The sequence below is a fragment of the Dermacentor albipictus genome, chromosome 2, assembly GCF_038994185.2.
Source record: "Dermacentor albipictus isolate Rhodes 1998 colony chromosome 2, USDA_Dalb.pri_finalv2, whole genome shotgun sequence".
Lineage (NCBI taxonomy): Eukaryota > Metazoa > Arthropoda > Arachnida > Ixodida > Ixodidae > Dermacentor > Dermacentor albipictus.
This window is the reverse complement of record NC_091822.1, coordinates 9,664,309-9,952,666: the sequence shown is the minus strand read 5'-3', so window position 1 is coordinate 9,952,666 and position 288,358 is coordinate 9,664,309. Positions and strand designations below refer to the sequence as shown.

At 46.8% G+C, this 288,358-nt stretch overlaps 4 protein-coding genes and 1 long non-coding RNA gene across 12 annotated transcripts in view; 2 read left to right on the top strand and 3 right to left on the bottom strand.

Moving 5' to 3' along the window:
• Positions 1–32,622, top strand: part of LOC139055867 (calcium-activated chloride channel regulator 2-like) — a 363,039-nt gene extending 330,417 nt beyond the window's left edge. For 2 of the 7 annotated variants that reach the window (XM_070533442.1, XM_070533444.1), the window contains 3 exons: positions 15,785–15,886; positions 19,233–19,430; positions 31,705–32,622. In XM_070533442.1, coding sequence (XP_070389543.1) covers positions 15,785–15,886; positions 19,233–19,430; positions 31,705–32,210 — 806 coding nt within the window. In that variant the 3' untranslated portion in view covers positions 32,211–32,622. Of the gene's footprint in view, positions 1–15,784; positions 15,887–19,232; positions 19,450–31,704 lie in introns of those variants that run through there. The other 5 variants (XR_011511953.1, XM_070533445.1, XM_070533443.1 and 2 more) reach the window with 5 other exon arrangements.
• LOC139055869 (uncharacterized) overlaps positions 1–47,867 on the bottom strand; it is a 91,174-nt gene extending 43,307 nt beyond the window's left edge. Inside the window, exons 1-2 of the long non-coding RNA XR_011511954.1 lie at positions 47,521–47,867; positions 29,422–29,733 (exon numbers count right to left, since the gene is read on the bottom strand). This is a non-coding gene — a long non-coding RNA (uncharacterized lncRNA). The remainder of the gene's footprint in view (positions 1–29,421; positions 29,734–47,520) is intronic.
• A 20,399-nt stretch (positions 47,868–68,266) lies between these two features.
• LOC139055868 (neprilysin-2-like) lies at positions 68,267–200,245 on the bottom strand. Of its 2 annotated transcripts, XM_070533448.1 has the most exons (4): positions 199,986–200,245; positions 118,831–118,863; positions 115,258–115,430; positions 68,267–70,632 (listed from the first exon to the last, which is right to left on the bottom strand). In XM_070533448.1, exons 1-4 carry the CDS (start codon positions 200,181–200,183, stop codon positions 68,688–68,690), a joined length of 2,349 nt encoding a protein of 782 aa, XP_070389549.1. In that variant the 5' UTR covers positions 200,184–200,245; the 3' UTR covers positions 68,267–68,687. The 2 variants fall into 2 exon arrangements, with proteins under 2 accessions (XP_070389549.1, XP_070389550.1); XM_070533449.1 differs by lacking the exon at positions 118,831–118,863 and having other exon boundaries at positions 68,269–70,632.
• Positions 174,591–182,524, top strand: LOC135900856 (uncharacterized). Its single transcript, XM_065430440.2, has 5 exons — positions 174,591–179,334; positions 179,836–179,944; positions 180,161–180,266; positions 180,626–180,843; positions 182,435–182,524. Coding segments are annotated over exons 1-5 (525 nt in total). The 5' UTR covers positions 174,591–179,332.
• Positions 183,589–194,304, bottom strand: LOC135900855 (putative nuclease HARBI1). The gene is made up of 6 exons (XM_070533441.1): positions 194,167–194,304; positions 192,594–192,635; positions 189,751–189,951; positions 184,827–187,098; positions 184,594–184,735; positions 183,589–184,091 (listed from the first exon to the last, which is right to left on the bottom strand). Exons 4-6 carry the CDS (start codon positions 185,361–185,363, stop codon positions 183,589–183,591), a joined length of 1,182 nt encoding a protein of 393 aa, XP_070389542.1. The 5' UTR covers positions 185,364–187,098; positions 189,751–189,951; positions 192,594–192,635; positions 194,167–194,304.
• Positions 200,246–288,358: the final 88,113 nt, after the last annotated feature.

Genomic DNA, 288,358 nt, shown 5'->3' with positions numbered 1-288,358 from the left:
CACTAAAAAAAAAGGTGTACAATCAGCGGATTTTACGGGCGCTAACAATGAGTTAGCGGTAAGAGGGCAAATAGAGGTATTCCGGATCAAGCTACAGAACAGGTACTCGCCTTTACCAATGGAAGAGGACCTTTGAGTTGAAGCAATGAACGACAATCTTATGGGCATCATTAAAGAGTGTGCAGTGGAAGTCGGTGGTAACTCCGTTAGGCAGGATACCAGTAAACTATCGCAGGAGACGAAAGATCTGATCAAGAAACGCCAATGTATGAAAGCCTCTAACCCTACAGCTAGAATAGAACTCGCAGAACTTTCGAAGTTAATCAACAAGTGTAACACAGCTGGCATAAGGAAGTATAATATGGATATAATCGAACATGCTTTCACGAACGGAGGAAGCATAAGAGCAGTGAAAAAGAAACTAGGAATAGGCAAGAATCAGATGTATGCGTTAAGAGACAAAGCTGGCAATATCGTTACTAATATGAATGAGATCGTTCAAGTGGCTGAGGAGTTCTATAGAGATTTATACAGTACCAGTGGCACCCACAACAACAATGGAAGAGAGAATAATCAAGAGGAATTTGAAATTACACAAGTAACGCCGGAAGAAGTAAAGAAAGCCCTGGGACCTATGCAAAGGCGGAAGGCAGCTGGGGATGATCATTTAACAGCAGATTTGTTGAAGGATGGTGGGCAGATTGTTCTAGAAAAACTGGCCACCCTGTATACGCAATGCCTCATGAGCTCGAGCGTACCGGAATCTTGGACGAACGCTAACATAATCCTAATCGATAAGAAAGGGGACGCCAAGGACTTCAAAAATTATAGACCGATCAGCTTACTGTCAGTTGCCTGCAAAGTATATACTAAGATAATCGCAAATGGAATCAGGAACACCTTAGACTTCTGTCAAGCAAATGTCGAGGCAGGATTCCGTAAACGCTACTCAACAATAGACCATATTCACACTATGAATCAGGTCATAGAGAAAGTACGGAATATAACCAACCCTTATATATAGCTTTCATTGATTACAAGAAAGCGTTTGATTGTGTCGAAACCTCAGCAGTCATGGAGGAATTACGGGATCAGGGAGTAGACGAGCCGTATGTAAAAATACTGAAAGATATCTATAGTGGCTCCACAGCCACCGTAGTGCTCCATAAAGAAAGCAACTAAATCCCAATAAAGAAAGGCGTCAGGCAGGGAGATACGATCTCTCCAATGCTATTCACAGCGTGTTTACAGGAAGCATTCAGAGACCTGGATTGGGAAGAATGGGGGATAAAAGTTAATGGAGAATACCTTAGTAACTTTCGATTCGCTGATGATATTGCCTTGCTTAGTAACTCAGGGGACCAACTGCAATGCATGCTCACTGAACTGGAGAGGCAAAGCCGAAGGGTGGGTCTAAAAATTAATCTGCAGAAAACTAATGTTTAACAGTTTCGGAAGAGAACAGCGGTTTACGATAGGAGGCGAGGTACTGGAAGTGGTAAGGGAATACATCTGGATAGATAGATAGATAGATAGATAGATAGATAGATAGATAGATAGATAGATAGATAGATAGATAGATAGATAGATAGATAGATAGATAGATATATAGATAGATAGATAGATAGATAGATAGATAGATAGATAGATAGATAGATAGATAGATAGATAGATAGATAGATAGATAGATAGATAGATAGATAGATAGATAGATAGATAGATAGATAGATGAACTTTATTAAAGGAATAATCAGAAAAAGCGCTAGTGGTCGGGGCCCTTAGTCCAGGGCTCCGCTGGCTCTTGCCATCTTCTCAGCTCTCTTTATCAGCTTGAGCTGGTCGTCGAGGGCCGAGCTGGACAGCAGTGCCTCCCATTGCTCCCTCGTGTTTTTCGTGTCTGGGTGTTCTATGTTGTGTAGTGTGCACTCCCACGTAATGTGGTATAGGGTTGGTGTGGCCCCACACCATGGGCATTCGTCCCTGTAGGCTGTGGGGTGTTTCCTAGGTAATATTTGTTAGTTCGTGTAAGTGCCTGTCTGGAGCCTATGCCAGGCAGCGGCATCTTCTGTCTTTAGATTTCGATGGGGTGGTGGATATCGCAAGCGACGCCCTCTGTGGTAGTTCACGATGGCTGAATACTCGAGGCCGACAGGGTCCAGGTCTTGTGCAGCCGGCGTGATGAGCGCTCGGTTATGTACGAATCCTCGAGCTGCTCTGTCGGCCTGCAGGTTGCCCGTGATGCCAGTGTGGAAATCACAAGTAACGCCTATCATCTGGATTCCGATATTTTCGGTATCCAGATGATAGTTTGGGTGGTGAAGTCCTCAAGGTCCTCCTTGAGTAGTCCGGCTAGGACTTGTGCAGCAGGTCTTCTAATTCTTCCCTGTAGGAAGTTGCGGCAGGCTTGCTGGGAATCCGTGAGGATCGTCACTGGTTGGTTTGCGTGTAGGCCCTCGCGGATGGCTAACGCGATGGCCAACTCTTCGGCTTCCGTAATCGTGCAGGGGCGGGTCGATGCAGCGGAGGTAACGTGGCCTCGGTGGTCGCATGCCACTGCAACTGCGCCCTTGTTGTTCGTCCACATACGTGGCGGCGTCCGTAAAACGGGCCATGGTATTGAACCTGGACGCCTTCTCCGTGTTCTGGGCCCTTGCTCTCCTCCTGCCGGAGTGTAGGTTAGGGTCCATGTTGCGTGATAACGGGGCAACGTGAAACCTGTGCTGGACGTGACGAGGTATCAAGCAGGTTTTTTGGGTTCGTGTTGTTATTGCTGGGAACCCCAAGGTTTGTAGGACCTGCCGGCCCGTGCGAGTCCGCGCAAGTCTCTGTTGTTGCGAGACGTAATGGGCATCTGTCAGTTCGCTGAGGGTGTTGCGCAACCCTAGCGCCAATAATTTTTCAGTCGATGTACCCATCGGCAGGCGGAGAGCGGTCTTCAAAGCCTTCCTTAAAGGTGTGTCAGCCTGCTTTCTCTCGGACTGTGTGAGGTGGTAGTAGGGCAGGCTGTATGTGATTCTGCTGACCACCAGGCTACTGACCAGTCGGAGGGTGTCGCTTTCCTGCATGCCTCTGTTCTTGGATGTTACACGGGCGATCATGCGTGATATCGCCTTGACACTGGTTTTGAGGAGTGTAAGGGTGTGTGTGGCCCACTGGTTGGACTGCAGCCACATGACTAGCCCCCTCAGCAATGGCTTCTCTGGTATGAGGTATGAGGTATAAAAGCTAGTTTTTTTGTGTGTGAAACGCAAAAACTAGCTTTTATTGGGTGAGCCTGTGCCCACAAAACACGCTACACTTAAAGCACAACGAGGGCGGCGAACACAGTCGGCGATCGTCGTAAATCTGATCTGTGGGTCAAGCGCGTCGGCTTTTATACAGCAGTCGTCGAATGTTCCAGTCTAATCGTTCGGACCCGCGTGCCTTACACAAAGTTCTACATCATTCGCGTCAAGCGATGATATCAGATAACACAAGGTTCGGTGACAACAGACAGCGGATAGAAGCATCGACAACTTTCCAGAAACTTCGGATAAATGCAGGCGCGTCCCGCGCTGTGCGATAACATTTGCTAGGCGGCAAAACGTGTCGCCCGATAAAGATAAGTACACGCGTCATTAAAGTGCCGCTTCGCTTACGATGAGCTTCTATTCCTAGGCCACGTCATCAGCAAATCCGGAGTACGCCCCGACCCGCAGAAAACAGCTGCCATCGCAAAGTTCCCGCAACCCACCGACAAGAAGGCAGTGCGCAGATTTCTTGGCATGTGTGCCTACTACAGGCGACTTGTCAAGGCCTTTTCACGCATCGCTGAGCCGCTGACACAGCTAACTAAATGTGACGTCGAGTTCAAGTGGGAAACGCCACAGGCCGACGCATTTCATGAACGCAAACGACGCATGCAGTCGGCGCCCGTACTTGCGCACTTCGACGAGCACGCCGATACCGAAATACACTGACGCCAGTAGCCTAGGCCTCGGTGCCATCCTAGTCCAGAGAAAAGATGGACATGAACACATGATAGCTTACGCTAGCCGATCATTGTCAAAAGCAGATGGCAATTATTCTACAACCGAAAAGGAATGCCTCGCCATCGTTTGGGCCACAGCGAAATTTCGCCCCTACCTATATGGCAGGCCATTCAAGGTGGTCAGCGATCATCACGCGTTGTGTTGGCTAGCTAACCTAAAAGACCCTTCAGGACGGCTGGCACGGTGGAGCCTCAGGCTACAAGAATACGACATCACTGTAACCTACAAGTCCGGACGAAAACACTCAGATGCCGATTGCCTATCCCGCGCCCCCATTGACCCGCCGCCGCAAGATGACGAGGATGACGACGCCTTCCTTGGAATAATAAGCGCGGAATACTTCGCCGAACAGCAACGAGGAGACTCGGAGCTAAAAGGCCTAGTCGAGTATTTGGAAGGGCGCACCGACGTTGTCCCAAGGGCATTTAAGCGTGGATTATCTTCGTTCACGCTTGAAAACAACCTACTCGTGAAGAAGAACTTCTCACCAGTCCGCGCCAACTAACTTCTTGTTGTTCCGTCGGCGCTCGTGCAGAAGTACTGCACGCCCTACATGACGATCCGACCGCTGGGCACCTCGGTTTTTCCCGGACGCTATCGAGGTTACAAGAAAGGTATTACTGGCCGCGCCTAACCACCGATGTCGCCCGTTACGTCAAGACATGCCGCGACTGTCAGCGACGCAAGAAACCGCCGACAATACCAGCGGGATTACTACAGCCGATCCAGCCTCCTTACCGACCTTTTCAGCAGATTGGGATGGACTTGTTGGGACCGTTTCCGCCATCAGCTTCCGGAAATAAGTGGATTGTCGTGGCGACGGACACTCTCACCCGCTTCGCTGAAACTAAAGCTCTACCGAAAGGCAGCGCAGCCGAAGTGGCTAAATTTTTCGTCGAGAACATCCTGTTGCGACATGGTGCTCCAGAAGTCCTCATCACCGACAGAGGAACGGCTTTTACAGCAGAGCTCACCCAAGCCATTCTGCAATACAGCCCGACAAGCCACAGGAGCACAACTGCCTACCACCCGCAGACGAATGGTCTCACAGAGCGCCTCAACAAGACCCTCGCCGACATGCTAGCAATGTACGTCGACGTCGAGCACAAGACGTGGGACGCGGTCCTGCCGTACGTGACCTTTGCATACAACACGGCGGTGCAAGAAACAACACAGATAACTCCATTTTAGCTGGTTTACGGCAGGAACCCGACGACGACGCTCGACGCCATGCTGCCGCACGTAACTGACGAAGAGAATGTTGACGTCGCTAGCTATCTCCAGAGCGCCGAAGAAGCCGGACAGCTCGCCCGCCTGCGGATCAAGAGCCAGCAGAGGGCCGACAGCCGACACTACAGCTTCCGACGACACTTCGTCGAGTACCAGCCTGGCGACCGTGTTTCGGTATGGACCCCGATACGCCGACGAGGACTCAGTGAGGAACTACTCCGACGCTATTTCGGACCCTACAAGGTCATCCGACGTATTGGCGCTCTGGACTATGAGGTGGTGCCAGATGGCATTTCGCATTCACAGCGGCGCCGCGCACGATCTGAAGTGGTCCACGTGGTGCGCCTTAAACCGTTTTACAGACGCTGACGAACTTCGTCATTTTTGTTCTTTTCTTTGCTACAAGTGCTTTTGTTTATTACTTTTGTTTGTTTGCAGCATCGGGTCGATGCTTTTAAGAGGGGGGTAATGACACGTGTACTTATCTTTATCCGGCGACACGTTTTGCCGCCTAGCAAATGTTATCGCACAGCGCGGGACGCGCCTGCATTTATCCAAAGTTTCTGGAAAGTTGTCGATGCTTCATCCGCTGTCTGTTGTCACCGAACCTTGTGTTATCTGATATCATCGCTTGACGCGAATGATGTAGAACTTTGTGGAAGGCACGCGGGTCTGAACGATTAGACTGGAACATTCGACGACTACTGCATAAAAGCCGACGCGCTTGACCCGCAGATCAGATTTACGACGATCGCCGACTGTGTTCGCCGCTCTTGTTGTGCTTTAAGTGTAGCGTGTTTTGTGGGCACAGGTTCGCCCAATAAAAGCTAGTTTTTGCCTTTCACAGTATTGCTACTGTGTTCTTTGACGTCACGACCACGTGACACTATTGTTGGCATGTGTTCTGCCCGACTCACCATTGCTGAGAGACACACCATCGTTCTTTTCACCGTCATCGAGCATCGCCCTCACGAACTCATTCTCGGTATGGATTTTCTTGCCCATCATTCTGCCCTCATTGACTGTTCGGCCGGCTCACTTCGCCTTGACTTCCCTCTTCTTGCCGACCCTGTGGACCCGCCTCCAAGCCATCTGAGCTGCACAAATTTTATTCGCCTGCCACCTCACTCTGTGACACACCTCGACTTGTTGTCCTCTCCAGCTGTACCTGACGGCAATTACGTGGCCACGCCAATTCCGGCCGTTATGCTTACACATGGGGTACCCGTGCCGCACACTGTGCTGAAAATTACTGGGAACCACACCTGCCTTCCCCTTGTCAATTTCGCGCTAACAGCGCAAGTTCCACCTCAGGGGATCTCCTTGGCTATAATTCGCGCTTTGCAAGATGATGAGGTCGAGCCATTCCCAGAGGGAGATCGTTACAGCTCAACCCATACCGTGACGTCATCGCACGGTACTGACGTCGACATTAAGAAGATGGTCTCCTCTGACCTTACACCTGCTCAAGCTGAAGCTCTTTGCCGCGTTCTTGAAGGCTATCGTGACATTTTTTACTTTGACAACAGACCCTTAGGTGAAACGTCCGTCGTGACCCATCGCATAAATACTGGCGATGCGAACCCTATTCACCGACGTCCACACCGTGTTTCTGCGTCCGAACGAGCTGTTATCGAACAGGAAGTCCAAAAGATGCTTGCAAAGGACCTTATCGAGCCTTCCTGTAGTCTCTGGGCATCTCCCGTCGTACTTGTCAAAAAGAAGGATGGAACGTGGCGCATTTGTGTAGATTATCGCCACCTGAACAAAATCACAAAGAAGGACGTGTACCCTTTGCCACGTATTGATGACGCTCTAGACTGCCTGTACGGTGCCACCTATTTTTCTTCTATCGACTTGCGGTCCGGCTACTGGCAGATATCCGTCGATGACATGGACCAAGAGAAGACTGCATTTGTTACCCCTGACGGCCTTTATCAGTTCAAGATGATGCCTTTCGGCCTCTGTAACGCGCCCGCCACCTTCGAACGAATGATGGACTCTTTGCTTCAGGGGTTCAAGTGGTCCACCTGTTTCTGCTATCTGGACGACGTCATCGTTTATTCGCCCACATTCGACACGCATCTAGGCCGTCTTTCAGCGATTCTTGACGTGCTCCGCCGCGCCGGTCTCCAGTTGAACTCGTCAAAATGTCATTTCGCTAGCCGCCAAATCGCCGTCCTTGGACACCTGGTAGACGCCAGAGGCGTGTGACCCGATCCGGACAAAATTCGCGCCGTTAAGAATTTTCCTGTTCCGAAGTCTACCAAGGACGATCGTAGTTTCGTAGGGCTGTGCTCGTATTTCCGACGCTTTGTGAAGGATTTTGCGATGATCGCACGTCCTCTTACCGACCTCTTGAAGAAAGGCGCCCCTTTTTGTTGCGGTCCTGACCATGCTGCATCTTTCTCGCAGCTGACTACTCTCCTTACCACGCCTTCAATTTTGGCCCACTTTGACCCGTCTGCCTCAATGGAAGTTTTAACTAATGCCAGTGGTCACGGCATAGGAGCAGTGTTAGCACAGCGCCAACGTGGACATGATCGCGTTATAGCTTATGCCAGCCGACTTCTATCACCTGCCGAGCGCAATTATTTAATCACAGAGCTCGAGTGCCTCGCTCCTGTGTGGGCTGTTGTGAAATTTCGTCCATACTTGTACGGATGCCCCTTCTGTGCCATCACTGATCACCACGCTCTCTGCTGGCTATCCTCGCTCAAGGACCCCACGGGACGACTCGCTCGCTGGGCGTTACGCCTGCAAGAATATACCTTCTCCGTGGTATATAAGACGGGACGATTGCACCAGGATGCCGATTGTTTGTCCCGCTACCCCGTCGACAAACCGGCTGATGCAGACGTCATCGCTTGCATTTTCTCTGTGTCCCAGTTGCTTCAATGCGGCAACGAGCAACGGCGTGATCCTTCATTACGCGCCCTCATCGGCCGTCTGGAGTCAACTCCTAGCGACGCCTCTCTCCGTATGTTTCTCCTTAAGGAGGGGACATTATACCGCCGCAATCTCGATCCACACGGCCTTGACCTTCTGCTCGTCATTCCATCGCACCTGCGTTCGACTGTCCTCCAGCAACTTCACGATGCTCCCTTGGCTGGACACTTGGGCGTCTCGCGCACAAAGGAACGTGTACGCCGTCGATTCTTTTCGCCGGGTCTCGCCCGCTCCGTGCAGAGCTACGTTGCCGCTTGTGAGCCCTGTCAGCGCCGGAAGAAGCCGTCCACACCTCCAGCTGGATGTCTCCAGCCGAGCGACATTCCACCCGAACCCTTTTTCAGTGTTGGTCTAGACCTTCTTGGATCATTTCCTCTCTCGGGCTCCGGAAATAAATGGGTCGCCGTCGCTACCGATTATGCTACGTGGTGTACGCAATCACCAGAGCCCTCCCGACAAGTTGCGCTACTGACGTTGCTGACTTTCTGCTTTCTGACATCATTTTAGTGCACCGTGCTCGGCGCCAATTACTCACTGACCGTGGCCGCAGCTTTCTGTCGGCAGTTGTCGAGGACGTCCTCCGCTCCTGCTCGACAAAGCACAAGTTCAGCACGTCCTACCACCCACAGACCAACAGCCTCACGGAGAGCCTCAACCAGACCATCACCGACATGCTTTCCAAGTACGTTGCGACCGACCACCACGACTGGGATCTTCACTTACCATATGTGGTGTTCGCGTATAATTCTTCGCGTCACGACACCGCCGGCAATTCACCATTCTATCTCCTATATGGCCGAGAAGCCGTGTTGCCCTTGGACACTTTGCTGCCGTCGGCCACACGTTCCGTCACTGAATACGCCCGCGACGCGATTGCACACGCCGACAACGCGCGCCAGCTCGCCCGCTCCCGTCTCGAGGGCTCACAGGAGCATCAGAGATGCCTCTATGATTGCCACCATCGTGACGTGCACTTTTCTCCGGGTTCTCTGGTGCTTCTCTGGTCACCCGTTCGCCGTGTGGGCCTTTTCGAAAAGCTGCTGTCGCGCTACATTGGCCCTTACGGTGTGGTACGACAAGTGACCGATGTCACGTATGAAATCAACCCCGCCGATCTCTCAGCGTCATCATCAGCTGCAAGTGACATCGTTCACGTGGCAAGACTAAAACCATACCACGCACCTTTCACCGCGGATGTGTAGATTAAGCACTGGGACGGTGCTTCTACAGCCGGGGGTGATGCTACGAATAGCCACCACAGTGTGGCTGCACTAAGGACGACGAAGACGACGTGTGTGCCGGCTTGATATAAGCGTCGCCATTTTGGTCTCCATGAGCTTACCTGTAAATAAATTGTAAATAGTATTCGGCTTCAACTTCACGTAACAATATTTTTGTTGAAATCAAGAAAAGAAATGGGCATGGGCAGGACATGTCATGAGGAGGGAAGATAACCTATGGTCATTAAGGGTTAGGGACTGGATTCCATGGGAAGGGAAGGGTAACAGGGGGCGGCAGAATGTTAGGTGGGCGGATGAGATTAAGAAGTTATCAGGGACAACATGGCCAGAATTACTACATGACCAGGGAACTTGGAGAAGTATGCGATAGGCCTTTGCCCTGCAGTGGGCGTAACCAGGCTGATAATGATGATGATGATGATGATGATGACAACGACGACGACGATGACGACGAAATGGGGCAGGAACTTGGAGACTGACAAAGAAACTCGGAAACAAGTAAAGGACCGCTCAAAGAGCGATGGAAGGAAGAATGTGAGGGTAACGTTAAGAGACAGGAAGAGAGCGATGTGGATCACAGAGCAAACGGGCATAGCCGACATTCTAAGTGATATTAAAGGAAAGAAATGGAGCTGGGAAGGACATGTAATGCGTAGGTTAGATCTCTGGTGGACCATTAGAGCTACAAAATGGTTGCCAAGAGAAGGGAAACGCAGTCGAGGTCAGCAAAATACTAGGTGTGGCGAAGAAAATAGGAAATTCGCAGGGGAAATCGGAATCGGTTGCCGCGGCACAGGGGAAATTGGCCATCGGAGCTAGAGGCCTTCGTCCTGAAGTGGAGTTAAAACAGGTTGTTGATGATGAGTATCAATATTTTGAGGTGTCTGCTTAGATTAGCGAAGTTGCAGGAGCGGCAGCAGCAGCAGCTGCAGCCGCCGCCTCTATCTATGCCTACTGCCAGTACGAAAGCCTTTCCCAGTGATCTCAATTTACCCCTGTCTTGCATATGCTGTCTCCAAGTTGTGCCTGTAAGTTTCCAAATTTCAACACCAAACCTAATTTTCTGCAGTCCTCGATTGTGATTCCGTTCCCAGAAGTTAAGAAGAGCAAAAGGTAAGAGAGCACAAATGCTGCCTAACGTTGTAGTTCTGCTTAGTCTTGGAATGAACACAAAAATGAAGTGCTATTGCCCATGTGTGCACGTCCAACCAACGCAATGCATTGTCAGAATTCCACATTGATTTGTTTCAATTGTGAACATTATTTTACACCTTCATCTTCTTCATCTGTATATATTCATCATCATGACCAGCGTCATTGTGTTTAGCGCGTGACCTGCCAAATTAACCTTTGTGGCTTAACAGCTGTCTCGCAAGTGGTGGAGGCTGCTTTCGATCCCTTGGTCCTCTACGCCTTCGAGTTTCCCTGGAGCTCCATTCAGGCCACCGCTTGCTCCGCCTTTCTGCCAGGATGCCCCAAGAAGATCCTCCAGGAGCCTCTGGCGTCACCGTCTCTGCCCCAGCGGCCGTTCCTTCATGGACCATCAGCACGCGGTAACGCGATCCCACCATGTTCGCGGGCCTCCGTAGTGACGACGTTGATGACAGTCTGGACAATTTTGACCGCGTGAGTGAGTCTAACCAGTGGAATGATATGCACAAGCTTCGCAACGTCGCATTCTACCTCACTGACGTTGCCAGGACTTGGTTTCTCAACCACGAAGGTACCTTGCCTGACTGGGCGGCATTCAATCATCAGCTTCGGCAGATTTTTGGCGCTCCCAACGTCCGCTCTGAGGTCGCCAAGAAAAAGCTTGATGGACGCACACAACATCCCAGGGAAACATACACCTCTTATATCGAGGACGTCCTCGCCCTTTGTCGCCGTGTCGACGCCACCATGACGGAAGCTGATCGTGTCCGTCATATCCTAAAGGGCATTGCCCAGGTCGCGTTCAACGCACTGGCGATCAAGAATCCAAATACCGTTAGCGATGTGATCGTGACTTGCCAACACCTGGACGCACTGCAGGCCATCTGTTTACAGCCTGTCACCAGTGACAGGTTGTAAACGTATGTTTAATTTCATACAACAATGCTTAATTTCATTAAACCTTACATAAAAACTTTCAAGAAATGAAATATTTCATTGTTTTTAGTGCCATTGTTTCAAAACTTGCATTCCCGAAGAGGTCACTGGTAGGTGCTTCTAAGTAAGCCCGGTAGGGGGGCGGGTCTGTTTTTTTTATTTCGTTTGCATAGGTTAACGCGGGTTTGTTTTCCTAAGAGGTCATTTACACTTGCATGGTTGGAACTATACTGGCCGCCACTGAGGCGACTGCACAGAGGGCAAATGAAAGAACGAAGTCGTTTGTTAACGAAACATGAACATATAGTTAATACAAACTGTCACACACACAAAACAACTGAGAAATATGCCAAAAGTCATAGAAATGTTCGTGCTGCTCTGGATGTTCTCACGAATGTAAACAATTATGGAAAACGATAAGGTCCGTGACCCGCCATCATTTACTTGACATGCGTCGGTGCAGGTGCAGCGCGTCGTTCGCGTGAGGAAAACTCGCTGCTTGCTTCTTGGGGATTATCCTTATCTCGGCCAAGGCACTGCAGGAACAGAGTGTAAAGTTCTTGCCTTCAGCCTCAAGTTTCCAGGACCGGCGGAGAGCACATGCTGGAGGTAGGATGGAGGCTGAATCGTCGCTGAGGTCTGGAAGCTCGGACCCGGAGCCCGAGAGCCTCTCTTCTCCCAGTCAGCTCTCTCGAAGTCTTGACGCTTGGAAACGCAGCACGAGAGCCTCGCTTCTTCCATTAAGCTATACCCAAGTTTTGAACCTCGGATACGCAGCCGGACAGCCTCCCTTCTTCCACTCAACTCTCCTGAAGTATTGGAGCTCGGACCTGCACTCCGCCAGCCTGCCTTCTTACACTCCGCAGAGCCACCACCTTACAAATAAATCTTCCTTTTCTTCCTTCTTTTCTTCTCCCTCCCCAAGAATCCGTGCGTATTCGTGAAGAGCTGTTGACCGAGGTGCTTCGTCATACCAGCTCACGCCACATCCCACCATTTTTATCTCTTCTTTTACAGTCACTGGCAATCTGCTGCATCAGGCACGTGCATAGCCCCTGTCATTGCAAAAGGCGCCTGATTATTCATACCGCGGGAGAAGCGGGAGCAAGCGGCTTGGAGCGTACGAACTAGGCGAACTAGCGCAGGCGGCACATCTGCTTGTATACTGTTGTGACGGAGATGCCTCAACGCTGCCGCCACTCTTGCGAAGGAGGATCCAAGGCGACGGTGATTAAACGAAACATTTATATGCAGTATGTACAAGGGCGTTACATGAACGGCTCTCAGGCCGGGGCATAATGGACTCGCACTAAAGCGTGCGGTGAGAAACGGGAGCACGCCTCTGCTTGCTGTCGTCGTCGTCGTCCCGTGGTTCGGGCATTTATAACCAAAGGAGTCGCTGCAGTTGCCATCAACTCAAACCTCCAATCAGGACCCACCACGGGTTGCTGTGCGAATTTCGACGAATGGACGAGAAGCACCTGCATCAGGCGATCCCGGTGAAGTGGTTCAACGGCGCCGCTCCGGCGCCACCGGATGTAAACCGAACACGACCCGCCGTCGGGCCGGGCGAATTCGTTCGGCGCCCAGCTTCAGCCGCATGCCGGCAAAGCGAACCTTTGTTGGGAGCTCTAGCACAACAATACTGCGCAGCTCGCGAGAGCAAGTTGTCCTGCGTAGCGTACCGTGGAGTGTCGTTATTGTCACCTTCCTACTACTGCGTCTTTAGAGATAAGACTTGAACCTAGAGGCCTGAAATTAGTGATTCCATGCGCTAGCCACAGAGCCCTCCCCTATCTCGATACCGCCCTTCTGTTCTATCCTCTAATTAGGTAGAGTAAGCGTGGGCCTCCGCGGCCACGTGATGGTCTACATTTGTGACAGGATGACACGGAAGTCGTTTTGTTTTGTCGTTGCGCCGTTTATCAGCGTAAGGCAGCGAACCAGGTGGAGTGGCATCAACGCGGGGCTCTTGAGCAGTACTAAGCTGGAATTGAAGAGCAATGAGGCAAATTTTGTGGTTTCGTCAAGGTTTATGGCAATGTTGTGCTTAATATGTTTTGTAAAAGTGTACGACCATGTGGACAGGACGTGTGTGCCTCTGCTGTTGTCTTTGCCAGCGTGGGGGTGAAGGACTCCCTCAAGCCATCCTTGAATGGCTTTTCCCTTCGCCTCCCATCACATGTATATGTGATAAAGCAATAAAGAATCAATCAATCAATCAATCAATCTGCGGAGGCGTGCGCTTGCGTCGGCAGCGGCGCGGTCGTTTGGCCGGCGCCACAATTTCGCTGGCGAAACATGCGCTAACGACGCATGTAACGATAGACTCGCCGTCACGTCGGATATACCTTTACTCATGGTAGCCTCCGGGGTGCTGCTTAGGCTGCGCAGCAACAGAGATCTCACTTGCTTTCTATTGATGTCATTGCTGCTGCCGCAATGTCAAACTCCAGCGTTTTGACAGCGAGCTTCCGCGATCGTCAAGTGCGCTGTGTTCATGTTAGTTCTTGCGCGCGCGACATCATGCTTGTTAATTTAGTCATACTAGCGGACAACGTTCTGTGGCTATGAAAGGAAAGCTACGGAAGCGAAGCGCACACAAGTTAAAGCACTTCTGAAAAGAGTCACGCGTTTCAGTCCAAGTTAGTTTGAGCTGGGGAAGACAAAACATAAACAAGTTATTTGCAACAGTTAAATAAGGTAGAACACACCAATTAGTGGAAAGGCTTACTTATTTTGCTGCTTTTCCCTTTCGCGTATGGGAAAAGGGGTATAAGACAATGCGCTACGGCACAGCAATCACTTACGATGCGCCCCGCATCGGACTTAGCGCCCACCTATCACGCGGTGAGCGTCGAGCAACGCAGCGTTCGGCGCGTCAACGAAACGTGCGCCTGAGCGAACGAAACGAACCAAAGAACTCGGTGTCTCGGAGGGGAAACGATCTACGCCAGCCAAACGTCGTGATCGGCACGGGCAGAGAGATAGATAGTAATCTAAACCGGATGCACGGCGAAGCGTCGTCAGGGGAGAGGGAGTCCTGCGACGCGCCTGGCAGCGGTCCCAATGCGCGCGCGGCGCGCCTCCTGTCGGGGCAGCGCCGTACATTGAGAGGAGGGGGTCTTCTGTGTTTGCCGCAAGATGGCTCTGCGTGTGCGGAAAGCGCAGAAGAAATGCAGCGGAAACGCACTTCGCAACTCGTGTAATTGTGACTTCTGTACGTTACATGTTCATAATTACCGATATACACCGCAGTATAACTTTCCACGGCTCGTTTCGAAGGCAACACCGCATTCACTAGAGGCGCGTTTGCACCGCTTGGAAGCATCGAACTCGTGGCTGAGTGGTAGCGTCTCCGTCTCACACTCCGGAGACCTGGGTTCGATTCCCACCGGGCCAATCTTGGAAGTTGCTTTTTATTTATGAAGCGCCTGCCGTGATTTATCGCTCACGGTCAACGCCGCCGACGCCGACACCCGACGCCGACGACACCGGCTTTTCTGCGACACGAGCTCCTTAACGCTATCGCGTTAAAATGCGAAACCGTCGCACATGGAAGCTTCCTCGATTCAGTGTCGGTTCCCAGCAACCAAAATCACTAATAACTTCCTGACTGCTTGGCACCGTAACACATTTACAGCAGTCACGCACCCGTAGCTTTCCCCTTATAGCCACAGAACGCTATCCGCGAGTATATTAGGCTATGTTTACAAGTTTATGCGGCAGCTAGAACTACTATTCTTACTTCGCATGGCTGTCCAATTATTTGCTATGGCAATCAATGCTTCGCCTTTTAGGCGAAACTGCAACTTTTTTTTTTACTTTCTCATGCTAGGAAGTGTTAAGATATAGTCGTGTTACGAAAATTTCACAAAAAAGCAATATCTTTTTTTTTCTAAATGTCCACAGATTTAGCGTCCATGCCTGTGGGGATATCAGGGGTTGCGTCGCCAAATACATGACGCCTGGCGTCCCAAACTCGGCAACGCGCTGGCCCATCCCAGAGGGCATGCTGCACGCGCCTTCCGTGCCTGTGGCTCTCTCGCGCCGCCGCACACGCGCACGCACGCACGCACTTAGGCCATGTGGGTAGCCAAACGAGAGTACGGATAAGTGTCACGCCCTTTAGCAATCTTACCTCTCTGTGAAAGGGCCGTGGGGTATCCCGAGTACATTATTGAGTTGCTTCGCTGTTTACCGCTGATAAAAAGCATTTATGGTTGTCTGCTGTTTGTTATGCAGGAATTGACGTGGCTGTCGGAGACGGGGTCTACAGTGCTGCGTTTTTCGCTTTCGACGTGGCCGGCCATTATGCTGTTCAAATGCGTGCCAGGGGTCGTCGAGGTACGTCCTACGTAGTGATTTTTCTCGTCTGTAGCCCAGCCATAGCAGTGGAAAGAAACAAGGTAACCTCACGGCAGGTGACCCAGCTTTCCTAAACCATTACTTGCCGGGAGGTCTACTGTACTGAGCTCATTATTGTCTGATAGAGCATGGGATTTCGGCATGCACAAAGTACTCGTAACCGTACTTCATCGCACCGAACCAAGTAGAACTTTCGTTCAAATAATTAAATTTCGGGCTTTACGTGGCAAAATCACAATGCGATTAGGAGGTATACACCGTCGAGGTGGAAGGAAGGAAGGAAGGAAAACTTTATTTGGTCCTGCAAGTAGTGATAATTAATCACTAAGCGGGCCGCTCCCACGTCGGGACCGGAAGGCCAAGCCTCACGGCCACATCGTGAGCCTGCTGGACAGCCCAGAATTGTTCATCCAGGTCCGAGCTGCGAAGTGCAGCCTCCCACCTGGATGCATCCTTGATCGCCGAGTCTTCAATTCTTTCGCAAGACCAGAGCATGTGTTCGAGCGTGGCTAAAGCACCACAATCTTGGCAATAAGGCTTTGTATACGTCTCTGGATAAAACATGTTCAGTCTCCGTGGGCAAGGATAAGTACCAGTCTGTAGTAAGCGTAATGTGAGTGCCTGAGCAGCCCGGCTTAATTTCGTCCACGGCGTGCGCACAGTGCGCGACCCTGCACGGGCGTCGGTGCGCGCCCGTCGAAACGCAGTCGTCGAGGGTCGCGATGGAACGCACAAACTCAAGCTTATGAGGCAAACCTTTCGAGGCATTTTCACTGCTACATTACAGAGAAAAGATATGTCTAGTGTTGTTTCCGCTCCACTCCTTTGTAAGTAATTCACTAATCGTGCTTTCACGAATGTAATTTACCAGGCTTTCGCACGCGGCTCTCCATTAAACAGAGGCCAGGCTAAAAGGATTCATTCACTTGTACCATGGCCCCTATGATGCACTTAACTAAGATGCACTTAAGTGTGGATACAGGTGGACTTGTGTCTAATATATTCGGAAAACGTCACTGCTTCAATGACCGCTATACAAGACAACGATGCATATGTCACGTTTAAAGGAAAGCTGAAACACCTTTCGAAAAAAAATGAGTTCCCTGTGTCATTCTACACTTTTTAGTCCACTCAACACGAATATCTGGTTTAAAAAGACAGGAAACGAACGCAAACGGCTGTTCTTCGCAAGAAAACGCGCAGCAGGGCCTCAGGGCATCGCGCGAACGCCGCTGTTGCCCGTGATTGGTCGGGATCGCTGCGACATCATTCACAAAGATCACCGGTCGGCGCGGCCGCTTCAGAGCGTAGCACGCTGTTCTGGTCTGGCTTCACAGATGAGTCGTAAGCATTCTGGAACGCTCTCGCTATCTCGGACTGCTTGTATTTTCGACTTACATGTTCAAACCGACAGTCGATACAGACAACGATGGCGGCAACGACAATGTTGAGTGTGCCAACAGCGAAACGGATGTGTGCACCTTCTCGCGCAGTGGAAATATTAGCTGGTACCTATGCTTCCTTTTTTTTTCCATGTAGCTGCACGCTGCGATGAGAAGAGAAAAAACGCGCTAAAGTGTCACTCGGACCTCGCTGCTGGAAGAATGCCGAAGCACTAACTTCTCATTAGATTGTCAACACGGGTGCAATTCCGTGATGTCAAGCACCTTGCCGCTGCTTGTCTACAGTTAGGTGTTTTTTTTTTTTCGCGTGTTGATACACCATCGTGAACATAAGTAGCGCGTTTCAAGGAGCGCACATGCAGGGCTGCGACGCAAAGTCATGCAAGTTGCTTATCATACACATCCAGATCGAGATGGCCCTGCAGGGCGATTATATGTGCAATATTCAGACTATGGTTCGACGACTTTGCGATTGTGGCTCTATCCAGAATCGGTATGCGTGCTGCATGCTAGTGTTGACATACGGATATTAGGCAGTTTTAGCACCGCCGTGTGGTAAACACGGTAACTTTACGGTAACTGCAACCGTACGTACGTCGAATGTCGCTAGGCAAGCCTAGCAACGCTAGCAACAACGCGTTTCCGCATTGGTTGTAAGGCCGTCCAGCTACGCTAAAACTGTGTTACCAGACGTTCATGGCTGCAAATGTTCGCATTTCTCTAGTGCATCAATGTGGAGACTGGAACACCGGAATTGGAATACCGCTTGCCCGCATTGTTGTCAAGCTCCGATGATAATCACTGTCGCTGAAATGGGCCGAGCAGAGCACAGTTGATTTCGTCGGCACTAAATTCTCTCTCCTCACCGCACGGACCCACTGCGCTGCTAGCTTCTTGTCCTTCGAGAACATGTGAAACACCACATCGTCTCGCCCGCCTGTGTTCGCATAGCCGAATGCTGTACAGAACGAGGCCATGTTGGGCGCCTTTGGCTGTAGGCACTCACGCAGCACAGAAAGGAAGCACAGTTCACGAAAATCGCAAAAGAGAGCAAACGTGAGCGGCGGCAGATCTCTCGTAGCGTCGTTTAGTAAAGCGCAGGACGGAAAGAAACACGCCAGCACATGCCAGCACGCAGGTCCGCCTGCACGCTCCCCGGGAATGACGTCACTCTCGCCTGTTCTCTCCTCCGGCTGCCTCCTCACCTGGCACTCCGGGAAGCGACGGGGGCGTGTCCGCGGAGGGGATTTAGAAAAGAATTTCTGCGCGCTATATTAACAAAACGAAGAAAAACATTTAAGAACTGTAAATAAATAGGTTTGTTCTTCCCAACCCCAGCAATTTATGGAGTTTCAAAACCGTTTCAGCTTCCCTTTAAGTGACGGTAAAGACCGCAAAAATAGCATGACTGCGAGTCATGAGAATAACCATTTATTAGAAGTCGGACCAAGACAATCAAGAAACATTCGACTACAGTGACAGTGGCGACCACAGTCGATGGTAGTCAAAATATGTTATGTGGGTCAAGGGCGCCACCTGCTTATACGTGACTCATCGTACATTCTAGCGTAATCGCTGGTGCTCACGTACGTTTCAGTATGCCTATGCACCACCATCACATCGCGCATGCAATCTGATTATAGAACATTCTCTCGCGGTAGAGTAGACGACTATACCCGGGAAAGTTTCAATACATGAAAGTGCATCCGGCGCTCAGCGATAGAGCTGTAACATTTGTAAACCGGTGAGAGGCGGTCACCTGAAGAAGGATAAAAAATGTATGCTTGTCAGTACAGTGGTAGTTGAGGACGACGAACCTGGCAACACACACCTTTGAGCCATCCAGAGCATGCAGACAAACGAAAGTAACCGACCACCAACTATCCAACTCGATCGAGGTAATACCTGCGTTCATCGTGCAGAAGCAAGAAATGGAAAGTGGAGTTTCTCCCGATTTGCTGATGCCGGGTCCCTGTGGGTGGGAGCCGTCGACAGCGACTTGGACTATGCGCCTGCGACCGTGCGAGATCTGCGCGTGGAAGGGGTGAGGCGCACTGCACAGGGGTGGCTTGTCACCCTGGCATGGACCGCATCGGGTGACCAGCAGGATCAAGGCACGAGTACGTGCAGCAGGCCTTAGTATGCTCTTGTTTGTGTATTTATCTTGTAATATTCAATTGACTGAGTTTAATTACTGAAACCGTAGAAGGTGACCATCTTTTGCTCCTATATCTTTTTGCACCTTTTACAAATTTTTATATTTTGTGTTTACCAAATATGCCGTTTGTGATACCTTGTGTCGGGTTCCAGTTTCGATTTCGAGTCGTTACGTCACGCCGTCACTCAGCGTTGTGTATTTATCTTGTAATATTCAATTGACTGAGTTTAATTACTGAAACCGTAGAAGGTGACATTCTTTTGCTCTTATTTCTTTTTGCACCTTTTACAAATTTCTATATTTTGTGTTTACCAAATATGCTGTTTGTGATACCTTGTGTCGGGTTCCAGTTTCGGTTTCGAATCATTACGTCACGGTGTCACTCAGTGCCAAATGCTGTCAGTATACCTGCCGTGTTTCCGCTCGCTGGAATAAAGCCGTTCTTTGTCTGGTCCCCGGCTCGAGCAGTGCGGCTGTTCTTTTGCGGCGCTTCGCGCCAGGCCATTAGGCCTCATGCTGTAGGTCCTGCGTCCGGCCACCCCGTCGACGCTACTACACTGTTCATGCCCAGAACGTTTTACACATCACCTCGTATTATCATGCTTTGATCAATGAGCTATTTACTGTTTGTGGTAAAGCTGGCGACAGAGTAGCTGCCAACGTGTCAACCGAGCGGTCCCGCCACCTTCACGCGGCCATGGATGACGCACTGTCAATGAGACGGGGGCATCACACCAGTCACGCGATATTACCGATTTGCGGAGATGCGACCTAGAAACCAGAACAGTGTTTAGCTTCAGTTTATTTCAAAAACACTTCACGAGACGTGTGCGCATTTTTGGTAGCTATACACGCAGTAACAGTACTTGTGCAAAGTATAGAAGTGGCATAATTACAATAAATATATAGAAGCTGAAAATTTAGCCTGCATGGGAAAGATGTTCCGAATTATTATAATCAAAAAAGGGTTCAGAAATTTCGACAATGAGAATCCCTTCTGGGTTCTTTTTCCTTTTCTTTTTTTTAACATAGGTAGGACAATAGGCAATATATTAACAAGAACACGGTTGCGCACGCCACCACCAAGTTCCAACGCGTACCCTTATAGCATATAGCATCCATCCATCCTTAAGGTAACTGGAACACGTCCAATCCATGTGCAGAGTAGATGAATATACATGCAGCTGTGGCGTTTCGCAATATACCGTGCTTTCCCTTATCGATTTCTAACTCATTGCCGAATCTCATCTGCGGTAGTATAGAGCTATACGGCCTGACCAGGTTGTTTCAGTTTAAGAGGCGAACATCACTTCTTGACAGGTCATTGTGGTAAGTTGCATATTCAACAAAGTTTACTTGATAACCTAATAATTATTCTCGCTGCGTTCGGTAAACTTGTGAAATTAAAACCGAGCCACAGGCAAATAATATCTGCTTAACAGAAACGCTTTGAATTGTAGCAGTTCTTAAACATTTGTCCCAGAAATGTGGTTCGAACTACCTTAGTTATTTCATCAACTGTTCACCAAAAGCTTCCTTGTCACATTTCTGGAAGAAAATTAACTCCAGCTCTTATGCATCGTTTAGCAGATTTTGCAAATCGATTTCTTTGCTTGGAGGAATGCCAGTAAACTGGAAGGGAACCAGAGGAAATCACGAGGAAGTAAAAGAGAAGAATATTACAGTGTAAGGCACCTTCATAAGCCTGAAAGAGCGTAGGTTTGGGCATGTTGGTATTCCATAAGTTTTACGTTTTTAGCGCACGAAAAGGGACGAGAGACAGAAGTACGCCGTGTACTTAGCGCTGCGTCCACGTCGTACTTCTGTCTCTCGTCCCTTTTCGTCCGCTCAAAACGTAAAAGTCATAAGCCTGATCATCATCATTATCATCATAATCATCATCATCATCTGCCTGGTTACGCGCACTGCAGGGCAAAGACCTCTCCCATACTTCTCCAACAACCCCGGTCATGTAATAATAGTGGCCATGTCGTCCCTGACAACGTCTTAACCTCATCCGCCCACCTAACTTTCTGCCGCCCCCTGCTACGCTTCCCTTCCCTTCAAATCCACGCCGTAACCTTTAATGACCATCGGCTATCTTCCCTCCTCTTTACATGTCCTGCCCATGCCCATTTATTTTTCTTGATTTCAACTAAGATGTCATCAACTCGCGTTGGTTTCCTCACCCAATCTAATCTTTTGTTATCCCTTAACGTTACAACCATCATTCTTCTTTCATAGCTCGTTGCGTCGTCCTCAATTTAAGTAGAACCCTTTTCGTAAGCCTCCAGCTTTCTGCCCCATAGGTGAGTACTGGTAAAACACAGCTATTATAGACTTTTCTCTTGAGGGATAACGGCAACCTGCTGTTCATAATCTGAGAATGCCGGCCAAACGCACCCCAGCCCATTCTTATTCTTCTGATTATTTCCGTCTCATGATCCGGATCCGCCGTCACTACCTGCCCTAAGTAAATGTATTCACTTACCACTTCCCGTGCCTCGCAACCTATTGTAAATTGCTGATCTCTTCCGAGACTGTTAAACATTACTTTCGTTTTCTGCAGATTAATTTTTAGACCCCCTCTTCTGCTTTGCCTCTCCAGGTCAGTGAGCATGCATTGCGATTGGTCCCCTGAGTTACTAAGCAAGTCAATATTATCAGCGAATCGCAAGCTACCAAGGTATTCTCCATTAACTTTTATCCCCAATTCTTCCCAATCCAGGTCTCTGAATACCTCCTGTACACACACTGTGAATAGCATTGGAGAGATCGTATCTCCCTGCCTGACACCTTTCTTTATTGGGATGTTGTTGCTTTCTTTATGGAGGACTGCGGTGGCTGTGGAGCCGCTGTAGATATTTTTCGGTATTTTTACATACGGCTCGTCTACACCCTGATTCCGTAATGCCTCCATGACTGATGAGGTTTCGACTGAATCAAACGCTTTGTCGTAATGAATGAAAGCTATATATAAGGGTTGGTTATATTCCGCACATTTCTCTGTCACCTGACTGATAGTGCGAATATGGTCTATTGTTGAGTAGCCTTTACGGTATCCTGCCTGGTCCTTTGCTTGAGAGGTGTCTAAAGTGCTCCTGATTGTATTTGCGATTGTCTTAGTAAATAGTTTGTAGGCAACTGACAATAAGCTGATCGGTCTAATTTTTCATGTTTTTGGCGTCCCCTTTCTTATGGATTAGGATTGTGTTAGCGTTCTGCCAAGATTCCGGCACGCTCGAGGTCATAAGGCATTGCCTATTTATTTTTTATTTATTTATTTATACAAGTACCTGCAGCGCCACAAGGGCATTATTGCAGGGGGGGACAAATTGAAGAAAAGTGAACATGTGAGAAAATCTTGATACAGCAGAGCACAGGTGGTAAAAGTAACAAAATACGTAACATAGATGAGTCATCTCGACGGCAAAACGGTCTTGTGAAATGCGGTGCAAATTTGCAAGACAGAAATGGAAAGGGTACACTATCGCATGAAGTGCAATGCCAGCCAAATGATATAAAGAATATACTACGACAGACTGCGTGACAATAAAGACAGAAACTCTGAACACGTTTTACATTCACCAATGCTCCTGGGAAGCCTATTCCAGTGTGCGGAAACATGCGGAAAAAATGAATTACGGTAGACATCAGTACGACAGCGCATTTCAAGGACTTTCAGCTCGTGATCACATCGTTTAGAGATGAAGTGGGGAGGGAAAATGTACAAGTTCTTGTTTATTCCTGTGAGATCAAAGTAGATTCGGAAAAAAAGTTCTAATTTTGCCTATACAGGGTTGCCAGTTTCCCTAGAACAATCTGCCCACCATCCTTCAACAAATATGCTGTTAACTGATCCTCCTCAGCTGCCTTCCCCGTTTGCATAGCTACCAAGGCTTTCTTTACTTCTTGCGGCATTACCTGTGGGATTTCGAATTCCTCTAGAGTATTCTCTGTTCCATTATCGTCATGGGTGCCACTGGTACTGTATAAATCTCTATAGAAGTCAGCCACTTGAACTATCTCATCGATATTAGTAATGATATTGCCAGCTTTGTCTCTTAATGCATACATCTGATTCTTGCCACTTCCTTGTTTTTTCTTCACTGCTTTTGGGCTTCCTCTGTTCCTGAGAGCATGATCAATTCTATCCATATTAAACTTCCTTATATCAGCTGTCTTACGCTTGTTGATTAACTTCGAATGTTTTGCCAGTTCTATTCTAGCTGTAGGGTTAGAGGCTTTCATACATTGGCGTGTCTTGATCAGATCTTTCGTCTCCTGCGACAGCTTACTGGTATCCTGTCTAACCGAGTTACCACCGACTTTTTTTGCACGCTCACTAATGATGCCCACAAGATTGCCGTTCATTGCTTCAACACTAAGGTCCTCTTCCTGAGTTAAAGCCGAATACCTGTTCTGTAGCTTGATCCGGGATTCCTCTATCTTACCTCTTACCGCTAAATCATTGATCGGCTTCTTATGTACCAGTTTCTTCCGTTCCCTCCTGAGATCTAGGCTGATTTGAGTTCTTACCATCCATTGGTAACTGCAGTGCACCTTGATGAGCACGTCCACATCTTGTATGATGCCAGGGTTAGCGTAGAGTATGAAGGCTATTTCATTTCTAGTCTCGTTATTCGGTCTCCTCCACGTCCACTTTTGGTGATCCCGCTTGCGGAAGAAGGTGTTTATTATCAGCATATTATTCTGTTCCACAAACTCTGCTAATAACTCTCCCCTGCTATTCCTAGTGCTTATGCCCTATTCCCCCACTGCCTTGTCTCCAGCCTGCTTCTTGCCTACCGTGGCATTGAAGTCGCCCATCAGTACAGTGTATTTTCTTTTGACTCTACCCATCGCCGATTCCATGTCTTCATAGAAGCTTTCGACTTCCTGGTCATCATGACTCGATGTAGAGGCGTAGACCTGTACAACCTTCATTTTGTACCTCTTAATACGTTTCACAACAAGGCATGCCACCCTCTCGTTAATGGTGTAGAATTCCTGTATGTTACTAGCTATATTCTTATTAATCAGGAATCCGACTCCTAGTTTACGTCTCTCCGCTAAGCCCCGGTAGCACAGGACGTACCCGCTTTTTAGCACTGTATATGCTTCTTTTGGCCTCCTAACTTCACTGAGCCCTATTATATCCCATTTACTGCTCTCTAATTCCTCCAATAGCACTACTAGACTCGCCTTACTAGATAACGTTCTAGCGTTACACGTCGCCAGGTTCATATTCCAAGCCTAATAAGCCTGATTCCATCTTGCAATTGCAAAACGTTCTGTATAGTGAATAATTTAAGAACCACTGAAGTCGCTTAGTGTGGTTATTGTGACTTATTCGCCATGTAAAGTTTGCCTCTTCAATGCAATCCACTTGAAACGAAAAGCAGCGTTTTCTGGTACGGGGGACTTATTAAAAACGTGTTCGAACTAAAAAAAAAACAGGAAATAGTATGCAATACCTTATTTCGCTCATTCCTTGCGATAGCGGCGTCTTTTCTCGTTTGGTGTATAAAAGAAACCAACGAACTTACTGAAAATTCTATCCCACACAACATGCTGTAGTGACAGGAAATGTTTAATGAGTATATACAAGAGTTCTCAGAAGGGTTTGGGTGCGTGCTAGTTTGTACGGATATGGTACGGATGGTACAGGATGCTACATGGATGGTACGGATGGTACACCGCTCGTCCTGTGTCCTCCCTTGTCCGTGTTATTCTTTTGGTGCTGTTTTATATATGAATTCACAAAAACCTCATTCGATCACGGTTGGACTATGGTGCCATCCTATGCAACTATGCAGCCCCGAGCGCGCTAAAGATGCTAGATCCCGTCCACCATCTAGGTATACACCTGGGCACTCACGCTTTCAAAACAAACACTAGTTATTTTTTTTTGCAATACTGCGAGTCTCAGTGAGACCAAAGCAGAGGGGCACGATTTTACAGAAAGAAACAAACAGGTCATGTTACATGGTACATTAAAAAAAGAAAGAAAAAAGGAAAAGGCTTTTTTAACTACTGCAGAAATCACCAATGATACAATTCTTTTGGTTGGTATCACAATAATGCTAAATAATACAACAATGTAGTTTGTATACCAATGCAGAAAATATTGCGTTACTAGAATTTATATAAAAAATAGCGAATGAATGACCCCTGTAAGATTAGACAACTTATACAGCTAACAGACAACCGTGCAGAAGCGGCCAGTTTGGGGGTTTGGGGGTTGAAATGCAGAAATTCCACGAACAGAAATAAGTATTACAGTTTAAGATATGTGGGTGTGTTAAGTGGCTTCTTTTCTGTTTGACGTCTCTAGTAGGTTGATGAACGATGAAAGTGACGGAGAGGAAACTATGTCTGCGTGGAGGAGATTCCATTCTCTGATCGCACATGGGAAAAGTGAAAACTTGAACGTGTCATTGCGAACACTGTACTGGTTTAGGGTAAATGGGTGATTTTTTCGCGATAGACGTGATGTAGACAAAGTAACATACTTAGTTCGGTCTATCTTATAACTGTCGTGCATTAGTTGGCAGATAAATTTTAAGCGGGCGTGTCTGGCGCTAACAGATAGTGTTTCAAGACCTGCATCAGCTTAGAGGTTTCTAGGGAAGTCATAGGGCCTGTATTTGTTAAAAATGAACCTCACAGCTTTTCTTTGCACCTTTTCTAGTTTTGATATGTGTGATGTGATGATATATGTGATGATGTGTGTGGAAACCAGATGTTAGCGTATTCTAAGACGGCGCGAACAAAAGTTGTATAGGTTAGTAGTCTGGTGTGTTTCGGTGCGAGGCGTAAACATCGTCTAAGAAAAGAAAGCTTGCATAATGTGACTGATGTAATATCAATATGTGAGTTCCATGAAAGGCCAGAAGAGAATGTCAAACCGAGGTATTTGTGGTTATTTACTTTATTCAGGCAAGTGCCACCGAGGGCGTAAGAAATTTATGAAGCCTTCTTTTTTGTTGTAGAGGACATGCATACAGATTTAGTGGTGTTAATTGACATTTGCCATTCTTTACACCAACTGGACACCAAATCAAGTGCTCTGTTTAATAATAAGTGATCTGCCTAGCTGACAATTTCTTTATAAATAATATAATCATCCGCGAAGAGCTTGATGTCACATTCAATGTTAGCAACAATGTCGCTAATAAAGATCAAAAATAGCAATGGGCCCATTACTGACCCTTGGGGAACACCGTAGGTGACAGCTACAGACCTGGAAGGGGTGTTATCTACAATAACATATTGTGTTCGATGTGATAAGAAGTTTTTATCCATGCAGTAATCTGACCACCTCCGCTTGCAGCCGCCAGTTTTGAAACTAATTTTTGCGTGGCTTACACAATCAAATGCTTTACTGAAGTTGAGGAGGATTATGTCTGTCTGGCTTCGGTTGTTTAGGTTGAGCGCAAGGTCATGCAGCACTTCGGTTAGTTGTGTGACCCTTGAGAGGGCACTTCTAAAGCCGTGTTGTTGAGGTATTAATATATGTTCTTGCTCGAGAAATATAGTGATATGTTTGAAGATAATATGTTCCAATATTTTACATGATGCGGCGATACGCGAGATTGGCCTGTAGTTAGAAGGTTCGTTGCTGCTGCCGGATTTATGTACAGGAATCACCTTCGGTTTTTTCCAGTCATCTGGTAGTTGTGCGGACGCGAGTGATTTGCGGTAAATAATGACAAGGTATTGGCTACACCATTCTGCATACGTTTCTAAAAATTCATTCGGGATATCATCTGGCCCGTTAGCTTTCTTGATGTCGATATTAAGCAATAGATTAAGAACTCCGGCATTGGTAATGTTTAATGAATCGATTGTTTTAGGTGGGCAGGGTAAGGAAGGAAGTAAGCCATTATCTGAAGTGAAAACCGAAAAGAAAAAGTTATTGAAGGCGTTCGCTGGAGCCGTTTTCTCTGCTACAGACCGTTCGGGTGACACACCTAAGCACGGGCGAAAGTTTTTCCAAAACCTGTGTGTTGGTGATGAAATCGGGGAATGTTGTGCTGAAATAGTGGTGCTTTGCATTTTTGAACTTTCCTTTGAAGTCAGCGAGAGCGGAGGTCAGTTTGTGCTTCAAAGATTGATTCGGCCCTTTTTTTAATAGTATGTCTAAGTCTTTTTACTTTACGCTTCGCTTGAGGGACCTCACGCGATATCCATGGGTTTTTCTTTTGTGGTTGGCAACGTCTCATCAGGATGAAGTTTGTTGTGCAGTGTAGCACAATTGACTTAAATTGATGCCACACAGTGTTGACGTCACAACACGTTTCTGAAGCTGCTTGGAGAAAAGCATCAAGCTCGTGTGCCGGATGAGTGAGAATACAGTCATGAGCTGCTCTACGAAAATCAAGTTCAGCACGCTCCAAGTTTAGCTTCTTTATGTTGCCTTCAAGCGAGAGCTTACATTTAGGTATGTCGTGGTCCGATATACCACCGACTATTGCCATCTCAATTACGTGAAGTGGTAAATGGTTACTTATGAGTATGAGACCAAGTATGCTATTCGTACAGCAGTGTGAGCGAGTTGGCTGGTCGACTACCTGGTTGAGGTTGAAGTTTAGCATTAGATCCTTAAGTGCTGCGGATGTGGCTCAAGTGTAGTGCATGGTACTCCAGTTCAGATCTGGTAAATTGAAGTCCCCCATGAGGATCACTCTACTGGAACGAACGTGGAATTGTATATACTCCTGCAAGGCAAGCACGCCTTCAGATCCACTAGTAGGGCTTCGATAGAATAGCCGCAACCAGTAAATATACCGGTATTATGGTACAATATATTACAAAATACAGCCTCCGCGTTGAAGACTTCGGGAGTGGAACGAATGTAATATCATTCTTAAGAAGCAGGGCCACGCCACCACCACGAGACAGCCTATCTTTACGATTAACGGAGTTAGCTGGTGGAGATATCTCGTGATTGAAGATATCTGGGGATAGCCAGGTCTCAGTGATGACCACTATATCCAGATTGTGTTCAAGTAACAGTTCTTCCAGGAGTTCTACCTTGTTTACTAGGCTTCTCACATTTATATTAGGCGCTGTTAGGGTCTCAAGTTTCATTGTTAGGGTCTTACATTTGTTTGAAATCGAGTGGACGATTTCGTTCTGTTTTTTTGTAGTGACAATCTTTCAATTTTTCGTGATCCCAAACAAATACGCGATCATTTATGTAGAGCTTATCATATGATAAAGATACTTTTTCGTGTTTTTCTCGATTGGGTTTTGCACTATCCCATAGTTTCTTACTATTCTCCTGAATTTTGCGGCTGAAATCCTCTCCGATAGACAAGTTGGAGCCTTTGAGCTTGTAGCCTTTTCGCAATATTTGAGTCTTATGTCTGGTGTCGAGAAGCCTGATTATGATTGCTTTGGTTTTATTTATTGAATATCTACCTAAACGGTGGATGCGCTCAGTACCTACGGGTTCCAGACCAAGCGTGTTCGTAATTATGTGGTCGTTCACAGCCGTTTCTACGCTTTCGCTGCTTTCTCCCTCTGTTTCAGGGAGGCCATATACTAATAGGTTTGCTCGTCTGCTCCGATTTTTTACGTCTTCGGCTATCTTTAAGCCTTTGTATGCACACCTTAATATCTCTTATCTCACATTCAAAGAACGACACCTTTGCCTTGTTTGCTGTTAACACGTCTAACTTTTGATCCATCTGAACGAGGCGTCCCCCTTTAATATATTTAATATCAGCGGCTATGTCATTAACTTGTTTGGTGATATGGTTTATGTCAGGTCCCGGGTTAGATTCTACATCACCGCACAACAATAGCAGTTCTCTCAAATACAATGTGATGTCGATGCAAATCAAATCACAACCGACCGAATCAGCGGCAAAGCGTGTCCGTGGGCACGGCAGCAATAGCTGAAATGGGTCGTTTGATCGAAAGCATAAAGCATATCGTCTCACCTGCACAACAAAAACGAAAGGAATAGATGCCTCCATCGCAACTGCGCTGCCGTGCAAAATGAAGCTGTAGTGCCGAGGGAGGCCTTTTATACAGGTGCTGTGGTGAGGCGCTGCTTGTTGGCCGTGCAGCTACGCAGGCGCTGTCGAGTGACGCACCCTGCTGTCCCATGGTGAATCGCGAAAACCGCCTTGCATGTGCATATTTTTGACCATGATATCTTGCACGCTGGTCTGGTGGGCCTGCGCGAAGCTGGCGTGTTCAGAATGGTCCGTGCGCACCCCCACCACGGAACACAGCAGGACGAAGAAAAGCTGCACAACGAAGACGAAAGAATTAGATGCCACCATGGCAACTGCGCTTCCGTGCCCAATCGTTTAAGCTATTGAAAGCTTGAACGTGGAATGACATGAGTGGTCCCTCCATCTCCGCAGAACATACATCAGTACCACACATTCTGTCAAAATACACCCTAATCATAAACATCTATGTTATAATACCGTTAAGAATATGACCTGTGATAAACTTTTTCGTAATCGTCCCTGTGTATGACAGTCTTTCTCACTGCGTGTAAACTAGCTTAGCCATGAAATGCATGTCCCACTCCTCAAAGATCGATTAATGCATTCAGCCAAGCTGTTGCCTCCTTGAAAGTTGCATGTGGTAGAATGTGATACCTCTATAAATTAGAAAGCACGCGTCAGAGCTCGAAATCCGAATGAATTTTTTTTAACTTGAGTCGAAGCACTCCTTCACAGTGTCTTACACTCACGCTTGTAAGTCTCATGCCGGTGTATCGTATGCAGGCGTTAGTTCATTCTTCTCGGAATCCGGTGTACTTCACGCAGAAACAAATATCATTATGGCTGAGGCCCATGCTGTATTTTCCGCTGTGAAGCATATAAGGAAATCAAAAATTCCCTAAATGCAACCACGTATATATTATATATATATATATGCTCTAAGTGTCCTAAAAGCTATGAAGTCATTCTGTAATCACAAGATCGTGTACTATTGAGATTTATACCGCTATGTGTAGTGTGCATACATTTAACCAGCATGTCATTACATGCTGGGTGCCTGGCCATACAAGCACCGAAGGTAATGTGCTAGCTGACCCACGTCAATTACGTCGCACGCTATGAATCCTACAGCTGCTGTCTCCGCCACAGATTGCACGCCTTTCTTGCGAAAGAAACTGCGAACGCACTGGCAATTCTAGTGGGACGCCGAAACAAATAACAAGCTTCCCTTGACTAAGCCACACGTAATTTGATGGTCCTTCTCAACGAAAACACGATGAACTGATGTCCTCTTCTGTCGCCTCAGAATAGGACACACATATGGCACCCACAGTTTTTTGCTCACTGCTAATGAACCAGCAACTTGCGGTAGATGTGTGGAAAGGCTGGCCGTATTTTACGTCCTTCTGGAGTGTCGTGAAGTAGAAGCTGAGAGAAACAATGACTTTCCTGTAGCATACCGGCAGCACATATGTCTTCCTCCTGTAATATTTCTTGGTCCGTAATCATTTTATGATACCAGAGCAGACCTAGGTTTCGTGAACGATGTTGTTTTACATGTGTGTGGCCTACGAAATTCATAGGACTTCCTCTGCAAAGAGGATGTCCTATGAATGCCGGCCTGTAAGCATGTGCTACTATCCCCGCGATGTTGCTGAGATAGTAGCACATCATTACAGGTCGGCACTTGCGTTTCAGGGGCTCTGTAAAGGCAGTAGTGCTCCTTGCAAATGTTTACCTCTGATACATTTTACTATTTCATCATTATTGCACAATGTAACTTCGTGTCCATAGTAGAGATCATTAATAATTTTATTACCTATAACTTTTACGCACTTTACAGCGACGTTTTTTTTCGGCCCCTTTACTGCCACATAGCATCACCCCTCGTAATTTATACCTACACTGAGAACTCATTAACACCGGCCACGCGGTTTTTGGCCATACTTACCCTTGCGCCACAAAACACCACATTTATCATAACCTTTTGGTGTATTACAGAGACGTGAAATAATGGGATAGTTGCCAGTCCTTTAGAAGTAATATGTCCACGCACAACATTGTCGCGCAAAAATATTTCCCACATTATCATTCACAAGCAACATGTTCAAAAGACGAGTGCCTGCGTCTGCCCTACTTATAAGCAAATTTGTGCAACGGGGTTGTTCCATTGAGTTGCCACTAAAGATCGAGATCTCATTTTCTTTCATAGTTCTCGTCTGCAAACCACTAGAGAACCCTCTTCGGTTTATCCTGTCGCAGGTGCCAGGGTAGAGCTGTTTGTGGCGAAAACGGCCTCTGCACTGCGGAATGTCTTGGAGGGCTCCCCAAAAAACAAGACCTCGGTTCATCGAGTGACGGAGTCGAAGCTGGTTGCGGGCAGCCGCCTGACTCCAGTTCCTCCAGCTGGCCACTTGCACAGGGTGTCCATTGTCAACGCCTGGCCAACCAATGACCACGTGCACGAGCTCTACTTCGCTGTTGTCGCAGTGAGCCACTCGGGCGTCCCATCTGCCCTTTCCAACGTTGCTGCAGCCAGCTTCGTAGCCGGCGTCAAGTTACGACAGACGTCATTTCCGCCCTGGCTTCCGGTGCTTCTATTCTCACTGGTCGCAGTGGCCGCTACCCTGGTTCTAGCCGCTGCGTATCTGCGCGTTCGACGTCGTGAAGTCGTGCGCTCCGACAGACCCGTGGCTGTGTTCGCGGCCGCTCCGGGCAAGGCGCAGCTAGAAATTGCCTGCAGGAGGAGCCTCCTAGCGCAACCCTGAGAAGCACGTGGTGACCGGAACGCCGAGAGGCCTAGTATAGCGGACTACGGGATGGCGACAAAACTGCTGATGCCGTTTTCACATGATGACGAATTCGTTCAGGACTTAAAATCGAAATTTGGAACTTTCCTTCCTTTATCGGCGGCACTAAGGTCCCGGCATACCTGATCGCGTTCAAATGGTGTACCATTAGAAGCAAATGCCAAGCGCTTATTTGGTTCATCTTTAATGTCGGTGATATGCGCTACAACTGCTGTAGGTACTGCTGATTTGAGGTCCTTTGCTGCTATCACGATAGCCAGGAGCAGTGTTCGACAAGTAGGCCCACTTTAAACGTGCTCCACCCAAGAAGTTCTGACGTTTTTCTCTGCACACTGTGCCATAACAGGATGGCAGTGCCGCCAAAGTTACAAGCCTCACCACGTCATTCGCAGCTGCGTGCAATAAAGTAGTTCCGGTGCGGTCGTGCATTGTATGGCTTATTAGTTCCATACTGATGTGTGTATTTGCTTTATTTTTGCGCCATACCTCTTCGACAGCATAGTATTAGTGCTGTGTCCGAGAACCGATCTGAATGTCTGGGCGTGCGGGCTGCACGAAAGATGTGGTACATGGCCTCCGACGTGTTGTGGCTCAGGCAATGACAAGCCAACGGCGCTGCTGACCTTCACAAGCTATAGATACCGATATTTGTTTGTACTTTGCATTTCTTATAAATTGTGCCACATTACTAATTTTCCGTACCCGATGTGCGCGGCACGTAACGTATGCAGAGACTTCAAGTTTGACTGCGACTCTATGCGAGCCAAAATGCGGCAATAGAAACTTTGGCCATATTATTCAGCAACAAGGAAACTCGTCGTAGCTGACATAAACAAGGGGTATACTCACAGAATAACAAAATATAAACACCAACTATAATGAAAATAAGCATCATGTATGTCCATAAAGTGAATGCACTAAGCCACGCACACCGTTCATCCATCAGAACCATCAGAACGGCGCACATTTGCCTTACGAGAAACAATGCCCAATAAAGGCACACAAGCGCTCCGCATTAACATTTTTAAACACGCCTACCAAACAGCACTTGTAGAGATGATTGGCGATCCTTGGACAACGATGGTTCTTTCGTTAGAGTTAGAAGCTCGCTACACTCTTGACTCATTTTGCATACCTTTGTTTGTTAAACCGTTAGACAAGGAACACAGCACGAGTGGCAAGCGTTGACTGTTAGCCTTTTCTCTGTTTGTATCAAAGCTTCGTCACATTCGCATGTTCGACCGTTCGCGTTATCTATAGAAGAGTTCTTTCCTCGATGTGCGATTCTGGAAGTTCGTTCGCTATTTTCACGCTTCTCCAAACGCTTCAGGCGATTTACCAGATCACTTTATAGGCCAGTCATGCATTCTGCGGTCGCAATGTGTGTCATTGATTGTCGCCTGTGACGAGTTCTTGCGCGCTCGTGGTTTCTGCACACGCAGTTCACGACAAACAAAGCGAAGCTTGCTTTAACCCCCCGTGGTTACTTGAAGAAAAGCACGTATACGTGGCGATGTTACCATAAACCCGCTGTGATCATTTCAAAGAGTTCGTGCCCCGATATGTACCACCCGCGTCTTGGCCGTTACATCATTGGGGGAACGTGCCATATACCATGCTAATCATCATCATATGGCAATGGGTTGCTACGCACGAGAATCGTGGGATCGAATCCCGGCCACGGCGGCCATATTTTGATGTGGGCGATGTGCGCAAACACTGGTGTTCTTAGATTTAGGCGCACGATGAAAAACCCCAGGTGGTGCAAATTTCCTCAATCCCCCACAAAGGCGTACTTTACAATCAGATGGTGGTTTTGGCACGTAAAACCTCATAATTTAATTTTTGAAGCTTTTTTTGTCTACCATACCATGGTTAGTCTGGATCGGTCAAGACGGTCGGTACGCCGGTCGGGTTCTGGCCCAGTAGGTTTAATCTCACGCTTCAGAAAAAATGGGCAGTGGCTTAGCTCGCCTATGCCAGGATATACGTAACGAAAGCTAAGGCATAGCATTGGTAGCCTTGGTTAATCTTGATTGCAAGTCCAGGTTGGTCTGGTTATCTAGCTATGTTGCGGCGTTTAGCCAGTCATCCGGCGCGCTGTTCGTCTGTTTCCTGGGCGATTCGTTTCCTCTTCATCTCGTTCCGATGTCGATACCAGGCCTCCTCCTGCTTATCAGAAACGTCACCGTCCATACTCCTTTTCAATCCTCCGACATGTTATCAGGCATGCGACGCAGCTGGCGAAGCGAGCGGAGACTAGCGCAACGACGAGGAACGCAGTGTGACTTCATACCAAACGGCGGCAGCGGAAAGCGCGGCGCAGCGGCGGAACACATGTGGCTCAGTGCTACTAGTGACGCGTGCGCAGTAGTGACTAGGGAGCGAGAGAGAGAGAGAGAGAAATATCCGCGGCGAGGCGTGCGTTGTGACGTCGTGTGCCTCCTCGGAGCACCACCATCGCGAAATCGCAAGCTCGCGGCCAGTAAAGATTTCGCTTTAAAAAAAAAAGAAACCCACGTATGCTTCTTTTAGGCCAACACCAGCTAGCTCTTTGAAATAGTCGGCACCTAGAGACTATGATGATGATTTGCATAGTATATGGCACATTCCCCCAATGGAGTAACGGCCAAAACGCGGCTGGTACATATTCAGGCACGAACTCTTTGAAATGATCAATGCGGGTTTATGATGAAATCGCCACGTGCTTTTCTTCGAGCCGTATGCTACCTAATAAATGCGGCCCTTTTACCTTTAAGGCGCCCTGTCTATGTTGGCGGTTGATCGTGGCGAAACTGCGACGTGACAAAAAATTGCCGACGCCACAAAGACGCTCAAAAACGTCAAAAAACGCTCGGGTTTAAGTCGTATTGCACGGCTCGCGAAGACGGCCTTGCAACTACGGCTCTGCGGAAGAAGCACGCGCCGCTGTGTCTGCATGTGCGTGGTGCCGAAGTGACGGAACTGAGAAGCGGAACAACGACGGGTACGACGAGTGGAAGTAGCCGAGTGACTACAACCCCGATTGCTTAAGTTCATGTATTACCAAATGCGCAGCACTCTTTCACCTTCCTGCCGAACTTTTACAGCGAACACCTGCCGAACTTTTACAGCGAAGCTATATACCTCTACCCTCCACCCGCCGTGGTTGCTCAGTGGCTATGGTGTTGGGCTGCTGAGCACGAGGTCACGGGATCGAATCCCGGCCACGACGGCCGCATTTCGATGGGGGCGAAATGCGGAAACACCCGTGTGCTTAGATTTAGGTGCACGTTAAAGAATCCCAGGTGGTCAAAATTTCCGGAGTCCTCCACTACGGCATGCCTCATAATCAGAAAGTGGTTTTGGCACGTAAAAACTCAAATATTATACCTTTACCCTCCAAGGAAACTTTAGTGTCGTTGACGTGCTAAGCAAAAAACTCCCCTTGCGTGGGCCGATCCCAGAGACAGTGCTGTACGCTGTACGCATGCTGTACGCTACCTGACTGGTGAAGACGCTGGCTGCATATCCAGCTTTTCAGGACATGAGGGTTTAGGTCCCGTAAATGCCACCACGTGGCGGATTTACCTTAAGCTTTTGAAACTTCCCACAGTGACGTATAGAAGATGTCAGCGAAACCAAAATAAATCACTGAAAAGCTATCCCTGAGCACTCAACTTAAACACAAAGATTGTCCCGCCGGTGTTATCCGTGTTCTTGATGGAGAGTAGCTGCTCGTCGGCTGGAAAAGGCTTATCATCATAAGAGCATTGACCCATAAAGAAATTCAACAAAAGCAGGCGCTCCCATAGAGCACAGCGGCTGAATCGACTGTAGCGCACTAAGCTGCCGGGATTACTACCTGAACCACACTTCCAGGGTCGCTTTAGGGAGCGCTTGTTTCGAACGCTAGCTGGAACGCGTTAGACTGAGTGCACTGATCGGCGCGGCATGCCTTTTACAGCGAAGCTGTATATGGTTAGCCGATGCGTCCGTCCGCCCAACCGTCCGCTTGTCGCCTGTGCACCAAAAATTCCTCCGGCGCAAGCTTGTGCGCATGTGCGAAAAAGAAGGAAGGCACACGAATGGCTGGGCCAGTTGTGACGTTGTTGGTATCCATCGCCGGTGAGCGTGCGCGCGGCAGCCTCTGTCCAGCTCTGAAATGGTTAGGCCACGCGCCATACGTGCTTCTGAAGAGCATGCAGCCTTCCATCAGCAACGCCGCGAGCAGAATCGGGAATGAGCTCGTCTACACCGGGCCGATGTTGCAGCCCTGGCACAAGAAACCGTTCGTGCAGCCGAGCGCAAGCAGCAACTGCGTGCAGAGGATCCGTAACCTTGCGAAGCCGTCGATTTATGAACCATCAGGATTAACCCAGTGATAAACACCGCGGCAGCACGTTTCAGCTTCGTTGGTTAAACATCTGCATGGGGTACTTGGGCGGTGATTTTTTTTTTCTCCTTCTACTGCACAACCTCGTGCGGTGTTAGTGCGGTATCACTTTAATATTTAGTAAAGAATGATTGCGAACGACCTTTACAAGCGACCATTGAATCTGTACGACATGCAATTTAATAAAGCAGCCACCTAACACCTTGTAAAGCGAGGAAATTTATATTTTGCTCTATATAAATGCTTGCTCCGGGCATTTTGTGCATTCTTCCCGACGTTGTGGCGCTAGGCAAGCAGGGGCACCGTAGTTCCCGTACGGAGCTCCACCGGACGGCATCTGCTGAAAACAGTAAGTTAAAAGCACGTGCCATTTTGGTATTTAGATCTCATAGGAATACTGTGCGTAGAGGCGAAACGTGCAAAACGGGTGAATGGACGGCATTACAGACAAAAGGAATTCGCTTTCACATACATGGCGTAGAAGATAGCATGCTCATTCCAAATAATACCATAAATCATGAAGAAAACATCTGATTGTCAAGCGATCCTCCTTTCCCAGGCACTCTTTCTAGCACTTTAAGACCACAAAAACACGGGTAAGCGCACGTTTCCATAACAACTTGACCTCAGCCGTCGCGATGGTACGCTACATATATACATGAAGGTGGCCACAACACAGGCCCTAAGCCAGTTGATGCTACACCCTCGCAGAATGCCTTCTACGTGTACACAAGACAAATGCGTGGGTGCAAAGCCTTTTTTTTTTCAGTGGTTCACACGAAGGAATTTGAGTTCCAAGCTCCTGGTTTTTGAGCTCCCCGGCGTTATCTTTTGCGCGTTCTGCTGGCATAAGCAACACTCTCCCGTGATATCAGGCTATGCAATCGCCCGTTGCGTTTTCGGCAAGCATGAGTACCAAAAGTATATGTTGTCGCGGGGGCATAAAGAGCGTCACAAACTAGTACCATAGAGAAAGAAATTCAACAAGAGGGGACAATCGGCGAAAACTGGCAACAGGAAACTTGTCACGACGGGTGTTAATCCCATCCGTTGACGAGAGCATCGGAAAATAAGAATGCGAAATGAACCCACAGACAATGTTTTATTTTTTTTAATTGTTTCGTGTTAAAACTAAATAGTTAAGCGTATAATTAAACTTATACTTTGCGACTTATTTTTCTTACGTTGCCTAATAAGCTAGCGCCACGCCGGACGTGTCTTAAACATCCCTCATGCGCCAGACCGAAGCGAGCATGTGAAGTTCGCCTGCTTGGCAACCTGTCTTTCCTCTTTAGCTGTAGTCTGGTTTATTGAGTACCCGGCGTATTCATGCGTTCCTACTGCGCTTCGACACGGCACTATTGCACTATTTGACTAGGGCAAGGTGAGTAATTTTGTTTAAGAGTCGGCGATGCATTTCAAGCAAATTCAGGCTTACTGCGCGAAACCTAGATTAGTTACGCAGTTAGCCAAACAAAGTTCGGCTGTTCTGGTGCAGTTAACTTGAGTTAGCGAATCGTGCTGGGAGTTGTTTGCAATGATTTCTATGATCCGTAAGATTATTGTAACTCATTTTGGTAGTTTCTGGGCATGCTCACCGCGCCCGGCTTTGTGCGGCAGTTAGCGAAAGCAGCTCGGCCATGGCGACGCTTCCGCGGGCACTGAATATTACTGCGACAAGTTCGTGACGCTTTTCCTGACCCGCCAATATTACTGTAAAGAATTTCGCTACTTACTTGTCGGATACTTCTGAGCGTAGTCCGAACGTTCTCATTCTTCTAGGGGTTCTAGTTCTCAGTTCTCTAGATTTCGAAACGATATATATATATATATATATATATATATATATATATATATATATATATATATATATATATATATATAATGTCATTTGTCGGAGAATCTCAGAATTTACAAGACCTCATGTAGGCGAGAGTTGCGTTTCACAGTCCGATTCCTCTCGCTCGCACCACCAAGAATCTGGCGTGTCTCGGTGGTGTAATCTCCCTTCGTGTAATTGCCGTGTACTTGGCTATATCTCTAATACTGCTAGCTTTTCCGGCGAAAGTGCAACCTCTGTTTTTTTTTTCTGTGACTCCGAGTATAGGCGCTGCTCATGGCTGCTGTTACCCGCCGTGGTTGCTGAGTAGCTGTGGTGTTGCACTGCTAAGCACTAGGTCGCGGGATCGAATCCCGGCCACAGCGGCCGCATTTCGATGGGGGCAAAATGCAAAAACACCCGTGTACTTAGATTTAGGTGCTCGTTAAAGAACACCAGGTGGTTGAAATTTCCGGTCTCCCCCACTACGGCATGCCTCATAATCAGGAAGTGGTTTTGGCACCTAAGACCCCATAATTTAAATTTTTTTAATGATTACTGTTGATTCTGATTTCGAGTGAATCCGGCCCGGCCTCAATACGGTTACTGAGTGAATTATACACGGTGCTCAAAATTATTATGCACCAAGACTTTAAAAAAGAGCAGTTGCGTTACTCCAGCCGCCAGTAATCTTTATTGTTACTGAGATTTACTTCGGTAATTGCAATTATCTAACTCGAGAGGTACTCTCCTAATAATCAAAGTGTCAATGGGACATTTGTAGGCTCGCCCAAATGACTAACTGCGGTGTTTTCAGCGACGTACTAATTGTTCACAATTTTTATCCGACTGCCAAAGAAAACTCACGAGGTACGAAGGATACCGCGTAAGTGCGCTCACACCATCATCATAGAGCAGAGGCCTTAGTTAAGCTGATTGAAAGCAACTGCATTGCCTGTCGCCAACCCGAAGAGACAGCGCACCACCTTGATAATGGTACAGAAGGATCACTAACAACACGTTTCGCGTTTCGCATCTATTCCTTCCTCTCATTGCTACGGGACACTTAAGACCGCCTGATTGCTTTGATCACAAAAGCCCCTTTGTAACGCGGCCGAAGCGTCGGTATGACCACGCACGAAACGCGAAAATCAAAAGAATAGGGGGTTCTGCTCGGCACCGCATCGAAAGAGAGCGCGCGTAGCTATATTTTGCGCCAGAAACTTGCTTCGGACCAAAGCCAACTTACAGTGACGGTTTTATTATTCATGAAAGTGTATGCGTGCTGCAAAAACTGGTTTGTGGCAAAAAATAAAAGCGAGACAAACAGACCAAGAAGTGGCCTACGTGTAGAGAAAAGACAAAACCGATGTGTTCAAGAAAAAAAAAATCACTTCTAAATGAGCCTGATGGCGATCGGGATCCCTGCACAAAATAAAATATAAAAAGAACATCAGATTCCAGTGCGCCATTATTATCTATGAATTAGTAAGCTTCGTTGAACACCAGCCTATGGGACGTGTTCGAATAGGTCTCCTTCTGCAGCTACGTGGTACTGAGCCCGCTTTATAACATCTTCAGTCGCTTTCTTGATGACCGACGCTAGAATTCTACGGCCGGCATCCGTTATCCTTGCCTTGAGCTAATCTGACGTCCGCCTTGATCATGTAAGCTCGATCTTTCACATAACCCCAAAGAAATAAAACGAGTCAAAAGGGGTCAGGTGACCTAGCCGGCCACATAACAGGCCCGCGCCTTCTAATCTATTGCGCATGAAAATCGCATTCAGCCAGTTTTGTGCTAGGCTGCTGCTGTAAGTGGTTGTGCGAGTGCCCCATCTTCCTGATGCCAGAAAAGTGGAAGACGTGACAGCGGGATTTTGCTGAAAAACTCATCCACCACCCTTCAAGGATTTCGTTCATGCAACGCTGTCCAGTGTTGTGACTTCGGGGTGGAGGACGACAGACGGATTCTTTCCGCAGATGAAGAAGAAATGAAAAACTTTATACAATATTTACAGATAGTGGATGATAGCGTACATGGAGCTGCAAGAGCGCATCAGACCAACTGGGCGGCTGGAGACGACTCTCTCTCCTCACAATGGGCCGTTTCTCCCTTTAGTCCCTTTTGCGACCCCTCTTCGGCACGAACCAGTTTGGCAGGTGCCGACGTCACTCGCGTCAAATTCCTGATTAGTGGGAGCTCCCTCGCTGATATGCACGTGGTGCACGTAGTATGGCAACTCCCGTTGCCTCGATGATAGTCACGTGGTACGGCACAACACCAGTCAGTGTGTGATCAAAGAAGATGGGACCGATTATAGCACCAGCGTAAATTCCGCTCCCCACATTGAACGACCACTCGTACTGGTTCCAACTGCACTTTAGTCTGTGTGGATTGGAATCACTTCAATAGTGTGCATTATGCAAAGTTACCTGGGCGTTTCTATGAAAATTGGCTTTATTCGTGCATATAATGTTGCTCAAAAAGTCCCGTGACGCATCGGCTTTCGTGAGGACGCAATTCAAGAAATCTGGGCGATTCTACAAGTCATATGTTCCAAGCATTATCAGATAGTACGGGTGAAAGGAGGCCACCATTCAGAATATCCCTGACTGATGACTTGGAAATTCGTACCTGGCCTGCCACGTTCCACACGCTAGCATGAGGTTTGAGGCCATAAATGGTAGAACATCCGTCCGTATATGCTACATCTCAAAGATGGAATCGTTCGCCGCTGTTTCATGAAGGTGCCGGTTTGTCTTAGGTTTTCATAATTTCTGATGATAGTCGATACGTGTGTTCTACCACCACACTTCCATGACTGATATATATTTGAGGCCTTCCTCTTGTTGCCATTTTTAGCTCCCAAGGAAAGGGATCCTGTTTTTCTTCTCATTAGAGATGCGACTGGGTTGAAACGAAACGACCATTGCCACTGGCGTTGTCAACTCGCTTTTGAGGTAATAGGTGTCGTGAAAAAAAAAAGGACCGTCCCTGAGCTTTATCTACGCTTAAACAACAGCTGTCACAGCTTGTATCCAACTAACACCGAACGCGACGTGGTACTTCGGCCTGGGCGCGGCAGATAAGGCAGAAGCTCGATCACGACGTTTTCTTTTATTTCCTTTATTTCGTCCTGGCTAACTCAGTGGGAGCATGTTCGAGGGCGCTGCTTTATGATCCGGGTGGTAGGGCAGTAAAGTGGTATTCTCCTTATTTCGCAACGTTTATTTATGAATCCTAAAATGTTAGTACGCAATTACTACGTCGCTGAAAACACCGCAATTAGAGGTCCCTTGGCTGTGCCTGCAAATGCCTTATTGACGCTTTGTAAGTGGCATAGTACGTCTCGAGTTAAAGAATTGCAATTACCTAATTAAATATCAGTATTGAAAAAGAATTACTGGCACCTACTTCGCTTTACTGGAAACAATATGCATTAGATTCTCTTCGAGTAACGCATTGCTCTTTATATAAACCTTTGTGAATGATAGTTCATTGGGACACCGCGTATATATTGACACGTGTACTTAGCTTTATCGGGCCACCACGTTTCGCCGCCGAACAAATGTTGTAGCACAGCGCGGGAAGCGCCTGCATGTATCCGAAGTCTCTGGAAAGTTATCGATGCTTCTATCCGCTGTCTGTTGTCGCCGAACCTTGTATTATCTGATTTCATCGCGTGACGCGAATGGTGTAGAACATTGTGGAAGGCACGCGGGTCCGAACGATTAGACTGGAACATTCGACGACTGCTGTATAAAAGCCGACGCGCTTGACCCGCAGATGAGATTTTCGACGATCGCCGACTGTGTTCGCCGCTTTCGTTGTGCTTTAAGTGTAGCCTGTTTTGTGGGCACAGGTTCGCCCAATAAAAGCTAGTTTTGTCTTTCACAGTACTGCTACTGTGTTCTTTAACGTCACTACCACGCGACAATATTTATGACCTCCGCATGCAAGTGGCGATGCCTTCATCCCAAACAAATGGTATAAAGTAATAAAAATGTGTTTTTTACGAGTCGTTAGCATTGTTTACTAGAAAAAGAAGCAATAGTGAGACACATACACGTGTATTTCACACGCCTTTGATAAAAGACTCTGCCGAAGGGGTCCCTGAAGTCTCAGGGTCGAAAAAGCACGTGAAGCAATTTGAAGCGAGGTGAACATATAGCAACATATTCATTCTCTAGGCATAAGCTATCGACACCCTTAATAGTTATTTGATTTCCTGCTTCTCTTTCAAAAATATACGGAAATATTTGTACATACTGTGTACGTGCGTAGTTTTTACAGTGTACATTTAAAACAATGTTGAAATGAGAAAATACGGATGAGTAAGCTGCCATTGGTTCTTTTAATGCGCTTGTCCTCATATTGTCAAAATTTGCCGAAATAAAGTGAAACTATGAACTAAAAGCCATGTACGTCCGCGTCAATAATGATGCAGTAAGCTATTAGCCAAAATAAAATTATAAGTGAAAAGGTCGAGGCAAGTCAAGATAAACGTCAAATAATGTGGGTTAAAGAGCCCTTGTAATGACACTGTAAGTGTTTGTGTGTAGGGAGTAGGAGGAAGGGAGGCTCCCCTCTCCCCTTCGAAAAACTGCAGAGGTGACTCGGGCCCCGGAGCCCCGTCGTAGTCCGGGCCTATGCTTCTGAGGTACGCGCGACCCGGAGTGGTTGCTTGGTGGTTATGGTGTTGGGCTGCTGAGCACAAGGTCGCGGTATCGAATCCCGGCCACGGCGGCCGCATTTCGATGGGGGCGACGACACCCGTGTACTTAGATTTAAGTGCACGTAAAAGAACCCACGGTGGTCGAAACTTCCAGAGTCCCGCACTACGGCGTGCCTCATAATCAGAAAGTGGTTTTGGAACCTAAAAACCCACAATTAATTTTTTTTAGGCACGCGCGCCCCGCCTGGCGTTGTGACGCAGTTAGCGAAAAGTAGCTCGGCCGTGCTGACGCAGTTACTTTGGCGTGTGCTGAACTTTAGCGGGACAAGATTGCCGCGCTTTTCATCACCCCGCAACAACATATACCTCCTTTCGGCACTCACGCTTGCGGAAAACGCGACGAGCGATTGCCAAGAGTGATAACACGCGAGTGTGTTGCTGGCACCAGCAGAAAGCGCAACAGATGACGCCGAGGAGGTCAAAAACCTGGAACCCGCAACTCCACATCTACTATTCCCTTAAGGGCCCCATGCGGGGTATTACACAAGGGGGAGGCAAAACAATATACAAAGATCGAAGGACTGGTCATGTAAAAACCAAAGAAAGGGAGCAAGTGAAAAGACACTAAAAAGAACAGGTTTTTGCATAATTAGTTGCAAATATGGGTGGTTAGTAACTCTCGAAATTTCGAAGGGTTTCACTCTACATCAATGGATTCCGGGGGCGAGTTGGATTGCTCTATTGCAAAAGGAAGGAAGAATTTGTTGAAAGCGTTTGTAGAACTATGAAGGCGTTGGATACATAAAGAATTGAATAGACGATGTGATGAGCGCACGGGTGGAAATAAAAGTGAGGAACGAAGGTCAGGAAAGTTATAGTACAATTTATGGAATAGGCAGAGTTGCGAAATTATGCGTCTTGATGCTAAAAGGGGAAAACCAATAGAAAACTTCAAGTTAGTAACGCTGATAGTGTTGTCATAATTCGATGATATAAAGCGGGAGGCACGATTTTGAGTAGCTTCTAAAGTGTCAATCATGTACTTTTGATGCGGATTCCAAATTGTAGACGCATGTTCTAATTTAGGACGGATCAAAATTTCATATGCTAGTTTACGAATCGAGAGAGGAGACAAGGATAGGGATCTTTTAATATAGTTAAGGGATCTTGAAGCATCGGCTGTTATTTGTTGGATGTGGTTCGACCAATTTAGTTTGTTAGTGATGATAACGCCAAGGTAGCGGTAACTGTCGACCTCGGATAAATTCACAGAGCCGAAAGAGTATAGAGTTTGGATGTAGAACATTTCCGTGATACATGCATTAACTTGCATTTGGAGACATTTAGTTCCATCATCCAGCGTGAGCACCACTTGTCAATAGAATTTAGGTCATTTTGCAGAATGGATCGGTCAGTGTTAGCAGTGACACGACGGTAAATAACACAGTCATCGGCGAATAGACGTATTGTGGATGATATGTCTGTTGGGTGGTCGTTAATGTGTATTAGGAAAAGGAGTGGGCCGAGGACGGATCCCTGTGGTACACCGGATATTACTTTGGTAGTATCTGAACAGCGAACGCCAACACAGGTGAACTGGAGGTGATCTGGCAGGACACAAATGATCCATGATGGGATTAGTGTTACGAGGTGAACGCATGAAAGTTTGGACACTAGTCGGCGATGAGGGATGCGATCGAAAGCCTTTAAAAAATCTAAGTAAATTACGTCAGTCTGAAATGAAGAATCTAAGCTTAGGTGGAGATCTGTGGTGAATTCAAAAAGTTGTGTTTCGCATGATAAGCCCGCATGAAAGCCATGTTGTGTGCTAAAGAAAAAAATTCTGTTGATGTGGGATGCTATTTGGGAATATCTGACGTGTTCTAAAGGTTTACAGGCAATACATGTGAGATCGGGCGATAATTGGATGGGTTGGAGCGCTTACCAGATTTAAAAACGTTGCTTAGTTTCCAGTCTTTGGGCATAGTACCCTCGCTTATAGACTGGGTAAAAATTATTTGTAATATCTGGCTACAAATGACGTTAGTGGCTTTTAGTATCTTCACCGGTATGTTGTCAGATCCGGGGGAGCTAGATATCTTAAGTTTATTGATTAGGCTTGCGATTCCTTCAGCAGTTACATCAATGGGTGGCATTTCAGTGCCGCAAAATCTTGGTAAAACAGGAATGTTGGTGGAAGATTCACAAGTGAAGACGGAAGAGAAGTATGAATTGAAGACGCCGGAACGCTTTTCAAATGGAACATGGGGCCCATTAGGATTAGTTATGGTAATGTTATGCGACTGATTTCTACTTGGTGCGAGTATTATCCAAAATTTTTCGGGTTTACACGGATGATATTGAGAAGATCCTGGTGATAAAAGTTTTCCTACAAAGCTTCAGAAGGCTGTTGTAGTCGCGCAGGCAGGTGAAATACTTCTTCCATTTCGGGGCAGAACCACATTATTTTGCCACTCTGAAAAGGCGCTTTTTCTTTTGTGCTAGTTTTTTTAGTTGGTTTGCGTACCAAGGCTTTCCCATGACACCACGAATGCACACAAGGGGTACGCGATTGTTGATTAGGCTGAGTAGCTTTTGCTTGTACAGCAGCCAATTTTCATCAACAGACCTTCTGAAGGCAGTTTCCTTGAGGTATTCAAAAAAAAATATTCAGTTCACTGTTAATTTTGGAAAAGTCGGCTTTTTTGTAGTCCCGTATGAGTTTTATTGAACGCTGTTTGACTGGAACTGCGATTTCCAAATTGAAAAGGACAATACTGTGATCGCTCAGCCCATTGACACATGCTATCGACTGAATGTATTCGGGTTGAGAAGTGAGGACCAGGTCAAGGGTGTTTGAGCCACGTGCAAGTAAATTTACTGTTTGTGTAAGGTTGAAGCTTAAGGCTAAATCAAGGAAATCTTTTGACTGGCGAGATGATGCTGTTAGATTGTCCCGGTTTATATCCAGAAAGTTAAAGTCACCACAAATAATATAGTTAGCACGTGGGAATTGAGAGGTTGCATCTAATATGACAGTCGTAAGTTCGTCGACAAAGGAAGGATCACAATCGGGTGGGCGATAACAAGATATGAGAATGCATGTGCATGTAGGCATGGATACGTGCACACAAATGATTTCGTGAGTACAATTGTTAGGTAGCTGGTAACAAGGAATGCTGTTTTTCGTGAAGACAAGAACGCCACCACCCCTTCGTTCCCTCCTATCGCGTCTGTAAACAGAGTAGCGGGAATCTGCATGCAGTAGCTCAGTGCTATCTATGTCAGGGGCTAACCAAGACTCAGTGAAAATGGCCATGTCTGTATTATTGTTGTCGAGAAGGGCTTCAATGGTATCTTTTTTTGACATGTAACTGCGGACATTAGCCAATATAACAGATAGTATGTGATTGCGTGGTGTGTCAACAGGGTTTAGTAGCGGCTGGGAGGGAAAGGAGAGTGCTGGGCAAGCCTGAAGTGATGGCTAGGATTTAACTTGTAAAACTGTGTCAGATTGCACGTAATAAAAGAACTGCCTATCCTTCATCTGAAGTTTGTCGAAGCGTATCTTGAAAGTGGAAGCGTTGTTTTGTTTCGCATAGGCGTACAACTTTTTCCTTGCAAGCCGGCCGCGCGATGAAAAATCTTCTGGGATAGAAATTGGCGTACCTTTAAGCTGTGGCCCGACATACAGAATGCTATACTTATCTTTGTAGCACGCAAGTTTTACTATAATTGGTCGGTGTTTACCGGCCTGGAAACGGCCAAGCCTGTGTGCGCGTGCTATGTCATTTTTGGTGATGGAAATTAAAAGTTTATCTGCACACAGTGAAATAACGCGAGACTCTGATTGCTCCCAAGTTTCATCATGCGCATCCTCGACCCCGAAAATGAGGAGGTTGTTCCGGTGAAGGCGGTTTTCAGAGTCATCGCATTTCTGTACGAGGTTGTTCATTTGTGAAGTGAGTTTAATTATTTCAGGATTGTCACTGGATGCAGGTATCGAGTGACTTGATTTGTGAGCGTGTACAATTTTCTCAAGGGCGTCGACACGGGTGGATAGATGGCCGACCTGGTTTTCAATGGTGGCCTGTGTAGCACGAATTAAAGCGAGCTCAGACAGAACGGTGTTCTGAGAGGTTTCTGAACGGGATAGGGCGCTAGCAATGGATTAAAGGAATACCGGAGTGGGAATGTCATTAACAGGAACGGCGTTAGGTTCAATGTCTCCAGAAAGGGCTAGTAAAAAGAAAGTGAGGTGAGCATTCATACATAATGAACATATCAAGTGGCAAAAAGCTTTCCGAGTGGCATCAAATGTGTCAGAGGGGCACGACACCGCAATAACCATTTGGTCACTAGAACGTACACATCATGCACAAGGTAGGTACCTAACCTGCGCATACAAAGCCGGCATCATGACCATGCTCGGTGTGGTGGCGCAGTCTCCCGCGCAGGAAGTTGCTCGCTGTGGCCAGGCGGAAAGCACGGTTTGGGTTAGGAGTGGTGGGCTTGAAGCTGAAATGGGTTTTTGGCCCGAAGGCAGGGAAAGTTTGCCGGCGATGTCATTCCAGTTGCGAGCAAAAGATGAGGACGGGCAGGTTCCACCGGGAAGGGCAGCCGAGGTGATTGACGATAGCAGCAGCGCCTTCCTTCAACTACTTGGCAGTTTGTGCTAGATCAGGGCCTGCAATCCTTCAATAACTCCGGTTAGTAAAAGCAGCTTCTTCATCTACAGCGCCATCTGCAAGGCCGTCCTCTGTTAAGCGGAGGCTACATGGGGCGTTTTCCTCAGGCGATTATCGCGCGCCAAAAAAAAAAAAAACGCGCTGGCGGGAGGCCGGCCAGGCCAACGTTACTAGACTAGCTTCAGTTGTAAAACTCCCCGCCCGCGCGCTTACAGCCGCTGTCGCCACTTCTGTGACAACCGCCAGAGGGCAACGCTGTTACATCGGGCTACACTGCAGACGCCTCGTCACAGCCTTGAGCTCGTGCGAACGGGCAGTTTGCGCGTGTTTCACGCTCGCTGGTGTTCTCGCTTGTCCGAATTAGTGATACCACGAGAAAGCGGTATCCACCTACAGCAATAAGATTTATCGCGCCAGTTCGTTAATACTGAAAGAAGGGTAAACTGCACGAAAGAAAGAAACGCATACAGCGAAGCGCAGAAGCTGCGTTTCTAAATGATGTTTCTGCCTGTCTTCTTAACGTTTCGGGCAGTTTAGGCTCACGAGCCTGAATATCTGGCCAAAGTGCGTGATTGTAGGATGATCTTCATCCCCACCGAAGCTTCTCACCCCGTCAAAGAAACGCTACAAAAAGAAAGATGAGGTTGGTCTTTGTGCACACAAGCGACACACACACAAAAAAGAAGTCGGATTTTTTATTCCGTCAAGATGCTTAATCAGCGAAGCTGAAACGTGCTGCCCCTGTGTTTATCACTGGGTTAATCCCGAGGGTTCATTAAAGTATTTCTCAGTTATGAGGTTGCACACACAATCGGCTGCGAGAAAGAACATCACTGACGGTATGTCCGCAGTTGTCGCTTGCGTTCGACGTCTCGAGTTTGCTCGGCGGCGTGGTTAGCAGCCTTCGCCTGCGATTTGCTGCTTGTGATTCTTCGAAATTAAATTTCTTCAAAATTAAATCTTTCCGTTACGTATGACCATGAGTGGCTCATACTCCCTTAAGCAATGGCTCATACCCCTGTAAACGCGGCCTCCCCATTACGACGACAGAAGTGAAGTGAAATTCTACGCTCGAAAGATGAACGGCCATACAGCCAGCTGTGGAAGACGACACCGAACGCGGGAGCAGTGGCGCGAGCGCGTGCCGTTGATTTCGCAGGGAGTTCCCGCTCGGCACAAGGAATCGCTCTGTTTCACGCCGAGCGAAGCTGGCGAAGCGTCGCATTGCTGGGAGCACAAAAAAAGTGGTGCGCCGAACTGTCGACATCGTTCCGATAGCGACCTATGCAACCAGGTACGCAGCACGTCGGCATCGTCTGCTGACATTCTTAAGAAACTCGGCGAAGGCTACAGTTTCACGGATGACATGCTTGCTGAAATTCGCCGCCAACAACGAACCACAGCATACACCAACGCTGCACCGCGTGCTTAGTCCGGCCCGCCCGCGTAGCCGGGCGCGACTGCAGCTCCACGAACGTGCGGGCGGGTGGCGGTTCCGCGCAACGGCGCCGAGTTTTAAAACTGAAGCTAGTCTAGTAACGTTGGGCCAGGCTGCATGAGGCGTACGAGCGGCGAACGCCGCCGCAGTGTGGCCAGACAAGGCAAAAATGTTTTGGCTACCACTAAATGAACTAACAATGCTTATATATTGTTTGTTTGTGTTATAATTAATAAATTATGCAATAAATGCCCCACTAATATGTCTATACACATTACCAGGTATGTTTAGTATTGTATCGATATTTTTGTGGATGTTCAGCGGAAAGAGTCGGCCGGAAATGTTTCATCTGGTGACCTTGTGCGACTGAAACGGGCATAGAGTTAGTAGAACAGCTCTAGAGGAAAAGCTGGGCCGGAAAAGTGGGAACCTCTAGGGCGCCGCCCTGTTCCTACTGGTCAATGTGGCCAGCGCAATTACTATTGAAAAAGCTGAAAACAAGTACAGGTCACCTTATGCTTTGTCATCTAAAAACGCATACCTGATGGCTTTATGAAGGAGGTACGTTAATATTAAGTTTACAGAAAGCGATCGCTAAGTCCATGACTTATGTAAATCACGATGTACGCATTCATGCAATTAAGGATGACGCGAATTTCGGTTTCGAATCTGGTTTTTGGATGCGTAGCGGTTTCGTACAGTTTAGGCGGTTTAGGTTCGACATGCGATCGCATGTCGACATCGGACGCTATGGCACACTCGTGCCTTATATGCCACCGAAGCCCCGAAGTGCTCTGGCATACACCTTCACATGTAAGTAAACGAATGTATCTCCTTGTTGAGAATATTGTCACGTGGTAGTGACGGTGAAGAAAGAAGCAATAACACAGTAGCAATACTGTGAACGAGAAAACTAACTTTTATTGGGCGAACCTGTGCCCACAAAAACAGGCTACACTTATAGCACAACGATAGCGGCGAACACGGTCGGCGATCGTCGGAAAACTGATCAGCGGGTCAAGCGCGTCGGCTTTTATACAGCAATCGTCGAATGTTCCAGAATAAACGTTGGGACCCGCATGCCTTCTAAAATGTTCTACACCATTCGTGTCAAGCGATGAAATCAGATAACACAACGTTCGGCGATAACAGACAGCGGATAGAAGCATCGATAACTTTCCAGAAACTTCGGATACATGCAGGCGCGTCCCGCGCTGTGCGATAACATTTGTTCGGCGGCAAAACTTGTCGCCCGATAAAGACAAGTACACGTGTCAATACCCCCCTCTTAAAAAGCATCGACCCGATGCTGAAAACAAATGAAGGTAATAAACAAAAGCACTCGTAGCAAAGAAAAGAACAAAAATGGCGAAGTTCGTCAGCGTCCGTAAAAGGGTTTAACGCGCACCACGTGGACCACTTCAGATCGTGCGCGGCGCCGCTGTGAGTGCGAAATGCCGTCTGGCACGACCTCATAGTCTAGTGCGCCAATACGTCGGATGACCTTGTAGGGTCCGAAATAGCGTCGTAGCAGCTTCTCACTGAGTCCTCGCCGGCGTATCGGGGTCCATACCCAAACACGGTCGCCGGGCTGGTACTCGACGAAGCGTCGTCGGAGGTTGTAATGTCGGCTGTCGGTACGCTGCTGGGTCTTGATCCGTAGGCGGGCGAGCTGTCGGGCTTCTTCGGCGCGCTGGAGATAGGTAGCGACGTCAAGGTTCTCCTCGTCAGTGACGTGCGGCAGCATGGCGTCGAGCGTCGTCGTCGGGTTCCTGCCGTAAACCAGCTTAAACGGCGTGATCTGTGTTGTTTCTTGCACCGCCGTGTTGTACGCAAAGGTTACGTACGGCAGGACCGCGTCCCACGTCTTGTGTTCGACGTCGACGTACATCGCTAGCATGTCGGCGAGGGTCTTATTCAGCCGCTCCGTAAGGCCATTCGTCTGCGGGTGGTAGGCCGTGGTCCTCCTGTGCCTTGTCTGACTGTATTTCAGAATGGCTTGGGTGAGCTCCGCTGTAAAGGCCGTTCCTCTGTCGGTGATGAGGACTTCTGGGGCGCCATGTCGAAGCAGGATGTTTTCGACAAAAAATTTCGCCACTTCGGCTGCGCTACCTTTCGGCAGTGCTTTAGTTTCAGCGAAGCGGGTGATGTAGTCTGTCGCCACGACGATCCACTTATTTCCGGTTGTTGACGTCGGAAAGGGTCCCAGCAAGTCCATCCCGATCTGTTGGAATGGTCGGCAAGGAGGCTCGATTGGCTGTAGTAATCCGGCTGGCCTTGTTGGCGGTGTCTTACGTCGCTGACAGTCTGGGCATGTTCTGACATAATGGGCGACGTCGGCGGTCAGGCGCGGCCAATAATACTTTTGTTGTATCCTCGAGAGTGTCCGGGAAAAACCGAGGTGTCCAGCGGTCGGATCGTCATGTAGGGCGTGCAATACTTCTGGACGAAGTCCTGACGGGACAACAAGAAGGTAGTTGGCGCGGACTGGTGAAAAGTTCTTCTTCACGAGGAGATTGTTTTGAAGCGTGAAGGAAGATAGTCCGCGCTTAAATGCCCTGGGGACAACGTCGGTGTGCCCTTCCAAATATTCCACCAGGCCTTTTAGCTCCGGGTCTGCCCGTTGCTGTTCAGCGAAGTCTTCTGCGCTTATCATGCCAAGGAAGGCGTCGTCATCTTCGTCATCCTGCGGCGGCGGGTCAATGGGGGCACGTGATAGGCAATCGGCATCGGAGTGTTTTCGTCCGGACTTGTAGGTTACAGTGATGTCGTATTCTTGTAGTCTGAGGCTCCACCGCGCCAGTCGTCCTGAAGGATCCTTTATACTCCCTAGCCAACACAAAGCGTGATGGTCACTGACGACTTTGAATGGCCTGCCATAAAGATAAGGGCGAAATTTAGCTGTAGCCCAAACGATGGCGAGGCATTCCTTTTCGATCGTAGAATAGTTGCCTTCCGCTTTTGACAGCGACCGGCTAGCGTAAGATATCACCTGTTCGACTCCGTTTTTCCTCTGGACTAGAACGGCACCGAGGCCTAGGCTACTGGCGTCAGTATGGATTTCTGTATCGGCGTGCTCGTCGAAGTGCGCAAGTACTGGCGGCGACTGCATGCGTCGTTTGAGTTCTTCAAATGCGTCGGCCTGCGGCGTTTCCCACTTGAACTGAACATCACATTTAGTTAGACGTGTCAACGGCTCGGCGATGCGTGAAAAGTCCTTGACAAAGCGCCTGTAGTAGGCACACATGCCAAGGAATCTACGCACTGCCTTCTTGTCGGTGGGCTGCGGGAACTTTGCGATGGCAGCTGTTTTCTGCGGGTCGGGGCGTACTCCGGATTTACTGATGACGTGGCCTAGGAACAGAAGCTCGTCGTAAGCGAAGCGGCATTTTTCTGGCTTCAGAGTGAGCCCTGATGACTTGATGGCCTCTAGTAATGTGGCAAGCCGCCTAAGGTGATCGTCGAAATTTTGCATTCGTCGGTTGCATACAGCAATCGTCGAATGTTCCAGAATAAACGTTGGGACCCGCATGCCTTCTAAAATGTTCTACACCATTCGTGTCAAGCGATGAAATCAGATAACACAACGTTCGGCGATAACAGACAGCGGATAGAAGCATCGATAACTTTCCAGAAACTTCGGATACATGCAGGCGCGTCCCGCGCTGTGCGATAACATTTGTTCGGCGGCAAAACTTGTCGCCCGATAAAGACAAGTACACGTGTCAATATCACGCGAGTAGGCAGCTCTTGTGGTGCATCACAATCGTTTGAGAAGCGTCACAGTAAAGCATTTTTCTGCATGCGGAGCGGTGTTTCTATTTGCATGTTTCCCTTCAGTAGGAAATTGCTGGACAGGCGGACCAGCGCACCGGAATTGTACTGGCGAAGCCACAAGCAACTCAAAGAACCTGTTTAATTGTTGCACTTTGAACAATCACGCTTCTACAAAGGCAACAGCAAAAAAACAGCCTGATGCCGAGTATTTCTGTGCTACGAAGTAATGAAGAGGCGAGTACCTAATGCGGATGAAATCGAGTGCATCGAGACTTAGAGAACGACAGAAAGCTGAGCTAGTTGGTAAGGATTCATTATGCAAAACAAAGGTGAGGCGTGCAGACAGGACACAAGAGTAGAGAAGTGGGCGGCGCTCGTGATCTTTGCTTGTAAATACTGTACTCTTGTGTCCTGTCTGCACGCCTCGCCTTCGTTTTGCATAACGAGTGCACCAACCCATATATTAATAGCGTAGGCGTTTTATTAACTGTGGAATATTTTCAACACTTCCTTGCATGCCATTTCATCTGGAATATCTTTTCTGGTCACAAATTTGTGCAGCGAATCTATTTGCATGATCGACTCCGGGCCTGTGGGACCGTTCACTTGCACTTGATGCTGAGTCTTTTACATGTATACATACACTGCAGATATGCACATCAGATCCCTGCGAGCATTTTCAAAATTCAATTATTTCAGACAACAGGCACATATGCATTACTGACATAATACCGAATACAACTAAGCGGCTAAGACACATTTTTGTTGACCATACTCGCAGGTAAAATAGGTACATCATGTGGACAGCTCCAGCTCATTTTCCATAAATCAGTGTGTACAAGGGGTATGCAAAAATAATCTTTTTTCTCGCGCACCGATTATTTTCCTGTATGAGCAAGAGAGCCCACCACGTTAGTGTAACGTATCTTGTACATCACACTAATATGTGCTTTAATTTACCAATTGAGATGAGTTACTTTTATGGATCATTCAGTCATATCACACTGCAAGCTGCATTCATCAATCTTCAATTGGATTTTGCAAATGTTTAATGAAACATGTTTCCTTTTTACGCAGATATGCAATGGCAAGCCCTTCGTGTGCTCCAAAGGTAAAGTTTAAGCTCTAAATTAAAGAAGACATTTCTAATCAGAAACAAGCAAAAATGGTGAATGCAGAGTATCAGAAGTCCAAGGTACAGAAATTATGAGAAGCGTCGAATGATTTTAAGGAAAGAGTCGCATTTGAAAATGCAAGACTCTTTAGTGGAGGTCAAGCAAGTCAATATAGGTAGAATACTCTGCAAAATTATGCGAGTGAGGGGATGTCAAACAATGGGTCAGGAAATGCGTTGTTTTTCTGCAAAACAAAAGCTGATTGCCATTACATAAGTCACTTTAGCATCATGAGACTGCTGCTTGATAAATTCAGAAATAAATCAAAAAACAAGACGCGAAAAAATAAAAAAACAATTTAATTATGCTCTCTCCCCACTGCGATAAATAAAAACCAACACATCCCATCTAATGTGGACATATGACACGCCTTGTGAAACACTAAAGGAAAAATTCAGTTTCGAGCTATGGCACTTGTCGCATAGATGTGGGGGGCCTTGCACTAATAGTGATAGTTACCACTGCATTTAGAAATTGGAAGCATTTGTGCAGACAAGGATGATTCTTTATATTTTTGGCTACCACTTCGAATGCCTCCACCAAGTGTTACAATGCTGCACGCAGCCACACTAAGGATCTCGCAGCAACACCTGCAGGTAAAAAGCAGAAGCAGTCAAAGTGCTGGTGTGTACTGGAAACTATGTTTGAAAACTTTTAGGCAAGAAGCAGACATAACAACTGCATTTATTTCCATAATTCCCCATTTGAATGGCCATTTCTTTTATGCGAAGCATATTACGAGAGCTCAACCCAGCTCCTCAGGCGCGGTGGTGTCGCCTTCAATACCACGTGACACCGTGACGTCACGACGGAGGAGAAACGGGGCTCCAACTCGCGCCGTCGCTCGCGGCGTCGCGGCGGTATATAAGCAGCTGCGCTTGCCTCTGCTAGACACTCACGAGGTGAGATGCCTCCTGGAGACAGCTGCTCGTTGGAATGAGAAGCGAAGGTTGCGGCGTGCTACAGAGACTGATTTTCTGGGTGGCTTTGGCTCAACTCTTGCAAGATGGGCTGGGTGGGAATCGAACCAGGGTCTCCGGAGTGTGAGACGGAGACGCTACCACGGAGCCACGAGTATGATGCTTCAAAGCGGTACAAAAGCGCCTCTAGAGAATGTGGTGTTGCCTTAGAAACGAGCTGTTTCTAAGGCTCAGGAGTGCGTCGCTTGCTCAGGCGCACATTTCGTTGCCGCGCCGAACGCTGCGTTGCTCGACGCTCACCGCGTCCAATGCGGGGCGCGTAGTCGCTTCGCCGTAGCCCATTGTCTTCCACCCCTTGGCGGGTCGACGGGAACGCTGTCGCGTTCCACTCTTGAAGGCGAAGCAGAGTAACGCACGAGTTGTTTCTTCTTCTTGCCGAACCAAATATAACCAAGCAACAGCAGTTCACCAGTCTAAACAGTGGTTCAACAACTAAAATAAAGGCTAGTATGCTTCGCATCCTGGGCTTAACCTTAGCTAAGCCACAGCCATTTTTTGCTTAGACAATGCCTACGCCTAGCCACAGCAGCTCCCTCATGCAGACTTCGCAAGCCAAGAGGCCATGGAGGCAAATGCAGGTAAGAGGCAAGAAGCAATAGCACTGGTATCGACATTTATCAAATTTCTTTATTTTTCTTTCGTTTAGGCAGCCAGCACACCTCGAACAGCCGCCTTGACTGCGGGTGTGTCGCCCTAGTCGCCAAGGAAACATTTGAGGGGAAGCGACAGGCAATGTGAACAGCCACTTCTTCATGTAAACGATACTCTTTCTCTCGGATGACTCCTACGCCTCGCCACGCCAGCACACTTGTGCACAAAGATGTCGCGGAGGTACGTGCAGGTCAGAGGCAAGAAGCAGTGGCACTGGTGTCGACATTCACCCAATTTCTTTCTTACACTGAGGCAGCCAGCACACCTCGAACGGCCACCTTGACTGCGGCTGTGTCAGTAGATTCCTGTTGTACATATGCTCATAACAAACTTCAGTAAACTTGAACTTGATAATAAACTTGAAGACAAATGGGACATTGATGCATTGTATTATTGAACATTTATTGTACACATACAATATATGTTATACTTTGCAGTGCTACAGAGAGTATCTTGAAGCTTCCCCCTATATTTTGCACCTTTAATTACGTATGTGTTGTGTGGCCCTCAATGCAGCTCATGTTGTAGCAGCTGCTTTGTCTGTGTATGCCCATTGGCTTAAGCTTGTGATATCCACATACTTCTCTCGCACATACAAAATAAGGTTCTAGGTAGTCCTCAGTGTTATAATAAAAACTGAAAGTAAACAATCCGATTGTGGAATTGTGTTTATTACAGTGATTCCTATGACAGTTACTGACAAGTTGACATATGGAACTGGTCAATCGGTCCATAGCCTCCTCTATCTTCCAAAAATAAAGGAGGCTATGATCCGTCATGGCAAGGAATTGTATGTATACGTAAAAAAGGGGGTATGTGTGTGTGTTTGTAGGGGGGGTATAGGATTAGGGCGGTACGAAAAAAAATGTACCAACACCGTCCTCTAGACCCATTCCGTTAAGGTACCGTAACAAAGCGTATTACGCATAAAGTTCATACAACCAACTCTGATATTACTACACAGGCCAGGCGACGCGAGGTACATTTGTCATGACGCATTCGCGACTGCACCGGATGCCCTCCATATTATGCTCGTTAATCGTGCTCACTGCACCGAGGCAAAAGAAAGATCATGGGCGCAGGGGCCTTTAAAATATCTCGACCTTGCGAGGCACTGCTGCACGTGCCAGGGGAGCTGTCCGTGCGAACACTCCCTGGCACACACCTCCCTCGGCGACTTCAACCTACGTACCGTTCTGCTTCGAGCTTTGATCCCCCCCTCCCCCCCCCCCCACTGTCCCTTGGGTGCCCGGGAGTTCCTGCGCCGCCTGCTTTATTATAACCTCAGGTGCTCTCCTGAGACTTCCGTTTGTCGGTTACATGTGCCCTACAGCTGGATCTGTACTTATAATAATAAAAATACCAGATCTATCGCCGCGACGATAGATCGCGAAAGCGGCTTTTGCGGCATACCGCGCCCGTGCGAAGAGAATTACGGAATGCCAACGAGAAATCTGACCACAGCTTCGAGCTCGTAACTTCGTCGAGTGACACTCCAGCAACAGGCGTGACCGCTGAAAACCGCATACCGCCGGAGTGAGTGAGTGAAGTAACTTTACTTTGGTCCAGAGAAGACGCAGGGGAGACCCCGCGCCACCCGGCTAGTCCCACGTAGGGACCGCCAAGCCGAGCTTGACGGCCCGGTCGCGGGCACTCTGGACGGCCAGGGTTTGGTCGCTGAGTTCGGGGCTGCCCAAGAGCGCAGCCCACCTATCCTCGCTGAAGGAGGGGCCGATGGCTTCACACCCCCACAACACATGGTCCAATGTTGCCCTTAGTCCGCAGGCAGGGCAGTCCGCACTGGGGTATCTTTCGGGGTACATGGCATGAAAAACCGCGAGGTTAGGGTACGCACGGGCTTGTAAAAGTCGAAGGGTAACCGCCCGCGCCCTACATAAGGCGGGGTGCGGGAGGGGGAAGACCCGTCTTGACAGATAGTAGTGCGTGGTGATCTCGTTAAACGTAAGCAAGGGTTCACCGCGGGGCTGAGGGACTGCTGAAGCGGCGCGGTCAGTGAGTCCTCGCGCGGCCTCGTGTGCGCCCTCGTTAGGGTTAGAGGGAGAACCCTCAATCGACCCCAAGTGAGCGGGAAACCAAAATAGAGAATGCGGAGAGATACTTTTGGCGCTTTGGAGAATGCGGAGGGCCTGGGGGGAGACCATACCGGTTTGGTAGGCCTTAATGGCTGCCTTGGAATCACTATATATTGCCTTCTGCGACCATCGAGCACAGCCAGCGCGATTTCAACCTGTGCCGGAAACTTCAACAGGATCATCCTTCAGTTGCATAACTGCCACCTGCACGGCCAACATGGACCACACCCACACCATCCCGCAACACAGAATAAAGAACCGACTTATAAAGCCCAAACACACGGCTGCACGCACACATCACAACACTACAAGCGAGACGTCATGCTGCTACGCTGCTACTGTTGCCGGATTAAAACTGACTACTGTCACCAAGTCTAGCAAGCGTCTCAGGAGCTGGCAACCTCGGCGCGTAGCAACGAGGCGGCGCTCTTGCGGTTCCCGATTTCAATGCATGGGCCCTATGGGTAGCTTGTCCTCTAGAGTCAGTATAGTAACTCTATGGAAACGGGTGTGCGGATTGGGCAGAGTTTCAGCGCACGCGCGCGAAGTGTTCAAGGGACGGGAAGGAACGGTGAGACGGCTGGCCGCTCCCGCCGAAAACAGACGGAAGTGACTCCGACAGGCACTTCCGGTAGCGTCAGACGCGTGCGCGCCGCGTCACAATCTAGCGGGTCCTGATCGGCGGCGGCGGGCGTTTTTCTCGACGCCGGGCTTCAAATCGGCGCCGTGAGACGAAAATCGCCTCAAGAACGCTCCATGTATTCCGGGCTTTAGGGTGAACACCGTGGCCGCGCTCCGTGGGGCGCCAGTGCCTCTGGCGCATCGAAGCGAAGCGACGCAGGCGCACCTCGGGGGAGGTGCTTCGCGTCGTCTGCTACAGCGCGCCGCTCTGGCTTTGCTGCAAAGTACACTTCGCTAGATCCAGGTGACTGAGTGCCCAAGGCAGCATTGCGGGAAGGCTTCACTAACTGGAGCATTTTCCAGCTGGTTTGGTCTACAGCTTGTGAACAGCCTGCTTAATCAATAAACATAAACGGTAACAAGCTTTTTGCCACATAAATCACTTAGGATGTTTTTTTTAAGTGATGAGGGTAAAAATAGTCATTTTTCCGCGCTCATTATTAGGCTGGGGCCGTTTTAGTTTACTCGCACAGCACTTGGTGTAGTGCACACCGAGAAAGCTATTAGGCGCGTTGTTCTTAGTTGCAGTCATCATGTGATGAACCTAGCACGCCGTTTCGCACGTGTGTTGATGCTAGAACGAATTTGCTTAATTGACTTAAGAAAACCACCGAAACCAGCAATAAATTTCCCAGAAAGTTACAGAGCGATTGTTCTATCATGCGTCGTCATGTTTGCCATAGATTTTACCATTAAGGAGGGCAATAATATTATTTCGACAGCAACTAAGAAGTGATATCCTCTGCTTCGCGACTCTCTTTGACGCGTTAATGTCGCTGGTAGGAGGGCATGGAGTGCTTTACGCGATGTAGGAAAGTTCTCTCGACGGCATAGCAACTGATTTGGCGGCAATTTTACTCCCCTTTTTCATCTTTCCAAATCCTATAAAAAAACAAAATTTATTTTTATTGCCACAGTTTGGTTAAAATCACTGAAGCGGTGCCGGTCCTTTGACGCCTACCTGACGCGAGAAGTCGCATTCTCATTTAGAGGAATCGTCGGTCAATTATTTCATTACATTGATTAGGTGAAATAAAACATGTGGCGCCGACGTTTTTTTTTTGTTGTTGTTGTTTTTTTTTCTCCTTGGAGTCAATGCACACCACATGGGAATGCTCTTTCTGTCCGTTTTGAATAGGTAATTGGAGTGGGAAATCTATAATCTACATGTCTGTTTTCTACCTTAATTTACGTCTTGCCGGATAATTATGTCGTTACTCGCTCGTATTTCATTTCAGTACTTCTTCGGAATAGGCCATATGCATATTCTCACTAGCATATAATAATTTGTTAATTGTGCGGTATACGTCCCGAAGCGACACATGACGCCTGCGTTACCCCATAGAGGTGGGCATCGGATAAATTTGGAGAGTAGGAGGAATTGATTTTTTTTAGGGGGTCGAGGGGGGAGGGGGTCTCGGCTGAGTGGGTAAAACTCAAATAAGAATACGGCACAGGAACCCTTACCGCGGACAAGCGATGCTGTGGCCGCCGTGGGGAAGTGCCCGGTTCGTGTGTTGGACGAACGTGGCCACGATAATGAAACCGGCAGTCATGAGGCCGGCCCGGTGTCGCCTGCGAAAAGCATGCCACTGGTCGGAAGACGGGCTCGCCATATGTAAAAGCCAAGCCCGGCCCAAGCCAGATTGCTGTGGTCGGGCCAGTCTACTTTCTCAACTGACCATGGGCGTCAGCCCAATCTACCACCGATCCCCTCCCTTTTTTTGCTTAGGTCATGCTACCCCATCTTAGCTTAATATGAGGATGCGCTGCCGCCAACGGCTGCTCAACTGAGTGACTGGCCGCTCACGAGTTAAAGATTCTGGGATGACTCGTCAAATCGAAAGACACCAGAGGTGCTTCCCTTAAAGGCATTTCTGTCGACTTGCATGATGAATTGCATTTTGTTCGGTTTCTGGTTGCCATGGCACTTCGGCGATTAAAACACTGTAACAGTGCAGGATAATTTTATTTCCCCGGTGCACTTTCGGAGACTAGCCATGCGTGGGTACCGGAAAATGAAAAGCGACGCATTGTAGGTCTGTGCCTACAAAACTATTCCTAACGTGTTAAATCGGAGATGGCAAAAAGCCCATTGAAACTGTGAATAGAATTGTCCAGGCTTACGAGAAGGATGGAAGAATAACGGATCCTCGCCGTAAAGCCCGACAAAGAGTGACCACTGAAGCTGTATACATGACCATATCTTGCGGCGGCTGCTGCAAACCCGACCTCCACCGTTCGAGAAATCAAGAACAGCCTCAGGATGGGTGACGTCTCTGACACGACTATCAAGAGTCGTCTGTACGCCCCAGCCTAATAAGGAGTGCGAAAAAATGACAATTTTTACCCTCATCGCTTATAAAAAAAAACCTGCTAAGTGATTTATGTGTCGAGAAGCTTGTTTCCGTTTATGTATATTGATTAAGCAGGCTGTTCACAAGCTGCAGAACGAACCAGCTGGAAAATTAGTGAAGCCTTCCCGCAATGCTGCCTCCGGCACCTGGGTCTAGTGAAGTGTGCAGCAAAGCCAGCGCTGTAGCAGACGACGCGAAGCGCCTCCCCGAGGCCCGTGTGCGCCTGCGCCGCTTCGCTTCGATGCGCCGCCGCGTCGGACGCACTGGCGCCCCGCGGAGCGCGGCCACGGTGAGCCGTGTTCACCCTAGGGCTCTATTCTGGACACGCATGGCGGCTGCACGGCCGCCATTATCCGCCATGTTTACTCTCTGATTGGCTGTCGAGAGGTTACGTGTTTTGAAATTTGTGCCGGGAAGCGGAAGTATTGCAAAATGCAATTTTGCGTTTTCATCAAGATGACGAAACGTGACGTGGAGCTGCAAATTTTATAAACTAATACATTTTTGTGGTCCTTGGCAGATATATGTGATGTTAGCGCTTCAAAAAGAATGTGAGCGGTAGCGTGCAGAAGCCAGTGCAATGCATCTGAAATTGCGCGAATATGTGGTGGCGATCCAAGATATGCGCCATGCCAGCTTGCTGATTGGCTGAAGGAATATCTCGTGAGGAGCGTCAAAGGAAGGGCTGTTTCGTAATCGTCATTTTGACGATGCGCGACGTTGCGCTGGGCCGCCATTGCTGAGATTTTCCGCCATAATTTTTACTGCGACGAGCCGCGCAAATTATGCTAATGGGCAGCCATATGCAATGGCAGTCGAGAGGAATGCGTATCGCCACATTTTCCCCGTCGTTTGGCACCACGAAAATCTTTTGTTCATAACGCGTGCTCATAGTATTTGCATCGCTCGCGGGTGGTGTTGGCATTTGTGTTTGGGGCCATCGTTTTTTAAAAGAACGCGTTTATACGAAATAATATTGGTTGAATATAGCAAACTTTCAGCGATGTTGTCCACTTTTCACTGCTGCATCTGTATTGTAATCGAGATTAATGCCTTTTCGCACAATCAGACGTTATGACAACGGCCTCTTTCTAATTTATAAAAAAAAATGTACGCAAGGCGGCGCCTTGAAGTTTCCTCCCGCGGTGCGAGAAACCAGCGAAATGAACAAGAGATGGCAGCGCCAGCGCTTGCGTCGCTCTAGAGGATATCTCTGGCGCGCGCAACGCTATCGGTGATATTCGGCCGTTTCTCAGCCAGCTGAGTCGGGCTGAGTCACTTGCGTTTCACGAAATAGCGATAACGTGGCCTAGAACGTGCGCGCATCACCACTGGTAGGTCGCGTATGTTGTCTCAAGAAAGAAAACAAGCGCGTTGGCACCAACATGCGATGACTCATTCCATTTTCCAGGGACACGCATCCTAGCTATTGAAGCAGACGACGGCTTGTACGCAGCAGACGACGGAAGCGAGAAGCGTTTTCGACGGAATAATCATACGCTTTGGGATAGCTGCTTTATTTTTACTGCGGAGGAAAACTGTTCTACTTTACCGATAACGCTACATTCAGTGCCTTCATTTCAGTTTCTTAGGCCAAACGTCAAGTTGGCGTCACGTTACGTAAGCAAAACCGGGCCACCAGCGCCATTTTGTTTGCGTCGCGCCTACGTCACGCATCGAAGAAAATGGCGGAATGTCCAGAATAGCGCCCCTACTCTCTGTACATACAAGTACGACAAAGCTGCGGGAACGGCAGCACCAGCAAGAACGGATCATCAGAACGGATACAGTAGTCATACTGACACCTGTACTTGTTTATCTTTCTAGGGTGACCACTTCTCACTTTCTGGGGTGACCACTGGCTAAGAAAGGTTAAACGTTATTGATCAGCGCAGGGCGCACCTGCAAGTATCGGAAGTTTCCCAAACGTTATCGATGCGTCTATCCATTATCTGTTGTCCCCGAACCTTCTGTAATCTGAATGTATGCGCGACCTAAGTTGCGTAGTACTTACTGAAAGACGCGCGGGCACCAGCGATTATTGTGGAACCTTCGTTGACTCATGCAGAAAAGCCGGTGCGCTTGCCCCGAAGATAAGGGCCGCTATCTTGTACACGTTTGAAAAGCCGACGTTCGATTTCGCCTCGCGCGATTGTCCAGGCTGCGCTGGTATCGCGGCCTAGGCCAATCTAATCCAATCGCGTGAGGCGAAATCCAACGTCGGCTTTTCGAACCTTTGCAGGGTAGCGGCCATGGTTTCGACAATCGCCTACTGTGTTCGCCGCTATCAATGTGCCTTGATCGTAACTTGCTTTTGCGGGCACAGGTTCAGCCAATTAAAGATAGTTTCGTCATTCATAGTTTTGCGACTGTTTTCTTCGTCACTATACAACGTGACAATATTGTCTTCTTTCCGGCACGAATTAGTGACCGTCATTCCAGTGGCAGCGCCGTGCCCAATGTAGTACATTTTGTTGTGAGCTGTATACTCTATCTTAAGGCACAGCAAACTACATTATGTAATGTTGAACAGTGTCGCCGTAAACTTTGAGATTTCGATGCTAGTAGAGCAAGAACAACGGTTTTTTACTAGTAATGTTTTGATGGCCGCCAAGCAACCCTGCATGCTTTACACTTTATGAGGTTTTACATGCCAAAACCCAAAAATAATTATTGGGCCTGCGGTAATTGTGGGCTTCAGAATAACCTGGGATTGTTTAACGAACACCCAATACACGATACACCGGTGTTTTTGCATTTCTCATCCCACTAAGCGTGGCCGCCACGGCCTGGATTTGAACCCGTGACCTCGTGCTTAGTAGAACGACGCCAATACAGCTAAGCCACCACAGCGGGTTCCTTTCTGCTAGGTAATGCTACTGGATGTCATTCTAGCGCTCATAAAGCAAGCTTTCTAATGCAATATAGCTGACATCTCCATAGTGAATGCATATGGAATGCCCAGCGCGTACGCGAACATTGTCTTAAACTCGGAGCCCGCGCTGCCGGAGTGCGGTGGCTGCCTGAGCCCACTTGTGTCCGTTCCTTGTGGAGAATCGCTGTGATATAATAGCATTCTTTGAGTGCAACTGCCTCGTCGGGTGCTTTTTCTCGATTGAAGTCCAAGTGTTAATTCGTTAGATTCCACACGCGGTGCTCTTTCAGGCTCTGCCGTCATGTATCCAAATAAAAAGAATTGGTCATGAGACATGAATGAGGCATGAATGACATGCAAGACACAATTATAATGTTAACATACAGTACATACCTGCACATTAAATCGACGTAATCCTGGATAAATGGTCTAGTTAAACTGATTTGCTGCGTGTTTTGCCTCTATACTTCCCACTATTATCATTCAGGAGTCCTTAAACGATCGAGTACGCATTTCCCGCTAAAACGTTTTAATAACTTCAGTGTCATGTGGCGCTTACATATATGCTTCGGCCTTGTCCTTCGAAGTGGCCCGATGGACCACAGGCTGAGAGGCTCTCTCCGTAGCGCTTCCGTTGGCGAGGTCGTTCCCGTAGCGTAAGACGGGGCCATCGGAGCGACCCTTTGCCGGAGACCACGGGGCACAACCACGGGCGTGCAGGATCGACACAGGCTGGTGCAGAGCCAGTGGTGTGCCTCAGGCCTTCGGCGCCCACGCCAGCGGTTCACGGCCTCTCCGCCGAGTTCTCGAACGCACGTCTTACTTCCTCTCTTCTCGCGATGTTCTCCCACGCCACTCTTTCTTCCTTCCGGACCACTCTTCCATCTTCTGTTTATTTCCGTTTTCTCCTCCGGATGTTGCTGCTGGTGCTTATGATGATGGCCTTAATATTTTCGACACATACCCACTCACAGGGATTGGGCAAGGGTCAGAAAGATTTTACATATGTTTAAAATTGATAAATTTAGAATGCTAGAATTCTGATTAATAAATTAGAGCGAGTAAAGTCCAATACGATTCAGCAGAACGTAATTCAATAAATATGTAAATAATATACTGTAGTGAAGAATATGCAGGCAGCACTGTGCGCCATTCGTGCGCGAGCTCAGCTCGAGCTGCTGATGCGAAGCGCTAGGACTGGTCCCACAGAGCTACACTCCTCGGAGGAGCTTCCATAAATTCCGCTTTCAGTATATATAATCATAAAATAGGCAATAAGGGAAGAACGAAATGAATAATACGGTCAACAATGAAATCGGTTTGATTCAATAATGAATTTTGGATGGCGATGCATACATTCCTGTATGAATGCCCAAGCTCAGATGCTCTGAAAGACAGCAGTACCGAAGTGTTCTATGGCAGGCCGAGCTGTCGCAGTGTAATTCTTGATGTCCTTTTTCTTAGGAAGGAGAAACGCCGGCAGTTCAATGAGTGATGTTCAATAGTTTTTAATGTCTTGCAGAAATGGCACTACGGGGAGATTGCCAGACCAAATCTCAGGACAGTACATAAACTTAGGGGTGGGATTCGACATCGCAGTCTCTTTAATATCACTTCAGTTTGTCTAGTTTTGCAGAATTTCCTGCTCCAAGGGAATTGTAATTGGTGCAGTTCCGAGAATGATGGTAAATTTTATATTGATGTCAAAGCGATATATGGTCTAATCCTTACAGGTAAAACTCTTCGTTGGGAGAGGGGTAAGCACATGGCGTCTAATGCTAGCGTCGGCCAAGCTGTCTGCCACTACATTCATAATTATGTCTTTGTACCCAGGTACCCATATTGATCGTAAACTTCGCAAGTGACTTGCAGCCATGGAGCGCAGTGTTTTTAATATGTGCGAGTCACCGGGATTTGTAAGTGAGGTGCACAACGACAAACAGTGATTATTGTCCTCCGAATGCTTGCACTGTCTTCTTTTTGAGATAATTGCGGTGCTGCCTACGCTGCTTTTTCGTATCTTCCCCGCTTGGTGCTACGTGATATTGCTTCTGCTTTAGTTCGTGATACCTTCCAAAACAATGCCGACATTCCGGTGGAAAATTTTCTAACATTTTTGGAATTTCATCTCGGGACATTTCTTTTATTTGGAGATCAGCTGTGCTTGCAGAAGGAGGGTATATGCATTGGGTCATGCGTAGTGCCGGTTTCATGCAATATTTTCCCTCCTGACGTTGACCAAAACCTTGAAACTGCTTCGTGGAAGGACAATGTGTTACAGGTGTTCATGTATGTAGATGAATTTTCAGTTGTCAAAGCTACAGCGCAAGGACTACACTAAATGCGTTACTGGCGTTTTAGACACGCCAAATGTATTTGAACAAGGGCTCAATTTCACTTACGAGCTTACTAGAATTGACAAGCTGCAATTTTCAGGGCTGCACACCACGTTTAATTGAGAAACGTGTGTGTTGGTCGTACAAAACCGGTGCGCGGAAAGAATATTCTGCCGTTTAACTCTGCCCACTCGAAAACTCTCAAGGGAGCGATTGGCATCAAGTTTTTAGTTGTCCCTAAGTAGGTCCTGCCATCATGTCATTCAGGAGAGCTTCACTTTGCATATTTGTGGGCTTATGTCCGCGTGCTCTCCAACTTCACTGCTGGTTTCGGTTGCGGAAGCTTCGTTAAAGAAATTGTGTCGTGAGCCGAGTGCTACAGCAGAGGAAAGGGGAAAAGGAAAACGCGCCCTGTGGTGATTGTGTATTTCCACAGGGTGGCCCGTTTGTTTCTAAACAGTGGCATCAAAATACGATGTACCGGTAGTGTTTTCGGCTCCCTGTAAATTATCACGTATTTGTGCGCGCGTGTCAGCATTAGATAAAAGCGCCAAGTATGACAAGAAGCACATAAGGTGCTTCTCAAAATGCCCGGTAGGAGTCCTATATAAAAATTTTGAGTTGCGGCAAGTACATCGGCCGAGCAGCTCGGCGTAAAAGTGACAGCTTGCACGCGGAGCACGCCTTCTTAATCTATAATGCCGCCGGATCGCATCTCCTGTTAGCATTGCAAAGCTTGCCTGCGCGCAAAAGTGGCATATACAGAATATTTGGTGACCGGTGCTTCAGCCTTCCTTTCATTCATTCGCGAACAAGTCTAATTTTGCTGGTGATAGAAAAATGAAGGGGGGGTATTTATTTATTTATTTGTTTATTCATTCATTTATTTATGTTGAATAATTACAGAGCCCGAAGGCACTGCAGTGAGGGGCGGTATGGACAAAAAGCTGTGCACTGAAATAACAGGGAAAAAAACAACGTTACAAGGCATTTTCCAAGGCGATCTTGAATAGTGCTGTATTCGCAATGGTAGCAATGAAGGAGGGAAGGTGGTTCCATTCTGTGATGGTTCGTGTGACGAAAGAATCATATCATTTAGTCCGACATGATGGTAAGCTTACCTTGAAAAGGTGATCGGTTCTAGCTAAAACGTAGCAAGGTGGTGAAAAAAGAGTGACTTCCAATACTAGATTGTACTGGTAAATTTTACGGTATCAATATGGTCTCATGATTTTATAAGCTTATGTTGGTGTCAACCTGTTAAGCCCTTCGTTGTACTGTTGGGCGAATGTCCGAAGTTAGATATATATATAGTGAAGCGTAGAGAAAATGAATCAGCTGCACGTGGGTGCTTAGCCACATTTGCTCTAGTCCGTGTCTTATTTTTCGCCTAAAAACTACTTCTAGCTATATAAGACCCCTCACCTTTCGTAATAAAAATAGGATATTTCATGCAGCGACAACAGACTGTGCTGCAAGCTCTGCTCAAAGTGCAATTTCTTTCCTTTGTTTTAGAAGGTGGGTGAGGTGTCTTCTATTTGTTTTTGCTTTCTTTTTTAAAAAAATTCTTACTGTCGCTTAGAATAAAATTCTGTTCAGTCACTGTAAACGTCGTTGAGCATCATTAAGCAGCGGAGCTTGACTGAAGGATGGATTTGTTGTTTCGAAATTCTGCAGCTAATCATGGTTCTGAATAAAGGTAGTAGAACTTCATTACTGCTGTTTATTTCCCGATTATTTCCCCTCTGTTTGGCATTTAATTGAATAGTCAGGCCACACCCAAATGTTAACTGAGAATAGTTAAGAAACAAAACCACTTTCGTTTGCAGTAATTATGCAAACATTCATGACCTGCTGAAACACGATGCATTTCAGCCGAACAACAAAAAAAAGTAAGCATTGATGAATCTGTATGGCTTCCGTTAAAAAAGTTCTTGTTTACTAAATATAGAAATCTTTCTTACGTATTACTTTTTTTTGCTACAGGGCACCTCTGTTGCATAATAGGTTACATTAATGAATTCTTCGGTTTTACGAGCCAAAGCGCCACGTGCATGATTATTGTGCATTACGTAATGGGCGACTCCGCATTAATTTTGACCACCGTTCTTACCGTGCACCCAATATATGTGGTACATGGGCGTTTTCACATTAGTAGAAAAGCAAGAGAAAACAAGTGTTCTTCCGTTTTATCTAAAAAAAGAGGAAACATCAGGCTAACGAACGAAGTGGCAAACCTGCAAGTTAACGCGTATTTCGTCCACATATGTCATAATAGACGGACTCCCTGTTTTGCGGAGCACGTTATCGCGGTGTAACCATTTTTTCACAGCGAGTAGAGGAAACTACACGCACTCTGCATAATGAAATGGAATATCTTTTTCCAAGCTTATAGAGACATATCCATAAATTTCAATTTTACGAGAAAAACAAAATCTAACTTAGGCTCAGAGTCATCGCTGCGGAAACGTAAAACGGTGCAGAACAAGCCTACATACTCAGCGGTGCAGCATCAGTCGAAGCCCTGCCACACTTCGCATCGCGGTAGCTGATCTCTCTTTGTCGGGCACGAAAACGTTCGCAGGAATGGCGCAAAGTTGCCGAGAGGAACGTTGACGCGCCACTTGGCCGGTGTGATCGCCAGGCTGCGCTGGAGCTTACGCGTCGCTTTGTCGGCACCGTCGCAGAAAGCGGACGCGTAGTTGTAAAAAAACAGCTCTTTGGACGTAACGCGCAACTCGGGTAGCTGGTAGTACATCCGCGTCGCATTGTGTTTTTCCAGGGATTTCTCGTACAACTCATACAGGGGGCGCAGCACGGCGTTGTCCAAGAAGTCGTTCTCGAGGCGCGCCGTGCTGAGCCTGCCGGGAGCGGCCGCCTCGTAGCGCCGCCGCAGGCACTGCGTGAGGTTCTCGTACGCGCCGACCGTCTGGGCGCTCCACCACTTGCGCGGCACCATGCGGCCGTCGAAGAGCGAGTTACTGCGCACGAGAGCGCGCAGCGCAGCTCTGACGACGTGCGCCAGCACGACTGGGTACAGCTGGAACGGAATCTTGTTCGACACTGTGGAGAGAAAGCCAACCACGCCGTTCGGAACGAACACCAAGTTGTTGGTGGCCTGGTACTCGCTGCCCCAATCGAAAATGGACGTCGCGTAGGCGTTGTCGTACGCCGCCCCCGTCCTCACGGTGCCACTGCTGACGAGCGCGTCCCAGTATATGGAAGACGCGTATGAAAAGATGGCGAACACAGTGTCCAAGACGCTGCTCTTGGATTCCAGGGCTAACGCGGGTGTCTGGCGATAACCCTCGTACTGGACGAAGTTGGCCTGCGTGCCGAAGACGAGCGTCATGGCATCCAGCTTCCGCTGAGCCCCCTTCAAGTCGTCGCGCGAGAACCAGGAGCGGCCCGACTGCAGGAGATCGCGCACAGTGGTGCGCGTTTCGTTGAACAACGCGGCGAACTGGTCGTCGTTGTACGTTCTGTAGACGCTTGCGAATTCCTTGCTGGAAGTGAGCTTGGCGGCCACACCGACGCCATAGCGGTACATCTTCTCGAGGAGAAAGCTGCACGCCGCCAGCTGCGCGTCTATGCGGCTGGTGTCGTAACCGTGGCTGAATTCGTACAGAAGTCGGTAATCGGATGGCATGAACGGCGAGAACGTGACCATGGCTTTAAAGCCGACGTAGTTGGCGATCGCGGTCTCGTAGTCGCCCATGTCGAAGACGGTGTGCACGCGAGAAAAGAACGACGGATCCTCCACGAACATAAAGGTTGTTCCGATGACCCGCGTCTCTGTCTTGAATAGCAGTCTCATGTACCTTAGCCAGTCCCAGTTGTCGCTCTTGGGAAGCATATCGATGGACCACAGGTCCTTCACTGCGTATTCGGCTGGCATGGTGTCCTCAGATGTCAGGTTTTCCAGCGCGATTTCCAGTCTCGACATTTGTTTGCCTACCATTTCACCCATAGATACGTTTCGGTACAGGCTCAAAGCTTGTACGATTGTTTCTAGGTACCGTTTCGTTGCATTCGGTCTTGAGAGGGAAATGTAGCGTCTCAGGTAGGTCACCGGCGCCTTGAGAACAATCTGCGACAAGGTTTGACCACCAACTGTTCGAAGGACGTTGACCCTGAACAACGTTTCGAGCATTAAGTATCGATCTCCGGTGGACACGAGCTTAACTAGGTCTCCAGAGAATTTTCCGTACGGCCATCCGCTCAGGTCGAGGGAGTCTAGAACTTTTGTCCAGGCCGACAAAGTATCCCCCGTGACATGGGCCGCCTTGCACTTCTCGTGAACCCACATAGCCTGAACAAGAAAGTTGCTTTCAATGGGTCTTGGATATCGCCCTTTGATGGCAAGAAATCTCTTGAAGAACATGTCCAGATCGAGGAGGAGCTGACCGGTGCTCAAAAGAGGGTACGGCTGCTGTCCGAAACCCGCCCTCTTGTACCTGGAGGTGCAACAACAACAAAAATATACAGGATTAGACACTACCGACATTTTTGAATAGTGCAGACATCATGAAGACGACGACACTATGACAATAACGGCAAGGGCGATGTGTTGACGACATTACGTCATGACGTCAAGGTAGTGACATGACGCTGCCTCGACTGAAATCAGTGGGCAAGAAGGAGCTGTCTTTGCGACGGGAACACTTAGTGTTTGTGCTGCGCTCAAAGCCACGTTAAAAATGACTGTGCTTTATGCCTACACCTGCCAACAACTTTCTGTGGCAGCCCAGCGAAGGCTGCGTAGGCGGAGCCTATGAACATGTATGACTGCACGAAGTAGTCCGAATATGTCACTCGAGGTTTCGGTTGCGCCAGATCTTTCCGCAAACGGGCGTTTTCGATGACTGCTTTCGTGCATGCATGTGGTAAAAATATATTAGCCGCGTTAAGGAACTGTACACAATACTCATATGTATATCCCAGCACATTCATGGAAAGCTGATGTTTTATACCAAGCTGACATCGCACCCGGTATATATATATATATATATATATATATATATATATATATATATATATATATATATATATATATTTGTACTCAGGGCATCTACTTAGGGCAGGTTTGTGACATCGGGTCCGGATCATGAGTCTGAAATAATCAGGAGAATAAGAATGGGCAGGGGTGCATTTGGCAGGCATTCTCAGATCACGAACAGCAGGTTGCCATTATCCCTCAAGAGAAATGTGTATAATAGCTGTGTCTTACTAGTACTCACCTACGGGCCAGAAACATGGAGGTTTATGAAAAGGGCTCTACTTAAATTGAGGACGACGCAACGAGCTATGAAAGAAGAATGATGGGTGTTATGTTAAGTGATCAGAAAAGAGCAGATTGGGTGAGGGAACAAACGGGATTTAATGAAATCTTAGTCGAAATTAGGAGAAAGGAATGGGCATGGGCTGGATATGTAATGAGGAGGAAAGATAACCGATGGTCATTAAGGTCATCATCATTCCAAGGGAAGCGAAGCGTAGCAGGGGGCGGCAGAAAGTTAGGTGGGCGGATGAGATTAACTTGGCAGGGACAACATGGGCATAATTAGCACATGACCGCGGTTGTTGGAGAAGTACGGGAGAGGGCTTTGCCCTGAAGTGGGCGTAACCAGGCTGATAATGATGATATATATATATATATATATATATATATATATATATATATATATATATATATATATATATATATATATATATATATATATATAATTTCCCACATATATATACATCTATATATATATATATATATATATATATATATATATATATATGTATATATATGTGGGAAATTGCCGGCACCGGGATTCGAACCACGGACCTCTTGCATGCGAGGCGGGTGTTCTACCTCTACGCCACCGCTGCAAAAGAGAAAAATCCGCGTGTTGATAAAATTGCATAAACAGGCCTGGAGTGTGGCCTGATCCCGGTGACCAGAACCGGTAACGCACTCCCTCACCAGAGCAGGATTGGCCACCCTGGTGCAGTACTTGGCCACAACCTCCTATATGAACAACACAATCAAACCCTGGCCCTCAGTCCCCAGCAGCTGCGAAGCAACTGACCACGGCGGCGGTCAGACCTGCGACGCTGCAGAGGGTGCTAAGAATCACTGGCTTCGGACAGGCCGCCATTGGCATATGAACCTGGCAACGTTTAACGCTAGAACGTTATCTAGTGAGGCGAGTCTAGCAGTGCTATTGGAGGAATTAGAGGGCAGTAAATGGGATATAATAGGGCTCAGCGAAGTTAGGAGGCCAACAGAAGCATATACAGTGCTAAAAAGCGGGCACGTCCTATGCTACCGGGGCTTAGCAGAGAGAAAGGAACTAGGCGTCGGATTCCTGATTAATAAGAATATAGCTGGTAACATACAGGAATTCTATAGCATTAACGAGAGGGTGGCAGGTCTTGTTGTGAAACTTAATAAGAGGTACAAAATGAAGATTGTGCAGGTCTACGCCCCTACATCCAGTCATTATGACCAGGAAGTCGAAAGCTCCTATGAAGACGTGGAATCGGCGATGGGTAGAGTGAAAACTAAATACACTATACTAATGGGTGACTTTAATGCCAAGGTAGGCAAAAAGCAGGCTGGAGACAAGGCAGTGGGGGAATATGGCATAGGCACTAGGAATATCAGGGGGGAGTTATTGGTAGAGTTTGCGGAACAGAATAATATGAGGATAATGAATACCTTCTTCCGAAAACGGGATAGCCGAAAGTGGACGTGGAGGGGCCCGAACGGCGAGACTAGAAATGAAATAGACTTCATACTCTGCGCTAACCCTGGCATCATAAAAGATGTGGACGTGCTCGGCAAGGTGCGCTGCAGTGACCACAGGATGGTAAGAACTCGAATTAGCCTAGACCTGAGAAGGGAACGGAAGAAACTGGTACATAAGAAGCCGATCAATGAGTTAGCGGTAAGAGGGAACATAGAACAATTCCAGATCATGCTACAGAACAGGTATTCGGCTTTAACTCAGGAAGAGGACCTTAGTGTTGAAGCAATGAACGACAATCTTGTGGACATCATTAAGGAGTGTGCAGTGGAAGTCGGTGGTAACTCCGTTAGGCAGGATACCAGTAAACTATCGCAGGAGACGAAAGATCTGATCAAGAAACGCCAATGTATGAAAGCCTCTAACCCTACAGCTAGAATAGAACTGGCAGAACTTTCGAAGTTAATCAACAAGCGTAAGACAGCTGACATAAGGAAGTATAATATGGATAGAATTGAACATGCTCTCAGGAACGGAGGAAGCCTAAAAACAGTCAAGAAGAAACTAGGAATTGGCAAGAATCAGATGTATGCGTTAAGAGACAAAGCCGGCAATATCATTACTAATATGGATGAGATAGTACAAGTGGCTGAGGAGTTCTATAGAGATTTGTACAGTACCAGTGCCACCCACGACGATAATGGAAGAAAAAAATAGTCTAGAGGAATTCGAAATCCCACAGGTAACGCCGGAAGAAGTAAAGAAAGCCTTGGGAGATATGCAAAGGGGGAAGGCAGCTGGGGAGGATCAGGTAACAGCAGATTTGTTGAAGGATGGTGGGCAGATTGTTCTAGAGAAACTGGCCACCCTGTATACGCAATGCCTCATAACGTCGAGCGTACCGGAATCTTGGAAAAATGCTAACATAATCCTAATCCATAAGGTAGGGGACGCCAAAGACTTGAAAAATTATAGACCAATCAGCTTACTGTCCGTTGCCTACAAACTATTTACTAAGGTAATCGCAAATAGAATCAGGAACACCTTAGACTTGTGTCAAGCAAAGGACCAGGCAGGATTCCGTAAAGGCTACTCAACAATAGATCATATTCACACTATCAATCAGGTGATAGAGAAATGTGCGGAATATAACCAACCCTTATATATAGCTTTCATTGATTACGAGAAAGCATTTGATTCTGTCGAAACCTCAGCAGTCATGGAGGCATTACGGAATCAGGGTGTAGACGAGCCATATGTAAAAATACTGAAAAATATCTATAGCGGCTCCACAGCCACCATAGTCCTCCATAAAGAAAGCAACAAAATCCCAATAAAGAAAGGCGTCAGGCAGGGAGATACGATCTCTCCAATGCTATTCACCGCGTGTTTACAGGAGGTATTCAGAGACCTGGATTAGGAAGAAATGGGGATAAAAGTTAATGGAGAATACCTTAGTAACCTGCGATTCGCTGATGATATTGCCTTGCTTAGTAACTCAGGGGACCAACTGCAATGCATGCTCACCGACCTGGAGAGGCAAAGCAGAAGAGTGGGCCTAAAAATTAATCTGCAGAAAACTAATGTTTAACAGTCTCGGAAGAGAACAACAATTTACAATAGGTAGCGAGGCACTGGAAGTGGTAACGGAATACATCTACTTAGGGCAGCTAGTGACGGCGGATTCGGATCACGAGACGGAAATATTCAGAAGAGTAAGACTTGGCTGGGGTGGTTTGGCAGGCATTCTCAGATCATGAACAGCAGGTTGCCATTATCCCTCAAGAGAAAAGTGTATAATAGCTGTGTCTTACCAGTAATTACTTACGGGGCAGAAACCTGGAGGCTTACGAAAAGGGTTCTACTCAAATTGAGGACGACGCAACGAGCTATGGAAAGAAGAATGATAGGTGTAACGTTAAGGGATAAGAAAAGAGCAGATTGGGTGAGGGAACAAACGTGAGTTAATGACATCTTATTTGAAATCAAGAAAAAGAAATGGGCATGGGCAGGACATATAATGAGGAGGGAAGATAACCGATGGTCATTAAGGGTTACGGACTGGATTCCAAGGGAAGGGAAGCGTAGCAGGGGACGGCAGAAAGTTAGGTGGGCGGATGAGATTAAGAAGTTTGCAGGGACGGCATGGCCACAATTAGTACATGACCGGGGTTGTTGGAGAAATATGGGAGAGGCCTTTGCCCTGCAGTGGGCGTAACCAGGCTGATGATGATGATGATGGTATATATATGTATATATTATACAAAGGGGGGCAACAAGAGAAAGCTAAACATTTGTTTTTCATGATGACAGCTGTGTGTGTGTGTGTGTGTGCGTGCGTGTGTGTGTGTGTGTGTGTGTGTGTGTGTGTGTGCGTGTGTGTGTGTGTGTGTGTGTGTATGTGTGTGTGTGTGTGTGTGTGTGTGCGTGTGCGCGTGCGTGCGTGCGTGCGTGCGTGCGTGCGTGTGTGTGTGTGTGTGTGTGTGCGCGCGCGTGTGTGTGTGTGTGTGTGCGTGTGTGCGTGTGTGTGTGTGTGTGTGTGTGTGTGTGTGTGTGTGTACGCGAAGCTTTTTCTTTTATTGTAATGAGGTCCGGAGGCTGAACTTCTTAAGCCAAAGTGGGCCGCTCCCATGTTGGCACTGTATGGCCAAGCCATTCAGCGACATCATGGGCCCTCTGGACGGCCATTAGTTGATCCTGAAACAATGAGCTTTCAATCCTATTCTCCCACTGTGTCCATTCTTCAACGACGTTGGGGAGAGTCACGGCACACCCCGCCAGCTAATGTCCGATTCCAATGATGCCATTACAATCATTGCAGTCCATCTTAATCTCCCTCTCTGAATATATCTTATTGGTGGTGTATGGTTTGGGATATGTACCCGTTTGCGATAAGCGCAGTGAGACTGCCTGAGGCCTGTTTAGTTTTGAATGTGGCAATGGGAATTGTCTGCGTCCTAAAAAGTAATATTCGGTAATGTAATTGTATGTTATTAAATGATGTCTAGATTCCCTGGCTTCATGGTGAACGGCTCGGTTGTGACTGTCACGGTAAGCTAGTACTCGTGCCAAGTCATGAGCAACCTCATTGAGGTTTACCCAAGTTGCGTCCACTTTCCCCATATGCGCAGGAAACCATTATCATCAGCCTCGTTACGCCCACTGCAGGGCAAAGGCCTCTTCCGTACTTTTCCAACAACTCCGGTCATGTATGTGGCCATGCTGTCCCTGCGAACTTCTTAATCTCATCCGCCCACCTAACTTTCTGCCAGCCCTTGATACGCTTCCCTTCCCTTGCAATCCAGTCCGTAATCCTTAATGACCATCGGCTATCTTCCCTCCTCGTTACATGTCCTGCCCATGCCCATTTCTTTCTCTTCATTTCAACTAAGATGTCATTAACTCGCGTTTGTTCCTTTACCCAATCTGCTCTTTTCTTATCCCTTAACGTTACACCCCCCATTCTTCTTTCCATAGCTCGTTGCGTCGTCCTCAATTTAAGGAGAACCCTTTTCGTAAGCCTCCAGGTTTCTACCCCGTAGGTGAGTGCTGGTAAGACGCAGCTATAATACAATTTTCTCTTGAGAGATAATGGCAACCTGCTGTTCATGATCTGAGAATGCCTGCCAAACGCACCCCAGTCAAGTCTTACTCTTCTGAATATTTCCGTCTCGTGATCCGAATCCGCCGTCACTAGCTGCCCTAAGTAGATGTATTCCGTTACCACTTCCAGTGCCTCGCTACCTATTGTAAATTGTTGTTCTCTTCCGAGACTGTTAAAGATTAGTTTTCTGCAGATTAATTTTTAGGCCCACTCTTCTGCTTTGCCTCTCCAGGTCAGTGAGCATGCATTGCAATTGGTCCCCTGAGTTACTAAGCAAAGCAATATCATCAGCGAATCGCAAGTTACTAAGGTACTCTCCATTAACTTTTTTCCCCAATTCTTCGCAATCCAGGTCTCTGAATAACTCCTGTAAACACGCTGTGAACAGCATTGGAGAGATCGTATCTCCCGGTCTGACGCCTGTCATTATTGTGATTTTGTTGCTTTCTTTACGGAGGACTACGGTGGCTGTGGAGCCGCTATAAACATTGTGGCGACGAGCGACCACGTACACCGGTAAAGTCTCGGACTCTCGCAGGGGAGGAAGAACCGACACTCGATCTCTTAGCGTAGCATTCTTTTTTAATAATCTCCTTCGGAACGCTAGCCTGTGTCGGAGCGTGCCAGCCGCTGGAGTCTCGTGTAGACGCAAGCGTCTACGTCATCTCTCGTTTAACGCCGGTGCTGCTGCCGCTACAGAGGGCTCCCCCCCCCCCCTTAGATAGGAGGAAAGATCGACGAACGATGGAAAGACCACGTGACGCGGCGTGTCTTGGCGTTGGTCGTGGGTGTCACGTGCGCAGGCGGCGGCGAAGTATGCAGCAGGGTCGCATCGCACACTCGTGGAGCTGATGGCGCGAGTGCTTCGATGTAGGCGGGTTTGAGACGTTCCAGGGCAATTGTGTCTGATCGGCCGTTGACATTCACAACAAACGTCGTCGGACGACGCTCCAGAACACAATATGGCCCGGAGTAGTGTGGTTGCAAAGGCTTCCGCACGGCACAGTTACGCACGAAAACGTGGGTAGCAGAGGTGAGTACGGGAGAAATGAACCGGGACTTTGCTTCTTGTGAACGTGTAGGCACGGGGCGTATCTGGCTGAAGATGGCTTGCAGTTCGGCAACGTATTCGGCACGTGATGGCATAGGCGTTTTGTGGTTGGCGACAAAGAAATCGCACGGAAGGCATAGGTGAGTGCCGTAAACTAGCTCAGCACAGGAGCAACCTAGGTCGCTCTTGAGTGCGGCTCTGATGCCAAGTAAGACTAGGGGCAAATGCAGGACCCACTTCTCGGGCGATTCATGTGCCATAAGGGAGGCCTTGTGATGCCGGTGAAAACGTTCAACCAGTCCATTGGACTGCGGGTGGTAAGCAGTTGTGCGAAAATGTGTCGTTCCGAGTAGTTTGAGTAGCTCGTTGAAGAGTGCTGAGTCAAACTGCCGACCGCGATCTGTGATTATTGTGGATGGGCCACAGAACCTTGCGATCCACGTAGACATGAAAGCTGCTGCAACTGTGGGCGCTGAGATGTCAGATACAGGTGTAGCTTCTGGCCATCGTGTATAACGGTCGATGCATGTAAATATGTAGCAGTAACCTTTCGAAGGTGGGAGAGGGCCGACGAGGCCCAGGTGTGCGGTGTCAAAACGAGCATCCGGTGGAAGAAAAGACTTAGCAGGCGAAATGGGGTGACGCTAGATCTGAGAGCGTTGACACGACAAACAGCAGCGAACCCAATCGCGAACTTGCGCGTTTAGCCGAGGCTAAACAAAACGACTGGAAAGAAGCTTCTGTGTCGCGCGTATGCGAGGGTGCGACAGGTTGTGCACGGTTTCGAATAGATGTCTGCGAAGGGATGCCGGAATATATGCTCTGGATGTGTCGTTATATTATGCGAAGCATATTACGAGGGCTCAACCCAGCTCCTCAGGCGCGGCGGTGTCGCCTTGAATACCACGTGACACCGTGACGTCACGACAGAGGAGAAGTGCCTTTGGCTCAACTCTTGCAAGATGGGCTGGGTGGGAATCGAACCAGGGTCTCCGGAGTGTGAGACGGAGACGCTACCACTGAGCCACGAGTACGATGCTTCAAAGCGGTACAAAAGCGCCTCTAGTGAATGCGGTGTTGCCTTAGAAACGAGCTGTTTCTAAGGCTCAGGCGTGCGTCGCTTGCTCAGGCGCACATTTCGTTGCCGCGCCGAACGCTGCGTTGCTCGACGCTCACCGCGTCCAATGCGGGGCGTCCAAGGCGAAGCAGAGTAACGCATGAGTTGTTTCTTCGTCTAGCCGAACCAAATATAGCCAAGCAACAGCAGTAAGGCTAGTATGCTTCGCATCCTGGGCTTAACCTTACCTAAGCCACAGCCATATTTATATATATATATATATATATATATATATATATATATATATATATATATATATATATATATATATATATATATAATTATTTATTTATTTCGAAAATGACATACAAATACGAGCCTGCCCAAGCCAACAATGGGCTTGTGGGGCAGCGCTCGGCAGAATGGAGCAAGGCAGGGAGCGGCACAGTAAATCAATTATGTCCAAGACTCAAAATAAAACTAAAGAAAGAAAGAAAGAAAGAAAGAAAGAAAGAAAGAAAGAAAGAAAGAAAGAAGGAAAGAAAGAAAGAAGGAAAGGAAAGAAACCAAATTACACATACAAATCAAAAATATAAGATTTAACTTCTTTCCGTGTGCTGGAAGATAAAACTTTATCTGGCAGGTCATTTAACACATCAGGTACATAGAAGGCGTGAACACGTTTGCCATATCTTGTCCGTACTCTTCGTAAGGCAAAGCGGTCGCGTGTACGTAATGCTCTGGCGGGGACATACGGGAGGCAGAACTCATTGTTCCATATATACAAAAGGATTACCGTTTCTTTGAATAACAGCCTGAACGAGGGCATGTGCGAGCATGAAAAAAGACTGGAATTGTTAGTAATGTGCACACCATTAGAAGTGTCGCAGACGACGGACGTACCATCTGGGGTCACAACGACGTCTTCCAATTTCAGGGACGTTGACGAATTCCGGAGTGTACGAAGTTCAGTGTCGTCACGCTGTTGACTGGCGAGTAAGTCGGCCTCGATGATGAAAGGTGCCGATGTCAACGTGGAAACGACATTGACACGACTCGGAACGTCGGCTGGAACGTTGTCGGTGCCCTTGACGTGGCGTAACGTTGTTGTAAACTCGGAGATGTAGGAAAGGTGTCGAATCTCGCGGGGCGAGTAACAAGATGCCGAAGGATTCGTTGCGTGCACAAGGGGCTTGTGGTCAGTCAAGACAGTGAATGCACGGCCTTCGAGGAAATGGCGAAAATGTTTCATAGCCAGGTAAACAGCGAGTAATTCACGGCCGAACACGCTGTAGCGGGACTGCGCAGGCTTCAGTTTCTTCGAGAAAAAAACTGGCTGTGGCTTAACTAAGGTTAAGCCCAGGATGCGAAGCATACTAGCCTTTATTTTAACGCGACAGCGTTAAGGAGCTCGTGTCACAGAAAAGCCGGTGTCGTCGGCGTCGGCTCAGGCGTGCGGCGCTTGCTCAGGCGCACATTTCGTTGTCGCGCCGAACGCTGCGTTGCTCGACGCTCACCGCGTCCGATGCGGGGCGCGCAGTCGCTTCGCCGTAGCAAAGCCACCTAGAAACAGTCTCTGTAGCACGCCGCAACCTTTTCTTCTCATTCCAACGAGCAGATCTGTCTCCAGGAGGCATTTCACCTCGTGAGTGTCTAGCAGAGGCAAGCGCAGCTGCTTATATACCGCCGCGATGCCGCGAGCGACGGCGCGAGTTGGAGCCCCGTTTCTCCTCTGTCATGACGTCACGGTGTCACGTGTTCAGCCTTGAAGGCGACGCCGCGAGCGACGGCGGGAGTTGGAGCCCCGTTTCTCCTCTGTCGTGACGTCACGGTGTCACGTGGTATTGAAGGCGACACCGCCGCGCCTGAGGAGCTGGGTTGAGCTCTAGTAATATGCTTCGCATAAAAGCGAGTGGACGCCATGCATTGTCGATGAATTGCTGCAGAACGGCATCAACGGCAGTGTTTGAAGCGTCAGTCATGATGGCAGTGGGTGCGTCTGGCTTTGGATGTCTAAGCAGCGTGGCGTCGGCGAGGGCAGACTTGGCTCTTGTGAAAGCGTCGGTGGCCTCGTCAGTCCAGCCTCTTCAGTCCACTGAAGCACTTGTTTGCGTTTGTTGACCAGGAGAGCGTCTAGCGGAGCCATATGTCGTGCGCACTCGGGAATGAATCAGCGGTAGAAATTGACTAATCCGAGAAATTGGCGAAGCTTGGTGAGTGTGGTCGGTCGGGGAAGGTTTTCTATGACGCGAATCTTGGACGGCAGAGGTCGAACGCCGTTAGCGTCGGCGATATCAACGAGGAACTCGAGTTCGGGTTGACCGAATTCACTCTTGGCAGCGTTGATGACAATTCCTTTACTGGCAAGGCGTGAAAACAACAACCGCAAGTGGTGAAGATGTTATTCGGCCGAAGAGCTTGCGACGAGAAGGTCGTCAATGTATTGTCACGTGGTCTTGACGTCAAAGAACACAGTAGCAATACTGTGAAACACAAAACTAACTTTTATTGGGCGAACCTGTGCCCACAAAAGAGGCTACACTTATAGCACAACGATAGCGGCGAACACGGTCGGCGATCGTCGAAAATCTGATCAGCGGGTCAAGCGCGTCGGCTTTTATACAGCAGTCATCGAATGTTCCAGATTAATCGTTGGGACCCGCATGCCTTCTACTAAGTTCTACACCATTCGTGTCAAGCGATGAAATCAGATAACACAAGGTTCGGCGACAACAGACAGCGGATAGAAGCATCGATAACTTTCCAGAAACTTCGGATACATGCAGGCGCATCCCGCACTGTGCGATAACATTTGTTAGGCGGCAAAACGTGTCGCCCGATAAAGACAAGTACACGTGTCAGTATACAAAAATGAAAAGCAAACCTCAGGTGACGGAATCGATGAAACGCTGAAAGGATTGGCCCGCGTTCCGTAAACCAAATGGCATGCGCAGAAATTCGAAAAGACCGAAGGGTGTGGTGATGGCGGTCTTGGAAATGTCTTCTTAAGCGACGGGTAGTTGATGGTAGGGGCGAACCAGATCGATCTTAGAAAAGATCGATCGTCGCACCGTGCAACGCTACCGTGAAGTCCTGAATGTTCGGTAGAGGGTAACGATCAGGAACTGTGACGTTGTTTAGTGCCCGGTAATCGCCGCATGGGCGGCAGTCTCCCGTCTCCTTAGGCAACATGTGAAGTCGTGATGCCCAGTTACTGGAGGAAGGGCGGATGATGCCAAGTTGCAGCATGTGTTCGAACTCCACGCGAGCGATCTTGAGTTTCTCCGGGGGCAAACGCCGGGGTCGGAAATAGAGCGGTGGGCCGGAGGTGACGATGTTATGGCACACGTCATGTTGCACCGGTTGCGTCCAGTCCGGCAGGCGCGTCAAAGTGGGAAACTCGCGTAGGAGGGCGGTGAAAGGTTCGTCCAACATGGCAGGAATAGGTGCTATGGGCGATGTGCCTGGTGACGGGACGCCGGGAACGGATAGCTGAGTCACGGAGTCGATGAGACGGCGTCGTTGGATGTCCACAAGGAGTCCGTAGTTATGCAAGAAGTCTGCTCCAATGACTGCACGACGGACGTCTGCAACCAGGAAAGTCCAGCGGAACGCTCGTCGAAGGCCAAGGTTTAGCATGACGGAGCGTGACGAGAAAACTGGAATCCTAGTGCCGTTGACGGCTTGCGAAAACGAGACAGGTGTCGCTTTTTGGTCGGAGTGCTTTGCGGGAAGACTGCTGACGTCAGCACCTATGTCGACTAAGAATCATTGTCCCGTAACTCTGTCCGTCGCGTAGAGAAGGCGACTTGTGTGCTGGGCCGGACCACTCAGTCGCCGTTAGAGGACGGCCGCGGTCTTTCCCTGCCAAGCGCAGGGACGCCGACAGTGATTAGCGTCGTTTCGAAAATGGCGATGGTAGTAGCAAACGCCAGGCGTTGTAGTTGAGGTTTCATTGCGGGTGGGCGTGCGTCTTGATTTGCTGGAACTACGACTGCGTGGGCGACGAGATGTGCGGCGATGTTCCGCTCCACAGATGATGCGTTCCAGGCACTCACACAAGGAGTCGAGCAGAGATTGCACTGCTGAAGAGCAGGGATTGGTTTGCAGGGCTGTTGTATTGTCACCCGGAGACGGTGCTGTGGCTGCGATGGTTGGGGTGGCTACTTCCATGACTTTGTTGGCCAAAGGGGCAAGTCCGGTAAGGTCCATGGTAGAAGCTGTCGCCAGGACCATCTGCACGTTAGCCGAAAGTCGTAGCAAAAACAATTCGCGCAAGAGCGTGTCGTCGATGGATCTTGCGTTGTTTCCGAGCAGCTGGCTCATTCGGCGAAGAAGTTGACTAGGGCGTCGGTCGCCCAGTTCTTCAGCGGACAGAAGGTGCTGGATGCGAGAACGCTGTGAAGCTGCTGTGCGCTGTAGCAGTGCTGTCTTGACATCGTCATAGGCGGCGGCAGAGAATGGGGAGTACAACAAATCTGCTACCTCATCAATAGCGGCGGGCGAGAGCGCTGAGACGGCGTAATGAAACTTCGAGACTTGAGAGCGGATACCAGCGACCTGAAACTGCGCTTCGGTCTGAAGAAACCACGCCGAAGGATGCTGGTCCCAGTACTGTGGGAGGCGGACAGCGATGGCGAAACAGTAGGGCTCACCGCGTTGCTCGGAAGGGTTCTGGCCTTGAGCTCTCGTAGCGTTGGTCCGGTCCATGGTCGTCTCTACCACAGGAGCGTATGGCAGTATCACGTCCGGGTCACCAAGCTGTGACGACGAGCGCCCACGTAGACCAGTAAAGTCTCGGACTCTCGCAGGAGAGGAAGAACCGACACTCGATCTCTTAGCATAGCATTCTTTTTTAATAATCTCCTTCGGAACGCTAGCCCGTGCCGGAGCGTGCCAGCCGCTCGAGCCTCGTTTAGACGCGAGCGTCTGCGCCACCTCTCGTGCGACGCCGATGCTGCTGCCGCTACAATATCTTCGACTATTTTTACATACGGCTCGTCTACTCCCTGATCCCGTAATACCTCCATGATTGCTGAGGTTTCGACAGAATCAAACGCTTTCTCGTAATCAATGAAAGCTATATATAAGGGTTGGTTATATTCCGTACATTTCTCTATCACCTGATTCATAGTATGAATATGGTCTATTGTTGAGTAGCCTTTACGGAATCCTGCCTGGTCATTTGCTTGACAGAAGTCTAAGGTGTTCCTGGTTCTATTTGCGATTATCTTAGTAAATACTTTGTACGCAACGGACAGCAAGCTGACCGGTCTATAATTTTTGAAGTCTTTGGCGTCCCCTTTCTTATGGATTAGGATTATGTTAGTGTTTTTCCGAGATTCCGGTACGCTCAAAGTCATGAGGCATTGCGTGCACAGGGTGGCCAGTTTCTCTGGAAGAATCTGCCCACCATCCTTCAACAAATCTGCTGTTACCTGATCCTCCCCAGCTGCTTCCCCCCTTTGCATATCGCCCAAGGCTTTCTTTACTTCTTCCGGCGTTACCTGAGGGATTTCAAGTTTCTCTAGACTATTTTCTCTTCCATTATCGTCGTGGGTGCCACTGGTACTGTATAAATCTCTATAGAACTGATGAGCCACTTGAACTATCTCATCCATATTAGTAATGATAATGCCGGCTTTGTCTCTTAACGCATACATCTGATTCTTGCCAATTCCCAGTTTCTTTTTCACTGCTTTTAGGCTTCCTCCGCTCCTGAGAGCATGTTCAATTCTATCCATATTATACTTCCTTATGTCAGCTGTCTTACGCATGTTGATTAACTTCGAAAGTTCTGCCAGTTCTATTCTAGCCGTAGGGTTAGAGGCTTTCATACATTGGCGTTTCTTGATCAGATCTTTCGTCTCCTGCGATAGTTTACTGGTATCCTGTCTAACGGAGTTACCACCGACTTCCATTGCACACTCCTTAATGATACCCGCAAGAATGTCGTCCATTGCTTCAACACCAAGGTCCTCTTCCTGAGCTAAAGCCGAATACCTGTTCTGTAGCTTGATCTGGAATTCCTCTATCTTCCCTCTTACCGCTAACTCATTTATCGGCGTCTTATGCATCAGTTTCTTCCGTTCCCTCCTCAGGTCTAGGCTAATTCGAGATCCTAATATCCTGTGGTCACTGCAGCGCACCTTGCCGAGCACGCCCACATCTTGTATGATGCCAGGATTAGCGCAGAGTATGAAGTCTATTTCATTTATAGTCTCGCCGTTCGGGCTCCTCCACGTCCACTTTCGGCTAGAGAAATTTAAAATACTTCAAGTAACGCCGGAAGAAGTAAAGAAAGCCTTGGGAGATATGGAAAGGGGGAAGACAGCTGGGGAGGATCAGGTAACAGCAGATTTGTTGAAGGATGGTGGACAGATTGTTCTAGAGAAACTGGCCACCCTGTATACGCAATGCCTCATGAGCTCGAGCGTACCGGCATCTTGGACGAACGCTAACATAATCCTAATCGATAAGAAAGGGGACGCCAAGGACTTCAAAAATTATAGACCGATCAGCTTACTGTCAGTTGCCTACAAAGTATATACTAAGATAATCGCAAATGGAATCAGGAACACCTTAGACTTCTGTCAAGCAAATGTCCAGGCAGGATTCCGTAAACGCTACTCAACAATAGACCATATTCACACTATGAATCAGGTCATAGAGAAAGTACGGAATATAACCAACCCTTATATATAGCTTTCATTGATTACAAGAAAGCGTTTGATTGTGTCGAAACCTCAGCAGTCATGGAGGCATTACGGAATCAGGGTGTAGACGAGCCATATGTAAAAATACTGAAAGATATCTAAGGTGGCTCCACAGCCACCGCAGTGCTCCATAAAGAAAGCAACTAAATCCCAATAAAGAAAGGCGTCAGGCAGGGAGATACGATCTCTCCAATGCTATTCACAGTGTGTTTACAGGAAGCATTCAGAGACCAGTATTGGGAAGAATGGGGGATAAAAGTTAATGGAGAATACCTTAGTAACTTGAGATTCACTGATAATATTGCCTTGCTTAGTAACTCAGGGGACTAACTGCAATGCATGCTTACTGACCTGGAGAGGCAAAGCAAAAGAGTGTGTCTAGAAATTAGTCTGCAGAAAACTAAAATAATGTTTAACAGTCTCGGAAGAGAACAGCAATTTAAAATAGGTAGCGAGGCACTGGAAGTGGTAAGGGAATACATCTATTTAGAGCAGGTAGTGACGGCAGATTCGGATCATGGGACGGCTATAATCAGAATAATAAGAATGGGCTGGGGTGCGTTTGGCAGGCATTCTCATATCATGAACAGCAGATTGCCGTTATCCCTCGAGGGAAAAGTGTAGAATAGCTGTCTTACCAGTACTCACCTACGGGGCAGAACCCTGGAGGCTTACGAAAAGGCTTCTACTCAAATTGAAGACGACGCAACTAGCTATGGAAAGAAGAATGAAGGGTGTAACGTTAAGGGATAAGAAAAGAGCAGATTGGGTGAGGCAACAAACGCGGGTAAATGACATCTTAGTTGAAATCAAGAAAAAGAAATGGGCATGGGCTGGACATGTAATGAGGAGGGAAGATAACCGATGGTCATTAAGGGTTACGGACTGGATTCCAAGGGAAGGGAAGCGTAGCAGGGGGCGGCAGAAAGTTAGGTGGGCGGATGAGATTAAGAAGTTTGGAGGGACGACATGGCAACAATTAGTACATGACCGGGGTTTTTGGAGAAGTACGGGAGAGGCCTTTGCCCTGCAGTGGGCGTAACCAGGCTGATTATTATTATTATTATTATTATTATTATTATTATTATTATTATTATTATTATTATTATTATTATTATTATTATTATTATTATGAAAGCAGGCCCACTTATTACTCCTGATAGCTAGAGCAATTGCCGCTTGTTCCGCCATCATGGGGTTCTTGGTAAAAATAGTGAGAGCGTCTTGCACCTTCCCTTGATAAATTGATAAAATGGCCGTATATGCTTCTTTAGCTTACACCCACGCAGCATCAACTACAGCTGCCAGTTGGTTCTGCTGCACTCTTTCCTGCAAGAGTGCTTTAGCTCTTGCCTTTCTCCTTTGGACATTATATGTCCAAAGGCATATGTCTTATCAGGCACATTATATGTGCCTGATAAGAGGGTTGGTTCTGATCTTGTTCCTAACTTCAGTCCTTAATTCTACTTCAGCCTCTATTGGGCTACTTGATGTATTCAGTCCTGCGCCTATTGCCTGTAATATGTTCGTGCCAGCTCGTGACTTTGTCATTCTTTCGTGTTGCGCTAGCTGATGGGCCTCCGCTATTTCTTCCATTGTGTAACTTTTTCTAGGAAGGTTGATGGACGGGTGATGGCTGAAATTTCATGGGGATGGTCGTTCCAGTCGCTTCCTGCTTGGAGGAAAAATGACTTGGAAAATGTAGTCGTACGGGCATGCTGGCGTGAAACTTTCAGCGGATGACCAATTCGGTGAGACGTGCATGATGACCGTGCGCAGATGTATGGCTGGTGTTTGAGGTGGGAATAATAAAATTTGCGAAATAGCCACAGGCTAGAAATACGGCGACGGAGGAAAAGACTGTATAATTGGGACTGTAGCTTGAGAGATAAAACACTAATATAGGATGAGTATGAGCGGTGAATGAAACGGGCGGCTCTGTTTTGCACAGCTTCTAATGAGTCAATGAGGCATGCTTGCTGTGGATTCCAGGTGGCGGATGTATACTCAAGTTTTGGCCTGATTAATTATTTGTAAGCAGGTAGCTATACATATTGAGGGGCGTCGTGAAGATGACGTTTAGGAAACCTAGTTTTTTTATTCGCAGATGATATTAACTTGTCAAGTGCTCGCACCATGATAAGTCATTGCTGATAGTGATGCCGAGGTAAGTATAAGACGGGACAAGTTTGACAGGAGAATCGGAAATCTTATAAGTAAATAAACACGAGTTGCGACGACGATTAAAAAGACATGACTTTGCACTTATTGGGATTAAGTGTCATCAACCAGTGATTGCACGATGATTGAATGCGCTTAAGATTGTTCTGGAGGGATTCTTGATCAGCGGTATTAATAATTGGGGCATAAATGACGCAGTCGTCGGCGAACAGATTGACATGTCATGATAAATTTTGTGGCAGATCATTAATATAAATTAAGAATAGGAGGGGGCCAAGGACAGTTCCCTTAGGAATGCCCAATTTTACCGGTAGACCGTTAGAGGAGTAGTTGTTAATAGTGCTGCAGGAAGAAAGGAGGCCCACGAGTGTAAAATAATGTATATTTACAACTGATGTTAATGGCGTTCAGGCAACTGCCAGACTTCATCTTCGTCTAGTCCAACCCAACTTCTTCCTTCCCTTCACCGTAACATCACCCTCCCGGCGGGGTAGCTCCGTCCCGGTGCAAGTTATAGAGCATCACTTAATGGGGGGACATAGGTCTTCAGCCTGGCGACGTGAACAACATCGCTGGTGACGTTGGAAGGCACTGAAGGCTGACCGGCTGGGGCGATCTCGTATGTCACGTTGGAAAGTTGGCGTAATATCTGGTACGGACCAGAATAACGGCAAAATAGTTTTTCGGACAAGCCGACGCGACGTGAAGGCGTCCAGAGAAGGACAAGGGAACCAGGTGAAAAATGGGAGTCTCGGTGCGAAAGGTCATAGCGTGGCTTTTGAGAAGCTTGCGAGACAATGAGGCGACGATGGGCGACTTCTCGGGCCTGGGCGGCTCGCGAGCGTAACCAGTGTTGCGAGCGTAACCAGTGTTGGGTGATCGTACTGCGGCAGGTAGCAGCGTGTCAAAAGGCAAGGTGGGGTCGCGGCCACACAACAGGTAAAATGGTGACAATCCGGCAGTGTCGTGACGGGACGAGTTGTATGCGAAAGTGATGTATGGCAAAGCGACGTCCCAGTCGCGGTGATCATCGGAAACGTACATGGCCAGCATTTCAGTTAGCGTGCGGTTGAGTCGCTCGGTGAGGCCGTTCATTTGAGGGTGGTACGCGGTAGCAATCTGGTGTTCTGTAGAACAGGAGCGGAGCAGATCGTCGACGACCTTCGATAGAAAGTAGCGGCTGCAATCCGTCAGCAACTGGTGAGGGGCGCCGTGGTGCAGGATGACGTCGTATAGCAAGAAGTCGGCGAGATCTGTAGCGCAGCTGGTTGGTAGCGCTCGTGTTATGGCATATCTCGTGGCATAATCGGTTGCTACAGTAATCCATTTGTTTCCTTTGATGGAAATTGCAAAGGGGCCAAGGAGGTCTAGGCCCACCCGGTAGAAGGGCTCTGTAGGGATATCAATTGGTTGCAGCAAACAAGCGGGAGGCATAGCAGGCGTCTTCCGGCGCTGACACAGGTCGCAAGAAGCGACATAACGGCGCACAGAGCGATAAATGCCGGGCCAGAAGAAGCGTCGCCGCAGGCGGTCGTATGTACAAGTGATGCCCAGACGTCCAGCAGTAGGAGCGTCGTGAAGTTGCTGGATCACGGCTAGTCGAAGGTGCTTGGGAACGACTAGGGGGAGCTCCGGGCCCTCAGGACGAACTCTACGACGGTATAAAGTTCCATCGCGCAAGGTGAACATCCGGAGGGACGGTTCGTTGGGCGAGGAGCTTAGGCGTTCCATAAGTGTTCGAAGAACAGTATCTTTGCACTACTCGTTGCCAATATGGAGGAAGCCGGAGAGGGACAGAACACTGATGTCCGAGTCTGCATTGGTATCGTCCGGTTGATCCACGGGGTTGCGGGACAGGCAGTCAGCGTTTTGATGCAGGCGCCCTGATTTATACATAATAGAAAATGTATATTCTTGTAGACGCAAGGCCCAACGTGCAAGTCGTCCAGTTGAGTCCTTCAAAGAGGAGAGCCAGCAGAGGGCGTGATGATCGGTGACGACGCAGAAGCTCCGACCGAAAACGTACGGGCAAAATTTCGCGACCGCCCATACGAGCGCGAGAGATTCTCTCTCAGTAATGGAGTAATTTCGCTCGGGCGTGGAAAGAAGGCGGCTAGCGTATGCGATGATACGGTCTTGGCTCTGTTGACGCTGAGCGAGGACAGCGCCGATGCCATGACCACTCGCGTCAGTTCGTACTTCAGTTGGCGCAGAAGGCTCAAAGTGGGACAGAATTGGGGAAGTTGTAAGCCGCTCAATCAGGGTAGAGAACGCTTTCTTCTGCAATGGTCCCCAAGAGAAAGAGTGGTCTTTCTTAAGAAGGTCAGTGAGAGGGTGAGCTATGTCGGCAATATTTTTCACAAATCGCCGGAAATAAGAGCATAAGCCCAGAAAACTACGGACATCGTTTGTTGAACAAGGTACAGAAAAATTTCGCACGGCGTGAACTTTCTGTGGATCAGGTTGGATTCGGCGTTTACTAGATGGCCGAGCATGTTAATTTCACGGCGACTGAAACGGCACTTGGAGGAGTTTAGCTGAGGGCCAGCCCTGCGAAACACGGAGAGTATGGTTGTGAGGTGCCGCAGATGGCTCTCAAAGTTCGGCGAAAACACAATCACATCGTCGAGGTAACAAAGCCATGTAGACCGCTGCAAGCCGCGCAAGAGAGAGTCCATCATGCGCTCGATTATGGCGCATTGCATAAACCAAAGGGCATGACTTTAAATTGGTACAGACCATCCGGTGTGACGAAAGCGGTTTTCTCGGGGTCCATCTCATCGACGCTAATCTGCCAATAGCCGGAGCGGAGCTCAATTGATGAAAAGTATTGGGATCCGTGAAGGCAGTCAAGAGCGCCATCAATGCGAGGCAGGGGATAAGCATCCTTCTTTGTTATCCTGTTGAGGTGACGGTAGTCAACGCAGAAGCGCCACGAGTCGTCTTTCTTATTTACTAAGACAACTGGTATTGCCCAAGGGCTACTTGAAGGTTCAATGATGTCCTTGTACATCATCCTGTCTACCTCTTTTTGTATGATGGCCCTTTCTGCTGCGGAGACACAATACGGCCGCCTATGAATGGGGCTGACGTCACCGGGGTTGATGCAATGCGTGACAAGAGATGTCTGGCCAAGTGGATGGTCGTCCAAAGCAAAGATGTCCCGATAAGATGACAGGAGGTGACGAAGAGCTGCTGTTTGCTCGAAAGGGAGGTCAGGGGCGATCATCTTAGAAACATCGTCCGTAGGCGTCGAGTACGGAGGAGTGGGTGACAATGGCCCGTTGGTACTGAGGAAGGAATCAGAGGTCAAAGAAGAAACCTCAAATTCTTCCGAAGGAGTGATATGCGCAATGGCGATACCCTGTGGCAGCACATGCGACGGAAATCCAAAATTGAGGATGAGCATGCGAGCGCAGTTTTCGCGGATCCGGACTAAGGTGCTCGGCAGGGCAATACTGCGTGACAAAACCACGCCAGTAAGCGGCGACACGACGTAGCCGCCATCAGGTACGGGAGGACAGGGTGTCAGGAGGACATTTGTCGCCGCTTGTGGAGACAGCCTTGCAAACTCAGCAGAACATAAGCGGTGTGAAGCACAAGTTGTTGTGTCGGCAGGAAGCGGCAGATCCTACTGTACAACACCTGCGGAGCAGTCAATTTCGGCAGGGTGTTTCGAAAGGAAGTCGAGGCTGAGAATTAGGTCGCGCGGAGAGCGTTCAAGGACGATAAATAGAACAACGGTATAATGGCCCCCAATAGTCACACGTGCTGTGCACATTCCAAGGACAGGTGAAGTACTCCCATCGGCGACTCCCACAGTGCCCAGTATGGCAGATGTCAGAACCTTCTTGAGCCTTCGGCGGAGAGCAGCGCTCATAACTGAAAGCTGCGCTCCTGTATCAATGAGAGACCTAACAGGAACGCCATCAACTTCGATGTCCAGTAGGTTTCCACATGTAGGCAGGGTCAACAGAGGATTTGTGGGCCGGGTTGTAGTTGCAGCTTCACCTCCGGGAGCTGCACCGCCTAGTTTCCCGAAGCGAAGCGACCGGTTGCAGAAGGGGACGAAGAGCGGTGAACGAGAGGCGAAGGGGACCTACGACCTTGCGGGGACCGGGAGCGGCTAGATCTTGGTGCAGCACTGTCGGCGCTGATGTTCCTAGTCGGCGTATAGGGCGAGAAAGTGTGATTGTCTGGTACTTGGCGGTAGTGACTCTGAGACCACCATGGGGGAGGCGACGACCAGTGGACGCGGCAATGACGGGCGATGTGTCCAATACCGGAACAATTAAAGCAGATGGGTTTATCATCCGCTGTGCGCCAGTCAGCTGGGTTGCGACGGGGTGGTGGAAAGCTTTGCGTCTGGGAGCGAGTGGCCGGAGAAATCCGGTAGGTGCTTGTATGGCGGACCGAGCAGAGAGATGGAATGCCCAAACTTGCTATTTCCTCCCGAACGACCGCTTGTATGAGGGACATAGCGGGCACGCTTTCCTGACAGCCGGGATGAACTGGAGCCGGAGCCATGGTCTCAAGCTCACGGCGAACGATGCGCGTGATATCTTCCGGTCCTGCGGGCTGAACGAACCGCGGCGGGTCTTCGCAAGAAGATGTCGCGGCGGTATTGGGCAATCGGTCGAAAGCTTGTGCGATGCGGCGGACCTTCGCTTGTTCGAAGCGTCGGCACTCCTTCACAATTACATCCACAGTGGCACAATCCTTACACATCAGGATATTGAAGGCATCGTCTGCAATACCTTTCAGTATGTGACCAATCTTGTCTGCCTCGGTCATTTTGTCATCAGCCTTGCGACAGAGGGCCAACACATCCTGTATGTACATGACCTAGGATTCTGTGGACGTCTGAGCGCGGCACGCAAGTTCTTTTTTTGCTGCCAGCTGACGACCGACAGGTCTGGCAAACAGGTCTCGCATTTTTTCTTTGCAGACATCCCAGATCGTTGGGTCAACTTCGTGTGTGTCGTACCTTTGATTCGCAGTTCCTCTTAGATAAAATATCACGTTTGCTAGCCTCATTGTTGGATCCCACCTGTTGTTGCCGCACACTCGCTCGTACATCGTAAGCCAGTCCTTGACGTCGGCGTTGTCCGTACCACAAAATGTCCCTGGGTCCCGCGGATGAGTGAGGATGACCATTGGCACGGGTTGCTGAGGCGTTGTCGCTTGTGTCGGTTGACTTGCCATTGTGGCGGCCGGTAGATGACGTCCGCTGCGAAGTTCCGTGATTGTACCCCGCACCTCCACCAAAATGTTGCAGGAAGAAAGCAGGCCCACGAGTGTAAAATAATGTATATTTACAACTGATGTTAATGGCGTTCAGGCAACTGCCAAACTTCGTCTTCGTCTAGTCCAATCCAACTTCTTCCTTCCCTTCACCGTAACAATAGTAACGGACTGTGAACGATGTGTGAGGAATTCTTTAACCATGCAATAATTTCTCGATGCAAGTATAGTCTGGAAAGTCTTAAAAGTAGACCACGATGAGGTACTTTATCAAATGCTTTGGCAAAGTCTAAAAAGATGGTGTCAGTTTGTAAGTTAGCATCAAGGTTGGAATGAACATTGTGAAGAAAGCTGGCAAGCTGTGTCTAGCACGATAAGCCTTTTCTAAATCCATGTTGGGATGGAGTGAAACAATTTATAGAGTCTAGATGCCGCATTATCTGGGAGTAGATGACGTGTTCCGTGAGTTTACAAGGGATAGGCTACTCAGGGAAATAGAGCGACCGTTGAGTGGAGAGTCTCTGTTACCTGATTTGAAAACAGGAACGACCTTCCCTATCTTCCAGTCTTCTGGGATGATACCTGCGGCTAGTGACTGAGAAAACAACAAACATAAAAACTTGGATGAAATGTCCTTAGTGTTCTTGAGAAACTTTGTGTTAATTTCGTCGGTTCCGGCTGACGATGAAATTTTCAATTTGTCGATTATGCATGAAATGCCATTCGGATGAAAAATGATGGCTGGCATTGCCAGTTCAGTAATGAAGGGTAGAGAAAGGAATGTATCTTCTGGTTCTTTCGTGAATACTGATGAAAAGGCAGTATTTTAAAAAAATGTAATGGAGAGTAGAGAAAGGAATGTATCTTCTGGTTCTTTCATGAATACTGATGAAAAGGCAGTAATAAATATATCGGCACACTGAGCATCACCTACAGGGTGGCCGTTATCATTAGCAAGGGTGATGTCGTGCGATTGCTGGGGATTATCACGTTCCACAATTTTCTCGCATTAGTTGTTATCACTTTCGGTAAGTCATTGTGAAGAAACGTTTCGCGCTTTTCACTGCTGCCAAGCATGCATATACTGTAACGTAGATTGAAGACGGAGTCTTAAAAATAGACGCTTCTCTTTAATGGCGGGCCAGAAGAAGAACGTGCAGCTCACGCGCTTCATCGTATTTTATGGTGCCGACCTTCGCGCGCCCTCCCGCGGTGCGGGAGCCCCACATCATTGTGTCAATTGCCCACCACGCGAAAAGCAACCGTCTCGGTCATGAGAAAAAGTTCTTTCAGGGACAAGAATTGCAGCTCCTCAGGTACATTTCGGCTTTCACGTACGCACATAGTAGGGTTTCATGCGCACTACATGAACAACTTCAGCGCGAGGACGACGACGGAGCGAACCGGGGTCAGAACTGCAGGGAAGGACTTCGTAGGTCACGTCACTGAGGACGCGTGTAACCTTGTAGCGACCAAAATACCGGCGGAGCAACTTTTGCGAGAGTCCACGGTGACGGATGGGCGTCCAGACCCACACGAAGTCACCGGTATTGTAAAGGACGTCGGCTTTGGTTGTATCGGAAGGTGTCGGTATGCTGTTGGCTCCGGATACGATGCCGAGCAAGCTGGCGTGCTTTTTCGGCTCTTTGTACGAACTGTCCCGCGTGCTCGCTGGTCGGGCTGTTATCAACCAGAGGTAGCATGGCGTCCAGTGTTGACGTGACCTGGCGCCCGTATACTAGTTCGAAAGGCGTAAACTGCGTAGTCTCCTGTACAGCAGTATTATACGCGAAGGTCACATAGGGTAAAATCTCTTCCCACGTGTTGTGCTCTACGTCGATATACATGGAGAGCATATCAGCCAGCGTTCTGTTCAGACGTTCAGTTTATCCATTGGCTTGAAGGTGATACGTAGTGCTTTTGCGGTGAGAGTAATGCATCAGCTGGAGAACGTCCGGCATAAGTTCGTCTGTAAATGCTGCACGGTGGTCGGTGATGAGAACAGACGCTGCACCATGTCATAGGACGGTGTGGCGTACAGAGACCTTGGTCACTTCATACGAGTTTGCTTGCGGAATAGCTCCGGTTTTGGCATACCAGGTTAAGTAGTCGGTAGCAAAGACTATCCATTTGTTGCGCGAAGTGGGCACTGTAAACGGCCCAAGAATATCCATTCCTATTTGTTAGAAGGGTGCTTAAGGAGGGTGCGCAGGGTGGAGAAAGCCAACTGGTTTAACTGGTGGTTTCTTGCGGCAATGACAATTACGGCAGGTCTTCACGTACCGTTGCACAGAAGAAAAAAACCGGGGCCAGTAATACTTCTGGCGTATCCTTGCTAATGTCTTAGCAAATCCCAGGTGTCCCGCGCATGGCTCATCACGGCAGGCTTGCAAAATGTCTTGGCGCAGCGCCGATGGCATGACAAGGAGGTACACATTTAGACCGCTTTCGCAGTTTGTTTTGTAAAGTACGTTGTTGTGCAAAGACTACAATGATAAGCCGCGCATGAGCGAGCGGGGTAAGACACCTTCAACTCCTTGAAGGTGCTCGATCAGCGGCAGCAGCTCACGGTCAGGGCACTGGTTCTCAGCCATCTTTATGGCATTGATAACGCCGACAAATGGAAAGTCATGGTGATGGTCCGAGGACGTCGTAGGGAGTGGTGCACGTGACAAACAGTCAGCGTCACTGTGCTTCCTTCCAGATTGGTAGAAAACTGTAATGTCGTACTCATGTAAGCGCAGGCTCCATGTGGCTAGTCTGCCTTAAGGGTCCTTGAGGTTGGCAAGCCAGCACAGGGGGTGGTGATCGCTGATAGCCTTAAAGGGTCTGCAGTACAAGTAGGGTCGGAATTTACTAATTGCCCACACAACCGCTAAGCATTCTTTTTCAGTGGTTCATTAGTTTTTCTCAGCCTTGGTGAGACTGCGGCTTGCATAACCAATCGGGCATTCCCCACCAGCTTGCCACTGCATAACAACTGCACCGAGACGCGTATTGCTGGCGTCACTATGAATTTCAGTGTCAGCGTCTTCGTCGAAATGAGCAAGTATTGGGGCCGCTTGCAAGCGCTTGCGCAATTCATTGAACGACTGCTGCTGCTCGTCCGCTCAATTGAAAGGCGCATCGCCATGTGTGAGCCGTGTCAGAGGCACAGCAATTCTCCAGAATCTCTCGGTGAAGCGCTTATAATATGCGCACAAACCGAGGAAGCTTTGGACAGCCTTCTTGTCTGTGGGTGGTAAAACCTCGGGTACGGCAGCTAACTTCTCGGGGTCTCGTCGGACGCCTTACGGCCGACGACATGGCCAAAAATTTGAGCTCTTGGAACCCGAAGTAGCATTTCTCAGGCTTGATCGTGAGGCTGGCAGCACGGATCGCCACGGGGACACTCTCGAGTCGTGCGAGATGTTCGTGAAACGTGCTCGAGAACACGACGACGTCGCCCAGTTATACAAGGCAGGTTTGCCATTTGAGTTCAGCAAGCATGGTATCCATCATCCGCTGAAAGGTGGCAGGTGCGGAACAGAGACCGGAGAGGAGAACTTTGAACTCATAAAGTCCGTCAAGTGTTACAAACGCTGTTTTTTCACGGTCCTGTTCATCAACTTCTATTTGCCAATACCCTGATTAAAGGTACAACGAAGAAAAAAAACTTGGCATGTTGTAGACGATCCAGTGCGTCGTCGATGCGTGGCAATGCATAACCCTCGCGCTTGGTGGCATGGTTCAACTTTCTATAGTCTACGCAGAAGCGTAGTGTGTTCTCTTACTTTCTAACACTACAGGTGAGGCCCACGGGCTTGTGGACGGCTGGATCACGTCGTCTTGGAGCATCTCTTTCACTTGATGCTTGATCGCTTCCCTTTCCACGGGAGATACTCTGTAAGGATGCTGACAAACAGGACGTGCAGACTCGTCCGTAATAATGTGGTGCTTTGTTATGGACATGCGCCGTAGTTTGGACGACATTGAAAAACAGTCTGCAATATAATTCACGAGACTCAGTACATGGTCTTTCTGGTGGTCTGGCAGAGCAGCGTTAACGTGAATCCCTTCTTTTAGGCTGGGTAACTCAGAATGCTGAGTCGGTGCGATTTCCAGTGTGGCAATGTCAGTAACATCAACGATTTCACGAAGAAATGCGATTGTCCTTCCTGGCGGTACATGTAGATACTCGTTGCTAAAGTTTGTTAGCAAAACGACTGAACATTTCCCTCGCATGTGAAGAAGCTCTCTGGCTATGCAAATGAGGCGCCCAAGAAGCAGGGGGATGTTTGCTTCAGCAATTCCTTCGGCGTCGTCCTCCATGTCGCATCAGACCAGCGTAAGCACGCTGCTCTTGGGTGGTAACGTGACGTGATCGTCAGCTACGCGAAGCGCGATGTCACGGTCGTTGTCACTGCTGTTTGCTATGGCTTGCGCAGTAGCGAAGCTGACTCTAGGCTCTTGCAAGTCGATGATGGCACCGTTCGCCTGAAGGAAATTCATGCCGAGTAAAGGTCCTTTGAACATTCAGGAAGAATGACGAAGTCGCTGATGTACGTGAAGCCCGGAATGTTGACTCGTGCCCTGCACCGGCCCATCGGAGCTCTTAGGTGCCCTCCTGCTGTACGAATGTGGGTTCCGGTTTGATCAGCATACGCGCGAGATTCTGGCTCATAACAGACGTGTCCGCACACGTGTCGATGAACGCCATGACTTCGTGGCCATCTATGGTAACCGGTACGTCGCAAGGTACTGACACCGAACTACACTGTTTCCTATGTGTCTCAATTACGTCATATCACGGTCGTCGTAGTGGAGGACCTTCAGCGTTCGCAACGTCAGCGAACTCACCTCCGCAGGTTGCTGGACTTAGTTTTCCGAGGAGGCAGGGCTGGGTTAGCGATGCTTTGTTGCACTCAGCGTGAAGGCGGGGCTGGAAGACATGTTTCGGGCGGGTGACGGTGACCGGGAGACACGGAATCGTGGGGCAAACGAGGTTCTCGCCTCCGCGAGGTATGCTTCAATCTCCAGGGGGCGTTCACCATTGCGTGGGCAGGGCGCATTCAGTGAAAATCCTGGGAGCCCAGCTCGGCGCTAAGGACACGCCCTGTAGAGGATCGGCTTCACCGCAATGAAAACGCAAAGGCGTCCGGTCTATGGTGCGCCATACGTCGCTCTTGTGTGTGGTCGTGTTTCAGCCATGAATGGCATGCGGTGAGGCCTGAAGTCACCAGTTGCTTGTTCAACGGTGCACACACCATGATAGTCTAGGACGTCGCTCACATCGCGAAAAATCGCGGATAATGAACTTCGCGCAGGCTCCGCCTGCGACATGCTGCCGTACCTCGTGCTGTGGTGTCTCGCTTCGCTCTGGGACTTGGACTGCCTGCCTGATTTCCTTCCGGACGACCTCAGCTTGAGCGAGTCGCTGTACCGATGCCGGAGCCACCTGAAGCTTTTGGAGCTCTTCTCGAACGATAAGCCTAATGAGCTCGCGCACGGCGTCGGTATTGTCCAGGGGTCTATCGAGAGAGTCACGCGATAGGGTTGACACGTCGCGGTGGTACTGCCTTGTTTGCTGCTGCAGTGCCTTTTCTGCGGATACGGCTTCCGCGAGAAACTCTGCAATGGTCTTTGGTGGGTTGCGTATTAGGGCACCGAATAACTCTTGCTTGACACCGCGCATCAAGTTCCTGAGCTTCATTTCTTCCGGCATGGACGGACCTGCGCGTTGGAAATGTCGGCACATATCTTCGACAAACATTGCGACGCTTTCGTTCGGCCTCTGTACTCTCGCCTGAATTGCAGATTCAGCTGGCTCCTTGCGATCGAGGCTGGCGTATGTGCCGATTAGCGGCCGTCGGAATTCTCCCATGCCGATAGGGTCGCCTCACGGTTCTCAAATCATGTCCGAGCATAGTCCTCGAGGGCGAAGTAGGCGTTGCATAGCTTGCGCTCTGGAGTCGCGCCATCGAATTCTGCGAGAAGCTCCAAGTGATCGAGCCAGTCCTCTACATCCTCGAAGGTGTCCCCATCGAATGACGTGGGGATTCGCGGCTGGTTGAGGACGACCTCGGTCGGTGAGGTCGGGGAAGAAGGTGGAACCGATGTAGTCATCCTTCTGACTTGATTGCGTAGAGGCTAGTGCTCAGGCAGCAGTCCTTGAAGTCGGCAGCTTTCCGTACCTGCACAGGAGTCAGCTCGATCGAACTTCGTACCGGGTGGTACGAAGTTCGATCTGGGAGTGGTAGCGTGTACCTCGCACCTCCACCAGAAAAATTTAACGTAGATTGGAGACGGAGTCTTGCAAAATATACGCTTCGCGTTAATGGCGAGCCAGAACAAGAGCATGCAGCTTACGCACTTCATTACGCCGCCGTCTTGCGGTGCGGGTGCCCCACATCATTGTGTCAACATATATATATATATATATATATATATATATATATATATATATATATATATATATATATATATATATATATATATATATATGCAACAGCCTCAATACGCTGAGGAGCTGCCTCAGAAACAGCGGCCTTCTTCTTGCAGGCTGTCTACTTACGTCACGGGGCGCCTCACGTTCTTTTGAGCGACCGAGGCAAGGCATTTCTTTCAAGCACTCTTAATCAAGTTCTGCAAGCGTCCAACACCGTGCACAAGACAACGTCAAGCTACCACCCTCAAACCAACGGCCTAACAGAGCGATTTCATCGCACGCTGTGTCACATGCTATCCATGTATATTCAACCTGATCATCGTAACTGGGATGCGGTTCTCCCATTTGTAACATCTGCGTACAACACGTCTGTTCAATGGACCACCGGATACTCTCCGTTTTTCTTGGTATACGGCCGCCACCCAACCTCATCACTCGACGTTTCTTTCCTCTCTGGCCCCGTCAACACTTCACCATTCATTTGCGACCAGTTTGTGTCTCGTCTTGCCCAATGTCGTCGTCGCGCCCGTATGAACGCTGCAGCTAGCCAAGACGATCGCAAACATCGGTACGGTGCCTCCCATCGCGTCGTTTCCTACCGCCCTGGTGACGATGTGCTCCTATGGACCCCTGCGCGAACACCCTGTTTATGTGAGAAGCTTGAGTCTCGATAAATTGGCCCCTACAAGGTCACATAGCAGACCTCGCCGGTGAACTATCGCGTTACATCTGTTGAGGCCCCAACCGACCGACGCTGCCGCGGAACCGACATCGTGCACGTTTCTCGCCTGAAGCCATTTCATCTCCGTTACACTGTCTAATGTGCGGCCAGGCTGGCCGCTTCCGTCCACGGGGGAAATCAGTGTAAGCATCTATGGGGACTTCATGTTCATCTGTACAAATTCATCATCGATCATCGGCTCATGTACGTTTTTGCATCGGCGCCATTTTTCCTTCTTGGAATAAAGCGTCGTCTCCACAGTGGTATTTCAAGATATATATATATATATATATATATATATATATATATATATATATATATATATATATATATATATCGGAATACTTCAAAATTGGTTGTTTTGCGAGTAACCATTACCTTTAAAAATCGCTGTTCTGACTACGTACGAACCAAATTTCAGTTTAACTCTTATGGAAAATGCACTATTTCTGTCAGTTCTCCGACTATGCGCTTTGCCGCGGATTCTATTATATACAATGTGCGGCATGCCGCGCTGGGACATGCCATGCGAGTGTTTCATTGCAAGAAGCAAAGTCAACGTATTTTTTCATGCAAACTTTCTTTCTGGGTGATTGCAGCATTCCAAAAGTATTCATAACTATCCCCACAACTGTTATGCCCGCCATAGAAATTCACGTGTCCTGCACCCACAACGACTGCTTGGCAGCTACGCCCTGCTAAGCGCAAGCTTGTGGATTCGATCAGTGCGGCCAAATTTCCATGTGGGCTAAATGTAAAAGCACCTGCACATTAAATTTTGGTGCACATCAAAGAACGCGCTTGTTCACCTATTTGACACGCCCGCTTGGTTAAGCCTAAGGAGTAGCTTCCAAATTAAAAAGAAAAACATGAAGTGGCACACATTTTTCCAGGGTGAAGCTCGACGCTATTCCTTCGGATCCTACTGTGGTTTTGGCACGGAAAACCTCATAGTGAATGATTTCTTATGCCGCGTGATTACTAAAAGCTTGAGGCAGAAGCGCAAGCACAAAACACAATGTTGTGGAGGGTTCTGCGACCATGCTCGCATTCACTGTGGCTCTTCCATTCCGCTCATCTCACTGTCAATCGCATCATTCTCGCTGCTGGTATCTGATACGAGGGAAATTTCAAGCCTATCGAGGCTTGCGTGAACAATTTCGTCACGTTGCCAGAATTCCTCTTCCATCCTCTGAATATGAGAACACGCCCTAAGCCTCTTTTCTACCGTTGCAAAAGTGAGGCTTTGCTGCAGCATTTTATCGACTGCTGCAAGGGTGAATGCGATATTGTTATCCGTTACATTACCTTTCACCTGGCTTCGAATCAGTTCAATGGGATTCAACTCGCATTGTCATGAAGGAAGCCTCACGGCGTCCTGTCCGGTAGCCTTAGCAACCACATCCACGTGATAGGCCGAAAACATCTTCTTGTGCTGGTGGACGAGCTCCAGCAACTTTAGCTTTAATTGACCCTGACAAAACGTGATGCCTTTCTCGGTTAGCCAAGACTGAACGTCAATCTTTCGTATTGATGCTGCTGGTACTTTCTCGAGGTGAACACTGTGGTAGGCTACATTGTGCATTACTATAACACTGCGTGGTTTAGGGTTAGTAGAAGCTGTTAAGAGAACCACTTCTCAAACCGTGGCCCATTCATTCCTTTGTGGTAGTCACCAGTTCCTTCCGCTGCTCGGAAAACGAGGAGGCAAGTACCATTTACGAAGCCATCCTCGTTACCGGCGCGCAATACGATCAGCCTGCCACCTATGCCGCTGGGTGCGCGAAGGCTTGTTGCCAGACCTTCCCGAAAACCATCCTCGCGTGTAACGACGTTAACGTCCTCCCAGACATTTTCCTTCGTACGTCCAGTGTTGACCCAAGTTTCGTAGAGGTAGTGCCTGCAAAAAAGAAACAAAAAAAAAGAATTGAGGCATGTCGCCAGTCATACGCAGCTCCCCATTTATCAAGACGGGTGAAGCTCTGAGTGAATTTGCACTGCTCAGCCATTATGATTAAGCAATATCCAGGCACCGCATGTTCGTGAGACACAATAAGCGAAGCATATTATTCTGCGCAGCGCACAAACACCGGGCAGGTGATCGGCGTGAGCGGCGCAGCGGGCATCTAAATGTAGTTATGCACGACATGTGGCCACAAGAAAACGCCGCCTCTTACAACGCTAACCTTAATGTTTGTTCCGCGAGGATAAACAACGCACCGAAGTGTCAAGCACCAACGCTTGCGTTTGTGCACAAAGCGCTTCTGTGAGCAGCGTAAGCTTGGGCGTTACCCAGTTTTCATGCTAACAATACCAGCAAAACGCAGTTCGCGTCTTTTTTGTCTCAGTAAAAATATTTTTACGGGACAATAAAGGTTCAAGTTTACGGGGTGATAAGAAATCACTTATTTGTCCATACACATCAAAATTTGCGATAAGTGTTGATTATTGTACCTACCGCTTTCAGCTGCGAACTTCGTGGATGACACGCAGGTACGGCGGCCGCCACAAGAAGATTCTCTCGAGAAGAGCAGAGTTTCGCTTCCGTTTACGCAAAGAAAACCCAATGTCATTGAGCAGCCTTTGCTTTGCACGTACATCCATGTCACTTTCGCAGGTAACATGTTAAGCAAGTTTCGCCACTGCCGCAATTTCATTTCGCATGAAAACCTGGTGCACTTTTCTTCGTAAAGCGGCTAGGGAGAAACTATCGTGACGTTGCAGTCTCGTTCTTCCGGTTCTGGCCTTGCTCTGTGTAGCAGGGACACGCGGCCGTTCGCGCTTCGGTGACTTCTAGGTGCCACAGTGTACGTCGTGCTTAATCCGGTACACGCTGTGTTCGCTAACCCCAGTCGGCTCGCTCACCTTCCGACACGCACCTGCGGGTCACTTTTGCATACTAGTGTGTAAACGTTGTGCACGACTTTCTTGGCCTGCGTACACAGCTTTTTGTTCGACAAATCTTGCCACACATGCACGGCGGCTGAGGTCTCGGAACGCTGTGGACGTGCGTCGGCAGGCGACGTTGACGTGTTGCAACCTGGGGACGCCATATTCGTTTAAAGGTGATGAAAAACACGCGAGGGATGCCAGAACACTTCAAAGCATGGAATAGCGTGGAACAAAATTCCTTCGACACGGCAATGTTTTTCTTGATTATTATATTACAATCTTGCATTAAAAAAGTACAAGGTACTGTAACATATTTATTTAACCTGCATTGAGTAAATATTATTTCGGTAGGGAGCTACATGCAGGGGCGTAGCAAAAGAGCTGCGACTCGGCTCCGTAACCTTCGCTGCACTGCCACAGAAAGTTGTCGCCACGTATAAGTCACACAAGGCGATTCCGATCCCGATGGAGCCCGGTCAGGATCGAAATTCTCAATCGTGATTGCCTCGTTATCGCAACATCTTAAAGGGAGCCAATCTGGATCGAGAAATACAATCCCGGTTGGGTTTCATTGTCCAAAGTGCCCCGTGTGGTTAGGGTACCACAGCGTTGAATCAGTCCATTTTTATTTATCATCATGATTGTTCTAATTACCCGCGACCTTGGAAATTGCAGTTTTTCTTTCTGTTCTTGCACCCTCCTTCTGCAAATTCTCTAATCTCTTTTAACACGTGTATAAGGTCGAGCTAAATTGTGCCCTTTCAGCGTTACACTATGCTGCCTGTATATGGTGACATCGCGCTCATTGTGAGCTAGGCAATGATGACTAAGGTTCTCATTCCACGACCAAAAAATTGCAAAACTGCCATCTTTGTTTTTTTTTACTGTGTATGCACCTAATTTGTCTCGGTGCAACTCATGCATGAGGACGATTTAAGAGGAAGCATAAGCTCGTGCCCCACTTTGACACACCCTATCGAACTACATGTAAAACGCAAAAACGCTTTTGTGAGATAACCCATGGACTGATTGTAATGAAATTTTTGCGTTTGAGAGAGAACGTTAAATTCTAGTGACCAATGGAAGCGACATTTTAACGCGATAGCGTTAAGGAGCTCGTGTCGCAGAAAAGCCGGTGTCGTCGGCGTCGACGGCGTTGACCGTGAGCGATAAATCACGGCAGGCGCTTGATAAATAAAAAGCAACTTCCAAGATTGGCTCGGTGGGAATCGAACCAGGGTCCCCGGAGTGTGAGACGGAGACGCTACCACTCAGTCACGAGTTCGATGCTTCCAAGCGGTACAAACGCGCCTCTAGTGAATGCGGTGTTGCCTTCGAAACGAGCCGTGGAAAGTTATACTGCGGTGTATATCGGTAATTATGAACATGTAACGTACAGAAGTCGAATTTACACGAGTTGCGAAGTGCGTTTCCGCTGCATTTCTTCTGCGCTTTCCGCACACGCAGAGCCATCTTGCGGCAAACACAGAAGACCCCCTCCTCTCAATGTACGGCGCTGCCCCGACAGGAGGCGCGCCGCGCGCGCATTGGGACCGCTGCCAGGCGCGTCGCGGTCCCGACACCCTCTCCCCTGACGACGCTTCGCCGTGCTCCCTGTTGCAGAATCAAGCGCCGTTCCTTTCTTTAGATTACTATCTATCTCTCTGCCCGTGCCGATCACGACGTTTGGCTGGCGTAGATCGTTTCCCCTCCGAGACACCGAGTTCTTTGGTTCGTTCCGTTCGCTCAGGCGCACGTTTCGTTGCCGCGCCGAACGCTGCGTTGCTCGACGCTCACCGCGTGATAGGTTGGCGCTAAGTCCGATGCGGGGCGCATCGTAAGTGATCGCTGTGCCGTAGCGCATTGTCTTATATCCCTTGGCGGGTCGACGGGAACGCTGTCGCGTCCCACTCTTGAAGGCGAAGCTTAAGCGTCCTCCAATTTTTGATTAAGGGCCTGAATTTTGTGAAGAGATCTTCCAAAATTCGACAGCTCGAAAAAAGTAGACGCACAAAATTTATAAATTGATAGCTTTGCATCAAAAAAAAAATACCGCCCTTCTGTAGATGGCATTCATCAGATCAATCAAGGCGGACAAATTCGATACGTCAATTAATATCTTACGTGAATTTGTTATGTTGTGTACAGGGGCTCTGCAAATTTCCATATTACAGAATTTTTTTATTCGTGTGTAACATGTCAATTTTGTACGCTTTAGATGTCCTATCAGATTCAATATACAGAACTGTGATAACGTTTTTTCTTGCTGAGTTAGAGAGTTGGAAACTTGATAGTATCGTTTTCTGAAGATATTGAAGTTTTGTCAATTTTCAATAAAAATTCGGGATCTAAATCAAAAGTTGGAAACCAACAGTCAATCGATTTTAAGTTTTTACTTTAAATGCAACATGCCTCGTCAAATTTGGGGCAGTGGTTCCCGAGAAAAAGTAATTGTCCTTTTACGTGTATTTAAATAGGAGTACCCGAGTTAAAGGTTCCTCTTAAGTTGCGCACTTTGAGTGCCGCCCTAGTGTGAATATACGCTCGTTCACATTGAGCGTGCGCATATTCTTGCGCGCATATTTTCGATAGGGCTGATAGACGAAAAAGAAAAACTATGCAGGAAGGAAACAAAATTGGAGTGGCCTTAACGGTCGTTTTTGAAGTCGGATGTTGAGCGCCGGCCGCCCTTGTTGTGCCACTCATTATTCTCTAGTGTTTGTGCCACGCTCCTTCCCAAAGACCCTGCAGTTGATCTCCACTCAACCACGTTCGCGTACCTTGCATCCGACCTTGCGTTGCACGGATTGCAGGACGCAGCTTCAAAGGAACGAAAAATTCTGCGAACGTGCGGCGCGCTCTGTTAGCTGTGCAAGCGTGGATGCGCAAATGGCTGCAGAGTGGTTGTGAGCACCGTGTTTATTTGCTCGCTAGACTAAGACACCGAGGTGCGCTTGCTATGACAACGTTACAGTTTTGATCATCGGTCACAGTGGTTCTTTGCAAAAAGACAAGAATTCGGCTATACCAGGTGGTCCGGGAACCCCCCCCCCCCCCCATAGCTTTTCTTCCTTCGATGGAACCAACCAAATAAAAGTCAAGTAAATTAAGTAGAAAATAAGAAATGGCTATGGGCGAGACATGTAATGAGGAGGGAAGACAACCGATGCTCATTAAGGGTTACGGACTGGATTCCAAGGGAAAGGAAGCGTAGCAGAGGGCGGCAGAAAGTTAGGTGGGCGGATGTGATCAAGAAGTTTGCATGGACAACCTGGCCACAATTAGTACACGACTGGGGCAGTTGGAGAAGTCTGGGAGAGGCCTTTGCCCTGCAGTGGGCGTAACCAGGCTGATAATGATGAATTAACTAGCTTATTTACAAGTCATTGCACATGAATGCATAGTCTAGGCTTCGTTTTCTCAAGCCCATTTAAACCAAAGTGTATCTTCCACATTGCGCGTGCGATATACTAGAGCTACTGCAGCGCCTTTCATCCTGTTTGTTTTCTTGCATATTTCAGCATGTACACAAGGTCTCGGCCAGATAACGTTAATCCACGCCACTCATGGCCATGGCAGCGAATGTAGAACATTCTTTCAAGGGTCAAGAAAAGCGCCCAAGAAACCCTCGTATACTACCGTATAACACAAATTATGCCGACTTAGAGGCCCTCCCTATCATAGAGTTTCATACAATAATTACTAGAGGAAACTGTGGCGCTAGTGTCTAAGTGTAATGGTGCCAGCGCTTACATTTTCAAATTAAATTATGTGCTTTAAATCAGGAATGTTGTCGGGTTTGGAAATTAACCAATGGACGGTGGGCCGATTGGATTGGCTGATGGCGAAACCACAAATGAGGTAGTGCTAAGTGACATGGGTTGGGCTTCTTTTGAAGTAAGAGAAGTGCAGAGGAAAATTAGTTTTTAAGAAAAACTCAGAACATGAAAGAAAGGAAACGGCCGTCTTAAGTGGACAAAGGACGCTATAACGTAAAACTGTTCCAATATATTTCTATTCCAATCGGCTGACGTCATATTTGCGCAACCACCAACGCAAGCACCGGGCGGTCACCCGCAGGGTTGTCTGAACAGATCAATCAAACGCGCTCCTCGTTCATAGGAGGTCACTTTTGTTTGCTTGAAAAACGAATAACATTGCCTACACTGAGCGGCTTGTTGTATCTAATTGGCTGACAAGAGGCGAGGAGAACGCTCAAGTGGAGAGGAATTCGATGGGGCCCAGCCACTGCACTGAAAGTCGATAACCGGATGAAGAGGGTGGTGCCGGCGTCTACGATTGGCCGGCTTTCCTTTACATAGCTTGCGGTGGCTGGTCAAAAATCATGCGGCATGCAACGGAAGCTCAAGAATGACGCTAAAACGGACTCTCAGCAAAGAAGAGTTGGCAGAATGAGGGAATAAACATGCCGAAAGTGGTCGAAAACGTTGCACGGCCACGCAAGAAGCTTTATTATATGCAAATACATCCATGCTCTCTGGCAGGTGCGAGTAGCCAGTGTCTAAGTGATCGGCGGCAGCCATCTTTTATTCCTTTCGGAACGGGGCAGCCTGCGGCTATTCCGAATAAAATCCAGTTTTTTTCGGCATATTAATGCCTCTTTATCGCCTACACGTCACTTTGACTTGGTGAGTTCTTGCGGTTTTGTGACGTCACGTGACAGGCAGGTGAAGTGGGTGCCGCCCGAAAACTTTTTCCAATAGCCGAGCGCTAATGGCGAAAAGGGCTCGAATCAGAAATAACTGTTTTTCTTTTTTCTGTCAAATCATGCATAATCACTGTGTGCATATCATATCAGATGGGGAGGTATTGCGGTTTTCGTGATGTCGCGCGACCGACAGGTGAAGCGGGGGTGATCGAAAAAAGTTTTTTACCAATCGTGGAGGGCTGATGGCAGAATTGGAATAGAAAAGTTTGGAATAGTTTTACGTTATAGCGCCCAAAATCTGTATTTGAAAAACATGAACATGGAGCGGAGGAAGAGCTCAAGGATGTTGGCAACCAAGTTCAGGGTCATGGAAAGGGTAGACAACCAGGACACATCAAAAATAAAGAGAGAGAGAGACAGTGAATTGTTTGTAAAGAATAGAAACAAAAAGGACCATGCAGGTTTAAAAGAATCACAAGAGGGATATCAGTGGGCAAAATGAGGATGATAACGCAAGGTACAGTGCCTTGTCATTGGAGCCCCGAGACGGCTGCCAGAGGACAAAGACATACCGGAGCAACTATGCGCCACAGGATGAGGCATGTGTGTGCTGGAAAAAAAAAGAAAGCCTGAAATGACTCTGCACATAGTAATGTACTGTGAAGATCACCCAACGAGAGCAGTATAGGTACGTCCACCTACTAGAAATGTTGTGCTTCAATAAATATAGAAAGATTAACTGGTAAGCAGTCGTGATCATATGGAAGGCTTGGCTGGTCATCAGTGGTGATAAGTAAGAGACGATTAGAGTATTGGTGGAAAAAATCAGGGAGGAGATGTATAGAATCGGAGCCAATGCAAGCGTAGGTAATGGTACGAAACAGTAATAGATGTTTCAATTGCGTAAGTTCAGATCCAGGCCAGATAGGCAGATGGATAGGTGGATGCAGTAAAACCTGAATAAGTCAAGCAGGCTAGGTGACCAATTGTGTCCGCCTAGTTACAAAGGGTGTGCCAATAATCACCTACGGGACGTGCACGCAGGGTAGTTCAGGGAGAAAGAAAATGATGATCAGGGATTTTGTCTAAACTTCATTGCAGTGGCTTGGAAGCACTTCGGCATTTCGTAAGCTGTTAAGTTACACCAAAGTCTGCGTTATAAATAAATAAACCCACTATTAACATTGCACGGCAGCGGCATTTGAATACTGTAGCACAGGAGTCCGATATTGAAACAATTAGGCCACGACTCGCGTATCGGCAACCGGAAACCCTTAGGAACACCTATACAGGTGGAACCGCAGCACTTCGCAGCAATTATGCGTAGTTGTATTGCCTTCTGCATTTAGAAAAATTATCTTGAAAGACTGGAACGTAAAGCTTAATAAACAAAGCCACAAGAATTTCAGAAGCCACGAGCACGAGGATCAGAGAAATCTAAGTAATAACCATCATTCCCATGGCGACTAAAAGATCGGATTTCTACAGTTCCGTCTAGCAATACTTGCAGGAAACTCTACGCTCACTATTAGGCATTGAGGCCTGCGGTTTTCCTTCCCGACAAATATGGAAGCCTGTGCAAAACAGTAAAAAAAAAAGTTTGGCCGCATGTTACACTCCTGCAACACGAGAAGGCGAAACCGTTCTGCAGACTTGGTATCGTCGCCTAGCTGCTTTCGCGGTTCCGGCGTTGGCCCATTTTCGAAGGTTATCTGGGGCTTCCCGCGCTCGTATAGCAGAGTGAGACTCGAGCCACGGATGTTTCTCTTCGACTTTACGTCGCATCCTACCAGCAAGTGATTGAAACGTACGTTGTTCTGTCTGTTGTACGGGTGATTTGAATTAACGTATGCACTGTTCGCTGCTGAACGCTTGTAGCCACCGCCCTACGGGCGTATGAGCTATTGAGAAGGTCACGTGGTTTTTCTACAAGTCGACTAGACGCTGAGTTTCTGTACGTTACATGCGTGAGTCTATGCACTGTACGCTTCACTTTGCTGATTGCTTGCAGCTTCCGCACTACACGAGGGATGAGTCATTGCATTTTGGCTTGCTTAGGGAGTATGAGCCTTTGCTGATGGTATTAGTTTTGGTACCATTAGACCCAGCGACACGTTTTTTTTTTCAAGGCCATCGGGGGTTTGAGCCACTGAAGGCTTTCGTATTAATATATATGCAAATTCCACACACTATGGGAATCCATGTTATGCGAATAATATTGAAGGTAGCTGGCTCTTCAGCGTCGTTCATTCTTCAAAGAGTTACCAGATAGACAACGCGTTTGTGCAAAGGAAGTGATTGTTTTGCGTGCGCAACAGAAGCAAAACATCGACGGCGGCGACGATAGAATGACCACAACGGCATGACGACAGTTCTATTTTTGCTTCGACGGAGAAACGACCTGTTCACTTACAATATGGACCGCGCCCGAAGTTGGCGCCGACTAACACCGCGTCTCCAAGAGCCACCTGCCAGGAGGTAAGAATAGCTAAAACTGGCACGCTGCTGCTAGGGCCGCACGGCAGAGACAGCGTGACCTAGTGGAAACCGGCACGCAAGCACAGGGTCTCGCTCCCGTTATGTAACGTGACGGACGAGGTAGTCAGGGAGCTAATTAGAGTTGGCGCAAGAGAAACACACGTGCGATGGCTTCAAGACTTCAGTCACTTGTGTTCACCTAAAAGCTGAAACGTCTCGGAAATTTGTTAATGAATGTTTGGGAATGCTTGGAACTGAAACACGCAGTGCAGGGTACCGTTGCCCTCGTCCACCAAGTTGTCATTTTAGTATAAAGCAGGCATGGTATCAAACTACAACAAAGATAAGAGCAATAAAAAAGAAAGATTGTGTTCTAATCGTTAGGGCATCAGGCTGTTGTGCATGGAGTCAGGTTCTATCTCGCCATCAGATACATGAATTCTTTTTATTGAAAAATCCCGAAACATACAGAGACAAGAAACGACAGCATAATTGTGCGACCTGGCAGAATCAGCACATAATTTAAAGCGTGGCAGTATATTTAGGGTAGTTGTAATAAACGTTTCAGTTGCCTGTAACGAAATCACAACATGAACACGTTGCCCGTATATGACTTGTCTTGAAACTTTGCCCGCACGTAACACTTCCCATCAATGGCTAATCATTTTTTACAAAGGGAGAAAGACATCCAAGGGAGAGACATCCAAGGGAGAGACATCCATTCACGCATAATTTAGTTAAACAGAACATCGGCCATAGTGGCTCCTTTTTTTTCACTGCCCCCTACCCCCTCCAACAAATACACTCCGATTTTCACATAAATTTGATCTCTACTGCGCTCGCAGTTCTACAAATGCTAGCGGTGTAAAATCGGGGTTCTTCGTGACACAATACACTTGTATACCTCCATACTGCTAGCATATGAAATTTACTGCAAAGAAAGTATTAGTCCGCACACTTTCAACTTTGTCTGGTGACGTACTCCTTATTTTCGACAAATGTAAACAAGATATAGCTTCTTTAGCTCACTGAGGGCTATGAAGAAAGCAACTAGGTCTGTCGGATGATCGCGCAAGAACCGTGACAAACGAGAATTGGGTATATGTGTATGTGAGGCTTCTAATTAAGCCATGATGTCACAGGTCTCGGGGAGTGCGTTCCGGAGTTGAAAATGAGGGACGCCGAGGGGCACCGCAGACGTGATTTATTTGCACAGCAATAATCACCAAAAGGAGATGAAAACTAATAAAATCACTGAACATGCATATATGTAAATTCTCAACGACATATTCTACAGCAATCCCAAACAAAGCTAACAATTAGTTGTAGCGCTTTCCATGCTGACCACGTCAATTCTCGTCCTCACTGGTCACATCAGTCTGACCACCTTGGCCGCTCTAGCTGCGTCAACACAGAAATGTGTCGTTCTTGCTTTCTATGAACGGCTTATGTTGCCTCAAAGTCCGAGCTTGGTGGACTCGCGATACTACCGACGATCCTGCATATTCCGTCGCCTGAGTATAAGCCGGAAATATTCGCCTCTCTCTGATGCCTCTGTCCCGGTCGTCCTCGATGACACGGCAGCGAAGCCTAGCAGATTAGGCCTATAGCGACGGGCTCGACTACCTCTTCCATCTAGTGCATTGCTCAAGTGGCGACGAGGCACCGCAGGGACTATCTTACGTGGCGCTGCTGGTCTGCATTCGAAGCGGGATTGCTGCTGGCGTGTCCGGAACTACTGTGGGAGGCTGCAGCACGCCCGACGAGCCTCACTCCAAATTCGTCCAGGTCGATGGTCATGCCTCTGGATGCCAGCATCACGGCCTCTGGAAGCGTTCAGACTGGAATACATAGCGCAAAAATTGACACAGGGACAAGCAGAACACAGTCCTGTGTTATGCTTGTCCCTGTGTCAATTTTTGCGCTATGTATTCCTGTCTGAATGTATCCCACCAACACGCCCAAACTTCTTCCCAGCTCTGGAAGCGAACACCCGCTACTCCCGTCACCAGTACGGTGCTGGAGAGACAACCTTCTTCAACCAGAGCTATGCAGGCAATGCCAGCTCAATGCTGCTTTTCTCCCGATCACGGCTGGGGTCATGCGCCTTGTGCCTCCGGAGCTTTCTGCTCATGCACTCGTGCTGTATCAAACGCTTTCCTCTCGTCTTCGTCATCGTCGTATGGCGCCGCATGCCTCTTAGACATGACATGTGAACGAGAAAACTTTGCCACAAATTGCCCGTCACATATCCCCATTTCAGCGAAATATAAACCTGGTGTAACCTACAGTTCCGTGAGAACTCATGGAAGCATACGTGATGACAATGCCGTGTGACATTTTCTACACTTGAATAAAAATTTCAATAAAAATGTTGCATTTTATCCACAATTTCCTAACTCCACACAGAGATTCTTTCTCCCTAAATTTTGAACTCGATGGCATTGGTACTTCTGTGATAGCAACAATCTAAATAATGGCCCTCTTCCCAGGCCACTGCGCAACGCTTCAAAGTGCTTTCACAGGCTCCGTTCAGATCACTCATTCCTAACTTCACATCACCTGTCCCTTACTGCCAGGAAACGTAGAGAAGCTGTCTTGTTCATTTTGCCGAGAATACGAGGCCTACGTCATATAAGGAATAAAAAGAAAATCTAGGGTGCGATAATTATTGGTAAGGCTCCTATTGAAGCCAAGAACATAAAATTTTACCCGCCGTGGTTGCTTAGTGGCTGGTGTTGGGCTGCTAGGCACGAGGTCACTGGATCGAATCCCGGCAACGACGGCCGCTTTTCAATATCGGTAAAATCCGAAAGCACACGTGTATTTAGATTTCAGTGCACGGTAAAATACCTCAGGTTGTCCAAATTATTGCGTAGTCCCCCGCTATGGTGTGTCTCACAATCAGATTTTGGATTTCGAAGGTAAAACCCCGAAATTTTAAGCATAATAAGTTTGGTCCACCTTGCAAATGACAAGCCGCGCATTTCTACAAAGTGTTATTTTTTTATAAAGTTATTTCGGGACATAGGAAAAGGTAACTGACAAGAGGAGCATGATACTTTCGAGCACAATGTAAATAAAGTTTTTCAAAAGTAGTAACTGAGACGCGTGCTTTTACTTTGGTACACAAATTTGAGATGCACTTGCTTCTACGTTCACTGAACTTGGTCTCGCTAGAAATTGTAGTTACGCCAGGGCAGCCCGCCAAGTTCGTGAAACATAGCGTTGCGCAGCGTTTGCATACGTAATTTATTGCGAAGGCAGTAATTAGCGCACATAGTTTGAATTTTGCGTACTTATTAGCCACCACCTTTTCCTTAGTTTAGTCCTATATAAACGAGGAGGCTGCCAATGTAATGCGCAATGGGGGCGAAATGCGAAAACAACCGTGTGCTTAGATTTAGGTGCAATTTGTTGTTATTAATAATCATTCTTCTGAACGACTTCCGGTAGACTCTGGTGTTCCCCAGGGCTCGCTTCTTGGACCACTCTTGTTCCTTTTATTCATTAATGATATGCTGCATGGTATTCCAGTTATGGCTAAGCTTTATGCAGGTGACTGTGTATTGTACTCAGAGATAGACAATATTACTGACCAGGAGTTGCTGAACAATGCTTTTCGACAAATTGTCGACTGGTGCGCTGTCTGGCAAATGTCAATTAATTTCGAGAAAACCGTTTTTATGTCCATCTCACATAAGAACCCTAAACTAACGTTTCCATACGGTAATAATAACATAAATATTTCTGAAGTAACACATTATAAGTATCTTGAACTCTGGATAACAAATGACCTCATTTGGGCTAAGCACCTTGAATATGTAGTATCTAATGCTAACCGCAAGCTTTATTTTTGAAGGAGGGCTTTAAAACTTTCTACTCCCACTGTACGCCTACTCGCAGATAAAGCTGTAATTCTGCCGATGCTAGACTATGCATGTGTAATTTGGGACCCTTTTACTAAAACTGGCAATAACAAGATAGAAATGGTGCAAAGAAAAGCAGCTCGTTTCATTTATAACAACTTCGGACGCACTTCAGTGACAGACCTCGTAACAAAACCAAGCCTGCCACCATTAATGCAAAGAAATCGTGTATCACGACTAAAATTTCTTTTTCAACTTATTAACGGTCATTACAAGACAGATCTCACGGGAATAATTACTTTTCATCTGGTTATGCTACTAGACAGCGACATAGCCGAACAATAACCCCATTTAGTACACGTATTAATTGTTTTAACTATTCCTTCTTTCCCCGAACAGTCCTTGAATGGAATCATCTAACCAATGACCAAGTTTTAAAATCATCACTTTCGGCGTTTGTTTCAAGTATTGAGTAACAATTTGTTTTCTTGCTGTGCCACTGCTATGTTCAAGCTCTGTTGACCTGATTTGTATTGTTTTCGTTGCCTGTGCTAAAGTATTCTTTACATATGTATTGTTTCCCACCCTGCTAAAGTCCCCTATGGGGATTGCAGTATTGATAAATAAATAAATAAAATACGGTAAAGAACCCTAGGTGGTCGAAATTTCCGGAGTCCTTCGCTACGGCGTGCCACATAATCAGAAAGTGGTTTTGGCACGTAAAACCCCATAATTGTTTTTAATGTAATGCGTAGGGTAGCTAAGTGGACCATTAGAGTTAGAGAATGGGTACAAAGGCAAGGAAAGCGCAGTCGAGGATGGCAGAAAACTAGGTGGAGTGTTGAATTTAGGCCATTTGCAGCCACAAGTTGGAATCTGCTAGCGCAATGCGGGTATAATTGGAGATCGCAGCGAAAGGTCTTGGTCCTGCAGAGAACATTAAAATAGGCGGTGGCTGCTGCTGTTCTTGTCTACTGCTGCTGCTGATGATGATGATCAGACAGTATTGCTTCTATAGATTATTGGGGACACTGAAAATTGAGGACGAACTGACAGTACTTTGTTTGATGTGAACTAGACAGCTAAGCGCGCTGCAAGACAGTATTCTGACTGAAGCGGTATTCCACCGACGTGAACGATTCACAATGCACTCGTGTCGTTTTAGAGCTTAGCTTTACTTTCCCTAAGAACCAGCAGGTATGATGGTTCTTCAGACCCATAGTAATGAATCTTTCCCCTCATGAAATAGCTGCGTGTGAAGAAGTTGGCAGTTTAATTAAGGAAAGCTAGTGAGAATAGCTGCGGTTATTACTTTTCTTCAGTGCCTGCTATGGAGACATATCGTCACCGGAAGTTTATTTCAGCGCTTGGCCCGAGGGCAAGTGTTTCGCATCTCGTACGAAAGTGCGGACCTCAGCACACGTCATACTCACAGGAATGCGTCGCAGACGTGTTCGTAGAAGTCCTCGCACGGGTGGCTAGTGCTGTAGCCGAAGCGGAACAGATAGTCGCGGTTCCACAGGCACACCTGCGACTCGCACTCATCCGAGTGGGTAGGCGTCACCGTGATCAAGAAATTCGGGTTTTCCTCAGGTTGCAGTCCGGCCTGGAAACAAGGAGCGTGAAAAAGCGGCCTCAACTCAAGTATTGTTAAGCTCTGGCAGCCGTCAGCAGATATTACAAATAGAAAGAGTCCCTAATTATCCCGCCATATAATCGCGAGGTACTGTCGTGTCCGTCTCTGGATGAGTGCGCACGGTCTAAGGGACTTTGAATGAAATTGTATATTTGATTCAATTCATTTTTTTTATTTTCCCATCACATGTGTACGAGATAGCCGACGCGTATACTGTAAAAACTAACCCTCTATAGATTGGCAACATGAGGTGGACCTAAAACGCCTTAGCTTAGTCTGCTTGCTTAGCGCGGTAGTCTCCTCGTTTTTTACTGCGAAGCTGTATGTGGCTTGGTTTCCATGTATTTTTTGTCTTTGCGCGTCAAGAATAAAAGGTCGGGGTTGGCAGACCGCGGACATAGTGCAATGAGGGTCCGATCCGCGGCGGAATAGAAGAATTATTGAAAAACGAAATAAAATTCTGGGGCCTTACATGCCCAAACCCCATCTGAGTATAATGCGCACCGTAGCGGGGGACTTCGGATTAATTTTGACCAACTGGGGTTTTTTTTTATCGTTCCCCCAATGCACGAGACACCGGCGTCCTTGCATTTCACCCCGATCTAAATGCGGCCGCCGCGGCCGGGATTTGATACCATGACCTCGTGCTTAGCAGTGGAACACCGCCGCCGCTTGGCCAACGCGGCGGGGCCGGCTTCAGGCATTCAATCTATAACAATAATAACAATAAAAACAATAATTCAATAGAAATAGGCAATATTCATTGTATCAAGTTGATGGCTATACTGGAATCCTTTGTGAACAGCACATTGACTAACCAGCAGGAGGCGTTGCCATATGCGAAAAGGACCAAATGTGTAGAGAATCATATACCCTTGACTCTCAAAAGGACAATGCGAGTCAAGGGTATATTCACAGCATTTTGTATGACCTCCTAGTTTCTCACTTAAGGCATCGTAAGCAATACGCATCAGTAGGAACATATTCTTCAGATATTCAATGCATAAAGATGGGAGTACCTCAGGGCAGCATATTCGGACCACTTTTATTTTGTGTTTACGTTAACGACCTACACTCATTTACCTTAAATCCACATGTCACATAAATTTGCTATGCTGACGACACTACATTATTAATCACTGGTAAAACAACTGACGCTATACAAAAGATATCTGATGAAACAATGCCACTGTTACTGGAATGGACAAAGTGCAATTCCTTACTTAATAATACCGCAAAAACAAAAGCAATACTCTTCAGACCAAAAAAATAAGGCTGTACACTTGCCGTTGATTACACTTGGTCACAATGTGATTGAAATAGTAGAATACATGAAAGTGCTGGGCGTATATTCTTCAAGTACTTAAACTTGGGATGACCATCTCCGCGAAACGCATAAAAAATTGTGCGAAACTGCAGGATGCTAAACATACGTAGACGTCATTCCGCAACGTATAAAACTACTACTATATCACTCGTTAGCCCTTTCTCAGTTCCTACGCCAACATAGTATGGGGCCCAACGACAAACACGAATCTAAACTGACTCTTCCTAATTCAAAAGAAGATAATGAAAATAATTGCAAACGTCCCATATGATTTTCACACGCAGCAACATTTTCAACAATTTAAGGTTATAAATGTCCATGATTTTTATCATTATCGTTCACTCCTGACATACTGTTCGGCCACAAAAAAGAACAACTCCTTTTGCAGCGAGATTTCAGAATAAGAGAAAATATTGCCGCATATATTACGCATCACCACAATATTTGGCACATACCTACTCCTCAAAACAACTATGCGAAACAATCAATCGCTTTTACTCTTCCAGCTTTGCTCAATAATCTTGCCAACAAATCTGCAGATGTCACAGTTTTCCAAAAAATGAATGCGAGGTCAGTTCCTGTGAACTATGATGCATTTATCTATTTTCTTGTATTTTGCTCATTAATATGAATCTTTCCTTTGTATTTTGTAAAATGCTTATGTTCCCTTGTGCAAGCTGCTGCCGCCGCCGCCGCCGCCGCTGCTTCTTCTTCTTCTTCTTCTTCTTCTTCTTGTAAAGGGGCAGCCACCTCATCAAGCTACTAATTTGAGTAGCTTTTCGTGGCCACTCCTTCCTTCTGTATTTGTTCAAGGAGAATAAACTTCAATTCAAATAAATCCGACTGTGGGGATGTCTGCGCCTCACAAACGAAATACCTAGTTCTGATATCCACTGTGTAGTCCAGGTGCATCCAAGCCTGATATCGAGAAGTTAATGACCGCGTACATGGGTTAGCCATGTCATCATTGGAAAATCGTTGGATCATCGTTGGAGAATTCAATATGCACTTTGCAAAACCAGCGAAGAATCGATTCGCTCAATTTGTGCTATAAGAGTTTGGTTTGAAGTGCCACACCAATCCAAGTCACTCAGCTGCTCAACAACGGTACTGGGTAGATTTAACTAAGGCCAAGAATCTATCTGACGTTGTTACCGAACCACTCCGCATATAACAATGAATTCACAGAGCTATCGCCACTTCCATACATGCACCATACATGAAAATAAATAGATGCACCGTTCTCTAACCTTTTGTGATGTGCTACAGCTTCGCTGTAGCACATCACAAAGGAAGAACGCTAACATATTCCTAATCCATAATAAAGGGAACGCCAAAGACTTGAAAAATTATAGACCGATCAGCTTGCTGTCCGTAGCCTACAAAGTATTTACTAAGATAATTCCAAATAGAACCAGGAACACCTTAGTCTTCCATCAACCAAAGGACCAGGCAGGATTCCGTAAAGGCTACTAGACCATATTCACACTATCAATCAGGTGATAGAGAAATGTGCGGAATACAACCAACCCTTACATATAGCTTTCATTGATTACGAGAAAGCGTTTGATTCAGTCGAAAGCTCAGCAGTCATGGAGGCATTACGGAATCAGGGTGTAGACGAGCCGTATGTAAAAGTACTCAAACACATCTATAGCGGCTCCTCAGCCACCGTAGTCCTCCATAAAGAAAGCAACAAAATCCCACTAATGAAAGGCGTCCGGCAGGGAGATACGATCTCTCCAATGCTATTCACAGCCTGTTTGCAGGAGGTATTCAGAGGCCTGGATTGGGAAGAATTGGCGATATGAGTTAATGGAAAATACCTTAGTAACTTGCGATTCGCTGATGACATTGCCTTGCTTAGTAACTCAGAGGATCAACTGCAATGCATGCTCACTGACCCCGAGAGGCAAGGCAGAAGAGTGGGTCTAAAAATTAATATGCAGAAAACTAAAGTAATGCTTAACAGTCTCGGAAGAGAACAGCAGTTTACGATAGGTAGCGAGGCACTGGAAGTGGTAATGGACTACATCTACTTACGACAGGGAGTGACTGCTGATCCGGATCATGAGACTGAAATAACCAGAAAAAATAAGAATGTGCTGGGGTGCATTTGGCATGCATTTTAAGATCATGAACAGCAGGTTGCTATTGTCACGTGGTGGTGACGTGAAGAACACAGTAGCAATACTGTGATAGACAAAACTAACTTTTATTGGGCGAACCTGTGCCCACAAAACAGGCTACACTTATAGCACAACGATAGCGGCGAACACGGTCGGCGATCGTCGAAAAATCTGATCAGCGGTTCAAGCGCGTCGGCTTTTATACACAATCGTCGAATGTTCCAGACTAATCGTTGGGACCCGCGTGCCTTCCATAAAGTTCTACATCTTTCGCGTCAGGCGAATAAATCAGATAAAACAAGGTTCGGCAACAACAGACTGCGGATAGAAGCATCGATAACTTTCCAGAAACTTCGGATACATGCAAGCGCGTCCCGCGCTGTGCGATAAGATTTGTCAGGCGGTGAAACCTGGTCGCCCGATAAATATAAATACACGTGTCACTATTATCCCTTAAGAGGAAGCTTTAGCTCGGGTGCTCCTATATAAATACATGCAAAAGGAGAATTCGTTTTTCTCGGCAACCACTGCACCAAATTTGACGGGGTTTGTTGCATTTAAAAAAAAAAACTGAAAATATAGTGACTGTTTGTTTCGAATTTTCGATTTAGATTGTCATTTTCTTATTAAAAATTGGCCAAATGCGCAAATTTTCAGAAAACAAAACTATCATGATTACAACTCTGTAACTCCGCAAGGAAAAATGATATCGCAATTCTGTGAATTGTACCTAATAGCACATCTAAAGCGGACAAAATTGACATCTTACACAGGAATCTGAAAAAATTTATTAATATGTAATTACAACTTTTGCAGAACCCTCGTAAACAACGTAACAAATTCACGTAAGATGTAAAATAACATGAAATTTGTCCACTTTCTTGAACTTTCTTTCTTGTAGTTCTTGGTTTCCTATTTAAATTCCACGTTCGTTATCTGGGATAATGAAATTATGATTCAAAAGCAGAGGGTCTGCATTGGCTGTCAGGTCGCACCAATTCTTAGCGAGGTTTTTTTTTGTCACTGTTAAGCAGACACTCGAGAGCGCCTTGGCAGGAACATTCATCAAGTGTTTCAGGTTTGTTGACGACTATTTTGCAGTCATCCGCAACCAGACCAGTTCCAAGATATTGACACGTGTACCTATCTCTATCGGGCGACCACGTTTCGCCGCTTAACAACTGTAATCGCCCAGCGAGGGACGCGCCTGCATGTATTCGACGTTTCTGGAAAGTTATCGATGCTTCTACCGGGCTGTCTGTTGTCGCCGAACCTTGTGTTATCTGATTTCATCGCGTAACGCGAATGGTGTAGAACTTTGTGGAAGGCACGCGGGTCCAAGCGATTAGTCTGGAACATTCGACGACTGCTCTATAAAAGCCGACGCGCTTGACCCGCTGATCAGTTTTCGACGATCGCCGAGCGTGTTCGCCGCTATCGTTGCGCTATAAGTGTAGCCTGTTTTGTGGGCACAGGTTCGCCCAATAAAAGTTTTCTTGTTCACAGTATTGCTACTGTGTTATTCAACGTCACCACCACGTGACAATATTGGAGTTATTCTCGCAGCCTTTTATAAAGGAATCGGTCTTAGATCTACTCATTAACTGCCGATTAATAACGAAATTCAATTTTTGCATTTGCAGTTAAGAATAACTGCGCAACATATTTGCTGGCAATATAACCCCAGGACAAGCAAACCAATTCCAAACTACGCGTTGGTACAATCAACACTAGTTTAAAGAGGAATTGTTATGGCGTGTTTAGGTTCCGCACTTTGAAAGTCATTCCAGCACCTTGCCAATCTGAGCTTTTCGCCACAACGCAATGGTCTAGAGAAGGCCGGTTTTCCAAAGTATATTATCTTGTCAATATGTGAAGGCCTCATGAATAAAACCAAGAAACGGGAAACACCACAAACACAGATCGAAAAACATAAAACGTATGCAGTCATCCCCTATGTACAGCACATGGGGCGTGGGTTAAAAAGGACAGCCATGAAATATGGTGTTCAAGTCGTTTTTTCGGCAAAGAACTAGTTAAACAAGATTTTCAATCCTGCCAATAAAGCTAAACAGTCGTCCAAGGCTACGTGCCCCGTCAAACGCTCGGGGCAGCTTGTGGCATGCTCGGCGGGAGTGGTCTACGTCATTCCACTTTCGTGCGGCACAATCTACTTTGGGCAGACGGGACGCTGCCTTAACACCCACCTTAGGGAACACCAAGGTGCGATCAGGAATGCAACAGGTTCTAATCTGGCCGCGAATTGTAGAGTTTGCTTATGCACACCTACGTTTGAACAAACGGAAATATTGTATAAAAGTATGAATCAGATCAATCGCGAGATTTTGGAAGCCTAATTGATGCATGTAAACTCAGGCGCATGCGTCAGCCAGACTACTATCACTCTGCAGCATAAAGAAACTGAGCTTTAGAATTGTAAGATAGGCTAACGCCCTTTCACCATTGTCACTTCACACGTGTTTACATTTTCGGTATATTTTAGTCACTCGTTTGAAAAAATAAACCAGTTGTAAATCTGCGCTCGTATTATGTACTTTCTTGCGTCTTTCGTCCGGGTTGCGCTGCCCACCATATATGAAACAGGGATAAGCGGGCTAGTTGGTCGTCGTTATTGGAGTGCATCATGTAACCGCACAAAGACAAGGGACAAGGGAAAACCACAGCGCAATGCTCGCAAAAGAACAGTGATAGGCCGCTACAAAAGCTATTGAGACTGTGCAAAATTATGAAGCTTTCTAGATCTTTTTATTTATTTGTTTCGTACTGACAGCCTGTTTTAGAGGCCCTAGACCAGAGTGGGATGTTCGCAAAGGGTTTAACAACCTAATAACATGTCAAACATAAGAAAGAAAAAGGAAAAAAAAGTGGAAACAAGCAAAGCGTCAATGAAAATATTTTGCGCCAAAGAACAACACACACAAGAAAGCCGCCGGCACCACGGGCGTCTTTCTTGTGTGTGTTGTTTGGCGCAAAATCTTTTCAGTATGCAAGATCATCAATTAGCCCAGCAGTTAACTCTTCTAAAGCAAAGCGTCATCTTGTTACAATGCAAAAAAGAAAAAACAACAATAAAAAAGGAATAAAAAAAAGGAAGGTAGATATCAAAGAATTCTGCAATGCAGTACATGTTTACGCAATGGCTTATTAAAAAAAAAGAGGGTGCTTTTAACATGATATGATCTATACCACATAGTGTATGGTATAGGACCGAGATCGGTGGGAAACAATTCGGGTTATTGATTAATGAGAGCGTGCGCAAAGGACGATAAGGTTGAGCTTTGAAGAAGGTTTTCAGGCAGGGCGTTCCAGTCATGGACGGTTCGGGGGGGAAACGACTGGTTAAATAAAGTGGTATGGTGCGCATACTTGTGTAACCTCAATGAATGTAATGAACGCGCTGGGCGCCGGCTACAACGGGTAATGTACAATTTTTTATCTAGCTTTACATGCTCCCGATGAATTAAATATAACATTTTGAGCATCTCTCGATACCGTCTTACCTCTAGGGTAGCCAGGTTCGTCTCCTGTGAAGAGCGCTAACTGATGTATGACGGTGGTAGGAATTAAAAATAATCCCGACTAATTTCCGCTGTATCATTTCAATATTATTTATGCTTCCTTGGGTGTAAGGGTCTCAGAGAGTAGTAGCGTACTCTAACAATGATCTGATGAAAGTCTTGTATGCTAATAATTTTTATATTGTAGATTTATCCAAGGTCCTCCTCAGGTATCCGAGCTTCTTCATGGCTATCTTTTAATGTGAGCTACATGGCTATTCCACCTAAGGTCCCACGTAATTACTAAACCAAGGTATTTATATTCTGTAACAGAGGATAAGTTATGGCCAATAATGCTGTATACAAAGGGTAACGGCTTCTTTTTGCGTGCTATGATCATTGATACCGTTTTTCCTAGGTTAATGCTCATTTGCCACTCTAAGCACCCTGTCGCTATTGTTGATATAGATGAATTTAGGATGGTCTGATCTGCCTCGCTGTGAATTTCATGATAAAGTATGCAGTCATCTGCAAACAGCCGAATTTCAACTGGTATATTATTCACTATATCATTGATAAAAACTAGAAAGAACAGAGGGCCCAAGACTGATCCCTGTGGGATTCCAGATTGCACATCGGATAAGTCTGATTTCGCATCATCAAGAACGACTGTCTGTCACCTGCCCGTAAGATACGCCTCAATCCAGTGAAGTAGTTGGTCGTTTTTGAGAATAGGTTTTAACTTTGATAACAACTTTTGGTGGGACACACGGTCTAAGGCTTTCTCAAAATCTAAGAATACCATGTCAATTTGGCCTTGACCGTCTAGTGCTGCCGCAATTTCATGCGCTGTTTCTAATAGTTGTCTTACGGTGGATTTACCACGACGGAAGCCGTGTTGTCGCGCGTCACAGAGGCCATTACTTTCTACAAAGACTGAGTTGTGCTTAAATATTGTGTGTTCTATCTCTTTTGATGAAGTACAAAGTAGGGAGATAGGACGGTAAGATTGGAGCAATGAATGGTGGACTGATTTAGGGATGGGAATTATTTTTGCATGTTTTCGATCACGTGGGATTTGTGCACATGAAAGTCACTTATTCAAGATAACGTAAACATATTTGGCGCACCATTGGGCGCATCTCACGAAAAAAGCATTAGGTATTTCGTCGACGCCTGGCGACTTCTTTATATCAAGATCAAGAAGCAAGGACAGTACACCTGCTTCGTTTACGTCGAGATCACGGATGGGTGGAATATCATTTAAAGCAGCTATGTGTGGTGTCATTCCATCATCGTTCGTGAACACAGAGCAAAAGTACTTGTTAAGTGCATTTGCAATTTTCAGTTTATCTGTCAGTATGAAACCATCCGCACAAATATCGGGATACGTGGGTTTTTTTTTCGGCGATATGTACCGCCAGAACTTATCCGTGCATGACAGAAGAAAGTTTTTTGAAACATTTTGATACTAGTCTTTACCTTTCGAAATACCAGATTTAAGCTGTAGACGCAGGTTGGTTAGCTTTTCGACGTTAGCCTTTGAGGGTCGTGCTTTATGATGCTTTCTTACTTGCTTTAGTTTTCACCCAAGTCGTACGAAGTCTCTTGTCATGCACGGATTCGGTTTACAAACAACTTTCAGCTTTTTGGGTACAAAAGTGTCGATACAGTTGTGAAGAAGACTGTAAAGAAACACCATAAATTGTCAAAGGACACGACGTGAGATTCTGAAAGAGAGGCAAATTCAGAAAACGTATTGTCTAAGGCATCAAGTATGTCGACAACAATAGCGTGCGGGAAGTCAGGAATCGAGTACTGTTTTTTAGAGGGTTTTTATTTAGCTCTGGTGTAAGGAATATCATTCTATAGGGGAGTGGGCAGTCTGAAATGCATGCTATTCTGAATCAAAGAGTTCTTCCCACTAAAAGTGAATATGTTGTGAAGAGTAAGCTAAAAAATGTTAGGCTTGAAAAAAAAAGTGATATTGGCGATAATTGGAGACATCAGTTTTGCAGATAGACTTAAATACAGAAGAACAGGAGCAGAAAAGTGGAAGTATTGAAAGATTTATTATCTTCAAGGTATGCATCGTTACTAAAGTTATTGAAGTTATTATTAAATAGTTATTACACAAAGAGCAAATATACTGACTTAAGCCTCTAGAATTACGAAACGGATGCCTTGAGGACCGCAGGATAGGGAAGGCTTTAAGTGCTTAGGGCATCCACTGATGAACAAATAAAACAGCAGTACATGTAGGAACCGTCCTATGTTGCTGACTTGCACCAGCTTGAAGCCTCGATACTGGCCATTCTCGCGAAGCTTAGAGAGATGGGCTTTCAGCGGCACGCCGCACGTTGTCTCGACGAAAGCGCACGACTACAAAATCATCACATCTCCTGGCCGGCTTTTGTGCGATCGGTTGTCGGAAATGCAACAGGGTTTTCGCTGAGGCACGGGGCTATATTCATGCTCCAAAATTTGGAGTGGTGGAGTACGTGTGTTGTAGTATACGCTGAAAAAATTGTGATTGCATATTAGGAATGGAAAGAACCTGTGTGCAAGTTCACAGACCGCTGCCACATAAGCACTGCCTGTGTTGTTGGCTCTTCACGATGAACGGCTTCTTTCGAGGATAAAAACAAATGCACTCATCCGCCAGCGTTGTAGCGCTAACCTCCAAGGAGAGGAAAAAAGAAGTAGCGCCGCTTCTTAATATATAGTGCATTTCTCACATGTTATATACACGCCGACCCTGACTCACACTCAAACTTACACCCACTATGGCCAAGATAAATAATAAGTGAACGGGCTCACACTTGAATAAATGCAGCGGATCATTAAAATATGGAGCTTTAAGAGCCAAAATCTCGATTTGATTATGAAGCACGACGTAGTGAGGGACTCCGGAAAAATTTTGCCCACCTCGGGTTCTTCAACGAGCACTTAAATCTAAGTACGCGGGTGTTTTCGCATTCCGCCCTCTTCTGAATGCAGCCGCCATGGCCGGCATTTGATCCCGCCACCACTTGCTTATTAGCACAACACCGTAGCCACTAAGCAGCCACGGCGGGTCCGGTGCATGGGCGACGGCGACCACACTGACAGCACACTAATGTTCAAAGCTGAACGTTTCGTAGCAATCCGCACAGTAAGCGAGTGACTATAGTGATAATACGTATTTTTGCTACAAGCTGTTACTGCATACAAAACACTTATGCTACAAGTTTTGTGCCCAGCAAAAACGAATCTATCGCAACTGAGCACAACAGCGAGCAGTCAGGCAGAAAATAAGCAATCCGATAGTGACGGCCCGGAGAACTTTGCCCGAGCCAAAGGCGGGACAAGCAGCAGCTTATAAGTAACGAAGAGGTAGACACAGCGACACTGATTCAATTCATAATCGGAAAGTTAGGATAGCTTGGAATGCCTATTTAGTCTCGCTTTTATTACAAGCAGCGCATATGCTGTTCGCGCCGTTTCGACAAAGCATAATTAGCTCCGAAAGCGCTTACATGTCCTTTGAAGCTGCAGCCAAGGCTTCGCGCGTCGTCTACCCCGTCACCGCCTAAGGTATCCCCCGAAACAGGCGTTTACAGAGCCGCACGGCCATCACGTACAGTGCTCCCGGATTGAAGCGTGACACTGAGAGCGCGTGGCCGTCAAAGTGCTGCATTGTGGTGTACCGTGAGGGTGAGAGCGTTTAGAGCGAGCGGGAGTGTGGTTACCCGCAGCGCTGCAGGAGCGCGGGTTTCGCGACATTCTCCGCTCGCGCGCTCCTTTGAGGCGTGGCCTTCGGAAGCGGCGCTGTGCAAGTAAGGCACTGTTCATCTGAATAAAACGATCGTCTGCACGAATGAATACAAAACGTTATCCTTTCTTCTTTTTTTCTAGAAGTTTACAATCCGGAATAAAGTTTTCTATTCTGCCGTATAGACGTTCATATCATTCAGATGAACGCTGCCTTTCTTGCCCAGCACATGCGCCGCATCGGAACGGCGCCGCCTAACAAGAGCAGACCACGCCGCGAAACTGTCGGCACGCAAGCGCACTAGGCTTGCTGCAGAGAACCACAGTACCGCTCAGCGGCAGCAGCAAGCGTACGCTGTCGCCGCTGCAGCGCAACGCCTTGCTTCCACCACGGGCGGCGCTGCACGTACCGGCGGCCACGCGCTCGATCGCGTTTCAGTCCGCGAGCACTGTGCATCCGCTGTGAACACAGAGACATCGGATACAGCTGAGGCAAGCAATGGACGCTTCACCATATGATCAAACATGGCAGCGCCCATGGGATTGCGTTGAAAGATGTTAATAAAGATGAGAGATGGGCAGCAATACATTCCGCTATTGCTTTTATTGTACTGTGCTAGAGTTGAGCATGGAAAAAACGCTCCCCTCATTTAGCAGAGCGCTTGCGGATATAGTTACAAAATTGAGCTGCTTGATCAGAGTCACTGTTTAACAAGAATGCAATATTTCAGCCGTGATCGCGCTCATAGAGGCCTTCGAAAGGGGCCCAACATAAAGCGGAATTTCTCGCTGCACTCATTAAGCAAACGAATCTATGTGCTTGGTGCGAACTATGTTTATACTTTAGGGCAGCTATAAGTCCGGAGGACAACCAGTGGGGTTATTTAGAGTGTTTAGGTCTCTACGAGCGAATCTATTTGCGCATATATGGCTAAAAACAAGTTTGGCTAAAAACAAACACCTGGATTTGTACTCGTTTTGCCGTCCTCTCCTAGAGGTCAAAATTTTCTTCCTCGTGCATTCTAGCTCTGGCGGCGTCTGGTGCTCGGCTCTGTGTACTCTGGCACGGCCGCTGGATACCTTTTCTATGCAGCGCCTATGGCTCTGCATCCACGATGCATGCCAACGCAGCTGCATGTTCATCCTCGCCAATAATGCGGGACTTACACGTGCACGAGCCGCCAGATACGGTTATCGTAGCTCAGAGCTGTGTAAAGTAGAACTACACTAAAGAGTAGGCAAGTTTCTTGGACATTTGAATCCGGGAAGCAGTGACAAAAAAAAGAAGCACCGGCTGCTATAGCAAATTAGTGTACAACTATACGAAGTGAGCATGGTAGTTTTATCGGCCGTAAAAGCTTGTAAACATAGGCATACTATACTCGTGGACAACTCTCTGTGGCTATGAAGGCAAAGCTACGGACGTGTGGCTGCTGCTCATGTGTGACCGCGCCAAGTAGTCCGGCAGCGTTTGACAGCGTTTTTCGTTGCTAGCAACAGGCGCTGAATCGACGCAGCTAGTTTGCGTCGTGAGAGTTCCATGCGAGTTTCGTGTTTCCCCACACGCGGAAGGAAAAATCCGCAAAATAAGCAAACCTTTACACTCAGTGGTGTGTTCAGTCTCATTTAACTGTTGCTGATAAGGCGGTTATGCTTTATCTTCCCCAGCCTAAACTAACGTGGATTGAAACGCGAGACCTTTTATTAGCTGCGTTTACATGAATGCGACAGTGTCAGATCGCATCGCCTTTCTAGCGCATCGCATTCATGTAAACATTGGTAATGCGCTAGGAAGGCGCATCGTACTAATGCGCCAAGCGAGGGTAGATTTACGGGCTCGAGTCGACTCTCGCGGAGCATGTAAACGCAGGATCGTCGCACTGGGAATTATGTGAAGGAATTGACTGCGGGATTGCCGCGCTGGTGAAGCTGCGAGACAGCAACGCTCGAAGTAGAAGCAAAATGGCGTCCTCCACGGCAGCTTGGCTCGCCGCAGCGTGCTCTGCGCGAATCTATTTCTCCGCAGAGAAAGCCAGTGCTTTCCATGCCATCATATCTGAATTAAATAATTGAAATTTCATGAGAACCAAATCGTTGACGGCAGAGCACGTCGCTAACCCTCTTGCACGCAAAAGTGCTTTCATGTAGGCTGACCGTACCCGGTGACGTCGCTGCTGATGCTGAATGCAGGCGACAGCGTACAAGATGATGTGAAAGCTAGACCAAGCCGACAAAAGTAGCATAAGGTGGAGACGGAACGCTGAATTCCCAAGAATTTCCCACAAGCGCGTCAGGCTCTCGGTAGTCGGTACCGTCGGCACTCAGCCACCAACGTGCACTCGGCCCACTTCCGGACACCAGTTGCACCGGAAGTGGGCTGCACTTCCCATATACGGCACCATGTGGCGCTACGTTCTCGCCAGAGTTAATGCGCTGCATGTAAACGGCGTCGCATCGCCTTTCCCAAATGTGCTTCCAAATGCGATGTGCCACTGTCGCATTCATGTAAACAGGGCGATTGAGCGGCGGCTCACCCTCACACGCTTTTACTCGCATATTCAGCGTAAGGCACGCGCTGAAGATTTTATCGCCTATGTGCCTTATGCGTAACCCCAAGTTGATGCCGACGTGAAAGTTAGTCACCTGGAGTGTCTATATAATAGCTTTCGCAAAAAAAAAAGAAATAGGCAGAGAACTGGCCCAAGCCGACGCACGTGCGATCAACATAGCAGTGAAAAAAAAAAGAGAGAGGGGCGCCTCCTTTCATCCATGATTTTTCTGCTGCTGCGCTAATCTACATGAATTATTACATGCCAAAGTTAACACACACAAAAGAACATCTGCAAAATAACTAGGAGTTCGAGGTCTTTGAGTGCGATGATCTTTGTTAGCGTGGTCATAGGCGCCGACTACGTGGGAGCTCCTGCTTCCGAGCCCCCTCCAGAGTTTTCCTTGAAGGGCACTGTCCCCCCCCCCCATCGGGCGATGCCGAAGCCCCCTTAACCCCCCCCCAACACACACACCTAAAGTTCCATTACGAGAGCTTTGTCGCCCACATGATTTGCAGTTTTTTTTTTACTTGCCTCGAACTTTTTACTTGATATTTTACTAATAATATATGGGGTTTTACGTGCCAAAACCACTTTCTGATTATGAGGCACGCCGTAGAGGGGGACTCCGGAAATTTTGACCACCTGGGGTTCTTTAACGTGCACCTAAATCTAAGTACACGGGTGTTTTCGCATTTCGCCCCCATCGAAATGCGGCCGCCGTGGCCGGGATTCGATCCCGCGACCTCGTGCTCAGCAGCCTAACACCATAGCCACTGAGCAACCACGGCGGGTACTTGATATTTTACTGGGGCTGATGGCTTACTGCATCATTGTTGGCACGGCCGTGCACGGCTTTTATTTAATGCTTTCGCTTTATTTCCATTCCATTCCTTTATTCCAGCATTCAACTTTAAATGTACAAATGCTAGGACAGGAGCAAAAAGCCGCTATTTTAAGCGGCTTGACAAAGGCCCCTGCCCCTACAGTATTTGGCCGCAGACAGTTTGTGAACACTTTTCACGCAACAATACACGGGTACATAAAATATATCTTGAGAAACATGTCTAAGGGAATGATAACATGCGTTTTTGAAAACACACTATAACCAACATTTCTTTTTACCAGCAATACATGCCTTCTCTTAACAGAAAAATACAGATTTATGTAACGTGGTGAAACAATACATTTTTCCAATTACATACCAATATACAAAAGCACTTTCACATACCAGACCAATACAAAAACAATTCTATACTTAAGTTACAACCAAGAAAAGGAAATGCAAATACAACATACTCTAATCACATGCAGTCGCACGGCTAATGAAATATTCCTTCAAAATTCGACGTGAAACAGTCCCAAGATCCATGTTTTCTTTTTCAAGACTGTTCAGTAATACCGATATGCGGTACGGTAGTCTGTCCTTACCATGATTATTTCGTGAAAAAGGCACGGCCCAAGTTTCTCGCTCCCGAATGTCGTAGTTGAGGGGATGAGGTTTCCTTAGATTGCAAAGACCAGTAAATCCCTGTGGCCTCGTTTTACGCTTTCTTTATATTTCATAGCAAGATTAAACTGATAATTGTAATGAAATGGAAGAACACGAAACTTAGAAAAGAATGTACTTGTATGACTGCCGTAAGAAATACAAGCAACGTGTCGCAATGCTTTTTTTTTGTAAAACAGATAATGTCTGAATATTTTTTGTGACGTTGTCCCCTATACAAGAATACAATAATTTGCATGAGAAATAAATATGGTGTTATACAGCAATAGTCGTAGTTTTAACGGAAGAACATCTCGAAGCCTACAAAGCGCACCGCACGCTTTTGCCATACTTGTTGCCACGCGTTCTACGTGTTTGTCCCAACTTAAATGCTGATCAAAAATCACTCCCAGTGTTTTCACGTCCGCGGTGACGTCAATTCGTTCTGATCGATAGAATATGTTTAGATTACGATTTACATTTTTTGGGGCGGGTGCAAAAAGAGCAGCTTTGGTTTTTTAAGAGTTTATCTGTACAGAATTTGCCTTGCTCCACCAATATAGTTTATCAAGGACGGTGTTTGCTAGTTGTGATAAGCTATCAGCATTGCATGATTGGAAGAAAAGACTGGTGTCATCTGCGTATATTATATAGTGCGGTAGGTTACTGATGTTTGTTAAATCATTTATATATATGTTAAACGATATAGGTCCTAATATGCTCCCTTGGGGAACACCAGCTTCTAAATTCAAGGGGTCTGAGTATTCTTCTGAGATGTAAGCGCATTGTTTCCTATGGGTTAAGTATGACTTTAGAATGTCCAGGGGTAATCCACAGAATCCGTCATGTTCGAGTTTTTTTAGTAGAGTAATATGATTGATCCTGTCAAAGGCTTTGGAAAAATCGATAAATACGCCTAATGTAAATTTTTTTTCTTCATAGCCGTTCAAGATTAAATCCTTCTGTGTTTACAGAGCTAATTCAGTCGATCGGCCCTTAAGAAGCCCAAATTGATGCGGAGATAATAACTGATATTTTTCACAAAACGACATAACCCTTTTACAGATAACCTTCTCTAAGCCTTTTGATATGACAAGGAGCACTGACACCGGCCGATAATTTGACATACGATTTCTGCCCCCTGATTTGAACAGAGCAGTAACCTTTGCCTGTTGCATTTTTCTAGGGAAAACACCAGTAGACAAGCAAACATTGAATACGTGGGTGAAAGCGGGCACTAACAAGTCTATTGCAAATTTATTTGGTTTAATCAGGAGACCATCGACGTCACGTGCCTTATTGTTCTTTAAGGATATAAAAACAGAGTAAACATCGTCCAGTGTCGTAGGCTCCAAAAACGCTGTATTTACACTAGGTGCACCCAAGTAATTGAGAGCATCTGTATTGTAAGCGCTTATAACTAAATTTGTAAAGTTTTCATTGAGACGATTTGCTAATTCTATACCCTTTAGCTGCTTCCCATTCTCTGTAATCTCGAGCTCTTCATAACGACTTCTGTCGCGATTTAGGAGCTTATTAAGCGCACGCCAAACTAGGTCGCCTTTGGTATCAGCATCACTAAATAGCTTTTCCAGATACTCTTTTTTTGTATCTCGAAGAAACTTAGTTACGTAGTTTCTGTATTTCTTAAATGCAAAAAGGTCATCAGGGCTTCTAGACTGCAAAAGTGAGAGTACAATTGTTTTTTTTTTTACGAATTAGCTTTAAACACTCATTTGTTAACCAAGGTTTCCGTATCTGCCTAGATGTTTTTACCTTTTTTAATTTAAAACAACTAGTGCACGCATTTTTAATGATAGGCATGAGCGTATCATAGGCCGTATCACCATCGTTACACTCGAATACTGGTGCCCAGTTTGCACCTCGAAGTTGGTTTCGAAAGTCAGTCATTCTTCTTGGATTTATTTCCTGCATGACGAAAGATTTACATTGGTTTCGGCTCGCTTTAAGTATGCTATTTCGTTTAGAAAACATGTATATCGGCAAGTGATCACCTAGATCGGCGGCAATGATACCAGCATTGATATCTAGCATTGGGCTGTTCGTAATAAATAAGTGGATAAGGGATTCAGACAGGCACGTGACTCGAGTGGGTGTTTTTATCACATTCGCACAACCAAAAGAATCAAGGAGTAAGATCAGATTGCGGGAAACTGTATTCAATTGCAGTAAGTTTATGTTACAGTCACCGCTTATGTTTATGCACAGTCTATTCTGGTAAGCATAACACAGTAATTGTTCTAAAAAGACAAGAAAGCTTTCACTATTACCATCAGGTGGTCGATACAAAACAGCGAAGATATAGGATCCACATTGTACCGTAAGCGCTTCGTAGTCTGGTGTGGTTTTTGGGAGATCTGCAATGAAGTCGCATGAAAGCCTTTCTGACACCATCTGCATCACACCTCCGCCTCGGCGGTTTGGTCTATTCAGAAAGAAGCTTTGGTATCCGGGCAAGGAAATGGCATCATCTTCCGAGTTGTACCATGTCTCACTTATTATTATGTCAAACCTGAACGTGAATTCGTTAAGAAATGCTTCTATCTGATCGTGTTTATTACGGGCAGACTGATCACTAAAATGGAAAAGGTAAGATAGTCGGCGTAACCAGAACGAACAAGGTTGCGTGGCATGATCATAGCAAAATAATGTACAAAAAGTGTTCGTTGCCAATCGCCACTAGCAGATTTTAGCTAGGTCTGCCTCGCATGTAACTTTAACAACACTAGACTCTTCCGTTTTTCGCGCGAATACTTTTTCGTCGCTCACCCATACAAAGCGCCATTTCATTTCCTTCTTCTTTGCCAAAGTCATGCCAAGCAGTTGCTTTAGTTGAGGGCACAAATGCTCGTTCACGAAGACAGACTACTTGGAAGAAAAACCGATGTCTTCTGCGGGGATTCTTGTTTTTCGCGCTTTTTTGATCACAGCATCACGTTTCAACCGACGATTGAAAGACACTACTATGTTCTTATCAGTATCAGAATTTCGCACAGGAACGCGATGGCAAGCATCAATATTGACACGTGTACTTATATTTATCGGGCGACCAGGTTTCGCCGCCTAACAAATCTTATCGCACAGCGCGGGACGCGCTTGCATGTATCCGAAGTTTCTGGAAAGTTATCGATGCTTCTATCCGCAGTCTGTTATCGCCGAACCTTGTGTTAGCTGATTTATCCGCCTGACGCGAATGATGTAGAATTTTATGGAAGGCACGCGGGTCCCAACGATTAGTCTGGAACATTTGACGACTCTGTATAAAAGCCGACGCGCTTGGCCCGCTGATCAGATTTTCGACGATCGCCGACTGTGTTCGCCGCTATCGTTGTGCTTTAAGTGCAGCCTGTTTTGTGGGCACAGGTTCGCCCAATAAAAGCTAGTTTTGTCTTTCACAGTACTGCTACTGTGTCATTTATCGTCACTACCACGTGACATCTGGTGGAGGTGCTTGTGCGTTCATGTACCGAACGCCCCCACAAAGCCGCGACCCAAGCCCGAAGCCGGAGGACAGAACCAACATCGCCCAAGACCAGCGTGCTAGCCGCAGACTGCAAGGACTGCCCCCAGAGCACGAACTTCTACCTGAGACGACAAAGAAGATCGCGGTCAAGACAACCCCGATGGCTGCCCCAGCATCCCCTGTTATCCTACAACAACCTCGGGACCCACCAACCTTCCGTGGAGTAGCGACTGAAGACCCGGAATCATGGCTGGAGACCTACGAACGAATCGCAACATTCAACAACTGGGACTCCGACGAGAAGCTGCGGCATGTCTACTTCGCCATAGAAGACACCGCGAGAACTTGGTTTGAGAACAGGGAATCGACCTTGACCACGTGGGACCTGTTCCGTAGCGGCTTCTTACGCACCTTTACAAGCGTCGTGCGCAAGGAAAGGGCTGAAGCTATGCTGGACGCCCGAGTGCAGCTACCTAACGAGAATGTTGCCATTTTTACGGAAGAAATGAGCCGTATGTTCCGCCACGCCGACACGGATATGGCTGAGGAGAAGAAAGTCCGCCTACTGATGCGTGGTGTAAAGGAGGAACTTTTCGCCGGGATGGTAAGAAGCCCACCGAAGACCGTCGAAGAGATTCTTCGTGAGGCGACGAACATCGAGAAGACACTCGAAATGCGGAACCGGCAATTCAACCACCGTACAAGCTCTACCCACTACGCAGGAATTCAATCACTGGCCACGGACGCTATGCGCGAGACCATTAGGGCCATTGTGCGCGAAGAACTGCCCAAGGTCTTGCCTTCGTCGCAGCCTCAAGTGGCCTCGATCGCAGACATCGTTAAAGAAGCGGTGCACCGATCGCTTGGAGTTCCTGAGGTGCAACCAGAATCACCACAGCCCCAGCCGGCAGCGATGACCTACGCCGCCGTCGACGCCGTCAAGGCCCCCCTCCGCGACCGCGCCAGGGCCCTGTGACGCCACAATTCCGTCGTCCGCCGCCGCCAGCACGCCCACCCGTCGCGCAGCGCACCTACGCGAGGAAGACGGACATTTGGCGAGCTCCCCACCGCCGCCCGCTCTGCTATCACTGCGGAGAAGCCGGCCATGTGTACCGCCGATGCCCATACCGCGACTTGGGACTGAGAGGGTTCGCCGTCAACGCGCCACGTCCACAGCTTGGAGAGCGCCCACGTGACATCGCCGATTACCTCGCCGCTACTCAGTGGAGCTCTCGACGACCGTCGCGTTCGCCATCACCAGGCCGCTACCTGTCGCCGACCATACATTGGTCCAGCCCGGGGCCGGTCAGCAAGCCCATATCCGGAAAACTAAAAGCTGCAACCGATGGAGGTGCGGTTGCTGTTCGTCGAACTGACGAAGAGCCTCCGCCGCCGACGAAGACGACGAAGAGACCATCTCGACGACATAATAACGACACGCCGCCATCCCGACAAAGTCAGGTAGCCAAGACTACAACGACTAAAGACGATTTGACGAAGCAACGTTCCAGCTTCAGTTCAACCCGACGCAGCCGTGATCCCACGCCAAGACCCAATTGCAATGCCAGACAAAGAACCACCGATCTCGACGTGCTTCTCGACGGCCACGCAGTCACCGCTTTAGTGGACACAGGAGCCGATTACTCCGTCATGAGTGGAACCATCGCCGCGCAGTTGAAGAAAGTTAAATCTGCATGGGAAGGCCCTCAAATTCGGACCGCTGGAGGACACCTCATCACGCCGACTGGAATCTGCACGGCAAGAATAACCATTCATGACCGAACTTACCCTGCCACCTTCGTTATCCTCCAACGGTGTTCACGAGACGTCATTCTCGGTATGGACTTCCTGAACCAACACGGCGCAATCATCGACCTGAAGACGAAGTCAATAACGCTGTCGGAAGATCAAGCGATACCGCCGGAGAGCCCTCGTAGTCACCACGCCTCGAGTGTGCTCGAAGATCAAGTGAGCATCCCGCCTCGCTCCAGCATTGTTAGTTCGGTCGGCACCGAAACACCCGCTGACGTCGAAGGCGTCATCGAAGGCGACCAACGTTTACTGCACGACCGTGAAATTTGCGTAGCAAGAGGGATCGCTCGACTGCATGGAGGAAACACGAAAGTGTTGCTGACAAACTTCAGCCAGGAGTTCATGCACATCAACAAGGGCACGACGATCGCATACATCGAGGAAATTCAGGAAACCAGCGATGCCTTTGTCCTCTCGGATTATGTTGCATCTACCCCGATGACCTTAGTTCGCGAGCCAGACTTCAACATAAATCCAAGTCTCCCCGTGATTAAGCAGCAACAGCTCAGAAGTCTGCTTCGACGATACAAAGACTGCTTTTCGACGTCATCAAGGATTCGACAAACACCAGTCGCAAAGCATCGCATAATGACCGAAGAGAGCGCTCGACCACTACGCCAGAGCCCTTACCGAGTTTCGACGCGAGAGCGCGAAGCTATAAGACAACAAGTCGACGAAATCCTGCGCTACGATATCATCCAGCTGTCGAAAAGCCCGTGGGCGTCTCCAGTTGTTTTAGTGGAGAAAAAGGACGGAACCCTACGTTTCTGCGTCGATTATCGTCGACTGAACAAAATCACGAAGAAAGACGTATACCCCCTCCCACGGATAGACGACGCATTGGATCGGCTCTGCAATGCTAAATACTTCTCATCGATGGACCTCAAGTCTGGCTACTGGCAAATAGAAGTCGACGAAAGGGATCGCGAAAAGACCGCCTTCATCACGCCAGACGGCCTCTATGAATTCAAGGTTATGCCATTTGGACTGTGCTCGGCGCCTGCAACGTTCCAGCGCGCGATGGACACGGTTTTACCAGGATTGAAGTGGCAGACCTGTCTTGTTTACTTGGATGACGTCGTCGTCTTCACCGGAAATTTCGACGATCACCTTAGGCGGCTTGCAACAGTACTAGAGGCCATCAAATCATCAGGGCTCATTCTGAAGCCAGAAAAGTGCCGCTTCGCTTACGACGAGCTTCTGCTCCTAGGCCACGTCATCAGCAAATCCGGAGTACGCCCCCACCCGCAGAAAACAGCTGCCATCGCAAAGTTCCCGCAGCCCATCGACAAGAAGGCAGTGCGTAGATTCCTTGGCATGTGTGCCTATTACAGGCGCTTTGTCAAGGACTTTTCACGCATCGCTGAGCCGCTAACGCATCTAACCAAATCTGATGTTGAGTTCAAATGGCAAACGCCGCAGGCCGACGCATTTCAAGAACTAAAACGACGCATGCAGTCACCGCCTGTACTCGCACATTTCGACGAAGTCGCCGATACCGAAATCCACACTGACGCCAGTAGCCTTGACCTCGGTGCCGTCCTAGTCCAGAAGAAAGACGGACAAGAACGGGTGATATCTTATGCTAGCCGGTCACTGTCAAAAGCGGAAGGCAATTATTCTACGACTGAAAAGGAATGCCTCGCCATCATTTGGGCTACAGCAAATTTCCGCCCTTACCTATATGGCAGGCCATTCAAAGTCGTCAGCGACCATCACCCGTTGTGTTCGCTAGCTAACTTGAAGGACGCTTCAGGACGGCTGGCACGGTGGAGCCTCAGACTACAAGAATATGACGTCACAGTAATATACAAGTCCGGAAGAAAACACTCCGACGCCGACTGCTTATCGCGCGCCCCCATCGATCCCCCGCCGCAAGACGATGAGGACGACGACGCCTTCCTTGGGATAATAAGCGCGGAAGACTTCACTAAACAGCAACGAGCCGACGCGGAGCTAAAAGGCCTCGTCGAGCATTTGGAAGGGAACACCGACGTTGTCCCTAGGGCATTTAAGCGCGGGTTGTCTTCGTTCACGCTACAAAACAACCTGCTCGTGAAGAACTTCTCACCAGTCCGCGCCAGCTACCTTCTTGTTCTACCGTCAGCGCTGCGTCCAGAAGTACTGCACGCCCTACACGACGACCCAGCGGCTGGGCACCTCGGATTCTCCGGGATGCTGTCGAGGATACAGGAAAGGTATTACTGGCCGCGTCTCACCGCCGACGTCGCCCGTTACGTCAGGACATGCCGAGACTGTCAGCGGCGCAAGACACCACCGACAAGGCCAGCAGGATTACTACACCCGATCGAACATCCTCGTCGACCATTCCAGCAGATTGAGATGGATTTGTTGGGGCAGTTTCCGACGTCAACATCCGGGAATAAGTGGATCGTCGTGGCGACGGACTACCTCACCCGCTTCGCTGAAACTAAAGCTCTACCAAAAGGCAGCGCAGCCAAAGTGGCGAAATTTTTCGTCGAGCACATCCTGCTGCGACTTGATGCCCCAGAAGTCCTCATCACCGACAGAGGAACGGCTTTTACAGCAGAGCTCACCCAAGCCATTCGGCAGTACAGCCAGACGAGTCACAGGAGGACAACTGCCTACCATCCGCAGACGAATGGTCTCACGGAGCGCCTGAACAAGACCCTCGCCGACATGCTAGCAATGTACGTCGACGTCGAACACAAGACGTGGGATGCCGTCCTGCCGTACGTAACATTCGCTTACAACACGGCGGTGCAAGAAACAACACAGATCACGCCGTTTAAGCTGGTTTACGGCAGGAATCCGACGACGACGCTTGACGCCATGCTGCCGCACGTCACTGACGAGGAAAATGTTGACGTCGCTAGCTATCTCCAGCGCGCCGAAGAAGCCGGACAGCTCGCCCGCCTGCGGATCAAGAACCAGCAGTGGACCGACAGCCGACACTACAACCTCCGACGACGCTTTGTCGAGTACCAGCCCGGTGACCGTGTTTGGGTTTGGACCCCTATACGCCGACGAGGACTAAGCGAGAAGCTTTTGCGTCGCTATTTCGGGCCGTACAAGATCATCCGACGTATTGGTGCACTGGACTACGAGGTCGTGCCAGACGGCATTTCGCTGTCACAGCGGCGCCGCTCACGACCTGAAATTGTCCACGTGGTGCGGCTCAAGCCGTACCACCAGCGTTGACGAACTTTGGGATTTCGCGTAACTGACCTTTGGACTTTGTTTCTTTCCGTTGTTTTGTTACTTATGTTTAATAAGTGTCATTTTGTGTTTCACTATCTTTGTAGCATCGGGACGATGCTTTTTAAGAGGGGGGTATTGACACGTGTACTTATATTTATCGGGCGACCAGGTTTCGCCGCCTAACAAATCTTATCGCACAGCGCGGGACGCGCTTGCATGTATCCGAAGTTTCTGGAAAGTGATCGATGCTTCTATCCGCAGTCTGTTATCGCCGAACCTTGTGTTAGCTGATTTATTCGCCTGACGCGAATGATGTAGAATTTTATGGAAGGCACGCGGGTCCCAACGATTAGTCTGGAACATTCGACGACTCTGTATAAAAGCCGACGCGCTTGACCCACTGATCAGATTTTCGACGATCGCCGACTGTGTTGGCCGCTATCGTTGTGCTTTAGGTGTAGCCTGTTTTGTGGGCACAGGTTCGCCCAATAAAAGCTAGTTTCGTCTTTCACAGTACTGCTATGTCACTACCACGTGACAATATCTTGCTCAAATATCGGCACGCCAAGCACTTCACCGACCTTCTGCAGAACGTTCCCAAGGTTCTCACTCTGCAAGCAAGGAAGACCTTTCACCTCAATGTTCCTATTTCACGAATATTGATCCTGTGTTACTATCTTTAGTGAGTTCTAACACACTTGCTTTCTCAGCTTCTCAACTTCTTGCAGAAGAGGCTCTTGTGCTGCTTTTAGGTTGACATTTTCCTTTCTAAGTGCTTCACATTCTAGTTTCAGAGACTCATACTGTCCACTAGTAAATTCTACACTTTGCCTGAGCTCTCAAAGTTCCTTACGGAACTCACGTTTGAGATCCGCAATTTCCCGTTTAAGTTCGTCATTTCCCATTTTGGGCAACAGCAGAAACACACGGCAAACAAGCAAAAAGTGCGAGCACCTCAGACAAAAGTTGGCAGCAGGGCAGCAGAGCAGAAAAGCAGACTATAAGCAATACAAAAAAATGATTTCCAACCTGCAGAATAGATGAAACGTGTCGGCTCCTGCTGCTGTCCCTGCTGCCAAATGACGGCGAAGGGCTAGCAATGCTCCTTATAAAGGGCTCGCAGAGCAACCGATGTGACGTAGATCCACGTGGCTCTCACAATCAGTTGTAGGCGATCCAGGCAGTCCAGGCAGGCAGCGATGCAGCCGCTTGGTGCAGTTGCACTCAAGGTTACTATGCAACCGCTCACCGTCTTCTTGAAGGTCGTTGAGCGTCTGCAGAAATCTGCAGAATAGATGGAATGTAAGTGTCGGCTCCTGCTGCTGTCCCTGCTGCCAAATGACGGCGAAGGGCTAGCAATGCTCCTTATAAAGGGCTCGCAGAGCAACCGATGTGACGTAGATCCACGTGGCTCTCACAATCAGTTGTAGGCGATCCAGGCAGTCCAGGCAGGCAGCGATGCAGCCGCTGGGTGCAGTTGCACTCAAGGTTACGATGCAACCACCCAACGTCTTCTTGAAGGTCGTTGAGCGTCTGCAGAAATCTGCAGAATAGATGAAACGTAAGTGTTGGCTCCTGCTGCTGTCACTGCTGCCAAATTTCTTCAAATCCTGACAATAGGGGGACACACGCACTAGAAGCACTAGCGGCGGCTGCTTCATCCGTATTTTCTCACTTCAACGTTGTTTTCAATTTCTGCGGCAAATAGCATGCACACGCACAATATATTTAAGTGTACACAAAGGACAAAATACACACATGACAAAGAGATTGAGGTATCCAATTAAAAGTTATTCCTAAAGGTATGGATAGCCTATGCCTACAGCATGAATATGTTGCTGTAACTTCACCGCGCTTCAAAGTGCCTTGCATGCTTTTTGACACGGAAAAAAATCATCTAGACTAACTTCAGGGACCCCTTCAGCAGTATATTATAAATGGTGTGTGAAATGGACGTGAATGCTCTGTGCTTCAGTACTGCTTCTCTTTCCATTGTTCAACGCTAATGGCTCAAGAAAAAAACATTTCTAATAATTTACAACTATTAGGGATGGAAACATCGTTAGTTGCGTGCAATGGTCATAAATATATATAGGGTGTCAACATTAACTATCAAGCATCAGAAGTGAAAGAAAAGAGCAATGCATTACTCGAAGAAAACCTCGTGCATATTAATTACAGTACAGTGAAGTAGCTGCCAGTAATGTTTTTCGTTACTGGGGATTATTTAGGTAATTGTAATTATCTAACTCGAGACGTACTATCCTAATTATCAAAGTGTCAGTGAGGCATTTGAAGGCGCAGCCAAGGGACGTCTAACTGCAGTATTTTCGGCGACGTACCAATTGCATACTAAGATTTTCTGACGATAAGTAAACCCCGCGAAATATGAAGAACATCACGTGACTGCGCTTCCACCCGGATAATAAAGCAGCGCCCCTCGAACAGGCTCTCTCTGAGTTGTCCAGAACGAAATAACGAAATAAAGAAAAACATCGTTATCGAGCTGGTGCCCTATCTGCCGCGCCCCAGCCGACGTAACACGTCGCGTTTGGTGTTAGTTGGAAACAAGCTGTGACAGCTGTTGTCTTAGCGTAGATGAAATGCACGGATGTTTTTTTTTTCTTATCCTGCCACAATACCTATCATCACAATTGCTGATTGACGTCAGCGCAAAGGTTTAAAGTGCGTGTTGTTTCGTCCCAGTCGCCATGTGTTTCTTTAATGAGCAGAAGGTAAACATGCTTCTTGCCTTGGGATCTGCAACTGGTAACAAGAGGAAGGCCGCAGATATATATCAGTCATGAAAGTGTGGCGGTAGACCAAACGCATCGACTATCGTTATCGTCAGAAATTATAGCAACCTCAGATAAACTGGCAGCTTCAAACAACAGCGGCGGAGGACTCCATCTTTGTGTCCTAGCCTACGCACAAATGTTCGAACATTCCTGGCCTCAAACCCTCATACTAGCGTGCGGGCGTGGCCCCCTGGTACCAATTTCCAAGTCATCAGTTTGGGTGATTCTGAATGATGGCCTTTCACCCATACCATCTGGAACAGCACCAATGGTTAGAAGATAGGGACCTGTAGAATCCTCTAGATTTCTCGAATTGGGTCCTCACAATGAAGCCAATTTTCGCAGAAACGCCCAGGTAAATTTACGCAAAGCACACTATTGGAGTGACTACAATGCACACTGGGTAAAGCGCAATCGGCACCAGTACCGGTGGTCTTTCAAAGTGGGGTGCGTAATTTGCGCTGATGCTATAGTCGGACCTGTAATGAAGAACAGGAGAACAAGGACAGACACATCGTCTCTGCCATGCCTGCTGTGCAACCAGTGGGCCAGCCGGATCGCCAGTGCTTGGCACGAGTGTGAGCCGTTCGGGCAACCAGCTGTTCCTGCTCTGCGTCACCTGCCTCCTCAGTTACGAAGAGACGTTACCCTCGGAACTGTTCAGTGCACCCATTACAATTGGTGGAGGTGCGGGGTACTCAAGAACATCTACACCCTGGAACTGCGGTCTCGGACTCTGCCTCCCGTCATGCCTGACTCTCCCCAGCCGACGTCGCCACCACTCCCAGTTGCCTGCTCTGGCGCTGTCCCGCAACGCCATCCAGCGGTTTTCAGCGGTACGGATGAACAGGACGTCAATGACTGGTTGGCTACGTACGAATGGGTGAGCTTGCACAATCGATGGGATGATACCGCCAAGTTGAATGCCGTCATATTCTACTTTGCGGGAGTGGCTCACCTATGGTTTAAAAATCACGAAGCCGACTTTCAGTCCTGGTCCTCGTTCAAGGCCAGTTTCGCTGAAGTTTTTGGTCTCCCCGCCGTCCGCAAGTTGCGCATCGAGCAGCGGTTACGAGAGCGAGCGCAACAACCCGGTGAAACATTCACCTGTTACATCGAAGAGGTTCGCGACCTGTGCAAACGTGTGGATGCTTCTACGCCCGAAAATGAGAAATTGAAGCACATTTTGAAGGGCATCGCCGGTGACATTTTTCAAATGTTGATCGCCAAGAGTCCGCGCACCGTAGCAGAACTCATAAACTTGTGCCAAAGCTACGACGAGTTGAGGAGGCAGCGCGAGTTGACTAGGTGTCCCTCAGTGGCTGACGAGGCGCTCTCTTCCATGGCCACCCTCCCTGATCGCTCCCCCCTGCTCACACAAATTCAAGCTTTCATGCTGGAGGAAATTGCACGTCAGCTCTCTCTAATGCCCTTCGCTTAGCTACAGCAGCCGCTGCCATCACAGCCTCCTACACAGCTCGCCCCTACGCTCCGGCGGGTTATTGAAGAGCAAGTTGCTGAGGCTCTACCAATGCAGCATCAGCTGTACCCTGGCGCCACGCCACCTACTTACGCATCCGTCGCCGCGCAGCCTCCTCGTCAACCACTCGTTGCGCTACATCAACGGCCGCTACCATCCATTCATCATCCCGTTCATCGAACTGCTCCTGCGTTTGCTAATCCTTGGCGCACACAAGAAAACAGGCCCATATGTTATGCCTGCGGTATTCCCGGCCATGTTGCACGACTCTGCCACCGCCGCATGCTGCACTCCGATGGGTGGGTGCAGTCGACTCCCTACGCCGACGTGCAACCTTTTCAAGACACTTATTTTAGTCGGCAGTCGAACAGGCCACCAGCCGAGCGACCGGTCCTTACACGTCGTTCGCCTTCCCCGCGTCGCCGCTCGTTATCCCCCATGCGTCGGCGCCCTTCACCCACACAAGAGGAAAACTAAGCGCCGCAGTTCAGGAGGCAAGAACTGCGTCGCCATCGATCTGTACAAATCCTCCATTGTCGCCTTCAAACGTTGTCGACCTTACTATGGACGGCCTCCCCACCGTTGCGCTAATTGATACTGGAACAGCCGTGTCTGTCCTAAACGAACGCCTCTCTCGCGCCTTACGAAAAGTTACGACACCACTTTCTGGATTTTCTCTTCGCAAAGCAAGCGCCAAGCCAGTTCAGGCTTCAGCAGCACGCACAGCTAGAGTTGTTATTCAGGGCGTTCTCCATATTGTGCAGTTTGTGGTGCTTCAGTCCTGCTCTCACGACGTTGATGCTTGGGTGAGACTTTCTTTCGCGAAATAATGCCGTCATCAATTGCGCACGTGCTGAAGTCGAATTATCGCCTCTGTTTGACGTACCCCTCGTCGGCGCCACAACTCTTCCCGCAAAGCTAGTCCTTCGGGAAGACATCGCCATACCGCAGTACTAGTCTGCCGTTGTTCCCGCCTTCTGTGGCGCTGTCTCTGAAGGCACTGTCCTCTTCACTCCTTCGGAACTCTTCATAACCCGCAAAGGTGTTCCCCTCTCTTTCGCCACGCTTGACATTTCAGCCGGTCTCAGCGCCATCGTTGTCTGCAATCCGCTTCCTACAGCCCTGGCGGTTCTTTGCGGTGAAGCACTTGGCCACGTTCAGACTATTCATGACATGTTTATAACCGACGTGCCGGATGCTTCGTATACAGAGCTCACTGACTTCTGTACACTTTCCACTTCTGCTCCGCCATCACCTGACTTATTCACACCTTTCATTGCCGATGACCTTACTTCCCAGCAGCGCTCCCAGCTTCTTCACCTGCTGGCCCAGTTGCGTTCTTCTTTTGATGTCGCTCAGCTTACTCTGGGTCACACGTCAACCGTCAGCCACCACATCGACACTGCCTTCAACGCGCCATTGCGGCAGCGCCCGTACCGCGTATCCGCAAAGGAACGTCAGGTGATCAGTGAGCACGTGGACGACATGCTTCAGCGCGGCGTCATTCGACCTTCCAATAGCCCGTGGTCATCAGCGGTGGTTCTCGTCACAAAAAAAGATGGTTCTATTCGGTTCTGCGTTGATTATCGCCGTCTTAATAGGATAACGCGAAAAGACGCCTACCCTCTACCACGCATTGACGACGCTCTGGACAGCTTGCAAGCGCTCAATTCTTCTCTTCATTGGATTTACGCTGGGGCTACTGGCAGGTCCCGATGTCAGCAGTTGATCGCCCTAAAACTGCATTCATTACGCTGGATGGTTTATACTAATTAAATATGATGCCATTTGGCCTATGCAACCTTGCACGTCCTAAAATGGAGCACGTGTTTGTGCTACCTCGACGACATCGTTGTGTTCGCCCCTGATTTCAGCACCCATCTTCTTCGCCTTAGGCAAGTGTTCACGTCCTTGACCAACGCAGGCCTGCAACTGAACCTGAAAAAGTGCCAGTTCGCCGCGCGCAAGCTCATGATTCTGGGTCACGTCGTATCACAAGACGGCATTTTCCCCGACCCAACCAAACTTCGCGCCATGGCAGAATTTCTGAAACCTAAGACATTCAAAGAACTCCGCGCCTTCATCGGCCTCTGTTCTTACTTCAGAGCTTTGTTCGTAATTTTGCCTCGATAATATCACCTCAGTCACAACACTTAAGTGGCGCCAACGACTTATCCTCCTGGTCTCCTGCATGCGACACCGCGTTCGTGACCTTACGCCGTCTCCTGACGTCTCTGCCTATACTGCGACACTACGACCCCACCGCTCCAACTGAAGTGCATGCCGATGCCAGTGGTATTGGCCTTGGCGCTGTCCTTGCGCAGCGCAAGTCTGGCTACTCCGAGTACGTCGTTGCTTACGCCAGTCGTGCGCTGACCGAAGCGGAACGCAATTACAGCGTCACAGAAAAAGAATGCGTAGCCATCGTTTGGGCACTCGGGAAATTTCGCATTTATTTACACGACATGCCGTTCCATGTCGTTACTGACCATCACGCCCTCTGTTGGTTATCCTCTTTAAAAGACCCTTCTGGACGCCTTGCCCGCTGGGCTCTACGCATTCAAGAATACGATATACACGTCATCTACCACTCAGGTCGCAAGCACACTGACCCCGACGCTCTGTCCCGCTCTCCGCTGCCAGCCGACACGGCCTCCTTCTCCACCATTTAGGCGGTATCCTCGGTCGACATCGACACCTGCGTATCAGAACAGCGCAAAGATCCTTGGGTGGCTTTTCTTCTGGATCTCCTTTCTGGCTCGCCTGCATCTCCCGCTCCCTGCCTCGCCAGGCTGTCCATTGTGCTGTTCGGGATAACCTCTTGTATCGACGCAACTACCAGCCCGATGGTCGCAAGTGGCTCCTGGTTATCCCTAGGACTTTGCGTTCCGACATGTGCGCGTCTTTCCATACTGACCCACAATGTGCACACGCAGGCGTTTTCAAGACGTATGAGTGCCTGCGACAACGTTACTACTGGCGAGGAATGTTTACTTTCATCCAAAAGTTTGTCTGCTCGTACCCGCAATGCCAACGCCGCAAATCTCCGCCTCATCCGGCCCACAGCCGCTTCCGTGTCCTGCTCGTGCCTTCGACTGTGTGGGAATTGACCTGTACGGGCCGCTACCACTAACACCCACTGGCAAACGATGGAATATTGTAGCAGTTGATGACCTTACACGCTATGCCGAAACCGCTGCTCTACCTGCAGCGACCACCAGTGACGTTGTGACACGTCACTGGTGGTCGCTGGCTGGGCAGCGACCACTGGTCGTTGGCTGGGCAGCAGAGCTCACCCAAGCCATTCTGCAGTACAGCCAGACAAGTCACAGGAGGACAACTGCCTACCATCCGCAGACGAATGGTCTCACGGAGCGCCTGAACAAGACCCTCGCCGACATGCTAGCAATGTACGTCGACGTCGAACACAAGACGTGGGACGCCGTCCTGCCGTACGTAACCTTTGCGTACAACACGGCGGTGCAGGAAACAACACAAATCACGCCGTTTAAGCTAGTTTACGGCAGGAACCCGACGACGACGCTTGACGCCATGCTGCCGCACGTAACAGACGAAGAGAATGTTGACGTCGCTAGCTATCTCCAGCGCGCCGAAGAAGCCCGACAACTCGCCCGCCTACGGATCAAAAACCAGCAGCGTACGGACAGCCGACACTACAACCTCCGACGACGCTTCGTCGAGTACCAGCCCGGCGACCGTGTTTGGGTATGGACCCCTATACGCCGACGAGGACTGAGCGAGAAGCTATTGCGCCGCTACTTCGGACCTTACAAGGTCATTCGACGTATTGGCGCACTGGACTATGAGGTCGTGCCAGACGGCATCTCGCATTCACAGCGGCGCCGCGCACGACCTGAAGTGGTCCACGTGGTGCGTCTTAAACCGTTTTACGGACGCTAACGAACTTCCCTTATTTTGTTGTTTTCATTGCTACGAGTGCTTATTTATTACTATCGTTTGTTTGCAGCATCGGGTCGATGCTTTTTAAGAGGGGGGTAATGACACATGTACTTATCTTTATCGGGCGACCACGTTTAGCCGCCTAACAAATGTTATCGCACAGCGCGGGACGCGCTTGCATGTATCCGAACTTTCTGGAAATTTATCGATGCTTCTATCCGCTGTCTGTTGTCGCCGAAGCTTGTGTTATCTGATTTCATCGCTTGACGCGAATGATGTAGAACTTTGTAGAAAGCATGCGGGTCCCAACGATAAGTCTAGAACATTCGATGACTGCTGTATAAAAGCCGACGCGCTTGACCCGCTGATCTGATTTTCGACGATCGCCGACTGTGTTCGCCGCTATCGTTGTGCTTTAAGTGTATCCTGTTTTGTGGGCACAGGTTCGCCCAATAAAAGCTAGTTTTGTCTTTCACAGTACTGCTACTGTGTTCTTTCTTCACCGTCACTACCACGTGACAGTTGCATCCTTTCTGCTCCATCGTTTCATTCTTCGTCATGGCCCACCTCGGGAGCTGCTGAGCGATAAAGGCCGTGTGTTTCTGTCGCAGGTGGTTGAAGCTCTACTTGCTCAATGCCGCATAGTTCACCGGACCACTACGGCGTACCATCCTCAAACTAACGGACTTACAGAGCGTTTCAATCGCACCCTTGGTGATATGCTCGCCATGTAGGTTTCATCGGAGCATACAAACTGGGATATCATCCTCCCATTTGTCACGTACGCATATAATACGGCTACACAAAGTACCACAGGATTTTCTCCATACTTTCTTCTCTACGGTCGCGATCCTTCCCACACAATCGATACGGCTTTACATGATACACCGGACGCGTCAGAATGTGCTCCCGTTTCAGCCGTCGCCCGATACGCCGAGGAGTGCCGTCAATTAGCCCGAAAGTTCACCTCCTCTGACCAACAACGACAAAAAGCCAATCGGGATGGCGACGCTACGAATCCGAACTTCGCCCCCGGCACCCTTGTCTTGTTGTCCGTGCCTTCTACCACGCCTGGACTTTCAACAAAGCTTCTCTCGCAGTATGATGGACCATACCGCATCGTCGAACGCACCTCTCCGGTCAATTATGTCATAGAGCCGCTTACATCGACATCCGAGAAGCGCCGCCGTCGACGGGATGTTGTTCACGTGCGCCGCCTGAAACAATTCTATGACCCGCTCGTCTCCACGTCGTAAGTCGCCAGGATGGCTCCGCTTTTGCACCGGGGGTAATTGTAATTAAGAAGAAGAGCACAAGAACAAGGCCTGCCAGATCGTCTCTGCCATGCCTGCTGTGCAACCAGTGGGCCAGCCGGATCGCCAGTGCTTGGCACGAGTGCGAGCCGTCCGGGCAACCAGCTGTTCCTGCTCTGCGCCACCTGCCTCCTCGGTTACGAAGAGACGTTACCCTCGGAACTGTTCAGTGCACGCATTACAAACCCATCTTCTTCGATCATACACTGAACTGGACAGCGTTATGTGAACGAAATCCTTGAAGGAGTGGTTGATGAGCTTCTCAGCGAAGTCCCGCTGTCACATCTTTCACTTCTGTGGTATCAGCAACATACCAGCAAGCCAGCCAGATATCAGCAAGCAAGCACACAGCAGCAGCCAAGCATGAAACTGGCTTGATGCGACTTTTCGTGCGCAATAGTTTGGAAGGCAAGGGCCTGTAATTTGGCCGGTTAGCTAACCTGTCCCTTCTCCGCTCGATTTATTCCTTTGGAGTTATGTGAAAGATTGTGCTTACAAGATCTCGACAGACGTCAGATTACATCAAAGCATTATTAACTGATGTCTGCCGCAGAATTCCGGCGTCGGTCATCAAGAAAACCACTAAAGATGTGATAAAACGGACAGAGTACTGCGCAGCTCCAAAAGGACACCTCTTCGAACACGTTCTCTCGGCTGGTGTTCAGCGGAGCTTACGAATTCATCGATAATGAGGAAACACTGAAATATGACGACTTTTTTTTGTGCAGACACCGTCATCGCCAGTTTGGTGCATTTAGAAGTGGTATATTTACCTTTGGAACACATCGGTTTTGCCTTTTCTCTATTTATTTGACACGAACCTGCTTTTGCAGCACGTATACACTTTTATGAAAAATAAAATGGTCACTTTAATTCGGCTTTGCTCCAAGGCAAGTTTCTGGCCCGAAATATATCTTCGCACGCATTCTTTCGATACGGGAGCAATGCCGGGGTTTTGAAACATTCTGTGCCTATTACATTGCTTTTCGCATTTCGTGCGTGACCACAGCGGCGCTTCGGCCGCGTTATCAAGGGCTGTTGCTTTCAATGTGATCAGTCAGCCTTGAGACACCGATAATAAGTGTGACGCAGAAATGAGAGGAAGGAATGGCTGCGAAGGCTATGTTGGTGCTCCTTCCACACCATTATCAACGTGATGCGCTGTCTCTTCGGTTTGCGATGGGCAATGAAGTTGCTTTCAATCAGCTTATTTGAGGGCGCTGCTTTAGGGCGCGAGTGGGAGCGCACTCACGTCGTATTTTTCGTACTTCGTGATGTTCCTTTGCCCACCAGACAAAAAATTACGCAATTAGTACGTCTCTGAAAACACCGCAGTTAGATGTGATTTTGGGGTGCCTACAAAGGCCTCATTGACAATTTCAAAATTAGGACAGTACTTTTTGAGTTAGATAATCAATTGCAATTATTGAATTGCAATTGCAATATTGAACCACACTGTACTGTAAACAGTACATACTATGTTTTCTTCGCGTAACGCAACTACTCTTTCTTTATAGCATGATAAGTGGGGAACACTGTGTAATTCATTCAGCAACCTAAATGAGGCCTAGCCGGATTCACTCTAAATAGGAATCAACAGCAGTCATGCGCAGCAGCGCTTATAGTTGGACACACAAAAGCGAGAGAGAGACTGCAGTTCTGCCGGAAAGGCGAAGCAGAAGCAGTATTAGTGATACCCAAGTATGTGACAATTACACGAAGGAAGATTGCACTGCCGAGAGGACTCAGGCTGTGAAATTAACTGTCTCCTACTATGAGGTATGGTATATACTCATATAACGCGGTCACTTCATCGTTCTATTCTTCGAGGTCACACCAAGTGTCTAAAAGTGCAACAAAAAAAAGTGTTAGCGTTTCTTGATCAGATCTTTCGTCTCCTGCGATAGCTTACTGGTATCCTGTCTAACGGAGTTACCACCGACTTCTATTGCACACTCATTAATGATGCCCACAAGACTGTCGTTCATTGCTTCAACACTAAGGTCCTCTTCCTGAGTTAAAGCCGAATACCTGTTCTGTAGCTTGATCCGGAATTCCTCTATTTTCCCTCTTACCACTAACTCATTCATCGGCTTCTTTTGTACCAGCTTCTTCCGTTCCCTCCTCAGGTCTAGGCTGATTCGATTTCTTACCATCCTATGGTAACGGCAGCGCACCTTGCTGAGCACGTCCACATCTCGCATGATGCCAGGGTTAGCGCAGAGTATGAAGTCTATTTCATTTCTAGTCTCGCCGTTCGGGCTCCTCCACGTCCACTTTCGGCTATCCCGCTTGCGGAAAAAGGTATTCATTATCCACATATTATTCTGTTCTGCAAACTCTACTAATATCCATCCCCTGCTATTCCTAGTGCCTATGCCATATTCCCCCAATGCCTTGTCTCCAGCCTGCTTCTTGCCTACCTTGGCATTTAAGTCGCCCATCGTTACGATGTATTTTGCTTTCACCTTACCCATCGCCGTTTCCACGTCTGCATAAAAGCTTTCGACTTCCTGGTGATCATGACTCGATGTAAGGGCGTACACCTGTACGAACTTCAATTTTTACCTCTTATGAAGTTTCACAACAAGACCTGCCAGCCTCTCGTTAATGCTATAGAATTCCTGTATTTTACCAGCTATGTTCTTATTAATCAGGAATCTGACTCCTAGTTCTCGTCTCTCCGATAAGCCCCGGTACCACAGGACGTGCCCGCTTTTTAGCACTGCATATGCTTCCTTTGGCCTCCTAACTTCACTGAGCCCTATTATATCCCATTTACTGCCCTCTAATTCCTCCAATAGCACTGCTAGACTCGCCTCATTAGATGACGTTCTAGCGTTAAACGTTGCCAGGTTCAGATTGCAATGACGGCCTGTCCAGATCCAGGGATTCTTAGCACCCTCTTCTGCGTCGCAAGTCTGACCGCCGCCGTGGTCAGTTGCTTCGCAGCTGCTGGAGACAGAGGCCCGGGGTTTGATTGTTGTGTTCATGTGGGAGGCTGTGGCCAAGTACTGCACCAGGGTGGCCAATCCTGCTCTGGTGAGGGAGTGCGTTACCGGTTGTGGTGACCGGGATTAGGCCGCGCTCCAGGCCTGTTTTGTGCGATTTTATCAACACACTGATTTTTTTCTTTTTTGTGAAACCGGTGGAAAATTGCGTGGCACCGGGATTCAAACCACGGTCCTCTTGCACGTGAGGCGGATGCTCTACCTCAACGCCACCACTGCACTCATATATATTAGGCAGTATAAAAGCAAGAGCTTGGTGGCGCAACCCACCGCCTCGTTCCAGAGGGGACGCTCATAACATCCAACCATCCATCCATCCAGCCATCCATCCATCCATCCATCCATCCATCCATCCGCGGAGGCGAGTTTGGTTCGACCAGCAGTTGCGGGCGGACATTTTCTCCGGTGCCCCTTGGCGTCGACAAAAACAAAAATTTTTACACCACAGCTCTTAGGCACCTGCTCCTGCATTGAGCTTCGGCGTGCCTCGGAGCCCCTCGCAACGGAGCGAGTAAGCGCAGTGAAGGAGGAAAGAGCGAACGTCGAGCGCAGCCGATTATGAAAGACGACGATAGCAAAGAGAGCACGAGGATGAAAGCATAGAAGGAGGGTAGAACGGAATAATGAGGGGTAAAGCAGTGGAGGAGCGTATGGCAAAATCACGAGAAGTGTAGTGCCGTGCAAGACGGGTTCTGGATGATGGCTATGCATGCGCCAGACTTATGAAAGCAAAACGCTGCATGAGCAGAATTCTGTCCACGGCGGCTGGTGTCAATCACGCCCACGCGTCATCCACGCAAGGCCGGCGCCACGCTTCGCTCCGTTTCAACGTGCCGCACGAGACAAATTGACCAAGAAATGAAAATAAATATAGAGCTGCGCTCAAATTTTGCTGTAGAGAGTATAGCAATCATCCGTATCTTTTTATGGCGAAGCTGTTAAGGGCTGCTTTCCCCACTATTGTGACCATGTGTAGAAAAATATGGTCAAGATAGTGTAATGCCGGGCCTACCAGCGGCGAAGGTGATGCAGGCGTTAAGTACTCCCCCATACGCAAGCCGATCCCAAAGATAATGCAATGGCTGGCCGACCCACAGCGCAGGTGAAGCAGGCGTCGAGACTTCCCCATACCTGGGCAAATACCGAAGCTGTTGAAATACTGGGCTGACCCGCGGCGGAGGTGCAGCAAGCGTTAAGCACTCTCCGCAACGTGGCCGATTCCGAAGGTGTGAAATGCCGACCGACCCGCGGCGGAGGTGCAGTTCACAATTAAAGGGCCCACATAGCTTTACTGCTCATCCTTCACAGAATGGAAGGGCACTGAGTGGTTTGTGCGTGCACTGAACTTGCTTGTGTTGTTAGACTTGCTGCGCTTTTTTGCCTTTACATAGTAGGATAGAAGCGGCATGCCTATCAGCTACTATATTTTAACGCCACAGCGTTAAGGAGCTCGTGTCGCAGAAAAGCCGGTGCCGTCGGTGTCGGTGTCGGCGGTGTTGGCCGCGAGCGAAAAATCCTGGTAGGCAATTCATAAATAAAAACAACTTGCTAGATGGGCTGGGTGGGAATTGAACCAGGGTCTCCGGAGTGTGAGACGGAGACGCTATCCCTCAGCCATGAGTTCGATGGTTCATACGGGGCAAAAGCGCCTCTAGTGAATGCGGTGTTGCCTTAGAAACGTGCTGTAGAAAGTTATACTGTGGTGTATATTGGTAATTATGATCATGTAAATTATAGAAGTCACAGTTAAACGAGTAGCGAAGTACGTTTCCGCTACATTTCAGCTGCGCTTGGTGCATACGAAGAGCCATCTTGCGGCAAAAACAGAAGACACCCTTCTCACAGTGTACGGCACTGCCCTAACAGATGGCGCGCCACTCCTGCAGGTCTGGTGGCTGGTCTAGCTGCAGGTCTGAATGCGTGATCTACCCATTCAGAGCATTCAGAGCGAATGAGTGGGTGGTGCGAACGGGGTGCGATAACGCTATCGCGTTTCACTCTTGAAGCCGAAGCTTAAGCATCCTTCGTTTTTTTTTATTTTTTTGGTGCGTGCATGTGTTTATTGTGTGTATTTGGTATTGCAGGACAGTCAAAGCGTCCTTTCAATTTCAGTTTATTTCGGCATATATACACAATGTGAATTACGTCCACGCGGTAAGGAAAATGGAGACTCTCGTGTCTTTTCACGAGGCTTTCACCCCAGACTAATGTCTGCCAGCTGGCACAAAACCATTAGACACATGTTGCATACAATAAGAATTACAGTACTCATTACGCTGGAATGCAAACACGAATGAACGTAAGAAAAAAACTGGAACACGTTTATTAGCGGAAAAGGTTACACAATCTCTGAAAAACCATGTAACCATAGCACAACCACAGAGCAGCAGTACATCAAGTATAGCCATTGAGTAAGAATCGTGGAGATATTTCTCAGGAATTTATGAGACATCATGAAAAAGCTGTTGCAAGTTTGATGGAGGCAGGAGAAGTAGCTTTACTTGTTTTATTTTTTCTTTTCTAAACAAGACATAGATGCGTTATCATTGGCGAGTTTGATTAAGGATGGGTATGCATTACACAACGAAATTATCTGATTGTCTCTATTTTTATCACCATAGTCCTTGTTGTTCCAGGTCAGTGAAACAATGCATTGGTTGTAACACATCTCTGTTTAAATGCTTGTTTGAAAAGGCGGCATAATCGTCTTGATCTTCGCGGAAGATCAATGTGGCTAAGCAAAACTTATACAATTGTGAATATGGCAATATGCTTAGGGCTTCATAAAGGGAGTTCGTTGATGAGGACGGATGAGAAGAAATCATTTTTAGTTTCCTTTATTCTAGAGATAACAGACGTTCAGAACCTATTTTGTTGCACGCTCCCGAGACTAGATGACAGTATGTTAGAAGAAATTGGATGAATCAAAAATACAGCTGTTTCCTTACACGTAACGGCAAAATATTTTTAGTCTATATAAGACACAGACATAAATAACTTAACGCGAATTTAATTTATAAGGTCAGTGCGACGGAGGTGAAAACTGAAAAAAGACTCCCAGAAATTGACAATAGTTTACGGCCGTTATTATATAATTGTTGATGCTCAATTTTATGTCATGAAGGAGCAATTTATATTCTGGACGAAATATTATGTGCTGTGTTTTCTTTACACTTAGGTTCATCTAATTCAGATGAAGCCAGATGCTAGCCCGCTGCTCTAATGAGTTAAGATCTCCACCAGAAAACAAAACTGTCATCGGCGTACATAGCAATGAGAGCAATTTAAAGAATATTGGTGACATCATTAATGTATAAAAGATAAGGTAAAGGACCGAAAAGGAATTCTTGTAGGTCTCCAACGTATATATCCCCCAAAGCTGACTGGAATTCGTGAAGCTCTGTGTGTTGCATTCTACCTTCAAGGTAGGTCTCTGTTAATGTAAGCATCAACCCAGGGAGGCTGTATGTCGTTAACTTTTGAAACAAGGTTTGCTGTTTCATAGAATCAAAAACTTTTCAGAGATGAAGAAAAATTCCCGCGGTAAAAAGTCGTTCTTCAAACTTACTAAGTATGTTTTCTTTTAGTAGTGCAGATTCCAGTAATTTTCCAGACTGAAAGCCAAACTGTAGTTTAGAGATAATACTTTTAACCAGTATGAATTGTTTATATGCTCTGGGATTCTAGAAAGAAGTGGAAATACTGATATGAGTCGAGAATTACTGAGATCATTTTTACTACCATATTTAAATAGGACTACAACTCGTGCAGCTTTCATTTGGTCAAGCAACTTCCATTAGCCAGCATTCTGTTACAGATGTAAGATAGTGAGCCGGAAATGTGACAGATAGCTGCTTTGACAGTTAGAGCGCTGATTTCATCGCAACCGGATGAGCACGTGTCTTTCATTCGTATACAGTGGATGCTATCTCATCTGAGGTAGACGCCAAAAACAGAAAATCACGGTAGGCCGTAGGAATGTATGAAATAGCAGGTCTTGAGACTGGTGCTATCTTGGGGCCACCAAAAGTACCTGAAGCCAAAAATGCATATTAAAGTGTTTTGCAAGTGCAACGCGCGAGGGCTGTTCCTGGTCTTTCAGTTCCTGTAATTTTATTAATAGCTCCCCAATGCAGTCTAGAGTTATTAATTACAGGGAAGATTTTATTTTCACAATATACATATTTTGCCTTCTTTAGGTTCAAGCTTAATTCGTTCATACTTTTTAATCTCGACTAAATTTGCCTCCATATTTGTTTCCAAGAAAAAGAGAGAACATGCAGTTTTTTCTTTATTGCGATTGAACAGGAAAGGTGTGATCCATTCTTTCCTAGCTCTCCTGTGCTTCGTAACCGTAACACGTGGAAACGCATAATGATTGCTCGGATTGATATTTTTGTATAAATATACGCTTTTCAAGGATTCAACTGATGGTACAATTAAACCGAGTTAGTTTCTTTCTTTCTTTCTTTGTTCTTTTTTTATTTGCATAATAATCAGGTTACAAATGGGGATTATACATACACACAGAGGGAGGTTCCATAGTCAACAGACTACAGTGGACTTCCCATTACAATTGAGTAGGATATATAAATATGACACAGGTATATGCAAACACAAAAGACACCATATACACGCTGTAACACGCTGTAAAATATTTAACGATGCAAAGCACTTATTAATATAATGATAACGATAAAATTGTTATATTGAGTGCAAAAATTTACGAAGGTTTGATTTGAATGTGTAAAAATGAGAGAATATCTTAATATGACACGTTAATGAGTTCCAAAGTAGTGTGGTTGACAAATTAGTAGTGAATTTACCATAATTAGTTCTAGGTGTTGGTAGTAAATAGCTGTTGGTAGAAGCGAAACGGGTACACGTGGAATGTGGATACTGGCTGGTAGTAATTATAGGGAAAGGGAGCTTTCCGTTAACAGATTTATAAAGAAGTATTCCAAGTAAGTATTTATTTAGTTTCTGTAACGATTTAATGCCGTCAGATCTGAGCAATGGAGATGCTTCCGATGTGTAGCTGCTACGTGTAATGATGCGCATTGCTTGATTTCGGGTATGCTGTATTTGAGATAAATGCGTGGGATACGTGTTTCCCCATGATGATATGCAATAGTTATTATGCGTGTGAATAAAATCGTAGAAGATGGAGATGAGCGTCTTCATATTAAAGGAATTGCAAACTTTAATTAATATTCTAGTTCCATATGCTGCCTTCTTTGTTAACGATAAAAGATGCTCGACAAATTTTAGGCGTTTATCTAGTATGATGTTTCACTTATATAAGTTTCACAGAATAAAGAACAAAAGTGGGTAATGTTATCAGTATATTATTCGACAGTTTTTGAGACTTGCTTTTTAAGGAGAAAAAGGAAAAAAATGGCATATGATCCCATGTTTCAACACGTGGAATCGTGTAGAACGTAGAGCGTCCACGCCCCTGCAGTCCCACAACCATCCGTACCTGACAGCCTCGCACTAAAGCTAAAGAAAATAGAATCGTGCTGCGGCGACGCAGACCATACAAATAACGTTTTTTGGCATCCCTGATGACTCTGCAGAGACATGTTTGACTTCCGAGAAAAATGTGATCTACTTGTGTTCGGAACTTCTGGGTATTACCATTGTGTCATCCCAGATCGAACGTGCTCACGACCTTGGACGATATCAGCTAGATAAAATTAAGCCTATCATTGTAAAGCTCATGCACTTCAAAGACAAAGATAAGGTTATCGGATTAGGCAAAAAATTTATGGACACTTACTATGCTGTTCGGGAGGAGTTTTCGCTCCAGACGCGTATCGCCAGGAAAAAGTTGCGCGAGTACGGCGAAGCTTTAAGTGTTCCTTTCAAGCTTAATGTGGATAGAATGCGCGTTGGTGGCATATATTATGCGTGTGACCCTGCGTCAGACACTGTCATGAAATCTCCAAGATAGCTAAACCGTAGGCCGACTTCACGCACTACTCACAACTTCTGTCAAACTTACGGCAGGCAGTCTCAGTTACCTCTTTCTTTATCTGTTTCATTTACAAACATAACAAGCTTGCTTCCGAAACACGACCAACTTTGTTCTTTCCTTGATGATAGTAACTATGATATCGTTGTCCAAACAAGCTTGGCTTACCCCCGAAATTAATGATACTGAAATATTTCTTGATAAGAACTCTTACCATGTTTACCGCCATTATCGTAGAATTAAAAGGGGAGGAGGCATCCTGCTAGGCATAAAAAAGGGTTTTCTTCCTTTCTAATCGATTCGAAATCCGATCTTGAAATTGTTTGGTGTGCATGCATGCTCATCCTCATCGACTAAGGTACTTATAGGAGTGTTTTATCGACCACTGGCCTTTCTCCAATTCTTCGTGGATGAACATCGCAAAGCTATAACCACAGCTGTGCAGCTATTTATATCTGTTTACATGTACATTTTTGGAGATTTTTAATATGCCCTCACTGATTGGCCTTCCTTGTTTTCCCTGTGTCGTAAAGCTATAAACTTCATTAACTTAGCTTTAGATTTTAGTTTATTTCAGGTCATTAACGAACTCACTGGGGGTCAAAATTTGTTAGACATAATTCTTACCTCTGCTCCTGATACAGTCGGAAAAATACTCACCCTCGTTGGATTCAGTGATAATAAATTACTACAAGTACCTCTTTACATACCACTTCAAGATGTCAGCTTTACATCCAAGAAAATAAGAAACTATAATAAAGGTAACTATAAAGATATGAACTCCGATCTTGAAATGTTCTTCCGCCAAGGATTTATGCCCTCTTTTTCTGTACGTCCCTTTCATGAAAACTAGACTCTTTTCAAGGACAAGATATCTTCACTAGTTGACAAGTATGTCCAATTGATTACCATATCTAAGAGCAGCAGTAACCAATGCTTCAACAAGTACCTTCGTAGGTTAAGAAATCGGAAAAAACCGCTTATACCAGAAAGCCAAGAAAAACCCGACAGCTTGGGTTCAGTACAAAAACTGTTTAAAAACTTACTGCTCCGCTATATCTCCTGCCAAAGACAAATATTACAACCATGATCTACCCTCACTCCTCAAATCAGACAGAAAAAGGTTTTACAAAACGGTTTCACCGGACAATGGCTCAACTGGGATTTCCCTGCACGGAGCCTACAATATACCTCTAGCTGACCACGAGTGCCCTGTCACTTTTAACAATTTTTTTTTCATCAGTATTCTCGACTGAAGATAAGTCTACTGTACCCCTTATCCCTGATCCCGACTACCCTTACATGGACCCTATTAACATCACCGTCGAAGGTATTTCTCGTCTAATTACGAATTTTGAATTATCTACATCTGCCGGTATAGATAACATTAGCTCCAAAATGCTAAAAAAAACTGTCTCAGTTTCCAGTAAAATATTGTATCACATATTCTGACAATCATTATCATTCCGTCGCCTTCGTTCTGACTTGCTAAGGTCATTCCGTCGCCTTCGTTCTGAATTGCTAAGGTGGTGCCTGTATTTAAGGCGGGAAAAGATATTCGCCTGCTAACTACCATCCTATCTCCTTACTTGCCTTTCTTGTAAATTACTTGAACAGATCATCGTTTCTCATGTCTACAGCCCCCTTGAGTTCAATAATTTCTTTTTACTAACCAACATGGCTTCAAGAAAGGGTTTTCATGCGATTGACAGTTATTTGGACTTGCAACCGACCTACATTTCAGGATGAATAACAACAAACAATCCGATTGTATTTTTTTGATTACTCAAAAGCGTTTGACGGTGTCGCCTAATGTCGTCTAATCTCAAAATTACCTTCACTCCGGCTAGATTCTGTAACTCTTTTTGGCTACGGAATGTTTTGTCTCTTCGCCAGCAATTCACAGTTGTTCGCAATTCGTATTCACCCCCTTGCTATGTCACTTCCGGTGTTCCACAAGGCAACGTTTTCGGACCCTTACTATTTCTAATATACATCAACGCCCTACCTACTAACATATCTCCTTCCATTTGTGTTTTTGCTGACGGTTGCATAATTTACCGTACCATTAATTCTATCGACGAGCACACTGCACTTCAAGTTGACCTCAAAAATGTTTCTGATTGGTGTAGTACCTGGCAAATGTTTCTTAACAAATGTAAATTTGACGTTATCACTGTTAGACGTAAGCATGTCAATTCTAAGTTCACCTACTTTGTTAACCACTCTCAGGTCTCGGAAGCATCTTCATATAAATATCTCGGAGTTCACCTCACTCCTAATCTGTCCTGGAAATCCCACGTCACCACCATTTGCGCCAAAGCCTCACGAACTTCGGGGTATTTACGAAGAAACTTAGAAAACACCCCCACCAGCACCCGCAAACTTGCACATGCAACATTAGTCAGGCCTCAACAATAATTTGTAAGTCCTGTGTGGTCGCCTCATCAAAAATATCTAATCAAGATGCTAGAAGCCGTACAGAACAGACCAGCACGTTTTATTTCTTGCGATCATAACTATTCTCATAGCGTAACTGAGATTAAACAGAATAATGACATCATTTCATTTGAAGCTGCCAGTTGCATCGCACTTCTCTGTTCCACAAGTACATTCATGGTAATAGGCCGTCTCCACTACCTCTCGAAAGGCCTTTGTGCATGTTCCACTTACAATTTCACTTACTCGCGCATCTTCGGTCACACATTCCCCTTCAACAGCTCTGCGCTTCCACGTGCCATTTCCCTGTGGAACGATTTGCCCGATAGTATCGCTTCCTTAACAAGCCATGATTCCTTCCGCAACCAAGTCAGCAGTCATATTTGAATAACACCCCTTTAATCTGTTCACCAACATAATGCTTTACATTTTTCTCAGTTGCATTCTGCTTTGTACTGCGCATCAGTTACATTTTGAAAGTATGCTGTATCCCTTGTGTTTGAATGATTTGTATTAGAAATGTATAAGTGCCACTTGCTACATAATGTTTACTAACTCTTATAGCAGTGTTTCCGTTTATACCCCTCTTACGTCATACTCCTACGGGAGCCTGTAAGGTCCTTGTAAATAAATAAACATAAATAAATAAATGAATAAATAAATATTTAAAATCTTCTTAGCCTTGAAATAGGAGGTTGGAAGTGGGATAGATAGAATAAACTTTAATGTCCAGCGGATAAGGTGATCTACCCACCCCCCGACACGCAGGTCAGGGGGCGAGTGCAGCCGCCTCAGGTGCGGGCTGGGAGGTCTTGGGTCCCAGCAGCCTCTTCAGCCAGTTGGACGAGCCGGAGCTGGAGCTCAGAGTCCGAGCTGCGCAGCAGGGTCTCCCAGGTCTCTCTACTACCTATTTTGTGCGTTCCCCCGGGAGGGTACGGACATTCCCATATTATGTGGTCGAGGGTCCCTCTCGCCCCACAAAGGTTACATCTATCGCTCCTGGCCTCGGGGAACATGTGGTTCACCATAACCGAATGCGGATACGTATAAGTTTGTAGTAGTCTCCACGTGACTGCTTGTCTGTTGTTTAATTTTGGGGGTCTGGCGGGGATACCGATTCTACGAGCCAATCTATAATGCTGCGTGATCTCCCCATATTTTAGCATGCGCTCTCCACTCCCTCGGTCATCGAGGGGCCCCGTAGCGGCTCGGCGGTAGAAATCTCGAGCCAGCTCGTCGGCCGCCTCGTTGCCGGGGACGGCTTCGTGCGCCGGAGTCCAAATTATTAGAATTTTTCTATCTAGCTTTCTCTGGCCTAGGATTCTGGCCGCTAAGGGCGAGATCCTTCCCTTGTTAAAATTTTGTATGGCAGTTTTGCTGTCACTGATCACAAATTTCGCGTCTGTTGCAGCGCAAGCTAGAGCGATCGCAATTTCCTCGGCAACTTCTATGTTGCGCCCGCGCAGAGTGACAGCGGTCACGGGGGAAAATATTAGCCATCAGTGTTTTTATCATCTGTGTATTTGTATCGAGAATATTGCTTTTGTAGCACATTTAGAGCATGGCCACGTGTTTGAACACGTGCCAACGTGTGCCATTACTTAAGTCTGTTCGACAGTTATTGCTTTTCAAGACATTGCAGATAAATAGGTTATGGCATTTTAAGGTTTTAGGTTCTGTGGGCATAGGCATTTGCTTGCAGGTACGTGCGTTGAAAAGTTCGATGATAGCATTAGAGAAAACCAAGTGCAACATATGGCAAGAAAGGCGGTAAAGCGTGCAACGTGCCTCTCAGGGTAGACTAGGGGATGAATGAGAATGAAGCAGAAATTGAGTCATTCGGCAGACACTGTGATGCCGATGCTGGGCTAAAGAAAATGGAGGATGTCCAAGGTGAGCTTGTAAAACGAATCAAAGAGCTCAAAATGAGTTCAATATGGAGCGTGATCTACGGAAAGCGGTCGAAGAAATACTCCGAGCAGCCGAGGAAATACTGAACAGAGCTGCCCTCACGAACGCAAATGGCAGTGACGATGGAACGCCGGGAGCCAGCGTGACAGGGCTGGAAGTGCCTACAAAGAGCGTGCCACACGGGGACCGCGCGCGTTGGGCAGCCGAAACGAGGGTCACCTAACTTGAAGCTACCCCAAAGGAAACAGCGGTCAATTCCTCGTGCCAAATGCGGCGTAACAAATGACAGACACACAGACAAAAATGACGCACACCACCTTGCAGTAGCGAGTGGCTTAAATGACGCCTTACACAGGCAAGGTCAGCCCAGCGTTTGGCGAACGGTGAGACGACTTGCGAGAGATGCCCCCTTGGTTGCAGATTGTAGTATGCCCGGTGCCGGAGGCACCTGTACATGATAGTAGCGTACAAAGAGCTGTTGCCGCCACTCATGAGGCGACTTGGAAAATGAGCCGACAGAAAGGCTTTGAAGTTGTGGAAGTGAACAGAGAAGTTGAAAAGTATGGTGGTTTTCAAAGAGAGAGAATCCACTTCAATGGTAGGCTTCGGCAAAAAGTAGACTGGGGGCATGCTGATCCCACAATTGCTTTTTACGGGAACTACTGGTGCTCAGGACGTCAGGGTAAGTAGTAAGGAAGACGTTAAAAGCATCACCTTCATCATCAGGAAGAAGGAAGAAGCATCAGTGGCATCTACAGAAAAACGAGAAAAGAAAGAAGAGAGCTCCCCGTGCATTAGGTTACGTGAACATGCATGGCGGCATAAGCATGGAAGGATGGTGAGAGATCGAGGAGCAGGTAAAGTAGAAAACAAATAGGTGTGTATGTGGTTACAGAAATGTACCTTAGAAAGTTGAAAGAGCCACCAATGATTGAGAATTATGTCTAGGAAGGGCGCAACATTAACAAAATATGAAATAATGGTCGTCGAAGAGTCGTAATGGGCGTCGAATACTGGTTGTGAGAATTGAAATGCTTAGGGAGGTAGATGAGAAAGACCAAATTCAGAGTCAAGAGCACCTTTGTTTATAAGGCACAGTCCGTTTAAAGAAAGCATGGCTGGGCGTGACGTATTTATGGACGATATATGGTTCAAGAGTTATCAAGAGTTATTAGAATGCGCAAGTGTACACACTAGTAGTTTAGGAAATGATGCCGAAGTAATACTGTTGGGTGACACGAATGCCCACATACAGGATCAAGACGCTTATACCGAGAACAAAGTAAAGTTAACGCAATACCTCTGTGAGCAATGTAACCTCGTCTTCCTGAATACGGGGCCTAAATGTGATGGTCAGATCACCTGGAAAGGCGGAAATAGGTGATCGGAAATCGATTATTGCCTGATAACAGAAGGAATTCATGATAAGTTTGAAAAAGGGTCATTGAGGAGGAAGGATATAGCAGCATAGAGGGGACCGCAAACGCATCAGTTTGAAAATGGCTTATGTAGTTGGGAAAGGCAGCAAGGAGCGAAGAATGGCTATTCCACATTTGAACGGTGAACAAAAAGCAAATATAGTCACAATAGTGGAGAAAGGATTTTGAATATGGCCAAACAAGGAGTAGGAATATAGTGAGCTGCTAAGTGTAATGATGACAGCAATGAGGTAACAGAAGCAACATGTTCATTGAAACGGAAAAAGGGGACCGAAAAACTGGTAGAACAGGAAGGTACGAGAAGCTATCGCCGAACGACAGAAAGCATCTCGAGAGCACTGGCAGGCAAGAAAAGGGCAGTTGCCACCGGATGAAGTATGAAGAGATTTAGAAATATACCGTGAGAAAAATCTATGGTTCAAGAACGTGGGATGTTTGAAATATGTGATAAAAAAAAGGCCCCAGACAGAGTATTTTGGAACTACATGAACTTATTAGGCAAGAAGTCTGGAACAACACTACAACACATCCTCGACGAAGATCGAAACAAGCTGGAAGGGGACGTGGCAATAAATTATATCTTGGAAATAAGAGCCGTCTCATTCCAAGGCAATGACGAGGTAGTATTTCAGGAAAATAAAAGAGAATGAACGAGAATTAGATTTAGAAAAAGCTGGTGCTGTGACATGTCAATTCGAAGAACGCCGAAGAAAACATTTTTGAGCTTACAGCCACAGGGATGAAAGAGGTTCCCATGAGATTACGAATGAGCTGGGAGCCACAATTAAGGAAGCTTTGTTGAAAGTAGTATAAAAAAGCTTACAAGATAGACGAATATGAGACAGTTGGCGACAAAGCACAATGAATTTAATTTATAAAGGCAAGACGAAAGAAGATATATTTCAATCATATAGACCGTTGACAATTACACCGGTAATATGCAGGTTATCAGTACAGGCGATAAAATTGAATCTGCAAGTAGGAGCAGAAAAAGAAACAGTGTATTGGGAGAACATCAGAATGGCTTCGAAATTGGTTGGCGTGTGGACGATAGCTTATTTGTTCTCACTAAGTGTATTGAAATATGCAGAGTAGAAAGGAAACAACTACATCCGGCTTTTTTAGACTTTACCGGGAGTTATGACAACTGAGACAGCAACATTATGTGGGATATTCCGGAAGTGGAAGGTAAAGGCAACAACTTTATACAACTTTTCAGTGAGATTTACCGAGAAAATACCGTTTTCGCTGAATGGGAAGGGATGAGGAGCGAGGAGAAAGTGGATATCACCAAGCGACTGAGACAAGTGTGATCTTTATCACCGATGATCACATCTACATGGAAAGGAATCAATATCCGGTTTAACATATCCCACAGACAAGCGGGCGCAACAGTTGAGCAGTAGCTTCTATGTTTGTTTTATGCGGATGACAGCAAATTGATATGCAATGTATGGCTGATATCTCTGGACAAGTAATTGAAGATCTATTGCTATAACTTATTTAAAAATTCAGGTTTAAGGTATCCTATAGAAATAGTGAAGACACAGTGGTAATGCAGGGCCAGGAAATACCTCACGTGAAAGAAGAGAAAACCTTGGTGTATGGATAAACGAAGGGGATAGATATATGGAGACACAGGAATGGGAACAATAATAGTAAATGGGAAGAGAAATGCGGCCATAATAAAACGCCGAGCACTATAGGGATACAATATATAAGATGTGCTTCGAATCAGATGTACTTCACTTGCAAGCATACCAAAATTATTACTCTAAGAGATGCTATAGACTTGGTGGAATTGCATTAGAACTAATATCAGCGAAAAATTCATGCGCTCTGTTACCACAATGCATGAAAATCACCCCTGACTAGAGGTTCTAACTTTAAAGCATGCCAAATATTTATTGGGGGTTGTGTACCGCCAACCAGATAGGTGCGCTAGTGATTTTTTTGTATTCCTCAGATGCTTGTTAAATTTTGTTGACAAAAATAACTTCCACGTAATCATAGGTGAAACTGTAACATTACCATGCTTCAAAACAGAGCTACCACTCTCAATTTCCCAATATTGCTTGAGTCTTTTTATTGCCTAAATGTCATAGCAGAAGTGGCATGATTATTTCAGGAGTCAGTGACCCCCTCCTTGTTTATGTGCTTTACAAGTGCAAGTCCAGTTTTAACAACAGAGCACAAAAATCTGAATTGTATGCTATGCAAGATGTAAAAGCCTGAACTTTAGGTGCGTTCCGGTGTGAAATGACAATGATTGGAGCCCAGTATAATAATTCACGAGCGCTGAGAAAGTGTACGATGTTTTCATGGGTTTACTTCAGTTGGCCTGTCACAACTGGTTTAGGCTGAAATAAGTTAAACGGTCAAGAAAACTACGAAAAATTGGATGACAAATGAGTGTTATAGATTGGTTAAGAGAAAAACTCTGTGCCACTCTACTCTGTGTAGGTGAATGACCAGCGGAGCTGTATATATGGTGGTGAACTATAATAATTAAAATGAAGGCACACCACATCAATTGTCATTTTTTTACCGTCCCAATTATTTTGTCACTAAGGCTACTAGAGCTTTGCGGTTCCTACGGTAGACTCGGCGCTGACAGCCTCCAGAGTAGAATATAGTAGAATATAGCCGCCTTCGCGCCCGTTCCCGCTTCTGCTTCGTCATAGGCATGCTCGATCCGCGAAGTACGCGGCCTGCCCTTTAGACGAGCGGAACGCAACTAAGGTAACGTGCCTACGCATTGCGTGACGTCACCGAGCAAAGAGACACACGCATTGGCCATTGTCATGTTCTAGCTTATCTCACTTCTTATTGTTTCCTTTGTAGGCAGGCTTCATTATAGCGCAATCTACGCGCGACGCACCGCCAGTGTGGCGGGTGCACCGACGATACGCCACTGCGTCGTGTCGAGGCGGCGGCGACGCTGTGCTCACGGCGCGTGGACTGCATGACAGCTCAAAAGATATTTGTCAAATTCGTAACAACAAGCAACCGGAACGGGCTTTGTGATTTTAAAGAATTCAGAAATCGCGTGACCAAATTTTTGCACTGAATCAAAGCTACCAACTTTGAACACCTTGTAATGAGAGACTTGGTAATAGCGATTCATTCTAGGGAGAAGTTACTAAACTATTTAACAACGGTTCTTCTGGGAAAGTTGAGCTCAAATAATAGCTCATAGCGCAATAAGAAAGGGCAAAGAATTAGCGCATAGGGTGAATGCATATTTTTCAACTCTAGTCTCACCAAAATCTGATGTACCGCGTGATGCAGTAAAACCATACTTAAATATTTGACACCCCAAAACAACATTATTAAAACCAACAACTCGCGAAGAAATATGTTCAGCTTTCACCTTTATAAAAAAAAGCAGGGCTCGTGCATTAATGGAATTGAAATTAAGCCCGTTAAAAATATCCTTGACATCTGGTCACCAGTACTCTTCTTTATCCTTAACGTTTGTCTATCCAGCCATGCTTTTCCTTAAAATATACAGCGCGCCAGGCAGACTAATATTTAAATCCGGTTACAGGAATAGCTTCTCAAATTACAGGTAGATATCTATATTACCTGTCAGCTCCAAATGTTTAGAAAAAAAATTGAGAACGAGTTCCTTCCTTTTGCGAAAGGGACTTTACTATCTCTACAGTTGCTTGGTTTTCGCCGCAGTATGCCGACCGTTATTAACTCATAACTTATTCTCAATGGCTTCGAAAAGTAACACAACGAGCCATTCAACTCTGCGAAGGTCGATGACCAGTGACGCCACGTAGAGGCGCGCCCATGCGGGCCCACGCAGCGGTTCGTCGTCGTGCAAGCGCACCCTGGGCCTCTCTACACGTACCACACACACGAAATTCCGACCCACACTCGCAGAGGTAGCACCGCGTTAACACTTCCAACGCGCGTCGTCGCTTCTCATCGTCCCTCACGACACCGATGGCAGCGATGTCGTTATCGAACCACAGTCTGTCATAGATGTCAGAGGTAGAGCAATGAGAATGAAGGAATTATTTTCGGAACCTCGCACCCTTGAACTCGTCCACGTTCTCGCTAGCCTCGCGGGAACTCGTCGGCCGCCGCGCGCCCTCGACGATCACACTCGCGTCGCTGCTCCCTCCGTCGCTCTTCATATGCGCGCTGTTCTTCTGCAGTCCTGAGGACGCGCGGCCCACCCACCGGCAGAACGATACTCAGATCAATTACTTCGTTCACTTATGAAGCCGTGACGTCAGCCTCGCTCGAAACAGCCATTGGTGATAGTTTTTCGCTCAACGGAGTCAGCTGTGGAAGACGACGACGTCGAACACGCGAGCAGTGGCACGGGTGTGTTCGCGCGCTTGCGCCTAGGGGCACCAAAGGAGAAGGCGACGACGCTAGAGCCAGCTGCTGATGATAATTTCGGCCCGCGGACGACACGAAATGCCGCATGTGAGGCATATACAGCTTCGCTGGAACAAATGCCAGACATATATTGACTTTCGAAGGCATTCGATAGAATAAACCATAAAATATTAGCCGTTACACTTGAGCATTATGGATTACTTGGTGTTTCAATTGACCTTCTTAAGTCGTGCCTAAATAATATAAAGCAGTGCGTTGTAATTGATGAAAATCGTTCCTCTCTGTTTTAAATAACACGTGGAGTTAGCAGGGAAGCACACTGGCGCCACTACAATTTATTATTTAGGTACATGACCTAATCCGGATGAATCGACGTGCCGAGTGGGCAATGCATGCAGATGACACTGCCCTCTTTCCCCAGTCTACAGACAATCACACGCTAACTTAGGGAATATTACAGTACATACATTATTGGAATGGACTAACATTAATTGCTTTGAAATTAATGCCTCCAAAACTAAAGTTTCTTTGTTTACACATGTTCAAAACCTTGTAAATTGTAACCTCAGACTACTGCACTTAGGATCAGAAACAATAGAACTTGGGCTGAAGGTCAAAACATGTGTGATTTTCAATCCGCACATGAACTGGGACGCGCATGCCTACCGATTGGTGAAATATTTCGCAAAACCCTGTGACACACTATCTAAATTTCAGTGGGCACGTCAACCCAAGGGTGAATTGTTCCTTTGTAATTCTATCTTCGCCGCCCACGTACATAAAGAATTGTAGCGTTGTATGCTGAAAGACTCTAATAAGCTACATTAACAAGCTCCATTTTTACGGAAGAAGCCCATTCTCCAAATTGCAAATACTTCTAGTGACGCGCACACGGCCGTGCTGTTCGCTGCGGTGAACGCGATTCCTCTTCAAAACATTTTCCAGTTCAGTCTTAGGAAACATGAATTAAGCGTTAAATTTGATAACAAACCTTTTATAATGTTATGTAAACTTAGAAAACCTCATAAAAATTGGAGGATGCTTAAGCTTCGCCTTCAAGAGTGGAACGCGATAGCGTTCCCGACGACCCGCCAATGGGTGTAAGACAATGGGCTACAGGGCAGCCATCACTTACGAGGCGCCCCGCATCAGACGCGGTGAGCGTCGAGCCATAAGGTCGAGCAACGCGGCGTTCGGCGCAGCAACGAAACGTGCGCCTGAGCAAGCGGAGGGAACCAAAGAACTCGGTATCCCGGAGGGGGAAATGATACACGCCAGCCAAACGCCGTGATCGGCACGGGCAGAGAGATAGAGAGATAGTGATCTAAAGAAAGGAAGGACGCTTGATTCTACAGAGGGAGCAAGGCGAAGCGTTGTCAGGGGAGAGAGTCCGAGCCGCGACAGCTCCAATGCGCGCGTGGCGCGCCATCTGTCGGGGCAGCGCCGTACATGGAGAGGAGGGGGTCTTCTGTGTTTGCCGCAAGATGGCTCTCCGTGTGCGGAAAGCGCAGAAGAAATGCAGCGAAACGCACTTCGCTACTCGTGTAATTGCGACTTCTGTAAGTTACATGTTCATAATTACCGATATACACCACAGTATAACTTTCCACGGCTCGTTTCGAAGGCAACACCGCATTCACTAGAGGCGCGTTTGTACCTTTTGGAAGCATCGAAATCGTGGCTGAGTGGTAGCGTCTCCGTCTCACACTCGGGAGACCCTGGTTCGATTCCCACCCAGCCCATCTTGGAAGTTGCTTTTCATTTATGGAGTGCCTGCCGTGATTTATCGCTCACGGTCAACGCCGCAAAACGCCGACACCCGACGCCGACACCCGACGCCGACGACACCGGCTTTTCTGCGACACGAGCTCCTTAACGCTTTCGCGTTAAAAGCCAATATCAGGAACAGATACCAATGGTCAATGTCTTTTTCTCGCACAAACCACGGATTAAATAAACTAGAACATCGGATGCCCATTTACTTGAGACAATTACATTTCCAAGGAATTGATTTGGACACCATTACTAGGAAGGAGTCTAAGAGATTTCTTTTTCTGAACATGAATTGATTACGCCCACTTTCGCGTTACACACAGGCCGCCACTGGAATCTGAACCTGGCAACGTTTAACGTTAGAACGTTATCTAGTGAGGCGAGTCTAGCAGTGTTATTGGAGGAATTAGAGGGTAGTAAATGGTATATAGTAGGGCTCAGTGAGGTTGGGAGGACAAAAGAAGCATATACAGTGCTAAAAAGCAGGCACGTACCCTGCTACCGGGGCTTAGCGGAGAGACGAGAACTGGGAGTCGGATTCCTGATTAATAAGGAAATAGCTGGTAACATACAGGAATTCTATAGCATTAACGAGAGGGTGGCAGGTCTTGTTGTGAAACTTAATAAGAGGTAAAAATTCAAGCTGGTACAAGTCTATGCCCCTACATGCAGTCATGATGACCAGGAAGTCGAAAGCTTTTATGAAGACTTGGAATCGGCGATGGGTAAACTCAAAACAAAATACACTACACTGATGGGCGACTTCAATGCCAGGGTAGGCAAGAAGCAGGCTGGAGACAAGACAGTGGGGGAATATGGCATATGCTCTAGGAATAGCAGAAGAGAGTTATTAATAGAGTTTGCAGAACAGAATAATATGCGCATAATGAATACCTTTTTCCGCAAGCGGGTTAGCCGAAAGTGGACGTGGAGGAGCCCTAATGGTGAGACTAGAAATGAAATCGACTTCATACTCTGTGCGAACCCTGGCATTATACAAGATGTAGACATGCTCGGCAAGGTACGCTGCAGTGACCATAGGATGGTAAGAACTCGAATTAGCCTAGACCTGAGGAGGGAACGGAAGAAACTGGTACACAAGAAGACAATCAATGAGTTAGCGGTAAGAGGGAAACTAGAGGAATTCCGGATCAAGCTACAGAACAGATATTCGTCTTTAACTCAGGAAGAGGACCTTAGTGTTGAAGCAATGAACGACAATCTTATGGGCATCATTAAGGAGTGCGCAATAGAAGTCGGTGGTAACGCCGTTAGACAGGAAACCAGTAAGCTATCGCAGGAGACGAAAAATCTAATCAAGAAACGCCAATATATGAAAGCCTCTAACCCTACAGCTAGAATAGAACTGGTAGAACTTTCTAAGCTGATCAACAACCGTAAGACTGCGGACATCAGGAACTATAATATGGATAGAATTCAAAAGGCTCTCAGGAACGGAGGAAGCCTAAAAACAGTGAAGAAGAAACTAGGAATAGGCAAGAATCAGATGTGTGCTTTAAGAGACAAAGCCGGCAATATCGTTACTAATATGGATGAGATAGTTCAAGTGGCTGAGGAGTTCTATAGAGATTTATACAGTACCAGTGGCACCCACGACGATAGTGCAAGAGAGAATAGCCTAGAGGAATTCGAAATCCTACAGGCAACGCCAGAAGAAGCAAAGAAAGCCTTAGGAGCTATGCAAAGGGGGAAGGCAGCTGGGGAGCATCAGGTAACAGCAGATTTGTTGAAGGATGGTGGTCAGATTGTTCTAGAGGAACTGGCCACCGTGTATACGCAATGCCTCATAACCTCGAGCGTACCGGAATCTTGGAAGAACGCTAACATAATCCAAATCCATAAGAAAGGGGACGTCAAAGACTTGAAAAATTATAGACCGATCAGCTTACTGTCGGTTGCGTACAAAGTATTTACTAAAGTAATCGCAAATAGAATCAGGAACACCTTAGACTTCTATCAACCAAAGCACCAGGCAGGATTCCGCAAAGGCTACTCAAGGATAGAATATGTTCACACTATCAATCAAGTGATAGAGAAATGTGCCGAATATAACCAACCCTTATATATAGCTTTTATTGATTACGAGAAAGCGTTTGATTCACTCGAAACCTCAGCAGTCATGGAGGCATTACGGAATCAGGGTGTAGATGAGCCATATGTAAATATACTGAAAGATATTTATAGCGGCTCCACAGCCACCGTAGTCCTCCATAAAGAAAGCAACAAAATCCTAATAAAGAAAGGCGTTAGGCAGGGAGATACGATCACTCCAATGCTATTCACAGTGTGTTTACAGGAGGTATTCAGAGACCTGGATTGGAAAGAATTGGGCATAAGAGTTAATGGACAATACCTTAGTAACTTGCGATTCGCTGATGATATTGCATTGCTTAGTAACTCATGGGACCAACTGCAATGTATCCTCACTGACCTGGAGAGGCAAAGCAGAAGGGTGGGCCTAAAAATTAATCTGCAGAAAACTAAAGTAATGTTTAACAGTCTCGAAAGAGAACAGCAGTTTAAAATAGGCAGCGAGGCATTGGAAGTGGTAAGGGAATACACCTATTTAGGGCAGGTAGTGACCACGGACCCGGATCATGAGATTGAAATAACCAGAAGAATAAGAATGGGCTGGGGTGCGCTTGGCAGGCATTCTCAAATCATGAAGAGCAGGTTGCCACTATCCCTCAAAAGGAAAGTGTATAACAGTTGTGTGTTACCAGTACTCACATATGGAGCAGAAACCTGGAGGCTTACGAAAAGGGTTCTGCTGAAATTGAGGACGACGCAACGAGCTATGGAATGAAGAATGATGGGTGTAATGTTAAGGGATAAGAAAACAGCAGAACAAACGCGGGTAAATGACATCTTAGTTGAAATCAAGAAAAAGAAATGGGCATGGGCCGGACACGTCATGAGGAGGGAAGATAACCGATGGTCATTAAGGGTAACGGACTGAATTCCAAGGGAAGGGAAGCGTAGCAGGGGGCGGCAGAAAGTTAGGTAGGCGGATCACATTAAGACATTTGCAGAGACAACATGGCCACAATTAGTACATGACCGGGGTAGTTGGAGAAGTATGGGAGAGGCCTTTGCCTTGCAGTGGGTGTAACTAGGCTGATGATGATGATGACATTTCAAATGTCGCACTTACTAAATTGTTAGTCCCTATCTCTTGTTCAACTAATATATCTATGTTTGACTCTACTACATCGAATTTACTATAGTGAAAGAAACGCTTAAATACACTGTGTACATTAACTTTAATGTTATGTACGAATTCCGCTATGTGCACCTTTACAGTATATGTGAAATAATTCTATCATGAATGTGTTCTTTTGATGTGTTGTCCCTCGTAGGAATTATATGACTACATTTTTGGATGCGTTGCTCGCCAGTATTCATTATCTTCATTGTATAAACTGTATAGTTTGCTGATTACCCTCTATGCCAAAAAAATTACGGCGCTTTACGTGCCAGAGCCACTTTCTGATTATGAGGCTCGCCGTAGTAGAGGACACCGGAAATTTCTACCACCTCGGGATCTTTAAGGTGCACCTAGATCTAAGTAAACGGGTGTTTTCACATTTCGCCCCCGTCGAAATGCGGCCGCCGTGGCCGGGATTCGATCCCGCGACCTCGTGCTCAGCAGCCCAACACCGAGCCACTGAGCTACCACGGCGGGTCGTCTATGCCAAGACTGGGCAGGAACCTAGTCAAGCTACTTTGCTGTAGTTTTTTTTTTCCTGTCTAAAAGTTTCCGACCTTTCTTTCTAAACTGAAGAAACGTGAAATAATGAAGTTGAAGTTGAAGGCTGAAGTTGAAACATGTCCGGAACAAAGATTAGTAAGAGGCGATTGGAGGATTGGCGCAGAAAAATAGGGAGGCAACAAAATAGGAAGGTGTACAAAAACGGAGTGCCTTGTAATGGTTCAAAAATTTGATGCTGGGATTCCTTTGTGTGTGTGTGTTTTCTCAAAAATACAGATAGAACATTAGGCAAAATAAGATTTTCGTGGAGCAACCCACCAACGCGCTTCAAGGGGGACGCTCATGGCATCAATCCTACCATTGATCCGCGGCGCCGGCCGTGAACCAGAAAGAAGAACCAGACGGCCTTGACCCAGAAGAGCCAGACAGCTCGCCTTGGCGCCTAGCGTTCGCCTGAAGTGTTCCCTGTTTGATAGCGCAATTGCATACGCTGCAGTTGCCCGGAATTTGCAAGTCCTAAAGAGTAGCGTGCATATCGATGCGAGGTGCGGCGAAAATGTGGTTACGTGCTTTCTCTTCTTCGTGTGCACTCTTTGCCGGTGCAAGAAGTAGCGGCATACGCCAAGTCGCAGGCCGTTGAAACGTCTTAGGATAATAATTAGGCAAAGTGTATATGAGTGTCGCCATCTCAAAAATTTCAAGCTACACCAGAATGAGTAATCGTCCTAATTCCAGTTTACAGCTTCACTGTCCAGATACCTTCAACGCGTGGATAGGAGACCACTTTTGCTTAGCTTTCACAATGAAAGAAGAAACTGCTCTGTACCGAAATAAAAGACAGTTTTCGTGAAAGGCAAACCCTTACAAAAAAAATTGTTGAAAGGTTATAGAAATATCATTTGTACAACATCAACAAATGACCTTGAAAGGTCATGGGAGAATTGTTGAAACATTATTGAGGAAATTGTTGACAGGTGCTGATAATTGGCCCGCGACATTTTGTCGAAACATCATTGTGGCCTCTCAATTTGAAAGATCATTGGCATATCGTTGAAACTATTGTGTATTTCAATTTTGAAAGCCCATTGAAGCATTGTTGAAGATGTGTCATTTGTCAATGTTGAAAGCCCATTGAGGTATTGTTGAAATGTGTTGTTTGTCAATGTTGAAAGTCCATTGAAGCATTGTTGAAGCTCAAAATTGAAAGCCCATTGAGGTGTTGTTGAAATCTGTTGTTCGTCAAAGTTGAAAGTTCATTGAAGCATTGAAAATGTGTCCAGTCTCAAAATTGAAATCCCATTGAGCTATTGTTGAAATATATTGTTCGTCAATATTGAAAGCCCATGGAAGAATTGTTGCAGATCTGTTGAACATCAACACTCAAATTATGTTGAAAGCCCTTTACGCCCCACTGGGTATTTAGCAGTTTAAACCTGCACTTTCCTGAAAATACTGCTGAGCTATGTTGCACATAATTACCTTTGATGTCACGTGGTATGTTTGCTGTGAGAGGATAGGGATAAAATTTAAATGCAGGCGTTTTGTATTGGAGGCCTCTGTCCCCCGGGCTCAAAAGCATGCTCCTAGATTGCCTGTAAGAAACTATATCTTAAAGATGCTAGCAGTAGTGTTATGCCACCTTTTTCAATTGTCAGAGTGAATGGTCCTCCACAAAATCAACAGTGCTGAACTAATGCAGACAAAAACCATTATTCTAGGTGAGCTGTTTATTTGTAACCAAACATCTGTGTAAATGTACAACCATTTGTAGTTTGAGAACATCAGAAACTTCTTAAAAACTAAAAGTACAAACTTCCTGCAGCTTGACACCATAACAAAATTGAATACTAAAGATGTAGTTTGCGTGGCCCTCATGTAAAACACATTTCCCAAAAGAAATAAACTTATAAATATAAATACCTAAATAAATAAATGTACAAGCAGACTGAGATGACTGTAAATAAGAACACACAAAAAAGGTACTTGCTTTCTGTATTAGGTAGCCACTGGTACTATAACCATGGCACGATTTGCTTGAGCCCACAGTACTCAACTGAGACCCGATATGCAGGGAGGTTATCTTTAAGTTTCATGGACTTTATTAAAGACTGGCTGCTGCAGCTCACATAACTTTAGATACAGAGTGCCATACAATACTTGCATGAGAAATCAAAACACCATAGTCAGCTGATTAACAAAAACTCAGTTCGTAATAAAGTTTTTACGAATTGTAATCGGTAATTTTACAAGGTGTATGCACTTACAATGAATTTCCAGAATGACACCAGTAACGAGACACACGCCATCAAACTGGCTGTAGAAATGCACTGCTGTAGCACTTAATTTTTTTAACAAAATGCACTGTTATGCATTGAAGCACGAAAGTAACCGGAATGCCCATGTATTTCTCTCACATTTATGGAAAAATGTCGAAACTGGCGTCATCCTGGAAATTAACTTCAAGTGAATATATATTTCAAACTCACTGGCTACAATTTGCAAACTGGAATATGTGCCGTGACGTTATAAGTGAATGATTAAATTGACAGAATCAGTTTATTCTTTCCATTTCTTGTGCTAGTAATGTCCACCTCTGAATAATCCAGCTCAAGAATCATGCTACCTGGCACAGACAACTTAAGAAAAACTGTAAAACTGAAAAGGATCACTGTACAATCCTTATTTGTTGGTTGAATGGTGTGTGCCAATTTCAGTATACCTAACCTACTCTTGAAACATGGCAATCACAATAAGTGATGCTTATGGGAGCAGTTTATTATGCTGCATTGCTGTTGCATGATCCAGTTGTGTTTTCTGCCATGATAACGTTCCTGCGCAGGTCATTGCATACCAAGCGACTTATTCATATTAACTGCTTCAGACGTTTATATGAAAAAGAAGCAGCTATTAGTGATGCGCTGTAATACAACAAAGTTACTCTTGTGTGAGTTCCGTTTCAATTTTATTCACTGCCACAAAAAAATAACGAAAGAATTCACAATAAGATATGGTTTCATGCTAACATGAAAGGCACATCATTGCCATTACCGGAGATGTTTTGTTGCATTTTAAATTTAAGCGGACTTATACCTAATAAATTTTGCACATATATTTTAGATAGCAATAAACCATTCTTACAAAGTTATGTAAAATGCAGTTTTTACTGAACTCTGACAATGGCACAGATGCACTTGCAGGTGTGCGATTCTATGCCGGATCGACCAGCGTTTTTTTGACAGCACACATATAGCTGAAACATTGCCATATGCTTGCTAGAGTTCAAAACTCATTACCCACTTTTATTTATTTTTGCCAGATATTTTGTAGCATTTTGGTGACAGTTTAGTTTTCCTGCTCAGCTGAGCTAGAGGACATCAATCAAATTCATTTTCAAATGCACATTGTATTGATTGAGGCCTTCAAATGGTGCGCGTGGAAATACGGTGAAGTGATGCAACTGCCGAAATAGCCAATTTTTCAAATATTTGAATACTTCAAGTGCTTTTGGCACCGGCAAAAGTGAGTCAAATTGCAATCCGTTAGTTTTTTTTCGCACCGAAAAATTCACAGGACAGAAATTAAATACAGAATGGCAGCCCAGGTGACATAGTATAGCTGAAAAATATTTGAAGCTCCGAAGGTACAGCTGATCGCCTGTAACAAAAAGAAATTTTAATCTTTTGCAAGAAGCTTCACGTTCAAGGAAAAAACAGCTTTGGTAGTTGGCCAAAAAATATGTGATACATTATTGGATAGCTCTACGTGTCTGCTATGCATGTGTGAACTTAAAGGCATTATTTTTAAATGCGAGAAATTCTTTTTGAAATTTTGTCAGCACCGACTTTTCTCGGATGTGCGCACAGCTTGCCGGCCGGGAATGCAGACGACAAAGCTGGCTTCGTCTGCAACACAGATGACAGAGAAGCGGTGTTAGGGTCTGCATTTTATTGCCAAGGGACACATTCTCTAACGCAACGAGGCTTGTGTTTGGTGTGGGCCAGGTAAACCATACAGCCATTGCACCTACAATATTGCACCTACGAGGTCTGTTGGAAAAGTATCCGACCTTTGGCTGAAGAAAAAAAAACTGGCATAACTGGAGCGTTGGAAACCTAATCACCCTCAAAGTAGTCTCCTTGGGACTCTAGCCACTTCTCCCAGTGGTGCTGCCATTGTCAGAAGCATTCCGAGAAGGCCTCTTTCCGAATGCAGTTTAGCTCAGCTGTCGTTGCAGCCATGTCTTCTCTTGCCTGAAATCGTGCTCTTTTCAATGGCCTCTTGATTTTGGGAAACAGCCAGAAGTCGCGGGTGGCCATATAAGGAGAGTAAGGAGCCTGTCGAACTACAGGAGTCTGGTTTTTTGCCAAAGAAGTCTGAATCAAGTACAAGAAATGCATTGTCATGATGGATGCGCCAATTTCCTGTTGACAACTTCGGTTTCTTGTGCCAAACAGCATCACATAGGCCATGGAGGACATCCCTGTAGTAGTCTTTAGTGATTGTTTGACCCTGTGGTGCGTACCCGTGCTGTACCACACTGCGGGAGTCAAAGAAAGCGGTCAGCAACTCTTTGACATTGCTGCGCACTTAGCGGTCTTTGGTTGGTGACGTGGAATGCTTCCACTGTAACGACAGGGATTTGGTTTCCGGGTCGGAAACATACATCCAAGACTTGTCACCAGTGATTATGGTGTTCATGAAGTTGGGGTCACTGTTTGTGGAATCCAGCATGTCTGTGAGACTTCAACACGAAGTTGCTTTTGCTCCACCATGAGCAGCTTGGGAACGAATTTCGGCGCAACTCTCTTCATGGCGAAATCTTCGGTGATAATGGAATGTGGATAAAATGTGCTGATGCCTACCTTTTCTGCAATTTCTTGCATAGTCACACGACGGTCCCGCATCACCATGGGGTTCACTTCGGCAATGACCTGGTCATTTTGGGATGTTGATGGCCGACTGGAGCGTGGCTCGCTCTCCACCGATGTGTGGCCATCTTTAAACTGGTTGTACCACTCCTTAATCTGTGTGCTGCTCATAGCATAGTCACTCAAAGCAGTCTGAATCTTCCGAATGGTTTCCACTTGGCTGTCGCCCAGTTCCTGGCAAAATTTGATGCAGTATTTGAAGTAGTAGCTTAGCGCAAATAAAACCAGACACAAGGAAGACAGTGTCTGTGGTTTCTGTGGTTTTATTTGCGCTAAGCTACTACTTCAAATATGAACGACCAACTAGCCCAACAGTCACCTCTTCTTGATGCAGTAGCACTGCTCCAGTCGCTCCGCCATTTTCCTTGCAATAAAAAACCGACGAGAGTACTGTGTACTACCTCATTCAAACGCTGCGTCCCAGCAATTCACGCTATTGGCAGGCGGGAAAAAATTCGCGCATGCGCACAAAGGTTCAAGGGCGGCTGATGAAAATGCGCTTGTTTCATATTTATCAGGTGTTCGCAAAAAAGGTCAAATACTTTTCTAACAGACCTTGTACGTATTATATACGTGACGGAATCCTGCAGTGCTAAAAGATATGTTTCATGCTGTTTACAAAAAGCAATATCAGCTATTATGTAGACAGCAAATCCATAAAGAGCACTGATATTGTTCATACAAAGCATTTTAAAGGGCATGTCGCATTGCAATGCAACATAGAGGGAGCAGGGGTGCTATTTTGTAGGAATGCCTTTTTTCATGCCAATGCCTCTTCGCGAGACGTCATCGATTTTGGAAATTGTGTACACGTAGGCACGACGTTTTTTGGATCGTCCAATCAGAAGCTCCCTTCATTCGCCGGATGTTTCTTTCGTATTCTCTTCTCTTTTTCCGGGACTGTATAGCAAATTTGTTTTGTGAAACAGCACTTAATGAAAGCGGACTTCCATGCTGCGCAAAGCAAATTCATTTTGTTACATTACAACGCAAAAGCTGCCGCAGTCCAAAGAAATGCAAACGCAAGTGCTCTATTTTCGAAACCGTAGCCACATAGTAGTCGGATGTGCATCCAATCCATGCCGTTGAGCTCACGCAAAATGGCAGCCTTTGTTTACCTGCAACAGCTGACAGCCGCTAGTGTGTCGGTAACGCAGCGCAACTATTTGCGGCCCACAGCGGTACACTTGCATCTGAGAAGAATCTGCGCTGCTTGCAGGAGCCGTGAGATGCAGCAGAGTGAGGTGAGTAAATATTGCTCGTGTAGTGCTTACGTTGTCGTGTGGTTTTTGGTGCATCATGTCTGACGTGTGATAATTTCTTCTTTACGAAGGGCCAACAAGAATTAACCGTAACCCACGAGGACAAACTTTGCAACATAGTGGATCGAGAACTGTCAAGCCACTCAGCACCCTTCATTAGAGCACCGCCACGACAGAACAATAGCCTCGTCAATGTGATCGCAGCAACAGTAATACTCCGCTGGGCCTGGCGCCCCTGCGCTGACGGTTACGCTCCGTGAAAGAAGCTGCTACAACGGTAAATGTGAGTAGCTTGTTTACCTTTTCTATATTAGTGGTATAAAAATGCAAAAAATAATCAATTCGTAGTGAGCACTTTATGCAGGCGCTTAGCTTAGACAGAATGTTTTACTGTAAATTTCTTACTGTGTTGCGGGCCGGCTGAAATTCCCAAGTTTGAAAATCGGAAATGGCGGCAGCGAAAGGGCCCAGAGTGTCACAGGAACAGACCGATATTCTGGTGCAGTTCATCGAGCAGCACCCATACCTGGCGAGAGCTTCTACGGAGTTCTCGCCACGTATGACTGCTGCTCGAAAGAACGATCTATGGGAGGCGGTGGCGGCAGTGTTAAACGGACAGGGCCCAGCGGTTAAGTCGACGAGCCGTTGGCGAAACCACTGGGCCAAAATGGCTCACAAGGCCAAGAAAGAAGCGGCCAGGGCCGCGAGCGAGAAGAGGTGAGCTTTCTAATGATGCTGACAGTAACGTCGTTTCACGTAGTTGTTGTCGTTGTTGTGTTTGCAGGGCCACTGGAGGCGGGAAAGTGGGTGGTGTGGACGGCCGCGTCCTCGACATCCTTGGGAGGACAGGCGGCCTCCTTGTTTCCCCGCCGCAGTACTTCGCCGATAGCGAGGTGCGTACATTGGGTTTAAAAAGTGTTGTTTGTGCTGCTGTAGCCTAACACATTTTCAGCATTACATTGTAATACAACATTCCAAAATCTCTTCAGCCATATTTTTTTTTTCGTTTTTTGTGCTGGTTACAATATAGGTTATGCACTCTGAGCAGCAACTTGTGTAAATGATGCGTATTGCACACACTGCTCGCAACGACACTACTCTGACTGCAGGACGCAAGTTCGGAGGATGCTGCAGGGCCCTCCCGCAGTGAACCAGCAACAGCCACGTTTGTGGTGTCGGGTCCTGCAGCTGTTGCTGGGCCAAGTGGCCTTACACGTAAGTTAGTGACCCAGCTTTTGTTGTAGCATTGTTTGCAGTTGCTGTATGACCTTGCTATGAAGTAGCCCACTGTGCTGTTACTACCTTTGTGTCCAGCATTCAGCTCTTATTCATGGAGCAGAAATGCAAGCCTACAAATGACATGATGTTGTAATAGAGATTCCTTGTGCTTCTTATAGGTTAATGTAACCAGCAATTTTCTGTGACATCTTTTGCTCCAACTATGCGACTGCCTTGTGTATCATAATTGTAGCTGTGCAGCTGCAATGACATTTTGAAGTGACTGGTTAGGACAATCAAGCTGTGTGGGTCGGATAACAGTGGATGAGCAGTGTTTGCTTTTGTCTTGCATGAAGAGCAACCGCCTACCCTCCAGCAGCCACCCTTCCAGCCGACCCCCCAGGCAACTCCACGAGAGTCGCAAGCACCCCCCCATAGGCAGTCGAAGCAGCAAGACCTTGAGGGCGCTGTCCATATGGCTACTGCCGAATATGTTCGGCAGGGCCAGTCGGCGGAAGCCAGGGCACAGGAGGAGGCTCGCTTCCGCCGACAAATGCTGGAGCAAAACCAGCGGGTATGTGTAAGGCCACAGACGTATATTTTTCTGCGTATGAAATTGACGAGCATATGACCTCTCCAACAATTAATCGTTAAACAAGCATAATGTATGCATACAGTGCTCTGATTATATCTTGTACACATTTGCATGGAATAATATGTGTCAATATTTACGCAATTATGTGGCGAAAAGAAAGAAGTGGCATTAGGTTCAGGGAAGCAGGTATAACCATGTAAGACATCTTAATGGGATGGGACTGCACAAATTTGATGGACCAGAAAGATATTATCAGTGTTTCAATATACAGTGACAATAGCCTGCAAATGCAGATGAATGCAACATACCAAGGCATTGTCACTGAGCTTATATAATTAAACTAATTACACATCTTATTCGCTAACAGCACCACGAGGCCCATATGGACATCCTGCGCCAGCAGCATTCAGTCCATATGGAGGTGCTGCGGCAGCAACACGCTGCCCACATGGAGGGACTTCAACAGCTGAGGGAGGTGGTTGGCAGCATGCGCGACGTGCAGCAGCAGCGGCTGGCAGTGGAACGACGCGCACAGGAGACACACCAGCGTATCCTGCAGCTGCTGCTGGCTGCACTGGCCCATGGTGGCAGCCAAGTCCCTCCCCCCTCGCAGGACCCACATATGTAAATAAGAAGTAGCATAGGCAAGGAATTTTATACCATTTTTTTATTAGCTTAAATTTTGCTGTTGTAGTAATGGTGATATGAAGGCCGGATATTGCTAGTTAGCAAGAAATAATTGCTCAAGTCACCCTTTCATGCAACCACAAGTAGCATAGCCGTTGCAGCATGATTTTTTTTGCTTGAAGTTATACTTCAGCAATAAGAGCGCCCACACTATCACGCTCACCTGCACAAGTGCCAGCAAGCCCGATGGTACATTAATCTGACTGCGGCATTGCAATTATGCGGTGCCTAGTTGTTGTCATGTCAAGTTAAGCACGAAGCAACACTGCAAATGTTCTACAATTCAATCCTATGTCATCAATGCGCCTTAATGTAATGTCACACGGAACCTCTGAATATGCACAGCAAAAAACTCTGAAAATTCCTTGCCTATGCACCTTCACCTCATCTGTAATGTGTATTTTTTTGCATATTTATGTACATATTATGCTTGCATTTTTTTGGCATGCAGGGGTGCAATGTCTTCTTTTCTTGTTTGTTGTCATAAAATTTTTTTTCCATTTACTGTACTTCATGGTCAATATTTTTTTTGTAATGACATACAAGGCTTAATGTCTTCTTTTCTTGTTTTTCATTATAACGTTTCGTTGCCATTCACTGATATTTCATGGTTATTTCTTTTTTGTCGTGACATAGGGGGCCTACTGTCTTCTTTTTCATGAGTACGTTTTGTTGTCGTTCAGTGTTTTTCCATGGTTTATATAATTCGTTGCCGTGACATACAGGGCTTGACGTCCTTTTCTTGTTTTTCATTACCAGGTTTCGTTGCGATTCAGTGTTCTTTCATGGTTGTGATACATTGTACGTTTACCCCTCGTGTGCAATATTTATGCAGTTTCTCTTACTCAATATCAAAGCAAGATATTATGGCTTTCTTTTTCAGTATGGAACTCCACGACAGCATGTTCCTTTCACATGTAGTGATGTACCTACATATTTTGCAGTGATATTCTTCTGTCGATGCGTGATTTAAGCACCTGCACCTTTTTAAGGTGCAGTTTAAGCCAGTTGCTATTTCTGCAGCGTACAACACTTTCCTTACACGATGCCTGCCGTTACCTGTGAATCTTTCAGATGCAAGAACAATGTGATGCAATATTTATTGCAACTTGTCTGTGATATGTTGCATATGTCTCTACTGCTGCAGTACTCACTGTTCTCGCACTTATTCAATGTAGAGACTGTCGCACGTGATGTGTACATAAACAAGTGTTACCAAAAAAATGTCTGTATGTTGAAGGGTGAAATAATACGGAAAGGTGCAGTGTTCTGGTGCTTTTATTTGCATGGCGCTACTGTATTTGCAGTGCTAGCTTGCACTGTGGACATGTAATTACACACTCTGCAATATTCCATTCCCCGAGTTCAGCTATTTACAATTGAGGGCACTTTGTTGAAATGTATCAACTGCTCATGCGTGCCACACTTCACAGGAGCCACAGCATTTGACATGTCGGATGACCAGGTGGACGGCATTTTCGTCACTACAAAGGCACTTTGCGGTTGTTGCGAGACAAACTGGCGCAGGAACTAGAAGTTGCACGTGTAACAGCACGTTCAATGGAGCGGAAGGTGTGACATACACTGTACATTTTGGCTTTTGGGAGCTTCTCTGCGACGAAAACAAAGCAAGTAGACAGGCGTGTCTGTCCATCAACGCGTAAGGGAACACAGAACTTCACCGATACGAGTAGAAATAATTATGACAACTGCAGGCTACATGCATGGCACGCAGGGCATCTAGGTGACGACAGCAGCAACATGCAAATCATGGCAGACCCTTTGAAAATACACTTATTTTTAGCTTGCTTTCAATCTTATATGTCGCCACTAAACATACTGTTTCACTTAGTATAAATGCAGGCCTTACATAACGGTTCACTACACAACTTTTACATTCCTTGACCAGTCATGAATGCTTTGCATTACATAAACATCACCCACAACTTAGCATGGGAAATCTGTCTGCAATTTGACAGCATGAAATGCACAATGCAATTTTTCGGCACATGTTATGCTACAACTGTGTGCATGCACCTAGCGATGCTGACGCTGCTGTTGACGTCGCAGCTGCCGCCGAACACTTCTCAGGTACTGTATGTGCTGCGCACGGGTTGTCCCAAACATTCCAATCACAGAGTCACGGACGGCCCGGCCTCTCAAATAATTCATTCTCGACCCTGTGTTTCGGGGCAGACCTTGCGGAATGGGGTCGTCATTACCGCAGAGCTCAGTACTACTACTGCTGCTGCTGTCGTCATCGCTGTCATCATCGCCCGAGTCTATGTTGCCCTCAGACAGGCGAAGGTTGTGCAACACAGCACATGCCGCGACAATGTTGGCTGCACGTTCCGGCTCGTAGAGGAGGGTGCGATATCGCTGAAGACAGCGGAAACGGCTCTTTAAGAGCCCAATGCACCTCTCCACTACGGAACGCATGGCGCCATGTGCTGTGTTGTACTGCCCCTCGGCTGTCTGCGCTGGAGGATGGACAGGAACTGGGGTCAGGAGCCACGGCTCCAAGGGGTAGCCACTGTCACCTGCACGAAGATGGAAATAGTACATTGAGTACTCCTCTGACGAGAGGCAAGTTGTAAACTTAGGAAATCTACAGAAGGCTCCAGAAGTGAATCCCAAGTAAAAGCATGAGTTGAGCATGTCCATACCCGACACAAACGGTTAACAAATTTACAAGTGCACTACTCGGTGCCTGCCACAAGCAGAAGAAATCAACACTTGTTGGTACTATCAATGACAGTAGTAGCAGTAGCAGCACTAATGTTTGTTCATTTCTTCTGCTTCTGGCAGGCACTGGGTGTAGTAGCAGCACGAATACGTATTGCTTTCATCTGCTCCTTGCAAGCACATAATGTGCTTGTAACTTAACACTTCGAACATTGAGAATGGTGGCAGTCACAATGGTGACTTCATTTTTTTTCCCGACTTATGTGCTTGTAATTTGGTTAAAAGTTTGGGTTGGAGCGGACACGGCGTTCTGCGCTACTGAAGCGTGACTGCGCCAAAAAAGGTGTTTCGCCTCACCGAGTAGGTATTCTCCGGGATTCACGATGCGGCCCGCTTGAAACCGCCGGCGCAACCATGTCGTGCGCCAGACAAAAGCGTCGTGGTCCGACCCCGGTCGCAGAGGGTCCACGGCCAAGATTTTCATGTCCGCATCGCAGATCTGGTAAAACGTAAACAGAGAAAGTGCCCGATGACATGAGCAACATTACTGTCAAAAAGGATCGGCACCAGAAAACGTGAGGTTTACTTACGAACATGCAGTTCAGGGCGTAGTATCCCTTGCGGCACATGAACGCAGCCTTGCGCTCGCCCTTCGGTGCGACAATAGCTACGAGGCTGCCGTCGACGCATCCTATGACACCGGGGATAGCACCGCGCCGAAGAAAGCCTTCCTTTACGGCTGCCTTTTCCTCGGCCGCCTTAGGAAAATGCACCCACTTGTTGCGCGCCCCGGCCTTCACAAGAGCCTCTGCCACCCGTCGCACGCACTGGCTCACTGTCGACTGCGACACACGAATCGTCTCCTCGCTCCCAACGGACGCTTGGAAGCTCCCAGTGGCAAAAAAGCGCAGCGCACACAACACCTTCCGCTCCACCGACAGTCCCGTCGCTCGCTCCGCTTCTAGTTCCCCCGCCAGTTCCTCGCACAACAACCGCACCGTTCCCTTCGAGAGTCGAAAATGCCGTCGAAAATGGTCATCCGGCATGTCAAACGCGTCGTCTGGCTCTCCGTGTTCACGTCGGCGACGGCGAAGAGCCACGGCCATAGCAATCAGAGGGGCGGCCATTTTTGTTATGCCTTCGGAAACGACCCTGCCTCTGGCCGTGCCAAATATCCGTGCCTTTCGCTCCGCATAATGAGTGCGTCAACGTCACGATGACGATTACAGTTTTTGCGGGTTCCTGACGTCGCGTGATTGACAGACAAAATGGGCGCGGCCCGGTCATTTTCGACCAATGGCTGCTCAGTGATGGCGGAAAAACGCATAAAAAAAGTAATAGAATTCCTACAAAATAGCACCCCAGGACACTTTGTTCCCTGCTTCCTGGAGCCCAATGATGATGCAAGTAGAAAACACCTTCATAATTAGTACTGAAAACCTACATGAGCATGAACAAATTCTTGTGGTGTTGTTTGCTACCACTGTTTCAGAGCCGGAACATGCTCATCTATGAAAGTCCTATGTGCCATGTTCAGTCTGATGTGGTCAGACACCATTGGCGACCACTTTTTGCGTTCATGTTAAAAAAATACGAGTTGAAACTGCAGTTCCAGCGCTTGACGTCACCTGCCTTCATAATGACAAAAAAGGCAGTCAGTTTGTTGAGTAGTTTTTGTGGCTAATTATATTAACAATCTTTCCTTTCTAGATGACATGGCTTCACATATTTATGCTATATTTATGCTGCATGTGTGATCCACAAATGAACATTATGAAAAATAATATATCGCATTTAAAGAATAATACCTTTTTGTTACTTGTCACATGCATAGCAGACATATAGGGCTGTGTAATGATGGGTGACATATACTTTTGTGCCAACCACCAAAGCTAATTTGTTTACCTTCAACACGAAGCTTTTTGCAAAAAATTTGAACTTTACAGTTTTTTTAGCTGATGAACTGAACCTCCAAGTCTTGAAATATTTTGCTGCTATCCCAAGTCAATCCGTCTAATCTTATATTTATTTTGTGCCTTCTGTATTTCCCTACATTAGAAGAAAATTCAAACTTAGCAAATTTCGGCAGTCACACCACTTCAGTCTCTTGACATGAACACCATCTGAATATCTGGATCATACAATTTCCCTTTCAAAAGAAACGTGTATCAGTGCTTTCTAGCTTAGCTGGGCAAGAACAACAAATTTTTGCCAAAATTCAAAAAACTTTTTGCGAAGGAAAATAAATGGGGAGCAAGAGTTCGCAGCTTCAACTATATCTATGATGGTCAAAAAACGCTGGTTGGTTGCCCTAGAATGAATCAAGTGTATGTATTAAAGCAAATTTTCTCATTGTACCTACTCAAAATCATGCAAACTTGAAATCGTTGGCCATAATGGAACACTTCTTGACAAAATTGGGTAGCTTGGCATGAAATGACTCAAGATACTTAAAAAATATATTAATAAGGAAGCACTATCCTTACTGGAACCATATCAAAAACTAACATAAAAATGTAGTGAACTATAACAAAGCAAAGCACTTGTATTCTGGATTGAGCAATCCAATGTGGGCTTCTCAGGAGACTAGCATAATCAACATAAATAAAATTAACATAAAAATGTCAAGGCATAGAAAGACACAACATTTGTATGCTCACTTGAGAAATCCAAATTGTGCCCTTCAGAAGACATAACATAACAAAACATAAAAATGACGAGATTTACAAAAGCACAACACTTGTGTTTTGGTTTGAGCTGTCCAACTCGGGCTCTTCAGAGGCTATTGGTCCCATGCGAGAAGCGAGGCCAGTTCTTTACATAGGGCATGTTGGTACCCAGGAAATTTGCGACACATGAAGCCTGCAAAGACAAGAAGCCAGAACAAGTTTTAAAAAGCAACTTCCACATGCAAAAGAATGGCACGCAATATGCCCTCGTTATAATGAAATTTATTTATGCATTTGTGTTGCTTTATTCCAACTTTCCACGGCTACAGCTTTACAGCACGACCATTTAAATTTATTCAATGTGGCACAGGACTCCACTAAGTGTCAAATGCAGGAAAGGGCAAAGAGGAACAAGACACTAGCAAAATAACTTTATGAATATCCTCAATGTCGAAGATGTGAACTTTCCTGGCTGAGAAACAAAATGGTGAAAAATATTCACGTTCATAAATAAACCTGAACTGACAACTAAAATTATTTGTAATTTTTATAATTAAAGTGTGCAGCACTTCACTGTGCTTTTCCACGCTCCAAATACAATACTGTCATGTCACTAGAAGTGTGGCTTCATTTGATGTTAAGTTTATGAGTTCACATGCAATCCAAATGTACTTCTAGCCTTACAATGACTTAGGACTTTCTACATTAAAGGAAACACTGCTTACAGCAAAGTATATTTTATGCCTCAACAACTGAATGACTGTTACAATGAGGATTCCGTGTAGTTGTGCACCAAGCTGCTTAGCATGACACATGCAGAATGTGACAGATACGAAGAAATACTGTCTTTTAAGAGCCACATGCCATAGGACTGACTTCTTTAACTCTTTTAGGGTTTACTGCCGTACATCTGTGGATGTGACGGAACGTTTTGAAAAAATTAGCCTTTTCAGAACAGTGTTGCCTGGCATCCCACTGCAGGTGCTGCAACCGTCTGAGACTTCTAGAAAATATTCGTATAGTGCTGTCGCTCCTTGGGTTTCTCCAAAACTGATTTTTCACTTAGCTCCTTGGTGTCTGTCATTGCAGTTATTCGGGAGTGTTGCCCCAAGTTTTTGTAAGTTTCATTACACAAAAAAATTATGCTGCTTTATCCTGCATAAAAAATAAAACACATAAAACTGCAAATAGTGAATGGGTATTGCCACTTTATTGTTACTTAAAAAATTATTTACCAGTTTATTTTCTCGGAAAGTCACTGTGAAGAACTCAAATCTGCAATAAAAATATTAAGGATGCACGAAAAGCGATTTTTGAGACTGAACCGAATAATGCCAGAAGCAAATCAAATATTGAATAGCTTCTGAATAATGAACAGATGATATCACAATTAATGTAAGATGGGGTTCACATCCTAGTATTCTTAAAGTTAGCAAGTTTCTGTCATTGTTATGTTATGAAGAGCTGTTTATTAAAAGCACAAATGGAGCAGCACAAAGTTTCTTCACATGCACAGGACTCTTCAGTAAGCATAAATGATTGCTGTACAGCCTCTAAAGTACACCTACCTAAGTAATGTAGCCTGGTCTGCTATTCTTACAAGTTCATACGTTTTATGTCTATACTACGTTATTGGAGGTGAAAATTTACCGTACTTTGGCTCAAATTGGTGTTTCGACATATTAGAATACTCGCATTTACAAATAGTGACCATTCAGACTAAATTGAATAGGACACTATTCAATTCGGAAGTTTTGAGTATTTGCACACCACAAAAATATATATAACTCCTAAATTAGGCGTATTTCTCCCCAAAATGTGATCCTCAATGGGCTAAACAAGGGCGACAGAAAAGCCCATTCATCTTTTTGATAAATTTAAGCCCATAATCTACTTGGCAATGGTTCATAATAACCCTGTTAACAGGTAGGTGAAGTAAGGAAGCAGGAAACAATTCTAACAATTTCAGAATGTGAGCAGTGGACATGTGCGATGGTCTGTAAGAAGCTTTATATATTATGCCCCAAGAGCCTATTCTCAATTTATTGAAATATATGGGGAAAAGCCACATAAATATTTTTTCATACCTTAGAATACAAAGTGATAAAGTGCATGTTAATAAAGACGAGTCATAGGTTAGGTGCTTAGAATGAGTAAGCGTCCACTAAACATAGTACTGTTGAAAGTGAAGCTGGCAACTCTGTCCCTGTTGTTTCTTTGATTGAAACAACCAAAAGAAAATTGCCACACCACTCAGGTTCCCTCTGCTGAAAGGCTGCTGTCTGGCATCACATGGACCTCCTTCAAAATAGGAGCAACTTTAATTCGTTGTGGTCTGTTTAAATTGGTGAAACTACTGTTTCACATCTCGGAACCTGGAGAGCTGTTTTGATTTCTGCAATTTGGTGAACGTGCTCCTGTTCGAGCTGAGCAGTAACCACACTTGAGCATAGCTTCTCAGCAATTCGTGCATTAGAACAACACTTTCAGGCTACTTAAACATGTCCTCCATGCTAATAGATTTGGAGCGAGCTTCACAGACAACTATTCCTTGCAATGACAGTCCAGTAGCACTGCTGATGCACAAATGCGGCTCCTTTTATGTGGTGGAGCCGCTAAACACTTTCAGCAGTGAAGGCAGCTTTTAAATTTTAGAAGCATTTGAGTATGGCGGCATTAAGCACTTAAGATCATATGAACAGCCATTCCAAATGGTAGGCTATTGTAGCACACAACTGCACGCACGGGCTACTTGAAAGTAATTTGTTGTGCCATTGGCAAGTTCATAACTTTAGAAAAAAATGTGAACGTAAACATGCAACCGGAAAGGATATATGATACTTGCCTATAACAGTACTGACCCTGGTGGGTTCAAGAGCCTCTTTTGCCCCTTGGTGTTCCAAAGCCCAAATGGCCCATGAGCTCCTCCTCTGTAAACACATGGTGAAGCAGGGCCCTTGCAAACTTTCCAGGTCCACCATGGCAGGCCATGGTAAGCTGTGCCAGGATAACCTTCTCAATGTGCGCTCCTACAACCTATGTGAACCTGCACGTTTAAGTAAATGTTAGCAAAACAGTTTTAAGCCTTTCAAGCACATTCACACAACAGCCCTACTGCAAATAAATTACAAAAGTACCTGTTGCAAATCTGGAATGCTAAACTTGACTTCTTACTAGCTTCTTATGCTGTCTAGATGCCACATGTTTCAGCAAAATAATCCAGCACAAACAAGAATAATAAACCAAAGCATCCAAACATCTAGTACTTGAAAAAGGGGAGTACCAGCAAAACACAAATGACACGCACACAAGGAAACAGCATTAGACCCGGACAGACGTTGGGATAGACCAGCGTCCGTCCCTGTCTAACGCCTTTTCAGTGTGTGTGCGTCCTTTGTTTTGCTGGTACCCCCCTTTTCAAGTTCATCAGCAACCCATTTTTCAAGTTGATCATGCACCAACTGGCCCAAAAGCTTGCGCTAATGCACATCTAGTACTATTTATTGTGATTAGCATTCTTAGGATACTTCATATTTTCAGCTGTTTTCTCTATTTTCCCATCCATTAGTGTAAATGGGTAGCCCATGGTCTTATGGGGAGATTGGGCTGCTATGTTGAGTGAAGAGTTAAAAATCAACCGTCGGAACAGCTTGAGTGAGTGGGTATGCGAACCTGGGCATATGCCACTTTTCAATGAATCTCTTTCACGCTATCTTGGGCAACTGCTGCTGCTTGTGTTGGCAAGCAGCATTAGGAGCTCGAAGAGGGACATGATTGTCGATCATTACTAAGATTACCACTACACATCACGTTCGCTTGCTGTGCTCCAGACGTAATATGCGAGATTCCACTCCACTGTATGAAATGTACATAAGCCGCAAGGACAGTATGTGCCAACCACCACCTCAATTAATCGACTCGCAAAGCACAGGCTCCACAAGATCACGGAGTGAACTCAGAAGTTTGTGGACAGTTAGTTGATGTCCATGTCAGGGACCTCTAGGGAAACTCGGTCATTTCCTCGATGTGCATCATGGTGCCGTCACACACTGTATTACAATTCTGTCTGTCTCGTACCACCGTTCTCATAGTCATCACGTATCACCACAATTCAAAATATAGACACTTATATCTACTGTTTATTTAATCTTTATGGAGAATACTTTAAGCATGAGTTTTTGCAGAGATCATGAATTCTACAGCTTAAAGGAGCACTAAAATAAACATAAAATTAATCAAATTCTGCCGTTTTAAGAGCCAAAACCACAGTATGATGTTTAGGCACGCCATAGTGGAGAACTCTGGATTAATTTTTACCAAATCAGGCTGCAAGGTACATGGGCAGTTCTGTATTTCACCTACATCAAAATGCGGTTGTTTGATCCTGTGACCTCGTGCTTAGCGGCACTGTGCCAACACCCCTAAGCAACTACGGCATGAAAGCACTTAAGAGAAAAAATATTTTAGATGTATCTGTAAATGACCTTCCTACAATTCAAGAGATTCACTCGTACCGTGACAAGAGGCTGAGTAAACTGTAAAAGCAGCAAGAGGAAAGATTGGTGGCAGTGCTGCTTTGAAGTTACCACACCAGCTTGCTGTGACGTCATGGATTTTGATGATGTCTGTTCAGGCGTAGAAATTTTTTTTACAAATAAATATGTTCATCGTATTCCAAAAACCCAAAATAAAAGCGTCAGCAACATTTACAGAACCAATACAGCCCAAGTTTGAAAAAATACTTGGAATCCATGATGTGACAATGAAGTGTCAGCACGAGCATTTTAGGGCGATACTCAGGAAATTGAACTTTGAGCTTTATTTTCTGTAATAATCAAGCAACTACGAAGAAATTTACACAAGTAGATATTTAAAACGATGCTTTATTTTAAATTCATTTAGGGTATCATTGGTGTCCCCTTAATACAAAACAAGGAATGCACTTGGCTGCGTAATAAGTTAACATGCATCACTGGTTCTCATTAAGGTAGGATTATCAGTATAGCAAAGGGCATGCACTGGCTGCTCTAGAGGGGAGCCCTACCACTTCCCGTCAACCTCCCTGTTTCCGATTTCTTTATGAGCAGTGATGCAATTTCTGTATCTTAACGAGACAATGCCAAGGAGGTTCGAGCCATGCTGGCTACAGTATGTGGTGACCGGCACTTCACACCGTCCAGCTCGGCATCAATCTTATTGGAATTTGGCCTTGAAATGCAGAAAGCCCCGATCATTGCTCGTTCTTCAGGCAACTTTCTCAATGGGTGCTGCTGTTCTGGTTTCACACCTCTAGCAGCACATTGCTGTATGACATAGGTCATAATACCTTCTTTTTAATAAAATTAGAAAGATGTGCACTTATGTAGATCACTAATGTCCACACTAAGTTTCTGAACGCCCCTCTCATATCAGGCATATACACTGAAAAAGGCACATTCTGCGTTTAATATGTTCACAAGTGATAGTGACATTCACTCCCAGTCCCGGTGCAGTTGCAAAGTCTTTAAGCGTAGTTCTTAAAGGCACCATGTCTCCTAATGAAGAGACTCTGCACCAATTGATCACTGTAGCAAATGCCTTGCAGTTGCATCAGCAATGTTGTTTTTTTCTGCTTCCTGCAATACATGTTCACGCTATCACTGTATTTGATCATGGTGACGCTACAGAATGGATGGCCAAAGAATTCACCTTCACCATTCCAGCTGGGGCATCTCCCAGCTCATTTTGAATCTGAAAAAAGATGTCAGTATTAAAATGTGAAGCAACGATGCAGCAAAAGCAACAATCAAAAGAGCTACATGGACGATTAGGCTGACCTAAATGGACGGATACAAATGACCAGTCATTGAATACACTAAAGTGTGGCCGCTCTTGCCAATGGCAGTGTGAGCTTGTCAAATTATTTATTTCACATTCCTCTACTTATTTTAAAAATTATTTCCACACACCTACTCAACTGTTATGGCCACATATTAAAGGCAGCTCCTTCATATAAAACCACAGTGTTACATTCTTTTACTCCCCGTCTACCTGATGCTACTGAAGTTTTGCTTACTCTCAAAGAAAGAATTTCACAGAACTGCTCTTTCGACAAAGAATTATTCCAAGCTTCTGGCAAAGCGTCATCATTAAGTTCACAACGATGCGCTCCCCTTTCAATCTGTTCACTCTATAGTGCGCGGATTCAAAGCAAAAATAACTTTTCGACATAACTAGCTACTTCTATGGCCACAAGAAACAATGCTAATTATTGATGTTTATGTTGCCGATAACGTATACATGCCGCCTCGAAACACAGTGGGAAGACAAGGCAGATATTCCAGGCATCTCTTTCCTTTACCGATTTAAAAACTTTGTTAAATCAATCAGTTACTGAAGTGCGAAAAGCTGCAATTTCACGAAATTACATTATTTTGAATGTTGTAGGACCTGGAGTGCCATGAAATCTGCCTTTCCGTGAATGCAAAGAGCGCCTACGCGAAGCCGTTTGGGCGAAGCACCCGATGGCGTCGAATGGAGAAGATGAAAAAAGAAAGTTGAATGCACGCGAACTGGTAGAAAACAAAACACACGTGGTTGGCAAGGCGTATAACTCGATGATTTCGCAGCACTCTGTGGCATCACTCCTATTGTAGCTCACGTATCACATAGAATGGCATGTACACCCTTAAAATTCTTTATTATTATTGCGCGACAGTCTCCTCTATGTTTTCCGATCGCACGAACATCAGCCGCGCGGCGTGTCAGGTAGTGGCCTTGAAGCACCGCGGAGTCACTCGATCCTGAAGGGAACAGCGCAACAGAATACACTTTCGCCGTTCCCACCGCCCTCCCCCCCCCTCCGTAATTACAAGCTTGCCCACACGCCTTGTACTAGCGTGGCGCAAACGAAATATCTTCGATTACAGTACAGATCGGATGGTTTCACGTCGCATTGTTTCGCGCTCATTAATAACGCAAACTTAATCGGTGCTCGAACACCGTATCAGAAATCATGGCGTACAACATGCTCTGTCTTAGCTGGCACCAAATAGCTGCTTTACGTCTCCACAAGCGGAGTGTAAAGTTAAACCAGCACAAAACTCCATGTTATGTACCACAAAGCTGATGCTGTACAACCAATTCTTGCAACGGAAGGATAGTACTAGGAATGAAAACTAGAAAAGAGGCGCGCGGAAGACGCGCACAAGCGCTGAAATAATTCCCGCGCTTCCGTTCACCACGTCGCAATGGACGAACAAGGGGAATTCGAAACACTCACTCACTGCCGCTGAGTCGGAGGCGATCATGGCGATCTTCGAGGCAACAAGCCCATAATATAGCGAGCAACACGCAGGAATACTCCAAACATGTCACAGTGAAGCACACAAAGAACGCAGAAACCTCAGGAAGCTCTCAAGCAAAAGGCCTGCACGTACTCGCCGGAATGCGCCAAGCATCAACAGCGCAGACGCGCAATCATACATGTATACTTATACAAATACACGCTTACATTGTCATAAATTGTACCATTTCATAACAAATTTGGTAATGTCATGTTATTACTGGACTATTGTTGCAATTTGCAAGTGCATGAAAGTTTTTGGCTTCGCTTCTTTGATGAACTATTTTCTTCAGCGCAGTAACTCAGTGCGCCGGCTGGAGCTAATGGCATGCGCTGGAAAAGGCGCCAAATTCAAACATCGCAAACGCCGTGCTAATTTGTGCGCTCACAGTTTTCGTCGTTTGGATTTAAAAAAAAACGTAATGCGTGCCGCAACCATGTGAACTCAACTATTGACCAGAAAAGTACAGAAACGTCGCTGTTTGTGCTTATGTCGACATCATGGCAAACTGCAGGCAGTCTGTCGTCCAATTATTTAGGCATTTGTGCCTGTGCTTCTGCGCTGTTCGATTTGTCACCGAGAACGTATAGCAGCGCAGATTGTGCTTGGTGGCCGAGCAGATTCCCAACACATTCGCCAGCGCCCCGTCTAGGTCACAGAACAGAATTTGGCCTCCATGTGAAATATGAGCACCATGTGGTAAATATCGGCCAAGGTTTTCGTTTCGTTCTGTAGCGCGCTAACAAGTTACATCTAAGGGAAACGCACTCTGTAAAAACGATGTTCACTCCTTTCTCCGCCGCACCCGCCGTGGTGGCATAGTGCCTGAGGTGTTGCGCCGCTAACCCGTATGCTTGGGATCTAATGCCGGCCGCGGCGGCTGCATTTCGATGGGAGTGAAATGCAAGAACGCCCGTGTACCGTGCGTTCGGTGCAGGTTAAAGGACCCCAGATGGTCAAAATAAATATGGAGTTTCTTACTACGGTGCGGGTCGTAATCAAAGCGTGGTTTTGGCACGTGAAATTTTGTGAACGTTCTCCGCCACCTTGACCATATTTAACATGGAGGCAGGCATACATGGAGGCATGCAATGCCGTTTCCTAACACACAGCCAGGGCACTGGCCCCTTATAATGGATGCCGATGGAAATGCAGGATGCATCCAATCATCGGTTGTTTGTCACTGCTTGTAGGGATATATATATATATATATATATATATATATATATATATATATATATATATATATATATATTTATATATATATATATATATATATATATATATATATATTTATATATATATATATATATATATATATATGTACACACAAACGCACACACAGGGTGTTTCTGCTAACTTTATGCTGAGTGTAAACTCTATGCATTCTATGACGACGTGACTACATGCATGTTGCTCCCTTTGGTGTGTAGCGTGTCGCGCTATTTCTGTGTTTTGCTTAATTAGCTAATAAGTCAAGGATATAATTAACCAACTTCTGAAGCAAGGAAGTTAGGAAAGAAATTCCAATTAGAAAGTTGCAGAGCAGTTGGCAACACGTCCGAATAAGCAGTTTCTGTCTTTCTATCTGTTAAGTGCTAGTGTAATTTTCCAGTTTACTGCGGATGCTCGCGAAATACAAAAACACCACGTGACATGCCCGCCTACGAGTCGTGATTGCACTGCTCCTAAGCCTTCCGCGCCCAAACGAATACATACCATTTAACCAGTGCGAACAGCCGTCTGCTTATCGCCATTATGAACCGCAGCGAGGGAAGCACGTCGCTGGCGTCAATACCACAGACAACGCCTTCGTCACTGCCCTGTCGCCTTTCAAGCGGCAACACACCCTGCTCGATGGTATGCTCGGTTAGGAGCGCTGCAAGCACGGCGCGCAAGCGGGTATGTGAAGTGATATTTTTTGTATTTCGCGGGCATCCGCAGTAAGCTGAAAAACACTAACACTTAATAGATAGAAAGTTAGAAATTGCCTAATCGGACGTTTTACAAAGTGCTCTAGAGCTTCCTCATTGGAATTTTTCACCTAACTTTGTTCCTTCAGAATGGCTAATTTTCTTGACTAATTACCTACTTAGGAAAATACAAGAATAGCGTGACGCTTACAAGAGTGAGCAGCATGCATTTGGTCGCATCGTCTTATGGTTCATCGGCATATTTTTTTAACTCTGAGTAAATTTAGCTGAAACACGTGTATATACGTCTATGGTTCAAGTAACGTGAAACAACACCCTGTATATATGTAATGGTGATCAAGTGATCAGTAATGCAACATATATGTGCAAACGACGCACACATACATATGTGCGTGTGTTTTTCACATATACTTCAAAACTCAATGTTGCTCGTGAATCAATGTTATTCAACAATAAGTTAACAGCATTTAGTCAATGACTTTATTGTTGGAAATTACTCAACAATGGTTCAATACTCAATACTATTCAACAATATGTCAGAATAATTTAGTCAACGACTTTACTGTTGGAAACTACTCAACATTGACTCAATAATACTCAATTTTATTCAACAGTATATCAACAGAATTTAGTCAACGACTTTATTGTTGGAAACTACTCAACAATGTCTCAATAACACTCAATACTATGCAACAATATATCAAGAGAATTTAGTCAACGACTTTATTGTTGAAAACTACTCAACAATGGCTCAATAATACTCAATACTAGGCAACAATATACCAACAGAATTTAGTCAACGACCTTTTTGTTGTGAACTGCCCAAAAACTTTACTGTTGAATTATTCCTCTGTGGTTTCAATAATTGTTGAGGTATTGTTGAAAGGCTATTAGGTCAACATTTCGTCAACAATATGCCAACAACATTTCAACAGTCATTTTCATAAGGGAGCACCTATTGCCATAGCAAATAAGAGGACAGCCGTACGAAGTCAGCATAGTACATTTATTGGCTGTGTGAAGCTGGAAACAATGGCTTATTAAGTCAATTAACAAGCATAGTGTCAGCGCACACGGGCAAACATGAACACGTCCCACTCGATGACTGCGGACGCTGGCTGACAGAAGGCTGGCTCGTCAGCGAGCGCGGCAGCAGCAGCGGGCAAAGTGACCTTCGTGCTGCCTATCGCTTCAACGCAAACTGAGCGGCGAGAACACAGCACGAGCAAAGGTATCAGCCGTCTGCTTTCAAGGTGCGGCGCGCAAAGTACGCAGTTTCGGGCGAAGCAGAGGCCGCGCTGACCCCCTCCCATTTTCCTCACTTTCGCGCACGAGACGGAACCGCGATCGCCAATTCCCCTTGCGTCTGATTGCGAGGTATGCCGTTGCTGCCGGAGCACAACACCGTCACCCCTCCCTCCCATCCTCCACGGCCTGAAGAAGCTGCGACAAAAGATGGCGCGTGCGCTCAGTGATTTCCTCCCTCGCGTGCTTGCGCTCGCAGATAGATCATACGGCGGGTGACGACGGTGTTATCGCCCTTGGACTTGATACATAACATCACGGAGACGCCGTCAGCAAAAATACGCCTGGAGTGTCCATATAATTGCTGTCGGAGTAAAAAAGACACGAGCAAAGCAAGAATGCGTCCTTACTCGGCGCCGTGCTGCGGCACTACTACTACTACTACTAATAAAATATTAGTAATAATAGCGGTAATAATAGTAATAATAATCATTGTTATAGTGAATCAATCATTAAATAGCTTACTGAACGTGTTCAGGAGCCACACTGATGTTCGAGTACAAGGACACACGTACAGTAAAAAGCATAACAAATAAAATGAAAAAAAACTTTCAGCAGTACGTAAGCGAAAAAGAGGCATAGCACAAAGAGTAAAAAGAAGTGCAGATATAACAAAAGATCGGATACATTGAATGTAAAAGGTCAATTACGAAAGGAACAGAGCGCATACGACAAAAGGCGGGCCTCTCCTGCCGTCTTCAATGACGTGCCGGCGATGCAGGTTTCTTTGCGTACGCAGAACGGTAAGAAAACCAAAACTCCCAACAGAACAAAGAGCACGTTTGCAGTTCAAGAAGAAACAAGAGGACCCCCCCCCCCTTGCGCGCCGGAAAGGGAGCTTAGGTTTCACAGAGACAATGAATGCACGCGTCTCTTTGACGTCTGGGGCCCCGCGACAGTTCTCTTCGCAACGCGTACTTTTGACAAGGGCCGTATTTGCGACAGCAAAACTGATCTCCTGCCAGGGCACAACTGGTTTCAGTCATGCGCTATTAGCAAATAGATTTTTTTTCCTGGAGCATTGAAGCTTTAGTCGTCTGCTGCGGTGGCTTAGCGGCTATGTTGTTGCGATACTAAGCACGAGGTCAGGGAATGAAATCGCTGCCGCATTTCAATGGGCGCGCAATACAATAACGTCCATGCATCGTGGAATGGGGCAGATCCCTTGCTGGTCAAAATTCATCTAGAGTCCCCACTATAACATGCCTCATTGTCGAATTGTGGCTTTGGTACGTAAAACTCAACAATTCATTCAAACGCTAGTAGGCTAGGCAGTGCGAGAAATCACGGCAGTATTTATGAAAGTTCTGCAACGCCACATAAGCTATCCCACATTATATAGAACACATCCAGCGGATCGCAAGGCATCTTTACGAGCATGTACCAGGCAACTACAAATGAACACGTATATATGTATGTATATTAAACCGGGAAATTGGCCGCGAGTCAGCGATGGCTGGAACACATTCGTGGGGTGTTCGTTCCTAATTTATCGACTTAAAGGAGCCCCAAAGAAACCGATAATTGCACCAGTATTAGTAAAAAACATTCTGACAATGAAAAACGGCTACCATTATCACGCGAAAAGGCCAACATATTCCTGTGGGTGGGCAGCGCAACCCGGACAAGGACGAAAGGAAGAACACAACACGAGGCCAAGTAAGCCAGGAAAGAAGTATAGGCAAAACACACGTAGTAACACTGCCTTCAAGTTCCCGAACCAGCTCGCTGTGACGACACGTATTTTGATGACGTCAGATTTAGTGTAGCTTCTTTTTTTTAACGGTACAGATAAACGAGACTGCTCCTTTAAGGCCAGAAGCCAAGACGAGCTCATCAAACGCGTGACTACAATATAAGGCGACCAACGAAATCAGCTTGTCTAGGGCATTTTCTTTTTTATGCAAGCCAAAAGACGATTTGAGTTCCTCTATTGCTGTGGTAAGCGTCTATTTAGTGCTTGTTCTGCTTGTTGTAAAAAAACTTCAAAACGCAAGGAGCATCCTAAGGGAAAGGTGACACGCCATTGAATTTGTGAGCCTAAACTCGCTGCGTGCAAGAAGCCCAACTTCATTCTGCAATGTGAAAAACAAGAACTATTCTTGCTAGTAAGCCTCACCATCCTGAAGAAACATTTTTGCTCGCTTGCTTTATTGATCATCCGAATGGTTCGCACGTAAACAAAAGCAGGCATTTTCTTACAAGTTCTTAAAAATTTTTAATCTTAATTAGAGGGTTACATTTTAAATGAACCACACACTGAACCAAGCAAGTTTCAAGAACACATACTGCGTCACAATAGCCCAAATGCAGCAAAAATTTACTTGTAATTTCATGGCGTCATACTGGCGTGTTATGGTACGAAATATTAAATAAATATGAACATTGGTCTTATTTTTTCTTTTAATAATCTACATTTTACAAACAAATTAGTAGTAGCTCGAAACAAGTAGTTTATCAGTGGAAACAGAGTCGTAGTGTTTCTCACTGCTGTAAGCAAAAGCGTCGGAACTCACTTCGCCATGCTTTTTCGCCGAGGCGGCGCCCGCATCAGCGCGGAAGCGCAGCTGGGTACACATCACCACGAGCACGATCAGCAGGATCACGCTCACAGGTCCCAGCACAGGAAGCGAAAAGAGGTCCTGCCACAAGAAACGCCGCTCGGACATCGGGCGTCGGTGGGCTTGAGCTAATGGCACTTGGTGGTTCCTCATGGCGTCGGTGGGGAGGCGTCTCGCTGCGCTTAGACGGCCAGGCAGGACAGGCGGCGCGCGAAACTTCTTCTTCGCCAGCGCCACAGTTGTCGTTTTAGGAGACGTAGAGCCCTAGACGCTAGCGGCGCGTACCCACTCTGGCAGATTGGCCAAGAACCGAGTAGCCCAATACTAAATAGGAAATAAGAAATGGTCAACAATTCAAAGATAATTTCAGAACAGGTAGGTGAGAATTAAGACATAGGCTGTCGATAAAGATTTGATCAGATTGAAGAAATATATTAAAACAACAATGGAAGGTCAAGTTGAAGAAACGCGAGGTACTGAGAAGCCAAAGGAGGGTGCGCATGCGCAACACCAGTATTTACACCAAGTAATATTTGATGACGTCGCGGAAAATGGTAATGGAAGGTCAAATTGAAGAAACGCGAGGTACTGAGAAGCCAAAGGAGGGTGCGCATGAGCCGCACCAGTAATTCACACCAAATATTATTTGATGACGTCGCGGAAAATGGTAATGGAAGGTTAAGTTGAAGAAACGCGAGGTACTGATAAGCCAAAGGAGGGTGCGCATGCGCCGCACCAGTAATTCACACCAAATATTATTTGATGACGTCGCGGAAAATGGTAATAGAAGGTTAAGTTGAAGAAACGCGAGGTACTGAGAAGCCAAAGGAGGGTGCGCATGAGCCGCAACAGTAATTCACACCAAATATTATTTGATGACGTCGCGGAAAATGGTAATGGAAGGTTAAGTTGAAGAAACGCGAGGTACTGAGAAGCCAAAGGAGGGTGCGCATGCGCCGCACCAGTAATTCAAACCAAATATTATTTGATGACGTCGCGGAAAATGGTAATGGAAGGTTAAGTTGAAGAAACGCGAGGTACTGAGAAGCCAAAGGAGGGTGCACATGCGCCGCACCAGTAATTCACACCAAATATTATTTGATGACGTCGCGGAAAATGGTAAAGGAAGGTTAAGTTGAAGAAACGCGAGGTACTGAGAAGCCAAAGGAGGGTGCGCATGAGCCGCACCAGTAATTCACACCAAATATTATTTGATGACGTCGCGGAAAATGGTAAAGGAAGGTTAAGTTGAAGAAACGCGAGGTACTGAGAAGCCAAAGGAGGGTGCGCATGCGCCGCACCAGTAATTCATACCAAATATTATTTGATGACGTCACGGAAAATGGTAAAGGAAGGTTAAGTTGAAGAAACGCGAGGTACTGAGAAGCCAAAGGAGGGTGCGCATGCGCCGCACCAGTAATTCACACCAAATATTATTTGATGACGTCGCGGAAAATGGTAAAGGAAGGTTAAGTTGAAGAAACGCGAGGTACTGAGAAGCCAAAGGAGGGTGCGCATGCGCCGCACCAGTAATTCACACCAAATATTATTTGATGACGTCGCGGAAAATGGTAAAGGAAGGTTAAGTTGAAGAAACGCGAGGTAGTGAGAAGCCAAAGGAGGGTGCGCATGCGCCGCACCAGTAATTCACACCAAATATTATTTGATGACGTCGCGGAAAATGGTAAAGGAAGGTTAAGTTGAAGAAACGCGAGGTACTGAGAAGCCAAAGGAGGGTGCCCATGCGCCGCACCAGTAATTCACACCAAATATTATTTGATGACGTCGCGGAAAATGGTAAAGGAAGGTTAAGTTGAAGAAACGCGAGGTACTGAGAAGCCAAAGGAGGGTGCGCATGCGCCGCACCAGTAATTCACACCAAATATTATTTGATGACGTCGCGGAAAATGGTAAAGGAAGGTTAAGTTGAAGAAACGCGAGGTACTGAGAAGCCAAAGAAGGGTGCGCATGCGCCGCACCAGTAATTCACACCAAATATTATTTGATGACGTCGCGGAAAATGGTAAAGGAAGGTTAAGTGAAGAAACGCGAGGTACTGAGAAGCCAAAGGAGGGTGCGCATGCGCTGCGCCAGTAATTCAGACCAAATATTATTTGATGACGTCGCGGAAAATGGTAATGGAAGGTTAGGTTGAAGAAACGCGAGGTACTGAGAAGCCAAAGGAGGGTGCGCATGCGCCGCACCAGTAATTCACACCAAATATTATTTGATGACGTCGCGGAAAATGGTAATGGAAGGTTAGGTTGAAGAAACGCGAGGTACTGAGAAGCCAAAGGAGGGTGCGCATGAGCCGCAACAGTAATTCACACCAAATATTATTTGATGACGTCGCGGAAAATGGTAATGGAAGGTTAAGTTGAAGAAACGCGAGGTACTGAGAAGCCAAAGGAGGGTGCCCATGCGCCGCACCAGTATTTCACACCAAATATTATTTGATGACGTCGCGGAAAATGGTAAAGGAAGGTTAAGTTGAAGAAACGCGAGGTACTGAGAAGCCAAAGGAGGGTGCGCATGCGCCGCACCAGTAATTCACACCAAATATTATTTGATGACGTCGCGGAAAATGGTAAAGGAAGGTTAAGTTGAAGAAACGCGAGGTACTGAGAAGCCAAAGAAGGGTGCGCATGCGCCGCACCAGTAATTCACACCAAATATTATTTGATGACGTCGCGGAAAATGGTAAAGGAAGGTTAAGTGAAGAAACGCGAGGTACTGAGAAGCCAAAGGAGGGTGCGCATGCGCTGCGCCAGTAATTCAGACCAAATATTATTTGATGACGTCGCGGAAAATGGTAATGGAAGGTTAGGTTGAAGAAACGCGAGGTACTGAGAAGCCAAAGGAGGGTGCGCATGCGCCGCACCAGTAATTCACACCAAATATTATTTGATGACGTCGCGGAAAATGGTAATGGAAGGTTAGGTTGAAGAAACGCGAGGTACTGAGAAGCCAAAGGAGGGTGCGCATGCGCCGCACCAGTAATTCACAACAAATATTATTTGATGACGTCGCGGAAAATGGTAATGGAAGGTTAAGCTGAAGAAACGCGAGGTACTGAGAAGCCAAAGGAGGGTGCGCATGCGCCGCACCAGTTATTCACACCAAATATTATTTGATGACGTCGCGGAAAATGGTAATGGAACGTTAAGTTGAAGAAACGCGAGGTACTCAGAAGCCAAAGGAGGGTGCGCATGCGCCGCAACAGTAATTCACACCAAATATTATTTGATGACGTCGCGGAAAATGGTAATGGAAGGTTAAGTTGAAGAAACGCGAGGTACTGAGAAGCCAAAGGAGGGTGCGCATGCGCCGCACCAGTAATTCACACGAAATATTATTTGATGACGTCGCGGAAAATGGTAATGGAAGGTTAAGTTGAAGAAACGCGAGGTACTGAGAAGCCAAAGGAGGGTGCGCATGCGCAACACCAGTAATTCACACCAAATAGCATTTGATGACGTCGCGGAAAATGGTAATGGAACGTTAAGTTGAAGAAACGCGAGGTACTCAGAAGCCAAAGGAGGGTGCGCAAGCGCCGCACCAGTAATTCACACCAAATATTATTTGATGACGTCGGGGAAAATGGTAATGGAAGGTTAAGTTGAAGAAACGCGAGGTACTGAGAAGCCAAAGGAGGGTGCGCATGCGCCGCACCAGTAATTCACACCAAATATTATTTGATGACGTCGCGGAAAATGGTAATGGAAGGTTAAGTTGAAGAAACGCGAGGTACTGAGAAGCCAAAGGAGGGTGCGCATGCGCAACACCAGTAATTAACACCAAATAGCATTTGATGACGTCGCGGAAAATGGTAATGGAAGGTTAGGTTGAAGAAACGCGAGGTACTGAGAAGCCAAAGGAGGGTGCGCATGCGCCGCACCAGTAATTCACACCAAATATTATTTGATGACGTCGCGGAAAATGGTAATGGAAGGTTGAGTTGAAGAAACGCGAGGTACTGAGAAGCCAAACGAGGGTGCGCATGCGCCGCACCAGTAATTCACACCAAATATTATTTGATGACGTCGCGGGAAATGGTAATGGAAGGTTAGGTTGAAGAAACGCGAGGTACTGAGAAGCCAAAGGAGGGTGCGCATGCGCCGCGCCAGTAATTCACACCAAATATTATTTGATGACGTCGCGGAAAATGGTAATGGAAGGTTAGGTTGAAGAAACGCGAGGTACTGAGAAGCCAAAGGAGGGCGCGCAAGCGCCGCACCAGTAATTCACACCAAATATTATTTGATGACGTCGCGGAAAATGGTAATGGAAGGTTAAGTTGAAGAAACGCGAGGTACTGAGAAGCCAAAGGAGGGTGCGCATGCGCCGCACCAGTAATTCACATCAAATATTATTTGATGACGTCGCGGAAAATGGTAATGGAAGGTTAAGTTGAAGAAACGCGAGGTACTGAGAAGCCAAAGGAGGGTGCGCATGCGCCGCGCCAGTAATTCAGACCAAATATTATTTGATGACGTTGCGGAAAATGGTAATGGAAGGTTAGGTTGAAGAAACGCGAGGTACTGAGAAGCCAAAGGAGGGTGCGCATGCGCCGCACCAGTAATTCACACCAAATATTATTTGATGACGTCGCGGAAAATGGTAATGGAAGGTTAGGTTGAAGAAACGCGAGGTACTGAGAAGCCAAAGGAGGGTGCGCATGAGCCGCAACAGTAATTCACACCAAATATTATTTGATGACGTCGCGGAAAATGGTAATGGAAGGTTAAGTTGAAGAAACGCGAGGTACTGAGAAGCCAAAGGAGGGTGCGCATGCGCCGCACCAGTAATTCAAACCAAATATTATTTGATGACGTCGCGGAAAATGGTAATGGAAGGTTAAGTTGAAGAAACGCGAGGTACTGAGAAGCCAAAGGAGGGTGCGCATGCGCCGCACCAGTAATTCACACCAAATATTATTTGATGACGTCGCGGAAAATGGTAAAGGAAGGTTAAGTTGAAGAAACGCGAGGTACTGAGAAGCCAAAGGAGGGTGCGCATGAGCCGCACCAGTAATTCACACCAAATATTATTTGATGACGTCGCGGAAAATGGTAAAGGAAGGTTAAGTTGAAGAAACGCGAGGTACTGAGAAGCCAAAGGAGGGTGCGCATGCGCCGCACCAGTAATTCACACCAAATATTATTTGATGACGTCGCGGAAAATGGTAAAGGAAGGTTAAGTTGAAGAAACGCGAGGTACTGAGAAGCCAAAGGAGGGTGCGCATGCGCCGCACCAGTAATTCACACCAAATATTATTTGATGACGTCGCGGAAAATGGTAAAGGAAGGTTAAGTTGAAGGAACGCGAGGTACTGAGAAGCCAAAGGAGGGTGCGCATGCGCCGCACCAGTAATTCACACCAAATATTATTTGATGACGTCGCGGAAAATGGTAAAGGAAGGTTAAGTTGAAGAAACGCGAGGTACTGAGAAGCCAAAGGAGGGTGCGCATGAGCCGCACCAGTAATTCACACCAAATATTATTTGATGACGTCGCGGAAAATGGTAATGGAAGGTTAAGTTGAAGAAACGCGAGGTACTGAGAAGCCAAAGGAGGGTGCCCATGCGCCGCACCAGTAATTCACACCAAATAATATTTGATGACGTCGCGGAAAATGGTAAAGGAAGGTTAAGTTGAAGAAACGCGAGGTACTGAGAAGCCAAAGGAGGGTGCGCATGCGCCGCACCAGTAATTCACACCAAATATTATTTGATGACGTCGCGGAAAATGGTAAAGGAAGGTTAAGTTGAAGAAACGCGAGGTACTGAGAAGCCAAAGAAGGGTGCGCATGCGCCGCACCAGTAATTCAGACCAAATATTATTTGATGACGTCGCGGAAAATGGTAATGGAAGGTTAGGTTGAAGAAACGCGAGGTACTGAGAAGCCAAAGGAGGGTGTGCATGCGCCGCACCAGTAATTCACACCAAATATTATTTGATGACGTCGCGGAAAATGGTAATGGAAGGTTAGATTGAAGAAACGCGAGGTACTGAGAAGCCAAAGGAGGGTGCGCATGCGCCGCACCAGTAATTCACAACAAATATTATTTGATGACGTCGCGGAAAATGGTAATGGAAGGTTAAGCTGAAGAAACGCGAGGTACTGAGAAGCCAAAGGAGGGTGCGCATGCGCCGCACCAGTCATTCACACCAAATATTATTTGATGACGTCGCGGAAAATGGTAATGGAACGTTAAGTCGAAGAAACGCGAGGTACTCAGAAGCCAAAGGAGGGTGCGCATGCGCCGCAACAGTAATTCACACCAAATATTATTTGATGACGTCGCGGAAAATGGTAATGGAAGGGTAAGTTGAAGAAAGGCGAGGTACTGAGAAGCCAAAGGAGGGTGCGTATGCGCCGCACCAGTAATTCACACCAAATATTATTTGATGACGTCGCGGAAAATGGTAATGGAAGGTTAAGTTGAAGAAACGCGAGGTACTGAGAAGCCAAAGGAGGGTGCGCATGCGCAACACCAGTAATTCACACCAAATAGCATTTGATGACGTCGCGGAAAATGGTAATGGAACGTTAAGTTGAAGAAACGCGAGGTACTCAGAAGCCAAAGGAGGGTGCGCAAGCGCCGCACCAGTAATTCACACCAAATATTATTTGATGACGTCGCGGAAAATGGTAATGGAAGGTTAAGTTGAAGAAACGCGAGGTACTGAGAAGCCAAAGGAGGGTGCGCATGCGCCGCGCCAGTAATTCAGACCAAATATTATTTGATGACGTTGCGGAAAATGGTAATGGAAGGTTAGGTTTAAGAAACGCGAGGTACTGAGAAGCCAAAGGAGGGTGCGCATGCGCCGCGCCAGTAATTCACACCAAATATTATTTGATGACGTCGCGGAAAATGGTAATGGAAGGTTAGGTTGAAGAAACGCGAGGTACTGAGAAGCCAAAGGAGGGCGCGCAAGCGCCGCACCAGTAATTCACACCAAATATTATTTGATGACGTCGCGGAAAATGGTAATGGAAGGTTAAGTTGAAGAAACGCGAGGTACTGAGAAGCCAAAGGAGGGTGCGCATGCGCCGCACCAGTAATTCACATCAAATATTATTTGATGACGTCGCGGAAAATGGTAATGGAAGGTTAAGTTGAAGAAACGCGAGGTACTGAGAAGCCAAAGGAGGGTGCGCATGCGCCGCGCCAGTAATTCAGACCAAATATTATTTGATGACGTTGCGGAAAATGGTAATGGAAGGTTAGGTTGAAGAAACGCGAGGTACTGAGAAGCCAAAGGAGGGTGCGCATGCGCCGCACCAGTAATTCACACCAAATATTATTTGATGACGTCGCGGAAAATGGTAATGGAAGGTTAGGTTGAAGAAACGCGAGGTACTGAGAAGCCAAAGGAGGGTGCGCATGAGCCGCAACAGTAATTCACACCAAATATTATTTGATGACGTCGCGGAAAATGGTAATGGAAGGTTAAGTTGAAGAAACGCGAGGTACTGAGAAGCCAAAGGAGGGTGCGCATGCGCCGCACCAGTAATTCAAACCAAATATTATTTGATGACGTCGCGGAAAATGGTAATGGAAGGTTAAGTTGAAGAAACGCGAGGTACTGAGAAGCCAAAGGAGGGTGCGCATGCGCCGCACCAGTAATTCACACCAAATATTATTTGATGACGTCGCGGAAAATGGTAAAGGAAGGTTAAGTTGAAGAAACGCGAGGTACTGAGAAGCCAAAGGAGGGTGCGCATGAGCCGCACCAGTAATTCACACCAAATATTATTTGATGACGTCGCGGAAAATGGTAAAGGAAGGTTAAGTTGAAGAAACGCGAGGTACTGAGAAGCCAAAGGAGGGTGCGCATGCGCCGCACCAGTAATTCACACCAAATATTATTTGATGACGTCGCGGAAAATGGTAAAGGAAGGTTAAGTTGAAGAAACGCGAGGTACTGAGAAGCCAAAGGAGGGTGCGCATGCGCCGCACCAGTAATTCACACCAAATATTATTTGATGACGTCGCGGAAAATGGTAAAGGAAGGTTAAGTTGAAGAAACGCGAGGTACTGAGAAGCCAAAGGAGGGTGCGCATGCGCCGCACCAGTAATTCACACCAAATATTATTTGATGACGTCGCGGAAAATGGTAAAGGAAGGTTAAGTTGAAGAAACGCGAGGTACTGAGAAGCCAAAGGAGGGTGCGCATGAGCCGCACCAGTAATTCACACCAAATATTATTTGATGACGTCGCGGAAAATGGTAATGGAAGGTTAAGTTGAAGAAACGCGAGGTACTGAGAAGCCAAAGGAGGGTGCCCATGCGCCGCACCAGTAATTCACACCAAATAATATTTGATGACGTCGCGGAAAATGGTAAAGGAAGGTTAAGTTGAAGAAACGCGAGGTACTGAGAAGCCAAAGGAGGGTGCGCATGCGCCGCACCAGTAATTCACACCAAATATTATTTGATGACGTCGCGGAAAATGGTAAAGGAAGGTTAAGTTGAAGAAACGCGAGGTACTGAGAAGCCAAAGAAGGGTGCGCATGTGCCGCACCAGTAATTCAGACCAAATATTATTTGATGACGTCGCGGAAAATGGTAATGGAAGGTTAGGTTGAAGAAACGCGAGGTACTGAGAAGCCAAAGGAGGGTGTGCATGCGCCGCACCAGTAATTCACACCAAATATTATTTGATGACGTCGCGGAAAATGGTAATGGAAGGTTAGGTTGAAGAAACGCGAGGTACTGAGAAGCCAAAGGAGGGTGCGCATGCGCCGCACCAGTAATTCACAACAAATATTATTTGATGACGTCGCGGAAAATGGTAATGGAAGGTTAAGCTGAAGAAACGCGAGGTACTGAGAAGCCAAAGGAGGGTGCGCATGCGCCGCACCAGTTATTCACACCAAATATTATTTGATGACGTCGCGGAAAATGGTAATGGAACGTTAAGTTGAAGAAACGCGAGGTACTCAGAAGCCAAAGGAGGGTGCGCATGCGCCGCAACAGTAATTCACACCAAATATTATTTGATGACGTCGCGGAAAATGGTAATGGAAGGGTAAGTTGAAGAAAGGCGAGGTACTGAGAAGCCAAAGGAGGGTGCGTATGCGCCGCACCAGTAATTCACACCAAATATTATTTGATGACGTCGCGGAAAATGGTAATGGAAGGTTAAGTTGAAGAAACGCGAGGTACTGAGAAGCCAAAGGAGGGTGCGCATGCGCAACACCAGTAATTCACACCAAATAGCATTTGATGACGTCGCGGAAAATGGTAATGGAACGTTAAGTTGAAGAAACGCGAGGTACTCAGAAGCCAAAGGAGGGTGCGCAAGCGCCGCACCAGTAATTCACACCAAATATTATTTGATGACGTCGCGGAAAATGGTAATGGAAGGTTAAGTTGAAGAAACGCGAGGTACTGAGAAGCCAAAGGAGGGTGCGCATGCGCCGCGCCAGTAATTCAGACCAAATATTATTTGATGACGTTGCGGAAAATTGTAATGGAAGGTTAGGTTTAAGAAACGCGAGGTACTGAGAAGCCAAAGGAGGGTGCGCATGCGCCGCACCAGTAATTCACACCAAATATTATTTGATGACGTCGCGGAAAATGGTAATGGAAGGTTAGGTTGAAGAAACGCGAGGTACTGAGAAGCCAAAGGAGGGTGCGCATGAGCCGCAACAGTAATTCACACCAAATATTATTTGATGACGTCGCGGAAAATGGTAATGGAAGGTTAAGTTGAAGAAACGCGAGGTACTGAGAAGCCAAAGGAGGGTGCGCATGCGCCGCACCAGTATTTCAAACCAAATATTATTTGATGACGTCGCGGAAAATGGTAATGGAAGGTTAAGTTGAAGAAACGCGAGGTACTGAGAAGCCAAAGGAGGGTGCGCATGCGCCGCACCAGTAATTCACACCAAATATTATTTGATGACGTCGCGGAAAATGGTAAAGGAAGGTTAGGTTGAAGAAACGCGAGGTACTGAGAAGCCAAAGGAGGGTGCGCATGCGCCGCACCTGTAATTCACACCAAATATTATTTGATGACGTCGCGGAAAATGGTAATGGAAGGTTAGGTTGAAGAAACGCGAGGTACTGAGAAGCCAAAGGAGGGTGCGCATGCGCCGCACCAGTAATTCACAACAAATATTATTTGATGACGTCGCGGAAAATGGTAATGGAAGGTTAAGCTGAAGAAACGCGAGGTACTGAGAAGCCAAAGGAGGGTGCGCATGCGCCGCACCAGTTATTCACACCAAATATTATTTGATGACGTCGCGGAAAATGGTAATGGAACGTTAAGTTGAAGAAACGCGAGGTACTCAGAAGCCAAAGGAGGGTGCGCATGCGCCGCAACAGTAATTCACACCAAATATTATTTGATGACGTCGCGGAAAATGGTAATGGAAGGTTAAGTTGAAGAAACGCGAGGTACTGAGAAGCCAAAGGAGGGTGCGCATGCGCCGCACCAGTAATTCACACCAAATATTATTTGATGACGTCGCGGAAAATGGTAATGGAAGGTTAAGTTGAAGAAACGCGAGGTACTGAGAAGCCAAAGGAGGGTGCGCATGCGCAACACCAGTAATTCACACCAAATAGCATTTGATGACGTCGCGGAAAATGGTAATGGAACGTTAAGTTGAAGAAACGCGAGGTACTGAGAAGCCAAAGGAGGGTGCGCAAGCGCCGCACCAGTAATTCACACCAAATATTATTTGATGACGTCGCGGAAAATGGTAATGGAAGGTTAAGTTGAAGAAACGCGAGGTACTGAGAAGCCAAATGAGGGTGCGCATGCGCCGCACCAGTAATTCACACCAAATATTATTTGATGACGTCGCGGAAAATGGTAATGGAAGGTTAAGTTGAAGAAACGCGAGGTACTGAGAAGCCAAAGGAGGGTGCGCATGCGCAACACCAGTAATTAACACCAAATAGCATTTCATGACGTCGCGGAAAATGGTAATGGAAGGTTAGGTTGAAGAAACGCGAGGTACTGAGAAGCCAAAGGAGGGTGCGCATGCGCCGCACCAGTAATTCACACCAAATATTATTTGATGACGTCGCGGAAAATGGTAATGGAAGGTTAAGTTGAAGAAACGCGAGGTACTGAGAAGCCAAAGGAGGGTGCGCATGCGCCGCACCAGTAATTCACACCAAATATTATTTGATGACGTCGCGGAAAATGGTAATGGAAGGTTGAGTTGAAGAAACGCGAGGTACTGAGAAGCGAAAGGAGGGTGCGCATGCGCCGCACCAGTAATTCACACCAAATATTATTTGATGACGTCGCAGAAAATGGTAATGGAAGGTTAGACTGAAGAAACGCGAGGTACTGAGAAGCCAAAGGAGCGTGCGCATGCGCCGCGCCAGTAATTCACACCAAATATTATTTGATGACGTCGCGGAAAGTGGTAATGGAAGGTTAGGTTGAAGAAACGCGAGGTACTGAGAAGCCAAAGGAGGGCGCGCAAGCGCCGCACCAGTAATTCACACCAAATATTATTTGATGACGTCGCGGAAAATGGTAATGGAAGGATAAGTTGAAGAAACGCGAGGTACTGAGAAGCCAAAGGAGGGTGCGCATGCGCCGCACCAGTAATTCACATCAAATATTATTTGATGACGTCGCGGAAAATGGTAATGGAAGGTTAAGTTGAAGAAACGCGAGGTACTGAGAAGCCAAAGGAGGGTGCGCATGCGCCGCGCCAGTAATTCAGACCAAATATTATTTGATGACGTTGCGGAAAATGGTAATGGAAGGTTAGGTTGAAGAAACGCGAGGTACTGAGAAGCCAAAGGAGGGTGCGCATGCGCCGCACCAGTAATTCACACCAAATATTATTTGATGACGTCGCGGAAAATGGTAATGGAAGGTTAGGTTGAAGAAACGCGAGGTATTGAGAAGCCAAAGGAGGGTGCGCATGCGCCGCACCAGTAATTCACAACAAATATTATTTGATGACGTCGCGGAAAATGGTAATGGAAGGTTAAGCTGAAGAAACGCGAGGTACTGAGAAGCCAAAGGAGGGTGCGCATACGCCGCACCAGTTATTCACACCAAATATTATTTGATGACGTCGCGGAAAATGGTAATGGAACGTTAAGTTGAAGAAACGCGAGGTACTCAGAAGCCAAAGGAGGGTGCGCATTCGCCGCACCAGTAATTCACACCAAATATTATTTGATGACGTCGCGGAAAATGGTAATGGAACGTTAAGTTGAAGAAACGCGAGGTACTCAGAAGCCAAAGGAGGGTGCGCATTCGCCGCACCAGTAATTCACACCAAATATTATTTGATGACGTCGCGGAAAATGGTAATGGAAGGTTAAGTTGAAGAAACGCGAGGTACTGAGAAGCCAAAGGAGGGTGCGCATGCGCCGCACCAGTAATTCACACCAAATATTATTTGATGACGTCGCGGAAAATGGTAATGGAAGGTTAAGTTGAAGAAACGCGAGGTACTGAGAAGCCAAAGGAGGGTGCGCATGCGCAACACCAGTAATTACCACAAAAAAGCATTTGATGACGTCGCGGAAAATGGTAATGGAAGGTTAGGTTGAAGAAACGCGAGGTACTGAGAAGCCAAAGGAGGGTGCGCATGCGCCGCACCAGTAATTCACACCAAATATTATTTGATGACGTCGCGGAAAATGGTAATGGAAGGTTAAGTTGAAGAAACGCGAGGTACTGAGAAGCCAAAGGAGGGTGCGCATGCGCCGCACCAGTAATTCACACCAAATATTATTTGATGACGTCGCGGAAAATGGTAATGGAAGGTTAAGTTGAAGAAACGCGAGGTACTGAGAAGCCAAAGGAGGGTGCGCATGCGCCGCACCAGTAATTCATACCAAATATTATTTGATGACGTCGCGGAAAATGGTAATGGAAGGTTAGGTTGAAGAAATGCGAGGTACTGAGAAGCCAAAGGAGGGTGCGCATGCGCAACACCAGTATTTACACCAAATAATATTTGATGATACGTCGCGGAAAATGGTAATGGAAGGTCAAATTGAAGAAACGCGAGGTACTGAGAAGCCAAAGGAGGGTGCGCATGAGCCGCACCAGTAATTCACACCAAATATTATTTGATGACGTCGCGGAAAATGGTAATGGAAGGTTAAGTTGAAGAAACGCGAGGTACTGAGAAGCCAAAGGAGGGTGCGCATGCGCCGCACCAGTAATTCACACCAAATATTATTTGATGACGTCGCGGAAAATGGTAATGGAAGGTTAAGTTGAAGAAACGCGAGGTACTGAGAAGCCAAAGGAGGGTGCGCATGAGCCGCAACAGTAATTCACACCAAATAATATTTGATGACGTCGCGGAAAATGGTAATGGAAGGTTAAGTTGAAGAAACGCGAGGTACTGAGAAGCCAAAGGAGGGTGCGCATGCGCCGCACCAGTAATTCAAACCAAATATTATTTGATGACGTCGCGGAAAATGGTAATGGAAGGTTAAGTTGAAGAAACGCGAGGTACTGAGAAGCCAAAGGAGGGTGCGCATGCGCCGCACCAGTAATTCACACCAAATATTATTTGATGACGTCGCGGAAAATGGTAAAGGAAGGTTAAGTTGAAGAAACGCGAGGTACTGAGAAGCCAAAGGAGGGTGCGCATGAGCCGCACCAGTAATTCACACCAAATATTATTTGATGACGTCGCGGAAAACGGTAAAGGAAGGTTAAGTTGAAGAAACGCGAGGTACTGAGAAGCCAAAGGAGGGTGCGCATGCGCCGCACCAGTAATTCACACCAAATATTATTTGATGACGTCGCGGAAAATGGTAAAGGAAGGTTAAGTTGAAGAAACGCGAGGTACTGAGAAGCCATAGGAGGGTGCGCATGCGCCGCACCAGTAATTCACACCAAATATTATTTGATGACGTCGCGGAAAATGGTAAAGGAAGGTTGAGTTGAAGAAACGCGAGGTACTGAGAAGCCAAAGGAGGGTGCGCATGCGCCGCACCAGTAATTCACACAAAATATTATTTGATGACGTCGCGGAAAATGGTAAAGGAAGGTTAAGTTGAAGAAACGCGAGGTACTGAGAAGCCAAAGGAGGGTGCGCATGCGCTGCACCAGTAATTCACACCAAATATTATTTGATGACGTCGCGGAAAATGGTAAAGGAAGGTTAAGTTGAAGAAACGCGAGGTACTGAGAAGCCAAAGGAGGGTGCGCATGCGCCGCACCAGTAATTCACACCAAATATTATTTGATGACGTCGCGGAAAATGGTAAAGGAAGGTTAAGTTGAAGAAACGCGAGGTACTGAGAAGACAAAGGAGGGTGCGCATGCGCCGCACCAGTAATTCACACCAAATATTATTTGATGACGTCGCGGAAAATGGTAAAGGAAGGTTAAGTGAAGAAACGCGAGGTACTGAGAAGCCAAAGGAGGGTGCGCATGCGCCGCGCCAGTAATTCAGACCAAATATTATTTGATGACGTCGCGGAAAATGGTAATGGAAGGTTAGGTTGAAGAAACGCGAGGTACAGAGAAGCCAAAGGAGGGTGCGCATGCGCCGCACCAGTAATTCACACCAAATATTATTTGATGACGTCGCGGAAAATGGTAATGGAAGGTTAGGTTGAAGAAACGCGAGGTACTGAGAAGCCAAAGGAGGGTGCGCATGCGCCGCACCAGTAATTCACAACAAATATTATTTGATGACGTCGCGGAAAATGGTAATGGAAGGTTAAGCTGAAGAAACGCGAGGTACTGAGAAGCCAAAGGAGGGTGCGCATGCGCCGCACCAGTTATTCACACCAAATATTATTTGATGACGTCGCGGAAAATGGTAATGGAACGTTAAGTTGAAGAAACGCGAGGTACTCAGAAGCCAAAGGAGGGTGCGCATGCGCCGCAACAGTAATTCACACCAAATATTATTTGATGACGTCGCGGAAAATGGTAATGGAAGGTTAAGTTGAAGAAACGCGAGGTACTGAGAAGCCAAAGGAGGGTGCGCCTGCGCCGCACCAGTAATTCACACCAAATATTATTTGATGACGTCGCGGAAAATGGTAATGGAAGGTTAAGTTGAAGAAACGCGAGGTACTGAGAAGCCAAAGGAGGGTGCGCATGCGCAACACCAGTAATTACCACAAAAAAGCATTTGATGACGTCGCGGAAAATGGTAATGGAAGGTTAGGTTGAAGAAACGCGAGGTACTGAGAAGCCAAAGGAGGGTGCGCATGCGCCGCACCAGTAATTCACACCAAATATTATTTGATGACGTCGCGGAAAATGGTAATGGAAGGTTAAGTTGAAGAAACGCGAGGTACTGAGAAGCCAAAGGAGGGTGCGCATGCGCCGCACCAGTAATTCACACCAAATATTATTTGATGACGTCGCGGAAAATGGTAATGGAAGGTTAAGTTGAAGAAACGCGAGGTACTGAGAAGCCAAAGGAGGGTGCGCATGCGCCGCTCCAGTAATTCATACCAAATATTATTTGATGACGTCGCGGAAAATGGTAATGGAAGGTTAGGTTGAAGAAACGCGAGGTACTGAGAAGCCAAAGGAGGGTGCGCATGCGCAACACCAGTATTTACACCAAATAAAATTTGATGACGTCGCGGAAAATGGTAATGGAAGGTTAAGTTGAAGAAACGCGAGGTACTGAGAAGCCAAAGGAGGGTGCGCATGCGCCGCACCAGTAATTCACACCAAATATTATTTGATGACGTCGCGGAAAATGGTAAAGGAAGGTTAGGTTGAAGAAACGCGAGGTACTGAGAAGCCAAAGGAGGGTGCGCATGCGCCGCACCTGTAATTCACACCAAATATTATTTGATGACGTCGCGGAAAATGGTAATGGAAGGTTAGGTTGAAGAAACGCGAGGTACTGAGAAGCCAAAGGAGGGTGCGCATGCGCCGCACCAGTAATTCACAACAAATATTATTTGATGACGTCGCGGAAAATGGTAATGGAAGGTTAAGCTGAAGAAACGCGAGGTACTGAGAAGCCAAAGGAGGGTGCGCATGCGCCGCACCAGTTATTCACACCAAATATTATTTGATGACGTCGCGGAAAATGGTAATGGAACGTTAAGTTGAAGAAACGCGAGGTACTCAGAAGCCAAAGGAGGGTGCGCATGCGCCGCAACAGTAATTCACACCAAATATTATTTGATGACGTCGCGGAAAATGGTAATGGAAGGTTAAGTTGAAGAAACGCGAGGTACTGAGAAGCCAAAGGAGGGTGCGCATGCGCCGCACCAGTAATTCACACCAAATATTATTTGATGACGTCGCGGAAAATGGTAATGGAAGGTTAAGTTGAAGAAACGCGAGGTACTGAGAAGCCAAAGGAGGGTGCGCATGCGCAACACCAGTAATTCACACCAAATAGCATTTGATGACGTCGCGGAAAATGGTAATGGAACGTTAAGTTGAAGAAACGCGAGGTACTCAGAAGCCAAAGGAGGGTGCGCAAGCGCCGCACCAGTAATTCACACCAAATATTATTTGATGACGTCGCGGAAAATGGTAATGGAAGGTTAAGTTGAAGAAACGCGAGGTACTGAGAAGCCAAAGGAGGGTGCGCATGCGCCGCACCAGTAATTCACAACAAATATTATTTGATGACGTCGCGGAAAATGGTAATGGAAGGTTAAGTTGAAGAAACGCGAGGTACTGAGAAGCCAAAGGAGGGTGCGCATGCGCAACACCAGTAATTAACACCAAATAGCATTTCATGACGTCGCGGAAAATGGTAATGCAAGGTTAGGTTGAAGAAACGCGAGGTACTGAGAAGCCAAAGGAGGGTGCGCATGCGCCGCACCAGTAATTCACACCAAATATTATTTGATGACGTCGCGGAAAATGGTAATGGAAGGTTAAGTTGAAGAAACGCGAGGTACTGAGAAGCCAAAGGAGGGTGCGCATGCGCCGCACCAGTAATTCACACCAAATATTATTTGATGACGTCGCGGAAAATGGTAATGGAAGGTTGAGTTGAAGAAACGCGAGGTACTGAGAAGCCAAAGGAGGGTGCGCATGCGCCGCACCAGTAATTCACACCAAATATTATTTGATGACGTCGCAGAAAATGGTAATGGAAGGTTAGACTGAAGAAACGCGAGGTACTGAGAAGCCAAAGGAGCGTGCGCATGCGCCGCGCCAGTAATTCACACCAAATATTATTTGATGACGTCGCGGAAAGTGGTAATGGAAGGTTAGGTTGAAGAAACGCGAGGTACTGAGAAGCCAAAGGAGGGTGCGCATGCGCCGCACCAGTAATTCACACCAAATATTATTTGATGACGTCGCGGAAAATGGTAATGGAAGGTTAGGTTGAAGAAACGCGAGGTACTGAGAAGCCAAAGGAGCTGCGCATGCGCCGCACCAGTAATTCACAACAAATATTATTTGATGACGTCGCGGAAAATGGTAATGGAAGGTTAAGCTGAAGAAACGCGAGGTACTGAGAAGCCAAAGGAGGGTGCGCATACGCCGCACCAGTTATTCACACCAAATATTATTTGATGACGTCGCGGAAAATGGTAATGGAACGTTAAGTTGAAGAAACGCGAGGTACTCAGAAGCCAAAGGAGGGTGCGCATTCGCCGCACCAGTAATTCACACCAAATATTATTTGATGACGTCGCGGAAAATGGTAATGGAAGGTTAAGTTGAAGAAACGCGAGGTACTGAGAAGCCAAAGGAGGGTGCGCATGCGCCGCACCAGTAATTCACACCAAATATTATTTGATGACGTCGCGGAAAATGGTAATGGAAGGTTAAGTTGAAGAAACGCGAGGTACTGAGAAGCCAAAGGAGGGTGCGCATGCGCAACACCAGTAATTACCACAAAAAAGCATTTGATGACGTCGCGGAAAATGGTAATGGAAGGTTAGGTTGAAGAAACGCGAGGTACTGAGAAGCCAAAGGAGGGTGCGCATGCGCCGCACCAGTAATTCACACCAAATATTATTTGATGACGTCGCGGAAAATGGTAATGGAAGGTTAAGTTGAAGAAACGCGAGGTACTGAGAAGCCAAAGGAGGGTGCGCATGCGCCGCACCAGTAATTCACACCAAATATTATTTGATGACGTCGCGGAAAATGGTAATGGAAGGTTAAGTTGAAGAAACGCGAGGTACTGAGAAGCCAAAGGAGGGTGCGCATGCGCCGCACCAGTAATTCATACCAAATATTATTTGATGACGTCGCGGAAAATGGTAATGGAAGGTTAGGTTGAAGAAATGCGAGGTACTGAGAAGCCAAAGGAGGGTGCGCATGCGCAACACCAGTATTTACACCAAATAATATTTGATGACGTCGCGGAAAATGGTAATGGAAGGTCAAATTGAAGAAACGCGAGGTACTGAGAAGCCAAAGGAGGGTGCGCATGAGCCGCACCAGTAATTCACACCAAATATTATTTGATGACGTCGCGGAAAATGGTAATGGAAGGTTAAGTTGAAGAAACGCGAGGTACTGAGAAGCCAAAGGAGGGTGCGCATGCGCCGCACCAGTAATTCACACCAAATATTATTTGATGACGTCGCGGAAAATGGTAATGGAAGGTTAAGTTGAAGAAACGCGAGGTACTGAGAAGCCAAAGGAGGGTGCGCATGAGCCGCAACAGTAATTCACACCAAATAATATTTGATGACGTCGCGGAAAATGGTAATGGAAGGTTAAGTTGAAGAAACGCGAGGTACTGAGAAGCCAAAGGAGGGTGCGCATGCGCCGCACCAGTAATTCAAACCAAATATTATTTGATGACGTCGCGGAAAATGGTAATGGAAGGTTAAGTTGAAGAAACGCGAGGTACTGAGAAGCCAAAGGAGGGTGCGCATGCGCCGCACCAGTAATTCACACCAAATATTATTTGATGACGTCGCGGAAAATGGTAAAGGAAGGTTAAGTTGAAGAAACGCGAGGTACTGAGAAGCCAAAGGAGGGTGCGCATGAGCCGCACCAGTAATTCACACCAAATATTATTTGATGACGTCGCGGAAAACGGTAAAGGAAGGTTAAGTTGAAGAAACGCGAGGTACTGAGAAGCCAAAGGAGGGTGCGCATGCGCCGCACCAGTAATTCACACCAAATATTATTTGATGACGTCGCGGAAAATGGTAAAGGAAGGTTAAGTTGAAGAAACGCGAGGTACTGAGAAGCCATAGGAGGGTGCGCATGCGCCGCACCAGTAATTCACACCAAATATTATTTGATGACGTCGCGGAAAATGGTAAAGGAAGGTTAAGTTGAAGAAACGCGAGGTACTGAGAAGCCAAAGGAGGGTGCGCATGCGCCGCACCAGTAATTCACACAAAATATTATTTGATGACGTCGCGGAAAATGGTAAAGGAAGGTTAAGTTGAAGAAACGCGAGGTACTGAGAAGCCAAAGGAGGGTGCGCATGCGCCGCACCAGTAATTCACACCAAATATTATTTGATGACGTCGCGGAAAATGGTAAAGGAAGGTTAGGTTGAAGAAACGCGAGGTACTGAGAAGCCAAAGGAGGGTGCGCATGCGCCGCACCAGTAATTCACACCAAATATTATTTGATGACGTCGCGGAAAATGGTAATGGAAGGTTAGGTTGAAGAAACGCGAGGTACTGAGAAGCCAAAGGAGGGTGCGCATGCGCCGCACCAGTAATTCACAACAAATATTATTTGATGACGTCGCGGAAAATGGTAATGGAAGGTTAAGCTGAAGAAACGCGAGGTACTGAGAAGCCAAAGGAGGGTGCGCATGCGCCGCACCAGTTATTCACACCAAATATTATTTGATGACGTCGCGGAAAATGGTAATGGAACGTTAAGTTGAAGAAACGCGAGGTACTCAGAAGCCAAAGGAGGGTGCGCATGCGCCGCAACAGTAATTCACACCAAATATTATTTGATGACGTCGCGGAAAATGGTAATGGAAGGTTAAGTTGAAGAAACGCGAGGTACTGAGAAGCCAAAGGAGGGTGCGCCTGCGCCGCACCAGTAATTCACACCAAATATTATTTGATGACGTCGCGGAAAATGGTAATGGAAGGTTAAGTTGAAGAAACGCGAGGTACTGAGAAGCCAAAGGAGGGTGCGCATGCGCAACACCAGTAATTACCACAAGAAAGCATTTGATGACGTTGCGGAAAATGGTAATGGAAGGTTAGGTTGAAGAAACGCGAGGTACTGAGAAGCCAAAGAGGGTGCGCATGCGCCGCACCAGTAATTCACACCAAATATTATTTGATGACGTCGCGGAAAATGGTAATGGAAGGTTAAGTTGAAGAAACGCGAGGTACTGAGAAGCCAAAGGAGGGTGCGCATGCGCCGCACCAGTAATTCACACCAAATATTATTTGATGACGTCGCGGAAAATGGTAATGGAAGGTTAAGTTGAAGAAACGCGAGGTACTGAGAAGCCAAAGGAGGGTGCGCATGCGCCGCTCCAGTAATTCATACCAAATATTATTTGATGACGTCGCGGAAAATGGTAATGGAAGGTTAGGTTGAAGAAACGCGAGGTACTGAGAAGCCAAAGGAGGGTGCGCATGCGCAACACCAGTATTTACACCAAATAAAATTTGATGACGTCGCGGAAAATGGTAATGGAAGGTCAAATTGAAGAAACGCGAGGTACTGAGAAGCCAAAGGAGGGTGCGCATGAGCCGCACCAGTAATTCACACCAAATATTATTTGATGACGTCGCGGAAAATGGTAATGGAAGGTTAAGTTGAAGAAACGCGAGGTACTGAGAAGCCAAAGGAGGGTGCGCATGCGCCGCACCAGTAATTCACACCAAATATTATTTGATGACGTCGCGGAAAATGGTAATGGAAGGTTAAGTTGAAGAAACGCGAGGTACTGAGAAGCCAAAGGAGGGTGCGCATGAGCCGCAACAGTAATTCACACCAAATAATATTTGATGACGTCGCGGAAAATGGTAATGGAAGGTTAAGTTGAAGAAACGCGAGGTACTGAGAAGCCAAAGGAGGGTGCGCATGCGCCGCACCAGTAATTCAAACCAAATATTATTTGATGACGTCGCGGAAAATGGTAATGGAAGGTTAAGTTGAAGAAACGCGAGGTACTGAGAAGCCAAAGGAGGGTGCGCATGCGCCGCACCAGTAATTCACACAAAATATTATTTGATGACGTCGCGGAAAATGGTAAAGGAAGGTTAAGTTGAAGAAACGCGAGGTACTGAGAAGCCAAAGGAGGGTGCGCATGAGCCGCACCAGTAATTCACACCAAATATTATTTGATGACGTCGCGGAAAACGGTAAAGGAAGGTTAAGTTGAAGAAACGCGAGGTACTGAGAAGCCAAAGGAGGGTGCGCATGCGCCGCACCAGTAATTCACACCAAATATTATTTGATGACGTCGCGGAAAATGGTAAAGGAAGGTTAAGTTGAAGAAACGCGAGGTACTGAGAAGCCATAGGAGGGTGCGCATGCGCCGCACCAGTAATTCACACCAAATATTATTTGATGACGTCGCGGAAAATGGTAAAGGAAGGTTAAGTTGAAGAAACGCGAGGTACTGAGAAGCCAAAGGAGGGTGCGCATGCGCCGCACCAGTAATTCACACAAAATATTATTTGATGACGTCGCGGAAAATGGTAAAGGAAGGTTAAGTTGAAGAAACGCGAGGTACTGAGAAGCCAAAGGAGGGTGCGCATGCGCCGCACCAGTAATTCACACCAAATATTATTTGATGACGTCGCGGAAAATGGTAAAGGAAGGTTAGGTTGAAGAAACGCGAGGTACTGAGAAGCCAAAGGAGGGTGCGCATGCGCCGCACCAGTAATTCACACCAAATATTATTTGATGACGTCGCGGAAAATGGTAATGGAAGGTTAGGTTGAAGAAACGCGAGGTACTGAGAAGCCAAAGGAGGGTGCGCATGCGCCGCACCAGTAATTCACAACAAATATTATTTGATGACGTCGCGGAAAATGGTAATGGAAGGTTAAGCTGAAGAAACGCGAGGTACTGAGAAGCCAAAGGAGGGTGCGCATGCGCCGCACCAGTTATTCACACCAAATATTATTTGATGACGTCGCGGAAAATGGTAATGGAACGTTAAGTTGAAGAAACGCGAGGTACTCAGAAGCCAAAGGAGGGTGCGCATGCGCCGCAACAGTAATTCACACCAAATATTATTTGATGACGTCGCGGAAAATGGTAATGGAAGGTTAAGTTGAAGAAACGCGAGGTACTGAGAAGCCAAAGGAGGGAGCGCCTGCGCCGCACCAGTAATTCACACCAAATATTATTTGATGACGTCGCGGAAAATGGTAATGGAAGGTTAAGTTGAAGAAACGCGAGGTACTGAGAAGCCAAAGGAGGGTGCGCATGCGCAACACCAGTAATTACCACAAGAAAGCATTTGATGACGTTGCGGAAAATGGTAATGGAAGGTTAGGTTGAAGAAACGCGAGGTACTGAGAAGCCAAAGGAGGGTGCGCATGCGCCGCACCAGTAATTCACACCAAATATTATTTGATGACGTCGCGGAAAATGGTAATGGAAGGTTAAGTTGAAGAAACGCGAGGTACTGAGAAGCCAAAGGAGGGTGCGCATGCGCCGCACCAGTAATTCACACCAAATATTATTTGATGACGTCGCGGAAAATGGTAATGGAAGGTTAAGTTGAAGAAACGCGAGGTACTGAGAAGCCAAAGGAGGGTGCGCATGCGCCGCTCCAGTAATTCATACCAAATATTATTTGATGACGTCGCGGAAAATGGTAATGGAAGGTTAGGTTGAAGAAACGCGAGGTACTGAGAAGCCAAAGGAGGGTGCGCATGCGCAACACCAGTATTTACACCAAATAAAATTTGATGACGTCGCGGAAAATGGTAATGGAAGGTCAAATTGAAGAAACGCGAGGTACTGAGAAGCCAAAGGAGGGTGCGCATGAGCCGCACCAGTAATTCACACCAAATATTATTTGATGACGTCGCGGAAAATGGTAATGGAAGGTTAAGTTGAAGAAACGCGAGGTACTGAGAAGCCAAAGGAGGGTGCGCATGCGCCGCACCAGTAATTCACACCAAATATTATTTGATGACGTCGCGGAAAATGGTAATGGAAGGTTAAGTTGAAGAAACGCGAGGTACTGAGAAGCCAAAGGAGGGTGCGCATGAGCCGCAACAGTAATTCACACCAAATATTATTTGATGACGTCGCGGAAAATGGTAATGGAAGGTTAAGTTGAAGAAACGCGAGGTACTGAGAAGCCAAAGGAGGGTGCGCATGCGCCGCACCAGTAATTCAAACCAAATATTATTTGATGACGTCGCGGAAAATGGTAATGGAAGGTTAAGTTGAAGAAACGCGAGGTACTGAGAAGCCAAAGGAGGGTGCGCATGCGCCGCACCAGTAATTCACACCAAATATTATTTGATGACGTCGCGGAAAATGGTAAAGGAAGGTTAAGTTGAAGAAACGCGAGGTACTGAGAAGCCAAAGGAGGGTGCGCATGAGCCGCACCAGTAATTCACACCAAATATTATTTGATGACGTCGCGGAAAATGGTAAAGGAAGGTTAAGTTGAAGAAACGCGAGGTACTGAGAAGCCAAAGGAGGGTGCGCATGCGCCGCACCATTAATTCACACCAAATATTATTTGATGACGTCGCGGAAAATGGTAAAGGAAGGTTAAGTTGAAGAAACGCGAGGTACTGAGAAGCCATAGGAGGGTGCGCATGCGCCGCACCAGTAATTCACACCAAATATTATTTGATGACGTCGCGGAAAATGGTAAAGGAAGGTTAAGTTGAAGAAACGCGAGGTACTGAGAAGCCAAAGGAGGGTGCGCATGCGCCGCACCAGTAATTCACACCAAATATTATTTGATGACGTCGCGGAAAATGGTAAAGGAAGGTTAAGTTGAAGAAACGCGAGGTACTGAGAAGCCAAAGGAGGGTGCGCATGCGCCGCACCAGTAATTCACACCAAATATTATTTGATGACGTCGCGGAAAATGGTAAAGGAAGGTTAAGTTGAAGAAACGCGAGGTACTGAGAAGCCAAAGGAGGGTGCGCATGCGCCGCACCAGTAATTCACACCAAATATTATTTGATGACGTCGCGGAAAATGGTAAAGGAAGGTTAAGTTGAAGAAACGCGAGGTACTGAGAAGCCAAAGGAGGGTGCGCATGCGCCGCACCAGTAATTCACACCAAATATTATTTGATGACGTCGCGGAAAATGGTAAAGGAAGGTTAAGTTGAAGAAACGCGAGGTACTGAGAAGCCAAAGAAGGGTGCGCATGCGCCGCACCAGTAATTCACACCAAATATTATTTGATGACGTCGCGGAAAATGGTAAAGGAAGGTTAAGTGAAGAAACGCGAGGTACTGAGAAGCCAAAGGAGGGTGCGCATGCGCCGCGCCAGTAATTCAGATCAAATATTATTTGATGACGTCGCGGAAAATGGTAATGGAAGGTTAGGTTGAAGAAACGCGAGGTACTGAGAAGCCAAAGGAGGGTGCGCATGCGCCGCACCAGTAATTCACACCAAATATTATTTGATGACGTCGCGGAAAGTGGTAATGGAAGGTTAGGTTGAAGAAACGCGAGGTACTGAGAAGCCAAAGGAGGGTGCGCATGCGCCGCACCAGTAATTCACAACAAATATTATTTGATGACGTCGCGGAAAATGGTAATGGAAGGTTAAGCTGAAGAAACGCGAGGTACTGAGAAGCCAAAGGAGGGTGCGCATGCGCCGCACCAGTTATTCACACCAAATATTATTTGATGACGTCGCGGAAAATGGTAATGGAACGTTAAGTTGAAGAAACGCGAGGTACTCAGAAGCCAAAGGAGGGTGCGCATGCGCCGCAACAGTAATTCACACCAAATATTATTTGATGACGTCGCGGAAAATGGTAATGGAAGGTTAAGTTGAAGAAACGCGAGGTACTGAGAAGCCAAAGGAGGGTGCGCATGCGCCGCACCAGTAATTCACACCAAATATTATTTGATGACGTCGCGGAAAATGGTAATGGAAGGTTAAGTTGAAGAAACGCGAGGTACTGAGAAGCCAAAGGAGGGTGCGCATGCGCCGCACCAGTAATTCACACCAAATATTATTTGATGACGTCGCGGAAAATGGTAAAGGAAGGTTAAGTTGAAGAAACGCGAGGTACTGAGAAGCCAAAGGAGGGTGCGCATGAGCCGCACCAGTAATTCACACCAAATATTATTTGATGACGTCGCGGAAAATGGTAAAGGAAGGTTAAGTTGAAGAAACGCGAGGTACTGAGAAGCCAAAGGAGGGTGCGCATGCGCCGCACCAGTAATTCACACCAAATATTATTTGATGACGTCGCGGAAAATGGTAATGGAAGGTTAAGTTGAAGAAACGCGAGGTACTGAGAAGCCAAAGGAGGGTGCGCATGCGCCGCACCAGTAATTCATACCAAATATTATTTGATGACGTCGCGGAAAATGGTAATGGAAGGTTAGGTTGAAGAAACGCGAGGTACTGAGAAGCCAAAGGAGGGTGCGCATGCGCAACACCAGTATTTACACCAAATAATATTTGATGACGTCGCGGAAAATGGTAATGGAAGGTCAAATTGAAGAAACGCGAGGTACTGAGAAGCCAAAGGAGGGTGCGCATGAGCCGCACCAGTAATTCACACCAAATATTATTTGATGACGTCGCGGAAAATGGTAATGGAAGGTTAAGTTGAAGAAACGCGAGGTACTGAGAAGCCAAAGGAGGGTGCGCATGCGCCGCACCAGTAATTCACACCAAATATTATTTGATGACGTCGCGGAAAATGGTAATGGAAGGTCAAGTTGAAGAAACGCGAGGTACTGAGAAGCCAAAGGAGGGTGCGCATGAGCCGCAACAGTAATTCACACCAAATATTATTTGATGACGTCGCGGAAAATGGTAATAGAAGGTTAAGTTGAAGAAACGCGAGGTACTGAGAAGCCAAAGGAGGGTGCGCATGCGCCGCACCAGTAATTCAAACCAAATATTATTTGATGACGTCGCGGAAAATGGTAATGGAAGGTTAAGTTGAAGAAACGCGAGGTACTGAGAAGCCAAAGGAGGGTGCGCATGCGCCGCACCAGTAATTCACACCAAATATTATTTGATGACGTCGCGGAAAATGGTAAAAGAAGGTTAAGTTGAAGAAACGCGAGGTACTGAGAAGCCAAAGGAGGGTGCGCATGAGCCGCACCAGTAATTCACACCAAATATTATTTGATGACGTCGTGGAAAATGGTAAAGGAAGGTTAAGTTGAAGAAACGCGAGGTACTGAGAAGCCAAAGGAGGGTGCGCATGCGCCGCACCAGTAATTCACACCAAATATTATTTGATGACGTCGCGGCAAATGGTAAAGGAAGGTTAAGTTGAAGAAACGCGAGGTAGTGAGAAGCCATAGGAGGGTGCGCATGCGCCGCACCAGTAATTCACACCAAATATTATTTGATGACGTCGCGGAAAATGGTAAAGGAAGGTTAAGTTGAAGAAACGCGAGGTACTGAGAAGCCAAAGGAGGGTGCGCATGCGCCGCACCAGTAATTCACACCAAATATTATTTGATGACGTCGCGGAAAATGGTAAAGGAAGGTTAAGTTGAAGAAACGCGAGGTACTGAGAAGCCAAAGGAGGGTGCGCATGCGCCGCACCAGTAATTCACACCAAATATTATTTGATGACGTCGCGGAAAATGGTAAAGGAAGGTTAAGTTGAAGAAACGCGAGGTACTGAGAAGCCAAAGGAGGGTGCGCATGCGCCGCACCAGTAATTCACACCAAATATTATTTGATGACGTCGCGGAAAATGGTAAAGGAAGGTTAAGTTGAAGAAACGCGAGGTACTGAGAAGCCAAAGGAGGGTGCGCATGCGCCGCACCAGTAATTCACAACAAATATTATTTGATGACGTCGCGGAAAATGGTAAAGGAAGGTTTAGTTGAAGAAACGCGAGGTACTGAGAAGCCAAAGAAGGGTGCGCATGCGCCGCACCAGTAATTCACACCAAATATTATTTGATGACGTCGCGGAAAATGGTAAAGGAAGGTTAAGTGAAGAAACGCGAGGTACTGAGAAGCCAAAGGAGGGTGCGCATGCGCCGCGCCAGTAATTCAGACCAAATATTATTTGATGACGTCGCGGAAAATGGTAATGGAAGGTTAGGTTGAAGAAACGCGAGGTACTGAGAAGCCAAAGGAGGGTGCGCATGCGCCGCACCAGTAATTCACACCAAATATTATTTGATGACGTCGCGGAAAATGGTAATGGAAGGTTAGGTTGAAGAAACACGAGGTACTGAGAAGCCAAAGGAGGGTGCGCATGCGCCGCACCAGTAATTCACAACAAATATTATTTGATGACGTCGCGGAAAATGGTAATGGAAGGTTAAGTTGAAGAAACGCGAGGTACTGAGAAGCCAAAGGAGGGTGCGCATGCGCCGCACCAGTAATTCACACCAAATATTATTTGATGACGTCGCGGAAAATGGTAATGGAAGGTTGAGTTGAAGAAACGCGAGGTACTGAGAAGCCAAAGGAGGGTGCGCATGCGCCGCACCAGTAATTCACACCAAATATTATTTGATGACGTCGCGGAAAATGGTAATGGAAGGTTAGGTTGAAGAAACGCGAGGTACTGAGAAGCCAAAGGAGGGTGCGCATGCGCCGCGCCAGTAATTCACACCAAATATTATTTGATGACGTCGCGGAAAATGGTAATGGAAGGTTAGGTTGAAGAAACGCGAGGTACTGAGAAGCCAAAGGAGGGCGCGCAAGCGCCGCACCAGTAATTCACACCAAATATTATTTGATGACTTCGCGGAAAATGGTAATGGAAGGTTAAGTTGAAGAAACGCGAGGTACTGAGAAGCCAAAGGAGGGTGCGCATGCGCCGCACCAGTAATTCACATCAAATATTATTTGATGACGTCGCGGAAAATGGTAATGGAAGGTTAAGTTGAAGAAACGCGAGGTACTGAGATGCCAAAGGAGGGTGCGCATGCGCCGCGCCAGTAATTCAGACCAAATATTATTTGATGACGTTGCGGAAAATGGTAATGGAAGGTTAGGTTGAAGAAACGCGAGGTACTGAGAAGCCAAAGGAGGGTGCGCATGCGCCGCACCAGTAATTCACACCAAATATTATTTGATGACGTCGCGGAAAATGGTAATGGAAGGTTAGGTTGAAGAAACACGAGGTACTGAGAAGCCAAAGGAGGGTGCGCATGCGCCGCACCAGTAATTCACAACAAATATTATTTGATGACGTCGCGGAAAATGGTAATGGAAGGTTAAGCTGAAGAAACGCGAGGTACTGAGAAGCCAAAGGAGGGTGCGCATGCGCCGCACCAGTTATTCACACCAAATATTATTTGATGACGTCGCGGAAAATGGTAATGGAACGTTAAGTTGAAGAAACGCGAGGTACTGAGAAGCCAAAGGAGGGTGCGCATGCGCCGCACCAGTAATTCACACCAAATATTATTTGATGACGTCGCGGAAAATGGTAATGGAAGGTTAAGTTGAAGAAACGCGAGGTACTGAGAAGCCAAAGGAGGGTGCGCATGCGCAACACCAGTAATTAACACCAAATAGCATTTGATGACGTCGCGGAAAATGGTAATGGAAGGTTAGGTTGAAGAAACGCGAGGTACTGAGAAGCCAAAGGAGGGTGCGCATGCACCGCACCAGTAATTCACACCAAATATTATTTGATAACGTCGCGGAAAATGGTAATGGAAGGTTAAGTTGAAGAAATGCGAGGTACTGAGAAGCCAAAGGAGGGTGCGCATGCGCCGCACCAGTAATTCACACCAAATATTATTTGATGACGTCGCGGAAAATGGTAATGGAAGGTTAAGTTGAAGAAACGCGAGGTACTGAGAAGCCAAAGGAGGGTGCGCATGCGCCGCACCAGTAATTCATACCAAATATTATTTGATGACGTCGCGGAAAAAGGTAATGGAAGGTTAGGTTGAAGCAACGCGAGGTACTGAGAAGCCAAAGGAGGGTGCGCATGCGCCGCGCCAGTAATTCACACCAAATATTATTTGATGACGTCGCGGAAAATGGTAATGGAAGGTTAGGTTGAAGAAACGCGAGGTACTGAGAAGCCAAAGGAGGGTACGCATGCGCCGCACCAGTAATTCACACGAAATATTATTTGATGACGTCGCGGATAATGGTAATGGAAGGTTAAGTTGAAGAAACGCGAGGTACTGAGAAGCCAAAGGAGGGTGAGCATGCGCCGCACCAGTAATTCACATCAAGTATTATTTGATGACGTCGCGGAGAATGGTAATGGAAGGTTAAGTTGAAGAAACGCGAGGTACTGAGAAGCCAAAGGAGGGTGCGCATGCGCCGCACCAGTTATTCACACCAAATATTATTTGATGACGTCGCGGAAAATGGTAATGGAACGTTAAGTTGAAGAAACGCGAGGTACTCAGAAGCCAAAGGAGGGTGCGCATGCGCGGCAGCAGTAATTCACACCAAATATTATTTGATGACGTCGCGGAAAATGGTAATGGAAGGTTAGGCTGAAGAAACGCGAGGTACTGAGAAGCCAAAGGAGGGTGCGCATGCGCCGCACCAGTAATTCACACCAAATATTATTTGATGACGTCGCGGAAAATGGTAATGGAAGGTTAAGTTGAAGAAACGCGAGGTACTAAGAAGCCAAAGGAGGGTGCGCATGCGCCGCACCAGTTATTCACACCAAATATTATTTGATGACGTCGCGGAAAATGGTAATGGAACGTTAAGTTGAAGAAACGCGAGGTACTGAGAAGCCTAAGGAGGGTGCGCATGCGCCGCACCAGTAATTTACACCAAATATTATTTGATGACGTCGCGGAAAATGGTAATGGAAGGTTAAGTTGAAGAAACGCGAGGTACTGAGAAGCCAAAGGAGGGTGCGCATGCGCCGCACCAGTAATTCACACCAAATATTATTTGATGACGTCGCGGAAAATGGTAATGGAAGGTTAGGTTGAAGAAACGCGAGGTACTGAGAAGCCAAAGGAGGGTGCGCATGCGCCGCACCAGTAATTCACACCAAATATTATTTGATGACGTCGCGGAAAATGGTAATGGAAGGTTAGGTTGAAGAAACGCGAGGTACTCAGAAGCCAAAGGAGGGTGCGCATGCGCCGCACCAGTAATTCACACCAAATATTATTTGATGACGTCGCGGAAAATGGTAATGGAAGGTTAAGTTGAAGAAACGCGAGGTACTGAGAAGCCAAAGGAGGGTGCGCATGCGCCGCACCAGTAATTCACACCAAATATTATTTGATGACGTCGCGGAAAATGGTAATGGAAGGTTAGGTTGAAGAAACGCGAGGTACTGAGATGCCAAAGGAGGGTGCGCATGCGCCGCACCAGTAATTCACACCAAATATTATTTGATGACGTCGCGGAAAATGGTAATGGAAGGTTAAGTTGAAGAAACGCGAGGTACTGAGAAGCCAAAGGAGGGTGCGCACGCGCCGCACCAGTAATTCACATCAAATATTATTTGATGACGTCGCGGAAAATGGTAATGGAAGGTTAAGTTGAAGAAACGCGAGGTACTGAGAAGCCAAAGGAGGGTGCGCATGCGCCGCGCCAGTAATTCAGACCAAATAATATTTGATGACTTCGCGGAAAATGGTAATGGAAGGTTAGGTTGAAGAAACGCGAGGTACTGAGAAGCCAAAGGAGGGTGCGCATGCGCCGCACCAGTAATTCACACCAAATATTATTTGATGACGTCGCGGAAAATGGTAATGGAAGGTTAGGTTGAAGAAACGCGAGGTACTGAGAAGCCAAAGGAGGGTGCGCATGCGCCGCACCAGTAATTCACAACAAATATTATTTGATGACGTCGCGGAAAATGGTAATGGAAGGTTAAGCTGAAGAAACGCGAGGTACTGAGAAGCCAAAGGAGGGTGCGCATGCGCCGCACCAGTTATTCACACCAAATATTATTTGATGACGTCGCGGAAAATGGTAATGGAACGTTAAGTTGAAGAAACGCGAGGTACTCAGAAGCCAAAGGAGGGTGCGCATGCGCCGCACCAGTAATTCACACCAAATATTATTTGATGACGTCGCGGAAAATGGTAATGGAAGGTTAAGTTGAAGAAACGCGAGGTACTGAGAAGCCAAAGGCGGGTGCGCATGCGCCGCACCAGTAATTCACACCAAATATTATTTGATGACGTCGCGGAAAATGGTAATGGAAGGTTAAGTTGAAGAAACGCGAGGTACTGAGAAGCCAAAGGAGGGTGCGCATGCGCAACACCAGTAATTAACACCAAATAGCATTTGATGACGTCGCGGAAAATGGTAATGGAAGGTTAGGTTGAAGAAACGCGAGCTACTGAGAAGCCAAAGGAGGGTGCGCATGTGCCGCACCAGTAATTCACACCAAATATTATTTGATGACGTCGCGGAAAATGGTAATGGAAGGTTAAGTTGAAGAAACGCGAGGTACTGAGAAGCCAAAGGAGGGTGCGCATGCGCCGCACCAGTAATTCACACCAAATATTATTTGATGACGTCGCGGAAAATGGTAATGGAAGGTTAAGTTGAAGAAACGCGAGGTACCGAGAAGGCAAAGGAGGGTGCGCATGCGCCGCACCAGTAATTCACACCAAATATTATTTGATGACGTCGCGGAAAATGGTAATGGAAGGTTAGGTTGAAGAAACGCGAGGTACTGAGAAGCCAAAGGATGGTGCGCATGCGCCGCGCCAGTAATTCACACCAAATATTATTTGATGACGTCGCGGAAAATGGTAATGGAAGGTTAGGTTGAAGAAACGCGAGGTACTGAGAAGCCAAAGGAGGGTGCGCATGCGCCGCACCAGTAATTCACACCAAATATTATTTGATGACGTCGCGGAAAATGGTAATGGAAGGTTAAGTTGAAGAAACGCGAGGTACTGAGAAGCCAAAGGAGGGTGCGCATGCGCCGCACCAGTAATTCACATCAAATATTATTTGATGACGTCGCGGAAAATGGTAATGGAAGGTTAAGTTGAAGAAACGCGAGGTACTGAGAAGCCAAAGGAGGGTGCGCATGCGCCGCGCCAGTAATTCAGACCAAATATTATTTGATGACGTCGCGGAAAATGGTAATGGAAGGTTAGGTTGAAGAAACGCGAGGTACTGAGAAGCCAAAGGAGGGTGCGCATGCGCCGCACCAGTAATTCACACCAAATATTATTTGATGACGTCGCGAAAAATGGCAATTGAAGGTTAAGTTGAAGAAACGCGAGGTACTGAGAAGCCAAAGGAGGGTGCGCATGAGCCGCACCAGTAATTCACACAAAATATTATTTGATGACGTCGCGGAAAATGGTAATGGAAGGTTAAGTTGAAGAAACGCGAGGTACTGAGAAGCCAAAGGAGGGTGCGCATGCGCCGCACCAGTAATTCACAACAAATATTATTTGATGACGTCGCGGAAAATGGTAATGGAAGGTTAAGCTGAAGAAACGCGAGGTACTGAGAAGCCAAAGGAGGGTGCGCATGCGCCGCACCAGTTATTCACACCAAATATTAATTGATGACGTCGCGGAAAATGGTAATGGAACGTTAAGTTGAAGAAACGCGAGGTACTGAGAAGCCAAAGGAGGGTGCGCATGCGCCGCACCAGTAATTCACACCAAATATTATTTGATGACGTCGCGGAAAATGGTAATGGAAGGTTAAGTTGAAGAAACGCGAGGTACTGAGAAGCCAAAGGAGGGTGCGCATGCGCAACACCAGTAATTAACACCAAATAGCATTTGATGACGTCGCGGAAAATGGTAATGGAAGGTTAGGTTGAAGAAACGCGAGGTACTGAGAAGCCAAAGGAGGGTGCGCATGCACCGCACCAGTAATTCACACCAAATATTATTTGATAACGTCGCGGAAAATGGTAATGGAAGGTTAAGTTGAAGAAATGCGAGGTACTGAGAAGCCAAAGGAGGGTGCGCATGCGCCGCACCAGTAATTCACACCAAATATTATTTGATGACGTCGCGGAAAATGGTAATGGAAGGTTAAGTTGAAGAAACGCGAGGTACTGAGAAGCCAAAGGAGGGTGCGCATGCGCCGCACCAGTAATTCATACCAAATATTATTTGATGACGTCGCGGAAAATGGTAATGGAAGGTTAGGTTGAAGAAACGCGAGGTACTGAGAAGCCAAAGGAGGGTGCGCATGCGCCGCGCCAGTAATTCACACCAAATATTATTTGATGACGTCGCGGAAAATGGTAATGGAAGGTTAGGTTGAAGAAACGCGAGGTACTGAGAAGCCAAAGGAGGGTACGCATGCGCCGCACCAGTAATTCACACGAAATATTATTTGATGACGTCGCGGATAATGGTAATGGAAGGTTAAGTTGAAGAAACGCGAGGTACTGAGAAGCCAAAGGAGGGTGAGCATGCGCCGCACCAGTAATTCACATCAAGTATTATTTGATGACGTCGCGGAAAATGGTAATGGAAGGTTAAGTTGAAGAAACGCGAGGTACTGAGAAGCCAAAGGAGGGTGCGCATGCGCCGCACCAGTTATTCACACCAAATATTATTTGATGACGTCGCGGAAAATGGTAATGGAACGTTAAGTTGAAGAAACGCGAGGTACTCAGAAGCCAAAGGAGGGTGCGCATGCGCGGCAGCAGTAATACACCAAATATTATTTGATGACGTCGCGGAAAATGGTAATGGAAGGTTAGGCTGAAGAAACGCGAGGTACTGAGAAGCCAAAGGAGGGTGCGCATGCGCCGCACCAGTAATTCACACCAAATATTATTTGATGACGTCGCGGAAAATGGTAATGGAAGGTTAAGTTGAAGAAACGCGAGGTACTAAGAAGCCAAAGGAGGGTGCGCATGCGCCGCACCAGTTATTCACACCAAATATTATTTGATGACGTCGCGGAAAATGGTAATGGAACGTTAAGTTGAAGAAACGCGAGGTACTGAGAAGCCTAAGGAGGGTGCGCATGCGCCGCACCAGTAATTCACACCAAATATTATTTGATGACGTCGCGGAAAATGGTAATGGAAGGTTAAGTTGAAGAAACGCGAGGTACTGAGAAGCCAAAGGAGGGTGCGCATGCGCCGCACCAGTAATTCACACCAAATATTATTTGATGACGTCGCGGAAAATGGTAATGGAAGGTTAGGTTGAAGAAACGCGAGGTACTGAGAAGCCAAAGGAGGGTGCGCATGCGCCGCACCAGTAATTCACACCAAATATTATTTGATGACGTCGCGGAAAATGGTAATGGAAGGTTAGGTTGAAGAAACGCGAGGTACTCAGAAGCCAAAGGAGGGTGCGCATGCGCCGCACCAGTAATTCACACCAAATATTATTTGATGACGTCGCGGAAAATGGTAATGGAAGGTTAAGTTGAAGAAACGCGAGGTACTGAGAAGCCAAAGGAGGGTGCGCATGCGCCGCACCAGTAATTCACACCAAATATTATTTGATGACGTCGCGGAAAATGGTAATGGAAGGTTAGGTTGAAGAAACGCGAGGTACTGAGATGCCAAAGGAGGGTGCGCATGCGCCGCACCAGTAATTCACACCAAATATTATTTGATGACGTCGCGGAAAATGGTAATGGAAGGTTAAGTTGAAGAAACGCGAGGTACTGAGAAGCCAAAGGAGGGTGCGCACGCGCCGCACCAGTAATTCACATCAAATATTATTTGATGACGTCGCGGAAAATGGTAATGGAAGGTTAAGTTGATGAAACGCGAGGTACTGAGAAGCCAAAGGAGGGTGCGCATGCGCCGCGCCAGTAATTCAGACCAAATAATATTTGATGACTTCGCGGAAAATGGTAATGGAAGGTTAGGTTGAAGAAACGCGAGGTACTGAGAAGCCAAAGGAGGGTGCGCATGCGCCGCACCAGTAATTCACACCAAATATTATTTGATGACGTCGCGGAAAATGGTAATGGAAGGTTAGGTTGAAGAAACGCGAGGTACTGAGAAGCCAAAGGAGGGTGCGCATGCGCCGCACCAGTAATTCACAACAAATATTATTTGATGACGTCGCGGAAAATGGTAATGGAAGGTTAAGCTGAAGAAACGCGAGGTACTGAGAAGCCAAAGGAGGGTGCGCAAGCGCCGCACCACTTATTCACACCAAATATTATTTGATGACGTCGCGGAAAATGGTAATGGAACGTTAAGTTGAAGAAACGCGAGGTACTCAGAAGCCAAAGGAGGGTGCGCATGCGCCGCACCAGTAATTCACACCAAATATTATTTGATGACGTCGCGGAAAATGGTAATGGAAGGTTAAGTTGAAGAAACGCGAGGTACTGAGAAGCCAAAGGCGGGTGCGCATGCGCCGCACCAGTAATTCACACCAAATATTATTTGATGACGTCGCGGAAAATGGTAATGGAAGGTTAAGTTGAAGAAACGCGAGGTACTGAGAAGCCAAAGGAGGGTGCGCATGCGCAACACCAGTAATTAACACCAAATAGCATTTGATGACGTCGCGGAAAATGGTAATGGAAGGTTAAGTTGAAGAAACGCGAGGTACTGAGAAGCCAAAGGAGGGTGCGCATGCGCCGCACCAGTAATTCACACCAAATATTATTTGATGACGTCGCGGAAAATGGTAATGGAAGGTTAGGTTGAAGAAACGCGAGGTACTGAGAAGCCAAAGGAGGGTGCGCATGCGCCGCACCAGTAATTCACACCAAATATTATTTGATGACGTCGCGGAAAATGGTAATGGAAGGTTAGGTTGAAGAAACGCGAGGTACTCAGAAGCCAAAGGAGGGTGCGCATGCGCCGCACCAGTAATTCACACCAAATATTATTTGATGACGTCGCGGAAAATGGTAATGGAAGGTTAAGTTGAAGAAACGCGAGGTACTGAGAAGCCAAAGGAGGGTGCGCATGCGCCGCACCAGTAATTCACACCAAATATTATTTGATGACGTCGCGGAAAATGGTAATGGAAGGTTAGGTTGAAGAAACGCGAGGTACTGAGATGCCAAAGGAGGGTGCGCATGCGCCGCACCAGTAATTCACACCAAATATTATTTGATGACGTCGCGGAAAATGGTAATGGAAGGTTAAGTTGAAGAAACGCGAGGTACTGAGAAGCCAAAGGAGGGTGCGCACGCGCCGCACCAGTAATTCACATCAAATATTATTTGATGACGTCGCGGAAAATGGTAATGGAAGGTTAAGTTGATGAAACGCGAGGTACTGAGAAGCCAAAGGAGGGTGCGCATGCGCCGCGCCAGTAATTCAGACCAAATAATATTTGATGACTTCGCGGAAAATGGTAATGGAAGGTTAGGTTGAAGAAACGCGAGGTACTGAGAAGCCAAAGGAGGGTGCGCATGCGCCGCACCAGTAATTCACACCAAATATTATTTGATGACGTCGCGGAAAATGGTAATGGAAGGTTAGGTTGAAGAAACGCGAGGTACTGAGAAGCCAAAGGAGGGTGCGCATGCGCCGCACCAGTAATTCACAACAAATATTATTTGATGACGTCGCGGAAAATGGTAATGGAAGGTTAAGCTGAAGAAACGCGAGGTACTGAGAAGCCAAAGGAGGGTGCGCAAGCGCCGCACCACTTATTCACACCAAATATTATTTGATGACGTCGCGGAAAATGGTAATGGAACGTTAAGTTGAAGAAACGCGAGGTACTCAGAAGCCAAAGGAGGGTGCGCATGCGCCGCACCAGTAATTCACACCAAATATTATTTGATGACGTCGCGGAAAATGGTAATGGAAGGTTAAGTTGAAGAAACGCGAGGTACTGAGAAGCCAAAGGCGGGTGCGCATGCGCCGCACCAGTAATTCACACCAAATATTATTTGATGACGTCGCGGAAAATGGTAATGGAAGGTTAAGTTGAAGAAACGCGAGGTACTGAGAAGCCAAAGGAGGGTGCGCATGCGCAACACCAGTAATTAACACCAAATAGCATTTGATGACGTCGCGGAAAATGGTAATGGAAGGTTAGGTTGAAGAAACGCGAGCTACTGAGAAGCCAAAGGAGGGTGCGCATGCGCCGCACCAGTAATTCACACCAAATATTATTTGATGACGTCGCGGAAAATGGTAATGGAAGGTTAAGTTGAAGAAACGCGAGGTACTGAGAAGCCAAAGGAGGGTGCGCATGCGCCGCACCAGTAATTCACACCAAATATTATTTGATGACGTCGCGGAAAATGGTAATGGAAGGTTAAGTTGAAGAAACGCGAGGTACCGAGAAGGCAAAGGAGGGTGCGCATGCGCCGCACCAGTAATTCACACCAAATATTATTTGATGACGTCGCGGAAAATGGTAATGGAAGGTTAGGTTGAAGAAACGCGAGGTACTGAGAAGCCAAAGGATGGTGCGCATGCGCCGCGCCAGTAATTCACACCAAATATTATTTGATGACGTCGCGGAAAATGGTAATGGAAGGTTAGGTTGAAGAAACGCGAGGTACTGAGAAGCCAAAGGAGGGTGCGCATGCGCCGCACCAGTAATTCACACCAAATATTATTTGATGACGTCGCGGAAAATGGTAATGGAAGGTTAAGTTGAAGAAACGCGAGGTACTGAGAAGCCAAAGGAGGGTGCGCATGCGCCGCACCAGTAATTCACATCAAATATTATTTGATGACGTCGCGGAAAATGGTAATGGAAGGTTAAGTTGAAGAAACGCGAGGTACTGAGAAGCCAAAGGAGGGTGCGCATGCGCCGCGCCAGTAATTCAGACCAAATATTATTTGATGACGTCGCGGAAAATGGTAATGGAAGGTTAGGTTGAAGAAACGCGAGGTACTGAGAAGCCAAAGGAGGGTGCGCATGCGCCGCACCAGTAATTCACACCAAATATTATTTGATGACGTCGCGGAAAATGGCAATTGAAGGTTAAGTTGAAGAAACGCGAGGTACTGAGAAGCCAAAGGAGGGTGCGCATGAGCCGCACCAGTAATTCACACAAAATATTATTTGATGACGTCGCGGAAAATGGTAAAGGAAGGTTAAGTTGAAGAAACGCGAGGTACTGAGAAGCCAAAGGAGGGTGCGCATGCGCCGCACCAGTAATTCAAACCAAATATTATTTGATGACGTCGCGGAAAATGGTAATGGAAGGTTAAGTTGAAGAAACGCGAGGTACTGAGAAGCCAAAGGAGGGTGCGCATGCGCCGCACCAGTTATTCACACCAAATATTATTTGATGACGTCGCGGAAAATGGTAATGGAACGTTAAGTTGAAGAAACGCGAGGTACTCAGAAGCCAAAGGAGGGTGCGCATGCGCGGCAGCAGTAATACACCAAATATTATTTGATGACGTCGCGGAAAATGGTAATGGAAGGTTAGGCTGAAGAAACGCGAGGTACTGAGAAGCCAAAGGAGGGTGCGCATGCGCCGCACCAGTAATTCACACCAAATATTATTTGATGACGTCGCGGAAAATGGTAATGGAAGGTTAAGTTGAAGAAACGCGAGGTACTAAGAAGCCAAAGGAGGGTGCGCATGCGCCGCACCAGTTATTCACACCAAATATTATTTGATGACGTCGCGGAAAATGGTAATGGAACGTTAAGTTGAAGAAACGCGAGGTACTGAGAAGCCTAAGGAGGGTGCGCATGCGCCGCACCAGTAATTCACACCAAATATTATTTGATGACGTCGCAGAAAATGGTAATGGAAGGTTAAGTTGAAGAAACGCGAGGTACTGAGAAGCCAAAGGAGGGTGCGCATGCGCCGCACCAGTAATTCACACCAAATATTATTTGATGACGTCGCGGAAAATGGTAATGGAAGGTTAGGTTGAAGAAACGCGAGGTACTGAGAAGCCAAAGGAGGGTGCGCATGCGCCGCACCAGTAATTCACACCAAATATTATTTGATGACGTCGCGGAAAATGGTAATGGAAGGTTAGGTTGAAGAAACGCGAGGTACTCAGAAGCCAAAGGAGGGTGCGCATGCGCCGCACCAGTAATTCACACCAAATATTATTTGATGACGTCGCGGAAAATGGTAATGGAAGGTTAAGTTGAAGAAACGCGAGGTACTGAGAAGCCAAAGGAGGGTGCGCATGCGCCGCACCAGTAATTCACACCAAATATTATTTGATGACGTCGCGGAAAATGGTAATGGAAGGTTAGGTTGAAGAAACGCGAGGTACTGAGATGCCAAAGGAGGGTGCGCATGCGCCGCACCAGTAATTCACACCAAATATTATTTGATGACGTCGCGGAAAATGGTAATGGAAGGTTAAGTTGAAGAAACGCGAGGTACTGAGAAGCCAAAGGAGGGTGCGCACGCGCCGCACCAGTAATTCACATCAAATATTATTTGATGACGTCGCGGAAAATGGTAATGGAAGGTTAAGTTGATGAAACGCGAGGTACTGAGAAGCCAAAGGAGGGTGCGCATGCGCCGCGCCAGTAATTCAGACCAAATAATATTTGATGACTTCGCGGAAAATGGTAATGGAAGGTTAGGTTGAAGAAACGCGAGGTACTGAGAAGCCAAAGGAGGGTGCGCATGCGCCGCACCAGTAATTCACACCAAATATTATTTGATGACGTCGCGGAAAATGGTAATGGAAGGTTAGGTTGAAGAAACGCGAGGTACTGAGAAGCCAAAGGAGGGTGCGCATGCGCCGCACCAGTAATTCACAACAAATATTATTTGATGACGTCGCGGAAAATGGTAATGGAAGGTTAAGCTGAAGAAACGCGAGGTACTGAGAAGCCAAAGGAGGGTGCGCAAGCGCCGCACCACTTATTCACACCAAATATTATTTGATGACGTCGCGGAAAATGGTAATGGAACGTTAAGTTGAAGAAACGCGAGGTACTCAGAAGCCAAAGGAGGGTGCGCATGCGCCGCACCAGTAATTCACACCAAATATTATTTGATGACGTCGCGGAAAATGGTAATGGAAGGTTAAGTTGAAGAAACGCGAGGTACTGAGAAGCCAAAGGCGGGTGCGCATGCGCCGCACCAGTAATTCACACCAAATATTATTTGATGACGTCGCGGAAAATGGTAATGGAAGGTTAAGTTGAAGAAACGCGAGGTACTGAGAAGCCAAAGGAGGGTGCGCATGCGCAACACCAGTAATTAACACCAAATAGCATTTGATGACGTCGCGGAAAATGGTAATGGAAGGTTAGGTTGAAGAAACGCGAGCTACTGAGAAGCCAAAGGAGGGTGCGCATGCGCCGCACCAGTAATTCACACCAAATATTATTTGATGACGTCGCGGAAAATGGTAATGGAAGGTTAAGTTGAAGAAACGCGAGGTACTGAGAAGCCAAAGGAGGGTGCGCATGCGCCGCACCAGTAATTCACACCAAATATTATTTGATGACGTCGCGGAAAATGGTAATGGAAGGTTAAGTTGAAGAAACGCGAGGTACCGAGAAGGCAAAGGAGGGTGCGCATGCGCCGCACCAGTAATTCACACCAAATATTATTTGATGACGTCGCGGAAAATGGTAATGGAAGGTTAGGTTGAAGAAACGCGAGGTACTGAGAAGCCAAAGGATGGTGCGCATGCGCCGCGCCAGTAATTCACACCAAATATTATTTGATGACGTCGCGGAAAATGGTAATGGAAGGCTAGGTTGAAGAAACGCGAGGTACTGAGAAGCCAAAGGAGGGTGCGCATGCGCCGCACCAGTAATTCACACCAATATTATTTGATGACGTCGCGGAAAATGGTAATGGAAGGTTAAGTTGAAGAAACGCGAGGTACTGAGAAGCCAAAGGAGGGTGCGCATGCGCCGCACCAGTAATTCACATCAAATATTATTTGATGACGTCGCGGAAAATGGTAATGGAAGGTTAAGTTGAAGAAACGCGAGGTACTGAGAAGCCAAAGGAGGGTGCGCATGCGCCGCGCCAGTAATTCAGACCAAATATTATTTGATGACGTCGCGGAAAATGGTAATGGAAGGTTAGGTTGAAGAAACGCGAGGTACTGAGAAGCCAAAGGAGGGTGCGCATGCGCCGCACCAGTAATTCACACCAAATATTATTTGATGACGTCGCGGAAAATGGCAATTGAAGGTTAAGTTGAAGAAACGCGAGGTACTGAGAAGCCAAAGGAGGGTGCGCATGAGCCGCACCAGTAATTCACACAAAATATTATTTGATGACGTCGCGGAAAATGGTAAAGGAAGGTTAAGTTGAAGAAACGCGAGGTACTGAGAAGCCAAAGGAGGGTGCGCATGCGCCGCACCAGTAATTCAAACCAAATATTATTTGATGACGTCGCGGAAAATGGTAATGGAAGGTTAAGTTGAAGAAACGCGAGGTACTGAGAAGCCAAAGGAGGGTGCGCATGCGCCGCACCAGTAATTCACACCAAATATTATTTGATGACGTCGCGGAAAATGGTAAAAGAAGGTTAAGTTGAAGAAACGCGAGGTACTGAGAAGCCAAAGGAGCGTGCGCATGAGCCGCACCAGTAATTCACACCAAATATTATTTGATGACGTCGTGGAAAATGGTAAAGGAAGGTTAAGTTGAAGAAACGCGAGGTACTGAGAAGCCAAAGGAGGGTGCGCATGCGCCGCACCAGTAATTCACACCAAATATTATTTGATGACGTCGCGGCAAATGGTAAAGGAAGGTTAAGTTGAAGAAACGCGAGGTACTGAGAAGCCATAGGAGGGTGCGCATGCGCCGCACCAGTAATTCACACCAAATATTATTTGATGACGTCGCGGAAAATGGTAAAGGAAGGTTAAGTTGAAGAAACGCGAGGTACTGAGAAGCCAAAGGAGGGTGCGCAAGCGCCGCACCAGTAATTCACACCAAATATTATTTGATGACGTCGCGGAAAATGGTAAAGGAAGGTTAAGTTGAAGAAACGCGAGGTACTGAGAAGCCAAAGGAGGGTGCGCATGCGCCGCACCAGTAATTCACACCAAATATTATTTGATGACGTCGCGGAAAATGGTAAAGGAAGGTTAAGTTGAAGAGACGCGAGGTACTGAGAAGCCAAAGGAGGGTGCGCATGCGCCGCACCAGTAATTCACACCAAATATTATTTGATGACGTCGCGGAAAATGGTAAAGGAAGGTTAAGTTGAAGAAACGCAAGGTACTGAGAAGCCAAAGGAGGGTGCACATGCGCCGCACCAGTAATTCACAACAAATATTATTTGATGACGTCGCGGAAAATGGTAAAGGAAGGTTAAGTTGAAGAAACGCGAGGTACTGAGAAGCCAAAGAAGGGTGCGCATGCGCCGCACCAGTAATTCACACCAAATATTATTTGATGACGTCGCGGAAAATGGTAAAGGAAGGTTAAGTGAAGAAACGCGAGGTACTGAGAAGCCAAAGGAGGGTGCGCATGCGCCGCGCCAGTAATTCAGACCAAATATTATTTGATGACGTCGCGGAAAATGGTAATGGAAGGTTAGGTTGAAGAAACGCGAGGTACTGAGAAGCCAAAGGAGGGTGCGCATGCGCCGCACCAGTAATTCACACCAAATATTATTTGATGACGTCGCGGAAAATGGTAATGGAAGGTTAGGTTGAAGAAACGCGAGGTACTGAGAAGCCAAAGGAGGGTGCGCATGCGCCGCACCAGTAATTCACAACAAATATTATTTGATGACGTCGCGGAAAATGGTAATGGAAGGTTAAGCTGAAGAAACGCGAGGTACTGAGAAGCCAAAGGAGGGTGCGCATGCGCCGCACCAGTAATTCACACCAAATATTATTTGATGACGTCGCGGAAAATGGTAATGGAAGGTTGAGTTGAAGAAACGCGAGGTACTGAGAAGCCAAAGGAGGGTGCGCATGCGCCGCACCAGTAATTCACACCAAATATTATTTGATGACGTCGCGGAAAATGGTAATGGAAGGTTAGGTTGAAGAAACGCGAGGTACTGAGAAGCCAAAGGAGGGTGCGCATGCGCCGCGCCAGTAATTCACACCAAATATTATTTGATGACGTCGCGGAAAATGGTAATGGAAGGTTAGGTTGAAGAAACGCGAGGTACTGAGAAGCCAAAGGAGGGCGCGCGAGCGCCGCACCAGTAATTCACACCAAATATTATTTGATGACGTCGCGGAAAATGGTAATGGAAGGTTAAGTTGAAGAAACGCGAGGTACTGAGAAGCCAAAGGAGGGTGCGCATGCGCCGCACCAGTAATTCACATCAAATATTATTTGATGACGTCGCGGAAAATGGTAATGGAAGGTTAAGTTGAAGAAACGCGAGGTACTGAGATGCCAAAGGAGGGTGCGCATGCGCCGCGCCAGTAATTCAGACCAAATATTATTTGATGACGTTACGGAAAATGGTAATGGAAGGTTAGGTTGAAGAAACGCGAGGTACTGAGAAGCCAAAGGAGGGTGCGCATGCGCCGCACCAGTAATTCACACCAAATATTATTTGATGACGTCGCGGAAAATGGTAATGGAAGGTTAGGTTGAAGAAACACGAGGTACTGAGAAGCCAAAGGAGGGTGCGCATGCGCCGCACCAGTAATTCACAACAAATATTATTTGATGACGTCGCGGAAAATGGTAATGGAAGGTTAAGCTGAAGAAACGCGAGGTACTGAGAAGCCAAAGGAGGGTGCGCATGCGCCGCACCAGTTATTCACACCAAATATTATTTGATGACGTCGCGGAAAATGGTAATGGAACGTTAAGTTGAAGAAACGCGAGGTACTGAGAAGCCAAAGGAGGGTGCGCATGCGCCGCACCAGTAATTCACACCAAATATTATTTGATGACGTCGCGGAAAATGGTAATGGAAGGTTAAGTTGAAGAAACGCGAGGTACTGAGAAGCCAAAGGAGGGTGCGCATGCGCAACACCAGTAATTAACACCAAATAGCATTTGATGACGTCGCGGAAAATGGTAATGGAAGGTTAGGTTGAAGAAACGCGAGGTACTGAGAAGCCAAAGGAGGGTGCGCATGCACCGCACCAGTAATTCACACCAAATATTATTTGATAACGTCGCGGAAAATGGTAATGGAAGGTTAAGTTGAAGAAATGCGAGGTACTGAGAAGCCAAAGGAGGGTGCGCATGCGCCGCACCAGTAATTCACACCAAATATTATTTGATGGCGTCGCGGAAAATGGTAATGGAAGGTTAAGTTGAAGAAACGCGAGGTACTGAGAAGCCAAAGGAGGGTGCGCATGCGCCGCACCAGTAATTCATACCAAATATTATTTGATGACGTCGCGGAAAATGGTAATGGAAGGTTAGGTTGAAGAAACGCGAGGTACTGAGAAGCCAAAGGAGGGTGCGCATGCGCCGCGCCAGTAATTCACACCAAATATTATTTGATGACGTCGCGGAAAATGGTAATGGAAGGTTAGGTTGAAGAAACGCGAGGTACTGAGAAGCCAAAGGAGGGTACGCATGCGCCGCACCAGTAATTCACACGAAATATTATTTGATGACGTCGCGGATAATGGTAATGGAAGGTTAAGTTGAAGAAACGCGAGGTACTGAGAAGCCAAAGGAGGGTGAGCATGCGCCGCACCAGTAATTCACATCAAGTATTATTTGATGACGTCGTGGAAAATGGTAATGGAAGGTTAAGTTGAAGAAACGCGAGGTACTGAGAAGCCAAAGGAGGGTGCGCATGCGCCGCACCAGTTATTCACACCAAATATTATTTGATGACGTCGCGGAAAATGGTAATGGAACGTTAAGTTGAAGAAACGCGAGGTACTCAGAAGCCAAAGGAGGGTGCGCATGCGCGGCACCAGTAATTCACACCAAATATTATTTGATGACGTCGCGGAAAATGGTAATGGAAGGTTAGGCTGAAGAAACGCGAGGTACTGAGAAGCCAAAGGAGGGTGCGCATGCGCCGCACCAGTAATTCACACCAAATATTATTTGATGACGTCGCGGAAAATGGTAATGGAAGGTTAAGTTGAAGAAACGCGAGGTACTAAGAAGCCAAAGGAGGGTGCGCATGCGCCGCACCAGTTATTCACACCAAATATTATTTGATGACGTCGCGGAAAATGGTAATGGAACGTTAAGTTGAAGAAACGCGAGGTACTGAGAAGCCTAAGGAGGGTGCGCATGCGCCGCACCAGTAATTCACACCAAATATTATTTGATGACGTCGCGGAAAATGGTAATGGAAGGTTAAGTTGAAGAAACGCGAGGTACTGAGAAGCCAAAGGAGGGTGCGCATGCGCCGCACCAGTAATTCACACCAAATATTATTTGATGACGTCGCGGAAAATGGTAATGGAAGGTTAGGTTGAAGAAACGCGAGGTACTGAGAAGCCAAAGGAGGGTGCGCATGCGCCGCACCAGTAATTCACACCAAATATTATTTGATGACGTCGCGGAAAATGGTAATGGAAGGTTAGGTTGAAGAAACGCGAGGTACTCAGAAGCCAAAGGAGGGTGCGCATGCGCCGCACCAGTAATTCACACCAAATATTATTTGATGACGTCGCGGAAAATGGTAATGGAAGGTTAAGTTGAAGAAACGCGAGGTACTGAGAAGCCAAAGGAGGGTGCGCATGCGCCGCACCAGTAATTCACACCAAATATTATTTGATGACGTCGCGGAAAATGCTAATGGAAGGTTAGGTTGAAGAAACGCGAGGTACTGAGAAGCCAAAGGAGGGTGCGCATGCGCCGCACCAGTAATTCACACCAAATATTATTTGATGACGTCGCGGAAAATGGTAATGGAAGGTTAAGTTGAAGAAACGCGAGGTACTGAGAAGCCAAAGGAGGGTGCGCACGCGCCGCACCAGTAATTCACATCAAATATTATTTGATGACGTCGCGGAAAATGGTAATGGAAGGTTAAGTTGAAGAAACGCGAGGTACTGAGAAGCCAAAGGAGGGTGCGCATGCGCCGCACCAGTAATTCACACCAAATATTATTTGATGACGTCGCGGAAAATGGTAAAAGAAGGTTAAGTTGAAGAAACGCGAGGTACTGAGAAGCCAAAGGAGCGTGCGCATGAGCCGCACCAGTAATTCACACCAAATATTATTTGATGACGTCGTGGAAAATGGTAAAGGAAGGTTAAGTTGAAGAAACGCGAGGTACTGAGAAGCCAAAGGAGGGTGCGCATGCGCCGCACCAGTAATTCACACCAAATATTATTTGATGACGTCGCGGCAAATGGTAAAGGAAGGTTAAGTTGAAGAAACGCGAGGTACTGAGAAGCCATAGGAGGGTGCGCATGCGCCGCACCAGTAATTCACACCAAATATTATTTGATGACGTCGCGGAAAATGGTAAAGGAAGGTTAAGTTGAAGAAACGCGAGGTACTGAGAAGCCAAAGGAGGGTGCGCAAGCGCCGCACCAGTAATTCACACCAAATATTATTTGATGACGTCGCGGAAAATGGTAAAGGAAGGTTAAGTTGAAGAAACGCGAGGTACTGAGAAGCCAAAGGAGGGTGCGCATGCGCCGCACCAGTAATTCACACCAAATATTATTTGATGACGTCGCGGAAAATGGTAAAGGAAGGTTAAGTTGAAGAGACGCGAGGTACTGAGAAGCCAAAGGAGGGTGCGCATGCGCCGCACCAGTAATTCACACCAAATATTATTTGATGACGTCGCGGAAAATGGTAAAGGAAGGTTAAGTTGAAGAAACGCGAGGTACTGAGAAGCCAAAGGAGGGTGCGCATGCGCCGCACCAGTAATTCACAACAAATATTATTTGATGACGTCGCGGAAAATGGTAAAGGAAGGTTAAGTTGAAGAAACGCGAGGTACTGAGAAGCCAAAGAAGGGTGCGCATGCGCCGCACCAGTAATTCACACCAAATATTATTTGATGACGTCGCGGAAAATGGTAAAGGAAGGTTAAGTGAAGAAACGCGAGGTACTGAGAAGCCAAAGGAGGGTGCGCATGCGCCGCGCCAGTAATTCAGACCAAATATTATTTGATGACGTCGCGGAAAATGGTAATGGAAGGTTAGGTTGAAGAAACGCGAGGTACTGAGAAGCCAAAGGAGGGTGCGCATGCGCCGCACCAGTAATTCACACCAAATATTATTTGATGACGTCGCGGAAAATGGTAATGGAAGGTTAGGTTGAAGAAACGCGAGGTACTGAGAAGCCAAAGGAGGGTGCGCATGCGCCGCACCAGTAATTCACAACAAATATTATTTGATGACGTCGCGGAAAATGGTAATGGAAGGTTAAGCTGAAGAAACGCGAGGTACTGAGAAGCCAAAGGAGGGTGCGCATGCGCCGCACCAGTAATTCACACCAAATATTATTTGATGACGTCGCGGAAAATGGTAATGGAAGGTTGAGTTGAAGAAACGCGAGGTACTGAGAAGCCAAAGGAGGGTGCGCATGCGCCGCACCAGTAATTCACACCAAATATTATTTGATGACGTCGCGGAAAATGGTAATGGAAGGTTAGGTTGAAGAAACGCGAGGTACTGAGAAGCCAAAGGAGGGTGCGCATGCGCCGCGCCAGTAATTCACACCAAATATTATTTGATGACGTCGCGGAAAATGGTAATGGAAGGTTAGGTTGAAGAAACGCGAGGTACTGAGAAGCCAAAGGAGGGCGCGCGAGCGCCGCACCAGTAATTCACACCAAATATTATTTGATGACGTCGCGGAAAATGGTAATGGAAGGTTAAGTTGAAGAAACGCGAGGTACTGAGAAGCCAAAGGAGGGTGCGCATGCGCCGCACCAGTAATTCACATCAAATATTATTTGATGACGTCGCGGAAAATGGTAATGGAAGGTTAAGTTGAAGAAACGCGAGGTACTGAGATGCCAAAGGAGGGTGCGCATGCGCCGCGCCAGTAATTCAGACCAAATATTATTTGATGACGTTACGGAAAATGGTAATGGAAGGTTAGGTTGAAGAAACGCGAGGTACTGAGAAGCCAAAGGAGGGTGCGCATGCGCCGCACCAGTAATTCACACCAAATATTATTTGATGACGTCGCGGAAAATGGTAATGGAAGGTTAGGTTGAAGAAACACGAGGTACTGAGAAGCCAAAGGAGGGTGCGCATGCGCCGCACCAGTAATTCACAACAAATATTATTTGATGACGTCGCGGAAAATGGTAATGGAAGGTTAAGCTGAAGAAACGCGAGGTACTGAGAAGCCAAAGGAGGGTGCGCATGCGCCGCACCAGTTATTCACACCAAATATTATTTGATGACGTCGCGGAAAATGGTAATGGAACGTTAAGTTGAAGAAACGCGAGGTACTGAGAAGCCAAAGGAGGGTGCGCATGCGCCGCACCAGTAATTCACACCAAATATTATTTGATGACGTCGCGGAAAATGGTAATGGAAGGTTAAGTTGAAGAAACGCGAGGTACTGAGAAGCCAAAGGAGGGTGCGCATGCGCAACACCAGTAATTAACACCAAATAGCATTTGATGACGTCGCGGAAAATGGTAATGGAAGGTTAGGTTGAAGAAACGCGAGGTACTGAGAAGCCAAAGGAGGGTGCGCATGCACCGCACCAGTAATTCACACCAAATATTATTTGATAACGTCGCGGAAAATGGTAATGGAAGGTTAAGTTGAAGAAATGCGAGGTACTGAGAAGCCAAAGGAGGGTGCGCATGCGCCGCACCAGTAATTCACACCAAATATTATTTGATGACGTCGCGGAAAATGGTAATGGAAGGTTAAGTTGAAGAAACGCGAGGTACTGAGAAGCCAAAGGAGGGTGCGCATGCGCCGCACCAGTAATTCATACCAAATATTATTTGATGACGTCGCGGAAAATGGTAATGGAAGGTTAGGTTGAAGAAACGCGAGGTACTGAGAAGCCAAAGGAGGGTGCGCATGCGCCGCGCCAGTAATTCACACCAAATATTATTTGATGACGTCGCGGAAAATGGTAATGGAAGGTTAGGTTGAAGAAACGCGAGGTACTGAGAAGCCAAAGGAGGGTACGCATGCGCCGCACCAGTAATTCACACGAAATATTATTTGATGACGTCGCGGATAATGGTAATGGAAGGTTAAGTTGAAGAAACGCGAGGTACTGAGAAGCCAAAGGAGGGTGAGCATGCGCCGCACCAGTAATTCACATCAAGTATTATTTGATGACGTCGTGGAAAATGGTAATGGAAGGTTAAGTTGAAGAAACGCGAGGTACTGAGAAGCCAAAGGAGGGTGCGCATGCGCCGCACCAGTTATTCACACCAAATATTATTTGATGACGTCGCGGAAAATGGTAATGGAACGTTAAGTTGAAGAAACGCGAGGTACTCAGAAGCCAAAGGAGGGTGCGCATGCGCGGCACCAGTAATTCACACCAAATATTATTTGATGACGTCGCGGAAAATGGTAATGGAAGGTTAGGCTGAAGAAACGCGAGGTACTGAGAAGCCAAAGGAGGGTGCGCATGCGCCGCACCAGTAATTCACACCAAATATTATTTGATGACGTCGCGGAAAATGGTAATGGAAGGTTAAGTTGAAGAAACGCGAGGTACTAAGAAGCCAAAGGAGGGTGCGCATGCGCCGCACCAGTTATTCACACCAAATATTATTTGATGACGTCGCGGAAAATGGTAATGGAACGTTAAGTTGAAGAAACGCGAGGTACTGAGAAGCCTAAGGAGGGTGCGCATGCGCCGCACCAGTAATTCACACCAAATATTATTTGATGACGTCGCGGAAAATGGTAATGGAAGGTTAAGTTGAAGAAACGCGAGGTACTGAGAAGCCAAAGGAGGGTGCGCATGCGCCGCACCAGTAATTCACACCAAATATTATTTGATGACGTCGCGGAAAATGGTAATGGAAGGTTAGGTTGAAGAAACGCGAGGTACTGAGAAGCCAAAGGAGGGTGCGCATGCGCCGCACCAGTAATTCACACCAAATATTATTTGATGACGTCGCGGAAAATGGTAATGGAAGGTTAGGTTGAAGAAACGCGAGGTACTCAGAAGCCAAAGGAGGGTGCGCATGCGCCGCACCAGTAATTCACACCAAATATTATTTGATGACGTCGCGGAAAATGGTAATGGAAGGTTAAGTTGAAGAAACGCGAGGTACTGAGAAGCCAAAGGAGGGTGCGCATGCGCCGCACCAGTAATTCACACCAAATATTATTTGATGACGTCGCGGAAAATGCTAATGGAAGGTTAGGTTGAAGAAACGCGAGGTACTGAGAAGCCAAAGGAGGGTGCGCATGCGCCGCACCAGTAATTCACACCAAATATTATTTGATGACGTCGCGGAAAATGGTAATGGAAGGTTAAGTTGAAGAAACGCGAGGTACTGAGAAGCCAAAGGAGGGTGCGCACGCGCCGCACCAGTAATTCACATCAAATATTATTTGATGACGTCGCGGAAAATGGTAATGGAAGGTTAAGTTGAAGAAACGCGAGGTACTGAGAAGCCAAAGGAGGGTGCGCATGCGCCGCGCCAGTAATTCAGACCAAATAATATTTGATGACGTCGCGGAAAATGGTAATGGAAGGTTAGGTTGAAGAAACGCGAGGTACTGAGAAGCCAAAGGAGGGTGCGCATGCGCCGCACCAGTAATTCACACCAAATATTATTTGATGACGTCGCGGAAAATGGTAATGGAAGGTTAGGTTGAAGAAACGCGAGGTACTGAGAAGCCAAAGGAGGGTGCGCATGCGCCGCACCAGTAATTCACAACAAATATTATTTGATGACGTCGCGGAAAATGGTAATGGAAGGTTAAGCTGAAGAAACGCGAGGTACTGAGAAGCCAAAGGAGGGTGCGCATGCGCCGCACCAGTTATTCACACCAAATATTATTTGATGACGTCGCGGAAAATGGTAATGGAACGTTAAGTTGAAGAAACGCGAGGTACTCAGAAGCCAAAGGAGGGTGCGCATGCGCCGCACCAGTAATTCACACCAAATATTATTTGATGACGTCGCGGAAAATGGTAATGGAAGGTTAAGTTGAAGAAACGCGAGGTACTGAGAAGCCAAAGGCGGGTGCGCATGCGCCGCACCAGTAATTCACACCAAATATTATTTGATGACGTCGCGGAAAATGGTAATGGAAGGTTAAGTTGAAGAAACGCGAGGTACTGAGAAGCCAAAGGAGGGTGCGCATGCGCAACACCAGTAATTAACACCAAATAGCATTTGATGACGTCGCGGAAAATGGTAATGGAAGGTTAGGTTGAAGAAACGCGAGCTACTGAGAAGCCAAAGGAGGGTGCGCATGCGCCGCACCAGTAATTCACACCAAATATTATTTGATGACGTCGCGGAAAATGGTAATGGAAGGTTAAGTTGAAGAAACGCGAGGTACTGAGAAGCCAAAGGAGGGTGCGCATGCGCCGCACCAGTAATTCACACCAAATATTATTTGATGACGTCGCGGAAAATGGTAATGGAAGGTTAAGTTGAAGAAACGCGAGGTACCGAGAAGGCAAAGGAGGGTGCGCATGCGCCGCACCAGTAATTCACACCAAATATTATTTGATGACGTCGCGGAAAATGGTAATGGAAGGTTAGGTTGAAGAAACGCGAGGTACTGAGAAGCCAAAGGATGGTGCGCATGCGCCGCGCCAGTAATTCACACCAAATATTATTTGATGACGTCGCGGAAAATGGTAATGGAAGGTTAGGTTGAAGAAACGCGAGGTACTGAGAAGCCAAAGGAGGGTGCGCATGCGCCGCACCAGTAATTCACACCAAATATTATTTGATGACGTCGCGGAAAATGGTAATGGAAGGTTAAGTTGAAGAAACGCGAGGTACTGAGAAGCCAAAGGAGGGTGCGCATGCGCCGCACCAGTAATTCACATCAAATATTATTTGATGACGTCGCGGAAAATGGTAATGGAAGGTTAAGTTGAAGAAACGCGAGGTACTGAGAAGCCAAAGGAGGGTGCGCATGCGCCGCGCCAGTAATTCAGACCAAATATTATTTGATGACGTCGCGGAAAATGGTAATGGAAGGTTAGGTTGAAGAAACGCGAGGTACTGAGAAGCCAAAGGAGGGTGCGCATGCGCCGCACCAGTAATTCACACCAAATATTATTTGATGACGTCGCGGAAAATGGCAATTGAAGGTTAAGTTGAAGAAACGCGAGGTACTGAGAAGCCAAAGGAGGGTGCGCATGAGCCGCACCAGTAATTCACACAAAATATTATTTGATGACCTCGCGGAAAATGGTAAAGGAAGGTTAAGTTGAAGAAACGCGAGGTACTGAGAAGCCAAAGGAGGGTGCGCATGTGCCGCACCAGTAATTCACACCAAATATTATTTGATGACGTCGCGGAAAATGGTAATGGAATGTTAAGTTGAAGAAACGCGAGGTACTGAGAAGCCAAAGGAGGGTGCGCATGCGCCGCACCAGAAATTCACACCAAATATTATTTGATGACGTCGCAGAAAATGGCAATTGAAGGTTAAGTTGAAGAAACGCGAGGTACTGAGAAGCCAAAGGAGGATGCGCATGAGCCGCACCAGTATTTCACACCAAATATTATTTGATGACGTCGCGGAAAATGGTAAAGGAAGGTTAAGTTGAAGAAACGCGAGGTACTGAGAAGCCAAAGGAGGGTGCGCATGCGCCGCACCAGTAATTCACATCAAATATTATTTGATGACGTCGCGGAAAATGGTAATGGAAGGTTAAGTTGAAGAAACGCGAGGTACTGAGAAGCCAAAGGAGGGTGCGCATGAGCCGCACCAGTATTTCACACCAAATATTATTTGATGACGTCGCGCAAAATGGTAATGGAAGGTTAAGTTGAAGAAACGCGAGGTACTGAGAAGCCAAAGGAGGGTGCGCATGCGCCGCACCAGTAATTCACACCAAATATTATTTGATGACGTCGCGGAAAATGGTAAAGGAAGGTTAAGTTGAAGAAACGCGAGGTACTGAGAAGCCAAAGGAGGGTGCGCATGCGCCGCACCAGTAATTCACACCAAATATTATTTGATGACGTCGCGGAAAATGGTAAAGGAAGGTTAAGTTGAAGAAACGCGAGGTACTGAGAAGCCAAAGGAGGGTGCGCATGCGCCGCACCAGTAATTCACACCAAATATTATTTGATGACGTCGCGGAAAATCGTAAAGGAAGGTTAAGTTGAAGAAACGCGAGGTACTGAGAAGCCAAAGAAGGGTGCGCATGCGCCGCACCAGTAATTCACACCAAATATTATTTGATGACGTCGCGGAAAATGGTAAAGGAAGGTTAAGTGAAGAAACGCGAGGTACTGAGAAGCCAAAGGAGGGTGCGCATGCGCCGCACCAGTAATTCACACCAAATATTATTTGATGACGTCGCGGAAAATGGCAATTGAAGGTTAAGTTGAAGAAACGCGATGTACTGAGAAGCCAAAGAGGGTGCGCATGCGCCGCACCAGTAATTCACACCAAATATTATTTGATGACGTCGCGGAAAATGGTAATGGAAGGTTAAGTTGAAGAAACGCGAGGTACTGAGAAGCCAAAGGAGGGTGCGCATGAGCCGCAACAGTAATTCACACCAAATATTATTTGATGACGTCGCGGAAAATGGTAATGGAAGGTTAAGTTGAAGAAACGCGAGGTACTGAGAAGCCAAAGGAGGGTGCGCATGCGCCTCACCAGTAATTCACACCAAATATTATTTGATGACGTCGCAGAAAATGGCAATTGAAGGTTAAGTTGAAGAAACGCGAGGTACTGAGAAGCCAAAGGAGGGTGCGCATGAGCCGCACCAGTAATTCACACCAAATATTATTTGATGACGTCGCGGAAAATGGTAAAGGAAGGTTAAGTTGAAGAAACGCGAGGTACTGAGAAGCCAAAGGAGGGTGCGCATGCGCCGCACCAGTAATTCACACCAAATATTATTTGATGACGTCGCGGAAAATGGTAATGGAAGGTTAAGTTGAAGAAACGCGAGGTACTGAGAAGCCAAAGGAGGGTGCGCATGAGCCGCACCAGTATTTCACACCAAATATTATTTGATGACGTCGCGCAAAATGGTAATGGAAGGTTAAGTTGAAGAAACGCGAGGTACTGAGAAGCCAAAGGAGGGTGCGCATGCGCCGCACCAGTAATTCACACCAAATATTATTTGATGACGTCGCGGAAAATGGTAATGGAAGGCTAAGTTGAAGAAACGTGAGGTACTGAGAAGTCTAAGGAGGGTGCGCATGCGCAACACCAGTAATTAACACCAAATATTATTTGATGACGTCGCGGAAAATGGTAATGGAAGGTTAGGTTGAAGAAACGCGAAGTACTGAGAAGCCAAAGGAGGGTGCGCATGCGCCGCACCAGTAATTCACACCAAATATTATTTGATTACGTCGCGGAAAATGGTAATGAAAGGTTAAGTTGTAGAAACGCGAGGTACTGAGAAGCCAAAGGAGGGTGCGCATGTGCCGCACCAGTAATTCACACCAAATATTATTTGATGACGTCGCGGAAAATGGTAATGGAAGGTTAAGTTGAAGAAACGCGAGGTACTGAGAAGCCAAAGGAGGGTGCGCATGCGCCGCACCAGTAATTCACACCAAATATTATTTGATGACGTCGCGGAAAATGGTAATGGAAGGTTAGGTTGAAGAAACGCGAGGTACTGAGAAGCCAAAGGAGGGTGCGCATGCGCAACACCAGTAATTAACACCAAATAGCATTTGATGACGTCGCGGAAAATGGTAATGGAAGGTTATGTTGAAGAAACGCGAGGTACTGAGAAGCCAAAGGAGGGTGCGCATGCGCCGCACCAGTAATTCACACCAAATATTATTTGATGACGTCGCGGAAAATGGTAATGGAAGGTTAAGTTGAAGAAACGCGAGGTACTGAGAAGCCAAAGGAGGGTGCGCATGCGCCGCACCAGTAATTCACACCAAATATTATTTGATGACGTCGCGGAAAATGGTAATGGAAGGTTGAGTTGAAGAAACGCGAGGTACTGAGAAGCCAAAGGAGGGTGCGCATGCGCCGCACCAGTAATTCACACCAAATATTATTTGATGACGTCGCGGAAAATGGTAATGGAAGGTTAGGTTGAAGAAACGCGAGGTACTGAGAAGCCAAAGGAGGGTGCGCATGCGCCGCGCCAGTAATTCACACCAAATATTATTTGATGACGTCGCGGAAAATGGTAATGGAAGGTTAGGTTGAAGAAACCCGAGGTACTGAGAAGCCAAAGGAGGGTGCGCATGCGCCGCACCAGTAATTCACACCAAATATTATTTGATGACGTCGCGGAAAATGGTAATGGAAGGTTAAGTTGAAGAAACGCGAGGTACTGAGAAGCCAAAGGAGGGTGCGCATGCGCCGCACCAGTAATTCACATCAAATATTATTTGATGACGTCGCGGAAAATGGTAATGGAAGGTTAAGTTGAAGAAACGCGAGGTACTGAGAAGCCAAAGGAGGGTGCGCATGCGCCGCGCCAGTAATTCAGACCAAATATTATTTGATCACGTCGCGGAAAATGGTAATGGAAGGTTAGGTTGACGAAACGCGAGGTACTGAGAAGCCAAAGGAGGGTGCGCATGCGCCGCACCAGTAATTCACACCAAATAATATTTGATGACGTCGCGGAAAATGGTAATGGAAGGTTAGGTTGAAGAAACGCGAGGTACTGAGAAGCCAAAGGAGGGTGCGCATGCGCCGCACCAGTAATTCACAACAAATATTATTTGATGACGTCGCGGAAAATGGTAATGGAAGGTTAAGCTGAAGAAACGCGAGGTACTGAGAAGCCAAAGGAGGGTGCGCATGCGCCGCACCAGTTATTCACACCAAATATTATTTGATGACGTCGCGGAAAATGGTAATGGAACGTTAAGTTGAAGAAACGCGAGGTACTCAGAAGCCAAAGGAGGGTGCGCATGCGCCGCACCAGTAATTCACACCAAATATTATTTGATTACGTCGCGGAAAATGGTAATGGAAGGTTAAGTTGAAGAAACGCGAGGTACTGAGAAGCCAAAGGAGGGTGCGCATGCGCCGCACCAGTAATTCACACCAAATATTATTTGATGACGTCGCGGAAAATGCTAATGGAAGGTTAAGTTGAAGAAACGCGAGGTACTGAGAAGCCAAAGGATGGTGCGCATGCGCCGCACCAGTAATTCACACCAAATATTATTTGACGACGTCGCGGAAAATGGTAATGGAAGGATAAGTTGAAGAAACGCGAGGTACTGAGAAGCCAAAGGAGGGTGCGCATGCGCAACACCAGTAATTAACACCAAATAGAATTTGATGACGTCGCGGAAAATGGTAATGGAAGGTTAGGTTGAAGAAACGCGAGGTACTGAGAAGCCAAAGGAGGGTGCGCATGCGCCGCACCAGTAATTCACACCAAATATTATTTGATGACGTCGCGGAAAATGGTAATGGAAGGTTAAGTTGAAGAAACGCGAGGTACTGAGAAGCCAAAGGAGGGTGCGCATGCGCCGCACCAGTAATTCACACCAAATATTATTTGATGACGTCGCGGAAAATGGTAATGGAAGGTTGAGTTGAAGAAACGCGAGGTACTGAGAAGCCAGAGGAGGGTGCGCATGCACCGCACCAGTAATTCACACCAAATATTATTTGATGACGTCGCAGAAAATGGTAATGGAAGGTTAGGTTGAAGAAACGCGAGGTACTGAGAAGCCAAAGGAGGGTGCGCATGCGCCGCGCCAGTAATTCACACCAAATATTATTTGATGACGTCGCGGAAAATGGTAATGGAAGGTTAGGTTGAAGAAACGCGAGGTACTGAGAAGCCAAAGGAGGGTGCACATGCGCCGCACCAGTAATTCACACCAAATATTATTTGATGACGTCGCGGAAAATGGTAATGGAAGGTTAAGTTGAAGAAACGCGAGGTACTGAGAAGCCAAAGGAGGGTGCGCATGCGCCGCACCAGTAATTCACATCAAATATTATTTGATGACGTCGCGGAAAATGGTAATGGAAGGTTAAGTTGAAGAAACGCGAGGTACTGAGAAGCCAAAGGAGGGTGCGCATGCGCCGCGCCAGTAATTCAGACCAAATATTATTTGATGACGTCGCGGAAAATGGTAATGGAAGGTTAGGTTGAAGAAACGCGAGGTACTGAGAAGCCAAAGGAGGGTGCGCATGCGCCGCACCAGTAATTCACACCAAATATTATTTGATGACGTCGCGGAAAATGGTAATGGAAGGTTAGGTTGAAGAAACGCGAGGTACTGAGAAGCCAAAGGAGGGTGCGCATGCGCCGCACCAGTAATTCACAACAAATATTATTTGATGACGTCGCGGAAAATGGTAATGGAAGGTTAAGCTGAAGAAACGCGAGGTACTGAGAAGCCAAAGGAGGGTGCGCATGCGCCGCACCAGTTATTCATACCAAATATTATTTGATGAGGTCGCGGAAAATGGTAATGGAACGTTAAGTTGAAGAAACACGAGGTACTCAGAAGCCAAAGGAGGGTGCGCATGCGCCGCACCAGTAATTCACACCAAATATTATTTGATGACGTCGCGGAAAATGGTAATGGAAGGTTAGGTTGACGAAACGCGAGGTACTGAGAAGCCAAAGGAGGGTGCGCATGCGCCGCACCAGTAATTCACACCAAATATTATTTGATGACGTCGCGGAAAATGGTAATGGAAGGTTAGGTTGAAGAAACGCGAGGTACTGAGAAGCCAAAGGAGGGTGCGCATGCGCCGCACCAGTATTTCACACCAAATATTATTTGATGACGTCGCGGAAAATGGTAATGGAACGTTAAGTTGAAGAAACGCGAGGTACTCACAAGCCTAAGGAGGGTGCGCATGCGCCGCACCAGTAATTCACACCAAATATTATTTGATGACGTCGCGGAAAATGGTAATGGAAGGTTAGGTTGACGAAACGCGAGGTACTGAGAAGCCAAAGGAGGGTGCGCATGCGCCGCACCAGTAATTCACACCAAATATTATTTGATGACGTCGCGGAAAATGGTAATGGAAGGTTAGGTTGAAGAAACGCGAGGTACTGAGAAGCCAAAGGAGGGTGCGCATGCGCCGCACCAGTAATTCACAACAAATATTATTTGATGACGTCGCGGAAAATGGTAATGGAAGGTTAAGCTGAAGAAACGCGAGGTACTGAGAAACCAAAGGAGGGTGCGCATGCGCCGCACCAGTTATTCACACCAAATATTATTTGATGACGTCGCGGAAAATGGTAATGGAACGTTAAGTTGAAGAAACGCGAGGTACTCAGAAGCCAAAGGAGGGTGCGCATGCGCCGCACCAGTAATTCACACCAAATATTATTTGATTACGTCGCGGAAAATGGTAATGGAAGGTTAAGTTGAAGAAACGCGAGGTACTGAGAAGCCAAAGGAGGGTGCGCATGCGCCGCACCAGTAATTCACACCAAATATTATTTGATGACGTCGCGGAAAATGGTAATGGAAGGTTAAGTTGAAGAAACGCGAGGTACTGAGAAGCCAAAGGAGGGTGCGCATGCGCCGCACCAGTAATTCACACCAAATATTATTTGATGACGTCGCGGAAAATGGTAATGGAAGGTTAAGTTGAAGAAACGCGAGGTACTGAGAAGCCAAAGGAGGGTGCGCATGCGCCGCACCAGTAATTCACACCAAATATTATTTGATGACGTCGCGGAAAATGGTAATGGAAGGTTGAGTTGAAGAAACGCGAGGTACTGAGAAGCCAAAGGAAGGTGCGCATGCGCCGCACCAGTAATTCACACCAAATATTATTTGATGACGTTGCAGAAAATGGTTGTGGAAGGTTAGGTTGAAGAAACGCGAGGTACTGAGAAGCCAAAGGAGGGTGCGCATGCGCCGCGCCAGTAATTCACACCAAATATTATTTGATGACGTCGCGGAAAATGGTAATGGAAGGTTAGGTTGAAGAAACGCGAGGTACTGAGAAGCCAAAGGAGGGTGCGCATGCGCCGCACCAGTAATTCACACCAAATATTATTTGATGACGTCGCGGAAAATGGTAATGGAAGGTTAAGTTGAAGAAACGCGAGGTACTGAGAAGCCAAAGGAGGGTGCGCATGCGCCGCACCAGTAATTCACATCAAATATTATTTGATTGCGTCGCGGAAAATGGTAATGGAAGGTTAAGTTGAAGAAACGCGAGGTACTGAGAAGCCAAAGGAGGGTGCGCATGCGCCGCGCCAGTAATTCAGACCAAATATTATTTGATGACGTCGCGGAAAATGGTAATGGAAGGTTAGGTTGAAGAAACGCGAGGTACTGAGAAGCCAAAGGAGGGTGCGCATGCGCCGCACCAGTAATTCACACCAAATATTATTTGATGACGTCGCGGAAAATGGTAATGGAAGGTTAGGTTGAAGAAACGCGAGGTACTGAGAAGCCAAAGGAGGGTGCGCATGCGCCGCACCAGTAATTCACAACAAATATTATTTGATGACGTCGCGGAAAATGGTAATGGAAGGTTAAGCTGAAGAAACGCGAGGTACTGAGAAGCCAAAGGAGGGTGCGCATGCGCCGCACCAGTAATTCACACCAAATATTATTTGATGACGTCGCGGAAAATGGTAATGGAAGGTTAAGTTGAAGAAACACGAGGTACTGAGAAGCCAAAGGAGGGTGCGCATGCGCCGCACCAGTAATTCACACCAAATATTATTTGATGACGTCGCGGAAAATGGTAATGGAAGGTTAAGTTGAAGAAACACGAGGTACTGAGAAGCCAAAGGAGGGTGCGCATGCGCCGCACCAGTAATTCACACCAAATATTATTTGATGACGTCGCGGAAAATGGTAATGGAAGGTTAAGTTGAAGAAACGCGAGGTACTCAGAAGCCAAAGGAGGGTGCGCATGCTCCGCACCAGTAATTCACACCAAATATTATTTGATTACGTCGCGGAAAATGGTAATGGAAGGTTAAGTTGAAGAAACGCGAGGTACTGAGAAGCCAAAGGAGGGTGCGCATGCGCCGCACCAGTAATTCACAACAAATAATGTTTGATGACGTCGCGGAAAATGGTAATGGAAGGTTAAGTTGAAGAAACGCGAGGTACTGAGAAGCCAAAGGAGGGTGCGCATGCGCCGCACCAGTAATTCACACCAAATATTATTTGATGACGTCGCGGAAAATGGTAATGGAAGGTTAAGTTGAAGAAACGCGAGGTACTGAGAAGCCAAAGGAGGGTGCGCATGCGCAACACCAGTAATTAACACCGAATAGCATTTGATGACGTCGCGGAAAATGGTAATGGAAGGTTAGGTTGAAGAAACGCGAGGTACTGAGAAGCCAAAGGACGGTGCGCATGCGCCGCACCAGTAATTCAAACCAAATATTATTTGATGACGTCGCGGAAAATGGTAATGGAAGGTTAAGTTGAAGAAACGCGAGGTACTGAGAAGCCAAAGGAGGGTGCGCATGCGCCGCACCAGTAATTCACACCAAATATTATTTGATGACGTCGCGGAAAATGGTAATGGAAGGTTGAGTTGAAGAAACGCGAGGTACTGAGAAGCCAAAGGAGGGTGCGCATGCGCCGCACCAGTAATTCACACCAAATATTATTTGATGACGCCGCGGAAAATGGTAATGGAAGGTTAGGTTGAAGAAACGCGAAGTACTGAGAAGCCAAAGGAGGGTGCGCATGCGCCGCGCCAGTAATTCACACCAAATATTATTTGATGACGTCGCGGAAAATGGTAATGGAAGGTTAGGTTGAAGAAACGCGAGGTACTGAGAAGCCAAAGGAGGGTGCGCATGCGCCGCACCAGTAATTCACACCAAATATTATTTGATGACGTCGCGGAAAATGGTAATGGAAGCTTAAGTTGAAGAAACGCGAGGTACTGAGAAGCCAAAGGAGGGTGCGCATGCACCGCACCAGTAATTCACATCAAATATTATTTGATGACGTCGCGGAAAATGGTAATGGAAGGTTAAGTTGAAGAAACGCGAGGTACTGAGAAGCCAAAGGAGGGTGCGCATGCGCCGCGCCAGTAATTCAGACCAAATATTATTTGATGACGTCGCGGAAAATGGTAATGGAAGGTTAGGTTGAAGAAACGCGAGGTACTGAGAAGCCAAAGGAGGGTGCGCATGCGCCGCACCAGTAATTCACACCAAATATTATTTGATGACGTCGCGGAAAATGGTAATGGAAGGTTAGGTTGAAGAAACGCGAGGTACTGAGAAGCCAAAGGAGGGTGTGCATGCGCCGCACCAGTAATTCACAACAAATATTATTTGATGACGTCGCGGAAAATGGTAATGGAAGGTTAAGCTGAAGAAACGCGAGGTACTGAGAAGCCAAAGGAGGGTGCGCATGCGCCGCACCAGTTATTCACACAAAATATTATTTGATGACGTCGCGGAAAATGGTAATGGAACGTTAAGTTGAAGAAACGCGAGGTACTCAGAAGCCAAAGGAGGGTGCGCATGCGCCGCACCAGTATTTCACACCAAATATTATTTGATGACGTCGCGGAAAATGGTAATGGAAGGTTAAGTTGAAGAAACGCGAGGTACTGAGAAGCCAAAGGAGGGTGCGCATGCGCCGCACCAGTAATTCACACCAAATATTATTTGATGACGTCGCGGAAAATGGTAATGGAGGGTAAGTTGAAGAAACGCGAGGTACTGAGAAGCCAAAGGAGGGTGCGCATGCGCAACACCAGTAATTAACACCAAATAGCATTTGATGACGTCGCGGAAAATGGTAATGGAAGGTTAGGTTGAAGAAACGCAAGCTACTGAGAAGCCAAAGGAGGGTGCGCATGCGCCGCACCAGTAATTCACACCAAATATTATTTGATGACGTCGCGGAAAATGGTAATGGAAGGTTAAGTTGAAGAAACGCGAGGTACTGAGAAGCCAAAGGAGGGTGCGCATGCGCCGCACCAGTAATTCACACCAAATATTATTTGATGACGTCGCGGAAAATGGTAATGGCAGGTTAGGTTGAAGAAACGCGAGGTACTGAGATGCCAAAGGAGGGTGCGCATGCGCCGCACCAGTAATTCACACCAAATATTATTTGATGACGTCGCGGAATATGGTAATGGAAGGTTAGGCTGAAGAAACGCGAGGTACTGAGAAGCCAAAGGAGGGTGCGCATGCGCCGCACCAGTAATTCACACCAAATATTATTTGATGACGTCGCGGAAAATGGTAATGGAAGGTTAAGTTGAAGAAACGCGAGGTACTGAGAAGCCAAAGGAGGGTGCGCATGCGCCGCACCAGTTATTCACACCAAATATTATTTGATGACGTCGCGGAAAATGGTAATGGAACGTTAAGTTGAAGAAACGCGAGGTACTGAGAAGCCTAAGGAGGGTGCGCATGCGCCGCACCAGTAATTCACACCAAATATTATTTGATGACGTCGCGGAAAATGGTAATGGAAGGTTAAGTTGAAGAAACGTGAGGTACTGAGAAGCCAAAGGAGGGTGCGCATGCGCCGCACCAGTAATTCACACCAAATATTATTTGATGACGTCGCGGAAAATGGTAATGGAAGGTTAGGTTGAAGAAACGCGAGGTACTGAGAAGCCAAAGGAGGGTGCGCATGCGCCGCACCAGTAATTCACACCAAATATTATTTGATGACGTCGCGGAAAATGGTAATGGAAGGTTAGGTTGAAGAAACGCGAGGCACTCAGAAGCCAAAGGAGGGTGCGCATGAGCGCACCAGTAATTCACACCAAATATTATTTGATGACGTCGCGGAAAATGGTAGAGGAAGGTTAGGTTGAAGAAACGCGAGGTACTGAGAAGCCAAAGGAGGGTGCGCATGCGCCGCACCAGTAATTCACACCAAATATTATTTGATGACGTCGCGGAAAATGGTAATGGAAGATTAAGTTGAAGAAACGCGAGGTACTGAGAAGCCAAAGGAGGGTGCGCATGCGCCGCACCAGTAATTCACACCAAATATTATTTGATGACGTCGCGGAAAATGGCAATTGAAGGTTAAGTTGAAGAAACGCGAGGTACTGAGAAGCCAAAGGAGGGTGCGCATGAGCGCACCAGTAATTCACACCAAATATTATTTGATGACGTCGCGGAAAATGGTAAAGGAAGGTTAGGTTGAAGAAACGCGAGGTACTGAGAAGCCAAAGGAGGGTGCGCATGCGCCGCACCAGTAATTCACACCAAATATTATTTGATGACGTCGCGGAAAATGGTAATGGAATGTTAAGTTGAAGAAACGCGAGGTACTGAGAAGCCAAAGGAGAGTGCGCATGAGCCGCACCAGTAATTCACACCAAATATTATTTGATGACGTCGCGGAAAATGGTAATGGAAGGTTAAGTTGAAGAAACGCGAGGTACTGAGAAGCCAAAGGAGGGTGCGCATGCGCCGCACCAGTAATTCACACCAAATATTATTTGATGACGTCGCGGAAAATGGTAATGGAAGGTTAAGTTGAAGAAACGCGAGGTACTGAAAAGCCAAAGGAGGGTGCGCATGCGCAACACCAGTAATTAACACCAAATATTATTTGATGACGTCGCGGAAAATGGTAATGGAAGGTTACGTTGAAGAAACGCGAGGTACTGAGAAGCCAAAGGAGGGTGCGCATGCGCCGCACCAGTAATTCACACCAAATATTATTTGATGACGTCGCGGAAAATGGTAATGGAAGATTAAGTTGAAGAAACGCGAGGTACTGAGAAGCCAAAGCAGGGTGCGCATGCGCCGCACCAGTAATTCACACCAAATATTATTTGATGACGTCGCGGAAAATGGTAATGGAAGGTTAAGTTGAAGAAACGCGACGTACTGAGAAGCCAAAGGAGGGTGCGCATGCTCAACACCAGTAATTCACACCAAATAATATTTGATCACGTCGCGGAAAATGGTAATGGAAGGTTAAGTCGAAGAAACGCCAGGTACTGAGAAGCCAAAGGAGGGTGCGCATGAGCCGCACCAGTAATTCACACCAAATATTATTTGATGATGTCGCGGAAAATGGTAATGGAAGGTTAAGTTGAAGAAACGCGAGGTACTGAGAAGCCAAAGGAGGGTGCGCATGCGCCGCACCAGTAATTCACACCAAATATTATTTGATGACGTCGCGGAAAATGGTAATGGAAGGTTAAGTTGAAGAAACGCGAGGTACTGAGAAGCCAAAGGAGGGTGCGCATGCGCCGCACCAGTAATTCACACCAAATATTATTGATGACGTCGCAGAAAATGGCAATTGAAGGTTAAGTTGAAGAAACGCGAGGTACTGAGAAGCCAAAGGAGGGTGCGCATGAGCCGCACCAGTAATTCACACCAAATATTATTTGATGACGTCGCGGAAAATGGCAATTGAAGGTTAAGTTGAAGAAACGCGAGGTACTGAGAAGCCAAAGGAGGGTGCGCATGCGCCGCACCAGTAATTCACACCAAATATTATTTGATGACGTCGCGGGAAATGGTAATGGAAGGTTAGGTTGAAGAAACGCGAGGTACTGAGAAGCCAAAGGAGGGTGCGCATGCGCCGCAGCAGTAATTCACACCAAATATTATTTGATGACGTCGCGGAAAATGGTAATGGAAGGTTAGGTTGAAGAAACGCGAGGTACTCAGAAGCCAAAGGAGGGTGCGCATGCGCCGCACCAGTAATTCACAACAAATATTATTTGATGACGTCGCGGAAAATGGTAATGGAAGGTTAAGTTGAAGAAACGCGAGGTACTGAGAAGCCAAAGGAGGGTGCGCATGCGCCGCACCAGTAATTCACACCAAATATTATTTGATGACGTCGCGGAAAATGGTAATGGAAGGTTAGGTTGAAGAAACGCGAGGTACTGAGAAGCCAAAGGAGGGTGCGCATGCGCAACACCAGTAATTAACACCAAATATTATTTGATGACGTCGCGGAAAATGGTAATGGAAGGTTGAGTTGAAGAAACGCGAGGTACTGAGAAGCCAAAGGAGGGTGCGCATGCGCCGCACCAGTAATTCACACCAAATATTATTTGATTACGTCGCGGAAAATGGTAATGGAAGGTTAAGTTGAAGAAACGCGAGGTACTGAGAAGCCAAAGGAGGGTGCGCATGCGCCTCACCAGTAATTCACACCAAATATTATTTGATGACGTCGCGGAAAATGGTAATGGAAGGTTAAGTTGAAGAAACGCGAGGTACTGAGAAGCCAAAGGAGGGTGCGCATGCGCCGCACCAGTAATTCACACCAAATATTATTTGACGACGTCGCGGAAAATGGTAATGGAAGGATAAGTTGAAGAAACGCGAGGTACTGAGAAGCCAAAGGAGGGTGCGCATGCGCCGCGCCAGTAATTCAGACCAAATATTATTTGATGACGTCGCGGAAAATGGTAATGGAAGGTTAGGTTGAAGAAACGCGAGGTACTGAGAAGCCAAAGGAGGGTGCGCATGCGCCGCACCAGTAATTCACACCAAATATTATTTGATGACGTCGCGGAAAATGGTAATGGAAGGTTAGGTTGAAGAAACGCGAGGTACTGAGAAGCCAAAGGAGGGTGCGCATGCGCCGCACCAGTAATTCACAACAAATATTATTTGATGACGTCGCGGAAAATGGTAATGGAAGGTTAAGCTGAAGAAACGCGAGGTACTGAGAAGCCAAAGGAGGGTGCGCATGCGCCGCACCAGTAATTCACACCAAATATTATTTGATGACGTCGCGGAAAATGGTAATGGAAGGTTAAGTTGAAGAAACACGAGGTACTGAGAAGCCAAAGGAGGGTGCGCATGCGCCGCACCAGTAATTCACACCAAATATTATTTGATGACGTCGCGGAAAATGGTAATGGAAGGTTAAGTTGAAGAAACACGAGGTACTGAGAAGCCAAAGGAGGGTGCGCATGCGCCGCACCAGTAATTCACACCAAATATTATTTGATGACGTCGCGGAAAATGGTAATGGAAGGTTAAGTTGAAGAAACGCGAGGTACTCAGAAGCCAAAGGAGGGTGCGCATGCTCCGCACCAGTAATTCACACCAAATATTATTTGATTACGTCGCGGAAAATGGTAATGGAAGGTTAAGTTGAAGAAACGCGAGGTACTGAGAAGCCAAAGGAGGGTGCGCATGCGCCGCACCAGTAATTCACAACAAATAATGTTTGATGACGTCGCGGAAAATGGTAATGGAAGGTTAAGTTGAAGAAACGCGAGGTACTGAGAAGCCAAAGGAGGGTGCGCATGCGCCGCACCAGTAATTCACACCAAATATTATTTGATGACGTCGCGGAAAATGGTAATGGAAGGTTAAGTTGAAGAAACGCGAGGTACTGAGAAGCCAAAGGATGGTGCGCATGCGCAACACCAGTAATTAACACCGAATAGCATTTGATGACGTCGCGGAAAATGGTAATGGAAGGTTAGGTTGAAGAAACGCGAGGTACTGAGAAGCCAAAGGACGGTGCGCATGCGCCGCACCAGTAATTCAAACCAAATATTATTTGATGACGTCGCGGAAAATGGTAATGGAAGGTTAAGTTGAAGAAACGCGAGGTACTGAGAAGCCAAAGGAGGGTGCGCATGCGCCGCACCAGTAATTCACACCAAATATTATTTGATGACGTCGCGGAAAATGGTAATGGAAGGTTGAGTTGAAGAAACGCGAGGTACTGAGAAGCCAAAGGAGGGTGCGCATGCGCCGCACCAGTAATTCACACCAAATATTATTTGATGACGTCGCGGAAAATGGTAATGGAAGGTTAGGTTGAAGAAACGCGAAGTACTGAGAAGCCAAAGGAGGGTGCGCATGCGCCGCGCCAGTAATTCACACCAAATATTATTTGATGACGTCGCGGAAAATGGTAATGGAAGGTTAGGTTGAAGAAACGCGAGGTACTGAGAAGCCAAAGGAGGGTGCGCATGCGCCGCACCAGTAATTCACACCAAATATTATTTGATGACGTCGCGGAAAATGGTAATGGAAGCTTAAGTTGAAGAAACGCGAGGTACTGAGAAGCCAAAGGAGGGTGCGCATGCACCGCACCAGTAATTCACATCAAATATTATTTGATGACGTCGCGGAAAATGGTAATGGAAGGTTAAGTTGAAGAAACGCGAGGTACTGAGAAGCCAAAGGAGGGTGCGCATGCGCCGCGCCAGTAATTCAGACCAAATATTATTTGATGACGTCGCGGAAAATGGTAATGGAAGGTTAGGTTGAAGAAACGCGAGGTACTGAGAAGCCAAAGGAGGGTGCGCATGCGCCGCACCAGTAATTCACACCAAATATTATTTGATGACGTCGCGGAAAATGGTAATGGAAGGTTAGGTTGAAGAAACGCGAGGTACTGAGAAGCCAAAGGAGGGTGCGCATGCGCCGCACCAGTAATTCACAACAAATATTATTTGATGACGTCGCGGAAAATGGTAATGGAAGGTTAAGCTGAAGAAACGCGAGGTACTGAGAAGCCAAAGGAGGGTGCGCATGCGCCGCACCAGTTATTCACACAAAATATTATTTGATGACGTCGCGGAAAATGGTAATGGAACGTTAAGTTGAAGAAACGCGAGGTACTCAGAAGCCAAAGGAGGGTGCGCATGCGCCGCACCAGTATTTCACACCAAATATTATTTGATGACGTCGCGGAAAATGGTAATGGAAGGTTAAGTTGAAGAAACGCGAGGTACTGAGAAGCCAAAGGAGGGTGCGCATGCGCCGCACCAGTAATTCACACCAAATATTATTTGATGACGTCGCGGTAAATGGTAATGGAGGGTAAGTTGAAGAAACGCGAGGTACTGAGAAGCCAAAGGAGGGTGCGCATGCGCAACACCAGTAATTAACACCAAATAGCATTTGATGACGTCGCGGAAAATGGTAATGGAAGGTTAGGTTGAAGAAACGCAAGCTACTGAGAAGCCAAAGGAGGGTGCGCATGCGCCGCACCAGTAATTCACACCAAATATTATTTGATGACGTCGCGGAAAATGGTAATGGAAGGTTAAGTTGAAGAAACGCGAGGTACTGAGAAGCCAAAGGAGGGTGCGCATGCGCCGCACCAGTAATTCACACCAAATATTATTTGATGACGTCGCGGAAAATGGTAATGGAAGGTTAGGTTGAAGAAACGCGAGGTACTGAGATGCCAAAGGAGGGTGCGCATGCGCCGCACCAGTAATTCACACCAAATATTATTTGATGACGTCGCGGAATATGGTAATGGAAGGTTAGGCTGAAGAAACGCGAGGTACTGAGAAGCCAAAGGAGGGTGCGCATGCGCCGCACCAGTAATTCACACCAAATATTATTTGATGACGTCGCGGAAAATGGTAATGGAAGGTTAAGTTGAAGAAACGCGAGGTACTGAGAAGCCAAAGGAGGGTGCGCATGCGCCGCACCAGTTATTCACACCAAATATTATTTGATGACGTCGCGGAAAATGGTAATGGAACGTTAAGTTGAAGAAACGCGAGGTACTGAGAAGCCTAAGGAGGGTGCGCATGCGCCGCACCAGTAATTCACACCAAATATTATTTGATGACGTCGCGGAAAATGGTAATGGAAGGTTAAGTTGAAGAAACGTGAGGTACTGAGAAGCCAAAGGAGGGTGCGCATGCGCCGCACCAGTAATTCACACCAAATATTATTTGATGACGTCGCGGAAAATGGTAATGGAAGGTTAGGTTGAAGAAACGCGAGGTACTGAGAAGCCAAAGGAGGGTGCGCATGCGCCGCACCAGTAATTCACACCAAATATTATTTGATGACGTCGCGGAAAATGGTAATGGAAGGTTAGGTTGAAGAAACGCGAGGCACTCAGAAGCCAAAGGAGTGTGCGCATGAGCGCACCAGTAATTCACACCAAATATTATTTGATGACGTCGCGGAAAATGGTAGAGGAAGGTTAGGTTGAAGAAACGCGAGGTACTGAGAAGCCAAAGGAGGGTGCGCATGCGCCGCACCAGTAATTCACACCAAATATTATTTGATGACGTCGCGGAAAATGGTAATGGAAGGTTAAGTTGAAGAAACGCGAGGTACTGAGAAGCCAAAGGAGGGTGCGCATGCGCCGCACCAGTAATTCACACCAAATATTATTTGATGACGTCGCGGAAAATGGTAATGGAAGGTTAAGTTGAAGAAACGCGACGTACTGAGAAGCCAAAGGAGGGTGCGCATGCTCAACACCAGTAATTCACACCAAATAATATTTGATCACGTCGCGGAAAATGGTAATGGAAGGTTAAGTCGAAGAAACGCCAGGTACTGAGAAGCCAAAGGAGGGTGCGCATGAGCCGCACCAGTAATTCACACCAAATATTATTTGATGATGTCGCGGAAAATGGTAATGGAAGGTTAAGTTGAAGAAACGCGAGGTACTGAGAAGCCAAAGGAGGGTGCGCATGCGCCGCACCAGTAATTCACACCAAATATTATTTGATGACGTCGCGGAAAATGGTAATGGAAGGTTAAGTTGAAGAAACGCGAGGTACTGAGAAGCCAAAGGAGGGTGCGCATGCGCCGCACCAGTAATTCACACCAAATAATATTTGATGACGTCGCAGAAAATGGCAATTGAAGGTTAAGTTGAAGAAACGCGAGGTACTGAGAAGCCAAAGGAGGGTGCGCATGAGCCGCACCAGTAATTCACACCAAATATTATTTGATGACGTCGCGGAAAATGGTAATGGAAGGTTAAGTTGAAGAAACGCGAGGTACTCAGAAGCCAAAGGAGGGTGCGCATGCTCCGCACCAGTAATTCACACCAAATATTATTTGATTACGTCGCGGAAAATGGTAATGGAAGGTTAAGTTGAAGAAACGCGAGGTACTGAGAAGCCAAAGGAGGGTGCGCATGCGCCGCACCAGTAATTCACAACAAATAATGTTTGATGACGTCGCGGAAAATGGTAATGGAAGGTTAAGTTGAAGAAACACGAGGTACTGAGAAGCCAAAGGAGGGTGCGCATGCGCCGCACCAGTAATTCACACCAAATATTATTTGATGACGTCGCGGAAAATGGTAATGGAAGGTTAAGTTGAAGAAACGCGAGGTACTGAGAAGCCAAAGGAGGGTGCGCATGCGCCGCACCAGTAATTCACACCAAATATTATTTGATGACGTCGCGGAAAATGGTAATGGAAGGTTAAGTTGAAGAAACGCGAGGTACTCAGAAGCCAAAGGAGGGTGCGCATGCTCCGCACCAGTAATTCACACCAAATATTATTTGATTACGTCGCGGAAAATGGTAATGGAAGGTTAAGTTGAAGAAACGCGAGGTACTGAGAAGCCAAAGGAGGGTGCGCATGCGCCGCACCAGTAATTCACAACAAATAATGTTTGATGACGTCGCGGAAAATGGTAATGGAAGGTTAAGTTGAAGAAACGCGAGGTACTGAGAAGCCAAAGGAGGGTGCGCATGCGCCGCACCAGTAATTCACACCAAATATTATTTGATGACGTCGCGGAAAATGGTAATGGAAGGTTAAGTTGAAGAAACGCGAGGTACTGAGAAGCCAAAGGAGGGTGCGCATGCGCAACACCAGTAATTAACACCGAATAGCATTTGATGACGTCGCGGAAAATGGTAATGGAAGGTTAGGTTGAAGAAACGCGAGGTACTGAGAAGCCAAAGGACGGTGCGCATGCGCCGCACCAGTAATTCAAACCAAATATTATTTGATGACGTCGCGGAAAATGGTAATGGAAGGTTAAGTTGAAGAAACGCGAGGTACTGAGAAGCCAAAGGAGGGTGCGCATGCGCCGCACCAGTAATTCACACCAAATATTATTTGATGACGTCGCGGAAAATGGTAATGGAAGGTTGAGTTGAAGAAACGCGAGGTACTGAGAAGCCAAAGGAGGGTGCGCATGCGCCGCACCAGTAATTCACACCAAATATTATTTGATGACGTCGCGGAAAATGGTAATGGAAGGTTAGGTTGAAGAAACGCGAAGTACTGAGAAGCCAAAGGAGGGTGCGCATGCGCCGCGCCAGTAATTCACACCAAATATTATTTGATGACGTCGCGGAAAATGGTAATGGAAGGTTAGGTTGAAGAAACGCGAGGTACTGAGAAGCCAAAGGAGGGTGCGCATGCGCCGCACCAGTAATTCACACCAAATATTATTTGATGACGTCGCGGAAAATGGTAATGGAAGCTTAAGTTGAAGAAACGCGAGGTACTGAGAAGCCAAAGGAGGGTGCGCATGCACCGCACCAGTAATTCACATCAAATATTATTTGATGACGTCGCGGAAAATGGTAATGGAAGGTTAAGTTGAAGAAACGCGAGGTACTGAGAAGCCAAAGGAGGGTGCGCATGCGCCGCGCCAGTAATTCAGACCAAATATTATTTGATGACGTCGCGGAAAATGGTAATGGAAGGTTAGGTTGAAGAAACGCGAGGTACTGAGAAGCCAAAGGAGGGTGCGCATGCGCCGCACCAGTAATTCACACCAAATATTATTTGATGACGTCGCGGAAAATGGTAATGGAAGGTTAGGTTGAAGAAACGCGAGGTACTGAGAAGCCAAAGGAGGGTGCGCATGCGCCGCACCAGTAATTCACAACAAATATTATTTGATGACGTCGCGGAAAATGGTAATGGAAGGTTAAGCTGAAGAAACGCGAGGTACTGAGAAGCCAAAGGAGGGTGCGCATGCGCCGCACCAGTTATTCACACAAAATATTATTTGATGACGTCGCGGAAAATGGTAATGGAACGTTAAGTTGAAGAAACGCGAGGTACTCAGAAGCCAAAGGAGGGTGCGCATGCGCCGCACCAGTATTTCACACCAAATATTATTTGATGACGTCGCGGAAAATGGTAATGGAAGGTTAAGTTGAAGAAACGCGAGGTACTGAGAAGCCAAAGGAGGGTGCGCATGCGCCGCACCAGTAATTCACACCAAATATTATTTGATGACGTCGCGGAAAATGGTAATGGAGGGTAAGTTGAAGAAACGCGAGGTACTGAGAAGCCAAAGGAGGGTGCGCATGCGCAACACCAGTAATTAACACCAAATAGCATTTGATGACGTCGCGGAAAATGGTAATGGAAGGTTAGGTTGAAGAAACGCAAGCTACTGAGAAGCCAAAGGAGGGTGCGCATGCGCCGCACCAGTAATTCACACCAAATATTATTTGATGACGTCGCGGAAAATGGTAATGGAAGGTTAAGTTGAAGAAACGCGAGGTACTGAGAAGCCAAAGGAGGGTGCGCATGCGCCGCACCAGTAATTCACACCAAATATTATTTGATGACGTCGCGGAAAATGGTAATGGAAGGTTAGGTTGAAGAAACGCGAGGTACTGAGATGCCAAAGGAGGGTGCGCATGCGCCGCACCAGTAATTCACACCAAATATTATTTGATGACGTCGCGGAATATGGTAATGGAAGGTTAGGCTGAAGAAACGCGAGGTACTGAGAAGCCAAAGGAGGGTGCGCATGCGCCGCACCAGTAATTCACACCAAATATTATTTGATGACGTCGCGGAAAATGGTAATGGAAGGTTAAGTTGAAGAAACGCGAGGTACTGAGAAGCCAAAGGAGGGTGCGCATGCGCCGCACCAGTTATTCACACCAAATATTATTTGATGACGTCGCGGAAAATGGTAATGGAACGTTAAGTTGAAGAAACGCGAGGTACTGAGAAGCCTAAGGAGGGTGCGCATGCGCCGCACCAGTAATTCACACCAAATATTATTTGATGACGTCGCGGAAAATGGTAATGGAAGGTTAAGTTGAAGAAACGTGAGGTACTGAGAAGCCAAAGGAGGGTGCGCATGCGCCGCACCAGTAATTCACACCAAATATTATTTGATGACGTCGCGGAAAATGGTAATGGAAGGTTAGGTTGAAGAAACGCGAGGTACTGAGAAGCCAAAGGAGGGTGCGCATGCGCCGCACCAGTAATTCACACCAAATATTATTTGATGACGTCGCGGAAAATGGTAATGGAAGGTTAGGTTGAAGAAACGCGAGGCACTCAGAAGCCAAAGGAGTGTGCGCATGAGCGCACCAGTAATTCACACCAAATATTATTTGATGACGTCGCGGAAAATGGTAGAGGAAGGTTAGGTTGAAGAAACGCGAGGTACTGAGAAGCCAAAGGAGGGTGCGCATGCGCCGCACCAGTAATTCACACCAAATATTATTTGATGACGTCGCGGAAAATGGTAATGGAAGATTAAGTTGAAGAAACGCGAGGTACTGAGAAGCCAAAGGAGGGTGCGCATGCGCCGCACCAGTAATTCACACCAAATATTATTTGATGACGTCGCGGAAAATGGCAATTGAAGGTTAAGTTGAAGAAACGCGAGGTACTGAGAAGCCAAAGGAGGGTGCGCATGAGCGCACCAGTAATTCACACCAAATATTATTTGATGACGTCGCGGAAAATGGTAAAGGAAGGTTAGGTTGAAGAAACGCGAGGTACTGAGAAGCCAAAGGAGGGTGCGCATGCGCCGCACCAGTAATTCACACCAAATATTATTTGATGACGTCGCGGAAAATGGTAATGGAAGGTTAAGTTGAAGAAACGCGAGGTACTGAGAAGCCAAAGGAGAGTGCGCATGAGCCGCACCAGTAATTCACACCAAATATTATTTGATGACGTCGCGGAAAATGGTAATGGAAGGTTAAGTTGAAGAAACGCGAGGTACTGAGAAGCCAAAGGAGGGTGCGCATGCGCCGCACCAGTAATTCACACCAAATATTATTTGATGACGTCGCGGAAAATGGTAATGGAAGGTTAAGTTGAAGAAACGCGAGGTACTGAAAAGCCAAAGGAGGGTGCGCATGCGCAACACCAGTAATTAACACCAAATATTATTTGATGACGTCGCGGAAAATGGTAATGGAAGGTTAGGTTGAAGAAACGCGAGGTACTGAGAAGCCAAAGGAGGGTGCGCATGCGCCGCACCAGTAATTCACACCAAATATTATTTGATGACGTCGCGGAAAATGGTAATGGAAGATTAAGTTGAAGAAACGCGAGGTACTGAGAAGCCAAAGCAGGGTGCGCATGCGCCGCACCAGTAATTCACACCAAATATTATTTGATGACGTCGCGGAAAATGGTAATGGAAGGTTAAGTTGAAGAAACGCGACGTACTGAGAAGCCAAAGGAGGGTGCGCATGCTCAACACCAGTAATTCACACCAAATAATATTTGATCACGTCGCGGAAAATGGTAATGGAAGGTTAAGTCGAAGAAACGCCAGGTACTGAGAAGCCAAAGGAGGGTGCGCATGAGCCGCACCAGTAATTCACACCAAATATTATTTGATGATGTCGCGGAAAATGGTAATGGAAGGTTAAGTTGAAGAAACGCGAGGTACTGAGAAGCCAAAGGAGGGTGCGCATGCGCCGCACCAGTAATTCACTCCAAATATTATTTGATGACGTCGCGGAAAATGGTAATGGAAGGTTAAGTTGAAGAAACGCGAGGTACTGAGAAGCCAAAGGAGGGTGCGCATGCGCCGCACCAGTAATTCACACCAAATAATATTTGATGACGTCGCAGAAAATGGCAATTGAAGGTTAAGTTGAAGAAACGCGAGGTACTGAGAAGCCAAAGGAGGGTGCGCATGAGCCGCACCAGTAATTCACACCAAATATTATTTGATGACGTCGCGGAAAATGGCAATTGAAGGTTAAGTTGAAGAAACGCGAGGTACTGAGAAGCCAAAGGAGGGTGCGCATGCGCCGCACCAGTAATTCACACCAAATATTATTTGATGACGTCGCGGAAAATGGTAATGGAAGGTTAGGTTGAAGAAACGCGAGGTACTGAGAAGCCAAAGGAGGGTGCGCATGCGCCGCACCAGTAATTCACACCAAATATTATTTGATGACGTCGCGGAAAATGGTAATGGAAGGTTAGGTTGAAGAAACGCGAGGTACTCAGAAGCCAAAGGAGGGTGCGCATGCGCCGCACCAGTAATTCACAACAAATATTATTTGATGACGTCGCGGAAAATGGTAATGGAAGGTTAAGTTGAAGAAACGCGAGGTACTGAGAAGCCAAAGGAGGGCGCGCATGCGCCGCACCAGTAATTCACACCAAATATTATTTGATGACGTCGCGGAAAATGGTAATGGAAGGTTAGGTTGAAGAAACGCGAGGTACTGAGAAGCCAAAGGAGGGTGCGCATGCGCAACACCAGTAATTAACACCAAATAGCATTTGATGACGTCGCGGAAAATGGTAATGGAAGGTTATGTTGAAGAAACGCGAGGTACTGAGAAGCCAAAGGAGGGTGCGCATGCGCCGCACCAGTAATTCACACCAAATATTATTTGATGACGTCGCGGAAAATGGTAATGGAAGGTTAAGTTGAAGAAACGCGAGGTACTGAGAAGCCAAAGGAGGGTGCGCATGCGCCGCACCAGTAATTCACACCAAATATTATTTGATGACGTCGCGGAAAATGTTAATGGAAGGTTGAGTTGAAGAAACGCGAGGTACTGAGAAGCCAAAGGAGGGTGCGCATGCGCCGCACCAGTAATTCACACCAAATATTATTTGATGACGTCACGGAAAATGGTAATGGAAGGTTAGGTTGAAGAAACGCGAGGTACTGAGAAGCCAAAGGAGGGTGCGCATGCGCCGCGCCAGTAATTCACAACAAATATTATTTGATGACGTCGCGGAAAATGGTAATGGAAGGTTAGGTTGAAGAAACCCGAGGTACTGAGAAGCCAAAGGAGGGTGCGCATGCGCCGCACCAGTAATTCACACCAAATATTATTTGATGACGTCGCGGAAAATGGTAATGGAAGGTTAAGTTGAAGAAACGCGAGGTACTGAGAAGCCAAAGGAGGGTGCGCATGCGCCGCACCAGTAATTCACATCAAATATTATTTGATGACGTCGTGGAAAATGGTAATGGAAGGTTAAGTTGAAGAAACGCGAGGTACTGAGAAGCCAAAGGAGGGTGCGCATGCGCCGCGCCAGTAATTCAGACCAAATATTATTTGATCACGTCGCGGAAAATGGTAATGGAAGGTTAGGTTGAAGAAACGCGAGGTACTGAGAAGCCAAAGGAGGGTGCGCATGCACCGCACCAGTAATTCACACCAAATATTATTTGATGACGTCGCGGAAAATGGTAATGGAAGGTTAGGTTGAAGAAACGCGAGGTACTGAGAAGCCAAAGGAGGGTGCGCATGCGCCGCACCAGTAATTCACAACAAATATTATTTGATGACGTCGCGGAAAATGGAAATGGAAGGTTAAGCTGAAGAAACGCGAGGTACTGAGAAGCCAAAGGAGGGTGCGCATGCGCCGCACCAGTTATTCACACCAAATATTATTTGATGACGTCGCAGAAAATGGTAATGGAACGTTAAGTTGAAGAAACGCGAGGTACTGAGAAGCCAAAGGAGGGTGCGCATGAGCCGCACCAGTTTTTCACACCAAATATTATTTGATGACGTCGCGGAAAATGGTAATGGAAGGTTAAGTTGAAGAAACGCGAGGTACTGAGAAGCCAAAGGAGGGTGCGCATGCGCCGCGCCAGTAATTCAGACCAAATATTATTTGATGACGTCGCGGAAAATGGTAATGGAAGGTTAGGTTGAAGAAACGCGAGGTACTGAGAAGCCAAAGGAGGGTGCGCATGCGCCGCACCAGTAATTCACACCAAATATTATTTGATGACGTCGCGGAAAATGGTAATGGAACGTTAAGTTGAAGAAACGCGAGGTACTGAGAAGCCTAAGGAGGGTGCGCATGCGCCGCACCAGTAATTCACACCAAATATTATTTGATGACGTCGCGGAAAATGGTAATGGAAGGTTAAGTTGAAGAAACGTGAGGTACTGAGAAGCCAAAGGAGGGTGCGCATGCGCCGCACCAGTAATTCACACCAAATATTATTTGATGACGTCGCGGAAAATGGTAATGGAAGGTTAGGTTGAAGAAACGCGAGGTACTGAGAAGCCAAAGGAGGGTGCGCATGCGCCGCACCAGTAATTCACACCAAATATTATTTGATGACGTCGCGGAAAATGGTAATGGAAGGCTAGGTTGAAGAAACGCGAGGCACTCAGAAGCCAAAGGAGTGTGCGCATGAGCGCACCAGTAATTCACACCAAATATTATTTGATGACGTCGCGGAAAATGGTAGAGGAAGGTTAGGTTGAAGAAACGCGAGGTACTGAGAAGCCAAAGGAGGGTGCGCATGCGCCGCACCAGTAATTCACACCAAATATTATTTGATGACGTCGCGGAAAATGGTAATGGAAGATTAAGTTGAAGAAACGCGAGGTACTGAGAAGCCAAAGGGGGTGCGCATGCGCCGCACCAGTAATTCACACCAAATATTATTTGATGACGTCGCGGAAAATGGCAATTGAAGGTTAAGTTGAAGAAACGCGAGGTACTGAGAAGCCAAAGGAGGGTGCGCATGAGCGCACCAGTAATTCACACCAAATATTATTTGATGACGTCGCGGAAAATGGTAAAGGAAGGTTAGGTTGAAGAAACGCGAGGTACTGAGAAGCCAAAGGAGGGTGCGCATGCGCCGCACCAGTAATTCACACCAAATATTATTTGATGACGTCGCGGAAAATGGTAATGGAAGGTTAAGTTGAAGAAACGCGAGGTACTGAGAAGCCAAAGGAGAGTGCGCATGAGCCGCACCAGTAATTCACACCAAATATTATTTGATGACGTCGCGGAAAATGGTAATGGAAGGTTAAGTTGAAGAAACGCGAGGTACTGAGAAGCCAAAGGAGGGTGCGCATGCGCCGCACCAGTAATTCACACCAAATATTATTTGATGACGTCGCGGAAAATGGTAATGGAAGGTTAAGTTGAAGAAACGCGAGGTACTGAAAAGCCAAAGGAGGGTGCGCATGCGCAACACCAGTAATTAACACCAAATATTATTTGATGACGTCGCGGAAAATGGTAATGGAAGGTTAGGTTGAAGAAACGCGAGGTACTGAGAAGCCAAAGGAGGGTGCGCATGCGCCGCACCAGTAATTCACACCAAATATTATTTGATGACGTCGCGGAAAATGGTAATGGAAGATTAAGTTGAAGAAACGCGAGGTACTGAGAAGCCAAAGCAGGGTGCGCATGCGCCGCACCAGTAATTCACACCAAATATTATTTGATGACGTCGCGGAAAATGGTAATGGAAGGTTAAGTTGAAGAAACGCGACGTACTGAGAAGCCAAAGGAGGGTGCGCATGCTCAACACCAGTAATTCACACCAAATAATATTTGATCACGTCGCGGAAAATGGTAATGGAAGGTTAAGTCGAAGAAACGCCAGGTACTGAGAGCCAAAGGAGGGTGCGCATGAGCCGCACCAGTAATTCACACCAAATATTATTTGATGATGTCGCGGAAAATGGTAATGGAAGGTTAAGTTGAAGAAACGCGAGGTACTGAGAAGCCAAAGGAGGGTGCGCATGCGCCGCACCAGTAATTCACACCAAATATTATTTGATGACGTCGCGGAAAATGGTAATGGAAGGTTAAGTTGAAGAAACGCGAGGTACTGAGAAGCCAAAGGAGGGTGCGCATGCGCCGCACCAGTAATTCACACCAAATAATATTTGATGACGTCGCAGAAAATGGCAATTGAAGGTTAAGTTGAAGAAACGCGAGGTACTGAGAAGCCAAAGGAGGGTGCGCATGAGCCGCACCAGTAATTCACACCAAATATTATTTGATGACGTCGCGGAAAATGGCAATTGAAGGTTAAGTTGAAGAAACGCGAGGTACTGAGAAGCCAAAGGAGGGTGCGCATGCGCCGCACCAGTAATTCACACCAAATATTATTTGATGACGTCGCGGAAAATGGTAATGGAAGGTTAGGTTGAAGAAACGCGAGGTACTGAGAAGCCAAAGGAGGGTGCGCATGCGCCGCACCAGTAATTCACACCAAATATTATTTGATGACGTCGCGGAAAATGGTAATGGAAGGTTAGGTTGAAGAAACGCGAGGTACTCAGAAGCCAAAGGAGGGTGCGCATGCGCCGCACCAGTAATTCACAACAAATATTATTTGATGACGTCGCGGAAAATGGTAATGGAAGGTTAAGTTGAAGAAACGCGAGGTACTGAGAAGCCAAAGGAGGGCGCGCATGCGCCGCACCAGTAATTCACACCAAATATTATTTGATGACGTCGCGGAAAATGGTAATGGAAGGTTAGGTTGAAGAAACGCGAGGTACTGAGAAGCCAAAGGAGGGTGCGCATGCGCAACACCAGTAATTAACACCAAATAGCATTTGATGACGTCGCGGAAAATGGTAATGGAAGGTTATGTTGAAGAAACGCGAGGTACTGAGAAGCCAAAGGAGGGTGCGCATGCGCCGCACCAGTAATTCACACCAAATATTATTTGATGACGTCGCGGAAAATGGTAATGGAAGGTTAAGTTGAAGAAACGCGAGGTACTGAGAAGCCAAAGGAGGGTGCGCATGCGCCGCACCAGTAATTCACACCAAATATTATTTGATGACGTCGCGGAAAATGGTAATGGAAGGTTGAGTTGAAGAAACGCGAGGTACTGAGAAGCCAAAGGAGGGTGCGCATGCGCCGCACCAGTAATTCACACCAAATATTATTTGATGACGTCACGGAAAATGGTAATGGAAGGTTAGGTTGAAGAAACGCGAGGTACTGAGAAGCCAAAGGAGGGTGCGCATGCGCCGCGCCAGTAATTCACACCAAATATTATTTGATGACGTCGCGGAAAATGGTAATGGAAGGTTAGGTTGAAGAAACCCGAGGTACTGAGAAGCCAAAGGAGGGTGCGCATGCGCCGCACCAGTAATTCACACCAAATATTATTTGATGACGTCGCGGAAAATGGTAATGGAAGGTTAAGTTGAAGAAACGCGAGGTACTGAGAAGCCAAAGGAGGGTGCGCATGCGCCGCACCAGTAATTCACATCAAATATTATTTGATGACGTCGCGGAAAATGGTAATGGAAGGTTAAGTTGAAGAAACGCGAGGTACTGAGAAGCCAAAGGAGGGTGCGCATGCGCCGCGCCAGTAATTCAGACCAAATATTATTTGATCACGTCGCGGAAAATGGTAATGGAAGGTTAGGTTGAAGAAACGCGAGGTACTGAGAAGCCAAAGGAGGGTGCGCATGCACCGCACCAGTAATTCACACCAAATATTATTTGATGACGTCGCGGAAAATGGTAATGGAAGGTTAGGTTGAAGAAACGCGAGGTACTGAGAAGCCAAAGGAGGGTGCGCATGCGCCGCACCAGTAATTCACAACAAATATTATTTGATGACGTCGCGGAAAATGGAAATGGAAGGTTAAGCTGAAGAAACGCGAGGTACTGAGAAGCCAAAGGAGGGTGCGCATGCGCCGCACCAGTTATTCACACCAAATATTATTTGATGACGTCGCAGAAAATGGTAATGGAACGTTAAGTTGAAGAAACGCGAGGTACTGAGAAGCCAAAGGAGGGTGCGCATGAGCCGCACCAGTTTTTCACACCAAATATTATTTGATGACGTCGCGGAAAATGGTAATGGAAGGTTAAGTTGAAGAAACGCGAGGTACTGAGAAGCCAAAGGAGGGTGCGCATGCGCCGCGCCAGTAATTCAGACCAAATATTATTTGATGACGTCGCGGAAAATGGTAATGGAAGGTTAGGTTGAAGAAACGCGAGGTACTGAGAAGCCAAAGGAGGGTGCGCATGCGCCGCACCAGTAATTCACACCAAATATTATTTGATGACGTCGCGGAAAATGGTAATGGAAGGTTAGGTTGAAGAAACGCGAGGTACTGAGAAGCCAAAGGAGGGTGCGCATGCGCCGCACCAGTAATTCACAACAAATATTATTTGATGACGTCGCGGAAAATGGTAATGGAAGGTTAAGCTGAAGAAACGCGAGGTACTGAGAAGCCAAAGGAGGGTGCGCATGCGCCGCACCAGTTATTCACACCAAATATTATTTGATGACGTCGCGGAAAATGGTAATGGAACGTTAAGTTGAAGAAACGCGAGGTACTCAGAAGCCAAAGGAGGGTGCGCATGCGCCGCACCAGTAATTCACACCAAATATTATTTGATGACGTCGCGGAAAATGGTAATGGAAGGTTAGGTTGACGAAACGCGAGGTACTGAGAAGCCAACGGAGGGTGCGCATGCGCCGCACCAGTAATTCACACCAAATATTATTTGATGACGTCGCAGAAAATGGTAATGGAAGGTTAGGTTGAAGAAACGCGAGGTACTGAGAAGCCAAAGGAGGGTGCGCATGCGCCGCACCAGTAATTCACAACAAATATTATTTGATGACGTCGCGGAAAATGGTAATGGAAGGTTAAGCTGAAGAAACGCGAGGTACTGAGAAGCCAAAGGAGGGTGCGCATGCGCCGCACCAGTTATTCACACCAAATATTATTTGATGACGTCGCGGAAAATGGTAATGGAACGTTAAGTTGAAGAAACGCGAGGTACTCAGAAGCCAAAGGAGGGTGCGCATGCGCCGCACCAGTAATTCACACCAAATATTATTTGATTACGTCGCGGAAAATGGTAATGGAAGGTTAAGTTGAAGAAACGCGAGGTACTGAGAAGCCAAAGGAGGGTGCGCATGCGCCGCACCAGTAATTCACACCAAATATTATTTGATGACGTCGCGGAAAATGCTAATGGAAGGTTAAGTTGAAGAAACGCGAGGTACTGAGAAGCCAAAGGATGGTGCGCATGCGCCGCACCAGTAATTCACACCAAATATTATTTGACGACGTCGCGGAAAATGGTAATGGAAGGATAAGTTGAAGAAACGCGAGGTACTGAGAAGCCAAAGGAGGGTGCGCATGCGCAACACCAGTAATTAACACCAAATAGCATTTGATGACGTCGCGGAAAATGGTAATGGAAGGTTAGGTTGAAGAAACGCGAGGTACTGAGAAGCCAAAGGAGGGTGCGCATGCGCCGCACCAGTAATTCACACCAAATATTATTTGATGACGTCGCGGAAAATGGTAATGGAAGGTTAAGTTGAAGAAACGCGAGGTACTGAGAAGCCAAAGGAGGGTGCGCATGCGCCGCACCAGTAATTCACACCAAATATTATTTGATGACGTCGCGGAAAATGGTAATGGAAGGTTGAGTTGAAGAAACGCGAGGTACTGAGAAGCCAAAGGAGGGTGCGCATGCACCGCACCAGTAATTCACACCAAATATTATTTGATGACGTCGCAGAAAATGGTAATGGAAGGTTAGGTTGAAGAAACGCGAGGTACTGAGAAGCCAAAGGAGGGTGCGCATGCGCCGCGCCAGTAATTCACACCAAATATTATTTGATGACGTCGCGGAAAATGGTAATGGAAGGTTAGGTTGAAGAAACGCGAGGTACTGAGAAGCCAAAGGAGGGTGCGCATGCGCCGCACCAGTAATTCACACCAAATATTATTTGATGACGTCGCGGAAAATGGTAATGGAAGGTTAAGTTGAAGAAACGCGAGGTACTGAGAAGCCAAAGGAGGGTGCGCATGCGCCGCACCAGTAATTCACATCAAATATTATTTGATGACGTCGCGGAAAATGGTAATGGAAGGTTAAGTTGAAGAAACGCGAGGTACTGAGAAGCCAAAGGAGGGTGCGCATGCGCCGCGCCAGTAATTCAGACCAAATAGTATTTGATGACGTCGCGGAAAATGGTAATGGAAGGTTAGGTTGAAGAAACGCGAGGTACTGAGAAGCCAAAGGAGGGTGCGCATGCGCCGCACCAGTAATTCACACCAAATATTATTTGATGACGTCGCGGAAAATGGTAATGGAAGGTTAGGTTGAAGAAACGCGAGGTACTGAGAAGCCAAAGGAGGGTGCGCATGCGCCGCACCAGTAATTCACAACAAATATTATTTGATGACGTCGCGGAAAATGGTAATGGAAGGTTAAGCTGAAGAAACGCGAGGTACTGAGAAGCCAAAGGAGGGTGCGCATGCGCCGCACCAGTTATTCATACCAAATATTATTTGATGACGTCGCGGAAAATGGTAATGGAACGTTAAGTTGAAGAAACACGAGGTACTCAGAAGCCAAAGGAGGGTGCGCATGCGCCGCACCAGTAATTCACACCAAATATTATTTGATGACGTCGCGGAAAATGGTAATGGAAGGTTAGGTTGACGAAACGCGAGGTACTGAGAAGCCAAAGGAGGGTGCGCATGCGCCGCACCAGTAATTCACACCAAATATTATTTGATGACGTCGCGGAAAATGGTAATGGAAGGTTAGGTTGAAGAAACGCGAGGTACTGAGAAGCCAAAGGAGGGTGCGCATGCGCCGCACCAGTATTTCACACCAAATATTATTTGATGACGTCGCGGAAAATGGTAATGGAACGTTAAGTTGAAGAAACGCGAGGTACTCAGAAGCCAAAGGAGGGTGCGCATGCGCCGCACCAGTAATTCACACCAAATATTATTTGATGACGTCGCGGAAAATGGTAATGGAAGGTTAGGTTGACGAAACGCGAGGTACTGAGAAGCCAAAGGAGGGTGCGCATGCGCCGCACCAGTAATTCACACCAAATATTATTTGATGACGTCGCGGAAAATGGTAATGGAAGGTTAGGTTGAAGAAACGCGAGGTACTGAGAAGCCAAAGGAGGGTGCGCATGCGCCGCACCAGTAATTCACAACAAATATTATTTGATGACGTCGCGGAAAATGGTAATGGAAGGTTAAGCTGAAGAAACGCGAGGTACTGAGAAGCCAAAGGAGGGTGCGCATGCGCCGCACCAGTTATTCACACCAAATATTATTTGATGACGTCGCGGAAAATGGTAATGGAACGTTAAGTTGAAGAAACGCGAGGTACTCAGAAGCCAAAGGAGGGTGCGCATGCGCCGCACCAGTAATTCACACCAAATATTATTTGATTACGTCGCGGAAAATGGTAATGGAAGGTTAAGTTGAAGAAACGCGAGGTACTGAGAAGCCAAAGGAGGGTGCGCATGCGCCGCACCAGTAATTCACACCAAATATTATTTGATGACGTCGCGGAAAATGGTAATGGAAGGTTAAGTTGAAGAAACGCGAGGTACTGAGAAGCCAAAGGAGGGTGCGCATGCGCCGCACCAGTAATTCACACCAAATATTATTTGACGACGTCGCGGAAAATGGTAATGGAAGGATAAGTTGAAGAAACGCGAGGTACTGCGAAGCCAAAGGAGGGTGCGCATGCGCAACACCAGTAATTAACACCAAATAGCATTTGATGACGTCGCGGAAAATGGTAATGGAAGGTTAGGTTGAAGAAACGCGAGGTACTGAGAAGCCAAAGGAGGGTGCGCATGCGCCGCACCAGTAATTCACACCAAATATTATTTGATGACGTCGCGGAAAATGGTAATGGAAGGTTAAGTTGAAGAAACGCGAGGTACTGAGAAGCCAAAGGAGGGTGCGCATGCGCCGCACCAGTAATTCACACCAAATATTATTTGATGACGTCGCGGAAAATGGTAATGGAAGGTTGAGTTGAAGAAACGCGAGGTACTGAGAAGCCAAAGGAGGGTGCGCATGCGCCGCACCAGTAATTCACACCAAATATTATTTGATGACGTTGCAGAAAATGGTAATGGAAGGTTAGGTTGAAGAAACGCGAGGTACTGAGAAGCCAAAGGAGGGTGCGCATGCGCCGCGCCAGTAATTCACACCAAATATTATTTGATGACGTCGCGGAAAATGGTAATGGAAGGTTAGGTTGAAGAAACGCGAGGTACTGAGAAGCCAAAGGAGGGTGCGCATGCGCCGCACCAGTAATTCACACCAAATATTATTTGATGACGTCGCGGAAAATGGTAATGGAAGGTTAAGTTGAAGAAACGCGAGGTACTGAGAAGCCAAAGGAGGGTGCGCATGCGCCGCACCAGTAATTCACATCAAATATTATTTGATTGCGTCGCGGAAAATGGTAATGGAAGGTTAAGTTGAAGAAACGCGAGGTACTGAGAAGCCAAAGGAGGGTGCGCATGCGCCGCGCCAGTAATTCAGACCAAATATTATTTGATGACGTCGCGGAAAATGGTAATGGAAGGTTAGGTTGAAGAAACGCGAGGTACTGAGAAGCCAAAGGAGGGTGCGCATGCGCCGCACCAGTAATTCACACCAAATATTATTTGATGACGTCGCGGAAAATGGTAATGGAAGGTTAGGTTGAAGAAACGCGAGGTACTGAGAAGCCAAAGGAGGGTGCGCATGCGCCGCACCAGTAATTCACAACAAATATTATTTGATGACGTCGCGGAAAATGGTAATGGAAGGTTAAGCTGAAGAAACGCGAGGTACTGAGAAGCCAAAGGAGGGTGCGCATGCGCCGCACCAGTAATTCACACCAAATATTATTTGATGACGTCGCGGAAAATGGTAATGGAAGGTTAAGTTGAAGAAACACGAGGTACTGAGAAGCCAAAGGACGGTGCGCATGCGCCGCACCAGTAATTCACACCAAATATTTTTTGATGACGTCGCGGAAAATGGTAATGGAAGGTTAAGTTGAAGAAACACGAGGTACTGAGAAGCCAAAGGAGGGTGCGCATGCGCGCACCAGTAATTCACACCAAATATTATTTGATGACGTCGCGGAAAATGGTAATGGAAGGTTAAGTTGAAGAAACGCGAGGTACTCAGAAGCCAAAGGAGGGTGCGCATGCTCCGCACCAGTAATTCACACCAAATATTATTTGATTACGTCGCGGAAAATGGTAATGGAAGGTTAAGTTGAAGAAACGCGAGGTACTGAGAAGCCAAAGGAGGGTGCGCATGCGCCGCACCAGTAATTCACACCAAATAATGTTTGATGACGTCGCGGAAAATGGTAATGGAAGGTTAAGTTGAAGAAACGCGAGGTACTGAGAAGCCAAAGGAGGGTGCGCATGCGCCGCACCAGTAATTCACACCAAATATTATTTGATGACGTCGCGGAAAATGGTAATGGAAGGTTAAGTTGAAGAAACGCGAGGTACTGAGAAGCCAAAGGAGGGTGCGCATGCGCAACACCAGTAATTAACACCGAATAGCATTTGATGACGTCGCGGAAAATGGTAATGGAAGGTTAGGTTGAAGAAACGCGAGGTACTGAGAAGCCAAAGGACGGTGCGCATGCGCCGCACCAGTAATTCAAACCAAATATTATTTGATGACGTCGCGGAAAATGGTAATGGAAGGTTAAGTTGAAGAAACGCGAGGTACTGAGAAGCCAAAGGAGGGTGCGCATGCGCCGCACCAGTAATTCACACCAAATATTATTTGATGACGTCGCGGAAAATGGTAATGGAAGGTTGAGTTGAAGAAACGCGAGGTACTGAGAAGCCAAAGGAGGGTGCGCTTGCGCCGCACCAGTAATTCACACCAAATATTATTTGATGACGTCGCGGAAAATGGTAATGGAAGGTTAAGTTGAAGAAACGCGAGGTACTGAGAAGCCAAAGGAGGGTGCGCATGCGCCGCACCAGTAATTCACACCAAATATTATTTGATGACGTCGCGGAAAATGGTAATGGAAGGTTAAGTTGAAGAAACGCGAGGTACTGAGAAGCCAAAGGAGGGTGCGCATGCGCCGCACCAGTAATTCACACCAAATATTATTTGACGACGTCGCGCAAAATGGTAATGGAAGGATAAGTTGAAGAAACGCGAGGTACTGAGAAGCCAAAGGAGGGTGCGCATGCGCAACACCAGTAATTAACACCAAATAGCATTTGATGACGTCGCGGAAAATGGTAATGGAAGGTTAGGTTGAAGAAACGCGAGGTACTGAGAAGCCAAAGGAGGGTGCGCATGCGCCGCACCAGTAATTCACACCAAATATTATTTGATGACGTCGCGGAAAATGGTAATGGAAGGTAAAGTTGAAGAAACGCGAGGTACTGAGAAGCCAAAGGAGGGTGCGCATGCGCCGCACCAGTATTTCACACCAAATATTATTTGATGACGTCGCGGAAAATGGTAATGGAACGTTAAGTTGAAGAAACGCGAGGTACTCAGAAGCCAAAGGAGGGTGCGCATGCGCCGCACCAGTAATTCACACCAAATATTATTTGATGACGTCGCGGAAAATGGTAATGGAAGGTTAGGTTGACGAAACGCGAGGTACTGAGAAGCCAAAGGAGGGTGCGCATGCGCCGCACCAGTAATTCACACCAAATATTATTTGATGACGTCGCGGAAAATGGTAATGGAAGGTTAGGTTGAAGAAACGCGAGGTACTGAGAAGCCAAAGGAGGGTGCGCATGCGCCGCACCAGTAATTCACAACAAATATTATTTGATGACGTCGCGGAAAATGGTAATGGAAGGTTAAGCTGAAGAAACGCGAGGTACTGAGAAGCCAAAGGAGGGTGCGCATGCGCCGCACCAGTTATTCACACCAAATATTATTTGATGACGTCGCGGAAAATGGTAATGGAACGTTAAGTTGAAGAAACGCGAGGTACTCAGAAGCCAAAGGAGGGTGCGCATGCGCCGCACCAGTAATTCACACCAAATATTATTTGATTACGTCGCGGAAAATGGTAATGGAAGGTTAAGTTGAAGAAACGCGAGGTACTGAGAAGCCAAAGGAGGGTGCGCATGCGCCGCACCAGTAATTCACACCAAATATTATTTGATGACGTCGCGGAAAATGGTAATGGAACGTTAAGTTGAAGAAACGCGAGGTACTCAGAAGCCAAAGGAGGGTGCGCATGCGCCGCACCAGTAATTCACACCAAATATTATTTGATGACGTCGCGGAAAATGGTAATGGAAGGTTAGGTTGACGAAACGCGAGGTACTGAGAAGCCAAAGGAGGGTGCGCATGCGCCGCACCAGTAATTCACACCAAATATTATTTGATGACGTCGCGGAAAATGGTAATGGAAGGTTAGGTTGAAGAAACGCGAGGTACTGAGAAGCCAAAGGAGGGTGCGCATGCGCCGCACCAGTAATTCACAACAAATATTATTTGATGACGTCGCGGAAAATGGTAATGGAAGGTTAAGCTGAAGAAACGCGAGGTACTGAGAAGCCAAAGGAGGGTGCGCATGCGCCGCACCAGTTATTCACACCAAATATTATTTGATGACGTCGCGGAAAATGGTAATGGAACGTTAAGTTGAAGAAACGCGAGGTACTCAGAAGCCAAAGGAGGGTGCGCATGCGCCGCACCAGTAATTCACACCAAATATTATTTGATTACGTCGCGGAAAATGGTAATGGAAGGTTAAGTTGAAGAAACGCGAGGTACTGAGAAGCCAAAGGAGGGTGCGCATGCGCCGCACCAGTAATTCACACCAAATATTATTTGATGACGTCGCGGAAAATGGTAATGGAAGGTTAAGTTGAAGAAACGCGAGGTACTGAGAAGCCAAAGGAGGGTGCGCATGCGCCGCACCAGTAATTCACACCAAATATTATTTGACGACGTCGCGGAAAATGGTAATGGAAGGATAAGTTGAAGAAACGCGAGGTACTGAGAAGCCAAAGGAGGGTGCGCATGCGCAACACCAGTAATTAACACCAAATAGCATTTGATGACGTCGCGGAAAATGGTAATGG

What these genes read in the sequence shown, in the direction of transcription:
- LOC135900856 (XM_065430440.2), top strand. An exon ending in AGTACTTCGCCGATAGCGAG is followed by an intron (nt 179,945 to 180,160) that starts GTGCGTACATTG and finishes CTCTGACTGCAG; the next exon opens with GACGCAAGTTCGGAGGATGC. An exon ending in TGGGCCAAGTGGCCTTACAC is followed by an intron (nt 180,267 to 180,625) that starts GTAAGTTAGTGA and finishes TCTTGCATGAAG; the next exon opens with AGCAACCGCCTACCCTCCAG.
- LOC135900855 (XM_070533441.1), bottom strand. Translation starts at nt 185,363, where the DNA reads ATGGCCGCCCCTCTGATTGCTATGGCCGTGGCTCTTCGCCGTCGCCGA. An exon ending in ACGCCCTGAACTGCATGTTC is followed by an intron (nt 184,736 to 184,826) that starts GTAAGTAAACCT and finishes ACGTTTTACCAG; the next exon opens with ATCTGCGATGCGGACATGAA. An exon ending in TCCCGGAGAATACCTACTCG is followed by an intron (nt 184,092 to 184,593) that starts GTGAGGCGAAAC and finishes ATCTTCGTGCAG; the next exon opens with GTGACAGTGGCTACCCCTTG.
- LOC139055868 (XM_070533448.1), bottom strand. Translation starts at nt 200,183, where the DNA reads ATGAGGAACCACCAAGTGCCATTAGCTCAAGCCCACCGACGCCCGATG. An exon ending in CGGCGAAAAAGCATGGCGAA is followed by an intron (nt 118,864 to 199,985) that starts GTGAGTTCCGAC and finishes TGGTTATTTCAG; the next exon opens with TCTCATGATCCGGATCAGCA. An exon ending in CACGTCTGCGACGCATTCCT is followed by an intron (nt 70,633 to 115,257) that starts GTGAGTATGACG and finishes TTGCACCTCCAG; the next exon opens with GTACAAGAGGGCGGGTTTCG.